Source organism: Spermophilus citellus (genome assembly GCF_964194105.1).
Source record: "Spermophilus citellus genome assembly, chromosome: 2".
Lineage (NCBI taxonomy): Eukaryota > Metazoa > Chordata > Mammalia > Rodentia > Sciuridae > Spermophilus > Spermophilus citellus.
Genome location: NC_138183.1, coordinates 172,246,553 through 172,534,910, shown reverse-complemented (window position 1 = coordinate 172,534,910; position 288,358 = coordinate 172,246,553).

Here is a 288,358-nt window from a genome sequence, read left to right as displayed (position 1 = left end):
ACCAACACAAAGGAGAGACAACAGAGATATAAAAAACCAAAACAAATTTATAGAAGAGAGCAGAAACACAGCAATCAAATAGAGCTGGAAAGTAGTGTGAACATCATGAAAAAACAAGGGAAAAAAGGAGTACAAACAATGCAGGACAACTTAATTCTATAGGAGGACCTAGAAGCATCAGAAACAGGGATAGGGAAAGAACTCAAGGCATACCTAATCAGATGTAAAGGAATATTAGGGAAGACATGAGACAGCAAGTCCAAGCAATAAAATATATTTTGAAAATGAATTAAACAAACAAATTCAAATGGCAAAGAACGAGCTTTACCAGGAGATAGAGATCTTAAAAAAAAATCAAACAGTAATCCTAGAAATGCAGGAAACTATAAACCAAATTAAGAACTCAAACAAGAATATTACAAATAGACTAGATCAAGTAGAAGTCAGAACATCAGATAATGAAGACAAAGTTTATCAACTTGAAAAGAATATAGTCAACACAGAAAAGATGCTTAAATCCCACAAGCAATCTATTCAAGAAATATGGGATGTCATAAAAAAAAAACAAATTTGAGAGTCATCGGGATAGAAGAAGGCATAGAGAATCAAACCAAAGGAATGGACAATCTATTAAATGAAATAATTCTAGAAAACTTCCCAGAGATGAAAGATGGAATTGATTGCCAAATCCTGGAAGCCTACAGGACCCCAAACATTCAAAACCATAATAGACCAACTCCAAGACATATAATTATGAAGATAGCCAACATACAGAACAAGGAGAGAATATTAAAAGCTACAAGAGAAAGGAGGCAGATTACATTCAGGGGTAAACCAATTAGGTTAACGACCGATTTCTCATCACAGACTTTAAAAGCGAGAAGATCCAGGAACAATGTATTTCAAATGCTGAAAAATAATGGTTTCCAACCAAGAATACTGTATCAAGCAAAATTAAGCTTAAGATTTGACTATGAAATTAAATCTTCCATGATAAACAAAAGCTAAAAGAATTCGCAGCCAGAAAACCAGCACTGCAAAGCATTTTGAGCAAAATACTACAAGAAGAGGAATTGAAAAATAGTGCCCAAAACTAACAGCAAGAGGTATCTCAGTAAAGGGGGAGGAAAATAACCAAAAAGTAAAAACTAGCCAAACTAAAATAAATAAATAAATAAACATGACTGGAAGTACAAATCATATTTCAATTGACACCTTAAATGTTGATGGCCTAAACTCACCAATCAAGAGACATAGGCTAGTAACCTGGATCAAAAAAACAAATCCAAGAATATGCTGCCTTCAGGAGACTCATATGATAGGAAAAGACATACACAGGCTGAAGGTAAAAGGTTGGGAAAAATCGTATCATTCACATGGCCCTCGGAAGCAAGCAGGAGTGGCCATACTCATATCGAATAAAATCAACTTCAAACCTAAGTTAATCAAAAGGGATGAAGAAGGACACTATATACTGTTAAAAGGAATCATCCACCAACAAGATATAACAATTATCAATTTGTATGCACCAAACAATGGAGCTGCATAAAACAAACTCTCCTCAAGTTCAAGAGTCAAATAGACTACAACACAATAATTATGGGTGACTTCAACACACCGCTCTCACCATTAGACAGATCTCTAGACAAAAGCTGAATAAAGAAACTATTGAACTCAATAGCACAATCAATAACCTAGACTTAACCGACATATATAGAATATATCAACCATCATCAAGTGGATACACGTTCTTCTCAGCAGCACATGGATCCTACTCAAAGATAGACCATATATTATGCCATAGGGCAACTCTTAGTAAATATAAAGGCATGGAGATAATACCATGCACCATATCTGATCATAATGGAATGAAACTGGAAATCAATGATAAAAGAAGGAAGGAAAAAATCCTACATCACATGGAAAATGAACAATATGTTACTGAATGATCAATGGGTTACAGAAGACATAAAGGAGGAGATAAAAAAATTCATAGAGACAAATGACAATACAGACACAACATACCAGAATCTATGGGACACAATGAAAGCAGTTTTAAGAGGGAAATTCATTTCTTGGAGTTCTTTCCTCAAAAAAAGAAAAAACCAACAAATAAATGAACTCACACTACACCTCAAAAACCTAGAAAAGGAAGAGCAAAACAACAGCAAATGTAGTAGAAGACAAGAAATAATTAAAATTAGAGCAGAATTCAATGAAATTGAAACAAAAAAAAACCATTGAAAAAATTGAAAAAACTAAAAGTTGTTTCTTTGAAAAAATAAATGAGATCAACAGGCCCTTAGCCATGCTAATGAAGAGAAGAAGAGAGGGAACTCAAATTACTAACATATGGGATGAAAAAGGCAATATCACAACAGACACTACAGAAATACAGAAGATAATTAGAAAGTATTTTGAAACCCTATATTCCAATAAAATAGAAGATAGGGAAGATATCGATAAATTTCTTAAGTCATATGATTTGCCCAGATTGAGTCAGGAAGACACACACAATTTAAACAGACCAATAACAAAGGAAGAAATTGAAGAAGCCATCAAAAGACTACCAACCAAAAAGAGCCCTGGACCAGATGGGTATACAGCGGAGTTTTACAAAACCTTCAAAGAAGAATTAGTACCAATACTTTTCAAGCTATTTCAAGAAATAGAAAAAGAAGGAGCTCTTCCAAATTCATTCTATGAGGCCAACATCACCCTGATCCTGAACCCAGACAAAGATACTTCAAAGAAAGAAAACTACAGACCAATATCTCTAATGAACCTAGATGCAAAAATCCTCAATAAAATCCTGGTGAATCGAATACAAAAGCATATCAAAAAAATTGTACACCATGATCAAGCAGGATTCATCCCTGGGATGCAAGGCTGGCTCAATATACGGAAATCAATAAATACTATTCACCACATCAATAGACTTAAAGACAAGAACCATATGATCATCTCGATAGATGCAGAAAAAGCATTTGACAAAGTACAGCATCCCTTTATGTTTAAAACACTAGAAAAACTAAGGATAACAGGAACTTACCTCAACATTGTAAAAGCTATATATGCTAAACCTCAGGCTAGCATCATCCTAAATGGAGAAAAACTGAAGGCATTCCCTCTAAAATCTGGAACAAGACAGGGATGCCCTCTATCACCACTTCTATTCAATTTAGTTCTTGAAACACTAGCCAGAGCAATTAGACAGACAAAAGAAATTAAAGGCATAAAAATAGGAAAAGAAGAACTTAAATTATCGCTATTTGCGGATGACATGATAATATATTTAACAGACCCAAAAGGGTCTACAAAGAAACTGCTAGAGTTAATAAATGAATTCAGCAAAGTGGCAGGATATAAAATCAACACGCATAAATCAAAGGCATTCCTGTATATCAGCAACAAAACTTCTGAAATGGAAATGAGGAAAACCACTCCATTCACAATATCCTCAAAGAAAATAAAATACTTGGGAATCAACCTAACAAAAGAGGTGAAAGATTTATACAATGAAAACTACAGAACCCTAAAGAGAGAGATAGAAGAAGATCTTAGAAGATGGAAAAATGTACCCTGTTCATGGATAGGCAGAACTAACATCATCAAAATGGCGATACTACCCAAAGTTCTCTACAGTTTTAATGTGATGCCAATTAAAATCCTAACAGCATTTCTTGTAGAAATAGATAAAGCAATCATGAAATTCATATGGAAAAAGAAAAGACCCAGAATAGCAAAAGCAATTTTAAGCAGGAAATGTGAATCTGGAGGTATAGCGATACCAGAGTTCAAACTGTACTATAGAGCAATAGTAACAAAAACAGCATGGTACTGGTACCAAAACAGGCAGGTGGACCAATGGTACAGAATAGAGGACACAGAAACCAATCCACAAAATTACAACTTTCTTATATTTGATAAAGGGGCTAAAAGCATGCAATGGAGAAAGGATAGCATCTTCAACAAATGGTGCTGGGAAAATTTGAATCCATATGTAACAAAATGAAACTGAATCCCTTTCTCTCGCCATGCACAAAAGTTAACTCAAAATGGATCAAGGAGCTTGATATCAAATCAGAGACTCTGCGTCTGATAGAAGAAAAAGTTGGCTACGATCTACATATTGTGGGGTCGGGCTCCAAATTCCTTAATAGGGTGCCCATAGCCCAAGAGTTAATAACAAGAATAAATAAATGGGATTTACTTAAACTAAAAAGTTTTTTCTCAGCAAGAGAAACAATAAGAGAGGTGAATAGAGCGCCTACATCCTGGGAACAAATTTTTACCCCTCACACTTCAGATAGACCCCTAATATCCAGAATATACAAAGAACTCAAAAAATTAAACAATAAGATAACAAATAACCCACTCAACAAATGGGCCAAGGACCTGAACAGACACTTCACAGAGGAGGACATACAATCAATCAACAAGTACATGAAAAAATGCTCACCATCTCTAGCAGTCAGAGAAATGCAAATCAAAACCACCCTAAGATACCATCTCACTCCAGTAAGATTGGCAGCCATTATGAAGTCAAACAACCATAAGTGTTGGCGAGGATGTGGGGAAAAGGGTACACTTGTACACTGCTGGTGGGACTGCAAATTGGTGCAGCCAATTTGGAAAGCAGTATGGAGATTTCTTGGAAAGCTGGGAATGGATCCACCATTTGACCCAGCTATCGCCCTTCTCGGACTATTCCCTGAGGATCTTAAAAGAGCGTACTATAGGGATACTACCACATCAATGGTCATAGCGGCGCAATTCACAATAGCTACACTGTGGAACCAACCTAGATGCCCTTCAATAGATGAATGGATAAAAAAAATGTGGCATCTATACACAATGGAGTACTATGCAGCAATAAAAAATGACAAAATCATAGAATTTGCAGGGAAATGGATGGCATTAGAGCAGATTATGCTAAGCAAAGCTAGCCAATCCTTAAAAAACAAATGCCAAATGTCTTCTTTGATATAAAGAGAGCAACTAAGAACAGAACAGGGAGGAAGAGCATGAGGAACAGATTAACATTAAACAAAGATGAGTGGGGGGAGAGAAAGGGAGAGAGAAGGGAAAGCATATGGAAATGGTAGGAAACCCTCAATGTTACACAAAATTACATAGAAGAGGATGTGAGGGGAAAGGGGGGGGACAAGGGAGAGAGTTGAACAACAGCAGATGAGGTAGAGAGGGATGATGGGTGGGGAGGGGAGGGGGGTAGTAGGGGATAGGAAAGGTAGCAGAATACAACAGTCACTAATATGCCATTATGTAAAAATGTGAGTGTGTAACCGATGTGATTCTGCAATTTGTATTTGGGGTAAAAATGGGAGTTCATAACCCAATTGAGTCAAATGTATGAAAGATGATATATCATGAGCTTTGTAATGTTTTGAATAACCAATAAAAAAAATTTAAAAAGAACTAAATAATACAATCAATAATTTAGATTTAATGAACATATATAGAATATTTCATCCATCAAGAAATGAATACACTTTCTTCTTAGCAGCACATGAATCTTTCCTTAAATAAGCCATAGATTTAATGAACATATATAGAATATTTCATCCATCAAGAAATGAATACACTTTCTTCTTAGCAGCACATGAATCTTTCCTTAAATAAGCCATATATTATGCCACAAAACAACTCTTAGCAAATACAAAAAAAAAATAGAGATACTAACCTGGATTCTATCAGATCATAATTGGATGAAATTATTAATCATGATAAAATGAAAAATAGAAGCTACTCTAACACCTGGAGACTAACTACTATGCTATTGAATGACAGATAGCAGAAGAAATTAGGAATGAAATTGAAAAAAAAATACATGTAAGTGAGGACACCAATACAACATATAAAAATCTCTGAGACAATATGAAGGCAGTGCTAGGAGGAAAGTTTATTGCATTGAGCTTATTCATTAAAAGAGTAGAAATTCAATGAGTAAATGTCATAACTTTACATCTCAAAACCCTAAAAAAAGAATAAATCAACACCAACAGCAGTGGACAACAGAAAATAATTAAAATCGGAGTTGAAATCAATGAAATTGAAACAAGAGAAACAATTCAAAAAATTGACAAAACAAAAAGTTGATTCTATGAAAAAAATAAATAAAATTGATAAAACCCTTAACCATGCTAACAAAGACAGAAAATTCAAATTACCAAAATTATGATTAAAAAGGAAATATCACAGCAGATACTGCTGATATATTGAAGATAATTAGAAACCGTTTTGAAAAAATTATACTGCAAATGAATAGAAAATCTTGAAGACATGACAAATTTTTAGACATGTGACCTACCCAAACTGAATTAGGAGTACATATGCAACTTAAACAGATCAATTTCAAGCAATGAAATAGAGGATGCCATCACAGATTCTAAGACAAATTCTACAAGACCTTCAAAGAAGAACTCACATCAATACTCTTCAAATTTTTCCATGAAATAGAAAAGGAGAGAACCCTTCCAAACTTATTCTACGATGCTAGCATCACCCTAATATCAAAACCAGACAAAGACACATTAAGGAAAGAAAACTTTAGACCAATATCTCTGATGAACATAGGTGCAAAAACTCTCAATAAAATTCTGGGAAATCACAAACAAAAGCATAATCCAAAGATAATGCACCTTGATCAAATGGGGCTCATCCCAGAGATGCAAGGTTGATTCAACATATGGAAATAAAAAATATATTTTATAACATCAATAGACTTAAAGGTAAGAATCATATAATCATCTAAATAGATGCAGAAAAAGAATTCGACACAATACAGCATTCATTTATATTCAAACCACTAGAAAAGCTAGAGATAGTAGGAACATACCTCAATATTTGAAGATATACCAAGCCCAATGTCAACATTATTCTTTTTTTTTAAAGAGAGAGGGAAGGAGGGAGGGAGGGAGGGGAGAGAGAGAGAGAGAATTATTTTTAATATTTATTTTTTAGTTTTTGGTGGACACAACATCTTTATTTTATTTTTATGTGGTACTGAGGATTGAACCCAGCGCCCCGCACATGCCAGGCAAGCATGTTACTGCTTGAGCCACATCCCCAGCCCTCAACATTATTCTTAATAGAGAAAAATTGAAAGCATTTTCTCTAAAAACTGGAATAAGACAAGGATACCCTCTTTCACCACTTCTGTTCAACAGAGTCTTGAAAATTCTAGCCATAGCAATTAGACAGATAAAAGACATTAAAAGGATACCAATAGGAAAAGAAGAACTCAAACACTCACTATGTCCTGGCTACATGATTGTATATGTACAAGACACAAAATATTCCATTGAAAAACTTCTAGAACTAATAAATGAATTAAGCAATATAGCAGGATATAAAATCAACACCCATAAATCAAACATATTTCTAAATATCAGTGATGAATCCACTGAAAGAGAAATTAGGAAAACTACCCCATTACAATAGCCTCAAATCCTTGGGGAATCTAGCTAACAAAAGAGGTAAAAGACTGCTACACTGAAAACTATAGAACACAAAAAAAGGAATTTAATAAACCTTAGAAGATGGAAAGATCTCTCATGTTCTTGGATAGGTAGAATTAATATTGTCAAAATGGCCATACTACCAAAAGCACTATACAGATGTCATGCAATTCCTACTAATATCCCAATGACATTCTTTATAGAACTAGAAAAAGCAATCATGAAACACATTTGGAAAAGTAAGGGATCGTGCATAGCAAAAGCATTCCTTAGCAATAAGAGTAAAGTAGAAGGCATCACAATACCAGAGCTTAAACTATATTACAGAACCATAGTAACAAAAACAACATGGTATTGACACCAAAACAGACACACAGACCAATGCTACAGAATAGAAGACAAAGACAAATCCACAAATACTGTTATCTCATACTGGACAAAGGCTTCAAAAGCATTCATTGGAGAAAAGGTAGCCTCTTCAACAAATGGTTTTGGGAAAATTGGAAATCCATTTGTAGCAAAATGAAATTAAAACCTATCTCTCTTTCTGCACTAAACTCAAAGAGGATCAAAGACTTAGGCACTAGAACAGAGTCCCTGCACATAATAGAAAAAAAAGTAGGCCCAAATCTTCACCATGTTGGCTTAGGAACTGACTTCCATAACAAGACTCCTAAAGCACAAGAAGTAAAATCAAGAATCAATAAGTGTAATGGATTTAAACCAACAAGCTTCTTCTCAGCAAAGGAAACAATATATAACATGTTTCCTTTGTTATTTAGACAGTCTATAGAATGGGAGAAAAACTTTATCACATGCACATCAGATAATGCACTAATCTCCAGGGTATATAAGAAACTCAAAAAAACCCAAATAAATCAATAAATGGGCTAAGAAACTGAATGGACACTTCACAGAAAAAAATAAAAGTGGTCAAACTATTTGAGTGATATGTTTTTTTTTTTTTTCCATTCTTTTATCTTCAGTCTGTGGATGTCTTTGCCTATGAGGTGAGTCTCTTGGAGACAGAATATTGTTGAGTCTTGTTTTTTAATCCAACCTGCAAGTATATGTTCTTTGATTGATGAGTTTAGGCCATTTACATTCAATGTCATTATTGATATATGATTTTTATTCACTTTTGTTTTGATTTATTTCTGGTTTTTACTTTGAAATAGATTGTGCTTTGATTAACTATTTCTAAAGTAGTTCCTCCCTGTGCTGGTTTTCACTTTATTTTTCATTTCTTCTTCATGAAATATCTTTTTGAGTAGGTTTATAGTGCAGGTTTTCTAATTGTAAGTTCTTTTAACTTTTAACTTTTAACTTTTTTTAACATGAAATATTTTTGTTTCATTATCAATTCTGAAGCTTAATTTTGCTGGGTGTAGTATTCTTGGTTAGCATCCATTTTATTTTAGAGATTGGTATGTATTATTCCAAGAGGTCCTAGCTTTGAGGGTCTGGGTTGAGAAATCAATTGAGGTTCAGATTAGTTTCCCTCTAAATATGACCTATAGTTTTCCTCTGACAGTCTTTAGAATTCTATCCTTATTATTATGTATGTTAAACATTTTCATAATAATGTACCTTGGCATGGGTGTTTTGTGAGTTTGTATATTTTGAGTCCTCTAAGCCTCCTGTGTTTGAGTTTTTATTTTGTGCATTACATTTTTCAGATAGTATTTCATTGAAAAGATTGTGCTCCTTTGGTTTGTATATCTGAGCCTTTGTCTATGCCAATAAATCTTAAATTTGATGTTTTCATGTTATCTCATGTTTCTTGAATGTTCTCTTCATGGTCTCTAACATATTTTCTCCATGGCAAACTTTATTTTCAAGTTTATGTATTTTTTCTTCATTGCCTGAAACTCTGTCTTCCAAGTGGTCTAGCGTTCTGGTGATGCTTTCCATTGAATTTGTAATTCAGTTTATTGATTACTTCATTTTCAGGATTTCTGACTGTTCTTCAGAATCTCTATCTCCTTAATGAAGTAATCTTTCACTTCTGCGTTTTCTAATTTCACTTATGACTTTGTTCTATACCTTGTAGATCAGTTTAAATATGACCATTCTAAACTTTTTCTCTGAAATTTTTTTTCCAATGTGATGTCAGTGGATTCTGTCATTGAAATATTTGTTTGTGGCAATTTCCCCCCCTGATTTTTCATGTTGTTTGTGTGTTTACCCATCTAACAGTATGGATCCGAGGCAGTAGAATCTCTAAACTGGGTACTTATAATGTCCTTGAAGGTTTCCAGTGCCTCTCCATTTATGGGGAGACAAATAATTACAACAACAAATGCAAACAATATACATCATTAGATTCAAAAGTTCCTGCTATGATATCTGCAATGTTAATTTTCACATTAACAGAAATGATGTAATCAGTTATTGCCCACAGTAAAAAACCAAAATTTTGCAAAAGGGTTTATAATTTTGAATGATGGACAGGGAGAAAAGAGAAATAATGTAGGATGGGATGAATAAGAGGTAGGAGGAAAGAATATAGAAGCAAAAAAAATTAAAGGAGTAAAGAGAAACAGAGATTGTCTGTTAGTAGAAGAGAAAAGAGAATAGAAAGAAACAGATAAGTGAGAGAAAAACTGTATAAAGTAAAAATTAAAAAAATAAAATATTACAAAACAGAACATTTGATACTAGTCAAACATGTTAGTCCTCAAAATATTCATCCTTTAAAAATAATTAGCTTCAAAATACTAGAAATGAGAAAAAATATGAATTATATATGAGAGAGAGAGAGAGAGAAAGAGAGAGAGAGAGAGAGAAAACAATCTCAATGAAAATTAAAATTAAAGAATTATTTCAATTAAAGTTCAAATGTTTTCAGTTTCCCTTCTCAGCAGTGTTAGGTGGGTTGGCCTGGAGTGTGATGCTTATTCCACCTGCAGATTGGGGTTGCTGGAGTGTATGAGGACATCCAATATGCAAAGCCTGGAGTTGGGGTTTTGGCTTAGGTAGACTCCACATACTTTGTTGAATACTGATTGGTTTGAAGATTTTATGTCAGTACACCTCCAGGTGGAAGACTACACCTCAGGGATTTCCCCTGAGTTCCACTCAAGGAGCCAATTCTTAGTGCTCTTCATCACTGTGAACCCCTTATTTCCTGGTCTCTTGGGTTCATTCTCCAAATTCAATCTTTCCCAACCCTGCCTTTTCAAATTTCCAGCCAGGGCCTTTTCTCCCAGCTGGTCCTATAAGCAGACAGGTTGAAGGGGGAGGGGGAGAACTGAGTGGGTTTCCATGATCAGTATTCCCCTGTGTAAATTCCTCTCCATGTTTGATTTTCTCTGGTCAATTAGGCACACTCTATATCATGTAGTGTGGGTTTCCTGGCCCTATATTTTGGGCTAAACTCAGGTTTGCCAGGAATCAGCTCCCTATTTGCTGGCCTTTGCACTGGGTTTGCAGAATGGTTCCTTTATCTGTCCACTGTGGGAAGCCAGGAGAGATGCACCTTCTTTCCTGTACAAGGATATTGTGCAGCATGCTTTTCAGTATAGTCAGGCAGTGTCTTTGATCTCTGTCCTCTCCACGCAAACACATACCTCAGGCCTCCTAAAAATGTGGGTTACTTTGATTCCCTTCATCTTAATTTTGCCCATGGTGGGATTGCTTTGGGTGGTGCCTCTGGCTAAGGCAGTGGTTTTAGTACCGGGGATTTCTTCCTTATTTTATCCAACCTCCCCAGTCCCTCATCTGCTTCTAATGTCTAGTATTAAATACCAGTATTAAATCCTCCCCCCCCCCATTCTTTTAACCCACCTTGCTGAAAAGATGACTATCTGCTTTTTTGGTTTCATGCCATGGAGCATCCAGGAAAGTTATTCTTCTCTATTCTGTCATCTTGAAAGAATTCCCTCCATGCTTTTTCATACTTTTGGGGTCTCTATGTTGATATTTGTGTAACTGATGAATCTATTGTCTCTACCATTTTATATGGTGGCTTACACAGTAAAAGACTTTCCCCTAAAGATGTGTCTTAGAGTTTCAGTCTAATAGGGTATATGAGTATGGTTCCAAGTGAGCTCAGAAACATAGTGTCCATATAAATTCTTATTGGTAATCAATAGCTTTTGATATGATGTAGGAATTTATGTTATGTGGACCATGTGAGGGTGGATCATAGAATGGCATGAGTGAATATAGCACACTATAAACAGGCATGGGGTGGAGCACCTGATAAATAGTCACTACATTTGATCTGGGCAAATGGGGTGAGGTTTTGAACACACTGGTGGGCTCAACCTGCCAGTGTCTGAAAACCCTATAGGTAATTTTATGGGTTCTCTAGAAGCCAAACTCTTCAGACTAGTCTGCCTAGATGATTTATGAGGTTAAGAGTAGATTAGCTGGACTATTTGGATTGGCTTAGCTTTTGGGGGTAACCACTTCATAAACCCCACTTAGATAGAATATCAAGATGATATTGCACAGTAGGGGCTTTGAGATGAGAAGGCACAATGTAGTCTGGACTCTTTATCTCTGGATACTCTGAAAACTGGAATGATGATTTTTAAGGATTGCAGTTTTCATTATAGGCAAATATTTCTGGTGTTGTTGGTGTTAGTAGGGACTATGGGGGGCCTCCTGCTTAGCCTTTCTCCACCTGACTAATTATTTTGTTCAGAGATTATCTCAACTTGAAAGATGGGATGGAAGGTGTTGTGTGTTTGCTCTTTTTCATCTGTGCTACATTGCCACTGTACTTTGGTGCTCTGTTTGAAACATTCAAGTGAAATAGTATTTGTTTTAATTCTTTCTTTTAATTTTTTTTTTTGTGGAAGAAAATGCCCCAGGCACCTCTTGTACATCCATCTTGCTGATGTCACTCCCAATTTTGCTCTTGTTGCTTTTTATTTATTTTCTATTTTATTGATCTTTATAATTTTCAAGAAATTTTATTTGGTTTTTATTATTTAATTACTTATATTTATGTTAGGTTACTTTTTTCTTCTCAAGGTCAAAACTTAAAAATTTATAAGCGTAGATAATTGCTTTTAGGTTTTCTTTTCCTCATATAAACCTTGGAAGGTAAAAATTCTGTCCCCCCTCCTTTTTTTTTAGAACTGGGGGTTAATTACCAGTGAGATTTTTTCCCCAGCTCTTTTTATTTATTTATTTTTTATTTTAACACAGGGTTTCACTTAATTGTTGAGACTGGCCTCAAACTTGCCATTGTTCTGCCTTAGACTCCTAAGTCATTGCAATTACAGATGTGCACCATTATGCCCAGCTTAAATTTCCCTCTTATTTCATTTGCTGCTTTTCACAACTTTTGATATTTGTGATTTTACTATCATCAAATTAAAAATATTTCACAACTCACTTGTGATTTGTTCCTGTAGTATTAAGGCAAATATATATTTCCAAATCCTTGGCAGATTTTCTAGATATATTATTATTGAATTCTAACTAAGCTCCTCTGTCTTCAAAGAATATGCTTTGTATGATTTCAATACTTTGAGAATTCTAAAAACTTATTTTATGCCTCATCATATGATTTACTTTGTGGAATATCTTATGAACACTTGGGAAGAATATTGAATTGTATATTCTGTAGCTTTTGGGTGTGATGCATTACAATTTGAATGGTACAAGTTAGTTGATGGAATTATTCAAAAATTTCTTTAAGTTTATTTTGTACTGACCATGGTCTTATGCTCCTATATTCTTAGTTTCTTGGGAGGTTGAGCAGGGTGATTGAAAGTTTCAGACCAGTCTGGGAAACTTAGAGTAGCTTGGTGGTAAGTGAAAGACTCTGAATTCAATCCTCAGTACTAAAAAAAAAAGTTTTTATTAATTGTTTCACCTAGGTATTCTACCAATCATTGAATGAGGAGTGTTAATGTCTCCAGTTATGTTTGTTGATCCATCATATTATCCCTTTAATTTTTGTTAAATTTCATTTCATTTTCTTTGATGTTCTGTTTTTAGTTCCTATACATTAAGAATTGTTGGGCTGGGGTTGTGGCTCAGTGGTAGAACACTTGCCCAGCATGTGTGAGTCCCTGGGTTTGATTCTCAGCACCAAATATAAATAAATAAAAAATAAAGGTTAATTGAGAACTAAAAAACTTTTAAAAAAATACCATTTTATTGAGAAAATAACTATTTTGATATTATTAAGTGCCTCACATAATGTTGAAAAATAGTCTTTATTTTGAGATCTCTTTTATCTGATTTTTATGGTAGTTTTATTTAAATTAGTTTTTGTGAAATATACATATATTACATAAATATTTATTTCTCTCTCTCTCTCTCTCTCTCTCTCTCTCTCACACACACACACACACACACACACACACACACACACACACACACTTCTTTTAACCCACCTGTGTCTTTATATTTATGTGGCTTCTTGTAGATGATGAATAGTTGGGTATATTTTTATAATTCCCCAAATTCCTGCTTTCTAAGTAGAATCTTAATCATATTAACTTTTAACATACTGTAGTCCTTTTTAATCTATAGCTGTTCTTTCTGTGTTTTCAGTTACCAATGATCAACCATGGTCTGAAAATATATATTAAAAGGTTCCAGAAATTCATAAATTTGATTGGTATCATGTTCTGAATATGGTGATGAAATCTCATGATGTTCTGTTCCATTCCCTATGGAATAGAATCATCTTTGTCCAGCATATCACACTGTATATGCTACCTGCCAATCAGTCACTTAGTATCCACCTTGGTTATCAGAATGACTGTTATGGTATAGCAGTGCTTGTATTTAAGTAACCTTTACTTTACTTATTTATTAATAATGGCCCCAAATTTCAAATGCAGTGTTATTGTAAATTCAGATACAATAAAGAGAAGACATATGTGCTTCCTTTAAATGAAAAATTAAAAGTTCCTGAAAAAAGCTAAAAAGAATGAAAAAGAAATGTATCCTGAGGTAGCTAAGATCTATGGTAAGAATGATTTTTCTATCTATGAAATATGAAGAAAAACAAACATGCTAATTGTATTTTGGACATCAAACTGTAAAAATTACGAGAAGGAAAGAACTTGTATGCATGAGTAGTGGAGAACATAGTCACATACCTTTTATTATTATAATAATTCTACTAATTATTGTTAATCTCTTACTATATCTAATTTATAAATTAAAACTGATTATAGGTATGTATGTATAGGAGAAAACAATGTATATAGAATTCAGTATTATCTCATGTTTTAGGCATCTACTGAGAGTTTTGAATATATTGTTCATGGAGAATTGATACTACAATACTTATTGATATACCTGGATATAAGTCTTTCATCTTGTTTTACTTCTATTTTTCACTTTGCTTTCCTCCCTTACACTCAAGGCTTTTTGCCTACACCATTCATCCATTTGAGACATGCTTCCCTCCCTCTCCAATAGTCTCTGTGTCTAAATGGGAACTAGCATCTGGGTCAACGAGAATTATTAATAATCTACTTTGACTGAAAGGGTGAGTGTGAGCAAAAATAATGGAATGTTTCTCCTACCATGAAGTTTTTATTTGCTGTTAAATTTCTTAGGTGTGATGTAGGATGGTGTCATAGTTTGGATATGAGGTGTCCCCAAATGTTCTTGTGTTAATGCAGGAATGTTCAGAGGCATGTTATGGGAGCTGGGACCTAATCAACCCATCCTAGTTTAGATGAACTAACTGGATGGTAACTGTGGGAAGTTACTGAAGGAGGCAGCTCCCTGGAGGCCTGCCCTAGAAGGTGCATTTGCCCTTTGACTCCTTCCTTCCTTCCTCTCTCTCTGCTTCCTGGCTGCCATGAGATGAAGCAGTGCTTCTCCACCATGTTTTCCACCATGTTGTTCTTCATCATGAGCCCAGAGTAATGGATTTGGCTGACCAAGGACTAAACCTCTGAAACTGTGAGCCAAAATAAACTTTTATTCCTCTAAGGTGTTCTTTTCAGGTGTATTGATCATAGCAGCCCAAAGCTGACTAACACATATGGTTATGTAAGGGAATGTTCTTATGGTTAGGTGATACATGCCAAAGTGTGGGTGGATGAAGGGTTAAGATGTTTTCAACTTGTCTTCCAGTGGGTCAAACAGAGAGTATACGTATATAAAATGTTATCAGTGATACTTAACAACTGATGAAACTAGGGAAGAATTATATCAATGTTTATGGTACTATGGTCTCAATTTTATTCAGATTTGAAAGTGCTCATGTAGTCCTCCTGGATTATTAAGGAAGAAGAAACACAATAGGTAAGACTTGGAAATTAATCATATGTAAAGTACATAAGTATCGATATAGACATATATTTTTTATCTAGATATAGATTAAAAATAAACAGAATGGCTTCTACATTTAAAAAAATGATTCTGTAGGCTGTGATCCTGACCAATGTTGTTATTGTGCACATTGGAGACCCATCACTCCACCACTGGGCAACTAAGCCTAAGCACTAGCAGGAAGGCCATTTTGCTCCTTGAATTTCTATCAAAATATAACTTTACCTAAGTAGTATTTTGCAACCATGGCCAACTTTTTACTGACCCCTTTCATCTGTAGCATTTTACCAGATCCTGATTTTTACCAGTTCCTGATTTAGAGTCATGAATTTGGCTCTAGAACCATATCCTGTGTGAGAGAATACTTTTAGGTCCTGATATGCTTTATGATGTAAATTCCATTGAGTACCTCCAGATGCAGAGTTTTCAGATCAAAGATGGCCAATGTCTCATTGCAGGGGGGATTTGTCCAGAGGAGTCCAAGCCACCCAAAATTTCAATATTACTCACATAATTAATAAATAACAAAACACAAACATTCAGAAATATATTTACAAACAGCAAAGCCCCTGATAGATATAGTAGAGATGGGTTTTTGAACTAGACAAAGAGAACATGGTTCAGATGGTTTATTTAAGGGGGTACATAAAAGGCAGGGATAACGTTTGAAGGGCGGAGTCTTGCTTCATGATTTCTTGAAGTCAGCAGGTTGATTAACATCTCAGCAAATCATACCCATTTCAGATGCTGTGTGGGATCATAGGCAGAGCTTGAGGGAGAAGTTCACCTGCATCAGGCAGGTGCCCCAGGGAGTTCCCAGTGCCAGACTTATCCCCTCAGGAAGCTACTATGGGCAACATAGTCCACACAGCCCACAGACACCTCGTGACAGTGGAGCCTAGAGATTCTGTGTTCATTGTACCCTCCTAAACTCCTGCATATCTGCAGATAGTATTAACATACAGCATTGCAGTGGGCATTATGTTCTCTTATTAATATCCATTCTGTGCTACTGTAACTGTGAAACAACTATCTGATTTGGCAGAGGTTGGCCTGAGTTGTTTCTGCGATCTTAAATTCCCTATATAATGTTCTGCATTAGACAATAGGTGGAAAAAATATTGAAAGAATTCATGCACTAATGAATGGTTTGCAAATCTTGGGCAATGCTACCTGCTTTTCCACTTTCACCAAAGTTTGTCAGCTCTCTTTGATGGGATACCTAGTTGCTAAGAATTTCAAGATAGACTGCCCTTACATTTTTAATATACTTTTTATTGTGATAACAGTGCTCAGAGTTGCTGCTTATGTGTAGGTGCCTCCTATTTTACTTGACATTATTTTTCTACCTGTAGTCCAACAATAATTTCATAGGTGTACTACTTGTTTGATTCTTCATTCTCATTTTTTTTTTAACATACTCCTCCATGTTAACTCTTTGGTGATGATAGGTGCTAGAAAGAGCCACTGGTAGATGGATGACTTATGATTTCTCTTTTTCTATCACCTTTACAATGATCATTGAATTTATTTTACTTGCTGATCCTGGAGCTGCTTCTTCAAGCAATTAAGTTGTCTTAACCACACAAATGTAGTGACTGGAATGTCCATGTGGCATAGTCTTTCACATTTACTGCTTCTGGGCTTTGGCAAAATTGCACTTTAAAGCAATATGAAATGAGTTTCACAGAATTGACAGGAATTCAATGTTGTGTAGAAAATCAAGCAGGGCAAACTATTGAGAAATCAAAAGTAAATAAGTGTAAGACAGAATTATATGGTGAAATAAGTCAGATGAAATAAAAATAAGAGTAAATAAGGCCTTTTAGGAGTGATAAAAATATCAAGAAAACAACTATATTTTCTAAACACAAATTCACCTTAGAACAGAAATTTTGAACACTGAGGACAGTCAGAATTCTACATTCCAAATAAAAGAAGGGGTTTTGCTTTTATTTCTCTGGGACACTTTTTTTTTCCTTTTAGAATACTGTCTTGGAAATGTAACTTCAGGAGGTATTTGCACTTGATTAACATTTTTACATGCATGCATGCCCTTGAAAGATGTTAATGCATTATTGTTTTTGAGCCTGAAAGTGTGTCAAGGTTCATAGATTATATTTTTAGGAAATGAATGCTGAAAAGGACCTGTCCCATGACCTAGAAGATAATCTAAACACTATATGTTTTCTTATGCTGGTTCTAAATGATAACTGGTTTTTTAAGGCATAGTTCTCTAGGTATTTTTGCCAATTTTGTGAATGATGACACACATATTTTGTACTTGTTCTTATTTTCTGATACTAGCAGAAGAATAAATGTTAGTTAAAAAATTTTTACAAAGGAAGAAAGAAAAAAGAGTCCAAACAAGTCTAATTTTTTGAAGATCTTATTGTATCATGATCACAAGTATATTTCAAGTTTGATGACCTTGAAGAAATTCTTGATAAGATTAGCAAGGAGAGGAAAGGTTGTCAAAAGTACAGACATTCTGAGGAGTTTTATAGTCTTCTAGAGATGGAAATTCTTAGCACTTTCTCATCAACCTGTTATACAGAACCAGGAAACAGCAAATCTACAGGTTGTAAATAGTGTGTTCTAAATTTAACAATTCAAAAATTAGCAAATAAACATTTCAAATGAAATCTAAAAAGAGGAGAATGTCTGGAGGAAAATCAATTTTAATAGAATATAGAGGAAATTTAAAATGTTGGACTGCATTCTCCATGCTTAAGCAGTGTGGGCATTAAAAAGCAATAGAACAAATTTTACTTTCTATATGGATAATTCTTCTCTCTTCAAAGGAAATATTTATTTCAGAAAATTAGAATTTGCAAAATCACTAAAAAGAAAATAAAATCCTGAGCCTCAACAAAATTTGACAAATGATGGTCTGGGAATCCTGTGTTGATGCTTCTTGAGAGTTAACTCTTAAGAAATAGCAGTAACTAGGAAGATCTAGAAGTTAGTGTAGAATAGGGCTGCAGAATAATTAGAGGAAGACTAGGAAAGAGATATGGAGACAGAATTTTCAGGTTGCAGTGAAAACTGTATTACTTTCTTACTACGTATAACCGCTTTAGAAAGTTTTGTTAATAAATCTGCGTCTGTTCATTGTTAATGAGCCTCTCCTATCTCTCAGATTGCTGATAAAGTCAATATTTGTCCCCATCAGGGACTATAGTTCATAGATACTAGCATTATTATCACTATTATTATTATTTATTTTCTCCTGTCTCTGGTATTCTTTCTTCCTTCCTCTTCCATAATACATTCCATGTCCCACCATTGTAATTACTGGCCATGGTATGTGTTCAACTACTTTTTTCCTCTTGAGTCTTCAAATTTGGCAATTCTGCCACGTAGGTTAAATCTAATTCTCTGTATGCTCTTCACCTTTATTCATGAAAATGAATGTAACATGAAAACACAAAATCAGGAGGACTGATTTCACTCTCAACTCATGACTACTGTTTTCAAGTTGGCAGTTAGTGCTTTTTTGATAATTATATTGGACTAAATTTTTATTTTCTCTTTTATTTTTCTGGTTAGATTTTGGTACTAAGATTATGTTAACTTCATAAAAGGAATGTTCTTTCTTTTTCTATGTTCTGTTAGAGTTTCTCTGTGATGGGAATTGTTTGTTCTTTAACATTTGCTGGAATTCATCTATGAACTGTCTGAAATTAGTGTGAAGTGTGTGTTCCTGTGTTTGTGTTTAGAATTTAAAATAACAAATAAAATAAGAAAATTTAATCTTTTGTTAAGTTTTTAAATTTTTGTTTTAAATTTATTTTTATAAGTGGTATCTTTCTAGAAGGTGATGAATTTCAATTGTATATTCAGGTTGGGTGGTAAAAAGTTAGGCATAGCATAATTATTTTTAAAATATGTACTCTATCTGTAGACGTATCTCATTTCAATTTTACTATTGTTAAATTTAATATTTTTCATTGTTAACTTTGCCATATGTGAATATTTAATGTTTTAAAATATTCAGTATTAATATTCTTTTCTAATATTAACAATTTTTTGAATATTTTTTGATTTTATTTTTCATGTTTCCTTCTTTGAGTTATATTCTTTTTATAAGGTAACAGTAAGATTTTTTTCTCTAGTCTTCTACACAAAAGGAGTCCTGTTTACCTCAGGACTCCTGTTTACCAATAGATATTTTTAAGATTTATTATGGTTTGGATGTAAGGTGGCCCCCAAAAGCTGACATGTAAGTCAATGCAAGAAGGTTTGGAGAAGAAGTGATTGGGTTACAGCCTTAACCTAATCAGTTAATTAATCCGTGAAGGGATTAACTGGGTCTTAACTGGAGGAAGGTGGGGTGTGGTTGTTGGAAGTGGTTCATTGGGGGTTTGGCTATGGGGAATATATTTTGTATCTGGAGAGTGTATTCTTTCTCTCTGCATTTTTTTTGTAGTTGTAGATGGACAGAATGCCTTTATTTTATTTGTTTATTTTTATGTGGTGCGGAGGATTGAACCCATGCATGCTATGCAAGTCCTCTACCACTGAGCTACAGCCCCAGACCTCTCTCTGCATTTTTATCACATGTGAGCTGCTTCCCTTTGTTAAATTCTTCCGCCAGGTTGTTCTGCTCACCTGGAGCCCTGAGCTCCGAGCCAGGAATGGAGCCAGTCTGACCAAGACTTCTGAAACCTTGAGCCCTTAGATAAGCTTTTCAGCCTCTACAATTGTTTTGGCGGGTCTTTTGGTCACAATGATGAAAAAGCTGAGTAACAAAGTTGTACTTTTTTCTCTAAGTATTACTTTGGCTCTATTCCATTATGTTTGATGTCTTTTAATTAAAAGTATTTTCTAATTTATATTATGATTTCATCTTTAATCCATGAGTTTTTAAGAAAAACACTAAACTTTTCTATGAAATTCTCTAAGGAATTTTAAAAGTTATTTCTTTTTAAATGAATTTCTAACTTAATCACATCCTTGCCAAGAGAACATGACCTCTTTAATACTAATTCTTTGACATATATTGGAGTGAGTTTAATGGTTTGATGTTAATTCATTTGATGGTTTTCTGAAATATTATAGTGTACTTGAGAGAAAATTATTTCTCTTCTGGGAAGAGTTCTATATACGTCTATGGATCCAGGTTATTAACTGTGCTGCTCATTTTTTTAAAAAAAATCAATCTATTTATATCACTTACTGGGAAATATGTTAAATCTCCCACCATAAAGGTAGAGTGTCAATATTTTTATGTTTTTCTGTTAGCAGTGCTAAATATATTTCAAACCTACATTACTAAATAAATTATTTTTATTGCATATATACCATGTCCTCTTTGTTCCCTTAAGAATGCTTGGTGCTTTACAGCTTATTTTTTGTTATACATTTTTCCTATTCGCTTTAAAATGTTTTGCTAATATATATTTCAATGCTATTACTTTAATTTTTTTTGTCTGTATTTTAGGTTTATCTCTTGTAAAATGGGATTTAACAAATTGGCTAATTTGCATTTATTCTGTAGATATATTTTAAAATTTATTTATAAAATTTCATTTATATTTTTCATTGTCTAATTTTATACTTTATTATTTCTTTATTTTTTTGTTTCATGAATTAATTAATTTAATTCTATTTTGTCTTGTTTTTTGTTCCCATAGCTGCTAAAATTCAAACTCAGTTGTCTAGAATAACTGTAGCTTTTTCGAGCTTAAACTCCTAGTTCTACATCATTTTTTATTATTTATTCTTATGTCTTTTATTATTTATTCTTTTGTTTCTGCATACTTAAATATATATGTATGTATGTATGTATGCATCTGTTTTTCTATTTACTTGTTTAGTTGTTTGAAGACTTCCTTTATGGTTTTTTCATATCAGCTCTATATTTACAAGTATTTTTTGAGTGAGAATTTATTTTGAATTTGTACTTTCTTTGTACTGAAACTTTTTTCAGATAATAAAGTCCTCAATTGTGTTAGTCAACTTTTTGTCACTATGGCAAAGTATCTGAGATAACCAACTTAAAAAAGAGGAAGAGTTTATTTTGGCTCACAGTTTTTGGATATTTCACTACATTGTTTTTAGGTCTTTGGTGAGGCAATACACAAAAGGAGTGCTGTTTACCTCAGGGTGGCCAGGAGGCAAGGAAAAAGACAAGAAAGATCTATGGTCCTACTATGTTCTTTGAGGGCATGCCCATTACCTACCTCCACTGGGCCCCACCTCCTAAAGGTTCTGCCACCTTCTGATCGCAACATGAACTTGGCAATCAAGCCTTTGCTACATGGTCCTTTGGCAGACTTTCAAGAACCTAACTACAGCATAAATATTACCTCAAATAGAAATATTTCTGAAGTAGTTAATAACAGTGTTTATTGTATCAAAATTTCCTTTTGCATACACAGCAATTATATTTCTATGTCACATCCCATGATGTATCTGTCATGTTTTTCGTTTGACTTTCATTGCTTTTTTTTGCCTTTGGTATTATCCTTTTGTTTGAGTTACACAATTCTGTTATCCAGCTCACTTATTTCTTCCCTACAGTGATTTTTTAAGATTCCTTTCTTTGTCTTCTTTAACTTATTTTGTTTGTATTGACCATTTGCCTTTCTCCCAAACTACTATATATAATCTTATTACATATTTCTTCTTTTTAAAAAAATATAATCTGCACTTTCTATTATATTGTTGCTGAAAAATGATGGTAGGTTGATTCCTCTTGAATATTGTCACTCTTTATCTGGGAATCTTCCTTTTGCAATACAAACTGGAAGGCAAATTTATATAAACCATTTGGTCACCACTGGCAAGCAAAGTAGGATGTTGGTACTGTAAATTGCCACTACTAGAGGTTTCCATTTATTCAGGCCTTTATTTGTATTTATTGATTCACTTATTTTGCTATGTCTCTGAGTATATGCTCTGCCGAATAGGAGCATTATTATATTCCTTTAAGAGAATTCTTTACACTTCTTCCTTCTTCTCCTTAGTCATGGTGTCTTAGCCATTTCAGAAAAATTCTTATTAGGAAATACATGTAATCTACAGAATCCTTCTTTGGTGACATCGGTGTTTTAGCCAGCTTTTTTTTTTTTTTTTTGTCATGACCAAAAGACCTGACAAAAACCATTAGAAGAAGAAAAGTTTATTTGCCTCCTGTTTTCAGAGGCTCAGTCCATGGTTGGCCTACTCCATAGCTCTGTGTCTAAGTGGAGCAGGACAGCATGGCAAAGCAAAGCAGCTAAGGAGGTGGCAAGCAAGAGCAAGAGAGAGAGCTCTGCTCACCAGGGACAAAATATAAATCCCAAAGGCACACCCCCTGGTGACTTACCTCCTTTAGCCACACCCTACCTACCACCCAGTTAATATATCAGTGGATTAATTCTCTGGTTATGTTTCAACATATAATTTAATCATTTACCTCTGAAAAGCCTTGCATTGTCCTACATATGAGCTTTTGGGAGAGACCAGTATCTGAACCATAACAATGAGACTGCTAATTGCTTACTCACTGTTTAGTCATTTTTTCTTACTACCGGATCTCCCAATTTTTATCAGAGTGGTCAGACTTCAGAATCCAGGTGAAATTCTCCATCTCTCAGCTTCTCTTTTAACCAGTATCAGTCACAGGATATATAAGGTTGAATCATATGCTATATTATTTTTTATGTGAAACATAGCTGATTGTCTTAGCTTTGTTGTGATTGAAACTAGTATTTATGGGCAAGAAAATGTAAATACAAGTCACTGTGTGGAGCTTCTGTGAAGGTTATTTTCAGGAAGATGAAATTCGTTGGTTTTTATGTTTTTCCTTTTCCTTTTCCTCTCATTTCTTTTTCTGAGTCTTTGACCCAATGAATAGTAATACAGGAAAGTGAGGCCAGGGGGCAAAAGAACAGTCATGATAGGTAGTGAATGAACTGGTTGGATTGGGAAGTTGGGGGCTGGTTCCAAAGGAAGGAAATAAAATGCTAATACCTCCAGAGCACTCCTCACCCTCCAACCTGTTTCCAAGGTTACCTGCCCCAAAGGAATTGTTTCTCCCTGTAGGAGTTGTTAATGAAAGCACCCTGGGTCATTCCCTTTCTGCCCCTACCCCCTGGACTGTGTCACTTAGGCAGGATGGGAGAAAAGCGCATGAGAACAAGGGAAATCTACAATGTATAAAAGAACCAGGATACCCCCCACCCTCCACTCCCACCCCTAACAACTTTTAGCTGGGATCCCCTTCTCTGCCTCTGAGGAGGAGTCTTTGTGTCTCTCTGTTCTACCCTTTAAATAAAATGTTTTGCTCTTGCCTCGGTGTTTCTCTGTTATTCAATCTTCAACATCAAAGAAATCAGGCCCTGATTCTAAACACTGGTATCAAAAGGACCCTAGTTACATCTGCCTAGGTTCCAGTCGTCATCTATTTAAATCAGAAGATATTCGACATATTAGATTTCTTTCATTAGCTTCAGCAACCCTTCACTGCTACCTTTGGGAAGGAAGTTTCATGTAGGTGTGGTGGATGTGTTTGGGGGTTATTGGGCTGTGGGATGTGTACAGCTAGCTTTTGTCCTGAATTTCAGGGCAAATGGCATGGTAATGGTAATCACTCTGCTTCATTAATTTTCTACTCTGTGTTAGATACTTTTCTTAGCCCTTGAAATGTATTTAACTCATTTATTTCTTATAAATATAGATAGATTCTATTAATAACACCCTCTTGTCTCACATAAGACAACTGAGGCAGCGAGAGGTTGAATGATTTGCCCAGTGTCACCTGGTGAGTGTTATGCTCGAATTCGGGACCCCCAAAAGACCACCAGAGACCAGGATCAATGTAAGCAGCAAAGAGGTGTTTATTGCACGTTAGCTCGGTCCTCCACGCGCACACAGCAACTGGTGACTCTGAGAGGCCCCGAGCCCAGGGTTTGCAGCAGTTTTATACACTCTTTGGGGAAGGCAGGGACTTCACATACATCATAGTATCTCTTAGCAAATCATCATACACCACGGGAAAATCATAAAACAACTCTAAAACATGATTAGCACATTCACTGGTGGGAATAAGTTGGGTAAGGGTGATTGGTTAGTACAAGAAGGGGATTCGTTTGAACTGATTGATTTAAGTCAGGAGGGGTGTACTTGCTGAACTACATGGTTTCCCAACATGTTATCAACCACCATAAACTACTGAGAGGGTCATTTGGCATACCAGGTATTTTCCCTGTCTCATGCTGATTGGTGGTTGCTAAGGGGTTGCTATGGGTCCTCAATTAGCCTGACTAAGTCAGGGACACCTGGTGCAGCAGATCTCTTCTGTTATTTGTAGATAAACAACTCAGCAGGGTGGGTATGTTCCTATGGGTGCTCTGTGGTTACCTGCTTCAAAGGAATTTCCAAGGACAAGGGTCATGCCCCCTTCCTTGGACAGGCTTGCTCTGAGGTAGAGGCTGGTTTTTCAGTTAGAATAGCACAGAGCTAGAATAGAGGTCTGACAGATGGACTCCTGAGTTTGTGTTGTCAATTATGACTTCCTAGCTGCTTCCCCTGGCCTTTGCACACAGTTGTCTCCCTTGAATTCTAAACCATGGGAGGAGGGAAGTTGTAGTGGGGACAGGAGACAGGCAGAAAGAAAGCAAATGAGTGTGAACTTCTGGAGAGGAAAAGGCACTATTAAAAAGTATTCCAGGAACTAGATGAGAGAGTTTCCCTTCCCAGAAGCTCTGGTTTTATCCCTTTCTAAACTGTACCTGGAATAAAATGACCCCCTTCATTTCTCCTTCTCTGAAGATCTTTCAGTGTCAGGCCTGTGTGTGTACATTTTCCATCACTTGCCTTCCTTCCTTGAAACGTCTGAGACATTTCTCTGAGGCCTGGTCCCATTTGGCTCCCATGGAGCAGCTTGGTGTAGTAAAAAGCTGGTTCTCTAAAGTCAAGTGTGTGTTGCATTCTTCTTCAGCTGTTTACAACACTGTGATCTGTTGACCTGGACAAGCCACTGAACTGTTCTGAGATTCAGGGTCCTTCAATATTCAGTATTCAGAATTCAAATGGGAATATTGTTAGCAGAGTGGCTTGTTCATTAAGTCACCAAGTATCTATTGATTATCTATTTTATGCTAGTCACTGGTAGGTAATGGTTTGTCACAAGTAAGTAATAACATTTGATCTTGTACTCAATATACATAAAATGTAGGCAAGTAAGCAGATAATTATTACTCCTGTGATGAAGACTAAGACTGGTATAAATGCAGGCTCTTGTGGTGAGGATATGGAGCCTGGCACATAAAGAACACTCAGCAATTGCCGGTGCTCATTCATTTCCTCCATCCTTTCTCATTCCTAAAAGAGCCAGATGCTGCCAATCCTTCCCTACATATGTGTGGTTTTATTTCAGAAGTCTTTCTTCATCCCAGGGCATCTTTTTACTTTTAATATGCAATTTGGGTCTAAGTTGATGTTCTTAGTTACCTTTCAGAACCAATGGGGTAATTGTGACACGTATAGTTTGTACCGCAGGCACCTATTCTTCACATTAGTCTTTATATGGCATTTAATGCATTAATCTTAAATTTTCTGTAAAAGAAAAATTGAGAATTCAGGAGAAAGATATAATAAAAAAACCTTCAAATTTTTCAGAAAATAGGCTTGGGTTTTTTGCTTTCATATTATTCATATATTCTACTTACCAAATTATTTATTATGGTTGGTGTTGGCTGCTTCCCAGCAACTCCATTCCAATTTTAAATGTGAGATTTGCAATTAGTTTCTCCCAGAGTTGATATTAGAATTCAGCCCTTCTGGGTTTCTTACTGTATTTTGTTGCCAAAGCACACTCGCTAGTAATATAAATAAATACATATTGCTTCATGTATTTATTTTAAATCAGAATTAAAGTAGTATAAAATTCAGGAAGTTACCCATAGAGATTAGGGAGAAGATTTTATAAAAAAAATGAACATTTTTTCCTATCTCCCTTTAAGGAGGTGTTAATTCTGCAAATCTACCAGGCTTCAGTGATGTGTAGGGGTCAGTAGGTCTATTTTAAAAGCTTATGAAGGGTGATAGATAAGTTATTCTAGCATAAAAAAGGGGATAAATATTATTGAAAGAATTAATTGTGTAGGTAGACTAGGGAAAGGTGAAGGATTCTTTTCATGGTCATATTACATGTGAAAATAACCTTTTCTAAAATGATTTGTAAGAAAACCTCTTCTAAATTGACAAGTACTGTTTTAGATCAGGTTTTAGTAATTATCTTTAGAAATATTAGCCATAGAAACAATTTTATATGAGAACATAAACATCTCTTGCTACTCTGTTAACTCTGAATCCTCTTACAAGTGGCAGTTCCAAATATCTAAGCCCACAGGGTGGTGGGATTGAGGATCAATGCTTGGGGAGTAGGGAAAGGGTCTGCAATAGGTCTTCACAACTCACTATACAAAAAAAATATGGCCTTTTTTGGCTTGATAGTAGTTCACAATAATTATAATGGTTGAATCTTGAATTTTCAATGCAGATATTCTATTTAGATGATGGCATAGCAATGGCACAGAGAATTTCTATGGCTCTATTTGTGAAATGTATTTAAGTAAATGTCCTATTAATTCTCTGTAGGTCAGTGACGGCATATTCAAAGAATTTTACTCTGCAATAAAACCTTTATCAAGATTTAATTGCCATGAAACCAGAAAGGCAGAGGTAGTTGGGATCTTTACATTAAATCATAATTAATACCCATGTGAATTTATCCACAAATATTTAGGATTTTATGTAATTGAACTCAAGATAAAATAAAATTAATGAATGCCAAAGTTCAGTATGCAATTTCTAATTAATATAGCAGTCTAAAGATTGCTCAGAAAATCCAGGGAGATTTAAATATACCACCACATGTACATATACATATCTGCATTGTATTTTCCTTTATAAGATGTGTCAGTATAGTTGTAGGAAAGAGTGTGTACATGTACCACCCATGTTATTTTCATAGTCAGATTTAGTTTTACAAAATATATGAATGTTGTAAGTGTGTAGGAACCTAGGGAAAGATGAAGGAAGATTCTATCCTACTTCTTCTTTGGAATTTCAATGAAGATTTCATCCTACTTCTTTGAACTTGGTTTATGGAATTTCATACTCTGCTCTCCTGAGTTCATTGTATCCCATGGAGTTCAAAGATGGGACTATAATATAAAAAATTAACCTTCTTTATTTGACTTAGAAAATTATAGTGATATTCCCAGTAATCAGCCCCATTTTTGTTTTATCCCCAAAGATGTCCAAAAAAACCTGAGTTACCTCTGAATTTCTTTGAAAGATTATTATTAAACCTGAAGTTGGACAAGTAGAATAAATATTTGCCCACAGAATGCACAAAATAAAGCAAGTGGCTGATGGCTCTGAGGCTGAGTGCTGTGAACATATGACTGTATCATGTCCAAGGGGAAGGTGGGGCTGGGGATTAGAAGTGTCCAGAAGGAAACCTCGCTGTCCTCCTCCCTTCCCGTATAAAGGATGATTTGGCAGGTTCTCTGCTGTCCAGGCTGTTGTAAAACTTTTTCTTGGATATAAAATGGCTTTTTTATTAAACCTAGCTAGGCTATAGACCTTATCATTTTGTTTTAGTCAGCTTTTTCACTGCTGTGATCAAAAGACCTAACAAGAACAATTTTAAAGGGGAAAAAGTTTATCTGACACAGTTTCAGAGGTCTCAGTCCATAAAGGCCATAGATTCATTGTTCCCAGCCCAAGGTGGGACAAAGCACCATGGAGGAAGGGTATGATGAAGGAAAAAGCAGTTCAGGACATGACAATTAGGAAGCAGAGAAATGATTTCTCACTGTGGAGAAATATATATCCAAAAAGCACACCCTTAGTAACCCACCTCCTCTAGCCACAAAGTACCTGCAAGAATTACCACCCAGTTAATGCCTATCAGGGGATTAGCACACTGATTAGGTTAAGTTTCTCATGACCCAATCATTCCATCTCTGAATATCCTTGCATTGACTCACACATGAGCTTTTGAGGGATACCTCATTTCCAAACTATAACACATCTCTGATGCTGAAGTAAAAGATATGTACATAACAGTAGACATAGTGTTGAATAAACTCAAACATGCTTAGAGAAAACAACTATCAGGGACCAATTTGTATGGAGTGCTAATCAAATCAATTGAAAGGTTGCTCTCATTAATGATATCCTTTGTATGAGGTAGCTCAATGCTCCTTATCTAATAGGTATCCCTCCATTAAATGAAAAGTATATTTTGTGTACCTTTAGTATTGAATTAAAAATTATTTATTTTGGTGTTACTTAAATGTATATAAAAATAGTTAGCTGTAAATTTGTTATGCCTGAGTCTCATATTTGACTTGAAAACCAAAACAAGATCATAAGTTAAATAAAGCATAACTATTAAACAAAAATAATTCAAGTAGTATTAATTTAATTTGTTGGGTAAAGTTTATTTTCTGAATATAAATGACAAACTAAAATGTAATATAGCACCATCTGTTCTGGAGAAGTTTCTTCTGATTTCTGCATATGAGAACATTTTTCCTTGAGCTCTGGATGAAAACAATATCTCTGTTTTTAGTGCTATTCATTCTTCACTTGCTATGAATGCATCTTTTACACATTAATTTTATTTTTCTTTTGGTTGTAACAATTATGGTAGCCCTCTGCAATGTCAAATAAATGTAAGCATTGATTCCAAAATCATGTGGCTATACTTATTAAACTGTCTTTTATATAATATTTTAAATAGCACTCTCCAATAGATCTTTCTACAACAATGGAACTTTCCTAATATGCACTATTTGATATGGTAGGCATTCATCACATGTGTCTGATGAGCATTTGAAATATGATTAATGTGACTGAGGAACTGAATATTTAATTTTATTTAACTTACTTTTACATTTAAATAATCATTCATGACTAATAGCTTCTATATATGTCAGTGCATATCAAGTGTCTATTTAGATTTTTAAAGCTTTTATCAAAATGAAAAAAATACAAAAAAATTTATAATCTCCTAGAAACTTTCAGATGACTGTGAATATATAGATTCCAGGTTGAGAATCAGCAGCTGTGGATGACTCTCTGTTCAGTCCTGGATATAAATATGCCCAGTTCTCTGGAAACTGTAATTCAAGAAAAAATATCTGGTATATTTAAAAGGAATCACTGGTAATTGGGGTTTCAGGAAAAATATAATTCTAAGCAGAGTTACCTGAAAATCTTGTGAATTTCTAAATAGCATATGCAGAACCAGGTAGAGACTGACAAGTGCAGTGCATACTATGAGAGCAAAAGTGTTACAGAATGTGTGGTACTTGAAAATGACTTGAGCATCTTTTGAATCAATTTCTTTTCTGCCTTCCTTGTAGGTTTTCCTTGCTATCAAATTGGCCCTAATAAATCCAGCTGTTGGAAGGGAATTCTTGGCCAGCTGCCCATTTAGGCCAACCAGGTCAGTCTATCTTGTAGAGATAGTGGGGATTCATGTAGACATTTAATGAAGCTTATTTTTGTGTAGGTGTGCTATAGGTAACGAATCACTTCTTCCAACATTATTAAATGCCTGGTATGAATAAAGTATTGTGGATGGTATACAGTAGCAAGGGTATACTTCTGGAAAGTATACCCTTCTGGAAAATTTTCTGATTTAGTTTGGACATAGGATATAATCATCTTTTGTGGTCAAATATTCAAAAAAATGGGTGCTTGATCCAATGGGAAATATGATGACTTTGGAATTCAGAAGAGGGAGAAATTGGGTGATCTTGGAACCTGCATATGCTCTTGTCTTATATATCCAGAAGATATATCTTAAATATTATTCAATCCTATAGACCAAAGTTGATGCCTTTTAAAATTGTTTTTAAATGGCTGGTAAGGATTAGGCATTAACAAACAGCCAGTAAATGGTGATAAGTTATGAGGGATTAGAACTCAGGGCATTTTTAGTATACAAAGTACAAGAATTAGGAGAAATATCAAGAATTAAGAAAATGCAATAAAATGAGAACAGAAGAAAGGAAGCTGAGAGTTTCTACAAATGTATTCATCATAATTGTTCTTTCATGAGGTAGAAAAATATTTTGCTGATATCTGTTAATATTAACATTAGTGTATCTGTAGGAAAAAAAACAGTGATAATCATAGAGATAAATAAAAAAATATTCTTATTGTTAATTAATGGCTGTTGATTAACAGTCTGAATACCCACACTGTGAAAAGAATATCTCCTACTTACAAATGATTTTTACTCTTAGACCCAGTAACAATAATATTGTTTAGTATTGAATCTATAAGTATTTTCATAGTAATGATAGCAAAGAAGTTGCCAGACCTATGATCCATTCTGACCATTATTGTGTCATTGCCCTGGCCCCAGGGAAGGTGGGAAGGTGAGTGAATTGCTGTGGAGTTAGTCTGTAGCAATGCTCTGGATATTCTGATTTCTTTGTAGATCTGACATCCTTGAATGTATCCAAATACTTATTTACCAGTCTATGTTTTGGGGTCATCAAACCTTGGGAGTGATGACTATTCTCTGAGAAAAGGACTTAAAGTACTCAACATCTCCTCCTACTTAGAAGAATGAAGCAGTAGAGGATTGAGCATATTCTATGCTAACTACTTTGGTAATCAGAATCTCCAAAGAATATAACAGCATAGAGTCTCAAACCTTATTAGCAATGCTAAAACATGGACAGGCTGCTGAAGGTACTGAAACCGTGAGGTATCTGAGTAGGCACTTAGTCTAATTTTATGCTTTCAGTGCCACCACACACTGTGACAATTCATGTCTCCCAAGAAGCAGCTACCAAAAATGATGTTAGACATTTGAGAGACTTATTGGAGGAAATGTCTATAGAAGAAAAGAGGGAAGGTAGAAAGAGTAGACAAGGAGAAATTTCAGATATCAATATAGATCTAGAACCTGAAAAAGGATAGAAGAAATTGTGTAGTAAGAGCTTGTGACTAAAGCTTTGTTCTGAGACAATTTCACACAGAGCTATGAGAAGCCCCTGACCCAGATTTCATCCTGCATTTGGCAGCAAGGTTCTGTGTAGTCCATGCTGTGCTCAGTCATTGGCTGGGAGCTGCCTGGTGGAACCTTGCATGGTATGAATGCTGCCATGGATCTAAAACTGTGACAGCCAAGACTCTGTTGGCCAACTATATTTCTTGCAGTGGACCCTCTTGAAGGATGTAAGAGCAGGTATTTCCATGTAAGGCACAACATATGACAATCAACACAAAATTTTCTTTTAAAATTTCTGTTCTGAATTATAATAAAGTTTTCTTCAGTGGGGATTTGAGAAATTAGTCTCTACCATGATTATTTCAATTCTTTCCTACTCCAAACTTCTTGTTCTGCTTTCTACCCTCTACATATTCTCCTTCTGTACTTTATGCTTAGATACTATAGACAGATCTTTGAGACAGGTTTTAATATAGAGAAACATCTTTAACAAAAATTTCTTTGAAGTGAAAATTATGTCTTTCTGTAGCCAATATGATAAGGTTCAGTAATTGAAAAGCACTGAAGGGATATCCAAAATGATCTCACCTGTAAGGATATACTACCGCAAAAATCACTAGAATGAATGGGGTACAAAGCCATAGACAACTGCCAAGATTATGACCACAGGGCGGCAAATTCTACCTTGCCATGTTTGGAATACCATGTTTGTTTGGGGATGATATATTTGTCATTGTTGCTCCATGGTTTGTTTATTTTCCTGAGAGAGTTAGCATATGCAGCAATATATCATTGGGTTTGGAAAACAAGAGTGGTTGAAAGAAGCTATTTGGGTTATTACAGGGAAAGCTGTTGGCAGGTGTGTGTCCTGAGTAAATAAACAAGTTATAATTATACACCTGGAACTGAAAGAGCAAAAATGTGGATGGTGACCTGCTGGAGTGGGGGCTGATCAGTAGAGTGGTTTTGGATGAGTCTGCAGATCATTCCTACTTTCTTGTTCTGAAATCACTGGCAAGTGGGATATGCCTCATAGACCATGGCATTCCTCTAAATTATATGGCTAGTTTAATCCAACTCTGAATGGATTTGTGTCTGAATTATATTTTATACCAATAGAGATGTTTTTCATGACATCTATTATTTGGCCTAAGAGGATGTGACAATGATCCAACTCAATCTCAGAGGAATGGATTTAGGAAAACTTTAGTAGAATAAAACTGTTTGGGTAAAATATTCTTCTTCATTCCAAAGCATTATTAGCTTTATTATTTATTATTAGCCCTTAGCCCAGTAAAGGTAAGGGCTATCATACAATCTAAGAAATTTATCTTCAAAACAGTAATTGAACCATAATTTCATGCTGCAAAAGGTTACAGTTCTTGTGAGAATTAGAATTAGAACCATCTGTGTTTCTTCTAGTCACACCAACTCCCTGTTATGTTGTTGCATACATTTGTGCTTTTGCACAAACTGTTCCCTTTCTCAACTTCAATTCAACCACAATTTCCTTAGGTCTTGTTCTGTGCCATGGTATTTCAAGATGCTGGGGATAATGATACTATTAAAATTCCAAATACAGGCTTTCTTTTTATGCAGGTTGCAGACTATTATGGTTTGAAAGCAAATAAAGAGAAGTTACAATATAGGATGATGGGCAGAAGTATATAAAAAGGAATTTACAATTATAGTCTTATAACAAGCATTGAAAAGTGTCTTGGAAGTACATGTGAGGGACACAATTTGAACCTGAAGGATTAGGAGAGGCTGAAGATCTAAACAGATGGATGAATACCTGGCATTTTCAACACTTTCCCTATCTAATTTCTAGACATCTATCAAAGTTCGGTTTCAATTTTGAGAACACAGTGTTTCCTTCTATCTCATTACTACCCCTTTAGCAATTTGAACAGAATGCACTTTATTATTTTACTGCTCTTGCTATTTATTGCCTGTCTTTTCTCCCATTTAACTGAAAGCTCCTTGAGGGATGAAATTATTGCATGCCTGTTTTCATGTCCACTATATCTAGTACAATGCTGGCTTAGCACATACCCTTTATAAATATTTTTTAAATGAATGAGGAAGTAGTTGAGGTGTACATGGAAAGTACAAGCTTATTCATTCAAAGTGGATCTTCTATACCTTGCAAATGGTTTTAGCCTTTTGTTTTATTAGATGTTCAGAGAGTATGGCAATAGAAAAGTGATTTTGTGACTCTTTAACATTATGTATATGTCTGTATCCTTGAGTCATAGTAGATTTCAGGATTTGTAAAAACATCATATTGATGAAGTGAGGGTAATGAATTTCATTTCTGTTTGAAGCAATTTGCTTCATTTGTATTTATACATTGTAAACAGAGGTTGCTACATGCATATTGGCCCCCCCGCCCCCGACCAGCTTATGTATGATTTTGATTACAAAGAGAAAAAATAAGAAAGCTGTGTGGACCATCTCAAAACAATTTCCATTCATGAAGCAACAGTGCTCACACACTTGCCTTCATATATGTGGGACAGCATCCTTTACAGAAAAGTTTAGATATCATTTCCTTATAATTTTATATTATGATTGAAAATAAAATCATAGACAAGTCTCCAGGGATAATATGGCAATTATACATCAACATTATCATAGACTTAAAAAACTTTCTTAAATTAAGGTAATTTCGTAATTCTAAAAAGAAATTTGAGTTTTATATGTGTTTTGAAATAAGGATTTCCCTAACTGTCTCATTTCCACAATTACATTTAGTTGCAAATGTTGCTTTTTAATTTTATTCATATCTGAGAAATTTAACAACAGAACATACCATTTGCCTTCAATAAACTCAGGTTAGGGCCATGAAGCTGTTTTCTTCAGAGAAAATGATCTTAAGATGTATACAGATTTAAAAATATTTAGTTACTTTATGTTTACAACAGATTTTTTTAAAAATTGGAAATAGGGATGCTTTTAATTTGTCAAAAATAGCAAAATCATAAAACATAATATCATGTTTATAATTCAAATGACCTTTATGGATGCTTTGTAGAAACACATAAGTTTAGGAGTATAATCTGAAGATATTCCTTTTGGCTAGAGAAAACTATCATGGGGGCTTTTTTAGAAGAAAATTCTGTGGAACTGTATTCTTCTAAGAAGCATTGTCTATCTATTCTTCAGATTTTAAAGAATAGAGCATATGCTTTCACTGTCAAACATAGTCTAATCATTTATCAGACATTCGTAGTTCATTAGGTTATAGTGATCCTGAGGCTATTTTTGGTGACACAAATAAAGTGTATAAAGATAAATTTATCCCTGTGCTGTATGTCTGATAAGCAGGTTAAAAGATTCAATCAGAGATGTGACATGCTGTGATAGGCATCTAGACAGATCATTGATTTTCACTCATGGTGCATAAAACATAGTCCAATCTCACAATCCTGTTGAAAGAGTACTTTAAGTTGCTCAGTAAGTAGATAACACCCAGGGTCCCAGAATGAGCAGATATATCTAAAATAAACATCATTCATGAATTTAAAATGATTTTTAAAATGATGGACAAGAAAAGAAAGGGAGAAGCAAATTAGTTTTATTGCACATTTCATGTGTTAGTGCTCAAAAGACTAACAGGATGGGAAGTATTTCTGATCTTCCTGAAATTTACAATATATTTGTGAAAAGACAATATAACTATTTGTCAGTAATTGGGTAAAACAACTTAAACTCTTCTGCCTTTTTTCACTTATTTGCCAGACATCAGATACATATCTTCTTGAATTGGGATTAAAAAGAAAAGAAAAGAAAAGAAAAAATCTTCCTAATGAGATAGAGTAAGCATGGGAATAAAAGATTTTATAAATTGGTAAAAGTTCTAGAACTTTTATTTTCCTATTAAATGATATGAAGAACTCCAAAATAAGGAGAAATAATGGTGAATCTAACTGAAGTAGAGATAAAGGAAGGGGTCTTGAGGGACACACTCATTTCAGAGGACATTAAGGCCTTTGATGAAAATCTAGGGCTTAGAGAAACAACTTGGGGATGCCTGTTTAGATTGTTAATGATGCATCTGTTTTTTCTTACCCAAATAAGAGAAGCTACAGTACTACATGTTTAAAAACACTTTAAAAGCACTTAGGGAAAACGGTGTTATGTTTGTTGGTGGGGAGTGCTGATAATCTCCTTACCTTGTATGTGGTATTTAATTAATTAATTTAGTAGTACAAACTTTTTAAAATTTATTTTTAAAATTTAATTTTACAGAATTATAGGTACAGTGTTTGCTTACTATTTGGGAGAAGAATTCAGTGATGAAAGGGCCTATTAAATTAAATCTTTTTTTTAAAATTTTATTTATTTTTTATTGGTTGTTCAAAACATTACAAAGCTCATAACATATCATCTTCCATACATTTGATTCAAGTGGGTTATGAACTCCCCTTTTTTACCCCAAATACAAGTTGCAGAATCACATCAGTTACACATCCACATTTTTACATAATGCCATATTAATGACTGTTGTATTCTGCTACCTTTCCTATCCCCTACTATCCCCCCTCCCCTTCCCTCTCATTTTCCCTCTCTATCCCATCTGCTGTTGTTTAATTCTCTCCCTTGTTTTTTTCCCCTTTCCCCTCACAAACTCTTATACGTAATTTTGTGTAACAATGAGGGTCTCCTTCCATTTCCATACATTTTCCCTTCTCTCTCCCTTTCTCCCACCCCACTCGTCTCTGTTTAATGTTAAACTTTTCCTCGTGCTCTTCTTCCCTGTTCTGATCTTAGTTGCTCTCTTTATATCAAAGAAGACATTTGGCATTTGTTTTTTAAGGATTGGCTAGCTTCACTTAGCATTATCTGCTCTAATGTCATCCATTTCCCTGCAAAATCCATGGTTTTGTATCCAGAATATACAAAGAACTCAAAAAATTAAACAATAAGATAACAAACAACCCTATCAACAAATGGGCCAAGGACCTGAACAGACACTTCTCAGAGGAGGACATACAATCAATCAATAAGTATATGAAAAAATGGTCACCATCTCTAGCAGTCAGAGAAATGCAAATCAAAACCACCCTAAGATACCATCTCACTCCAGTAAGATTGGCAGCCATTATGAAGTCAAACAACAATAAGTGCTGGAAAGAATGTGGAGAAAAGGGTACACTTGTACATTGCTGGTGGGACTGCAAATTGGTGCGGCCAATATGGAAAGCAGTATGGATATTCATAGGGAAGCTGGGAATGGAACCACCATTTGACCCAGCTATCGCCCTTCTCGGTCTATTCCCGGAGGACCTTAAAAGAGCATACTGTAGGGATACTGCCACATCAATGATCATAGCAGCACAATTTACAATAGCTAGACTTTGGAATCAACCTAGATGCCCTTCAATAGATGAATGGATTAAAAAACTGTGGCATTTATACACAATGGAGTATTACGCAGCACTAAATTAAATCTTTATCACCAGTGAGAGGAAAACCTCTGAATTATAAGTGTCCAGTGAAATAAAACTATGCTGTATCTAACACAGACTATCTTGTCATTAGGCCATAGTGGCTTATAAAGTAGTAAAACAAGAGAGAGAGAGAGAGAGAGATAGATTTGTCCTTGTGAGAGATTTTTTTTTCATCAAAATATTCTAAGCTGTCTACCACATGGAGTGGAAAAATTTAGAACTGATCACATGAGTTAAGTGTTTTCCAGCTATTATTTGATGATTCCTTTAAAATGGCTTTATTAATATTTGACAACAAAAATTCATTTATTTAAATACGGATATTTATCAGCATTTCTTGATGGGAGCATGTTCTTTTTTTAGCTTTTTTTTTTGAGTTAAGTATCCTTGTAATTCTACATTTAGCATTTTCTCTTGTCTCATGAATTGACAGGACAGTGGATTCCCATATGCCAGATGTAATTGGAGAATGTCAAAATGGAGAGAGGAAAAGAAGAACCTTAGATTTCTACTGTTAGATGCTTAAACTGAACATAAAATTATAATTACAAAAGTAATCATGTCACTTTAAAAGTATCTGTGCATTTTTAATGCAAAAAATTTAGTAATGGATTTGTTTCTAGTTATAAAATATTAATGTGCCCTGACATTGAAAAATGAAATGAGATTAAATAACTGTTGTGTCTGGGGTAACATTACTCCAGACGTTAAAGCTGAGCAGGGATGATGACTGGAAGATAAGTCACCTATAGCATCAAGAAAGCTTTCTCGTATTTCAGAGACATTTCTATCCCTAAAAACTGTCTCTTAATAATACAGTGGAGCCTGAACTAATGGGATGCTTTAGATTTCCTATAATTAAACAAATGAGCTGAGTGCAGGACTAAATTTCCAGCTCTTTGCAAAAATCTCTCCTTTGTAATTCAAGAGACATATAATACCTTTTATGTACTTGACAAGGGGTATGAACTATACTTCCACCATCTCCCCTCCAAACTCCCATGAGGACAGCAGGGACCCTTGCATTTTAGTGACCCTAGAAGCCTGGGTTGTCCTTTTCAGGCTTTGGATCCTTCCCTTTGGCTGATTTCTTTAGGCCTCCCTGTGCCTGCGAAGGAAGCAGGAGAGAGTGGTATTTCTGGGGCAGTAAATTCTCTTTTAGTGACAGTGTCTTGTCAGAGGGAGAGACAGCCTGAGGTTGACTGGTTTGTACTGTCAAGGAGTGGGGAGAATCTTAAGGCTGAAATAGGCCCAGGATGAATCTACACCCACAGTGAATTCTTCACAGAATGCATTTTAACTGGAATCTGTATCCTTCTTCCTCTATACTCTAGATATTAATAATTTATATGATTCATGAATTAAAGAGAGAATATTTCTTGAAAAATTTTACTTATTAATGCATTCATTTGATACTTTAAAAATGATCAAATATACTTTTGGTAATTTATTCTGCCTCTCTGAGATGTTATCCTGTGCTATGTGAGATATAGTAGTCTGGCCCATGGCCTCTAGTTTAGAGATTGGGTTTCTACTACTTAATACCATGTTCAAACACACTCAGATCCACATCAGAACACAGTATTCCCTCTCAACAATTGCTTGTTGGCTGACTAACATACAGTATACACAGACAGTTACATATACCTATGTAGGTTAGCTACGAATGGTAAAAAAAAAAAAAAAAAAAAAAAGTCTCAAACTACCAAGGAGTGAGAATAGTCTTGACCTCTAAACTCTGATGGTTTTCCTTAGGATTGCTGCTCCAGGCTACTATTTAGCCTCTTTCAACCCTTGACACCGTCTGGGGTTGGTTATAGGAAAAACATTGCCTCTTTGCCTGTGTTTCAGATGGAACTCGCAGGCTCTCTGTTCAATTTTTGGACATTTCATTCAAATCATGCACCTGTTAGTCTATATATAATATTTAAAAAATTGTCCATTATGGAATCCATGGATATCTTTGCTTGCTAGCTTTGTGTTTTCATTCTGAAAATAAATAGACATCAATGAAATTAAAGTAGCAGAAAAATTAATAATCAAAGCAATAATGTAAAAAATCATTACCAGCTTAACAATAGTGATGATATACCGATAATAAAGTATTTCTTCAAATTAAAGATTTTTCCAATTATCTCTCTTTAGGTATCATATGCAGTTAGACCATTTATATTACTAATTTAAATTATTTAGTAAATATTACTACACACATTTTTTTTAGTTTGAAAATATAAATTTTTAATATTCTCTGGTGAATTCAAAAAATTAACCCATCTCCTATATTTAAAAAATGGGGTTTTCTTTCTCTCTGTTTTGTAATTGCCAAAACCAAAAAAACCCTCAAAACAAAAACAAAATAACAACAAAAACAAAAGCTGAATCAGCTAGCATTTAATTTTTCAAATGTTTTCCATCAAGAGGCCCCTTGTATTTCTGGTGGGAATGGTCACTCATTAATAGTGAATATATCTGCATCTATCTATGTGTATGTCCACACCTATTTGTCTATTATTATATCTGTATTATATCTTAATATCCAGCAAATACTAATATAACAAACCTCCTAGCTTTGACTAACTGTAGTGATATTAAAAGGATGATAATAAAATACAGAGGAAATTTAAGATGCTAGAGGTAGACAGATAAACAGAGCAGAGGGAACTATTCTCCTAACCATGTTGACTTTGAATTTCTGTCATGTCATGGAACAAATATCACATTTCATAATTCTGTTCAAGCATTTTAGGTCTCCTTAATTTTTCCTCTCTTGTAGGCTTCCTCATTCTGTTTTCTTTCTACTATGGAGAGCATCACTTTTTTAGACTTTTTGAGATTTTTCTGTCTCTTCAAGTAGTCCTCACACTTTCCCTTTTGTGGCTTTATGCAATGAAGGGGAGAGAAGGCTGTTGCTGCACCATGGTGGTATTTCAGTGTGTCATGTAATAATAATGATAATAATATTTTAGCAATGCTATTCTCTACTAGGGTCAGCATACTCTTAGAAGCACACATTTGACAGTGAAATATATTCAAGTACCAATGCATAAGTCATGGATTTTCATCCATGAATCACCCTGTGACCTTGGGTACCCTTTATAGTGGTTATTTATTTTGTTTCATTTTAATCAGATTTTACTCAAGGAAAAGGAAATACACAAGATGTTTTAAGAACTGGGAGTATATTTCAGGAAAGTAGTTATGCACATGGTGAAAAGCTGCAAAAATTAAAAGAATAAGAGGTTAATAGCTTCAGAAAGCTGCTATTACTGGCAAGTGTAGAAGAACAACAAGGAGAAACTGTTACAAGTGTCTAAGTAACAGTCATAAGAGGCTAACTAACTCCTCCTTTGGAAGTGAGGAGGAAGCTCTGCTTCCTCAGCTCCAATTGAGCAGTTATCACCGCCTATAGATCCATCAGGGTCTAGGATGGTAGATTAGGGACTACAGCCTTTGAAACTAGACCCTCAAGTCTGTAAAGTGTCTGAAAAAGATTCAAGGCCGGGACTGGGACATATAAGACTGCCACTCTGCCAGTATTGGGTTCACTGAGGTCGTACCAAGACTGAAAGATATTGAAGCTTTTGTTATCAAATGTTGAAGGAATCCTGATAGAAATTGGAAGCTAGAAGTAAATTTCTTCTCTTTCCTTCCAAAGTCTTTCCACTGTTGCACATGGTCAAACCCTAATGAGAAGGGATCTGGCTAGGGAATCTGGGAATGTAGATTATAAATTCAGCCCCAGGATAATAGAGCAGGTGAAGGAGGTTGAAGATAGAGAATGATGTGCAAATAACAGGCACAGTTTACCCCATTTTGGGATACAATATCTGCTCACAACTTCTACCCATGTTTCAACTTAAAAATAAGAATCATTACAATTTCATGTTTCCAATTAATAAAATGTGCCTCTTCTTTGAAAATGAAGATGTTATCATTTTTTCCTCAAAGATGAAAGTTTTAACAAGAACTATCAATATTTGACCGATGTTAATTCCTCTTCTAATACTGATTTAAAAATATTTTATAAAGACTCATTTATTAAGTTAATTGATATCAATAATTTTTATTTTGTGTTGCATATAAGGGAAAAAGAAGGGGAAATAGCTAATATCATCTAGTATATACTAACTAATCAAGGAAGAAGTTGTTTCTGTAGTTCACCAATTTTCATTTCTGTAACTGGTTTTAACTCTTCTACTAATGATTATATTTATTTTGCCCTCAGTCATCATGGCAAAGGAATCAGAGGTTAAATTTCTGTTCCTGGTGGGATGAAGTGAAATATCATTGCTGAGAGGTCTGTCCAAGTCCTTTGCAGTGCTGCCTTCAGGACATTAGTTTAGTTTTTGATTAACTTTTACTTTTTCACTTCAAAATATTAAGGGTCCTTTAGAATCCCCTGGATAGTAGACCTTGGCTTCCTCTTGCTTTTTTTTTTTTTATTTTATTTATTTATTTATTTATTTATTTTTGAGGAGCTAATCATGACATTTTGTAGACCACTGGATTTCAGGAAAGTGGTCTAAAGTGGTGGATCTATGCCTTATCCTGGAGTTTATCTCTATTTGGAACATTTATGTTTTGCTAATGCATCCTTTGTATTTACTTTTTCTTATTTACGAGGTCTATTCAGCATGACTCAATTGAGTGGACATTCATGATGATGTATGAGATGTCAAGACCATAAAAGTTCTTACAGATTGCATAGATTGTTTTCTGGATTGTATGAGAGAAAAGTAAAATATAGCCCTGGTATAACCAAGACAAGTAAAGGGTTCTCTCAGTTTGAAATGTTTAAATAACCTGAATCTGATCCTACTTTGTAGAACATTAACTTTAGAAAACTTGGAATTTTGAATTCTCTTTTTGTTCCTTTTGGATGTAAATCGTCTGCAGTTTAAGGATGTCTTTACCCAAAACTGCCCCTTTAAAATGTAGTCATGAAAAATGAAGCCTAACTTTGGTAAGTTCCAGTTAACAAATACAGGTGCCTTGATCACATTAATTATGTTCCTATTTGCTTCACACCAATGTTTAACTTTAACTTAAACTATTTTAGTCTTGTTTCTCTCGTTTTGCAATAGGCTTGAATAAAGCCTTCTTTTCCTTTTAAAACTCTATTTATTACAATTTTTTCCTTGACAAAAGCAATATAATAAATGTATACTATTATCTTTACTAGGTGAAAATAAACTCTTGTGGTTTGTCTTAGGAAATTGATACCATGGAGAAAAGCATTTTTTTAGATTAATAGGTAAATATACTAGAAGCCAGGTGTTATGCTGATTGATTTTTTTCCCCAGGGAACATACCATATTCAAATATTAGCTGAATTTAAAGTTTCCGTCTGATTAAAATTACAACAACTCACCATTATTCTGTAAGTTTAAACTATACTCATGCTATTTCGGTCAACCACAGTCTACATATATGCGGGTGGGTCCCATAAAATTATAATGGAGTTGAAAAATTCCTATTGCCTGATATTTTTACTGTACCTCTTCTCAGTTTAGATATGTTTACACACACAAATATCTGCTGTTATATGACAATTTGCCCTACAGCATTCAGTCAATAACATGCTATAGAGTTTTATAGGCTAGGAGCAATATGTTTTAGTACATAGCCATGGCATCTAGTAAGCTGTACCATCTAGGTTTGTGTATGTGTACTCTATGATGTTTGCACAAATGATAAAATTGCTGAATGACTTATTTCTCAGGACACAGCTTCTTGTTCAGTGACTCATGACTGTACTTTATGGATAGGCCAAATTGACAAACAACATGGGTTAATGATAAGAATCATTCCCTGTGCATCTTTGAAGCCTTTGATGGCTGCACTAATTGCAGTAATTTCTCCAGAGAAGACATTTTGGTTTTTTTGCTTCCTAGATGGAAGGACCGTTCTGGAGTTTTTTGCTTGTCCCTTTCTACAATAATAGCTCTTACTGCCTTCCATTTGGCCAGTTGCCAGATCTCTGTTGAAGTCACACATTTAGGAACTGGAGAAAACGATGCAAAGTGGTTTTGTAAAATTACAGCACTCATTGTGAGACTTGGGCAAAACCAATTTTTATTACCTGACCCAAATAATTCTTCATTTTGCTTATGAATATGTCTTTTGTTTTAGGTACTAATGAACTAAAATAAACTCAGCCAGTATCTGAGAAACTCTGAAAAGTGTCTTTTATGGAGAGTAACTCTGAAAAATTGCTTTAGATCACTTCTGGGAAAGCCTGGAATATTCTTTTTTTAAAAAAAATAAATTATTTATTTATTCTAATTTGTTACACATGATAGCAGAATGCAATTCATTTCATATTATACATATAGAGTACAATTTTTAAAGTCTCTGGTTGTACACACACCATTAATTTTTCATACATGTACTTAGGTAATGATGTCTAACTCGTTCCACTGTCTTTCCTACCCTGATGTCCCCTCTCTTCTCCTCCCTCCCCTTTTCCTTATCTAAAGTACTTCCATTCCTCCCATGCTCCCCCCACCATCATCATTATGAGTTAGCATCCTCATATGAAAGAAAACATTCCACATTTGGTCTTTTGGGATTGGCTTACTTCACTTAGCATGATATTCTTCAAATCCAACCATTTACCTGCAAATGCCATGATTTTATTCTCTTTTAATGTTGAGTAATATTCCATTGTGTATATATACCAAAATTTCCCAGTCTATTCATCTACTGAAGGGCATTTGGGTTGGTCCCACAATTTAGCTATTGTGAATTGTGCTGCTACAGACATTGATGTGGCTGTGTCCCTGTTTTATCATGTTTTTAAGTCCTTTGGGTATAAACCAAAGAGTGAATAGCTGGGTCAAATGGGGGTTCCATTCCAAGTTTTCCAAGGGATCTCCATACTGCTTTCCAGATTGGTTGCACCAGTTTGCAGTCCCACCAGAAATATATGAGTGTGCCTTTTCCTCCACATCTTCACCAACACTTTCTGTTGTTTGTATAATTGACAGCTGCCATTCCTGCTGGAGTAAGATGAAATCTTAGAGTAGTTTTGATTTGTGTTTCTCTAATTGCTAGAGATGTTGAACATTCTTTCATATATTTATTGATTGATTATATATTTTCTTCTGAGAAGTGTATTTTCAGTTCCTGGGTCCATTTATTGATTGGGTTGTTTATTTGGTCTTAAGATTTTGAGTTCTTTATATATCCTAGACATTAGTGCTCTATTTTATGTGTGCATGGTAAAGATTTGCTTCCATTCTGTAGGCTCTCTATTCACCTCACTGATTGTTTCTTATGCTGAGAAGAAGCTTTTTCGTTTTAATCCATCCTGTTTATTGATTCTTGGTTTTAATTCTTGTGCTATAGGAATCTCATTAAGAAAGTTGGGGCCTAATCCAACATGATGGAAATGTGGGCTTACTTTTTCTTCCATTAGGCACAGGGTCTCTGGTTTAGTTCCTAGGTCCTTGATCCACTTTGAGTTGAGTTTTGTGCTTTGTGAGAGATAGAGGTTTAATTTCCTTTTGTTACATGTGGATTTCCAGTTCTCCCAGCACTATTTGTTGAAGAGGCTATCTTTTCTCCAATATATGTTTTTGGCACCTTTGTCTAATATGAGATAACTGTAATTATGTGGGTTTGTCTCTGTGTCCTCCATTCTGTACCATTGATCTACAGGTCTATTTTGGTGCCAGTACCATGCTGTTTTTTGTTTTTTTTGTTTTTGTTTTTTTTTTTAAAGAGAGAGGGAGAGAGGGGAGAGAGAGAGAGAGAGAGAGAGAGAGAGAGAGAGAGAGAGAGAGAGAGAGAGAGAGAATTTTTAATATTTATTTTTTAGTTCTCGGCGGACACAACATCTTTGTTGGTATGTGGTGCTGAGGATTGAACCCGGGCCGCACGCATGCCAGTCGAACGCGCTACCGCTTGAGCCACATCCCCAGCCCCCCATGCTGTTTTTGTAACTATTGCTTTGTAGTATAGTTTAAGGTCTAAAATAGTAATGCCACCAGCTTCACTCTTCTTGCTAAGGATTGCTTTAGCTATTCTGTGTCTCTTATTTTTTCCAGATGAATTTTATGATTGTTTTTTCTATTTCTATGAGGAATGCCATTTGGGATTTTGATTGGGATTGCATTAAATCTGTATAGTGCTTTTGGTGGTATGGTCATTTTGACAATATTAATTCTGCCTATCCAAGATAAAAGTAGATCTTTCTATCTCCTATGGTCTTCTTTAATTTTTTTTCTTTAGTGTTCTGTAGTTTTCATCATAGAGGTTTTTCACCTCTTTCATTTATTTCCAAGTATTTCATTTTCTGGGGGGAGGCTACTGTAAATGGGATGGTTTTCCTAGTTTCTCTTTCTGAGGATTTGTCACTGGTATACAGAAATGACTTTGATTTATGGCGTTGATTTTATATCCTGCTATTTTGCTGAATTCCTTTATTAGTTCTAGAAGATTTCTGGTGGAAATTTTTGGGTCTTATAGGTATAGAATCATATCGTCAGTAGATAGTGACAATTTGAGTTCTTGTTTTCCTCTCCATATCTCTTCAATTTATTTTTTCTGTCTAATTTCTCTAACAGAGTTTCAAGAACTATGTTAAATAGAAGTGGTGAAAGAGCACATCCCTGTCTTGTTCCAATTTTTGGAAGGAATGCTTTCAATTTTTTTTTCTATTTAGAATGATGTTGGCCTGGGGCTTAAATAGATAGCTGTTACAATGTTGAGATATGTTTCTGATATCCCTAGTTTTTCTAGTGTTTTGAACATGAAGAGGTACTATATTTGTTAAATGCTTTCTCTGAATCTATTGCGATGATCATATGATTTTTATCTTTGAGTCTATTGATGTGATGAATTACATTTATTGATTTCTGAATGTTGAACCAAACTTACATCCCTGGGATGACCCTTATTTGATTGTGGTGCACTATCTTTTTGATATGTTTTTGTCAGAATTTCCAAGACTTTTATTTGTCAGATTTGCCAGAATTTTAATGAGGATTTTTGCATCTATATTAATTAGAGATATTGGTCTGAAGTTTACTTTCTTTGATGTGTCTTTGTCTGGTTTTGGAATCAGGGTGATATTGGCCTAATAGAATGTGTTTGGAAGTGTTCCCTCTTTTTCCATTTTGTGAAATAGTTTGAGGAGTATTGGTGTTAGTTCTTCTTTAAAGGTCTTGTAGAATTCAGCTGTATATCTGGTCCTGGGCTTTTCTTGGTTGGTAGGCTTCTGATGGTGTCCTCTATTTCCTTGCTTAAAATTGATCTGTTTAAATTGTGTATATCATCCTGATTTAGTTTGGGCATACCTCTAGTCATTTGTCAATGCCCTCAATATTTTCAATTTTATTGGAATATAAATTTTCAAAATAATTTCTAATTATCTTCTGTATTTCTGCAGTGTCTGTCGTGATATTTCCTTTTTCATCATGGATGTTAGCAATTTGAGTTTTCTCTCTCCTTCTCTTCATTAGAATGGCTAATTATTAGATTGAGACATGATTTGTATTTCTGGTCATTTTTCTTTATTTTTTGTTATTTAACTTGGTTTCTCCTTTGGTTGGCTTTTCCTTTATTGTAGCTCTTCCCTTTGCGGATTTTCATTGCTTTTCAGTTCCTCCTTGTGGAATATTTTGCCAAGAATGTTCTGTAGTGTAGGCTTTCTTGCTGTAAATTCTTTTAGCTTGTGTTTATCATGGAAGGTTTTTATTTCATTATCACATTGGAAGCTTAATTTGGTGGATATAAGATTCTCGGTTGGCATCCATTATCTTTTAAAGCTTGGTATATATTATTCCAAGATCTCCTGGCTTTGAGGGTCTGGGTTTAAAAAGCTGTTGAGATCCTAATTGGTCTTCCCTTATATATAATTTGATTTTTCTCTCTTGCGGCCTTTAAAATTCTATCCTTATTCTGTATACTAGACATTTACATTATAATTTGTCTTAGTGTAGATCTGTTGTAATTTTGTACACTTGGTGTCCTATAGGACCCTTGTATTCGATTTTCCATTTCATTCTTTATGCTTGGGAAATTTTTTGATATGATTTCATTGAAGAGATTATGCATTCCTTTGCTTTGAATTTCTGAACCTTCCTCTAACCCAATAAATATTAAATTTGGTCTTTTGATGATATCCCATAATTCTTGGGTATTCTGTTCATGGTTTCTTACCATCTTCACTGTGTGGTCAACTTTATTTTCAAGATTGTATATTTTTCTTCATTGTCTGCGATCCTGTCTTCCAAGTGATCTAGTCTGTTACTGATGCTTTGTATTGATTTTTTTATTTGGCTTATTTTTTCTTTCATTTCAAAGATTTCTAATTTTTTTATAATCTATATCTCTTTCTTGAAGTAATCTCTTGCTACCTGTATTTGGTCTCTTATCTCTTTTTTGGTGTGATTTATGGTCATCTTTATTTGTTATCTTTTTGTTGGAATGATTGATTTTTGTCTTTATCTGCCCACTTAGGTCGTTCTTTAATTCCTATATCATTTTAGTTATGTATATTCTGAGCTCCTTCTCTAATGTTTCATGTACTGTGCTACCTATGGATTCTATTGTTGTAGTATCTTGGTTTGTTTGGGGCACTTTCCTCCCTTGTTTTTCATGATGTCTATGTGTCTTCCTCTCTTGCAGTGTAGACCTGAGGGATTACAATTTCTGCCTTATTGTCTTATTGTATCCCTAAGGGTTATCAATACCTCACCTTGAAGGGGGAGATAAATATTACAGCACTCAATGTACCCAACATGCAACCATAGATTCGTTAGCTTCTATTTTTACATTTACACTTTGGTCACTATAATCAGAAATGATGAATTTGTTTACCTTCTGTCATATAAAACAGGTTTGCGTAATAGTTTATAGTTTCTAATGGTAGAAGGGGTGGTGGGGGTTTGCTGAGATATTTATGAGGTAGGATGTGAGAACATGGAAGTATTAGATTATATTACTACTGAAAGCGTAATCATAAGAAATTGGCTGTTAGTAGGAGAAACAAGAGATAGGCAACCCCATGAAGACTCCCTATTACCTCAGCAACAGGATAACTGTTAGTACCTTAGTAGAGAAACATCTGGTGTAGCCAGGTCACAGGGACCATGGTGACATCTTACTGGTCCTTTATTGTCCCTTGATAGAAGTGGTGATATTCCAGTTTTGTGGCGGTGGCAGACACAAGCCTGTATGTACCCTGATGTTGAGCTGTGGAGTCATGCCTTGGTGAATAAGGAACCCCAGCATGGGGTGGAACCTCCCTGTGCAGGCATGGGGTGCGGGGTACCTCTCCCTTGGTCACTGGTCCTTGGGGTGCTGGGATCGGCCTCTACCCAGGTCACCCGGCCGCACAGAGCTAGGGTGGGTCTTCTACAATATATTCTTGAGTAGCAATGCAGGATCCTTCCTAGAGGGGATCCCACCAAAATGGATTACTGGGCAATCAACTGTGAGTCTCCAGTATGATGCCTTCTTGAACTAGCCTTAGACTCTCTAGACAAGTAATAGTTTAATAAGATTTCTACCAGTATTCTTTTTATGGACAAGATAACCAACGAGCATTAGCCAAGATCAAAGACTGTAGGCCAAAATCTCCTGATGCTACCCTTACACTATTTTCTATTATGTGAATTGTGCCTACTTTGTCTCTGGAATTTAGTATTCACACTGGGCTTCTGCCAATCTGGTTCCACTATTCTTATTATAGTAAGGAAGCTGGTTACAATGATAGCCTCTCCCTCCATCATTCCAGCCCCCAGGAAACATCCACCACAGAGCTTTCCAGTGGCTACACTTCCGTATTACATCATTTTTCATTTTTTCAATGTCTTATTAAGGGAGCAATCAAGCTTCGTCTGTGAGGGAACATAATGGGATATGAATTTTTAGTTTTTGTATGATAATTTCACTGCAACATTTTGATCTTCTTAAGCCTTTTATTCTGTCTTTTATATAAAGTCAGGGAGATGCACCTCTACTTCACTGAATTTAGCCCACTACTGGATCCATATTTCCATCAGCTAATCAAATAGCTATTAGACATACACCCTAACTTCTAGAGCAGCACATCTAGGTGAGGGTCTCTTTAGTCTGATCCAGTGTTATATTTCATCCTCCTTGATTTAATACCTTTACAATCAAATTATACATATATACCATATTTATAAAATTTTATTCCTATTGACGCAAACTTTAAGTCTTGTAAAGTTTAGAAATAGAAATAATGTCTTTCTGGGTTAAACTCTGAATATATCCTTAGGCATGCTGAGGTGTGATTATACTTATAGGACAACAATAAATAAAGGATGATGAGATTGATCTTGAGGATTTTTTTTTTTTTTTTTGAGCAAATGGCTCTGGGTGATACCATAAAATTGACTTCAAGCAAAGGAAAAACTACTGGGTTTCCTCCTTTTTACAGTATCTTTTTCTTTGCTTGAAGACAATTTAATGGCATCATCCAAATCATGGGAGGGTTAGGTGGGAACAAGACCTGTTTACAACTGGCAAATAGGTTCAGGGAAATTTTGGAATCTAAAATTTTAACTTTCTCTGAATGTACTTGTGTTGCTGTTTTAATGTCCCACTCCTTCTAAATTGACACTGAAATTTTAATTTGTCACTTGGCAAAAGTGTTAATTCATATCATGTAATTTTGTAGACTGTATAATTAAAGCTTGGGGTTTTAGATTTAATCACATTTGTTAGGTATCTATAAGAAATAAGAGGTTCATTTGGTTATCTTTCTGCTGTTTGAGATTTTAAATTATTGATTTGCTATTTATTTTATGAACCTCTTCAAAGCAGTCAGGGAAATACTAAATGACCTCACAGTTCTTGCGGTCATCATTCCTATTACAGCAGTCAAGAGCAGCTGTCACCTGCACTCCCAAAGTCTCACTTTCAATTGTCTTCATTCTAAGCAAACATATGACAATTTAAGTAATCATAATGTTATTACAAGCCACAATTACTAGTGTCCTCATTTATTTTAATAAGTAGGTCTTCGTTACATTCAAGCTCTGAAAATTAGGAGATCTAATCCAAGAATTATAGCTTGCTACTAAGTACATATCAGTCAGAGACTAGCAAGGGAAAGAGAAACTTTTTTTTTTCCTAGAAGAAAAGATTTGATATAGGGAATTTAGTATACAGACATAAGAAAGCTGGAGACGGAGAGGTGAAGACCTAATTGGCAATTGCAGGAAGCAACTATCATCTCTAGGTGAAGGAAACAGAGTAGGTGCTGAGATTACTGAAGTGCAGGTGTGTAGCTGAGGGGCAGTCACTGCTATAACTAGAACCATGAATGTGGGGCTACAATTTCAGCATCATGCAAAGGCAATCATGAGGCTTATTGGGATTTAAAGTAATTCCCTTTTACCTCTTTTACAATTTCTCTCCAGTGCTTGCTCTTGGGAGAAACAGTGTAAGGTTGAAATGGCATCTGGGAAATGGCATTTTTAGACTCCAAGTTCTACTTCTACAAATTATAGATGTGGATACAGGGCTGAGAGACAATAGAAAAATTACCATTGTAGATATTTATACTTTCTAGACCTTAATTTCCATACACAGCAATCTATGATTCATCCTTTAAAACTCAACTCATTTATTCCTACAGGAATAAATTATTTTTCCTGTTTCTCCTAGCTTGGACAGTGTCCTTTCTTTTTGTTGAACTGACAACTGTTATATTACCACATTATATGCTAATATGATTTATTTGTCCTCTTACAAATCTTCATTTTTCAAGGGAAATTTTCCTCCCTTAACATATTTTGACATCCCTACTGCTTTATAAATAGAATCATTGCATATTTATGATACTCAACTGAATGGAAGTTTGCACCTCTGGAGATTTTATATAGTTTGTGTGGATGATGTCAAAAACTTTTTGGGCCATCTTCTGTTAGGTAGGAGATAGGGCATGGGGAAGCTCTCAGCTTTACCCAGTGTCCTCACAGCATGCTACCTGGAGCCCTTTCCTTTGAGGGGAACAGGGCCATCTTGTGGTTAAGTGAGAAAGCTAGACAACTGCAAGGGGAATTCAAGATCATGAAGGGAAAGTCCCTAGTCTTAGGCATGCACAATAGGTCAAGGGACTGACCTTGAGCTCATTAGCATTGCAATATGCTCCCCTTCTGTGCATTTTCTGGGGGAAAAAGAAACTTTTGCATGGACCATAGAAACTGTCAATCAAAATATCAATCAACCCAAATCCATCTTAGGAGAAAAGAGGGGAGAACCAGCATAGCCTAATAAAAGCAAGCTCCACACTATGCAGAATGAGGCCTTGAGCTACTTTCACAGCTGGGCCCACTCTGCTCTCCCAGAGGGTTATCTATCTTCTCCCATAATGTTGCTTTTGCTTTCAAATCAACCACTGTTTTGCCGTTTTTACTCAATCCTTTGCTTGGGACCTGGGTCTGATACACACTGGGGATACCTGTGCTTGTACCAGGTCCTGACCACATGAGATATATTACCTTTAGTTGTTTCCCAATCAGGAAATGATAACTATATGAGAAACTGAAGAGAATTTATGGGAAAATTGTGCCAGTAGTTGGAGTTGCCAGTAGGAATTTCTCATAGGATTCACAAGATCCTCTTGTGGAAAATGCTTTATTGGATGTTATGAGCTATGTGATTCTAGAACTATACACTCTTAAGTGAAATGTCAGCATCAGTAAATATGGAATAAAAGTTCTGTTGAGCAAATGGAGTTTATTAAACAGAAGTATGATGAATGACAACTTAGGGAATAAGTTTCAGATACTTTCCTCCTTCAAAATTTTTGAGGGTCTTGAGTCATTCTCCCTTCCCCCACCACATGTACACTTTTTGTTCTGTCCACTGGATGATTTCATGCTGTTTTAATTCCATCAGTGATATCATTAATCTATTCCTAAAGAGGGATAATAAGAACTGGTTTTTGATGATGTTTTTATTTATCTTCATACTGTCTTTGTGTGTTTCTTCCTTTGATGTTAGTTATTCCTCTACTGTTATCATATACTCATTGTTGCTAGGCAATTTATGTCTTCATAAAAACTATTTTTTAAGAGTATCTAAAAAGCATTTTTTTCATTGATATAAGTTTCTACCAATGTTTCATATTACGTACATACATTTTAGCAAAGACTTTAAAAATCAAATGAATTGTTCTAGAATATTATAAATTTATTCTAATATGTTTAGTGTTGATGATTTTTCTTATGCAAGTGATAATATGCCACATGAATAGCATACAAATAAGGATCAGTTTAGGCAACTATCAAACGAATAATGTAATGATATAAACAGTTCAGAGTAATATGTGTTAGGTGTTTAAGGTTTTGTAACTTTAAACTATAATTTTTGACATATGACTTCACAATTAGGTCTAACTGTAAGATTCAACATTGGGAACAAAGAAGTAATACATCTAGAATAGATTCTTGAAAGATGACTTGATAATACTCTCAGATGAACTCTGATGTCTGAAACATCAAATATTAAAGAAGAATTCTTTATTTTTTTAGTTGTAGTTGAACACAATATCTTTATTTTATTTATTTTTATGTGGCACTGAGGATCTAACTCAGGGCCCCACACATGCTAGGCAAGCATGCTATCACTTAGCCACAACCCCAGCACCAAGAAGGAAGAATTCTTAAAGTAGGCATTTTAAGAGTTAAATGAAATTTTTATTACAATATACCTCAAAAAGAATGCATGGTTTTAAAGAAAGTTGGTATTGGAATCTTAGGTATTCACATTGGGACTACTGAGTGATGAATTTTGTTATTAGCTTTTGTTTAATATAGATTTAACTTATTGCATAAGATATGGAACTTGATCAATAAAGTAGTACTTCCTTTGATCTGTGTCAACCCTAGATTATTAGTTAGTCCTTTTTCCACATATTTTTACTTTTGTTTTTTATCTTTAGACCTGAAATCTCAGAGGACATCAATACAATTTTCTCAGTGAGCACATGTACATTTGTGTGTGTGTGTGTGTGTGTCCGCACACACACGCACGCGCGCGTGCGCGCGCGCACACACACACACACACACACACACATACACATACACACATCTCTTGGCTGCCACCTGAATATAGACCCCCTAGAATTGTTTCCACTTTTTCCCTAGCCAAGAGTTTTCTCTTTTCCATTCAGCTGAGAGCTTCTCAAGAACAATTTTTTCCCTTTTTTTAAAAAAAAATTTATTCATTTATTCTAATTTGTTATACATGACAGCAGTATGCATTCAATTCATAGTACACATATAGAGCATAATTTGTTATTTCTATTGTTGTACACAAAGTAGAGTCACACCATTTGTGTCCTCATATATGTACTTAGGGTAATGATGTCCATCTCATTCTACTATCTTTTCTACCCCCATGTCCCCTCCCTTCCCACCCTCCACTTTGCCCTATCCAAAGTTCCTCCATTCCTCCTATGACCCTTACCCCCCCACTTTGGATCAGCATCCACATATCAGAGAAAACATTTAGCCTTTGAGTTTTGGGGATTGGCTTACTTCACTTAGCATGATATTTTACAACTCCATGATTTTATTCTCTTTTAATGCTGAGTAATATTCCATTATGTGTATATACCACATTTTCTTTATCCATTCATCTATCGAAGAACATCTAGGTTAGTTCCAAAAATTAGCTATTGTGAATTGTGCTGCTATGAACATTGATGTGACTGTATCACTGTAGTATGTTCTTTTTAAGTCCTTTGGGTCTAGACCAAGGAGTGGGACAGCTGGGTTAAATGATGGTTCCATTCCAAGTTTTCCAAGGGATGTCAATACTGCTTTCCAGATCGGTTGCACCAATTTGCAGTCCCACCAGCAATGTAAGTGTACCTTTTCCCCCACATCCTCGCCAACCCTTACTGTTGTTTGTATTCTTAATTGCTGCCATTCTGACTGGAGTAAGATGAAATCTTAGAGTAGTTTTGATTTGCATTTCTCTAATTGCTAGAGAAGATGAACATTTTTTCATATATTTGTTGATCGATTGTATATCCTCTTCTGAGAAGTGTCTGTTTAGTTCCTTAGCCCATTTATTGATTGGGTTATTTGTTTTTTTGGTGTTAAGGTTTTTGAGTTCTTTATATATCTTAGAGATTAGTTCTGTATTTGAAGACACTGTATGAGAGCCTCCTATTCTGTAGGCCCTCTATTCACCTCACTGATTGTTTCTATTGCTGAGAAAAATATTTTCAGTTTGAATCCATCCCAAGTATTGATTCTTGATTTTATTTCTTGTGCTATAGGAGTCTTGTTAAGGAAGTCGGGGCCTAATCTAACATGATGAAGATTTGGACCTACTTTTTCTTCCATTACGCACAGTGTCTCTGTTCTAATTCCTAGGTCCTTGATCCACTTTGAGCTGAGTTTTGTGCATGTGAAAGATAGGAGCTTAATTTCATTTTGCCGCATATGGATTTCCAGTTCTCCCAGCATCATTTGTTGAAGAGGCTATCTTTTCTCCAATATATGTTTTTGGCACCTTTGTCTAGTATGAGATAATTGTAGTTATGTGGATTTGTCTCTGTGTCCTCTATTCTGTACCATTCATCTACAAGTCTATTTTGGTTTGACTTCCACATTTCTTTGTCCTTCATATTACACAGAATCTAATGCAAAGTTGGAGACACATCCAATACTCAACATGTGTTGTATTAGTTATTGATAAGACATCTGATACCTACTCCATGCTATAGAAATCTCTGATTTTATCAAAATTCATTTTGCATCACAGAAGCACCAATTGAAAGTATTGAGAATAGACTTTTCACAGAGTGTTTCCTCAACAATGCCCTTTCCTACCTGAGGCAGATCATGGGGCTTCTTGATCATTTTAAGGCAGGCGTGCTTCATTTTCTGCCGCAGTCTGGCTGGGCACAAAATCACGAGCCACTCAAGCAGGAACAAACTTTATTTTTGAAAATGCCGCCAATACTCCGGTATGCGTCTGGGAAGAAGCCGGTCCACACTCGCGGTGGTTTTCTCCCAGAACCGGGAACAAGTTCCTCCCCCGGAATTCCCTCCTACTGTACTTCCCCAACCAATGGGAACTCTCCAGGAGTCCCGTGAACAGCAGGAGTCCAATATCCATATGAATGCAAATCTTAACATAATCATATCATCTCAATGGCTAGCTGGCGTCACTTTACAACCAAAAGTGCCATGCATCATATTACTTGGCTGTGGCTCTTAGCAATTTTCTAATTTCCAGAGGAAGATAAAACAAGAAACAGATGTTAATTTATTTTATTTATTTTTCATGTTTCACGGGAACAGTTTATTCATGTATATTTCACCAAAGTATATTTCTTTTCTTTTTTTAAACTTAATTGATTTTATCAGATGCTAATTTAAAAAGAGGTTTGTGGGTATTTGCATTCAATTTGAATAAATGTAACTTATGTTTGGACATTCATTTATTGTATATTTTGGATACATATTTGTATTTCTAGTTATCACAACATATATTGAATTGTAAAGAGATGGGAAATTTTAATGTAACAGATGGCAAATTAAGTACTAAAATAAAATAGATGGATGTTAATGTTAAGCATTGTTTTTATTAGGGCTATTAGAATTTCTACACTCAGTAAATCTTTGTTAATGTTAAAACTCAATGGCAATATACAATTCTATGGTATGTGCTTTTAAGTATATATATTTTAATATAATTAAGTTTTAATTTTTGGAATTACATTAAAAATTATGTTATATCACAAAGTAATTCAAATAATATAAAAGGCAAAGAAGAAGGTAAAAATGTCCCTAAACTGCAGAATTCAGAAAACATCTCTGTTATGTTGACTATCCTTAGCAAGGTATGAAAGGAGGTGATCTTTCCATTTACATCACTCTGTACACACATATACATAAGTATGTACTGAGAACTTTACATGAAATAGTACATTATACATAATGTTCTAACTTGCTATTTGACTCAATGTGTATTTTTGATGACTTTGCATTTTCATTGATATAGAGAACCTCCTTGTCTGTAATAGTTAATTAATTTTTTTGTTGTACTGGAGTAGGATCCACCCACTTCACTGTTGATAGACATTTCAGTTGAATCTACTACACAAAGTACAGGCAGTAACATTCTCATAGGTGTTTTCTGGTAAGCACTGGTTCACATTTCTGTCTTGTATACACCTAAGAGTAACATTGTTTTGTCATGGGACCTGTGTTTCCAGTACTCAGTGGATGATCCCACCAATCAGTCCTCTGAACTGGTCTTTCCAATTTGCTTTTGTAAGAGGTGTTCATGTGAGTTGTGATTTCTATTTTCTTTCTTTATTTCTCAAAACAGTCTGGTGGGTATACAGTGGTATTGCATTTGGGGTTCATTTAGTGTTCCCTGATAACTAATGAAATTGAGCACCATGTCATGTGTTTGCTAACCTTGAAAAACTTTTCTGAATACACATTCTTAAGTTCTATTACAGACCTACTGCCTCGGAATCACTCAGAATCTTCTGTTACCATCCAGCAACTTACTGAACATTAATGCAATTTCGGTTAGTATAGGTGACCAGTTGACTAGTATGGTACCCTAAACAAGCTGATAGAAAAATTTGGTATTCCTGATCAGCTATGGAAAATATCAGGATTTCCCTCCTTGCCTCCTTTCCATATTTCCTCTTTTGCTCCCTCTTTTCCTTTTCTTTATGCCCTCCGAAACTACCTGTTTCAGAGAAACGAAAAAAAAAAATATTGTGAAAGCTTCTAACTATTAAAATTATTCTCATTCTATTATTGACTTTAGAGTCACAGCCTTAAAGGATGTAACTAGAACTTTAAAATTTTTTAAATTAAAATTTGATAATAATTGTATTTATGGTATACAATATGAAGAGGATGAACAGGGAAAGGAGAGGTGTTAATGAAGGATACAAAGTTTCAGTTAGGAGGAATTCTAGTGATCTATATTATACAGTGTGTTACTGGATCTTTTGATAACCTGTATATTGGGAAAAAATTCACCACAAATCTTTAATAGTTCTGCTTGTCTTAAAATCAGAAGTATTGTGTTGGCTGTCCTTGTTACAGACTATCTTTTCAAGGATGGTTGTATTGTGAACATCCTTTAAAGATAGGGTCACAATGGGTAGTTTTCTATGGACTATAGTGATGTTTCTCTCTGGGGAAAATATCAAGCAGGCTTACCATCTATTATAACAGATTTATATTCCTCAATCTTGAATTCTTCTCCTATTATGAAATCCAGTCCATGCCAGGCAGATGTCTCTTTATGTCAACCAGGAAACTTGAAAAATGCTGATACTTTGGCTACTCATGACATCAGTATTAAAATCCATTTTCTCTGACAGAGAAGGCTAACATTAGTTAATTGGGGCATGCTCTCTTATTGGTTTGCAAGTAAAGTAAAATCTCAGATACCTTCCAAATTTCTACCATTGTATACTTAGTTGAATTTCAGCTATTCAATGATTATATTTGGCACTGGGTAAAATAGTGATTGACTTAACTAACTTTGATGACCTATTATAGATAAAGTAACACATGTCTTTTAGGTTTACTTTAGAATAAATATATGTAAAGAATCATATTACAAAACTCAGTACAATTTTTCTATGGTAGAAAAAAAGATCTCATCATTTCTTTAATCAGCTTTTAATGCTTGAAACCCTACCTTGTATGCAAATTTAATTATTCTGTAACTAAAAGGTTCATGAATGCTCTGGAGATAATTCACTTTACTTATTTAGTATAATTTTAGGCTAAATATTATGAATGGGACTTCTAAATTTTGGTGGCAAGGTTTAATGAGGTGTAATTACCAGTTCTTAGATATTTGTATGAAGAGAAAAAGCTTACTATTCACCATGAAAGTATTTTATGTATGATGATGAGTGACACAACCTATTATTGAATTTGAATAAGCTTAATTGTCCAAGAAAAATAATTGAAAATAATTCTTTACATGTCAAAATATAGCAATTTATCATATGACTCTGTCAGTTGTTATTTAGTATCTTTCCTGGTTGTAGACATGGTTTTTGGTGGTTCATTAGTTATGTCACCAGGAAAACAATATTTTTTACAGTATTGATAATTTCCATTTTCAATGTGTTGAAAAGTAAGTTGCAGAAAAATTGACATAAAACAATATAATACTATCAGCATGAGATGTGTGTTTGACTAATTAAAGGGTAAAGTTGAAAATAGATATAAGGATAATTTATCAGTTGTATTACTGAAGGTAATTATATCTTGACAAAATTATTTACTATTCAGTATGTCATTTAATTTAGGATGTATCAATAATAGTAATAATTCTACTTTTAAGGAACTTATTGCAATTTATACCTACAGGTAATTGAGAGGCATAGGGTCAAAGGGAAACAAATGGAGAGAAGAAGAATTAAACCTGGAGTTAGATAAGCACAGATCAATATATATTCCTGTAGAGTTGAAAATAGAGCCCTAAAATTTAACAGACAAAGAAAAAGAAGGAAAAATTATTTGTGAGATTTAGAATATCCATAAATTAAGAACATCCAGTTTATCAGAGAAATATCAGTTTCTTGTCCCTGATATATGCAGGATTTTCTTTGAGTAAAGTGTTTATTTAAATTTTTCAAAGATATGAAGAAAAAGGTCAATTCAGTTATGGTAGTTCTTAAGGGAGCCAGAACAATGTGGTATACGTCCTCAGATCTTAAACATTATTATTGATGTTCAATACTAATTTAGAATAGATTGAAGAGGGAGATTAACTGCTTGTCTTTCAGATCATCAATCATAAATGATATCAGCAATCTGGTTTTTGATATGAGTTAAAGATCAAAAAGCTCTTTTCTGGCAAGAACCTGGGATCCAGATATTTAGGATAGTTTTTAAAAGGACTCTCTATATTCTTTGGTAATCAGCTGGGAAAGGGTTGATTTAAAGTGTTCCTAAATAGATGCAGGGAGATAATGGAGTTATTTGCCTGCATAGATGATGACTCACTCTGTCTTGGAGGTGGTTGCAGGTATATGTCAAGGCAAAGCCACAGTGAAGTATAAATATAAAGATACTGTAGTAAAATGATAGCACCTAAAATATTCTAGCACAGCATACTTTTGAGATACAATGTTGGGCTTCCACTTTACGCTTTATAAGTCTGCTTTTTCTTAGTATCAAATTCATTTGGATGAAGGTGAGTCTGAATACTCTACATGGTTATGGGATACTGTTTCCACACTTTGCATTGAAAGGAGATAAGGACTTTTAAAAGGATCTTTCCATCTGCATGGGGTCATTTTCTTATTTTTCCTTTTGGGTGTTTTTGCTTTTGCTTTATGATTACCACTTGAATAGTGAGAGATTTATTTCTAAGGCATCCTCTTTCATCTGCAAAGAAATATTTCTTACTGCTCCAGGAACTCAGTTACCTTTTTCTTTTTCTACTTAAATCCGTTTTTATTCTCTACCATCATATCACACTTAAAGTCCTGCAGTGGAATTTAAGCTTGTTTTATTGCTGTTTGGATTAGAAATAGTCACTAAGCATCTCCTGCTGTAAACTTCCCAGTGAGCTCAGACTTCCTTCCATATGGCTCCCAGGGGGAAGGAAAACAGGACAACTTCCTTCTCTCCTCTAAATTCTACCCCAAGATTGAAAGAATATACACATTTGGATCCTTAGGATTTTCAGAACTAAAAGGATTACTGCTATTTAGAAAACTCACAAAAATCATAGAAATGCATTTTTTTTCACATTAGGGATCACATTATAATGAACAAATACATTTAATTGAAATCAACCAAGAGAAGATAAATTATAATGATTTCTCTTCCCTTTTTCTTCCTTTCAAAATATACTGGGATTTTTTTGTACTTTTAATTTAGTCACCTCTTAGATTTACAGTTTTAGACCATTTTTAGATGAAAGTATAAAAAAGTGATTTTATCTTTTTTCATAAGTATATAAGAATGAAGACAGTTTAGTTGAATTTGATCCTACTGCAAATAACTAGATATATAATTTAAAAAAGAAAGTAGCAATGATTTCTAGGTAAAAATAATATAGTTTATACATTAAACTTTGAAATTCTCTATTACATTATAAGAATCTTTTAATTTCTCAGGTATATTGGGTGTCCTGCTAACTTTAATAAATTAGCAGAAAAGCTCAATATTTGAAGTATTTTTCATTCTATCTTTGGAATGTTCACTGCTGGTTTTGACACCAGGATGAAAATCCCTTATGCCTTCCTCTTCTTTTCTTCATACCTTATGAGGGGCAGTGCCAATGTGTATTTAGTTGATTTCTGGGGAACATGTTATGCTCCCAAATTTAAAAGAGTTTTATTCTCTCTCTCTCTCTCTCTCTCTCTCTATATATATATATATATATATATATATACACACACACACACACACACACACATATACGTGTATATATATATAAATATTTTTTTTTTTTTTTAAATAAGATAATCATTCTCTGTCTTCCGTTGACTCCTGTGTGTATGTCTCATTGGTCTGCCAATTTCAGAAAGCAGGTTTTAGTCCAAGCACAGCAATCTTAGGGCCTACTTTAGTTTGATGTTTCTTATGTTTAGCAAAAGAGCTTTCTATATAATCAGTCAAACTTCTGGAGTTGATGAATAGAGTATTAATTAAATATTCCTCTGGTAAAACATTTCTCTGCTTTGTTTTGCTTGTAATATGAATGTTTTTTCATTGGGATTTTGGAGAGAAGGGGAGATAAGGTAGTCAAGTCAAGTTTCAGTATTCCAGGGTTCCTGACACCTTAATAGTACACCTTAAGACAACTCTATTATACTGAATTTTATTGTTACAGAATGAGTTTGCTATTTATCTGAGCAAACTTCTTAGTTAAAACTGTGTTGAAGTAAGAAAGGGTTATTAACAGGTATAATTATTCATACTGAATGTTTATACTGTTTAAATTTTCTAAATTTTAGCTTAATAAAAACCAAACCACAAAAGGAAGGAGATTAACTTTTGTTCAGGCTTTTGCAATGAGATAAGCATTCTAGATTAAAAAATCAGAGGATCTCAGCAGGATGGTTTTACCTTAGATTTTTTAGGGAGGGGAAAATTTTTCAGATAGGGTAGCTGATATATAGGATTCTTTTTCAAGAAGAGAAAGTCTCAATCATTTATCTAAATGAGAAGTGTTTTTCTTTGTGCTTGGCTAGATTCAGAGGAAAAATATTTCTGAACTTAGTGAATCATAACAATGAGTTCTAACCTTCACTAATCAATGACACAAAGTATAAAAACTTGGAAAGTTCTATATCAGGTCATCAGGAGACCTCGGCAAAAGGAGAAAGAATGGTGTTTGGTCCAATCTTTTCCTTTCTTCTTATTTAAGACACATATTGTTTTAGAACAATTTTAGGTATTAGAGTAATTTTAGTGAACCAAGATTTGATCTTCCCGTCTATAAAAGTAGCAGTTTCTTGTTGACTGTATTCTTGGAGAAAAGGATATACTATCTATTCTAATCTGAACATTGTCCGGAATTCAGAAGAAATTATGGAGACAAAGCATTTACTTAGTAGGATATCTATGAAAATAAGCATAAAATTGTCTATTAAAGGTTATATTAAAGAGTTCTACCAAGACTTGGATCCAGTTGGCAACCAGCTAGTAGATTATAGTAGATTGAGGCAGAATGGTCCTTTAATGACAGGGTGAAGACAGTGTGAGGCAGTAGATTTCTTGGTTAGTGTTCTTATGAGTGATAGAATTGTCATAGAAATTTTAGGGAACAAACATGTAGTAGGTGCTTCTAATCACAATATATGTCCTCTCTCTGGATGCCCAGATTATTTGAAATGCTGATTGGTTATACATCTCTGCACATTGAGGCTCTGGAAGTTCTTGAGTGAGGAGGTCAATGTTCTTTGTCATATTATTCATGGTGATGGTTATCTCCTCTATTGGGAGGGGGAATGTAAGAGTTTCATTTCACTTCTTGTGTGGTTCATACTGCAGTATTCTGCTACTCATGACACAGTGGTGGTCCAAAATGTGATTGGATGTAGAAGTCAAGTTCTCCCAAATCCTTAGCTTCTTTTATATGATTTCCTAAGATCCATAGTAAAAGGAAGACTAGAGTATAGGTTTTAGTGCCATTCTCAGTGTTTGGGAGGAAATCGCTAGGGGCATGTTAAGATGGATTATATGGTATTGAGGAAGAGAAACATTTAAATAGGAAGAGGTTGATTTAAAAATCTAATAAGGACTGATGACATTGGTTGGGTGACATGACTCTGTGTAGCTTTCTGGGAGATATGAGTAGGCTTAATTTTTACAAAATAAATAGGAGTCTTGGAGGCTACACAAGAAGAATGGAAGTAGTTGTTTGCCATAGATTATCTTGACTATCAGATTGCTCTAATAGGCTGATTGAGACTTTTCAATCTGAGTACCCTCTTTTGACAGTAACTGATAGTAGAGTTGTTTGATTAAAGGTTGCATTTTTTCTGTAAGGAAATAATGAGTATTCCAAGGAGAACCATCAGGGCTATCAGTATAAAAGGAATACCGACAGTAAATAGAACTGGGCCATCTGTAAAAATTGCAAGAGACGTGAACGTCATCTTTCTACATTGAATTTAGATCTTCATTTAACCAATATAAAATATAAGAAGAGTTTCCTAATATTGTATGTGTGAAAACTGCTAAATTAATAGTAGTGGTTTTAGGATGAGAAGAGAAATGTAGGAAAAGATGGTGGAGCCTAGATGAAAGGGCAAGAAAATCTTTTATAAGAATGAGTAATCAATTCATGGATGTAATCCAAAGATTTTTGAATTTTTAAAATCTTATAGGCAAATAAGGACTATGAAAAAAGAAAACAGTAGGGAGGACCAAAAAAAAAGAGAGATATAACTTAATAAAGTTTTGAAACTAACGGGCAGTTATAAAATGAAAGAAATCAGTCTTTAAAAGGATACATACATGGCCAAGAGGCAAGGGAAAAGACATAAAACATTAGTAGTCATTAGGGAAATGCAAATTATAGACCTAATGTAAAACCAATTTATACCCAGTAGGATAAGTTTAATTAAAAAAAAATGGTTAACAACTGTTGACAAAGATGTGGAGAAATAGGAACCATTAAACATTTCTGGTAGAGTTTTTATGGTGAATGGTATATCTGTCTCACAAACATTTTGGCAGATCCTCAAAAAGTTACACCTAGAATTAACATATGACCTACTACTCTTAGGTGTATATCCAAGAGAACTGAAAGCAAAACATATGTTCACATAACAACTTTTGAACAAATTTTTATAATAGCATTATTAATAATATCAAAAATGGAAATGACAAAAATGTCCAACACTGACAAATGGATAAATAAAATGTGTTAAATCAGTACAAATAATACTCATCCATTAAAAAAGGAATAAAATATTGATTCGTGATACAACATGAATGCAGCTTGAAAATATGATGCTAGTGAAAGAAGCCAGGTGCAAAAGTTTGCATACTATATAATTTAATTTATTTGAAATTTCTAGGAAAAGCAAATTTATAGAGACAGAAAATATATCAGTAGTCACCAGAGGTTGGGAAGGGGAGTAGAGAGCTGAGGGTGACAGCTTATGAGTTTTTTTTATAAGGTGATAAAATATTCTGGGATTAGAAAGTTGTGGTGGTTGCACTATTTATGAATATACTAAAAGCCACTGAATTATTGAGGATTTCATGGTAAATTATATCTAAATTGAGAAGAATAAATGGATGATAATGAGAAAGATACAAAGGAGGAATACAGAAGGAATAAATACAGAATCCTAAGGGATCTTGGTTCAGTGTCTTGGTGGAAGCCGACAACTTTGTGTTTTCATTTTCTTGAATTCCGTTCTTGGGAAAACAATTTACCTCATGTTATCATCTTCTTCTAGGTATTTTGAAAGACCTTAATTAAAAAAGAATTCTATTTAAATGAATTTGCATTTGTAATGAAGCTTATATTTTTATGAGTGTACCCCTTGTAATTTTGGTAGTGTTGGAGTAGTGTTGGTGGTTAGAAATCTAGCACCATGCTTTTTATGTTTGGGTTAAAGATGATGTTTCAATGGTGTCTTACAGAAGACTAGGTATCTGACCTAAAGATGATGTGAAGACTGTAGGAGTATTTTGGGGGAGAGGCAACTTGACCTACTGTTGATAAGTATATTTAATAATACCTTGGCATTATTTAAGGAAATAAAATTGTGTCAGATTAGAGCCTCCTAACATTCAAGAGGACTAAGTAATCCTCATTGGCCTGCTGGCATTAATTTCATAAAAGGATAGTTGAACTTGATGATGGGAGAAAGATGAGGGGATCCAAGCATTATCAGACATAAAGACAAGTCTTTGGATAAAGGCAGGTCAGGTGCCTCAGACACCTTGCTCCTATGAATTTAATGAAATCATTGACCCATTCTGTTTTTCTAGAGGTTTGAGGGCAATAGGAATAGTGGAGTGGAATTACTCTTTGAATATCCTGAATAACCTTATCAGTGAAGAAACAAACGAATTCCCAAAGTAGGGAAAGTTTTCCTACCAGCAACTTAGCTAGTTATAATGGTGGCAATGGCCTGTTGACAAAAAAAAAAAAAAAAAAAAAAAAAAAAAAAGTTCTTAACCATCCTGAAAACATACAGGCTACAGTAGAACATATTTGTACTCATGAGATTTTTTAGAGTTGATTAAAATCCATTTGCCCATTAAGAAGGGACCAGAGAGAACTGACTCTTATATTTGCTTGGCTTTATATTTTTGCCAGGATGGTTTTCCTAAAAAATGGGGCAAATTGAGGTTACCTGCTCAACATGTGAGCTGAAGTGTTCCCATCAATATTTGTGGAGATTTAAAAGATGATCTTTTCTGTGGGCTTTGCTGAGGCTGTTGACTAAGTTTTAGGTGAGAGACCAAGGAGAGAGAAATAGCCATCTGAGTGTCTTCAAAACCCATCTGAGTGTATACCATCCAGCTGTTTCCAGTTAGTTTTTTCAGCCTCAGACCGTAGTAATTGATGTCCCATACATTCTCAAAGTAGAGTTTCTGTCTTTAAAGAAGGTAGCATGAGGGGGATTATGAAGGTGGTTGAGGGAATGTTTTTTTTTTTTTGCAAAAGTAGCTATCTTAGCATCTTTATATATCAAGGGGTTTTCTTTAGCATCAGCAGTCTGGCTACAGGTATGAACTTCAGTTTTGAGCATTACTAACTCGTTGGGTCTTGGTAAAGGTTTCAATAAACTAGCTATTGGAGTTCCATTTTTGAGGGGTATACTTGCCTCTATCATGAACCCTTTTTGTTTCCTTAGGGTACGAAGATCATGTACTACTCCAAAAACATATCTACCACCTCTGTAAATGTTAGCTCTCACCTTGTGCCAGAATGTAGTTCTGGTGAGATTTATGACTCCAGCTGCTTGATTAATTTAACTTCAGGTAGGGGGTTAGACTCAATAGATTGTTCAGAGTTTGTAATAGGCCTTGCTTGAAATTCCCCATTTGTATTCCTGAGGCAAGAATTAGTATGAATAAAGTGGTTTCTGGGTACTGAAGAAGAGTTTTTGTGGTGAGGTTCAGGTGAAGAGAAATAATAGACTGTATGATACTGATACAGTTATGAGGTAATTTTTCAGATAGAAGCAGGAAAAGTAGATGATGGAGGATTAGGCGGAGTTTAATAGTAATGTGATCGGGAGAATGTAGTCAGATTTTATAGAATGAGAGTGTGGGAATAGAAAAATGGTGATATTCTCAGGAAGTATTAAAGTCTGAACTATATTGTGCTACAATATATGATGAATAAATAACTCAGAACTAAGTCAGCAGTGGTCTCAACCAATCTGACAACAGCAGCAACTAGAGAAAAGAGGATGTGCCCGAGACAGAGTTCTAAAGTGAAGCAAAGTATCCAGAAGGACTTGGCTTCCCTTGTATGTTTGAATGAGGATGCCTAAAGCAGGTCTTTTCCCTGTGTGCATAAAAATGGAAAAAGGCCATGAGAAATCAGAAAGTTCATGAATATAGGAGATGACAGGGTTCATAGTTTTGAAGTTCAAAAGAAGGAGAATCTTAAGTAAGGGATTTGAAGATTGATTCTTTAGTCAGGCCATCAAAAGAGGAGGCAATAATGGAAAAGTTAGGAATCCAGTTCTGACACTACCCAATTAATCCTATGGACCCTTGCAGTTATGTTTTAGTCTCAGAGACTGGGAAATTGGTAATGGCATTAATTCATTCAGTGACTAGATTATTCTCTTCAGAGGAGTTATTTTATCTTGGGTAATGCATTTGAGGGCTGCATAATGACATTTGTTCTTGGAGACCATGTGTCTCGTATGACAACAGCTTGTAGTAAATTTTAGATATATCCAAGCAAGTTGCCCAAATCATGTGGGCAGAAAAGAAGGTCATCTACACATTAGGTCAGTGTTTCAGATAAACTTAAATTTCCCAAATTTGCATCTTAGGTTTGAGGGAAATAAATAGGGGGCTCAATAAACCTGTTAGGCATAATACATACTGTTTATTTCCATTAGAATACAAAAAGATATTGTGCATTAGGGTGAAGAGGTATACTGAAGGAAAAAAAAAAGAAAAAGGCAGAACAGAAGTCGATGACCATAAATGATTTGTGGTAGACTGGCTAGAAGTCAGAATAGTGTTTGGGTTAGAAACTTGAATGAACTGGGGACGACTATTTCTTTATTGCTCTCAGGTCCCAGACTAGCTTGTTTCATTTGCATTTGTCTTCCTTTCTCAAAGGACAGGAGTATTTCAGGTATGGGATGTAGGGATTCAGAGTCCCTTGTCAGAGACCTGAATTATAGCTGAAGACCTTGGAGGGTTTCTGGTTAAGAGGACACAGTGGTGATCTTATGAATAATGTGGAAGAGTAAATTTCTTCCTGAAGAGGTTCTGCTCTCCAGGTTTGCCTTGCCAGTAGAGTTAACAGTCCAAATGGTGTCAGGTGTCTCAATATAGTTTGTACCTAAAGTTTTCTTAGGATTTGGAAGTTTTGACAGGAGCAAGAAAAGCCATATGGTTAATAATAGTCACTAAAAACAAAGGTGAGTAAATGCAAAGTCAGAGACCTGAAAGGTGAAGCCCTTAAGAGAGCAAAGAATGCTAGCTTTCCAGTTGGAAGGTAAATCTCTTTCCAGGAATGCAACTTAGGGTAGTGGAACTAAGCAGAGAGCTATCATGGGCAGTGATATTTAAACTATTTTTTTTCCGTACAACAGGCATATGGCAGATTAGTTTGTTCACAAGTTTGGTTTGCATATTTAGTCTGCATATAAGCACAGAGGGTGTTCTGATTTTTTGAAGGACCTTCTGAAGATGGTCAGAATAACTTTTTTAAAACCATAAAGTGATGTCAGTGAGATAGACTAGCATTTTCACAAGGTGATATAAATTCAGCAGCCCAGGAAGATATGACCTCAGAATCAGGCTGAATTGATTACTAAATTCCCTATTCTTAGAGGGTTCCAGAAAGCCTTTAATAATATCATGTAAACCCAAGTGAGACCCAAACCTATAGAGAACTCATTCAGGTGGACACTCAGGTCTTTGAACTCTAGTCACAGGAGGGGAAGGACCAGTAATATAGGTATGGATAAGAAATTAGGAAATAAGGCATTTTAATGGAGGTAGGGAGCAAGTAAATGGAATAGGGGTTAAATAGGGAAAGAATAAAAGGAAAAGAGAATTCACAAAGAAGGGATGACTAAGAGGAAAGGAGTTGGGTGCTACACATAGAGGGTTATTGGTGAAGAAAGGGTTATAGGTTTTTGTGGGGGTGAAGGAAGGACTGAGAAATGGATTGGTGGTAAGATAGACAATTTTAAAGAAATTCTTCAGTTGAAATATTGTAGAGGTATTTTCTCATTTTTTTAGCTTTCTCATACCAAACAAAATAAGCTGAGCCCCTGAGATTCAAGGGCATTCCATAGTAAACAAATTTAGTGGATCCCAGGTGACACTAAGAGGCCAATGGAGTCCTAACTTGTCCTTATTCAAATTCAACTATTTTTAAGTTATTTACTGAATTGTCACTATAGATAAGATCTTATAGTTGACACAGGTTTTGGAAGAAGATTGAAAAGTGGATTTAAAGTCCTGTAGTTTCAAGGTTAAACAAAAGCTGGCAAAAAACCAAACCAAAGAGTGCTCAAACAGAGTAAAAATCAAATCCTGACTGTACTACCATAGATAAATATCCAAAGCACAGGGGTAAGGAGCTGAACCCACAAACTCCTGAGTTTCTAGTCAGGAAAGGAGACAGCTCCAGAGGCCACAGTAACTGTGGCACATGAATGAGTAATGGATTGTGTGACAATTGCATTTACTGTTACAACCAGAAGATTTTGATTCAATTTTCACTTTATTTTTTCTGTATTTCCTTACATACTAGGGCCTAGAGCCATTAATTTCTCTTGTGATTTAGTGAGAAAAACATATTTAGATAGTTGAATATCACATCTGTCGAGACTATGACCCAAACAAACCTTGATTAGGAAAAGAAAGCAAATGACGTGGAGTGGATAAAGACAGTTGTGAACTCTTAACTGAAACACATCTATTCCCTATAAATTTCTTTATGGTACATTACTCTTTATGGATTACAAAATGCTCCTCTAAGTGGGTCTCCCAGTAGAGACATAGGAGAAGAAAAATAGTTAAGTGCCATTTTTGCTTAAATGGAAAACACACCTGAACCTAGCAACACTTAGTGGTTCTTTTTATACGTATGTTTTCCATAACATAAACTTTGATTTATTATTTAACAAGCATTTAATTACTTACCTAAACATTTCCTTTTGGGAAACAGATATTGTAATGATGTCCGAAAGGATTTGCCACATCTCAAATTTTCATGTTTTCCTTCCATATCATCAAGAATAAAACAATTATAATTTTATGGAGGAAAGAGTAGTTGGAGAATGAGAAATGCTTGAGTTTGAATCTGACTATGATACTTATTATGCAGCGTTGATCAAGGTACTTAACATTCTTATCTTTTTAGAATGTCAGCTCTACACAGACAAAAATCATTTTTTTTTCCTTGATGATATATTTTGGTGCCTAGAACTGTATATAATATATATTGTGCTTAAAATGTTTGTTAAATGTTTGTTGAATAAATGTTTTTAATTAAAAATAGTATGTGTAAGGGGAGACAAAAAATAATAAGATAAAGTGTGTGTAGAACTTATCAGTATGGTAGCACATTCTCAATATATAGTAGGTCTCATTTTTTTTTCAGATCATCGCTCAATGTCACCTTCAAAAAAAGGTTTTCCATAAAAAACAAACAAACAAAAAATACTTTCCCTTGTACAGCAATATTTAATTGCCAAAGTAGAATGGAATATTTATTAAAGAAATATTTTTAATGGTAATATATGTGTTTATTTCTAGGGATCATGTTCATTGTAGTTTTTAAGTATATCTGAATAGAATATATGGGAACAAAAATCCCTGTATTGGTTGTTATTGCATTATCTAAAATATTATCTTCTCTACATAGGCTATATATTAAAAAAAAACATAAGGTTTTCCCATATGAAGATGTCAAGCCCTGGCTTTATTCTCTCTGGGAGTTACCCTCATCTGGCATTCTTTCATTTACTTTTTGATTATTTATAATGTCTTACTATAATGTAAGCCCCATAAAGAAAAGGAGTTTTGCACTAGTCACTGTATATATCCTGCACCTACAGTGCCTGTCACAAAATAAGTACTTTGTAAATGTTTATTGAATATTGAAGGAGATGAGAAGTATTTGCTATTGCTTTTGCTGTTTTGGGTAGGTGAGTACTAGGATTTGAACTCAGGGACACTTGATCACTGAGCCACATCCCGGCCCTATTTTGTATTTTATTTAGAGACAGGGTCTCACTAAATTGTTTAGTGCCTCGCTTTTGCAGAGGCTGGCTTTGTACTTGAGATCCTCCTGCCTCAGCCTCCTGAGCCACTGGGATTATAGGCAAGAGCCACTGCGCCCAGCTGCTTTTGCTTTTAATCATTTATTGGAGTTTAGGGACTGAAATGCTCTGTACAAAATGTTCAACCTGAACAAATAAAGAATAAAAGGGAAGAAAACATTTTTATGAAAAATGTCTGAGAAATTTGAACCAGAAATTTGGCATATGGACCACCAAAAACTAATAATGAAAGTGTCATGAGGGTAGATGACAACCATGTCTGGCTTATACGTTAATTCCTGGTCCAGAACATTGTGTCTGGTATAGAGGAGCTGCTCAAAAACATGTGTTGAACAAAGAAGTATATATGAAATCAGCGAACATTATCTCTCAATAGTTTACTATAATTGTCAGTAGATTCATTTGTAAAAATAGGAGATAAGTATTGTTTCAAAGATGGGGAACCAATCAGTGCTATAATGGGTGTAATTTATTCCTCAAAACCAGATTCAAATGAAATCTGCTTTATTTTCCATTCTTCAAGATATCAGGAACTCCATCTCACTCATGTTTTAAGTATTTCTCTCTAGTTTTCTGATAATGTGTTAGAATATGGGTCTCTGGAGAGCATGAAGGAAGTCTCAGGTTTTCAGTGTGCAAAAGTCATACTGGTATTGTAACCCATAGGACATATATGACCATTTTATATGGTACCTGTTAGGGTATGGATATATGGTGTTCCCCAAAAGCTCATGTATGAGACAGTGCATGGATATTCAGAGGTGAAATGTTTAGATTATGAGATTTATAACCTAATCAGTGGATTAATCGCTGATATGGATTAACTTGGTGGTAACTCTAGGCAGGTAGGGTGTGGCTGGAGGAGATAGGTGACTGGGACATACCTCTGGGTTTTATATTTTGTCCCTGTAAGCAGAGTGCTTTCTCTGCTTCTTAGTTCCATGTCCTTAACTGCCACACCCTTCCACCTTGATGTTTAGGGGCCAGAGCAAGGGAGTCAGCCATCTATAGATTGAGACCTTGAAAACAATGAGCCTCAAATAAATTTTTCCTTCTCTACATTATTCTTGTCAGGTCTTTTGGCCACAGTGATGCAAAGCTGATTAAAACAGTACTCATGTGACCATCTAAGACTTTCTTAATGTTCCATAATGCCACTGTATTGCATGATCCTCATTCTTCCTCAGAGTAGGTTTAAAGATCTTCAAAAGAGTCTTCTCCAGTGGTTATAGTTTCTTACCATGGAATACTCGGATACTCTTAAGTCTTCTGTTCTGGGCAAGCACTAAATTGTGTCCTGCATTTGCCTCTTATTGTGACAGAGAAGCATGATTCTTCATTGCTTCCTGGAAGTCTAGTATTAATTTTCTTCACAGTCCTGGGGAAACACATCCCTTATTTTCACTTTTGAGCCCTTTGTACCTGTAAATCCTTGAACGAGATTATATGCCACATCGATTTACCCTTTCTCAAACAAGATTTGATGACAGAAACTGGGGGAATTTTTTTTCTATTGGTGGTGACCTCTTATTTTGGGTTCTGTCACATAAGATTTCTGAGGATAGGGAGCCTAGATTCTGAACTCATGAATACTTCTTGGAGTGAGGAACATCTTTACCTTTCTTTCTTTTACTCTTTGTAGCAGGGAGAAAAACCCCATGAATTATTGTCTAGATAAATTTTCTTCCCCAACTAAAGTTTTCTGTATTGCAATATCTTTTTATAAATGTGTTTTATGTACTTGGGCATCTTCTTTCTCTAAGCAGTTATTCTCAGAGTTAAATTGTGATTCAGATATTTTATATTCTCTCTGAGCATTCTAAAATTTGGGTATGTGAACTTGCTTTCAAGAATTAAAGTCAAACTGATTGCCTTGGGAGAGATTTCCTCCATAATCCTAGATGTCCTGAGCTTAAAAACTATAAGAAAAATTAATTAAGATGAAATTTCCAGCTACCACCTCTTTATCTCACTTTCATTAACCTTTTTCAAATTCTTGGCTTCCACTTTTATTTGGGGATCTCATTTTTTAATCTTCCCAGAGTCTGACATAGCATGTCTTGCTGTGATCCTTTAATTGCTGGAGGGAAAGATCATTGCCATTTCCAGCTTTTATCCCAAATTGGCATTTAAAAAATTTTGATGGGTCTTTGGCCTCTCTTTGTAAGTCCTGGGTCGTAACTATTCCCAAGCTCACACTTACAAGGGAGGTTGTGCCAGAAAGTCTGATTTCATACGGGACCAGCTCAGATTTTTTTCCCTTATCCTTCCCTGGTTTATAAATATCCACCAAATGTATCTACTTTGACAGTGTTTGTTTAGAGTTCTCTTCATTAGCACAATTTTAGTCAGCTTTTTGTTACTGTGACCAAAATATCCAACAAGACCAACTTGAAGGAAAGTTTATGTGAGGTTCATGTTTTCAGAGGTCTCAGTCTATAGAAAGCCATGTCCATTGCTCCAGGCCCACAATGAAGCAGACCATCATAGCCAAAGGACAGGGCAGAGGAAAGTAGCTCACCTCATGGTGGCCAGAAAGCAGAGAGAGGGAGAAGGGGAAAAGGGACGCAGGGTAGAATAACCATTACAGGGCACACTCCCAGGGACCCATTTCCTCCATCCATGCTTATCCACCTGCAGTTACCACCCAGCCAGTTCATTTATACTAGGATAAACTGATTAGGTCATAGTTCTCACAATCCAATCGTTTTACACTAAAATATTCACACACTAACACAGGAGTTTTTTTTTTGGGGGGGATATAAGATATCCCATATTTTAGATATATTGAAATTCAAATGGGATATTCAGATATCCCATATTGCAGATAACCATAGCAAGCACACAACCCCAAAGAGATACTTTAGCTTTCTTCAATATGTAGTGGTTATCTCCAAAATTTTCTACCTTTGCACTTGGTCACTGTTTTTATTTTTATTTTTTTTAAGGCTATCCTTGTGTTTAGGTACCCTCTTCTGATCAATATGTGTGTATTGGTATGTGTTTGTGAGTATTTTTGTGTTATGATTGGATGTCAGGTGTCCCCCATGTCACGTGTGAGACGATGTAAGAAGGCTTAAAGGTGAAATTATTGGGTTACAAGATCCTTAATCCAAGCAGTGATTTAATCCCCTGATAGACTTACTGGGTTGTCGCGACCCCCTTGCCCGCAAGGAAGACGCAACACCGGGAATCTTCTTCCAGTCGTTTATTCAGGTTCTCGAGATCTCTTACACTCTACTCTCTTCTTCATCTTCCTCTTCTTCATCTTCCTCTTCTTCATCTTCCTTCCCGAATGCTCCTACCAGCCTTAATAAAGCATCTCAAGCCCCAATGCGAAGCTGCCACGTGGAGCTTTCTCATAGGGTGTTAGAAAACCACGCACCAACTCTCCCAATTAAGGAGTTGTTTGTCACAAACCACAGTCGAGCCAGCGCCATCTTGTAATGGCGACCGCAGTCCGCAGAAACGGCTCACTACAGTTCCCCCTTTTGTTTTCTAAAAACAATACAGGCGAGAGTAGAGGTCCTATCCCACTGTGCATAAGTGGCTGCATAGTATGGCTCAGGCCCAAGGAGGGCCCTTCCCCAGATCTGAGACCATATCAGCCGACGCTTTTCTCGTGGGACGGGGCGTGGACGCGTCTAACCCGCATGCAATAGGACATGCTCTCCTTGAGGTCCACTTCAAGGATCACTCAAGTGCAATGCCTTGCCTCGCATCCTGTATCGTGATGGACGAAGGGGGATAGCCGAGGCTGAACTGTGGCTGTTTAGAAACACAACGACAAACAAGTTGGTAACACCCTAAAAGAAAGGCACGGGTAATCTGTGCAAGCCAGACTTGAGGTGAAATGCCATTACTCATACTAAGCCTTCAACCAGGAACCTTATCAGACCCAAACAGGTCAGGACGTTCCCACATGACCGTTATTGGCTGAATATGAAAACAGACACCACAAATCTTTCAAGGCCTTGTGAGCTCCTTCAAGGTCTTGTGAGCTGGCCTCTTTGACATGCACAAAAATCAGGGCTGGATCCAAGCCCTGGGGGCCGGGGGGAATCCGTGCCAGCAGTTCCCCCCCTTTTGTTTGTTGCACGTCAAAGGGAATCAAGTAGCCCCTGTTTTAGGTCGTTCACTGCCCCTACACTGCTTACCCGTCTTTGGGGAGGCCCCATTCCCCTGTCTTAGGTTGCAGTGTAAGCGTGAAAGTTGCCCGTCTCTGGGTACTACAAGATCAGCTTGTTGTTGCCAAGGCGTTCAGTGGTATCTATTCAGCCAGTCATTATTGGGTCTTTAATTGGTTCCGGTTCAACAAGGCATAGAGTAAAAATAAAGAAGAAAAAGGGGGCAAAAGGAGGAAGGCATGAAGCAGGGATCATTGTAGAAAAATCATCTTCGAATTGGTCGGAGACAAACTTCAGCAAGATCATCCTTGGTCTGCAGGCGTTGATAATGGATCTGTATTGGCTTAGAAGTCAGAATGTTAATTTGGTCTTTAATAAATTGTGTCATTCTCTTACCTAGGCAGGGGCCTACAGCAGCTATAAGGAGGAGACCGAAAAGCGGTCCCATTACAGTGGATATCAAAGGAGTTAACCATGGGGTATTTTTAAACCACTGTTCAAACCATCCTTGTTGTGCTTCAAACTCCTTTTGTCTTTTAGCCAATCTTTCCGTGACCTTTTCCATAGTTTCACGGATTACCCCAGTATGATCTACATAAAAACAACACTGTTCCTTTAAGGCTACACATAGTCCTCCTTCCCTTAGGAATAATAAATCTAGTCCCCTCCTATTTTGTAACACAACTTCTGAGAGGGAGGTGAGGGACTTTTCCAAAGCAGTAATTGACTTGGCCATGGCTGTTAAATCTTATAGCTGGGTAGAGAATAACATTTAAGATCTACAGTGGTATTAGAGGATAATTTAGACAGTATTACTACCCCTTCATAATAGGGCGGCCTGGAGGTCAAGCATAGCCAGCAATCTTGGGTCCTGTTAGGACTAGTGGCATTGAGAGCGAAAAAGGCTCCTTGGATCAAATCAAAAAGACGATCTCCAGTTCCAGGGTGTATGGGCCCAGGGGCACAATCAAAGGTTTGATAGCCCACAGTTATTGTTTGACCGCTGGGGGAAGATATTACTGCTGGGGCTATGGGCTGTTTGGGTCCAGATGGGGCCTTTTGATCTCCGAGCACCTGATTGGGTCCTATTAAACTTCCAGTAGGCTGTTCTGTGGTCAATTTAAGCCGAAAAAGCAGACCAGGATTGTACTGTCCCGGGGTGTAAATACGCAGCCCCCAGAGATATCCTTAAGTCCAATCTGGCTGCTGTTTTCCATTGGAAGTAAACTGAATAGTAATATCTGATTCTCCCTCTATTGTTTACCAGAAATGGGTAACATCATTTTGCCAGACATCATTGGTGTGTAAGCCTCTAGGATTAACACTTAGACTAGGGGAATGAATGAATGGAGCACACACTGGGCATAAGAAAACAATTTGTAGAGTCTGATCACGTGAGCACCCCGCACAGAAGCGTAAGGATTGTGTATTTAGATGGAATTTAGCATGGAGCTAAGGAGTTGATCCGTTTGTAATTGTTCCATGATAGTAAATTGTCTGCCAATATAAGGGGTTGCTTCAATAACTGAGGCTAAATTAGCAACATAGAGACTATCAGTATACACATCAAGTGGGATGGAATTGTATAGTTTAAGGGCCATAATTAGAGCCTCAACTTCTGATATTTGGGCAGACAGTCTAGGAACAGGGTGTCGAATTACTTGAGATTCATCAAAAACAACAGCAAACCCCCCTCTTGCTCCGTCTGTATAAACAGTCTGAGCTCCCGGGATAGATTCCCCTTTAATAATTTTAGGAGAAATAATAGGACATTTTTTGAGGTCTTCTAGAAGTTTATGTCGGGGAAAGTGATTATCAATTTGACCTTTGAAATTACAAGGGAAGAGACACCAAAGATCATGTTCTTGTTGGAAATTTAAAATCATATCCTGGGTATAAGGTTGAATGAGAATGTCAAAAGTTTTTCCAAACAGTGCATCACCCAAATATTTGGCTTTCCAGATCAAATTTGTCACTAGTTCATAAAAGGGAGTTATCACCCGAGAGTTAGAAGCAGGTAAATGGACCCAATAGATGGGACCTATTTGTCAAAACACTGTAGTAGGAGTTAATTTTGATGGCAGGATTATAAATGATAGGGGCATAGAGTAGTTTATCTGGGTAACCTGCATATCTTGTAGGGCCTTCTCTATTAGTCTTAATGATTGTAGAGCCTCAGGTGTGGGATTCTCTTGTAGGGCCTTCTCTATCAGTCTTAATGATTATAGAGCCTCAGGTGTGGGATTCCTGGCTGAGCTGGGGGAAGGGTCTCCTTGGAGGAGATCATACAGAGGCTTAAGTTCCTGGAAAGAGAGGAGTTGGCACTGTTGTCAAAGTTATAAACATACCTCTTAAGAGAGGGGGAAAGGGAGAAACCTTTAGCAACTTGACGTTTCTCCCAAGAATGATCCTGACAAGGCGTAAATGTTGGGGGGAAACCAAGATTAGGGGTACAGTAAGGAGAGGCCTTAAAATGAGTGGCATTATAAAGACTATTAGAAGAAGGAGGCACTGGGATTAGTACCTCGGAGATAATAGCCAAGGCAGTTATGTTTAAAGCAGAGCTATTTACGGGGGTTCCTGAGCCTGATTGTTCCCCTGAGGCTACTTAGCTCAATACAGCACTGAGAATGCTCCCTGAGACCTGACTGGACCGCAATGGGTCCTTCCAGTTAGTCAAATTCTTGGTCTTAAGGCTAATACAATGAGCGTTCCCGAAGCCAAAACAAGAAACTCCTGTGAGATTAACTTGAGATTGATTAAAAATGCTTTCCACCTGAGTTAGTGTGAAGGCGGCATCCACTCCATAAGTGTGCACAGACTCCGCCAGGGTCTTCAATTTATCATCTTATGAGTTTAACATAGAAACCTGTGGAATCAAATTTTGTCTGAAAAAGATATCTTCCGTTAGCATTTACAGGTAGGCATTTTTAAAAATACAGTTTCTGAGTAGCTCCGGTAGAAATCTGAAACGCAGCAGTACAGGTTAGTGGCTGGAAGGCGGGACTAGAAGTCCTGTCTGAGTGACTGTGGAAGAACCAATCGGTAGCCCCCAAGAGTGTGGGAGGTGGGACCAGGAAGTCGCTCTTCCGCCAGGCAGCCCATGGTTACCATGGTGATGCAAGCAACACGGAGTCCGTCGCTCACCCTCAGGGCAAAAGTTCCCCAAGATTTCCTAGCCGACCGCACCTTGCCTGATTTTGTTTGCATTTTTCCCCGCCTGGCCAAGCTCTTACTGCGGCAGCAGCCTGCTCTGTTTCTGGACCATCCCCGCACACTCCGGCTTCCGGGCCGGGGCGGGCTCCTGTTCCCTTTTCCCGGCTGCAGTGGGCGTCCCTGGGCATAGATCCCAGGGTCATAATTAATCTGCTGCTGCGGCACCCATGGCACAGCAACAAAAGGAACACAGAAAACGAAAGATACAGACGACAAAAAAAGAACACAGAAAACAAAAGTGAAAGTACACATAGCAGCTGCAATAAAATATGAGGCTCTCTCTTTCTTTGTAGAGGAGCTGACCCCGCTTTGGTCGCGGATCCCACTTACTGGGACTATCCCCGCTTTGGTCGCGGGTCCCCCTTACCTGGGACTATCCGGTGCACCACCCCTGATGACTGAAAGTTCTGGTTCCCGGGTTTCGGCACCATTTGTCGCGACCCCCTTGCCCGCAAGGAAGACGCAACACCGGGAATCTTCTTCCAGTCGTTTATTCAGGTTCTCGAGATCTCTTACACTCTACTCTCTTCTTCATCTTCCTCTTCTTCATCTTCCTCTTCTTCATCTTCCTTCCCGAATGCTCCTACCAGCCTTAATAAAGCATCTCAAGCCCCAATGCGAAGCTGCCACGTGGAGCTTTCTCATAGGGTGTTAGAAAACCACGCACCAACTCTCCCAATTAAGGAGTTGTTTGTCACAAACCACAGTCGAGCCAGCGCCATCTTGTAATGGCGACCGCAGTCCGCAGAAACGGCTCACTACACTGGGTGGTAATTGAAGGCAGGTAGGTTGGGCCTGGAGGAGGAGGGTCATTGGGAGTGTGCATTTGGGATATTTATTTTGTCACTACAGATTGGATCTTGCTCTCTCTACTTCCTGGTGTGGTGTCTTGAGCTGCTTCTCTCCACTACACTTTTCCACCATGATGTTTAGTCTTACTTCAAGCTCTGAGGAATGGAGTTTGCTGTCTATGGACTGAAAACTCTAAAACCATGAGCCCCCAAATAAACTCCTCCTCTTCTAAAATTCTTCTTGTCAGGTCTTTTAGTCACAACAGTGAAAAAACTGACTAAACCATTGTGTATGTGTGCTTTCTTTTTCTTGTTAATTATTTATTAATTTTTTTTCTATTCAGACATTAGTCATTAAATTATTATTTATTCATTATTATTATCACTAAGTTAAATAATTAGTAAGGTATTAGCCTGAGGCTGTCTCCATACTTTGAATATTTACATAACAAAGTGGGAGCCCAATTTGTAAAGAAACTGAAACCTGGGGATTGCTGTTCAGTGGTAGAGCACTTTCCTAGCATGTGTGAGGCCCTGGGTTCAATTCTTAGCACAACATAAAAATAAATAAATAAAATAAAGGTATTGTGTCCAACTATAACTAAAAATTAAAATATTAAAAAAAATCTGAAACCTAACTTAGGAGTATATATTTTAAAACAAATAGTCACTAACAGTCAAACACAGCTAATCACAGTGAGCTAACTGATTAGACCATGCCCATATAAAGCAAATACCCCATCACTTCATGCCCAAAGAAGGCTGATGCCTCATTGTAGCCAACAGAGTAATTTCTCTACTATATGTCCACATTCAATCTATAAAAGTTCCCTGATCACCCCACTGGGTAGAGCTCTCTAAACACCTGGTTCTGACAGCTCTTTGATTTGTGAATTGTTCCTTGCTCAAATAAACTGTTAAATTTAAATTGTCTCAGTGTTCTTTTAAAAAAACACTTAAAAATTTGACCTTACTAGGAACCATTTTAACACTTTTTGTTTTGCCATAAAAATTAAGTATGCAATGAAAAAAAAAGTATAAACAAGTGCTCTCACTTCAACTAATATGCATGTCTGTGACAGTAGTTTGTAAGTCAGTATGACAGTAGAACTTAGGTTGAAATTCACATGATCTCCCACTTTAAAGGTCTCTGCTATTTGAATGTGCTAGATACCTGTCTACTTCATATATTAACTATGCACCTACCTAACAAACACTGATTTTAAAACTATTAAGTAGTGTTGAACTATTTGCTATGTTAGTTTAAAATGAATGCAACTTAGCTTTAGCATTATATTCAGAAAAATAAGCCTCATGATCTTCAGTTTCTAATAGAAGTAATGTATCACTTAAAGAGAGGGTCCCTGAATTTGCTGTTAGAGCTTACATATATGTGGAAAATGATACTAATCAGTCATTGTTTGCTGTTTTACTCTTCAGCAGTCCTTTGCCAAAGTTCAGCTTTAACCAAATCAGAGTCTAGCATGATATACCAGATTCAGCCTCTCTTAAGGGGTACTGCTTTTTCTTCTTTACTAAAAAGTTGGACTGACCCAGACTTTACCCATGATAGGCTAGCAGCATGAACACTATTATTGTGAGTTTCCTCAGGCTTTTTCTGAGTCAATATCTTCTCTGGATTCAAAAACAGAACGATTCCATGGAGAAAAGCTAATTGCATGGAGTTCTTCTGTTTTGGGTTGGTCAAATAAATGGGCAGTGCAGATCTTAACACAGCCATCTGAATTCCTTTTCAAAGGCTGAATGTCTTTTTCATCAAATGCTGTACTGCAGCCTCTGGGCTTAGGGGGCTTGCTCTATTATCCATCTAGGAGAAAAATTCTCCTTGAATGCATTAATACTTGGCAAATATAATTATGGTTGTGCCTCCATTTCACAAATACTGTCTTCACATCCAGTTCACCTGAGGTGGAATCAACTAGTAGTGAAAGACAGGAATATCAAACAAGTGACCATCTGGACAGTTATCAGGAATGTAAATGGTAAACTTAAATGTGCCATCTTGACATAGTTCATGCTATATGAATGTTAATAAGAACTACATTACTGCAAAATGATAAGGTGTTTCCACAAACAAGATAAATTTAGCAAGAAGAGAACACTCCATGAAGAACAGTCCCTATGAAGCATGTGTGACATTTATTGATTGTCCTGCTGGGGAGAGACAATATAGTCTTAGTTATGGGCAATCCATTTTTTTAAAAAAAATATTTTTAGTTGTAGATGGACACAAAATCTTTATTTTATTTATTTGTTTTTGATTTATTTTTCATCTTTTTTCTCTTTTAAAATTTTATTTTAATTAGGTATATATGACAGAAGAATGCATTTTGACTCATTGCACGCAATTGCAGCACAAGTTTAAATTTCTATGGTTGTATAAGATGTAGTGTTGCACCATATGTGCAGTCATACATGTACTATTTATTTGTTTTTATGTGGTGCTGAGGATCAAACCCAGTGCCTCATACATATGAGTCAAGCACTTCACCACTGAGCCACAACACTACCCCCGGGCAAAGCATTTTTGGAAATAGAAGACAACTATTTCTTTGAAGCAATTTGAGAAGGGGTAGTTTTTATGTGCCCTGTTAATATCTCCTCTTCACTATCAGATCATTAACATACAGAGCTTGCAAACATGTTCTTGAAAGTGTTCAAACATGGACAGTAGCAGTGTGTTGTCAAACTCACACCCTCAGCATTTACTCTACCCACCAGCCCATGGGGCAGTGCACTTTATCCAGGACTTTCAGTGCAGAGCTCCGGCAGCATTTCCAGAAACAGTGCCAGTCTGGCTCCTGCTGTCTCCCCACCCTTCCCTGTCTTCAGCTTCTGTGGTGTGTGTGTTTTATATTGAAAGGGATTAAAGGACAGTCTGACTTGTCTGGGTTCCAGATTTTCCTTGCTTCTGTAGAGAACTCTTAAGAGAGCTTACAGAAGGACATTGAGAGTAGCTATTTCCTTTCACTTCCCTGCTTAGCTGCCATCTGCTGTAGCTGGCAGAATCGGGGTCATTGCTCCCTCAAACACATCCCTTCTCCATTTTGCTAAATAATTCTGAGTATTTTGTGACCAGAGATTTCTGAATCAATTTTTAGCTTCAGTTTAATGTGGACACATTTTCATTTTCATTTGGGTGGATATTCAAGAAGTTGGTCAGTACTGCTCTCTGGTTTTCAACATGGTCAAAGATGAATCTAAAGTGCTCAGGTAATTCAGTCATTCACTTGGAATGCTATAATATCCTGAAGGACTGAGCCCTCAGTGTAATCTTTTCTAAAGGTAGCAGCTGCTTGACATTGGTTAAGATTTGCTACTATAGCACATAAGAAAGGTTCCTCCAAGATTCAAGTACGTGTGTGTGTGTATGTGTGTGTGTGTGTGTGTGTATAACTGCCTTTCCATGCCAAGAACACACCTTTATTTCCTAGGAGTTCAATGTTTCTGTTGGAGGCTTAAGGTATTTTATAACATATTGTCTTAAAACATTAGACTGTGTCTGAGTTAATATTAAAGCTTAGGACATTATAGTGTCCCATGTCCATGAAATCTGCTACCAAGTACCATGTTGTTTCTCAGAAGTTTAGAGCCTGAATTAAGGACCTTAAAAATAACCTTCTATAAGGTGTTTACTTCTTTTTGACCTTTTCAACTTTCTGCCCTTCAATTTATACCTACCTACAGATATTTGTAAACATTTCCAAAATCTCTCTTTAAACTGAGTCTCAACATGGCCCCCTGTGTTTGTTCTTCTTATTTTTATTCTTAATTAAAAGCGATCATTAACTTTATTCATCTTTCTATACTTTTTGTAAAATAGCATGTTGGCTATGGTCTAAAAGCCAGTAAACTGAATTTATTGACATTTTTATTAGTGCATACATAATACAACCATATATATAAGAATAATTTTAGTGAGCTTGAGTAGATATCAATGATAAGCAAATAGAAAATTCTCTATGATGCTTGGGAGTAGGGACGGAAATATTTTCTCACAATCCAGGTTTCATAACAATGGAGGATTTGGGGTAGCTAGTGAAATATTTATAAAGCAATGAGAGACAACCTTCTGGTTCTTGGTGGTGCTCACTGGAATCTTGCCCCATCTGTTGCTCAATGCTATTGTTGAGGCTGATCCTTTGCCATCATGTAGGCACTGACCCGTGGGTAGAATCAAAGGTCTTCCTTAAAATGGTCCTCTGAATTGCTGGAAGATTGGACTGTGTAAAACTTCACTGGTTCCCAAACTATAGTGCTTAATTATTGGCTATGGCTATAATCTGATGCCTACAGTTGTCAACTAAATATAAAAAAAGGCGTAAATCTCAATGATTCATGGAAAACTGCAAGTTTCCCAAGGCCATCCTTTCCCTCAGGGTTAAATCTCCTTTACTTTCTCAATTCTTAGAATCAGGTTCTATTCCCTTCCTCTTTGTGGGAGCAGACTTTATTCTTATACAATAGATTGGCAACTTCTGTTTTCAGCTATGCAATCAAAATGCCAGCAATCATCGCTGAAGGAGAAAACCTTGACTTTTTAGGATACAGCAGGGTAAAATAGCTCTTACTCTTTTGTATTTTTTCCAATAATAAATTAGTGTTAATAATCAATATATGTTTATACCACAGTCTGTATCCCTTGTATTTGTTTCCATGAAAATAGGTCATAGGTCATGGTAGATAACCTTTACTCTTTTTACCATTGTATCTCTAGATTGATGGGAACATTGCAGACATTATCCAACACTTAGTTTTCCTTTGGACTGATTTTATCTTGTATGTAGATAATGAAGAAATGTAGAAAAAAAGCTATAATTGCAGGTTTCCTATTGCTGATTATATTCATTCACTGTGAATACATCAATAAACAAAGCAGACAGAAATCCTTTCCTTTGTGGAACTTACACATTTGTGGAGATAGAAAACAATCAATACAAATAAGTAAAGTACATGGTATAACAATTGGTGATAAGTTCTAGGGAGAAAATCAAAGCAGAGATGAAGTGGAAACGTGAAATAAGGTAGTTGAAATTTTTAATGAAGTTGCATAGCAATAATTTTATTATTGGAAGGATGACATTTGAGCAAAAATCCAGAATAAGTGAGGCAAGGAGTTGTGGGTATACAGGAAAAAAGAAATGATTAGCCATGAGGAAGAAGCACTCCTGCTTTGAAAACAAGCAAAGAGGACTGTTTGATTGGAGTGGATTGACTAATAGAGAGGGAGAAGGAATAGAGGAGTAAGGAGGGTGGGGTTATATAGTATATTTAAGGCCATTAAAAGGATGCAGTCTTTTTATCTCAACAAAATGGTCAACAATCATATGGTTTGAGCAAAGGAGAGGAAAGATTTTATTTAAATTTTAATATCATCACTCTGATTGCTCTGTTGAGAATGGACTATAAGAGGAGGTGAGAAGCAGGGAAGATTCATATGACTAGTTAGGATTCTGTTGAAATAATCCAAGTAATTGACAATGGTGGCTTGCACCTGGGATGCATATGGAGAAATAATGGAAAGTAGGAAATTTTGGATCTATTTTGAGAAACATAGAGCTTCAATGATCAAATTCATCTTAATGGACTCAAGATTCTCTTTTCACTGTGTTTTGCATTTCCAATCAGTATTTCCCAAAGAAATGCTAAAAATTGAGACCAGTTCAATTTAATCAACTTAACAAAGTTTAGCTGAGGAATAAAAAGATCCTAGACCTGGGTAATATTCCAGATTAAAGATGGTTCAAAATGCCTATCCCCATGATGCAGAAGTTACATTTCTAGCTAGAGAAAAACCTGTAGGTTATGGCATACTGAAACAATCTGACTACAGTTGGCATTTGCTTTATGTGAACATGGTCTGATCAGTTGGCACCCTGAGACAGGCTGAAGCATAAACTGATGTAATTGAAACAAGTTGTTTAGTTATAAATGTATGTTCTTAGGTTACAGTATAATTTAATTAAATTCAAGCTATTATACAGTTCACTATGGGTAGAAGCTGCATTGGGCCAATTTGTGTTGTATGGGGGCTGTTTTAGGACAAATTTATATCAGTTCAATGGAAAATTATGAGAGAGGAAATGATTGAGCTGGGCCTGTGAATGACCTATTAAAAATGCCTATGTTAAAGAGTTATAAGATACCCAAGATGGTAATGGTTTTACTTGGGAAGAGCAGAAAGTTAAGTCTCTCACTAAATTCTTGGTTTACTGTACCATTTAGATTTCACTGTGAGTTTTACAACATCACAATACAAGTATTAGTGGTGGATGAGTACTTGTGCTGCTACAACACAGCATGAATTCTTCCTGACACCTATTGGGTTATATACTGCAATATCCATAAAAGAACTCCAACTAGTCCAGTCATTACTCTTGAGAATGAGAAAACACCTACTCCTCTTAAAATAATAATAAAGAACAGTGGGATACAAAGTCCCATTAAGAAGATCACATGCAGAATTTTGCTTTACTAATTTGCAGAAGAGAAAACATGCTTCAGTGAAGTTTGTCAGAACAATGCCACATGGGGCTCTATCATGAGAAATTAATAGACAATCAAAGAAAACCAGAAGCCTTCCATTTTTTTTTTTTTTTGGTAGATTCAGAGCTAGGCTCTCATTTATTTCTGTAGTTTCTCTTAATAGTCCAGTAGTTTCTGCCATGCTGCAATTTCATTAGAGCTTTGATCATACCAGTAATATAAACTCAAACTTTCTGCAAAGGCTTCATTGCCCTAAAGAGTCAGTAATTGGCCAAATGGCTTTTAGAGTTTTGCTTGGATTCATCACAGTACAAGTAAAAATTAATAACCCCCACAGTTTCTGCAATGCTATAATATAAGGGTGTCAAAACTTGTCTTTCTAAATGGCATTTTGTAGTATCACAGTAGATATGGGGTTGGCCATAAATGTGAAAACCATTTGTGGAAACCATTAATGAAGTACTAGACCTAATTGACTTCTTTTAGCTTTATGACAACATAAAAAAAGTTCTGCACTAGTGATGATAATTCTTTTGAAGTCCTCCAGTTGGAATCCATGGCTGTATATTTTTCCAGTGAGGCAAGACTTAATGTTACTTAGAATTTGAAATGCAGGTGTAGCTAACTGAACAATATGGCAGACATTTCTGTTTTGATTTTTATCATTATTGCTATCATTATCTTTATCTTCTTTGTCTACTGAGTTCTTGCTATATTTGTATCACTGTAGTAAGCCTTGTTGTGGAATTGTGTTGAACAGAAAATAGAATTCACACACTGTTGGATGAAGGAGTGTATTTTTTTTAACCACCAATAAAGCTGATTTATAAAAGTGTTTTAGTATTGGAGGGTCTGTGTTTTCCTCATAAATATTAAAACTCTAAGACTCTAAGCAAGATTGATTTTTCTAACTTTGAGGCTTTGGATAATTAATGTTATAATATTTTAAAATAGATGGAATATTTATAAATGATAATTGTTTTGTATATTGAACTAGGACAGAGCTTGAACTATGTATAACAATCCTCTGTGCTTTGATCATGCTTTCTATTTTCATTTTGAAAGCATTGCTAATCAAGGCAGACCAGTCAGTCATTTGTTGGTAGAGATGAAAAAACAAAATCATATTTCAAAAAAAGACTATGAAGTAATAGCAAAACATGGTAATGGATTAAATGATAACATAAACACAACAAACTGGGGCAATATTTCTTCGTTTTTTGTCTGGGCTTCAGATTTTGGCAAGTTCATTTTTATCCAGTTTTAGGCTTGAGATCTTTATTCCCTTGTTGGCTATCATTTGAGAGATGCCCTTATCTCTAAAGGCCTCTTGATGATCCTTGCACATAGCCTCCTAAAATTCAGAACCAGCATAGGGGCATCAAAATTTTCTCACTTTGCCATCTCTCTGACCTCCTTATCTACCTTTCTCTTCCGTGTGTGTGTGTGTGTGTGTGTGTGTGTGTGTGTGTGTAGGTGGGAATTTGACCCAGTGCCTCCAGTGTGATAGGTAAGTGCTCTACCATGGAGCTACAAAGCCAGCACCACCTCCCCCATTTTAAGATTTTAAGTGATTTATATTCAGCCTACCCAAATAATTCAGGATAATTTTCCCATATCATAGATCTTACCTTTTACATGTAAGGTAATACATTCATAAGTTCTGGGCATTCAGATGTCTTTGATGGGGGCATTAGTCTGGCACAGGAGGCACCTTACATAACACTATAGGGTAATGAGCACATTTGCTGGCTTTAAGAAGCTCCTGTTGGGCTTGCTAAGCTGATCACTGTAAACTTGGAACTACTAGTAGACATTTTCCCAAGCTTTATGGAGGAAGCCCTTTTGCCTAGAGAATGAACTAACACCAAGCAAAGTGAAAGGAATACAGAATGGCACACACAATAACCTGGCAATGATTTAGAACAATTAGATATAGTCTTGGCTAAAACTAGTTCTATCCTGAAGTTTTATGTATACAACAGAGAAACAGAAATCCCTTAACTATTTAGATCTTTGGGGTTGTGTCTTTATTCCTTATAAACAAACTCTAAATTGGTAGGTTGACATGTTATAAGTAACAGAATCTGAAATATAGAACTGACTGAATTAAGCTTAGAGTACGGACAGTAATAGCAGGACAGGAATCTTGGTATTCCTGGATGGAAAGTTTCTATTTATTCTATTTTTATAAGTAGCAGAATAAATTCTAGCGGATTAAACAGTTATCTCTCATTGTTTTAGTCAGCTGTTTTACTGCTGTGACTAAAAAGACCCAACCAGAACAATTGCAGAGGAGAAAAAGTTTATTTAAGGGCTCATGGTTTCAAAGGTCTCAGTATACGGACAGTCAGCTCCATTCCTTGGGTCTGGAGGTGAGGCAGGACTTCATAGTGAAGGAGTATGACAGAGGAAAACAGCTCACATGATGATCAGAAAGCAGAGAGAGACTCCACTCGCTGGATACAAATACATACCCTAAAACCATGCCCCCAATGCCCTACCTCCTCCAGACATACCCTACTTGTCTTCAGTTACCACTCAGTTAATCCCATTAGATGATTAATTCACTGATTGTTTTTTTTAAGGCTCTAACAACCCAATCATTTCCCTTCTGAACCCTCTTGCATTGTCTCATACATGAGCTTTTGGAGGATACCTCACATTGAAACTATAACACTCATACTTGGTAAATTAGATTTAGAGACCAGACTCTGAAGTATGTGTTACAAAAACCATAAAATGCTAATGTGTATTGACAAATTTTTGAAGGCTTTGTATAACTTGTCATTGGAAAGAAGCATTAATTTTTTTAAATATTTATTTTCTAGTTATAGGTGGACACAATATCTTTATTTTATTTTTATGTGGTGCTGAGGATAGAACTCAGTGCCTCATGCATGCTAGGCAAGCTCTCTACCAGTGAGCCACAACCCCAGCCCCAAGAAGCATTAATTTTTTTAAAGAGAAGTCTTTCTACCTTTGGCCAATGGCCTCATAACACTGAGCGTCAGATTATCACAAGCATAAAAGGATTTTCAAAATTTAAATTCTCTTACTCTGAAGCTGCTGCATGCAAAAAGAGGAAGATGGGAACTATAGAAGGAGATAAGGAGGGAGCCCAGAAGAAATAAAAGAATATTGTATATAGGTTTCTTCTCATACCTTCTTTGATGTACTAATTGCATGACAGAGTTTATATTCTCCCTTATGGTAAAGTACCACCCACTGGATGCAATCCGGAGGAAAGGAGCAGATTGCTTATGCTTTAACATAGGAGAATTTATGGAAAGGCAAGAGAGAAAAAATTAGCCTGAAGCCTAGGACTGTGAAAAGACACTCATGACTTTTTGCTAAGGTCAGTATCCTCTAAGATTTATGACTTTAATTATTAGCAAATATCATTTCCAGAAATTAAGTAGACTAATGGCCTGCCATGCTTAGAGAGTTTTAATATGAAGGAATCCTAGATAGTAAAACAAAAACCTATGAAAACTCAATACCTAAGGCAATTCCTATGACTCCATAGCCCTGACAATGACAGGGAACATAGCCAACTTCCCCAGTTGACCGTTGACAGAAAACCCCAGAGCAGGCAAGAAATAAACCAAAAGATATTTTAACCCATTGAGTGTTTTCAGGTTACTTGCAACCCTAAAGCAACCTACCTTCAGTTTGATTGACACATCTTCTTTTACAATTTTTCTTTCCTTTTGCTTTTCAGATGTAATTCAGTCATAGGTTGATGCTCTTAGAAGAGAAACATGTGTTCACACTGTTCAGGGTGGGGCAGTATTTTCTCACTTCCATATTCTCACATGGAGAAACTGTCCTTATAGTGAAAATGTAGGGATTCTCTTTTTGTCCTCAATTATTCCTCTTCCATGGGCAGAAAAGCCAACAAATTAACATGATATTGGTTGAAGAAATTGAGAAAGCATGTCTCATCCTCTTATCCTTTCTCTAGGATCTTCTTGATCTTGGAGAACAAGTTTTAGTTTGTTTTGGTAGCATGTTAGGCTGAGAAGTTTAGGCTTCATTCCTAAAAGGGAGGGCCTGCTGTTACCTGATTATCTCTGGAGTCTGTGGATAATTATGCTAAATTCAGGGAAGAAGTCATAGCAAGTCATTCTGACTAGGAGCAAAAGTCACATTTCTAATTAGTTTTCAAAACGACCTTAATGTTCATTTTTGATGTCTAACTCTTGAGTCTACCTCTTAGCTGATTTTAGATTCAGGATGTGAAAAAGAAAGCATATATAAGTGGTTCTAGAACTTCAGCTGAAGATGGTATTGAATGGGGATTTGCGTTGTCACCCTTTAGTTGCTAGTATGTTTTTTTAAATTTTGTGGGCAATTTTTTTTTAATATACAGGAATATTCTCTGTATTTGTGGAGAAAGTTAGACATAGATGTTTGGCAACTTAAGGTGGAATGTAGTAAGGAAACCTTGATTTTTGTAGGTTCAGCATTTCTTTTCTGGAGAATGGAACAGTTCTATTCTAAAAGGATATAGGAATTATCAGTTAATATAATATGTCCTCCACCAGGCATGAATCCCAAGACTGACCAGTCATAATATCTGGTGTCTTACAATAGTGAGCAGTCCAAAATGTGGGCACTAACCCAAGCAGACCAATGATAATTATGAAAAGAAACCCTTTATTTCCTTTTGTTGAGGTTTCAGTATGGGTAATAAAGATTAAGAATTGCTAATGATCATCCTCATTAGTTGCATAAATGAAATCAGTTTATAGATAGATGAAAAATTTCCACTGTAGAGAGGAAAGAAATCTTTGAAAATGGAGAAAGAGAGGGAACTCCTTTAGGCATCTCTTAGCTCGCCTGAGGCCAGTGCCACATCTGGATATCTCAGTTAAACAGCAAAGGACATTTTTTATTAGAATAGTTTGAGTTGGGTATCTGTCACTCATCTGCCAGTGACTTTTAATTAACAAAGAAGGTCATAACTAGGAGCATATAACACTGAAAATGAAAGAATTTCTAGGACCATTTTTTGTTTGCTGTTTATAACTTGTTATGTGGGAAGAAGCAATGGTAAGAATACAGAAAATCATCTTAAACTTTACCTTAAAAACCACTTTAAACTTGTTTTAAGCTATATAGGTGAAGAAAACCCATCTACAATAGGAAAAATGGAATACAAAAAGATTTTTTGATACTTTCCTAGAGGATAGTGGAATTTATTGATTGCCAAGAAAAATTGGCTCTGTGAAAAATCTGTGGATGAAACAAAAAAGTATTGAGAGATATAGAAAGATTAAAGTTTCTGATTGGTAGCATTGAAAGAAACAATCAGATTTTGGAGAAGCACCAGGAAGAGTTCACATGAGGGTTAAACTCAGAACATATGATGATTAGAAAGAAAAATGTGAAAACATAAATCAGAATTTCAAGTAATAGCTATGCCTATAGTGAGAAGAATTTGGCTAATCAGCAATTGGTAATAGCAGAATTATGATTGCATTTTGTTCTTGAAATATATTTATAGCTTTAAATTTTTTTATTTAAAATATGTATTTTAAATGTTTGGTGATCTACTTTTTCCATTTTTTTTTTTTTTTTGGATAAAGATGTTAAGTTTTTGCTGCTCAAGTAAAACTGTTACTATTTTACTAATGTAACCAATTCCTTCTTATGTTATATGAATTATTAAATTTGTTGCATACTTGGAAGGCTTAAAGGATTTACAAAAGAGACAGGAAGATTTACTTTCTTCTTTTAAGTAAGACTCAAAGATCATTTTCCCTGAGATTTTTTTCATCATAGTTTTACTATTCATATAAGAAAATCCTACCTTGAAGAATCATTATTACATATTGTTTGGCTATGGTTTCTTTATTTTTTTTGTATTGTGTGAGAGTCTTGTCCTATTTCAGCTTATTCTAGTATCCCTCATCAATTAAAGTTATTGGGAAATTCATACTATGGAGCTGGCTCTCAGAGTGAGCTGTTCAATATAATATCATTATAGCTTTTATTGTGCATTAAAGCCTATGATGACATCTGTGTAAATCATTGTGATGTATTATTTGATCAATGAAAGACAACTGTCATTCTATGAGATTCATTTTTCACTTAATACTCTTTAAAACCTCTGTTAGAATTACATGTTAAATTAAGAGTATATTGTACGAATTTAGGCAAAGCTTGACTTTTATCCTGGTGATTGTATATTCTATCTGTATCCCAAATTCAAGCAATTATTTTATGACACATGTTGGCAAAAAGTGTAATAGTTCTTCAGACCTAATTTTTTTTTCCATCAGACAGCCTGAATTTGAAGTCAAACTTTCCCAATTACTGGTAAGTTACTTTGAGACACCACTTTTTCATGAAATAGAGGTAATACTTACTATCATTTGATCGTCTTGAAGTTTAATGAGCTCATATAGGTCAGACACTTTATACAGATTCTGGTACTCTGAGAATGTGAGTCATGATGGTGATGAAGGAGTAGGAAAATGGGGAAGTAGGGGGAGAAGAAGAAAGTGAAAACAATGAAAAAAGAATTATTCCATAGCATCCAGGAAAGGAGCCTTTGAGTTAGTACACAGTGAATTCACACAATACACGAAAAAGGGTCTCACATAGCCACAATTTCCTGGAGCTTGAGTCTCTTCAAATCTTCTCCAGGGCTTAAGGACTGATGTGGGGGTATCTAATCACAGTAGCAAAAGCAGTCCTTCTTTCCCTTGGTGGTTTTGTACCTATGTACCTTGTTGCATGTATTATATAGCAAAGGTAATGGATATATCCTGATTGTGAAATGAGAATCATGAAAAACTAATGCCAGTGCTGCTATTTGCTCTCATCCAACACTTTGAGAAGTGCTATTTGCCCTTTCAGACCTGAAAACACATTTTTTAAAAACATATTTCGTTAGTCATTGATGGACCTTTATCTATGTATTTATTTATATGTGGTGCTGAGAATTGAACTCAGTGCCTCACAGGTGCTAGGCAAATGCTCTACCACTGAGCCACAACCCCAGCCCCTGAAAACACAATTTGCTGCTCCATCAGACTCTCGGTTTCAGAGAGACGCTCCTATGATTTTCATCTTTTCCCCCCTCAGTTCCTGGTGTAGTATTTTACATGTACCAATGTGCTCATTACATATTTACTAGATTAATGTAATTTTATTTCTCTTAATATTTATTATAAATTTTACTCTAAATGCCCTTGGATGCTTCTGAAGGGAGATAGGTCTATTTTGAATAAAATTGCTTTTGGATACTTTCAAAAATTCTTTTTAAACTTCAGTTCTAAATGTACTCACTGTTGAGCTTGCAACATGAATATTTCCACCAAAAAAGAAGTCCATTTATCTCAGTGTGCTTATGACATGATCCTACATCTAGAAGACAAAAAAAAAAAAAAGACCTGTATCAGAAGACTACTAGAGCTTACAAAAAAATTTAGCAAAGTAGCAGGATGCAAAATTAACATATACAAAAAAATTAACATATACAAATCAATTGCTTTCCTATGTGCCAATAAGGAATCTGCAAAGGAAAAAATAAATCAGGAAAATTATCCCATTCTCAATAACCTCCAAAACCAACCAACCAACCAAACAAACAAACAAACTGAAAGGGTAAAGTTTCTAAGCTGCAAAGCCTGAGTTAAAATGTAAAGGACCAGGCATTGTAAACCTGCTTCTAAACTGCAAAGCATGGGTTAAATTCCTGAGGCAGTTAAGACAAGGCCCTACTGGCCATTTAGTTGATTTATGGCCTGGGGTCCTGTGTAACTCTTCACATAAGCATTCAAGACCCTGTGCTGCTTGTCACGTAGACATTCAGGGCCCGAACCAATCAGTTTAAATGTAACCCCCTCCTTAGGAAAGACCTATTACTCCAGCTAGCCCTATTCCCGCCAATGAATGTACTAATCAAGTCTAAGAATTGTTGTTTGATTTTCCCGTGGTGTATGGTGATTTGTTAAAGGAGACTATGATGTATACAAAGCCCCCGCCCTCCCCAAAAAGTGTACTTAAGCATTGTTCAACCCCTGCTCTGGGCTCTGGGCTGCCCTCCCTTCCTGAGTGAGCCTAGAGCCTCCGAGTGCTGAATCAGGATCCTCAATAAAAATCCCCTTATGCTTATTGCATGAAGCCAGTCTCTTGTGGTCTCTTCCTCCGACGTTTCACTGGTCCCTTACAAAACAAATTTAGGAATAAGTCTAACCAAAGGGGTAAAAGACTTCTACAGTGAAAACTGTAGACTACCAAGGAAAGAAATTGAAGGAGAACCTAAGAATATAGAAAAGACTCCTATGTTCTTGGATAGGCAGAATTAATATTATTAAAATGGTCATATTACCCTAGTATTATGCAGATTCAATGCATTCCTTATCAAAATAACAATGGCATTCTTCACAGAACTAGAGAAAGCAGTCCTAAAATTCATTTGGAAGAATAAAATACCCAGAATATTTTCAGTAAGAAGAGGAGGCATCAAAATACCTAATCTCAAAATATAATACAGAGCTATCTTAACAAAAACAGCATTGTACTGGTACCAAAACAGATGTGAAGACCAATGGAATGGAATAGAAGATACAGAAACAAATCCACATAATATAGATATCTGATACTGGGAAAAGGTGCCAAAAACATACATTGGAGAAAAGATAGCCTTTTTAACAAATGGTGCTGAGAAAAATAGAAATCCATATGTAGAAGAATGAAACTAGATCTCTATCTTGCATTCTGCACAAAAGTGAACAAAAATTAGATCAAAGACCTAGGAATTAGACCAGAAACTTTGAAATTGCTAGAAAAAACATAGGCTCAACATTCCAACATGTTGGCACTGGCACTGACTTACTTAACAAGACCTCTAAAATGCAAGAAATAAAATTGAGAATCATACGTGGGATGGCATTAAATTAAAAAGTTTCTGCACAGCAAAGGAAACAATTATAAATGTGAAGGGAAAACCTTTAGAACAAGAGAAAACCTTTGTTAACTGCTGCTCTGACAGAAGATAAAGATGCAGAATATATAAAGAACTCAACAAATTTGACACCAAAACCCCAAATAACCCAATTAATAAATGAATAAAAGAATTAAAAAGATACTTCTTAAAAGAAGAAATACAAATGGCAAACAAATATATGAAAATTGTTCAACATACTTAGTAATGTTGGAAATGCAAATCAAAACTACATTGAGATTTCATCTCATACCAATCAAAATGCTAATCATCAAGAATACAAATAATAATAAATGATTGAAGAGGATTGAGTATAAGGCATAGTCATACCTTGTTGGTGGGACTACAAAGCAGTGCATATTCTCTGGAAAGCAGATTTTTGGAAGTTCCTCAAAAGACTAGAAACACAACTTACAAATGACACAGCTATCCAATTATTTGGTTTGTGTCCTAAAGAACTAAAAGCAGCATATTATAGTGATAAAAGCCACTTCAAATTTTATAGCAGTGTAATTCACAGTAGCCAAGTTATGGAACCAGCCCAGGTGCCCATTAACAAATGAATGGATAAAGAAAATGTGGTATGTATACACAATGGAATTTTACTAATGAAGCCAGATTTAAAGATAGGTAGTTAGTGTAGTTAGGTAAATCTGGTCTAAGATTGAGTAAAATAAAAATGAAGGCCATGTTGAGATTGGAGTCCGGGAAAAGCAGAACAACTCTTGGAATGTTAATGACCCCAAGGCCCAGAGCTCATCCCAAAGAAATGTTAATGAAACAGCTCCCAGCAAAGATGGAGATGCTAATCCAAAACTCCTTCCTGCCCAGATTACTCCTCAGGCCCACCTGCCCCTTACCTTTTGGGCCTTCCCACCTACATTCCATCACTGAAAGATAACAGGAAAACTGGATGAAGACCTTAGCTATAAAAAGGGGAACACATTTGCCCTTCCACGGATTCCATCTCTTGGGTCCCCTTCTTCCTCTGGGGAGAAGTCTTTTCTGCTGTCCTTTAATAAAGCCTCTACTTTCCACTCTAAACTTGCCTCCGTGTGCTTCTCTGTGCTTCAACATTGGGGAAGCAAGGACTAGTCACCAGTAAAACAATGGTTTCACTCAGACACAAATAATAATGAAATTATGGCATATGCTGGTAAATGGATGAAACTAGAGAACATCATGCCAAGTGAAATAAGCCAAACTCAGAAAGTCAAGGGTTGAAAGGTTTTGACATATACAGAAGTTAAACCAAAATTAAAGGGAAAAAATATGGGGAATTCCATGAAAACAGAAGGGCAATCTGTAGATTAGAGGAAAGGGATTTCAAGGGGGAGGGAAGAGTGAAAGGAAAAAGGAGAAACAGTGGAATGAAATTGACTGAATTATACTATGTACATGTATAAATGTAGCAGAATGAAGTTCACCTTTATGTATATCTATAAAGCACAAGTTAAAAAAAAACTATAAATAAATAGAAGGAAGAGAAGAAGAATAGGAGGTGGGAAGAGGGGACGAAAAGAAGTACTAGAGATTGAAATGTAGTAAATTATATTCCATGTATGTGTTACCGCTGTTTACTGGTGAGGAGTCCTTGCTTCCCCAATGTTGAAGTATAACACCAAAGAAGCACGCCGAGGCAAGGTCAGAGTGGAAAGTAGAAGTTTATTAAAGGACAGCAGAAAAGACTTCTCCTGGAGGAAGAAGGGGACCCAAGAGATGGAATCCGTGGAAGGGAGGTTGTCTCCCCTTGTTATAACTAAGGTCTTCTATTAGCTTTCCCTCATTCCTGTCACATTCCTGTCCTTTGTTCTGTCAAGGTGGGGCACAGGTGGGCCAAAGGAGTAATCTGGACTGGAAGGACTTTTGGGTCAGCATCTTCAAGTTTGCAGGAAGCTGTTTCATTAACACTTCTTTGGGATGGGCTTTGGGCCTTGGGGACATTAACATTCCATGGGTTGTTCTGTCCCCCCCCCCCCCCACTTCATTCCCAACTTGGCCTCCATTTTGGATTTTACTCGATATTAGACCCAATTTACCTAACTACATTGACTACTTATCTTTAAATCTGGCTTCATATGTATGATTTTGTCAAAATGAAACTCAATGTTATATTACTATAATGCACGGATAAAAATATAAAAATGAAAAAAACAATTTCCTCCAGAGTGGATTCTTTCTTCATTGTGGTATATTGCATTACTGATCAGGAAATATTCACTTTATTGAAGGAATTTATTTCTCTACCTTGGTCATGTAACTTGCTTTGGTCAATGGTACGCTAGAGATGCATCTTACACTGAGGCTTACAAGGACTTGCATGTTTGGACTTCCAACCCTCTTGGACTCCTGATTTTCACCATGAGTAAATTAAGATGACAGAGATGTGGAACAAATCTAGTGCTAATTCACAGTGTGAAACTATTTATTTATTTACTCTGAGATTGTGGTCTTATTATGTTGCCCAGGCTGGCCTGCAACTTGCCACCCTTCTGCCTCAGCCTCCTGAGGAGCTAGAATTGTAGGAATGTGCCACCATACCCAGTACATTTACTTTGTTTTATTTAGCCCAATATTTATTCAATTAGTTTTTGTAGAAAAAAAAATTATTCAATTAGTTTTTTCTACTCCAGGAAAAGCACTGTGTTACATACTTGGGCTGCAAAAATCATCATGGTATCATAGTTCCTGCTCAGTGGATTTATAACTCACAGATGTTGAGGCATACCTTGCCAAAAGGAAAGACACTACCATTTTGTATCTGGATGATCAGCTTGAAGTCAAAATATAAAATTTATCCTATATTTTCTTCTCTATTTTAGAAGCCAGGCATTGTGAACTTTCATATTTTGAAAAATTCAACCTTTCTTCTTTTGTATCAAAAGACAATTGTTTCCAAATGATGGAGAGGTGTCATAATATAGCCTCTAAGATAAAGGATACTGGGTTACATCGCAGATTACTGATGCTAGTTTTCTTTGAAATTTTGGATACATTCCTCTGAATCTATTTTGTCTGCTGTAAAATACTGAAAGCAATGCTGAGTCACATTGCATTGGAAGTGGGAGGAAAGATTCCTAAATGATTATAAAGTGTTTTGCAGAGAAAGAATCATGTGTGTACCAGAGGTGACAAGATTGTCCCATTAATCCTTTTCATGACAAAGAAAATGTTGCTACTTAGGGAGATGATATGTGAGGGGAAAATGGGGGAAGGAGAAAATAGAGTGGGAATGTGAGAAGAGTAGGATTAGAAAAGTGAATTATCCTCTTTATCTAAAAGAAGACAAATTTTCCAAGGGATATGTTTATTGTACCTTACTTTAAATAAAGTGTGAAGAAAAATGTTTTATGTGAGCACATTCATTTTTAATGTATGTCAGTTTTACCTGTGTGTTTTCTGTATGGGTACTTGATGTTTTATTTAAACAATATTTAAACATTTAACCAGAATGACATTTAGTTTATGAGCATTCATATAAGAATTTTTTAGATTAAGGCAGTTGTCTTATATTTCATTATTTGGAAAGGAAACTTCTGTCTAACGCCTCATTTAAGATTCAGTGGAATCTTTCTTGCTTCAGTAATTTTCCTATTAAATTACAACTATTAGTGCTAGTTCTTCACCCTAAAGGAAACCAATAAAATCACCCAAACTAATGAAGTTGTTTCCAACAGCAAGCTCCTCGTTATGGGGGTACTTCTAATTACTGTTAAAATGAACTGGAACAGAATGTTTCCAGAATGGTATGTCCCAGAGCTATAAACCAAAACCGTAAACAGCTGTGCAGCTCCTTATCTATTCATTTCACCTTCGCAATCACAGCACATCAACTAATTTTTAAATGTTGGTAGACAAGAACAAGAATGGTTTAGAAACAAAACAGGAAACATTTTAATAAAAGTTTCTCATGTTGTTATAATAAGAGCATACTGGCTATGTTTTTGTTTTGTAAATAGGATTTATTTTCTCTCCTACACGTTATCTTTTTTGCTCACACATTTATGTGTCTCCACCAATTGCCAAGTTTAGGTAACACCTTGGTCAAGGCTGCATTCAACATTGATGGGGATGCATGGGTGATGCAGCTCATGAAGCAGAAACACCGTCAGTGCTGAAGCAGCTGGTACAGAAGGGCTTCAGATCATATTTAATTAACGTTTGCTTGGCTTTCTATTGTAATTTTGTACCTAAAGCAATACAAAGCTGAAATTCTGTCCAAATCAGAAAGTGGACACTCTGTAGAAAAACAATAAATCATGCTGTTTTTGTTGACCCTAATTAATTCTAAATGTGGATTTCTAAACAGAAACACATGGGTTAATTTAGTTGATGAATTCCCACAGCCATAAAAATTAAACACACAGAAGAAGAAAAAGTCACAAAGGTTTGAGGAAGAAGTGATTATGGGGGAAGTTAAAGATAATAGCAGCAGGTTTGGAAAGACTTTGTAAAGGCAGTCTTAAAATTCAACCTCTGCTTTGCCCCAAGTGAAAGGGAAAGAAAAACAGCAGTGTTGATTCTGAGTATAATAATATTTCAGATTTGTAGTTCATAAATGAGAAAGTTTATAAATTATGAAAATATATGAAATGCACATAAAAAGACTATGTAAGTAGAAGATATGGCTTTAACTCTGGGTTTTGTCCAAGAAAGAGTGGGTATCTAACTCCACACTGTTTCCCTAACTAGAAAAGAGAGGTAGCAGAATGAAGCCCTTGATCTGCCCAAAATCGTCCAGGTCCACCTTGCCTCTTTTCCCCCATGATTTGGGATACTTATGCTTTATCTAGGAGCCATTTATGATTATGTATAATTCAGGATCCATAAATGATTTATTTCCTTTGTGGAAAATTCACATGGATGTAGTTGCATAACAATTTCAGAATAAGGGCTGTATGTTTTTATTTAATAATAAAATATGTAATAAAGACAATATTATAGATTTGTATTGTGTTACCCTTGCTCAGCTGAAACTGTTTTTTCCCCAGTACCTTTTTCCCTTGATAGCTCCTGCCTAAGTAGGGACCACTCAACATTTTGGCAGGTGGAAGTGAAGCACTAGCCACAAGCCACATTCTCACTTATCTGTTGGCTCACCTTGTTGGCATAGGCAGCAACTGGACCACAGCCTCTTCGACTTCTGCCAGACATGCTCTTTCAGCTCCTCTGTTAGCCAGCTCCAGAGTTAGAAACTTGATGAAGAACTCTAGCCTCTGCTAAGGATCAACTTGATAATGCTGGAAACTTGAAGGTCATGAGGAAATTCCAGGCCATCTTTGTGAATCCCAAGACATGCAAGACATGCAGGTCTAGGTCCTGCTCCCGTTACCTCATATCTATCTTTTCCTCCTGACAACTTTAAAATTTTTTGGCTCTACCACTAAATACAAATGGAAGAGCTTCATAGACAATGTGTAACTATCTCCAACAACTGAATAAGGTAGAATCTCTCTAAAAAAAAAAATTCACACACACACATATGCATATATACACATACTTGTATACATGCAGATAGATAATTTTGCTGCTTCTTTGGCCAAAATCTGACTAATACAGATTACAAAATTTATTTCCATATTCTTTGAGAAATAATTTGATGTCCTTTGATATGTTTTTGCAAGAAACTGGATGGAATTGGCAATTCCTATGGACTATGTAGAAGAAAGATTTCATGGCCAAAGTTCAGAAATAATACCAACTGAGAAAATGGGCATATAAGACCATAATTTTTATGGTAACTATTAGAACTGCTTAAAAAAAGTGAAATTAGGGGTTACCTTAAGGTATAGTGAATTCATTGATGGAGTAGCAGTGGGAAAGGGGAGGTACTAGAGAATGAAATTGACCAAATTATACTGATATATTATGAGCATGTATGAAAATGTAACAGCAAATCCAGTGCTATGTATAATTGTAATGTACCAATAAATGGAGAAAAAAAGATCTCAACTCACACACACACACACACACACACACACACACACACACAAATACATTGTAGTTCCTTGCCCTGAACATTTTCATTCAGCAGCTAGTCAGTGACTTGAAAGGGTTGACAGCGAGGGGATGTTTCTAATTTGTGTGTGTGTGTGTATGTGTGTGTCCATACATGTGCACACATGCAAATGAATTGTGCCTTCCTGTATGGCCATGCTGTTTAGAAAAGCTGCTCTGTTGGAGAATGTAACTACTTGTCCCCACTGTTCCACTAGAGAAGTTGAGAATCACTGCTGTAGTAGGCAGTGGGGCCTCTTGTACACCATCAATATCATAACAAGACCTAATTTATAGCTTTGTAGGGGCATAGTTTTGGAATATGTATATATTTATTTGATACTGAATTTATGCTCATGAAAACAAGTCTCTATTTTACTAAAAAATTATGACCCATTGAAAAACAAAAACACATAAAAGAGGGGGCATTTACCATGGAATCTTGAAGCTGTATATCAGTGATATAAGTATCAGTACAACAGAAAGCACCACTCCAAAGTAAAGAACAAAAAAATAGCATATCATGATCTTGGTACTCAGAATTTGGAGAGATTGTCTTTTGAAGATATTACCAAGGTGGAACTTAGAAATTTATTAATTTTAATTCTAGATTCACAGTTTTCTTCCTTTAGGAGTACAAACACTTCCTTTCCAAAAATAAAATTTTTAAAATTTCTACCCTGTAAATATTTGATTTGATGGAGCTATGCTTATCTTTCCTTTAGTCCTTCCAAGTTGCTCTGCTTCTTCACATCATCTGTGATTCTTCTTTCCCAATCAGTCCATCTTCTCTGTAAGACAATGAAATTGGTAATGCTTTTTTTTTATGACTACAACATACACTATTTTTAAAAATCTTTCTGGATGAGAAGATCAAATTCAGTTCTTAAGTGACATTTAGTTATCCAGGGAAAAGACAACTAAATGTTAAGGAGTGTGTGTGTGTGTGTGTGTTTTAGGGGTAGGAGGGCATTATTAACTTAATTAAAGTTGTATGTTAACTTTGAATGGGATAACACATAAAAAGTTCAAAAGGCACAATGCTGACTTTATTTTCTGCAAATTTATTGAAAGGGCCAATATTTTATTTGTGTATATATATATTTTTTTCTCTGAACTTATTTTTTATGAACATGATGCTTTCCTAGATCATTCTACTTTTTCTTATTGCTAGAATTACTGAGCTTAATGGTCAATATTGACCTTTATGTATATTCTTGAAGTTTAATTATTTTGAAAATAATTCATATGCTCTGTGCTTTTGGTTAGAATTCTTTCTCCATGCCAGAGGTATCTGAAAGTTCAAAGGTAACTCTGTCTTTGATGTTTAGTTGCTGTTCTTTGAAGGAAACTGTGATTTTGAACAGAATCTCTGGGAAAAACTTTATCAGCAGAAGATCCTGAATATCCAAGTATTCTAAACAGAGGTTATTGTAAGGATGTCAGAAATCTCAAGTGAGATCTTCCTGGTCAATATTGAGACAATAATAGATAAATTTCAAATAAAACTCTTATTTCTCCTTTTAGTACAAAATCTCTTTCATTATTAGTAAATAGTACAATCATCTATTTACCTAATAAATAAAATCAATAATAAATATATAAACTCAGGATCTATTCTTAGTTCCTTCCTTTTTTAATGCTCCAGATCCAATCTCTCACTATAGAATGTGCCTCCATATGCATAGTTACTTTTTTATTTGCATGTCTCCCTCTCTACCTATGGCAGCATCATTCCTTGCTACATGAATACAGTTTCTCCGTTTGCCTTTTTATGAATCTATTCCTTTCTCAATAGCCAGAACATTTTCTTAAAAATATAAACCATATCATGTTACTTTTTAGCTTTACATTGTGTGGGGATGAGTGCCAATGTCTTATTTTGCTGTGAAAGTCTTTACCTGACATGACTTTTGTCTACTTATCCCACATTGAGTTATAATATTTACTCTGTAGCTTCCTGTGCTCCTACTCTGTGCATATTTGTCCTTAATCTCTTGAATACTTCTGCCAAATTCATTGCTGCCATAGGAACACTGTTGCCCCTCCCTGGAATCCCCATGTTCCGTACTGCATGTGGATGATTGCTTGCTATCAATCAAATTTCACCATAAATGTCACCTCCTAAGAGAATAAGTCCCTTAGACTGTGACCTGAAAGAGCCACCTCACTTGCCTCCTAAAATTCTCTTAAAATTACAGTTTCATTTTACCTTATTTTACATTATTATAGACATTTTCATATCTGTTTGTAAAAAAATTATTGAGTACAAGGATTATTTTTTAAAGCCATCACTTTTAGTCCTGTCTTCTTGTAATTTTTTTCTTTAAGTGAACCCAAATTATTGAAGTGTTTTAAGCAAAGAAATGGCATGTTATGATGTGTGTTTTAAATGATTATTTCTGTAGAAATTATTGGAGCAGAACAGAAATAAAGGGAGAAATAAAGAGTTAAGAGGTGACAGCATTTCTTCTTTGGGTGAGGATCTGAAGCAGAGCAGAGGTAATGGGGATGGCATAAAAGAAAACTTTGAGACATAGTTAGCAATAAAATCTGTAGAATTTAGTGATATGTATGAGGAAAAACTTCCCATAACTGCTCATGCTCTCTCTTGCATGACTTGTTGCTACTGAGAATAAATAAATGAGGGGAAAGAAGAAAAATGCATTCATGGAGGAATATGATACATTTTGGACATGTGTATTCAGGGTGCAGTTGAAATGTCTGGAACAAGTAAGATATCTAGCGAAATTTAGAAAAACAAGAAATCAGAGTTTTCCCTTGTTTTAGGGAACATAATGTATTTTAATCAGAGTAGATTTATTTATGAACCTCTGTTTTATGCAGAACCAATGTTTTGATATTACAAATTATGACAATTGGTTTCATGAATCGATCAGCTAGTTCAATTTTTAAAATAATTAGAAAAGCATTAAATGGAATTAAAAAGAGCAGCAATCTAAATTGTCCTGGTGAGGCTTTAAAGCCACATTTTAGTTCCATGAAATAAGGTTCTAACTGCTACGGTGTCTATAATGAGGTCTTAGTGGTATTTTTGTTCTATTTTATTATTGCCTTCAGGCAGGCTATGAGCTTTATGAATTTTTGCTCAACAAATCAGATATGTGGAGAAAGAGGCTTTCTCTCCTTATTCATATTTAGTATATTTTTATATTTTAAACTTGACTTAAACTAAGAGAACTATACAAACTCTTAGGCATAGCTGTTTTTAAAAAACACTCTATAATCAAATTCAATATTATCTTTCGTATCTCATTCCTTTATAGTTTTTCCCCTTGTATGAATATTTGAAAATTCCCTAGTAAGGCCTAGTTTATAATTCCACATATTTTTTAGATTTTATGTTTCTAATTGTAAGGAGTTTTCTTGTCCTTCTCTGGCAGGCAAGTAACTTGAAACCTTTAGGACCAGGTCAGATAATATTTATCCTCTGAGACCTTCCTCAATCCACCTACTTTCTCTATATGCAATCCTAATCATTGGTAGTTTATATTAAGAAAGAGAGTTCTAGCATTTGGTATATTCATTTAGAGTAATAGTGTCTCTAAATTGAACGCCCAAACTTAAGAAAGACCTAGATTTTTAAGTTTATAACTTTAACATATCAAAGATTGAATTTTAAAAAACAAATTAGCTCTTAATAATTTCTTCTGTGGAAAAAGGTGGGCCCATGGGGGCTTTAAATTAGTGTTTGATCTCCCTTATCAATTTATATTATAAAACTCAAACACTTTAAATCATTTCTATGTATTTACTGTATTTTTTCTCTTATAAGTATGCCAACTTTCTGGAAACCTCTATGGATCTAATAAATTCAACTTTAATGTATGACAAAGAAAAAGAAAAAGAAAAAGAAATATGATCCTAGTTTCAAGTTCAGAGATACTCTGGGCAATCTGAAAAAAAGGACTTAAAAAACCTTAAATTAAAAATTCCAATCCCTAAGAGTTTTTTTTCTTTCTAAATATGAACAACCATCTTCACCAACACACACACACACATACAAACACACACACACACACACACACACACACAGAATGTAGTATGTTTAAAGTAAATATGTCACCAAGTTTTCTCTGAAATATCTTTCATATACTTGTCTCAGGATCCTTCTAGCACAAAACATTGGTTCAAGCTACCATCATGTCATATGGACTTCTGTGGATAGCTTTATCAATTGTTTTCTGATTCATCACTTGATTACCGCCAGTCATTTGCTGGAGCAGGACTTTTTAATTGAAGCCTGATGGTCAACTTGGGCTAGCCACCTGTTTTGTTTGCTTTTACAAAAGCATAAGATTGACTTTTCCATTTTTTATCCTTGGAAAAAAAATTTTAAAATATCATATGAAAAATGTGTGAAAACAAAGTATTGGTGTACATAAAAAAGTTATTTTCATACATATAACATCTACATTTCAGATCTTATTTTTAACTGATAAGGATAACATGATCATAGCAAGTGGCCTTTTGGTGAAATTGTAAAGTTTTGTCTAGATGTTGACTGAGAGGAGTTTGAAATCCAAACTTTGCTTTCCACGGATCTATAAGAGAAGTCAAAGCATGGGTAATGGGGTGGGGGCCAAGAGTAGTGGTGATGTCTTTGTTGAGTACCAAGTATATTAGCACTTGATCATTTAGTAGTGAGTAAAAATTAAGACAGTATGCCTCCATTAGCAGCAATACAGATAGTGCCTGAAACAGGGCTTTGGGTTTTGACAGTGTGACAATATACCAGGGACATATTAGGCAGTCAAAAATTGTGTTGTCTTCTACTATTACTGCAAATATAAAAGTCTCTGAAATTGGCACTGACTTATACCTGCTAAAAACCAGGAGTGGACTGGGTGGGGTTGACTCAGTGACTGTATACATATCAGAGTTATTTTATTTTTTCAGTAAACTGATTTTGTTGTGTTTTCAAGTAGTCACACTTTTCAGAAAAGATGAATGATTTAATGCATCAATTTTGAACTGGAGTTCAAAAAAATTAGCTTTTAGTCTACTTCCATCTCTTAGCTGACTGGGCTTGTGCTGGCAAGCATTTACTAACGAAGTCATTTTCTTTCAGAAAACAGGCATAGTATTTAAAATCAACCTATTAGTGAACATGTTTGTTTCCTCTGCAATTTTTTTTTAATTTTGATTTTGTCCAAAAGTTGATTCTGTCTATTGACATATTCAATCCTGGGAAGTTATTTTGAGAGAGACATTTTCAAAGGAACTGTATTAGTAAATAAAGTAAGTAATGAAGTAAGCTTTTCCTCTTAGGCAAGACCTCAGCTGGGTGGTTGGTATACACCTGATGAAATAATCTTGCACAAGCTGTAAACAGACTTTTATGTGTATATCCTTAATTCAGTAACTTTCCTTTGACATTTAATGTCATCATTATTATTAGCATTTGAGTCACTATGCTTTTTAGGATGAGGATTTAGAACAAAACCTGGAGAATGAGTGCACAGCTTTAGGGAAATTTTTTTTTTCTCACTTAGGTATCACTTAGATCATTTTGTATAGGATACTATTTCTTAATTTCTCTCTCATGAAAAATACCCACAAAATATTAGTTCTTCATGCTTATGTGAAATTATGATGAACATTAATAAAAATCCATATTTGGATGGTAAATTGACACAGAGTCCTGAAGAGAGTAATTATTTTTTTCATGGACTATTATAGGCCAAATTTCCATGTGATAGCTTTGAATAAAAATTGTAAAGAGAGAGTATATTAAGTCGTTATAATTGTCTTTTGGGGCCATTATGAATTACTCTGGTTACTGAAGTGAACAAAAGTACATTGATCACCTGGTTCCATTCATTTATATCCAGTAATGAGAAAGATAAAAGCTGATAGGACATTCGTTGTGGTAGGGCATAAAAGTTAGGGAAACGATTACTATTTTCTCAAGAGGATATTATTGTGGAAGGGCATATTATGTATTACCCCTATTATTTCCTTAGTAAAGTATAGACTTTTTTACATATAAAAATTTATTGTCAGTATGTGGTATTTGGCATTTTATAAATGTCAAATAACTCTTTATTTATTGATATACAGCTCTGGAAAAGAGCTAAGTTACATTTTAACAGAAAAATGAGTGGTTATCCATACTCTGATGGGCTTACAATCAAGGCCGGTCTCTCTTGATACTTTTAGCCAGAAACCTGAATAGATATTGGATTGACGTTATAGGCACATTATAGGCACATTGGATTATAATGAAAGATATAGAGAATGATGATTTACACTTTTCAGAAATTTATTTCATGTTTGAATAAATTAGGCAAATCTTCCACAGCCTCTTTTTCAAGCTGGGCAGGGGCATGATTTTATTGGAAGTGATTCTTATAGAAAGTTATCTTGATTAAGCTTATGATATCATAGACTTCTCTATAACTAATACAATGAAGGATATTTTGGTGAAAGAAAAAATGATGACATATTTTTCCTGAGAATAGGAATGATGCAAAAATGTCAATCAACACTTTATTCGATGTTTGACTGGAATGGAGGGTAGTGCAATAACACAAGTTATAATGTCAAATCATAACAGTGAGATAGGAAGAGATACAATGGCATTCATGGATGCCATGATTATGTCCATAGTTAAATGTATACACAATTTATTGTATTACAGGTAAACTATGACAATTAATAAGTAAATTTAGGAATTTTTCTGTAAAAAAATTCAATATACAGGTTCAATATCCTAAAGTTAATTCCATTTCTGTATGCCAGCTTAAACAATTAGAAGATAGAACAATGTACCACTATGGGAACTAGAAAATAAATAAAAATCCATAAGTGCTCAGAAGAAATGTGTCAGGGTGATGGGGTAGAGAATCATAAGACACATACTCTTGAGGAATGTATATACTCTCCTTTTGTATTTCAGTTAAAATTATGTTGATGGTATTTTTTGTATATGATTTATATTTTGCATTGCATATCTCAAATACATTAATTATATTTTTAAAACTATGTTTCTATATGGAATTAGTAGGAAAATCTTGAATATCTATACAGGAGAAAGTGCTTATTTTAGAAATAAAGAAGGAAATCAGAAGGTTATATAACAGAACTGAGGGGCTTCGAACATTTGGGTGTTCTTTCTTCTCTGCTTAATTGAAGACAAACTTTCCTAATGATTAGACTATCCAGTGTGTTAAGGGAGAATTCTTATTAAAAACTTATTTGGAAAGGGCACTACTGACATCCTAGAAATAATTTCCAATTTAAAATAAAGCAAAAACACTCTTTTTCCTTCTTTAATTGTTCTACATCAAAATTTTATGCTTGTTAAGATTCTAGGCATACAGTTAATAGAGCACTATAGAAAAAAAGGCAAGTAAGACACACTTAGATATAAAGTTAGCTTTCAAAATAATAAGATCCTATTCAATTTGTGTTTAAATTAAAAAAACCCTCTATTATTCTCTTCTTAAATTTTATATATTTCTGCAGCATATTACATATATTTGAATTGAATTATAGATATGATTACTTATGCAATTCTGAACATAGAAATTGAACTTAAACTGAGAACAAATTAAAATTCATGATTGTACTTAATCTCCTGGAATTAACGTCACCATGTTAGTCAGCTTTCCATTAGTGTAACAGAATACTTGAGATAATCAATTTATAAAGGAAAAAAAGTTTATTTTGTCTCACAATTTTGAAGGTTACAATCCATGGTTGAGTACACTATGCTTTTGTGCCTGTGGTGAGTCAACATATCATGGTGGGGAGAGTGTGTTAGAGTGAAGTTTCTCACCTCGTGTTGACTGGGAAATGAAAAAGAGAGAAAACAAGACCAGCATTTCACATTCACCTTTAATGGCACTTCCCCTTTAAATCACTCCAGAAATTCTGAGTTCTTCTGATTTCTATCACCATAGATTAGTTTTGCCTGCTCTTAAACTATAAATGAAATTATATGGCACCCACTCTTTGTGTTTGTTTTTAATCAATATAAGTGATTTGAATGATTTGAATGGATTCATATTCAGCTTTACAAAAAAATGCTACACAGTTTGTCAAAGTGATTGTATTATTTTACAGTTTTATTAACAATGAATGAGTCTCCACTTACTGTTCTTAACAACATTTAGTGTTATTGTAAAGGTAAAATTTCTAAGCTGATTCTAAGCCATAAAGCCTGAATTAAAATGTAAAAGACCGGGCATTGTAAAGTTTCTAAGCTGCAAAGCCTGAATTAAAATGTAAAAGACTAGGTATTGTTAAGTTCCTCTGCTACACCCAGAACCTGAAATTCCTACTGGCCATTTAGCCTAGGGCCCTGTGCAGTTTGTCACAGGGCCCGAACCAATCAGTTTGAATGTGTACCCCGCTTAGGAGTGACCAATCATCCCCCCCAACCTGTTCCCGCCAATGAATGTGCTAATCATGTCTCAGAGTTGTTGTTCAATTTTCCCGCGCCTCATGATGATTTGTTCTGATGTATGCAAAGCCCCCCCCTTCCCAAAAAGTGTACTTAAGCTCTGCTTGACCTCTGCTCTGGGCTCTGGGCTGCTCTCCTTTCTTGGGTGGGCACAGAGCCCCAGCATGCTGGTTCAATAAAACTCCCTCCTGCTTATTGCATGAAGCCAGTCTCTTGTGTGGTCTCTCCTCCAACACTTCACCGGACCCTTACATTATAAGTCTTTTTGATTTTAGGTATGATAATGGGTGTGAAGTGGCATCACACTATGATTTAATTTGCATTTTTCTGATGACTATTTCAAGACTTTTCAATTTTTTTTTTTTTAAACCTAGAGGGGCTTACCTCCTGAGCCACATCCCTAGCTCTTTTTATTTTGAAACAGGGTCTTGCTAAGTTGCTTAGGCTTGGCTAAGTTGCTGAGGCTCCCTTTTAATTTGTGATCCTCCTGTCTCAGCCTCCCAAGTTGCTGGGATCACAGTTATGTGCCAGTTTGCCCAGCACAGATCTTTTTATGTTCTTATATAGCAATTTGGATATCTTCTTTTGTCAGGAGTCTGTTAAAATTTTTTGCACATTTGAAAAATTGGGTTATATTTTTATTATTGATTTTTATATTGTGTCAGACATATGTATTCAGATATTTTCTCCTAGTTTGGAGTTTATATTTTTGATACTTTTAATGGTATATTTTGATAAGAAGAGTTTTTAAATTGGTTCATAACTGGTTTATAACTTTTTCATGCCTTTTGTATAATCTCTCAGAAATATCCAAACAATATCAGTGCAATATTATCCTTTGATATTTTTGAGAATTTCTACAATTAAACTTTTAGATTTACTCATTGTTCCATAATATTATATTGAAGAAATCTTTTGTAATTTATTTTTTGGAATGGAATTTGTACAATGAGTGCTATGTTCCCTCTGAATGGCTGGTAGAAATAAATAACAAAATGTCTTAGACTTGGTGTATCTTTCTTTGTATGAAGCTTTTCCTTTATAAATATGATTCCCTTAATATATGTTAAGTTATTCAGACTTTTATTTCTTCTGGTGTCAATTTTGGTAATTTAATTTTTCTATCATTTTTTTTTTTTTTTTAGTTTCCATTCTGGAAGAATATGAGCCATAATAGTTCTTTAATATTCTTTTTTATTTTTAATAATATTTCAACTCTTATTTTGTATCTGTGCCCCATTCCCCATTCCCTGTCTTTTTAAATCAGTCTTGCCAGGGAGGTGTATCAATTGCATTAATCTTTCTAAGGGAACAATTTTTTTTTGTTTATTTTCTGAATTTGTCATTTTCTATTTTATTGATTTCTGTTCTTTATTTTCTTTCTTCTACCTACCTTATTTGATTTGTTCTTTTGTCTACTTTTATAATGAGAAAAAATAAATTTCAGCCTTTCACATTTTCTGAATAAGCTTAAAACTTCACAACTAAAACTCTAAATTTTCCTCTAAGCATTTTCCTAGTATATACCACATTTATTCTGTTATTTGTTCAATATTGAAAATATAATTTTCTAATTTTCTTTATTACTTCTGCAACCAACCATCTCTTTAGTATTGTGTTGTTTAATAGTTAAATTCTTGAAGCTTTCTAGATATCTTTTAATTATTTATTTCCACTCTAATTCTGTGAGGGTCAGAGAATGTTTTCCATATATTTTTAACACTTTAAATCTTACTGAGTCTTCTTTTTAAATTGAATTTTAAAAAAATAAATGACAGCAAAATACATTACAATTCTTATTACATATATAGAGCATAATTTTTCATATCTCTGGTTGTATATGAAGTATGTTCATACCAATTTGTGTATTCATAAATGCAATTTGGATAATGATGTCCATTACATTCCACCATCCTTGCTAACCCCTTGCCTCTTCCCTTTCTCTCCCACGCCTCTGCCCTATCTAGAGTTCATCTAATCCTCCCATGCTCCCCCTCCCTACCCCACTATGAGTTATTCACCTTATATCAGAGAAAACATTTGGCATTTTTTTTTGGGGGGGGATTGGCTAACTTCACTTGGCATTATCTTATAGCCAAAATACAGTACTTTTTAATTTGTTATTTTTAGTTATACATGACAATATGATGTATTTTGACAAATCATATATGCATGCAGTATAACTTCTCATTTTTGTAGTGGTATACAATGTGGAGTTATGTTAAGGCATTATTGCAAAATCCTAAATAAAACTCTGGGTGTTTTTGAAGTAAAAGATAAAGGATTTATTCTGACCAGGGTGGAGGGAGCAGAAAACAGACACTTCTGCAGCTTTTGACCCAGAATGCAGGTGGAGATCAGTTAAAAAAATAGAAAACACAAAGAAGGAGGGCCGGAGAGGCAATCATAATCATAGGACACATTTCATAAAATGGAAAGTACCAAGTTACATTCTCCTCAGAATGTATACCTTTTTGGTACTTACTCAGGAAGCAAGCTTGTATTAGCTCCACAGTTTATAGACACTGTGGTCAGGGTGCAAGTGGATGGGGGTGGAGGTGTCAGCTTCTATGAGAGTGGGCTCTTGAGGAAAGGGGAGCCAATTTCCCACAGGGTGAGATGTCTGAACAAAATGGGGCCAGCCTGACCTAATTTTTGAATCAGCCCATAACATTTACACTGGTTGTGTCTTCATATATGAATATAGGAAAGTTATATCTGATTTATTCTACTCTTTTTTCCATTTCCCTCTCCTTTCCCCCAACTCTGCCCTGTCTAATCGAGTGAACCTCCCCTTCTTCCTTTCCATGTTTATTGTTAGTCAGCATCCACATAATCAGAGAGAACATTAGGCCTTTGGTTTTAGGGATTGGCTTATTTCACTTAGCACGATAGTCTTCAGTTCCTTTCATTTACTGGCATGTACCATAATTTCATTCTTCTTTATGGCTGAGTAATAAAATACAGTCTTTCTTTGTGAATGTGCCATATTCACTTGCACGTAAAAATGGTTTTCCATGAAAAAAATCACTGAGGTCAACTTGCAACTCATATTGTTATATGAATGCTTATTTTCTTTCCTTTTTTTCCCCTGGAGACATATATTTTGTTATGCAGCAGTGGTTCTTCATTCATATACAGACTAAATAATATGCATGCACCATCAAAATTTAATAAAATTAAATTACACTGCTTCAACAAGGACTTTCTTAAATTGAACTGAAAAAGTATATGTATATGTATATAGCAATAATAATAACTTCTCATTATTAGTACAAGAAAATGAGGAATACAATGCTTCTAGCAGACTTGGTTGTTGTGATTGATATTAAGATATAAGAAGTTTTATATGCTTTTATTTTCCTCAATAAGTACAAATATTAGCATGGGAGAAAAAACAATGATGTGTTGGCATTGTGAAAACAGTTTTGACTCTGTGGAAGTGATTGTCTGGTAACCCTTTAGGAGCTGTGAACCAACCACAATTAGACAAAAATAGCTCCAAGGAATGATACTCTGGCCCAAGGCATGACCTTTCTGATGTCAGCTGAATGCATTAGTGACAAAGATCACTTCAGTACATGTCCAATGGTCTGAAAAGAACTGAGTCAAAAATATATTGGTGTACCTTTTTCCCCACATCCTCTACAACATTTATTGTTGCCTGTAGTCTTGATGATTGCTATTTGCATTTCTCTAATTACTAGAGATGTTGAACACTTTTTCACATATTTGTCGATCATTTGTATTTCTTCTTCTGTGAAGTGTCTATTCAGTTCCTTAGCCCATTTATTTATTGGGTTATTTATTTTTTTGGTGTTAAGTATTTGAGTTCTTTATATATCCTAGGGATAAATGCTTTATCGGAGGCACATGTGGTGAGGATTTTCTCTGAATATGTAGGCTCTTTCCTCACTTTATTAATTGTTGCTTTTGCTGAGAAAAAGCTTTTTAATTTGAACCCATCCCATATATTAATTCTTGATTTTACTTCTTTTATTTTAAGAGTCTTGTTAAGGAAGTCAGATCCTAGACTGACATGGTAAAGATTTTGGGCCTGTTGTCTCTTTTATTAGGTGCAAGGTCTCTGTTCTAATGCCTAAGTCTTTGATCCACTTTGAGTTGATTTTTGTGCAATGTTAGAGATAGAGGTTTAATTTCATTTTGCTGCATATGGATTTCCAGTTTTGCCAGCACCATTTGTGGAATAGGCTATCTTTTCTCCAGTGTGGCAACTTTGTCTAGTATGACATAACCATATTTATGTGGGCTTGTCTCTGTGCCCTCTATTCTGTACCATTGGTATACAAGTTTATTTTGGTGCCAATATCATGCCATTTTAATTACTATATCTCTGAAGTATAGTTTAAGGTCTGGTATTGTGATACCACTTGCTTCACTTTTCTTGCTAAGGATTGCTTTAGCTATTCTGGGTCTCTTATTTTCCAAATAAATTTTATCTTTGATTTTTCTATTTCTATGAAAAATGTCATTGAAATTTTAATAGGAATTGCATTAAATATGTATAAATATACACTCATACATTGCTGGTGGGACTGCAAATTGGTGCAACCACTATGGAAAGCAGTATGGAGATTCCTTAGAAAATTGGGAATGGAATCACCATTTGACCTAGCTATCCCTCTCTTTGGTTTATACCCAAAGGACTTAAAAATCAGCATACTATAGTGACACAGCCACATCAATGTTTATAGCACCTCAATTCACAATAGCTAAACTATGGAACCAAACTAGGTGTCCCTTAATAGATGAATGGATAAAGAATACATGGTATATATACTCAATGGAATATTAGTCACCTTTAAAGAAGAGTGAAATTATGGCATTTGCCAGTAAATGGTTGGAGTTGAAGAATATCATGCTAAGTGAAATAAGCCAATCCCATAAAACCAAAGGCCAAATGTTTTCTCTAAAATGCAGATACTAATTCACAGTAAGGAGGTGGGGGGGGTGGGTACTAGAAAGAATAGTGTTACCTTAGATTAGGTGGAGGGAAGTGATGTGAGTGGAGGGGAGGAGTTGTAGGGATTGTGAAGATAGTAGACTGAAACAGTCATTGTTACTGTATGTGTATATGTGACTGCATGACCAATATGATTCTGCAACACGTACACTCAGAAAAATGAGAAATTACATCTCATCTATGTATATCAAAGTGCATAAATGCATTCTACTATTGTGTATAACTAATTAAAATAAATTAAAAAATATAAAAATTATTTTGGTATGTTACATGGGCAAGTTGTTGGCTTTAAGCATGTAGCAACAGTTGGCTGAATGGCTAGCAAAGGCATCATTTTCTCATTATAGAAACTGAAAGTAGTTCTTGTTCTTCAGGCCATTGGTGCTTTCTATTTAAGTCACTGCAATGAAACTCTCAGAAAAGTAAGAGAGAGAGAGAGAGATAACAAATTTGTGTGCATATATCAGCTATTTATGGTTTTCCCACTTTGAGATCATATTATTGGAAGGATGACAAACACCTCTAAAAAGAAACAGTCTTCCAAACCTTACCTTTATTCACACAATATAAATCCTTCTGATTGTTCTACATTTGTTTATCTCTACAGATTCCAAGCTGCTCTAGATTCTGTCATTTTAGTGACTCTATTTAACTACTTGCTTGGCTTTTCACCTGTTCCACAATATTGTGGAATAGCATCAACAGGAGCTGTTATGAGTTCAATAAAATAGTTCATATGTGAAGTACAAATATATGTGTTGTGTTTTGTAGGCACATGACAAATGTTTATGTGCACTTTGAATAAACTACCTCCCTTAAAACTCTTTTTCTGAGAATCCTGTGAATTACATTTATGAGAAACCCTGATAGAAATATGTATAGTTATTCTGAGATGTCTTTTCTCCCTTAGGAAACACCCACCAAGAAAAAAAAAAAAAGAAAGAAAGCTGTTATAGTTTTAGACTGATCATCAGACCTAATATCTTTACAAAGCCATACACTAGAATTTTTATTTGATTAAATCACTTTCCATTGATGTAGAAAGACTTGAATAGAATAAATAGCTTTGTGCATATATAATCACTGGATTTTTACATTAAATTTAACATGCATCAATATCAATATTAACCAGATTTCTCAGTTGAAAAATGAAAAAACTGTCAGAATGACCCCATGACTCGTATGAGGTGGCATTTATTATTTTTGACATGAAGAGATTAATACAGAATGCATTTTAACTCATCATTGTAGATGTTAATCTAAAAAACCATCGTGTTTTATGAATAATTTGCTTCTAAATTAGATCTATATTTCCCCTGTGAATTCTTAATTAGTATCTTTGCTCCCATCTAATTTAAATTTAACATTTTTGTTTTCTCTACACAAATTCTATTTTTGTAGAACTCTGAAATGCACTCTTTAAAGGGATATTTTTTTCAAAGGGTCCAGATGGTACCAATAATTATTTATTATCTTTAGCTTCTACCATTATCTGTCATCCAATCTGTGATATTATAAATCTTGTTCAGTGCTCAGAATTGCTGTAGCAATTTAATGAAAAATGCTTATGTAATAAGAAGTTCAGAGAAATCTAGCACATTATACAGGTAGGAATACTTTCAGAGCTTTAATTAAAAGTCTGATGACTGTGCTGGCTTCATATTAGGGTTTTATGAGTAGTTGCATATGACTCTAATCTTTTCTGCTTGTCTCTAATTCACTGAATAACACTGAAATATATTTCCATAGAACTTGTCACAGTGTGAATGGAACTTTTATCCTTTTCCAGTGTGAAATTGAGAGAAGTCATTGCAGAGAAGCTTTTACACTTAATAACTAACTAAGACCCTTCAGTTAATTTTCACTTGGAGAAGATTAGGGAGTTCTTTCTTACAAGGGGGATTGGGAAGAGAATCTCACAAGACTGATATATTCAAAGGCAAGACATATTATTATTGGTTTTAACTCTGGTACCCAACCCCTAGTAAATGCTCAGTACATACCAAATTATTTCTAGTCTCTGGTACCTTCTCAAATTCCTGTGGGGCAGTTAAAGTATGTTTACTTATTAAATTTTTCCTTTCAAACAAAATTATTTAGACTTTATTTAGATTTTGCCTATACTACTTTGGACTATATCTGTGATATAACACTGATTGCATTTTATTATAATTTGTTGTAGATTATCTCTTTAGGTGATGATCTCATTGAGGATAAATTTTTCCCATAAATCTTTTTATCTATGGTCTTCGAATATATTGTACATATCATGTCCTCATTAAATGCTTTTGATTTAATTAGTAATGTTTCTGAGAGCAGTTGTGTATGGCTTATAGCCATAAGCTTGCCCTATAATTAGGACATAGCATTTTGGTGATTAACTAAAACTATTAGATTTCTTCCTTCTTTCTCTTTCTCAAGTCTTCCCTCTCCTTTATAAACTGCTATTAAATTTGTTTCCCTTACTATGCAAATGAAATTAAATTTTTAAAAAGGAAATACATAATTTTCTATTTGGTTAATTTTATATTGTTACAATAAATACAACAAGAGTTATTATCTATTTTGTTCAGTGTTTCAGCCTATTAAAATATTTTAAAAATAAAATTTCTCAGCTAAAATTATTTTGAATATTTGATTTAAAAATCATCTCTGTATTTATCCAAATTATTCAGAAGTTGCTAAGTTATATCAGAGCAAAAACCTAACCACTAAAAACCTCCCACAGTTCTAAATCATTTATTCAAATAATTCATTATATTATTTTACTTTGAATATGATTAATTGTGCTTTTACTCAGCTCATAATTTTTCTATATGTTCTCCACAGAATTTCATGAAAAATATATCTAAAAACTTCTTACAATTAAATTTTGTCCTACAGAGTGCCAGCATTTAACCTCTCTATAGAAAACACTGAATGACTTCCTGGGAAATGATGGCATAAGCACCTTTGAAAATTGTTTCTTTCATAAAAAGGCAAGGAGAACATTGGAAAAATTGACAAAATCAACATTTTTAGAACAAAAGCCTTGTAATAACCTTGTGAGCAATTATTGAAAAAAAAAGGGTTTTATTTCAGTAATACCAGCAAGTTTTGAGGTATCTTAACTTACCACCTCTTCCCATCTCTTGGTAGCCTTGAAAACCAACAGCCTTATGATAATATTAAAATCACCAGTCTAGCAGCTACTGGAGAATATATGTGGGGTCAAACCTTTAAAGACTGGTTCTCAACTAACTATAATTATTTGATCTGTCTGCCATTTCCCTTAAAAAATCCCACTCACATTTTTAAAATAAGAATGTCTTCATTTTAAAAATCAGAATCAAACCAGGCACATCTGTCATCTGAGCAGCTCGGGAGATCAAGGCAGGAGAATTATAAGTTCAAAGCTAGCCTTAGAAACTTATTGAGGCCCTAAGCAACTTATTGAGACCCTGTCTCTAAATAAAATATAAAAAAATGGGCTGAGGATGTGGCTCAGTGATTAAATGATCCTGGGTTCAATCCCTGGTTAAAAAAAAAAAAGTCAATCAGAATCAAAGCTTTTCTAGGGTGTACAAACTTACGAACTTTTGCTCAAGGATATTGGTTAAAACAAATTAGTGGCAATTGCCTGCATCAATGATGATGGTTGGGGTACATAGTATTCTGACCAAAAAAGTTTAAAGGAAAAGTTTGTTGGAGTTTTATATAGTAGATTTAAAAATCTTTGACGTGTTACTAGAAATCTAGATGATTCCTCATGTGCATAGTGCTGTGCTCTTTGTATAGGACTAAATGAATACTCCAGAAAGACCCAAGGAAGCTCTAAGTATTTACCTCTGCTTGACTTGTGTTGAGGTTCAACACAAACAGGAAGTGAAGGCTAGGGCAGAATTTTAAAATGCCAGGCTTAATATCAGTATCCCCTGACAGAAACACACAGTTATTTGACAAAACCTGAGAACTTACTGGTTAGACACATTTAAGAAGGTTTATGCTCAATCAATTGTTGACCATTAAGGTAACTAAGAAGAGAATTCTGTGTTATCACATTATAGAGAATACTGACTTTATAAACTTAGTTTAGAAAAGTCATTAGACAGCTGCAGGAATAATGACATAAAAAATAGCAACAAAAATCCTGGGGGAAAAGGAGAAATTGATTTACAAAGTTGAAACATCACAGTATTTAAAATTTTCATTTTGACAAAAAGTTATGAAAAGAAATAAGAAAATGTGGTCCCTTTAGAGGAACAAAGAAATCAATTTTCCTGAGACTCTGTGGAAATTGTGACTGGTAAAGCTCAAATGTGAATTTGCTAGCCAAAGACCTTAATTTGGTCATTTTAAATATTTTTGAAGAAGTAAATATATTTGAAGAATAGTATTATTAGAACACTCACCAAATAGAAAATATCAACGAAGAATTAAAATTATAAAGAATGTCTAAGTACTAATTATGAAATTTTATGTCAAAAATTTGCTAGTTGTTTACCAGCACATTTTCACAGAAAAAAAAGAAAAGAATCCATGAACTTGAAGATAGGTCAATTGAAATTATTCAGTTGAAGAAACAGATGGAAAAGAGAATGAAAAAAAAATGAACAGAGGCTCAGAGAATCAACAACTATAAAAGGAGTCTCAGAATTAGTGGTAAGAAAAACGGAAAGAAAGAATGTTTGAGGTAATTTATTCAAGGACATGAATAGGTTAAAAGTAAAAGAATTCATAGACATTATTATTGCTGTGGGTATATACGTGACTGCATGACCAATGTAATTCTGCAACCTGTACACTCAGAAAAATGAGAAATTATACCCCATCTGATTCAAATGTATGATATGTCAAGATCATTGTACGTTCATGTGTAAATAATTAAAACAAATTAAAAAAAAGTAAAAGAGTTCAACATCTTCCAAAATCTGATGAAAAATGAATTCCTGTTAGGGTAAATTTGAAGATAGCTACATTGAGAAACATCATGTACAATCAAAGGCAAAAACAGAAACTTGAAATAAGAGACAAGTAAATCCTCAAATACAAGCTATCCTCAGTTATGAGGGCTAACTTCTTATTGTGAACAATGAAGGCAAATATTTAAAGTGGGACTATGTATTCTAAGGCCAAAAAACCCAAAATCCTCTTAAGAGAGACTATATATACAGCAAAATTATCCTTCAAACATGAAGAAAGGAATAAGAAATTTTTTCATTAACTAAATCTGAGAGAATTTATCATCAACAAACCTGCCATTGAATACATGTTTAAGAGTCCTTAAGGATGAAATAAAAGAATACTACACCATAATTTAATTTCACATGAAGAAGTAAAGACCACTACGAAACATAAATGTGTAGGTAAATATAAGAGCCAGTATTAATTTAATTTTTGTTTGTAGTTCTTTCATCTTGATTTAGAGTACAACTTTATAAAGCAATAATTATGAATAATTATTGTGAATGGAAATATAGTATATAAAGATGTAATGTTTATGATAACAATACAGAGTAAGGAAACAATAGAACTACAGAAAAATAAAGTTTTTGTAAACTTCTGAAATTAGTTTTAAAGTTGATATTAATTTGAACTAAACTGTTATAAATTGAGAAGTTAATTTTAAAACCTAGAGCAATCACTAAGAGAAAAACTGAAAAATATAGAAAAAGAAACAAGGAAATTAAAATAGTATTCTAAAAAAATTAATTAACACAAAAGAACACAGTAATGGAGGAAATGAGGAACACAAAATATATAAAACATTAGAAACAAATAACAAAATGGGAACTATAAACTAACTTCATCAGTAATTTACATCTGTAAATGTAAACAGATGACACAGTTTCATCAAAAAATGAAAGACTGACAGAATGAGTAGACAGTCATGCTCCAGCTATTTTCTATATTTAAGAGACACACTTTTATTCAAGGACATGAATAGGTTAAAAGTAAAAGAATGCTCTGTTGAAACGGAAACCCAAATATAGAGAGCTAGAGTGTCTGTATTAAAACCAGTTACATAAGTAACATGTAAGAGAAATAAATTTACTACATTTATAATTAAAGGTATTTTAAGGTGATAAAAATGCCAATTCATCAATAAGATAGATCACAAACATGTATGGTCCATGAAGCAAAATCTAGCAGAACCGAAGAACAATGTAGACAATTTCCTTATTTTCCTTTCTGAGGATTTGTCACTGATATACAGAAATGCCTTTGATTTATGGTTGTTGATTTTTGTATCCTGCTACTTTGTTGAATTCATTTACTAGTTCTAGAAGACTTCTGGTGGAACTTTTAAGGTCTTCTAGGTATAGAATCATATCATCATCAAATAGTGCCAATTTGAGTTCTTCTTTTCCTATGTGTATCCCTTTAATTTCTTTCATCTAATTGCTCTGGTCAGTGTTTCAAGAACTATGTTAAATAGAAGTGGTGAAAGAGGGCATCCCTGTCTTGTTCCAGTTTTTAGAGGAAGTGCCTTCAGTTTTTCTCCATTTAGAATGATGTTGGCCTGGAGCTTAGCATAGATAGCCTTTATGATGTTGAGATATATTTATGTTATCCCTAATTTTTCTAGTGTTTTGAATACAAAGGGTTGGTCAAAATACAAAGGGTTTGTCAAATGCTTTTCCTACATCAATTGAGATGATCATATGATTCTTTAAATCTACTGATGTGATGAATTACATTTATAGATTTCTGCATCTTGAACCAAACTTGCATCCTTGGGATGAATCCCACTTGATCATTGTGCATGATTGCTAGCTATTAGAGAAATGCAAATCAAAACCACTCTAAGATTTTATCTCACCCCAGTCAGAATGGCAGCTATTATGAAGACAAACAACAATAAGTGTTGGTGAGGATGTGTGGAAAAATGTACACTCATACACTGCTGGTGGGATTGCAAATTGGTGCAGCCAATATGGAAAGCAGTATGGAGATTTCTTGGAAAATTAGGAATGGAACTACCAGCTCTCCCTCTTCTGGTCTATACTCAAATGACTTAAAAACAGCATACTACAGGGACACAGCCATATGAATGTTTATAGCAGCACAATTCACAATAGCTAAGCTGTGGAACCAAACTAGATGCCCTTCAGTAGTTGAGTGGATTAAAAAATTTGGCATGTATACACAATGGAATAATACTCAGCAATAAAACAGAATAAAATCATGGTATTTGCAGGTAAATGGATGGAATTAAAGAAGATAATGCTAAATGAAGTTAGTCAATCCCCAAAAAACTAAATGCTAAATATTTTCTTTGATATAAGGAGGCTGATTCATAGTGGGGTAGGTAGAAGGAGCATGGGAGGAATAGACAAACTCTGGATAGGGCAGAGGAGTGGGAGGAAGGGAAGGGGTATGGGGTTAGAAATGATGGTGGAATGTGATGGACATTTTTATCCAAAGTACATGTATGAAGACATGAATTGCTGTGAATATACTTTGTATACAACCAGAAATATGAAAAAGTGTGCTCTTTATGTATAATAAGAAATGTAATGCATTGCACTGTCATATACAAATAAAAAAAGATTAATAAAGAAATTTGGAGAATTCATAAATATATGAAGAACAAACAATATTCCTCTATATAACCAATGGAACAAATGTGAAGAAATTATAGAAAACCAAAATTTATGAGATGCAGCTATAGTAGTGCAGAAAGGCAAATTTATAGCATTAAAATGCATATATTAAAACAGGAAAAATTTTCCAGGTGACAAACTTAACGTAATCACAAAGATGACAGTAAATGAGCTAGGGATTAAAGGACAAATCAGATGAAAGAACAAGAGTAGGAAATCTTAAGTAGTAAGAAGTTGAAGCTTGTGGTAAATACTTCTGAAATTTTTCATTGTTGGAAAGCTCTGATTTCATGGATGTATGTATTCTTATCCAGAATTTCTACAAATCCATGAGAAGATTGATAATACGTAAAAGAATGAAAGATCAATTTATAAAAAGAATATCCAAATAATAATGTGTTCAATTCCATAATAATTAGAGTTATGAAATTCAAAATTATTTCTGATGCCAGTACACCCTATGACAGCTAAAATGAAAAAGAACAATTATAAATGTTGGCAAAGATGTGAATCACTGGAGATTCTGATGAATAGGCTGATGTTACTCTGTTGGAAATAATTTGATTATCTACTAAAATTGAATAAGTACATATCAGTAAGTTAGAAATTCTAGTTCTAGATACCCAAGAGAAATGTATTAACCTATGAACCAAAATCATGCATAAACATGTAATATCCCTCTGTTATAAGTGCTAAGAGCCACAGCCAAGTAATATGATGCATGGCATTTTTGGTTGAAAGGTGATGCCAGCTAGCCATTGAGATGATATGATTATGTTAAGATTTGCATTCATATGGATATTGGACTCCTGCTGGGACTCCTGGAGAGTTCCCATTGGTTGGGGAAGTACAGTAGGAGGGAATTCCGGGGGAGGAACTTCCTCTGGGGTGCCGGGAGAACGCTGCGTGGGTCGATCGGGATTGTTCCCGGGGCATACCGGGCATTGGCGGCATTTTCAAATAATAAAGTTTGTTCCTGCTTGAGTGGCTCGTGATTTTGTGTCTAGCCAGACTGCGGCATATAAGCAAACTATATGTCCTTGTACAGTGGAATTATTAGAGACTGAGATCTTCATCCAATAGAATATAGCAATGAAAATAATAAACTAGAGAGGTACACAACAATATGTATGAATCCCCAAAACATAATTTTTTAAGAAAGAGCATATGGAAAGAAAAAAAATATATAGTAATAGTGAAAAAGTACTGATTCTTAACCCCAGAGAGGCTAACTTAGTTAATGTAACTACAAGAAAAGGCAAGGAGTTGATCAACATAAAGTTCAAAATAGTAATTATTTTTTTTTTTCAGGAGAGGAAGACTTTTTGAAGTGAATATGAGACAAATGTAACCACAGAAGATTATGGAAGTCTTACATTTGCTCTGGAATCCAGAGGGGTTCTATCATCTCTTGGTGTTCTCAATTGATTCTCTTGGCTGTTGGTTTTATGTTGGTAATTATGATGATTTGTTAACATGAGTATTTATATTTCTAAATTTTTGAATGTGTGCTGTTTCACTGTAATTTTTTTCTTAAAGGAAAATAGGTGAAAAGTTAAGTTTCTGAATATAATTCTAGAGTACTGACACTTTCGTCCTTTATATTTCTAAATAAAGCATCAACCTATCAAATAATTTTATGCCACTTCCAGGTGAAAATGCTAGTCTGAAAGATTCATTGGATGTGGAAATATAATGATTTTGAAGGATTTTAATCATTATGAATATAATGGGTGAAAATATTTAATTTTAAAACTATCCTTACAAACATAGGATATGTTTACTACCTAGATATTTCTCACAGATGAATCACAATTCTTCAGTGACTGAAATTGTTCACTTATCAATGATATTCTGTGTCATGTGCGGGCATGGTTAGAATCACAAAGTCACCTCCCCTTGGTTAATTGATAGGCCCACTGTCACAACGTGGTTTTCACATTTCTAGATTTTTAACTCTCTGGCCCTAGAATGGCATCTGCTGGCTTTTTCTCTTTTAATCTGCTTCCTCTTAGAAATTACACTATTTAGAGAGAGAGAGAGAGTATAAGGAATAACTAAAGCTGCACATCATTAACAGAGACTTATATAGACTTTGAATGATGTATTTGTACATTTTAAAATGAGTATGAGAGAAATATAACCATAGAAGATCATTTAAGTCTTACATTTGCCTAATCTGAGGCTAGATCTACGTGAGTAACTTGTATAATCATTTTGATTGAATAAATATTTTTTTTCTGAGTTATTGTAATATCTGAAAAACCATTCAATTCACATTTTAAAATACACTATATTTTTTAATGGGATAGGTTTAGGTTTAAAAAATTATAAATACAGTACAAAAAGTTCCCATAAACTTTGCATCGTTTCAAAGTAACATTTTGCCTTAGTATCATACAGTAATCATAATTAATAAATATTGATGTATTATTATTTAAGTCCATGTGTATTGAGATTTTCTTAGTTTTTATCTGATATATTTTTCTGTTCTAGGCTCCTATTCAGAATATCAAATTGTTTGTCATCTCTCCTTAGTTGTCTCTTGGCTGTGCCAATTTCTTAGACCTGTTTTTAAAGATCTTTGACAGTTTTGAGAAATATTGATGAGATATTTTATAAAATACTTTTAAAATCAGATTTGTCTGGAGTTTTTGTAATTAAACTGAGGTTATTGTTTAGGGGAAAATCAAGGAATGAAAGTACCATTTTTGTCACCTTATATCAACGTGCATACTATCAACATAGCTTATCACTGAAGGTGTCACTTAATCACTTGGTACACTCTGAAGTTACCATCTTATTACCTTCTCATACTGTACTCTTTGGAAGGAGTGCATGTCCTTTGGAAGGACATACTGTACATGTCCCAAACTGAGGAGCTGGAAGTTAAATTCCATCTCCTTGAAAGTGAGGCATCTACATTTTTAAAAAAATTTTCTTCGTGAGAGTTTTATCTCTTTGTTTTCCTTTATTTTCCTATAGTATTTTGGATTAATTCATATTTTAAGTGAGGTCTTGTAAACCTATGTTTGGTTCACATAGGTGCTGATCTAACAAACTTCCAATTACTTCTCCAGTTTCATCTAATATCCAGAGTCACATCCATCCCTCTGAATAGATCGACTTTTCTCCTAATCATTCTACACACATTCATTGCTTTATATATTGGCAAACTTGTACCAGAAATATTCTTTCTTGCCTCCTTCATCTGGAAAAAATTTTACTACTTTAATTTTTTCAAGTTGAATGCCAAATGCAACCTCAACTATGAAACCTCATCTTGAAATTTTCCCAGATGTTTAGCACTTGCTGCTTTTTGCTGTGAAAACACTTTGTGCCAACTTCTTTCTGTAGCACTTGCGAAGTTTTATTGCAGTTAAAGATTTATATGACTGTATCCCATTTGAGCTAGATCTTATCCTACCATTCAACAGCCCCTGAGTCTAGAAGATTGTAACTAAAGTTTCTCTTAAATTTATTATAAGAATAAAACAAACCAAAACTGAGGGATACTTTGGATGCTCTTAAGGCATGAATATTTCCATCACTATTGCATTCCTGTGAACAAAATTGCTGAGTGGAAACCACTTTGTAGTGCATTGTTTTCCAAATCAATCCTACTATGTAACCCGGGCTATATATAGATGACTCTTAATTATCTTCTTCAAAGTCTATTTCCTTCTTCTAGGAAATACAGAAATACTTAATGTAAAACATGCTTTCACCATGTAGTTTCCTGGGGGCTCTATTTTGGAGAGCTCAATACATATATCCACTTGTCAGGATAATTATAAATAAAATGTAATGGTAACTTTACAATGTTTAATCAGACTGGTCAAACACCCTGTGCCAGCCTTTGGCCTGGAGCTGCTGTTTTTCACTCTTGGTTGTTAGTTTTCAGCTTTTCAGAATACCCACAGACTGCAATTTCCTAATTTTATGAGTCTTCCTCTGTGTGTTAATTAGGTGACATGTCATTGTTTAGTAATTTTAGTTACAATTTTCAAAGAGATAATTGTTCTCCATTGCATTTCCATGGTTTTGTGTGAGCTGGTGAGAGAATGAATAAATGGGGCCTAATACTTCTTGGTTTGTCTTTGAAAAGATATCAGGACGTCTCTAATTATACACCAAAACTTTCTGAAAGTAGGGAAGACAAATAGGAGAATAGGTGGGCACTGTTGGCCTTTAGCTAAGAGATAAAGGTGTTCTTTATTTATTTAGGGGGATTCAGCTGTTTTTGCCTGTTTTTGTGGTAAATGTTTTGTCATGCCTGTCCATGGGGCGATCTGCTAGGCCTAGATAGGACTTAGAAGAGTGCATTGGCCACTTGTAGATTATCCCCATTTTAGTATGGATTCACTTTGTTTAAACTGCCTTTTTAATCAGCTCCTGTTTGGCACAGATGGCAGGCGAGCACATACAGAATTTTAAGTCAGATTCTAGGTCTGTTGTGATTTGCAATGTGTTTGGTCTTGAGAAGAGCATTTTCCAAGATGTCTGGAGAGAGAATGCTTTTCTGCTGAGCAGAGAATCATAGGCCATTAAGGGAGCACTGGAGGTCCCAGGCATAGGTGGAAAAATCAACATGCTCTTGTGATAGAATGACTTTTCCATCAGATTTCTGATTGCCAAGAGCCAGCTGGGATGATCCTTCTTCTTCTTCTTCTTCTTTTTTTTAATTGAATTTTCAGCTATAATTCAGAATTGAGTTCTGGGTTTTATACTTTCTGTGTAATTTAAGGCCATTTTTTCAGTCTTTCTTCTTAGACATATTTTTTAAATTGTCCTTCCATGAAATTTGAATAATCCCAAGCATAATGCATATGTTTTTATATATAGTGTATGTACACCTGAACTTTAAACATTAAAAGAGTAATCAGAGGCTTACTCTTCAGGGTTAAGAATGACTACAAGATAAGTTAATAGTTAATTTAAAAATTAGAAAATTTTAAATATATGTTAATATTCTAAGTATACTTGAGTAATTTTTAGTATATTTTACTTATATAAATTTTAAAGTGTCTAATTACATATATAAATTAGCATATATAAATACACAAAAATAATAAGCAAGGTAAGCAATTTTCAAAGTAAAAAAATTAAAAAGTTTTTTAAAAATAACATAATTATTATACATATTTAATGTACAGTGCAGTTTGTCAGTACATGTAAATAATGTATAATGATCAGATCAGAGTAATTAGTTTATATTTTACCTCATACATTCATTATTTCTTTGTGTTGAGAGCATTGTAGATCCTCTCTGCAAGCTACTTTGAATTGTACAATTAATTATTGTCAATGATCTCGTACTAAAGAACATTAGAAGTTATCCTGTTGTGGGGGACAGACGAGGCAAGGCACAAAAGATAGCCAGAAACAGTTTTATGTGGCTGCAGCCAGGTTCAGAGGGTACAGCTTTCTCTGTGATCAATTAATCCCCTGAACCCCGAGTTCAGGTAGTTTCAGAACTTTATACCCAGTGTGTAAGGGGAGGGCCTCAGAAGTTCACAGTCTGCAGAAGATCACACAAAAGCAGCTTTTTCTTTTACTGTTTTGGGCAAGTTAACCCTTCGAGGACAACACCTGAGAAGGGGAGAGCTTCTTCTCCCCTTTCTTTTCTCCCCCTGCCAACTGCTACCATGGGGCCCAATTGGTCACTCCTCTTCTCTTAGAAATGTAGACATCTCTGTGAAGCTCTAGCTCAAGGCCAGAGACCTTGTTAAAGGATCTGTCTTTTTTTTTTTTTATCACATTTTGCATTTGCAAACACACTTGTACAAACTACTATACTGGATAAATGTTTGTGAAAAACAAGTAAAGGGGTGTCTAGCACCTGGAGTCCTGATTTCTTCTAGGTCAGTGACCAAGTGATAGAACAATAGGAAAATAGGAAGTTTACCTACATTGAACTCTTTTGTAGAGACTCTTTTGCTAATAGTCCTAAAATCAACTATGGTGAAGATTTCTAGAAAAGTTTAGTTATGATTTTCTGTGGATGAGGGGGTGCCACTATAATCCTTCTTATCACATTAGCCAATATCTCTCTGTCCTGTTTTCTTCCTACCCTTCCTAGCTTCTGGTAATGTAAACAAACTTTAAAATTCATACAAAAACAGTTACTTCTCCAGCAAAAGGAATAAAAAATACATTCATTTCATAGAATTAATTTTAGTTGACAAAACTTTTAAATTTGCTTGATATGAGAAAATACATTTTAACTTGTGCTAGATATTCACTTAGATATTGTTAGCATTTTTCTTTTCAATACTGCATAAAATAATATTTGTTTGAATAACTTTCATAAGGTGATAAGGTTAGGTATGTGACTCATGATAGAAATTGCCTAGCATGTGCAAAGGCTTGGGTTTGAACACCAGTACTGTAAATACAAAATGCACACACACATAAAAAAAAATAAGTACTAAAACAAATGCCATTATTTATTTAATTTTTAGAGCTCAAGTCACACAAAAGAGAACTTAACATTGCATGACATCAGTAAGGCAACAGCAATAGTCAGTAGACCTGTACATGTCTTTGTGCTATGACTTCAACCCTGAGGAAAACCATGTCAAGAAAGTGTAAACATAGCCATATACTTGCCTTAGTTTTGTGGATGAGAAATCTCATTTACAAGGAAATCAGATTTCTTACATGTTTTATAAATGCAATATCATTTGTATTCATGTGATACCTGCTACAACTCAACAACAGGTTAAGATTTTGTAAGGTAAGGCAGCCATTGTAATTGTTACAATGATTAGAAGCAATTTTCATTCCCTTTGGAGGTGAAATTTCCTTCACTGAGAATGTAAGATTTAAGACAAGGCCATTAATTTTGAGAGGCTTGAATTATCAATTAGAAAAATAAGGATGATATCATCAAACTCAGATTTAATTGTGTAGAAGTAAGTACTAATGCAGCACTTGGTTATGTAGTTTACTATTAGTTCAAGTGATATTTTTGATTATTAACCATATATCAGACATGATGGTAGGCACAGAGGATACATAGTTTAATGTCATATTATAAAGACTTAGTTCTTATATTCAAAAACCTTATAGTATAATTAAGTAGGAAAAGAGGCAGACAATATTAGTACAATATGAGAAGTAGTAGTGGGAAGAGAAGACAGATCTGAACTTAGTTTTCTCCTGAATTCAGAAAAACATGAAGATGACAGATAAATATTTCATCTTGAAAGATGAACAAATACTGAGTCTGAAAGAGTCCTCATTGATATGTGAGGGCAGAAGGGCAGCAATCAAGGTAAGGAAAGCAGCATGTATAATGGTAACATGAAGCTATATAATTAAGTGCTGTATGCAAAGACAAAACAATTCTGACTGTATAAGAGGGAGTCCTAAAGAGACATTGTTCTGGTTGATGAAGTTTGATTAGAGGTGGAAGACAAGTCCTTGAGAGCTACACTATGCTTAGACCTTATTATATACATTAGTACTTCTTAATCTTTCTCTAAAGTACTTTTAACAACAGAGGCTGCAAAATACTACATCATTATTTTATTATTCAATTTAAAATTTTATGATTTTCTTCATTATATACCTTTTATCAATAAAGTAATAATCTGAACATTGTTTGTTAATTAAATTGCTCCAAAAAATATTTGAGTGAAATCAATGGTCTCGTAAGATATTCCATGTTTGGGGGGGAGAGAACATGGCGGCCGGTGGGCAGGCAGCACTTTCAATACCTCCGCAGTAACGGGATCAGAGAGACCCATAAATACACCTACATGCGACCTGCTGAGGAACTTCTAGCAAAATTCCGCTGAAAGGAGACCTGCCGAGAATTAGTAAGTCTGTTTGAGGGGTCAGTTTGTCTCAGGCAAGTGAATCTCGGCAACGCTGACCAAGGACACAATCCCGCCGGCTGCCGCCGAACTGCACCGAACATACAAACGGCCACGGCCTGACTGGGCCCCCCCGGGCTGAGTCTGTGAACTGCCTCTGGTGGTTTGGCGCTGCAAACAACACCCCCCCCCCCCGCTGGTTCAGCGCTGCAAACGACGACCACCCCACCCCCACCCCCGCTCCTGTGAACAACTCCCGCCCACTGGGCTCTGCGAAAGGCCCCGCCCACACGGCAAATGGACAAATGCGCTCTGCCCGCCCAGCTCTTCGAACAGCCCTGCCCGCACGGGGGAATCAGGAATGGCGCGGGACCCACTGCGCGGAACTCCTGGCTACGGCTCCCACCAGTAATAACAACTGAGGTCTCTTGTACCAGCTTCCGGGGGTGTGACTACCAGAGGGCAAGCAAATTTGCTGGGGGTCCTCAGCCCCAAGCTCTACAAACTTTGCCAGGGAATGGCAAACAGGGAGAGTGTGCCCAGGTGTCCATGAAAACAGGGCTCACAGGAGCAACAGACCTGGCGTGTAGCCAGTATTGTGGTGTGCGTTACCGGTGAGCAGACCCGCCCAGTCCGGGAGGAAAAGCTGCTGCACAGTGACAGGCTCCTGCCTACTGAGAGGGGAAGCTTAGCCCGGTGGGCACAGCTCCACCTAATGGAAGAATAGTGAATCGGACTCTAAGACTGCATTTATTAAATTTTTCTTTTTTTTTTTTGATGTTGTTGTTGTTGTTGTTTTAAAAACATTTTTTTAAAAAATTCATTTTATTTTATTTTATTTTGTTTTTTAATTTTAATCCTCATCTCTATTATTACTATTATTATTTTTTAAAAATTCTTTTTAATTTTCTATTTTTTCTTTCTCTTTCTTCTCTTCTTCTGTCTTTCCATTTCTTTTCAATTCTCTCATTCCCCCTTCCTTGAATTCTACCTGCTTACTCTCATTCTCTTTGGTGATTTCTTCCCTTCCCTGCTAATAATACCTTTCCTCCCAAGCATCAAATAAATTTATAGGAGTAGACAGTAACTAAACAGTCAAACAGAACAAGAAGCAAAATGAGCAGTATGAAAAAGCAAGGAAGAAAAGGAGTACAAACAATGCAGGACAGCCTAAATATTCAGGACGACATACAGTCATCAGAAAAATGGTCATATAAAGAACTCAGGGAACACCTTAGACAGATGGAATGGAACCTTAAAGAGGACACGAGACAGCAAATTCAAGCAACGAAAGAACACATTGAGAATGAATTACATAAACAGATAAAAGAAGAAGTTAAGCATCTTTATCAGGAGATAGAGATTATAAAAAAGAATCAAACAATAATCTTAGAAATGAAGGAAATTATAAACCAAATTAAAATCTCAAATGAGAGTATCACTAATAGAGTGGAGCAAGTAGAAGCCAGAACGTCCGATAATGAAGACAAAATATTTCATCTTGAAAACAATCTAGCCAACTCAGATAGGCTGGTTAAAAATCACGAGAGAAACATACAAGAGATATGTGATAATATTAAAAAACCAAATTTAAGAGTCATTGGGATAGAGGAAGGGATAGAGATTCAAACCAGGGGAATGAGTAATCTACTAAATGAAATAATTACAGAAAACTTTCCAGAAATAAAAAAGGAAACAGATATACAAATTGTAGATGCATACAGGACACCGAGCATACAAAATCACAGTAGACCAACGCCAAGACACATTGTTATGAAGATATCCAATATACAGAACAAAGAGAAAATATTAAAAGCTATAAGAGAAAGGAGAAAGATTACATTCAGGGGCAAACCAATAAGGTTAACAACGGATTTTTCAACACAGACGCTGAAAGCGAGAAGATCCTGGAACAACGTATTTCAAACACTGAAAGACAATGGATTCCAACCAAGAATTCTGTATCCAGCAAAATTAAGCTTCAGGTACGACAACAAAATAAAAATCTTTCACGATAAACAAAAACTAAAAGAATTTGCAGCCAGAAAACCAGCATTGCAAAGCATCTTGAGCAAAACACTTCACGAGGAAGAAATGAAAAACAATAACCAAAGCCAACAGTGGGAAGTACCAAAGTAAAGACAGACGGAGGGGGGAAGCTAATCATGGAGAAACAAACTAAATTAAAAAAAAAAGAGATAAATAATCAAACATGGCTGGAAGTACAAACCATATATCAATAGTAACTCTAAACATTAATGGTTTAAACACTCCAATAAAGCGACATAGGCTGTTACCATGGATTAAAAAAACAAATCCAACAATATGCTGCCTCCATGAGACACACCTGATTGGAAAAGACATACACAGGCTGAAGGTGAAAGGTTGGGAAAAAAATATACCACGCACACGGTCCTCGCAAGCAAGCAGGGGTGGCCATCCTAATATCGAATAAAATCGACTTCAAGACTAAATTAATCCAAAGGGATAAGGAAGGACATTATATACTGTTAAAAGTAACCATTAAACAACAAGATATAACAATTATCAATATTTATGCACCAAATAATAGTGCTGCGAAGTTCATAAAACAAATTCTCCTCAAGTTCAAGAATCAAATAGACCACAACACAATAATTATGGGTGACTTCAACACACCTCTTTCACCATTGGACAGATCCTCCAAACAAAAGTTGAATAAAGAAACTATAGAACTCAATAACACAATCAATAACCTAGACTTAACTGACATATATAGAATATATCAACCATCATCAAGTGGATATACTTTTTTCTCAGCAGCACATGGTTCCTTCTCAAAAATAGACCATATATTATGCCATAGGGCAACCCTCAGTAAATATAAAGGGGTGGAGATAATACCATGCATTTTATCTGATGATAATGGAATGAAACTGGAAATCAATGATAAAAGAAGGAAGGGAAAATCCAATATCACATGGAAAATGAACAATATGTTACAGAAGACATAAAGGAGGAAATAAAAAAATTCTTAGAGATAAATGAAAATACAGACACAACCGATCGGAATCTATGGGACACAATGAAAGCAGTTTTAAGAGGGAAATTCATTGCCTGGAGGTCATTCCTCAAAAAAAGGAAAAACCAACAAATAAATGAGCTCACACTTCATCTCAAAGCCCTAGAAAAGGAAGAGCAAAACAACAGCAAATGTAGCAGAAAGCAAGAAATAATTAAAATCAGAGCGGAAATCAACAAAATTGAAACAAAAGAAACTATTGAAAAAATTATCAAAACTAAAAGTTGGTTCTTTGAAAAAATAAACAAGACTGACAGACCCTTAGCCATGCTAACGAAGAGAAGAAGAGAGAGAACTCAAATTACTAACATAAGGGATGAAAAAGGCAATATCACAACAGATGCTACAGAAATACAGAAGACAATTAGAAATTATTTTGAAAACCTATATTCCAATAAAATAGATGATAGTGAAGACATCGATAAATTTCTTAAGACATATGATTTGCCCAGACTGAGTCAGGAGGATACACACAATTTGAACAGACCAATATCAATGGATGAAATTGAAGAAGCCATCAAAAGACTACCAACCAAGAAAAGCCCAGGACCGGATGGGTATACAGTGGAGTTTTACAAAACCTTTAAAGAAGAATTAATACCAATACTTTTCAAGTTATTCCAGGAAATAGAAAAAGAGGGAGCTCTTCCAAATTCATTCTGTGAGGCCAACATCACATTGATTCCAACACCAGACAAAGAAACCTCAAAGAAAGAAAACTACAGACCAATATCTCTGATGAACCTGGATGCAAAAATCCTCAATAAAATTCTGGCGAATCGAATAGAAAAACAGATCAAAAAAATTGTGTACCATGATCAAGTAGGATTCATCCCTGGGATGTAAGGATGGTTCAATATACAGAAATCAATAAATGTTATTCACCACATCAATAGACTTAAAGATAAGAACCATATGATCATCTCGATAGACGCAGAAAAAGCATTCGACAAAGTACAGCATCCCTTTATGTTCAAGACATTAGAAAAACTAGGGATAACAGGAACTTACCTTGACATTGTAAAAGCTATCTATGCTAAGCCCCAGGCTAGCATCATTCTGAATGTAGAAAAATTGAAGGCATGCCTTCTAAAATCTGGAACAAGACAGGGATGCCCTCTATCACCACTTCTATTCAATATAGTTCTCGAAACACTGGCCAGAGCAATTAGACAAACAAAAGAAATTAAAGGCATAAAAATTGGAAAAGAAGAGCTTAAATTATCACTATTTGCGGATGACATGATTCTATACCTAGAAGACCCAAAAGGGTCTACAAAAAAACTACTAGAACTGATAAATGAATTCAGCAAAGTGTCAGGATATAAAATCAACACGCACAAATCAAAGGCATTTCTGTATATCAGCGACAAAACTTCTGAAACGGAAATAAGGAAAAACACTCCATTCACAATTTCCTCAAAAAAAAATAAAATACTTGGGAATCAACCTAACAAAAGGGGTGAAAGATTTATACAATGAAAACTACAGAACCCTAAAAAGAGAAGTAAAAGAAGATCTTATAAGATGGAAAAATATACCCTGTTCATGGGTAGGCAGAACTAACATCATCAAAATGGCGATATTACCAAAAGTTCTCTATAGGTTTAATGCAATGCCAATCAAAATCCCAATGGCACTTCTTGTAGAAATAGATAAAGCAATCATGAAATTCATATGGAAAAATAAAAGACCCAGCATAGCAAAAGCAATTCTAAGCAGGAAGTGTGAATCAGGCGGTATAGCGATACCAGATTTCAAACTATATTACAGAGCAATAGTGACAAAAACAGCATGGTACTGGTACCAAAACAGGCGGGTGGACCAATGGTATAGAATAGAGGACGCAGAGACTAATCCACAAAGTTACAACTATCTTATATTTGATAAAGGGGCTAAAAGCATGCAATGGAGGAAGGATAGCATCTTCAACAAATGGTGTTGGGAAAACTGGAAATCCATATGCAACAAAATGAAACTGAATCCCTTTCTCTTGCCATGCACAAAAGTTAACTCAAAATGGATCAAGCAGCTTGATATCAAATCAGAGACTCTGCGTCTGATAGAAGAAAAAGTTGGCTCCGATCTACATATTGTGGGGTCGGGCTCCAAATTCCTTCATAGGACACCCATAGCACAAGAGTTAATAACAAGAATCAACAAATGGGACTTACTTAAACTAAAAAGTTTTTTCACAGAAAGGGAAACAATAAGAGAAGTAAATAGGGAGCCTACATCCTGGGAACAAATTTTTACTCCTCACACTTCAGATAGAGCCCTAATATCCAGAGTATACAAAGAACTAAAAAAATTAGACAATAAGACAACAAATAACCCAATCAACAAATGGGCCAAGGACCTGAACAGACACTTCTCAGAGGAGGACATACAATCAATCAACAAGTACATGAAAAAATGCTCACCATCTCTAGCAGTCAGAGAAATGCAAATCAAAACTACCCTAAGATACCATCTCACTCCAGTAAGATTGGCAGCCATGATGAAGTCAAACAACAACAAGTGCTGGAGAGGATGTGGGGAAAAGGGTACTCTTGTACATTGCTGGTGGGACTGCAAATTGGTTCGGTCAATTTGGAAAGCAGTATGGAGATTCCTGGGAAAGCTGGGAATGGAACCACCATTTGACCCAGCTATTGCCTTTCTTGGACTATTCCCTGAAGACCTTAAAAGAGCGTACTACAGGGATACAGCCACATCGATGTTTACAGCAGCACAATTCACAATAGCTAGACTGTGGAATCAACCCAGATGCCCTTCAATGGATGAATGGATTTAAAAAATGTGGCATTTATACACCATGGAGTATTACGCAGCACTAAAAAATGACAAAATCATGGAATTCGCAGGGAAATGGGTGGCACTAGAACAGATTATGCTTAGTGAAGCTAGCCAATCCCTAAAAAACAAATACCAAATGTCTTTTTTGATATAATGGGAGCAACAAAGAATAGAGCAGGGAGGAAGAGCAGGAAGAAAAGATTAACATTAAACAGAGACACGAGGTGGGAGGGAAAGGGAGAGAAAAGGGGAATTGTATGGAAATGGAAAGAGACCCTCATTGTTATAAAAAAACTACATATAAGAGGCTGTGAGGGGAATTGGAAAAAAAACAAGGAGAGAAATGAATTACAGTAGATGGGATAGAAAGAGAAGATGGGGGGGAGGGGGGATAGTAGAGGATAGGAAAGGTAGCAGAATACAACAGTTACTAGTATGGCATTATGTAAAAATGTGGATGTGTAACCGATGTGATTCTGCAATCTGTATTGGGGGTAAAAATGGGAGTTCATAACTCACTTGAAACTAATGTTTGAAATATGATATGTCAAGAGCTTTGTAATGTTTTGAACAACCAATAAAAAAAAACAAAAAAAATAAATAAAAGCAAACACAAGCAAATTTGTGTCTTGTACTGTGCTAAGCAAAAAAAAAAAAAAAAAAAAAAAAAAAGATATTCCATGTTTATGCTTTGAGTTCTCCTTGGTGTATCTCCACACGTGTGGTCGTAGGTATAGCCAGGTTTGAGAAGTAAGTATAGACTTTATGTTATAAGGAAAATTTATACAGAGTAGGGAGGTAGTAACAGTAATAGCTTTTTCTTAAACAGAATATTGAGGTGGAAGACGGGGATGGGATTTGAAAGAGGCAAAAGTGGAAATTATCAGTAGGCTCCTGCAATATTTAGTCAAGGTGAAAGCAATGAAGCTCCCACCTCCCAAGGAAACCTGGAAACCAGGACATAAGGGTTCTGTCTTCCCTGATGCTTACATTTGGAAGGGTTGGCACCCAGGTCCCTGAGACACATACTTCTGAGTTGTAAAACTGGCAAAAAGCTTTTAAAAAGATTTGTGTGTCAAGAAAAGAAAGGATTTACAAGTATTTAAAGTACATATTGGAAGAAAAGGGAGATGGATGTCTAGAATCAGGAAGTAGGCTGTTTAAAATTCAGTCAAGCTGAGGGAAACATTAAGGGCATGTTGATCGATCAGTCTTAAAAAATAAATTTTAAAGTTGATTTCCACTACTTTGTATGTGAAGTAAAAGAGAAAGAGGGAAAGAGAACAATTTAAAAACAAGTATACAGGAATAATGAGAAATTAAAAGAACCTATAATTCCATGGGGATGAACCTGCTTATGTGCTTCTTTTGCTTTTAAAAGATTACTTGATCAGATGTGGTGCTGCTTGGCATAGCACCACCGTAAGCAGTCCTGAATGACAGCCTGTAAAATAGCACAGTCTACAGGTTTGTGAATGGTGAAAATGGTAAAAATCACTAAGTGGGAAATGTTAATCCATTCCCAGAATGTATTTTGTTTATTTCTGTGAGGATGAATCTCTACCCCTCATAGTGGAGAAGGTCCAATATAACCATCCCCCTGGCTGATTCTACCCCACGTTGGGAAATGGTATTTTATCATGAGTTCAAGATTGGTCTCTTCCTGGATACTCAGCAGTAAGGATCACTAGGTCAGATTGGGTAAGGGAATCTCTAAGTTGTGAACAAGACAAAGTCCCTGAAACCAGGGACTCTTTGAACATGGGCATGCTGATCCTGTAATGAAGTTGCTGAGGAAAAGGAGTGGCTAACCTTTTTTGAATTTTGTCCACTGGATTACTGATAGCTTCTTTTGGTGACCATTCACAGGGACAGAGATATTTTCATAGCAGGTATCCATTGTGTGAGAGAGGCCCACCCACTTAATTCTGTCCCTTTCTTGTCACTGATCTCTCAACCTACTTCCTATGAAGTCCATAACCATCTAGCCAAACTAGCAGTTATGAGTGAGCCATCGATGGATGGACATGGACTTGAAAGGTTTCTGATCCTTTTGCTGTTGTCATTCGTAGTCACTTTCGAGTGGGCAGCTATTGTTGCATCCATCCACTCGATTTCATTCTTCATTAGTTGTGTAATTCCTTGTTCTCTGGTTTGCATATTTTCTTAAGGCATCAAAAGTACTTGCTACGTTCTGTTTGTCAGACCCAATCATCAAGATTGTGGATCAGTGGGGTATTTTTCAGAATGTCATGATTGTCAACATTTCTATGAAATATATTATTGCAGAGGAAAGGAAAAAAAAAATCTCCTAGCTCTAAGACCAGACTATAAAGGTATATTCCTGGCCCTTAAGATAAGATGAAATTGCTTTTGGTGTTCGTTACACTTTGGCAGGGAGAAAAAATATAGGCCAAGTCAACAGCTGCATACCAAGTGCCAGGGGGCAATGTTGATTTGCTCATGTAAAGATATTACATCTGGAGCAACAGCTGCAATTAGATTCACTACAGATTAAGTTTGTGATAATCCAGTCAACTCCCGTGTCTATCCAAATTCTTAAGCCAATCTTGTGGTTTAAGTGAGAATGTGATAGTTATCACCACCCTTGAATATTACAAGATTTCATGTTGGCATTACTCTCTGAAATTTCCCCAGGAATGTATTATTGCTTCTGATTTACTGTTTTGATATGTTTTCAAGTTTCAGGAGTTTCATTTGCTTCTTCTACTATGGACATTACACCATAAATCAAAAAGTCAATTTATGTAGTCTACCTGTTTTCAAGAATGTCTGTTTTAACTACATGATAAGGGACTGCTGGAAAAATCACACAGGGTGGATCTGCATACTTACTGAATCCACTGTTATTCAAATTTGGCTAAGACTCTGTTGATTACATGATCATCATAAATTCCCACTTTGGTGGATCATCAGTGACACTTGAGTCTCAGAAACATATTGATGATTCAATGTCTAGTAATGCTCCAAAAGTCGAGGTATTTAATTTTCCCTGTACACTGTCATTCAGTAAGTGGCTAAAGTATTCTTTGGGAAAAGCTCAGAGGAATAATGATATGTACTAGTGGCATTGCTGCAGGGTCCTTCCAATAGGAGACCCAGATTTATTTTAATTAAAAGGTCTATGTCTTTGGACTGCCTTGGATAGAGAAAGTGGGTGAGAAGTCATGACTTAGCATTGTGGTGACTTATGTCAGATTTTTGGCCATCTGAGTTTTTTTTTTTTTCTGTTATGAGGTTTAAAGAGTGTCCTTGTAGGCTCTTCCCATCTGTTTAATTCCTAGGGTCATTGTGATAAGTTAGTCACTGTCATATATACTTGAAGGTCAAAACATTCCGATTACTGGTAAGTCCCTGCTGTTCTTTATGACACACATGCTCATTGTATCTATGGGAATGCAGCCCTGTACTACTTGATCTCTTGCTTCTCTTGGAATTCCATCATTCCCCTTGACATCAGGCGCCTGTCTGAATTCCTGTGACCTTCATAATTATATCTGGCCAACCAAAGAGTGAAGCCACAGAGGTTCTTAAGGATGAGGGTGCTACCTTTAGTAGAAATGACATACTATCCAGTGGGTGCTTTCATAATGCAGTGTCTGGCTTGACCTGGTGTTATATTCCATCCTCTTTAATTTAATGGTCCTAGGATCAACCCCAACACATATACCTCAGGATTCTGCTGAGATATTGTTGCCATCTTGTACTCTTTAGAGTATAAGCAATTTCCTCTTAAGTTAAGCTGTATAACTGATACTTGCAAAATACTCTTGCAAGATATCTGCTCCAGGTGAAGTTATCATGGAGTTTCCAAGTATAGGATAACAAATTTCCTCAGACACAGGAGTACAAAGTGCTTCCACTACTGAGAGAGGGGAGATTAAACATGCCCTAGGGACTTGAGATGTTCATTGTCATCAGAGAACAGCCAGAGGTTCTCATTCAGAGTTTTAGTCTTATATTGTAGTCTAATTGGTGTTCTATTGCTGATGTGAAACTTGGGAAAAATGTGAATTTAACTGACGCTCTTAAATTTTTTTAACCTACACAAGTATATCTTGAATTTGTTTGCCAACAATACCAATCCATGAAAGATGTCTATTGTCATTGTTTATTTGTTTTGCTTATTTGGGAGGGTTTTGTTTGTTTTCCTATATGCACTCTATTATATTAAGGGTGTTCTGTTCCACGCGACAGTCTTTGTGGTCATCACTACCAGTGACAAGTGAAGAACCCATATGAGCAACCATGTCATCTACTTCAGTTGCAACTTTCTCACCATCAACTACAGTGACAATGTGAAAAATTGTGTTGACACTGTCTGATACAGATTGCCAGCATTCCCTTTGCATTGACAAGTATCTCAGCACTGCATTAATTTCAAGGGAGAGACCAAATGTGTACCCAAATCCCATATTTGAGTGTTCATCTCCTGTGTCTAGTTCTGATGCCAATTCTGTATCAGTTGAAGTCCAGTCAGGGAAAATCAGACCAATAATTTGGAGAAAAAAAAAATTCAATTTAAGGAAAGTTAACTTGTAAAATTCAGTTAAACGTATAACTAAAATCTCTAAGTGGTATATAAGTAGCAAATTTAAAAGCAGCTATTTCCTGTAGAACTGAAAGGCAATGGACAAAGAAAGACTAAGAACTTATTTAATATTTTAGCTCCAAGCAGAGATTCATACTTTTTTGGAGGAGGTGGCGGAAGCAGAAAAATGCAATCTGATGGTAGCAAAGAAATTTGCTAGACTGAGGTCAGAGGTCATCTGCAAGTGTGATCCTCCATATAGATGGTAACTTTTCCAGAGGTTTCTGGCTGGAGCTAGTATATAAGAATTGGGTGGTTGGAGAAATTTTCTGGAGAGTGCAGGCCATCATTTTATTAAGGTTGTCACACCAGTCTGCTAGCTACAAAATAAGACAGCACATGGAAAGAAGTCCTTTCCTTCTGTGATGGCTTTATAGCATCCCTCTATTAAAGTGTATTGATAAAACTCAACAGTAAGCTTGTTGGCAAAAGAGAGATACTTATCAGACCCAGAAGATCCAGTATTATAACATAAGAAGAAGGGTGAATTTGGAGCAAAGATGAATAAACTATTGCTAGCACAAAGAAGATAACATATACAGTTTTGGACACGGGGATTCTGGTGCCTATAAGACTTTAATTGAGATAACTAGCAAACCCATAGATATGGTGTTCTGAATAATTTCAGGGTTTTTACTGTAGGTGTATAGTATAAGTGTATTTGAGATCTCCAAGGAGGGTGTATAAAGAGAAAGCTAGTGAGCTAAAACAACAGAGGAAACACCATTACTTCAAGAAGAGGATAAGAAACTTCCAAAAGATGACTAGAGGAGATCAGAATAGAACAACGAAAGGTGATAGTTTTTATGGAAGCTAAAAAGAAGAGGTTCAAGAAACAGAGTGGACATCAGTGTCAATCTTAGCAGAAGGAGTTAACAAGAAAGACATGAGTAAAGGCAACACGTGTTCCTGATGAAAAATCATCTCTGTAATAAATTTTTATTTGGAGATGAAGTTTTCATCTGGAGAGAAAAATGATAATTTCATGAAGTTTGACTTCAAATGAAAAGATAGACATGATGCATGCATCAAGCTGGGAGCATGTGCAAGTGGCAGCTGAAAGGACAAATGAAGCCTACTACTTTTGCATAAGAGTAGCTTTATAGCTTTCAATCTACAGATGTCCTTTGGCTCAGATTTTGTTCTTTTTAAAACATATGACCTTGCATATTTGAAGAAGGACTATGAGTTCCCTAATACATTTTATCCACCTCAAACATTCATTTCTGGTACCTACCTTGCCCTTGCAGGGATTATAGAACACTGACATTTGGGGTTCATATTTTGAATGAATGGACAAAAGGAGGCTGTTAGTCATTTTTTTCAGGAGAGCAATTTACAGTATAATGGATATAATAAAGATTAAAGTTGAAGAGGAACTTTGAAAGAGCTGACCTCTATGCCTTCATTTAATGTTTATGAACTAAGCCCAGTGCTATAAAAACTGGCAAAGGTAAATGGTGTTATCAGGATCACACAGCCAATAACTGGCAAGTCTGTGGTTAAAACTGAACTTTCCTTCCTTCCACTCTTCAGAACATCATCATGGTCTACCTGGTTACTTTCATTCCCATCTGATCCTCTCATTAATATCCAATGCCAAGAAAAAGTTGTATACCAAAGAGAAAGCTTATGAAAAATAAAGCTGCTATTTAGGAATGTGTAGAACATTATTCTATTGTTTTTCTTTATCAACCAAGAGACTTTTCCTATGTATTATCAAACCAGTTAAAGCTTTGGCTGCAACTTGATATCCATGGGTTTAAAAGTCACTGGTATCACTGATATTTCATCAGATTTTAAGCCATCTACTGGCTTATGTTTTTTTTTTCCACGCACTGAAATGATGTGCTTCATAAGAATAGTGAGATAATATTGATAAAGTGCTTTGAGATCTTTAGATGCTGGCAGACACAAAAATTTTAGAAATCTCAATTTTCCTTTTTCTTCTTCAATGAGTACACATTTCTCAGTGTTAGAGTATATAGGAAACGAAAGAAATGACTATCAAGCTACAGGAAAGGGGCAGAAAGCTCAAATAGCTTTTGTAATAATTTTTGTGAAGACAGAAAGGAAATGAAAATACCTGTTACCCATGTGTGAACTACTGGTCCCTCTGGATGCACTGGCCCAATTTATGTACCTCATTTTCTACCTGGAATGCAGAGACAGTAAAATTTAGTAGTTAAAAGATTTTTAGAGAAAAGCCAGTTATGGGTGGGGTTCCAGGGACTTTTTTTTCTTTTAGTGAAAACTTGAGCAAGTATACATCTGCATATTAAGTGTCTAGCAAAGTGCCTGGAGCTTCAAAAGCATTTGACTTATGCTATTGTTATTTTGTATTTTTGCTATAAATAATAACAGCAATGGTAATACTGATACTGATAATGATATAGTCCTTACTGTGTACTTATCTTGTTGTATAAAACCTCTCAGTGACTTTGCTCAAAAAATAAAAGTTAAAGCTCAAAAGTACAGATTCAGGATCATGTAATTAATCACTTCTAGGTCATCCCAGCGCCCACCCCCCACCCACCACCACAGTTTACAGTACATCTAGATTGGATTTTTTCCTTCCCAAATATTTCAAGTCTTTTTGTACCCCAGTGGTAGTTCTTTCTACTGTTTTCTCTACCTCTCAGGAAAACTCTTTCCTTCTTTGCTATTTTAATAAAATCTTATTCTTCCAACAAGGTGTCTTTTATAAAAAAGCACTCTAGATCTTCTGCTTCTTTGCCTGATGAAAAGGATAGTTATATTTTTACCTTGGAGGATTTAATAATGTATTAAATAAGATAAAATGGGAAGCAACTTGTGCAGAACCTGGCACTTAATACAAGTTACTCTCCCCACACTTTTATTCCTTAGAGGCACCTAGACATAATTTATCACCAAAAGAATAGATTCATGTTCATCTAAAAAGTAAGATATTCAAAAGCATGCAGTACTTTTATGAATATTGGCTCTTGATAATTGAAAACGACTGAATGTACAGATGACAAACTAGAATTGATAGTGAACACAGTGTTCATAAGGCATAAAAATATCATTGAACAAATACTCATTAATCTCCTCATAATGTCAGTCACAGAACCAGAGGTGAGTAAGATTAAGGTGTCAACCTTGTGATATGGTTCTTTTAACTTCTAAGTTCTTGATTTTCAAGTGACACAAAATCAATTGAAGCCTGACAGCTGTTTGGTAAGCTATGTAAAATGAATTCAGTGAGTCAGCTGAGATCCTACTTGTAATTTCTTCAAGGAAGCAGATGTGTCTGATAGGTTTGATTTGTCACCAGGTACTTCAGGTTAGTACAGCAATCTGGCTAAAAGAAGGATGTATGTGTGTTGTGGGGAGGGTCTGGTTACCAACTAACATTGGTCTGAGATTTTTCTTCTCATAACAAAAAAAATTAGAACATTTTAATTTTAATAACAATTGCAAAATGTATTAACTATTAAAAAGGTGTGTATCTTTATTAAAAACAAGCACAACAAAACATTCTGATCCTTTTTATTAGGTCATACCCTTTCTGTTATTACACATTTGGAATCTACAGTACAACTCTTGAAACTCCACCTCTTCCCATAAATGTGCCTTCTCAATTTTCAGTCTTCTTTTTTGACTCCTGCTGCTGATCAAATCATAGCTGGACAGTTTCTCTTCCTTTGTAATCCATCCTAATTAAAGCAACAATTATCCTTTCCCTAAATTATTTTAATCAGATTGCTTCCTACCCAGGAAACCATTGTAGCTCCTAATTAGCTCTAGAATCAAACTCTTCAGCATCTGCCCCAAGGCCTTCAACTCCTGTTGCTCGTCATCCTGATTTTATTCCATGGTACACATATTGCAACAGAGTAAACCTTCTTTTTCTCCTAAAGCAACTCTCTACTCTGTGTCTGAAGTTTCAGGATACATTTCTACCCTCTAAATTTGTACTCTTATCTTATACTCAGTTGTGTCCTCAGCCATCTTCGGAATTTTTCAAAATTCATCTTCTTATTCACTGTTTTCTGATGAACTCCACATGATTCTGGTAAATCTTTCTTTGAGCATTTCCTTAGATTTTTGTAGGTGTTTTGTTGAGTTCTATTATGGCTTTGATGTGAGGTGTCCCCCAAAAGTTCACATGTGATGCAATGCAAACAGGTTCAGAGAAGAAATGATTGGGTTATGAAAGCCTTACCCCAATCAGTGAATCAATCACCTGGATGGGATTAATTGAGTGGTAACTGAAGGCGGGGGGGGGGGGGGGGGGGGGGGGGGGGAGGGAGGTAATGGCTGAAGGAGGTGGAGCATTGGGGGCGTGGCTTTGTGGTATATATTAGTGTCTGGAAGCAATCCCTCTCTCTTCCTCTGCTTCCTGATCAACCTGTGAGCTGCTTTCCTCTGACACACTCTTCTGCCATGATGTTCAGCTTCACCTTGAGCCCTGAGGAATGGAGCCTGCTGTCTGTGGATTGAGACATCTGAAACTGTGAGCCCCTAAATAAACTTTTCCTCCCCTAAAATTGTTCTGGTCAGATTTTTAAGTCATAGCAGCACAAAAGCTGTCTAAAACAAGTTCTATAGGACTGAAATACAAATACACCCCCCCTCCCCCACACACACACATCATTTTGGGACATTGACTATGTAACTCACTTCGTTCCAGGCTCTTTTTAAGCACTTTCATATTTTTTAAAAACAAAATACAGCTTTCTCATAGTTATTTTACTGACAATGAAAATGAGACACAGAGAGGTAATATAACATGCCCAAAGTAATTGGCTAATAAGTGTTGGGGTGGATTCTGAGGCAGACATCTGGCTTCAGAGATTGGACTCTTCATCACCAAATTCTAACATAGCCATATTAGATCATTGCTGCATTTCTTTTTTTTCTGTGAGAGGCTTAATGCCTTTGTTATATTTGCTCATTTAACACATTTGATTGGCAGAGCCCAGAGGTCATACTGTAGAGATTATTCCGATATCTAGAAGTATGTTGTCCACAAAGTAGAATCTCAAAGCACATGGCTTTCTAACCTGCTAGCTAGTATTTCATTAGAGTTTTGGTTTTTTTTTTTCTTTTTTTCTCATGAAATTTTGGACTAGGGTTTTTAGTTTTCATGTAGTTTTTCCTCAAATTTCAGAAAAGTCAGAAAATCTGACCTTAACAAAAGTCTGAAGTTGATATTTTATTCATTAACCCCACACTACATGTCTGATATTGGGCCAATTGCTGAGATTAAGCACGGAACAAAATCATCCTCATTTGATGGAATTGGCTATCCATTTGGAGAGTGGGTATTAAACCAAAAATAGGCAGATATTCATTTTATTAAAATTAAGTGGTATGAAAATATCCTTAGTTGTAATTTTAATTATGATTCGATTATAATTTTTTCAAGTGGTCTGAAGGAGATGTTCATAGAATTGTGGAATTGCATAATAAAGAGATTTAAGGTTTAGAGCATAATGGAAGTTGGCTAGGTAAAAGGGATATGCTGTGGGGTGCATTTTAAACTAAAGAATTGCATGTGTCCAGGTCTTCAAAGGATTAGGGGCTGGAACCTCTGAGGAACTAAAAAGAAGTCCAGATGGCTGGATCATTGTGGATGCACAGGACACAGTGGGGGATGAAGCTGGAGAGGCAGAAGGGGCCAGGAATCCAGGGCTTTGTGGACTGTAGCAATATTATTTGTGTTTAGTACCTTACAATCCCTTTCCATGTCCTTGTGTCTCCTACAAAAGACATTTCCATGTTTCTTTCTCATCTATCTCTTTCCCCTCTCAACAGCAGCCTTGAAAAATGATAAAATAAACTTTTTATTACTGAATGAGTAATCTTAAAGTATAATAATGCCCATGGACCTTCCTATTGTAATAGGAAGCAGAGCAAAACAAATTAAGTTAATGGGAATGGCAAATTTGGTAAGAATTCTTCAATCTGGTGGCCAGAATTCTATCCCCTAAATGAATTAAAAATGTAAAACTGAATCCTGGATTCTTCTACTTGTTTTTCACTTAGAGGAAACAAACCCCATTATCTAGATCTTTCCTCAGCTCTCATGAATCATGTGGTGCTTGAACCTGCCAGTTGAAGTCGTGATTAATAGCATACTTAATTGCTTTCCTTTTCCCTCTCACAGCTGGCAGATGGAGAGCTGTATATGTGACTGAATCACGTTGGTATTTATATTGCAAAGAAATGGTGTTACAGTCTGTGGCTTTCTTCTTTTTTGATCCAAATGCCCTAAAGACAAAGCGGAATTCTTGAAAATTTATCAGTTTCCTCTTTTGTCATTGCTGCCCTCTTTAATTTTTATACCAGTACGCTTGGGATTTGAGCCCCAGTTAAAAGGTGATCTTGAGGACTGCAACTTGTTTCTGTACAGTTCACAACTGTAACATAGAAAATAGGAGCTTTTGGAGCAATAATTAGCATATGCACTGCTTGATTTGGGAAGAGCATTTATTGGCCTTCTTGTTTCTTATACTCTTTGCTCTTCCATGGCACGTGTTGTTGTGTAATCACAATAGATATGTGTCATTCATTCAGCAGACTTAAAAATATCCATTTGCAAGTTTTGCAGCTTCCGGTTTTATTTTTCACTTTTGATAGTGTTTGCCTTCTTGGATGTAAGTGCTATGTCTTTGTTAGTTAATGCCCATTTGCTATTCAGTTCAGCATCCTCTAAGGCTGAAACACTGGGGAGAAGGAAACTGCCTCAAGGAACACAGTATGAGAGAGAGGCAGATTCAATGATATCAGAGGTGAAACCATGATCTTCCCAGCTGATGCCTGCTGGGGGATTTCTGAGGGAGGTTTCAGCTGCACAAGTCCTATTAACCTGAATTGACACGGAACAGATGGGTAGAAAAACAATGAGCAAGGAGAGTTAACTTTCAGGCTGGTGTTTGCTGAGCAAGAATTTTTATTTGGGGGATGTTGAATACCCTCAAGAAAAAGGAAAGTTTAAAAAGTAGATTTTGAGAGCAATTTTGGGTATTTTATCATTTTAAAACTTAAATTGCCTATTAAAATATTGATTTGATAAATTGCATGCTATAAAATTAAAAGGCACAAATAGCAGCCTTCTTAAACCTCCTTCTCTTTCCCCACCCCTTCTCCTTCCTCTTTCTTAGCTTCCTCCCTCCTTTTCACCCTTCCATCCTTACTGGGTTTCTGTTCATGCCACTTTATGCACTTGCTTTTTAAGGTGTCTTATCTAAATAACTTGACAAGGTTCACCCTAAGAGGATTTAGATTCCTAGCTCTTATCACTGGCCACACCAGGTTTGCCCCTGCCAACTGGATTTAGTAAATTACTAAGGGTTTTGTAAATTACTCCTTCCTTACCCAGTCTAGATTTCTCTCTCCTTTGTTTTTTTTTTTTTGTTGTTTTTTTGTTTTTTTTTTGGTATCCATAAATAACATGCTTATACTGGCATATTGACTTTTCTGGTAGGTTATTTTTGATTTTCCACTGTAGAAGATGGAGTCTTCCTTCTTTTGTACTCATTCACTCTCCCTTGATACACCCACAGGTTTCCTGTCCATTCCCATACTCCCAGTGTAGACATGCTGTAATTCTGGCTGGATCCATTCAGTGTATACAGTATCTTCACTCATTATGATGTTTTGAATTATTTTTTATATCCTGATCATCTTTTTATTTATTCCTTATATGTTAATAGTTTTCTCATTTTTCATATAAAATACTTTCTATTTACTCATTAACTCGAGTTCAAATTCTCTATTGCCTAATTTTTTTCTGAATACATTTTAATAATTCAAGATTTTGTCAGTTTCAAATTTTTGAAGATACCCCTCCTGAGCTTTTCATCCTATGGCTGGTGGACAATGTGTGGAGTGGTTATTGTAGCCACCATCATCCCAGGGCCTCTTTTCACTTTTGTTCTGGTAAAATCTGTATTTCCTGCTTTCCATGAATTCCTTTTTCTGGATTTATTTTGTTCATTTTTTTTTTGTTTTGTTTTGTGTTTGGAGAACAATATCTAGCAGCTGTGAAAAAAAAAGTGGTGATGGGCATTAAATTTTTCAAGATATTCCCTCTCAGAAACAAGTTTAATGAAAATTCAATATCGGACACAAGTTTCCTGCAGTCTTTTGTAGACTTCATTGTCTTCACCTATTTTCCATATATGTTTTGTTTGAATTCCTGATCCTTTAGAGGGAAAAAGAGGGTGATCCTAATAGCATATATCACATGAGAATCTCACAAGGATTTAGTAAATTATTCCAAAGCAAGTACTTATAGTAGTTCATGTTTTATATTAAGGCTTTAAAAAAGTGTTTTGAAAATTTGTTTGGCAGAAATGATTTATTTGGGTGATTTTTTCCTCTCCCTTTTCTTCATTCTGTCTGAAACTTCTATTATTTCTGAGCAGGAACTTTAAATTTCTTATATTTTTCCTCTGTTTTCCACTTTCATTTTTTTTTCTACTTTTTAAGAAATTTCCTTAACTTTGTTGTGCAGCCCTTCTCTTGAAGTTTTAATTTTTTATATTGTGTTGATTTAGAATACTGCATGTGTGTGTGTTTGTTATTGGTTCATGGAGGCCATATCTTAATTATCTGAGGATATTAATAGTCTAAACTTAGCTTTGTTTGTTTTTGATTCTTTATAGCCTTATGCACTAGTGATGTTTGCCTGTCTTCCTGTATCATCTAATTGTTGAAGCATGCTTTAGACTATCTCATGAGCATCTTCAAATTACCAGTGGGGATCTCCTTCCTAATTTATTTCTTCTACAATCTCTTTCATATTAGTAAATGCTTAATCCAAACTAAAACTTTAGAAATTATCTTTGGTCTCTCTCTTTTTCCCCCCCTCACACATAATCTAACCATGAATGTGAGATTCCACAAAACATACACAAGATCCCTCTTCCCTCCCACAATATGCTGCAGCCATTCACTGTAGCCTTCTTTTAAATCCTTAACAATCCCAAACTTGTTTCTAAGAATATTTACCCTTTTGCTGAAATAGTCTTATCTATTTTCACACTCTTGCTCTGTTCTTTACTCTGGCCTCAGTTAATTACAACTTTCTAAGAAAAGCTATCCTCAGTGACCTATGTAAAATAAAAATCAATGATTATCCTATCAACTTATTTTAATTCTGTGCAAAGAAATTATCATTATGTGATATTTTTATGTTTATTTCTACATGTGTTTGTATTTTCATTTATTGTGTATCTCTCATCATTTAATGGAAGCTCCTTGAGTGCAGGGACTTTCTTTGTTATAGAACTGTATTCCTGGTAAGTAGCACATAGTACAAGCTCAGTAACTATTTTTTAAATACAAAATGATGTATGTAATGTAAAATCCACTTATTAAAGGCACTGGATACAGCAGTATGAGCAGAAAGTTACTTTATTTACTTTGAGTATTCTGCAAAGCTAAATAATAAACTTCTTCCCTGTGCAATATTAATCTCCATCAGGTCTCCTTTTGCTTTCACAAACCAAAAACTGGTGAGCATCCCACCAATAACAAAAGCTGAGTCTGGATTTTTAACCAAGAGAAGCTGATTTCAGAAATTACAGATTTAATCATGATATCATCTTGCCAACTGAGAGATAGATGAGGAAACATGAAGATCTGCCCATTTCACTCCTTTTTCTCTTCCAAATCTTACCTCAAATGGTTTAGGGTATGATGACATGTCAATGGAACTTTGTGGTCAGATTGATACTAGTAAGAGACAAGTCTGTCAAGTAAATAATATGCTTTAAGGAATGTGAGGATACAGAATGTGGTTTTCCAGTGGAAGGATAGGGGTCAGCAGCAAAAGAGATGCAGGAAGGTAGGTAAACTGAAAAGAGCAAAGTGTTTTCATCCGTCTCTGAAAGGTTTTTCTGTTTAGTTCCAAGGATGGTGAGATTCCTTCTGATAATGAACTAAGGGGGCTAACAGGCAAAGTATTTATGATGTAGAGGTGAGATAGCCAGTGGACTTATCAAATTGAGTCTGAATAGGACAGAAGTGAAGAGGAAAACACGTTCCATTGATATTTTTGTTTGCTTGTTTTTGGCTGCCTTTCTAATAAAGATTATGAATATCTTATAAATGATAGAATTTTCATTGTTTTTGGGTTTCCAGACTTTATATATTTTTTATTTTATTTCTTTAAGATTCCATTAACATTTTGCCAGATCACAGGCTTTGTAATTTTCTCTTCAGTTCAAGCTAGTTTAGTCATAATACAGTGGGGAAACAGACTCTACAGTTTACTAGGGAAAGTAACTGAGTATAAGATATATAATATTTTCCAGTAGGGAAAAAACTTACTCAATGATTTTCTATTAACCATGAAAATGACTTTGTTTTAGTATTATATTAACTGACATCTATAAAATTATCAGTCTAAGTAAGATAGTAAACTTCCATGATAGCCTTGCTTGACTTTATTCCCTTTATACCCACCTTCCTCTACTAATATATAGATATTACACAGATTACCACCACACAATTGGGTTTTTTTTTTTTTGTGTGTGTGTGTGTGTGTGTGAAGGGAATATAATGCATATAAATAGAGAAACAGGTTCAAATTTGAATATTCTCATACTATAGAATATATTTAGACTCATGATGGCAATGCCTGTAATTATTATCTTCAATATCTCAAGTGGTAGGCCCTGTGTTTTCCCCTAAAACTGATTTTCTTATGCTATATAGATCGGTCCTCAAAACTGCTTAGCAAGAATGTTGGCACTGTTGACGCTGCCTGGAGATGGACTTTGAGAATGACTGAAATACTTAATTCCCGGCAATGTGCAGACGACATAAATAAAGCAATGTATACAAACCCAATTTTTAAACTGCAAAGGACGGGGAGCAATGGTGCTTTCAGTCTGTTACATGTCCTGTGCTTCAAGGAGCACATGGTCCCATTGCTTGCCCTCACCCTGCCAGAGCTGCCCCTTGCTCTTCCTTGATGGTGGGGCATCTGCCATGACCTCTGTCACTGCTTGCTAGATAATATTTTTTTTTCTCCTGTGCTTGAGGAAAACAATTTTTTCTTTTCCCAAGAGTGTGTCAATTGTTTCACTGTCACTGTTTCAGCCAAAGGCACATCAGTCTTCTTTTCTGTTAAACTCACTTGGAAATATGGCATTTTGTTTGAAGAACTTTCTGTTCTTTCCCCTCCTTTAAATTTTTTCTTCCCGAACTATCATTGTATTTTGTTGCCTCTTTTGATATGAAAGTGTCTGCACTTGACATCCTTGTCAGAGTGCTTTTCTTTATTTCTAACACTTAATTGTATATGTCACTGTGATTGTACAATTGTGTCATAATATTTGTCATATTCTAACTTTTGATCTTTAGTATTTGTCCCATTACTCCTGCAGATACAAGGTAACCTTTTATGAAATACTTTTAGAGACTTCAAAGAGTCTCAGAGTAGTGAAAGAAAAGCTATTTCTGGTATAAAGTATTCCTGTTATTCCCTAAGTGTTCTGTATATATTTTTTAATACCAGAGGAAAAAAAATTAAATCCATAGATTTTTCAGATTGTTTATTAAATTTGACAATATCAACAGACTCCTTCCATAAATTGTTTTATTGCTCTATTAATTATTAACGACTTCTCCATAGTCTTGTTTGAATGTAGCGGCTCTCTTGGACTGGCACCTGAACCTTACATTGTAAATAGTCTTTGTATTTCTTTTATCTGTTGTCTCTTGTCAAGAAAATGTTTCTCTGAGCTAATGTGAATGTAAAAGTTTGTGTAGGTATTAAGATCATATAAACAAATTATATTTGGAGGAAAAGTAAAATTAAAGATTTTTTTTAATATTCTAACATGTTATCTAAGTAAATTATTCAGGAATAAGAAGGTAGTCCACCCCTAAGAGTGAGAGCCTGATTTGGATACAGTTGCTATATGAGTTATGTTGCTGTTTGCCTGGAACTTAAAGTTGGCAGTGGCTGGGTACTGAGGACTTGCCTTTTCCCAATGATCTTGGCATCCTTTGGTCTTGAAGGCAATGCTTCTTCTTGACCCCTCTGTCATTCTTGTCGTCCTTTAGCACTTCTGAAAATGTCACAAGCTCAAATGAGAACTCCTCCCCTTGTTGCTGCCAGCACTTATCCTAATTTAATCAGTGATGTTCTTGCTCTTGATGTCTTTATTTCAAACACCTTTCTTCAGTGAAGGTAAAATTTGAAACTTTCTTGGCATTAAAAACAACTTAGATGTGCTAATTTCTAATCACTTGTTTTCTAGAAAAAGACAGTGAAAACTAGATGGGGTGAGGAATATGGTCAGGGCAAATGTCAGAGATTGTATCATTAAAATCAAGTTTCCCCAAATTTTATTTAAATGCATAAAATCTTTCTCCATCTGCATATGGAGTCTTTCCATTCAGTTACTTAGGAATGAAAAATATGAGCAGAAGCAAAAGTTTCTTTACAGTGCTGGAAACTCAGTGATTTGCGTCATTAGCCACTGTAGTGAGGTCCAGCTTCATCAAAGATATGCCCATTTGTGCTTTTGACACTGCAAGCACATTTCTTTCTTGCTTTAGGTAGGAAAAAAGGCACAGTCTGATGTTCCTTGTTATTTCAGTGTTTTAAAGCAATCACTTAGTGTTTATTATACCAATTAATTATCTCACTGCTTATTTTGTACAATTATTTGCTTTTAATTAGTGGGAAGATAAAGAATTTCTGTTAGCAGAAGAGGGATAAAACAGAAATTAAGATGTGAAACCCTGGCTCAGGATTTGGTGCTTGAATGGGAAAGTTCACAGCTGTCTTTAGGATTCCATGTACTGGCCTGAACTTATATGGCCTTTCATCACATGTTTGAGCATCAGTTCTGCTTTCTGAATTCTTAATTTATGGATGTTTAGTGTTTGAACTTGCAATTGAACTGCTTCCTCTTATTGGCTTTATATTATAAGTAGATAGAACATATATGTTTAAATATATAATTAGATGCTAGGGCTCTTGAAGAATCATTTTTTAAAAGAAGAAACAGTTTTAAAAAATAAATATAAGGCTATTAAAATGTTAACAGAAGATAGGACAGCGACTATTAGAATTTTATGAACAAGTGCCAAAGAGTCTGTTTTTCAGAAATAGTACATTAAGCTGGACGTGATGGTGTGCCGCAGTCTGGCTGGGCACAATTCAGGAGCCACTTGTCAAAAGAAACTAACTTTATTTTTAGAACTACAAACACCAAACAAAACAGCTCCTCAGGAAAAAACCCTCAGAGCCCAACTGCCACCACCGGCTTCCCCAAGCCTCTCACCCCCACACAAACCTCACCACTTCCCACAATCCTCCTGCTCTTGAGGCTGATTGGCTGGGTTGCATGGGCGGAGCCAAAGAAGTCCCCTAATGAGCAGCTCCATGGCGGAGCCAATCAGCTAGATGTTGCTGGGGCTGCTGTGAGCCAATCATCAGCCGGCAGCTGGAAGTTTGCTGGCAGCTGGAAGTTTGCTGGGGCCCATTTGGCTGTGGCTCTCAACAATGGTGCACACCTGTAATCCCAGTGGCTCTGGCGGCTGATGCAGGAGGATTGCAAGTTCAAAACCAGCCTCTGCAAAAGCGAGGTACTAAGCAACTCGGTGAGACCCTGTCTGTAAGTAAAACACAAAAATTGGTTTGGGGATGGGGCTCAGTCGTCAAGTGCCCCTAAGTTTAATCCTCAGTATTCCCTCCTTCCAAAAAATAGTATATAAAATAAGCAACTCACTGGCTGCATTTTTTCCCCATGAATTATATGCTCAGTCTGGCCATCACAAGGTAAAAGTTTGGTTACTAACTAGCTGATACAAAAAAAAAATTGATAATAAATATTTAAAAAGTTTCAGCAACTCAGTTTCTTAGCAGTTATTGATCTATTTCATAATGTGTCAGCAGACATGCATTTTAGGTAAACTTGATATATTAAATATAATATTTTAAAAATCAAGATATATATGTTAAACTGGGCACGCACAGTGGTGCATGCTTGTAATCTCAGTTATTCCAGAGGCTGAGGCAGGAGAATTGCAAGTTCCATGCCAACCTCAGCACCTTAATGAGACCCTGTTTCAAAATAAAATAAAAAAGGGCTGAGTGTACCTCAGTGGTAGGGACTCCTGGGTTAAGTCTACAATTAAAAAAAAAGATTATTAAGGGCAGTCAGTTGAGGGGTTTCTGTGATGTATTTTGTGAGTTTCCAAATTGATTATGTAAAAATAAAAGGAAATTTCCCTTAAAAACATTATTTCAGTGTTGCTCAGTTTGTTATCAGTTCTTTATTAGAATGTCATACACACACATTAAAAAGAATACTCTAAAGGCTTAAAATCTTTTCGGAATTGTGAAATTTTTGTAACTGAAATTATTTGGATTTTGTTGGAAACCTGTCATAGATAATCTTTAATGGATTGATCTTTTAGCTATGAATATGGCATCAAAGCAAAAATGAAGTGAATGTGTTGTAGGTATATACAGCTTCCAAACATTTACATTTCTTGTTCCAATTAATCTGAATACCATTATTAAACATATTACAGAATTTTATTCTTTTAGTTTTGTCATTAAGTGTTTTTAGAAAAATTTCTTCTATTCCTGTGTTCTCTTTAGTTAATCTACACTTGCCTCTTGTTTGGCAAAGCACACTATTGTGACTTGACATCAAGTAGAATAATGGCTCCAAGTTTTTAATGTACATTTTATTTTATTCTTAATTGAAATATAATAATTATATTTATTCATGAGGTACAATGTGGTGTTTTAATATATATGTGTAATGATAAAATCATGATACTTAGCATATATATATCACATTAAAATATATTATTTCTTTTTAATGAGAGCATTAAGAGTTCTCTTTTCTGGTTATTTAAAGGGACATACTAGAATATTGCTAAGTATTCTATAGGGCATCAGAACTTGTTCCTTCTATCTTCTTGCCCATGTCTTGCTTGGGCAATGGAATTTGGGTTCCTCTGCGTGAAGCCGGCTAGCTGCGAAATAAAGCTAAGAAAAGAAGATGGTGAAAAAAACCACATGACACAGAAAGTAATTTTAGAAAGTGAGGGCAGGATGGTTCTTCAACCTTAGGGGTCGACTGACTTTCACACTGGAAAGAAAGAGTGAGCCGGCATTTGCTGTATTATAATACTTCAAAGGTATTCCATAGAATGTTCTTCTGCCAACTAAGGTAGGAGGTGGGCTGTCCAGGCCCAATGGGTCATGCTTACTTCTGGAGCTAGGAGAGCAGCCTTCCTAGCCTAGCAAAGACTGAAGTCACATGCATGGCATAATGCATTAAGTGCGAGGGACTACAAAATAGTGTGCAATGCCAGGCCAAAATCTCTTTGGCTCAAGGCCTAGTGAAGAAGCACAATAGATCAGGAGTGTCTTCCCACACTATCTTAGTACCTGTATTTTTTTTTTTTTTTTTTTTTGTACCAGGATAGAACCCAGGGTGTTTACCACTGAACCACATTCTAAACCCTTTCTATTTAATTTTGAGATAGGGTCTTGTGAAGTTGCTGAGGCTGGTCTCAACATTGTGGTCTTCCTGCCTAAACCTGCCAAGTCATTGGGATTGTAGGTGTTTGCCACTGTGCCTGCTAATTTTGTGTCTCTTAAGCAATTATTCTTCATCAGCTCCTCTCCCTGGCCCTCCTTAGTTTATAGTAACCACTATTCTACCACTAGTCTACTCGGTACTGTTATAAGAATATTTTTTAGATTTTTACAAATGAACCAGATCATGCAGTGTCTTCCTGTGCTTGTCTTACTTAAAGTCCTCAAAGTTTATCCATGTTGTTGCAAATGACAAGGTTTCATTCATTTTTGTGTCTGAGTAGTATTCATTGTGCATATGTGCTACATTTACTTTTTCCATTAAAATGGAAAATAACTTATACATTTCTCAAAGTAATACATATATGGCTTATGATAGTTATATGAAAAAATGCTCAAGTTTCCTAATCATCAGGAAAATGTAAATCAAAACCACAATATGTTATCATCTCACCCTAGTTAGAATAGCTAGAATTAAAAAGAAAAAAAATAATGAACACTGACAAGGATGTGGAGAAAAGGGAACTTCATACACTCTTGATGGGAGTGTAAATTAGTATAGATATTATTGAAAATAGTGTGGAGTTTTCTCAAGTTATATAAAAATATCACATCCAGCTATTTAATTTCTGTGTATTTGTCCCAGGAAATGTAGTCCGATATGTCAGAATGCAAATTAGTATGGACTCCCATGTTTATTGCAGTTTCCAAAGATGCTGCACCATTTAATATTCCCATAATAAGCTATGAGGGTTCTATTCACAATAGCCAAGATAAAGAATCAACCTAGATGGGAGAAGTGGCACAGAACTATAATCTCAGCTATTCTGGAGGCTGAGGAAGGAGGATCCCAAGATCAATGTCAGCATGGGCAAGTTAGCAAGTTATTTCTGTCTCAAAATAAATAAAAAGGACTGAGGATGCAGCTTAGTGGTAAAACTCCCCTGGATTCGATCTCCTGTATGGCCAAAAAAATAAAATAAAATAAAATAAAGCCTAAGTATCTACCAACTGACAGATGAATAAAGAAAATGTGGTATAGAATTTTTTAAAGATGTGAAAAAGTGTAATTATTAGCATTAGAAAAATATCTGCAATTTAAATTATGGTTCTGATATATTCATTATTTGATTTTTTTTTCAGGTAGTAACTTTCTATGTACTTTATTTTTAAGGATAATAATCTACATCTCATGTTTCTGTTGTGTGGATTAAATGTGAGACAACATAAAACGTCTAGCTCATTCTTAAATTAATATTTTCTCAAGTATACTACTAGGCACTTTATACAAGGCTTCTTTAACTTTGAAGCAGTAACAGATATATAATATTTACAAACCTTTGCTAAATGTTTTGCAAAATTGTAAATTTATTCACATGTAGTAAGAAATTTAATATTTTTATTCTAGTCTGTAAATGGATATTGCAATATATACATTTTCAGAGAATGGTTCTTAAATAACATACCCAAAGTCAACATTTTAATTTAGTGAATATTGTTAGGATTTGGATATAAAGTGACCCCCTCCCCTCAAAGCTCCTGTGTGGAATGTTCAGAGGTAAAATGATTGGATTGTTGAGAACTCTAACCTAATTGTTTCATCCTAGCTTGAATGGGCTAACTGGGAGGTAATTCTAGGCAAGCAGGGCCTGGTTGGAGCAGATGAGTCATGGGGAGCATACCAAGGTTTGTCTTCTCTGCAGCCTCTATCCCTTTCTTTCTCTGCTTCCTGGCTGCCATGAAGCAAGTAGCATTCCTCCACCACATTTTTCTGCCATGATGTTGCATCTCACCTTGGGCCCAGAGCAATGGAGCTGGCCCACCATGGAGTAAACCTCTGAAACCATGAACCAAAGTAAACTTTTCCTCCTCTAAGGTGTTCTTGTAAGGTATTTTGGTCACAGCATCACAAAGCTGACTAACACAACCTCATTACACCATTCCTTAGAAGAGGAGTCATTAATTTATCTTAGTACTGAAGGGAAAACCCACATTTAAGTTATGATTATGCCATTTATTTCAGGAAGCAAATCAATTTTAGAAATGCCAAATGTGAACAAAGGTGCATCCTCTGAAGAAATAATATAACATCTATCAAGTAGGAAAACTAAGACTTGGTATCCAGGACTCATTTTTCCAGAGCTTCTCTACTTATTCCCACAATTTATACTTCCATGTACAGAATAAGAGTTTAACAAATGTGTATTGTCCCTCTTTTCTGATAGCTTTGTTCCAGGTATTTAGGAGCAATGTAAGACATGAAAAATGAGGGTAAAGTGGAAGTATGTGAAAGAATATCTCCTTTCTTGGTAAATATCATTGGATAATTACTGAAGGCAAACACTTGATATCCTTGCAATAAATATTTGCAGAGGGAGTGATTAGTTAATTGTAATAAGCCAAACTAACAATAGTGTTTATAAATGCTTTCCCCATCACTGTTACTTTATTACATGAATGTAAAAAAGAGAAAAATGTCTTACTACACATCCCCAAACCAACCATAAAATTGTGCCAAAATAAAAGATTTGAACAACCATTGTCAAATTGAAGTTAGCATTCTAGTGTATATAGAATCATATTTAATGTGTATAGTGTATATATATCTAGTGTATATATATCTAGTGTATATATAGAATTTTAATAGAACTGTATTATGTCTAGTGTGATAATGTTATTTGTGAATTCAGTACTTTATACTAAATCACTTGAACCTTAAATAGCAGATATGTCTTACTACCATTATTTCACTATTTAAAAGTCATGACTAATGCATCGTCATGAAACAGAAAATGTAAACTACAATTATTGAAAAGGAAGATACACAAATGTCTCCATTTATGAATAGTATTAATGTCTTTGTAAAAACAGAGGTAACTAAAGAACTATTAGAACTAATGGAAATGCATGAAGTAAGTTAGATATAAAATAAACACAAGTCTATTTAGTAACAATTATTTAATTTTACTATGTTCCAACTTTTTGAGGCATAGTTGATAATTGAAATGGTATATACTTAAGGTATATAAGTTGATTATTTTACATGCATATACATTGTCAAATGTTCACAATTAAACTAACATAGCAATATTTATTTTAGAACAACAGAAAATTTTGTATTAGTAAATAGTAAGTCATGTATAAAATACCTGAAAAAATATATTTGGAGCTTTGTGGAGGTAAAAATTGTATTAAAGGACATAAAAGCATACATATTTATTGGAGAAACATATTTTTGATAATGAAAGGTCTTAATATTGTAAAAATATTTTCCACCAATGCTTTAGAATTTTGTTATTTTCACATGAAAATCCCATTATGAATTTATAAGTTTAGTTATATCTTGAACTAAGAACTATAATTCTAATGTTTATGTTGAGAATTGTAAGAACTTAAAAAAATTATTAGGGCAAACTAGCATTTCAGGTACTAACTCATTTTATAAAAATATAATAAAGTTTTATACCATTACAGTAATAGACACTGGCATGGCATATTAAAATCTTCAAATATAGCTAAATATATATGGGAAGTTAGAACACGCTACAGCTGTACAAAAAATAATAGATCAATTACTAAATGTCATCTTGATCAAAATACAACTAGGTTCCTACTTATCATTTTACAAATAAATAAGCTATAAGATTACTCAAGGATGTAAAATACAAATAAATAAATAAATCCTCAACAAGAAAGCATAAGTAAATTATTTTAATATCCTTATAGCAACACGATTTAAATAAGATAAATACGAAAGTGAAGAAAATATGGGCAAATGGGATTATTAAAATTTTTTTAAAAAATTATTTTTACATAAAATATCAAGAAAAAGTCTGAGGAAACAGTTTCATTTGCTGTGAGAAAAAAAAAAACCTCTTAATTTATCTAATGTATTTCAAACTGATTGTGACCCTGGAATGAGAACTTCAGTGCAATATTCATAAGAGGGTGGTATTTAACAATCATTGTAAATAAATCTCATTTTAAACAAGTGAAAAGTTCAACTTCTCATGTTAAAAAAAATCAGTTTATTTATTTACTTATTTATTTATTTTTACTTCTTTATTTGGTAAATAGTATAAATTCAAAGAACACATGTAAGAGCCTGGGGAATTAGGACATTTCATGCATTGCTGGTGAAAGATTTAACTTATGCAAAAATATGGAAGATAATTTATCTGGTTCTTTTCAAGTAAAAAGTGCAACTTCCCTCTGAATCAACAATTCCACTTTCGGGTTTGCATAATTCCACATACCACATATTATGAAATGATAAGGTCTGGTCATCAATGTCTATGTTCCAGCTTATCAGTTGAAGAATAATTTATTCTAAATCTTTCCCAATTCAGAAATGGAAGATAGTTTTTGTGTAGTCCTAATGTGTAGAAATGTAAACCAGAATCTGGTTCCACATGCAGAACTTTCAAAAGCGGAGCTAAATATGGTTAACAGAGTGATCTGTGTTTGAAGTAATGAGATTTCTGTTACTGGAAGAATTCAAGATAAGACAGAATAAACATTTGTGATGGTTAATCTGAATTGTCAACTTGGTTGGAATAACAGATGCCTAAGCCTAAGAGTCTTCTGAGTATGTCTATAAAGGTGTTTCTAGGAATGACTGGCATGTGGGCAGCAAACTGAGGTGCAGGCCCACACCAAATGTAGGCAATACAGTCCAATAGGTTAGAAACCTAGATGGAAGAATGAGGGAGGAAGCAGTAGCAGATGCAAGCTTGATGCTACTTGAGCTGGGGCTTAGATTGCTACTGAGATCCCTGAGAACATCAGACTCCAGCCCCTCACTCTTTCAAAGCAGACCCTGACTGGTGAATCTCCAGGGAATTTACAGGCCTCCAGTTTTGAACTGGGGCTGCATCATTGATCCCTTCTGTTTTAAAGCTCCAGCTACTTGGATTAAGCCACTACCAGTTCCTTTAGCTCTTTGGTCTACAGGTAGGACTATCTAGCTTCTGGTCATGGAAACCAATTTAATGTTTAATACACACACACACACACACACACACACACACACACACACACTGTTCGTTCTATTCCTCTAGAGAATCCTAACTCGTAAAACATGATATTCAACCATGATATTATAGAAGGAAAGAAATACACGTTCATACCCAGTGAAGTCTAATGCAGTGTCTTATAGGTATAAAAAGAGATATAGCCTAGAAGCATGAATAAAACTCAGGCAGGGGTCAGGGCTTCCATAAGTGACCTAGAATACAGGGCTAGTCAGTGAGTGGGAAATTGGGAAATACAATGGATCAAAACTAAGGACTAGTGCCACAACCTGCATAGCTGAACCTGAGAAACCAGTGAGGGGCAATGGGGGATTAAAACACACACACACACACACACACACACACACACACACACAGATATTAAAAATAAAGTCTTGGATCAGGTGGGACACTACCCTCTGGTGAAGAAACAGTGACTAAAGAGTTGGCCCAGCAAGTGTATTTATATAGGGTCTCATAACCAGGAAGTAAAAGACTACAGAGGCATTGTTCTTTGTGCACTGGAAAGTTTTTGGGCTAGGAATACTTTTGTAGCTATTTTACTGTTGCAATGCTTGGAGCTTCCTGCAGCACTCAGGAAGCCCATTGTCTGAAGTTACTTTTAAGCTTGAAATCAGCAGGGCTGGTGAAACCTTGTATTTATCTTGCTGTACTCAGAATCCTCTATCCCTGCAAGCTGGTGTCAGAAATCTAGGTCAAGAACTGAATGGCTCTATGGCCAGCACAGAACCTCCAGGGCATCACCATGCAACTGGGCCATTTCAATTAGAACCCTTGCACCAAAAATATTTTCAGGGGGGCATAGCCTCTCTCAATGGACAGTTTCAAATCCCATCATTCAGTCACCATACCAGACAGAATATGAACCAAGACAAAAGTCCCAAGCAAATAATTGGGATAATATTTGGGAGAGGGAGAAAAGGTAGAATGGAATGTGATTTAGTCTGGTTTTCAGTGAGGGAAATCTCTCGAGTCATCACGAGTTCCAAGGGATTTTTTTTTAATACTAAATTTCACATTAGGATAAACCAAACAGAGAGGCAGTCAAGATGGATACCTGTTTTTATGTGAGGTACTATACCTACTCCTAAATTTAAATTTAAGGAATTTAGATGACAGAGCAAGGGGGAAATTCCCTATTTCATGGTGTTGGGACAGCCCCAAAATGTCTGTATCTAGGCTTCTTTACCAAGACTTCTGGTAGACTATGTTATGTTTTATATTATGTTCTTAGTGTGTAGCCAAGGGCTGGAACCAGCTATGTTATGGCTAGTGAAGGCCCCAAACACTGATTCAGATTATATTCTCAAGGTCATAAACAACATGTTAGAATAAGCCCCCTAATGTAATCAGTTGGCAGTGTGTCTTCTTTGTTTGGACTGCATATGAAAAGGGCCTATGGAAAAAACTTGAGGATAAAAGGGGTAAAAATGGAACTGGCTAGGGACTGGAGCTGTTACTACCTCTGAATAAAGCATGTCTACTCTCCTGTGTCTCTTCTTTCACTGCAGGGATCCTGAATCTGTTTGCTGGGTCTGAGTAGTCTAAGTCCCCACACAAAATATGGTTAAATTGGTTAAATATATACGTGTGTGTGTGTGTGTGTGTGTGTGTGTGTGTATCAGTAGCTTATGACTAGAGGTCTATTTTTGGCTTAAGCCTCTCTGTGACCAATTATATGATTCCATGGTAGACTGATTTTGTGATGTTCAAGATCAAATGATCCAAGTATAAATTATCATGAAGCAATTTATTATGTCATCCAATAAGCTAAAACATGCACAGAAATAGATTTCCCAGCAAAATATGTATTTTAATTTATTTTCTTGTCTAAGTATTTTTTTTAAAAAAATAAAGAAATACAGGAGAGTTTTCAAAACTAATAAATCCTTAAGACTTCCTCCTAACTAGTCTGCTTTTAAAAAATATTTTTTAAAGTTATAGTTGGACACAATGCCTTATTTTATTTATTTATTTTTATGTGGTGCTGAGGATCGAACCCAGGGCCTTGCATGTGCTTGATAAGCGCTCTACTGCTGAGCCACAACCCCAGCCCTAGTATGCTTTATCTCTGAAAAATTGGCAACTTCTATGAATCATTTATACAGAATCCTAGATTTGTGTTTACCCTATGAGTATCTTCCAAAATTGTAAAATTCTGACTTTCAACTTGTATTTGAAAATCTGTTTAAATCATATGTGAATCATCTGCTAAGATTTAGTAGGTCTAAAGATTTTACAAAAGTGCTAGTTATTTTCATCCATTTCTACTAAATACATATGTAATGATTGTCAACTATGTGCTTACATTGTGTTAGGCATTAGGATGGACAAAAGAGACAAAATTCTTGCCATTTTAAAGTTTATAGCCTGATAGATATTATAGAAAAGACTAATATTCTGCAGGTGTGATGAGGGCAGTGCAACCTTGCCACTGGAGTATCTTACAGGGGGTCTCTAATGACATAAGTGACCACCTGCCCATAGTAAATGATGGAGCAGACCTGTGATTCTAGTCCAGGCTTATAACACACCAAGCTAAGATGTTGAGCTAATGTTATCTTCATAATATGGAATTTGGAAAATACAGAAAGGTTTCACATCACATGTCAGTTCAGTCTCAGGAGTTTGTAATTTTTTTTTTTTTAATTTTTGTACTGGAAATTGAACTCGGGGGCACTCAACCACTGAGCCACATCACAAGCCCTATGTTGTATTTTACTTAGAGACAGGGTAGCACTGAGTTGCTAAATGCCTCGCCATTGCTGAGGCTGGCTCTGAACTTGTGTTCTTACTGTCTCAGTCTCCTAAACTGCTGGGATTATAGGCATGTGTCACCATGCCCCACCTTGTAATTTTTAAACTAGTCGGTACAAATTTAAAATACAACAACCATTCTCTTTCATATTTTTAAAATGGCATATTGCAAAATGTGCTCTGCCCGCTTTTTTTGTTTGCTTGTTTTACAGGTATCCTGTTCCTTTCCCAAAAGGCACTTGTTGGATAGTCTTTTATATATCCTTCTAGAACTATTCCATGCATTCCATAATATTTGATTACTTAGGTAGATCAGTAGAGATAAACTGAGGCGTTGAGAAGTTAGGCAGTTTGTGTAAAGTCAGAGCTAGTAAGTGGTGGAGTTTCATATCTTTTTATCTATACTTTCCCATTTCTTCCATTAATATACAATGTCAAGCATTCATTGTGTCTTTTGCACTACTAACATAGTTGCTTAATCGATTCCTTCATTTTGATTTCCTTTTCAATGTATTATATTTAAAACACTATTTTATTATAAGGTATGCGAACAAAAATTTATTATCTAGAGGTATTATTAATTATAATTATAAAATAAGCCATAGAATATTTTCAGTACCTTTCAAGTCCTTGGTGTGCTTTACCCCACTAGAAGTAACTGCCATCCTGAATTTTCTGTTAGTTATACCTTTGCCTTTAATTTTTTTTCCCATGTATGAATGTATCTCTTTGTTGGGAGCCACCTTGAACAAAAGCTATGCAAACATCTTTAATTCCTGAGTAAAGAGGTACTGGACTGGTATTTCACCCTGCAATGCAAGTGGGCTTTACCACTGCTAGGATAAGAAAGGTATAATTCTGGGAGTGGGTGTCACCTGATGAGGTTGAATTACACTCCCCTGTTTGTTGTAGTCCTATCCTTTTGCCCCTTTTTTGGATAGAATGTTCCATGGATTAGGTCCCCCCCCCCATTAATGAAACCTGGGTTCAAGACGAGATCTCTTTCTTGCCTGCCTTGTCTCCTCTATGGGAGCTGGGTCAGAGGGGCTGCACAGAACCCAAAGAAAAAGGTATTTCTCTGTCTGTGTGGCATTATTTCATACCAGCCCAGTTCACCTGGAGTGACCCTGACTGGTTTAGACAAATGGTGCCTGAGTCGGGACCCCAACATGAATTTTAGAAATGTAATGGGTTTGGAATTTCTCTCCCAAAGTTAAGTGTGCTTAGGATTTCAGAGTATTGTGGATTGACTTATAGAAAGTAAGTGAATTAGAAGAAAAATTTATGATGTTAAACTTATAGCATCTGGGAATTTTTCCTCTTTAAGAAGAGAAAAAAATTTTTATTTTTTTGCAATTTGAGAGACCCTAATTAGGCATAGAGAATCCTCTCTCATGGAAAAAGTGCTTTGATGGATCTGTTTTGGATTCTTTTTGTGAATTTTTGTATTTTGAAAAATTAGGTAAAGATTTTTTGGGTTTATATGCTAGCAACCTGTGCTTGGAGACTGAGAGAGAAGAATGAAAGATTTTTTTTTTATGGTAGATATGGGGAATTTTCTACTTCTAGAGAGGCAAATTTTGTTTTTTTTGTAGAGGTGTTCAAGCAATTTATATTGAACCCCTTCACTACATTCTTGTCCTGCAGGGATCAAGAATAGCTGTAACTCAGCTGCTGTTTTGGGACAGATGTAAAGGTATAGCTGCTGTTCTCTATGGGGTCTGTAACCACCAGCAATATTCTACCCTTTAAAAACTTAATTTGACAAAATGCAGGTTACCCTAAGGGTGTCAGTGTCTGCAGTTGAAGCCCGTTTGGGGTTTGAGAATTTTTCTTTTTTATTTCCTTCCTTCCTTCCTTCCTTCCTTCCTTCCTTCCTTCCTTCCTTCCTTCCTTCCTTCCTTCCTTCCTTCCTTCCTTTTTTTCTTTCTTCCTTTCTGTGTCTGCACATTACAAAGTGGGAATACAAGGGACAAAACCACAACTACTCTGCAAACAGGCAAACCACTGCATGGTGCAGCGGCACCAGGCAAGACTCATTTGGCTTTGTGCCACCTTATGGGTGATACTGGTCATTGGCCATGACTCACAGGACAAAATAATGACACACAGAGAAATACCTTTTTCTTTGGGTTCTGTGCAGCCCCTCTGACCCAACTCCCACAATGGACACAGGTAAGAAAGAAAGCATGCCTGAAATGCAGGTTTTATTAATGGGAGGAGCTAATCCATGGAACATTCTATCCAAAAAAAGGGCAAAAGGGTTGGGTGACACCCACGCCCAGAGCTACACCTTTCTTATCTGAGCAGAGGTAACGTCCACTTGCTTTGCAGGATGCAATACCAGTCCAGTACCTCTTTACTCAGGAATTAAAGGTGTGTGCATAGCTCCTGTACAGGGCAGCTCTTGACATCTCTCAATATTGTTTTTGAAGTTTCATTTCATATTGAAGAAGTCTTATTTTGTTAATTTTTTGTGACTTATTTCCTTCACCAATGATATTCACTTGAAAATTTATCTATGATGATACCTGCATCTGTAGTTTTTCATTTCTAATAATTAACAAGTTTGCAATTCTATCAACATGCTACAACTTTTTACCCCCTTATTTTGTTTTTGACATTTGGTTGGTTTTTCTTTTTTTAAAAAAAAAGTCTTTTTTATTTTGTACTACTACAAAACCATTATGGTATCAGTGTTCCTGTTTGTTTCCTGGTACACATGAATGCCACTTCAGAGCTTCCAGGCTGTAATTAATCAAGGAGAATAGGTCTGTCAATACAAAGACATGGAGGTATTAGGTACTGCTGTATAACAAAACAGCTCAATGTTAGTGGCTTAAAGCCAGGCTTGAGGTCAACTTAGCTCTTTGCTGATTAGGTCCAAGATGAGGTGATCTCTCTTAGGTTCAACATTTACCACCCATTGGTTCTTACATTGGCTGGGACTGACTGGGTCAGACTGGCCTCATTTCTGCTCTAAATCACCTTTCATCCTCCAACAGGCTAACTTGGATTTCTTCCCATGTAGTATCAGGGTTTCTAAAACACAGAAACAGAACTGAAACATGCAAGGCCATCATGGATGTCTAGGGTTGGAAAAGGCACACCATCACTTATACTATATTTCTTTGCCCAAAGTAAATCTCAGTCCTGCCTGGATTCCAGGAATAAAGAAATATACTTCTTATTATGCAGAATTGCACAGTAATATGAATATGGGAAAGGGTGCTATATTGTAGTATTTTTGTAATCAGTATACCACTCTCAATATGTAGAGGATGAATTCCAGTGGAAGCTCTTCTACCCTGCTGGCATTAATGGAATTGACAAAGTCATTTCAGAAATTAATTAATTTTGTCTTATGTAGTAAATCCTAGGATTCTTGTCTGTTACTCTTTGCTACAAGTTTTTCAAGGACACATCATTTAGGGAGGACATATAGAGAATCTCCTGGCTATTCTCCATGGTATAAATTTCTATCTAATTGTGTGCTTAATTCTGGGATGTAGTATTAGGAAGTCAACTTCTCCCATGCAGCAGAGACATCAGGAATAGAGTTGACACTTTGATCTCTATCTGCCTCACTTCTTAGCTACTTCTCTACTATTTCAGGAACTAGGGCTAGGAAAATTATTACTATTAACTGGGTCCCTTCAAATCACAACAGCACTTGTTTAACATTAATCTTTATGTTTAAATTACAAATCCTTTTTTTCTTTTCTATCAGGCACCCTGTCAGTGTAATTCAGTACAGCATTTAGAACAGTTCAAGGCACTCTATCCATGATTATCAAACTGACTCACTGAATGAATAATAAAAGAAACTTTTCCTTTTGAAAGAACTAAGGGACCACATCATCAAAGAGAAGCATGGTCTTGTTCTCTAGGTTTCTGAGATATTTTTGGCTTTGACCCATTTTATTTTTACACCATCCTATAATCAGCAGCTTTTGGCTCCTGTTCACATGGTGTATGTGTTCCTTCACGCTGACTGTGACGCTGAATAATCACTACTCACTACTGGGTATCACCTCTTTCTGGATTGTCCTCTTCTGGTGACCTCTATAAAGACAAAGGCAGCACAGTAAATTTGCAATCCTGCCTACTTAGCAGCTCAGCAGTGGACAGTTGGTTTCAGGTTTTTGGCACCTCTAGCATTTTTCTTTCATTATAATTCATACAATGGGATCCACTGAGAGAAAACACATTACCAAGGGCATTTGTAAAACCACCTTTCCTGGAAAACTTTTAAATAAAAACTAGGCTTTCTTTTTGTGAGAGGGGAGAAATCATCTTCTAGAGGATTTTGTGATTTATAGAATTCTAGATAACTGCATATTTTTCAACTTTTTATTTTGGAAATTTTTGTACATATATTTAGGTGGAGATGCTAGTAAACTCTATCATCATCTAAACTCTATGCAACATCATCCTGCTGAAACAGGGTACAAGAAGATTATAATTTGAATGGTGGGACACAGAGACAATCAAAAGACTAAGGGTATAGGTTATGATATAATCCATCTTTCTTGGAATGTGATATTTACAGAGTACTAAGAGCTCTAGGATCCAATCAGAAGTTAAACAATAACCCTGTGGGACTGCTCTATTGTTCGTTATCATCTTACCTAGAAGGAAGCAGAAACCAGGAGACGGTTGGTAATTGGCACAAGGTCACAGCACTGTAAGTAGTGCCTGTGCTCCACAGTCAAGTTTATGTTTTCACCACCATCCCACTCGGACTTCTTTCCTCAGCATGCTGAAATTCAAGTCATTACTTCTCAGTTATGTCTGGGTTGCCCTTTCATGGGGAACAGACTTTTCTAAATCCCCAAGATGTCCATTTTCCTTCCATTTTATTTACTTCTCCAATGAAGTTAACTTGCTGCATGGTTTCTGGAACTTATCATTCTGCTCTTTGTCTGCACTGGGGCATGGTCCTGCCATATTATGTAATTTTGAACATCATCTTCCTGCCTGTGGCTGGCAGGCTGGCTAGCTTTCTTCTCCTCCTTCCTCCTCTTCCTGCTCCTCCTCCTCCTCCTTTTTTGTGGTCACTTCTTGCTTCTTCCTCTTTCCCTTTCACAGTGTCTTACTTTTTTCCCCCCAACTTTTGAGTTGATGCCCCTTCAAAGCTCTTTAGCCTTACGATTACATAAAATTCTCATTATTAATGATATTCTCCATCACTTCACAGTTGGAAACTTGTAATCAGGGCTGTAGAGGGAAGAACAAACTTAGTGATAAAGAATATTGACTCTGCAGTTATATAGACCTAAATTTAGAAAATGTGCTTTTCAAGCTATATAACTTTGGGAAAGTTACCCTCTGTAAACTTTAGTTTATTCATATGTAAGATTTAGAGTATCTTCATAAAATAGTTGTTATTACAGCTCAGTGAGAAATTATCTGCTAGGAGACTAGCACAGAGCTTGGCTGAGATAGAAATCCTTAGTCAATGCTGGAATTGCCTTCCTTACTCCTTAATATTACTCATATTTTAAGATATATTGTTATTCTTTTTATGACACTTCTGTGCCTCTCCCCCCCCCCACTTCTTACTGCAAATGATTATCTGTATTCTACACTATAGGCAACTAGCTATTTTTGGTTGTATTTTTCCATTTATGACTCCTTCTGGATTCAACTGCCTCTCTTAGTTGGAGGCCCTTTTCATAATGCGATTGCTAGCAAGTATTACCTAATCTCTCAAACTCTTGATTTTCCATGCCTAGATATTCCCCAACTCTGTTCTAGTTATTATTTGTAGGTCTATATATCTTTGAAAAAGTTATATTTTTCTTAGTCTCTACAAATTCATGCTATTTAACTTCATCTGATCCTTTATTAACGACATTAAATATTTATCTAATTTCATTGATTCCAAATGTATTGAATGTGACTATAATTCTCCTGCATTTTCTGTTTTCATTAAATTACCAACATCATTTTAGTGAGACCATTGAGATTATTAGATCAAGAAACCATATATAACTTTGTGACTCTTACTTCCTATTCTAACTTTCACCTGGCTTCTCAGACATTCTCATTCTCTGTGGGGTTATTTTTTTCTATTGGGCCTTTCTTGAAGCCATGATAGCAATGGCTATGACTGGTTGAAACAAGAAAGCTACCATTTTTGACTTAAAAGTGCATGTACTTCATCAGGAATATCTTATGAATGTTGTTAGAATATTAGCTTCTTGTGATCTTGGGTCTTGCCAAAGATAGCCCCTGTTTATAGACACCTTTGCACAGCATCCATGGCCCTTTATTGGTGGTGTTTTTTTGTATCCACAAGACTACAATAATTTATAATTCCCTCTTCTCTCCTTCCATTTTCTCTTTTTCTAACATTTATTAATCTAAACCACTGTGGTCATATAATTTTGCTAGTCTCTGCATTCTAAATGCACAGAACCTCTAATTTCAAGGGTCTTATAACTGATGTTATTTTAATAATACCTCAATCTAAGTTGTTTTTATGTTTCATCCCTGTACTTGAAGATATGATTAATCCTACTCAATATTCATATCAATGCAATCTCATCTTTCAGCAAGGAGAATGTCTAAGTCAGACCTGTGGCCATGTGGTCTTGCTTAGTCATTTCACAATTCTCAACCAAAGAGCATTTCTCCCATGTCAGAGTTTGAAAATCATGCCTTCTGTAATTTTGGAATTGGGGAGCAAATGAAAGAATTTCTAAAGCTTGAAAAGCAAGTAGTAAAACATTTCAGCCATATGACCTGGATGCCATTTAAGCATTATTTCCTCATATTTAAATTTTGTTAAAAGTTAAGTGGTATGAAAATAAAAAAGGAGGTTGATTGGTCTCAAGAGATACACAAATCAGAGAGTGAACTATTTTGAGATGTCCCCACAAGGTCACCTTGAAGAAATCCCAGTCTAGAGTGGATACTGCTATTTATTTAAGGAAACAGCGAGTTTTTTTCTTGTAAAAGACTGGCTGGAATAAAATACCTTAAAAAAACGAAAGAAAACACTGCATTTTTTCTTTGACTAGAAAGGTAGCAGCTTTAGCTTACACTTATCTTGCCCTGAGACTGCCACATCTGTAGCCGAGACCTCCCTGACTCTCACACGAAAAGATAGGCAGATGGAAGTTCCAACCTTTATAAAGGGTATACTATGCCAAAACAGTTGGGAATTTAATCAATTAAAAGATAAAGCCACATACCCAGTGGTCTTTTCTCCTGAACAGGATGATCTTTTGCCTATGGACATACAAAACTTATTTTACTGGGTTTCTATGGTTCTTTTTAGGTTAACTCTAGAAAAAAATCAAGATTTCACCCAAAATGTCAGTGCATACTTTAATTAGTTCTGATACATATGTGAGTTCTTAAGAAGAAAAAAAATCCAAAATATAAAACCCTTAAAGATTATTTTATTCTGAAAGCTCAATTTATATTCCTAGCAATTTTGGTAGAAAAATATAGTTCCCTGAAATAAAACTATATGTTTTGTGAAGTCCTTACTATCTTGACACTTTGAAAAATCAGATTTAATATCTCCTTTAATAAAAAAAATCTTTCAAATCATATAATCTTTGTAAAAGATGCTCCTGTACAAAGCACTAATAATAGAAAGTGTAAAATGTTTTTCTTCTTTTCTAGTTTTTTGTTATTGGAAATCGAACCTGAGTATGTTCTACCAAGGAATTACATCCTCACATCCCCAGTCTCTTTTATTTAATTTTTTTTTAAAAGGTCTTACTAAGTTTCTGAGGGTGTCCTTGAACTTGTGATCCTCCTGCCTCCTGAGTCACTGGGGTTTCAGGTATGTCCCACTGCATCCAGCTGCAATGGATTTCTATTTCTAAGAAACACATTAAGCTGTACATACTTATCCATCTCAAGTATTTTAAGTGTATGTTTTGAATCCCTAGCCTCAGCTTGAATTAAATAATTATTAACTAACAGTATATTGATATATCTATAAATATTCAAATTGTATTAGAGATAAGGAATTGAAAGTATGTACTGAAAAGGAGTTACAGGCAATGTCCAATGATTAACTGGGTTTGGGAGAACTGTCAAGAGTGGATTTGTAGGAGAAAATACCACAAAGTAAATACCACTAAGAAGAGATCCCATTTGTTCGTCCAACACTTTGCATTTAGTGTCTAGCATAATGCCTGGCTCAGAGTGGACTTGAAACAGTATTTCCTGAATGGATGAATAAATGAGTGACCCAGAGAGGGTCATAGCTTTGATTTGATGAAATTCCCTAATATTTCTAGGATAAGCATGGCTACCATAGTACTGGTGGGTATAGTTCTGAAAACTTTGTCCTCTAGGACACAAATACTAGTTTCTCTATGTATGTTTCCCATCACCTCCTATATTTATTTTTAGCTATATAAAAAGGTATCTGAAATTTTTGTAAAGCATTTTTTTTACAATCAATTATGTAACAAATTCTGTTGATTCTACTTTTTAATTATATCTTAAATATATTTTTTTCTTTACTGTTCTCATTCATGTTAGAAAACATACAATTAATAAATGCTTTTTAAGTCAAGGTGTGCATGGAGAATACCACACACTAATTTAAAAACTCACTGAAAGTCTTTAAGAAGGAAGGTAGCTTTGCAAAAACTCAAAATTTTCCTACTTTACAGTTTCGTTCTCTTTGTACCAAAAATTGGGATGCAAAAAGAAATTTTCTCAACTTCTGTTGTTTCTTGTCCTTCCAGCTCTCCAAAGTACCAATATGCCTATTTGTCTTAATGCCACTTAAATTTAACCCTTTTTAAAACAAATTTTCCATCGTCCTCCCTAAATCTCTCTCCCTTCTGAGTTCCTTTGTAGTTAGGGCATACTTTTTCAGGCATTACACATTCAAAACTGGGAGTCAAATTTGATCACAGTTTCCAGTGAAATCAATTGACTAATTCATTCTTTAACATACTTCTTATATGCATCCTTTCCTTTCCGTTCCAACTGCTGGTATCTAAGCCTAGCTGTCACAAGCCAGCTGGGGGCTGTGTGTGTAGGAGCTATGAGCATTTGAGCACATGAGGGAACTGGGCTGACATTGCTCTTCTGACTGGGCTGTGCCATGTGTGTGTCCTTTATGCTGGCTCTGCCTTTGATCCTGTATAGCACCTGAGATGGGTGTGGCCTTCCAAGATGTCAGTCAACCTGCCAACTGCAGAACATCACCAAGCAACCCCTTGAAACCCAGTCTCTTGCCTTATTTGGGTTGAACTTTCTCGTATGTCTTCCCCTCATAAATAGGATGGTCTCAGCCATGCTCTCTCTCTCTTTCCAAAAGACCCTTAAGGTTGAGAGCTGTCCCTGATTCCTGCATGCAAAAGTTATTTCTGTGTGTCACATGTTTCTTTCACCATTTTCTTATTTATTGATGTAGCCAGCTCAGGTCGCCAGCCCAGCCAGCTGGTCATACCTAACTACCTATAATTCCAGCCTAGGTAATTGAAAGAGATTCATAATTGAAATCTCTGCCTTTGGATGTCACACATATTCATTCAAGCTACAACTATGGGACAACTTCAGGGACCTTAAGTTTGTTAATAGTCATCTGTCTTTGGCATTTAAGACATCTGAAACGTGACTCAGCAACTTTCTCTCTATCCCAATTACTTTCAAAGGAACTTTTTGCCCCGCTTAAACATGACCATAAACACCTTTGATATCAGACTCAGAAACTATACTCCCTTAGGAATAGAACTCCATGCTCATGCTGACAATCAATTAAGCAATTTAGTTTGGCTACTTGTAGATTCATTATGGAAAACAAAAATAAACACTATGTGAATGCAGTCACAATTTACTGTAATACAATTTGAGCAAGAAGCAAATAACAAGGGAAATGAATAATACTTGAATAATTTGCTGCATATAGAAATAGCATGATAATTGGCTCTGAGATGGGGGAAAAGAGCATAAAAATCTTTTATAACTCTCCTAATTGTGCCCCAAATTGAAAACTATGAGTTTATGGCTGATTAAAAAGAAACATAATTCAATAATCCTGTCTTTTGTGGAAAATGGAATGGGGAAGGAGTCAAACTTTGCATGTATCAGCTTTTTGGTGTGCGATAGAGGTTATTCTCAATGTATTTACTGAATTGCAACTTATTCTGATATTTATAAAGGAAAAATGTCTTGCTCATCTGTTATTTACAGAGAAAATTCAGCAAAACGTTTTAAAGTGCTCTTTCAGGAAGATGTGAGGGTATATTTCCTGAATGTTCCGCAGTGAGTATTTTAGAATTCATCAATCCTTCCTTATTACAACCAGAACAACTTCAAGGAAAGAATGGTTTTGGGGAAAAATCTGAGTTTGTCATGATTGTGTTACTAATAAACTGTATCTATGTTGAGCCTCACATTAAACTTGGAAATTACTATATTATGCTCAGAGCTAAGTTAGTGCATTTAGATCTTATTTTACTTTTGTGCATTTCAGTGAAAAATGCAGAGAATGTCCTTACTGCTGACTCAATGCTAATTTTAAATTTGATTGTTGATGAAAATAAAATTAACTCTGAGGTGGTTTTTGGAAGTATTTCAGTTGAAGATAAATTAAAAAACTAAACTAAATGGGGATTATTTAATGAATTTTAAAATGGAATTATACATTTTTACTAAATGAAAATGGACAATAATCAAATAGTAAAAATATACTAGGTTTTAAAAAAAATTTGAAAAACTTGTCATTATTGTGGAAACTTTACCATAGAGGATATTTAAACGTAAACAATAGCAACAAAAGGTAGACTATTTACCAAGCACATAGGAATTTGACAAGTATGCTTTGAATTTTAAAATATACATTTTGGTCTGACCCACTTAAAAGTTAATGGTTTGAGCTACAACACTTGATGAGGTGAAAAATATAGTCAATCAACTGAAAAAAAGAAACAATAAAAGGATAATTTAGTCCCTCATCTTAACACTTCCTTTTGTGGAGTTAAATAATCAATAATGGAGATTCTTTTGCTACTATCTTCATGCCAATAAAGTACTTTGACTATATTTTGTAAATATCATCAGATTTATTAAGGTTTAGAACCGGGAATCAAATAATTTAGGCTGGATTAGAACAGCAGCCTGGTAAAATTAGCACGTCCATTTGAGAAACTTAGATGTTGGGGTTGAACTCATTGTCAGGTTTGGGGAAAACTATAGTCATAAGTGGAGCCTGGTATCTGGAAGGTAATTTGCTAGGACTTGGTGGTTATCCTTGATAGAAGATTAGTGGTAATAAAGACCAATAAGAAGGGAAAGGCATTAAGGGATAGATCTCCTCACACTAAAGAGTCTGAAAGCAAGACATGGTCAAAGGTGAAATCAGACAGCATTGTGGTCAAAATCAAGAGAATTGAGAGCAGAGATGGCTATGCATCTATGGTTTGAATCAAAGCCATAGTCTACAAGTCTCTAAAAACTTTTTGAATGTATGACTTTAACAGTAGAAACCAAAGCAAACACTTATATTCCATATGCATATAGGTTTTTGTAATGTATGTGACTTACATGATTGGTTAATACCTAAAGGCACATACTACCTTAAAGTAGGAGTTCATTATTAAAAACTATATTTCAGATTTAGTTGTTTTCATGACTTTCTTATTAAATAATTATGAAATCCTTGATTTTTCTTTGAAGTATACCTGATGTAGAGCTTATACTTTATCATTTTCTTAGTTTTCTTCGATGATTTGTGAGTACTATTTTCAATTCTTGGTTTATTTGCATGGACTAACTTTAATACCTTTTCTGAGGATAGTTCAACTTAGATAATGTTTTAATTATATGCCCACTTAACTTTTCACATGCAAATTTTCATAAGTACCAAAAAAGTTGCTCAATCTTTTTAGTTATCTGGGAATTGAAAATTAAAATCACAGTGAGATACCTCTATACAACTTTTAATACTGCTAAATTAGAATATCCTACTAAGCCAATTGTGGACAAGGTACTAGAACTCTCACTGCTTATAGTTAATGAATTGGTGCAATTATTGGGATTTTTTTTACTGAGTATATGCATTATGAATGACCAACTATTCTACCTCATATCTTTATACTAAATGGAAATCCAGGCATACCTGCACCTAAAAATAGATACAAGAATGGTTATAGAAGTATTATTTTTAATAGTTATATCTAGAAGCAATCCAATTTTCATCAACAGAATAAATAAATAGTGTTACATTCATACAGTTTAATACTACAAAGCAAATGAATTATTGCTATTCAGATTGATGCTTTCTAAACATAAGCCTTAGTAAAGACAATCAAGAACTGAAAGAATACATATATTTGATGCCATTAATATAAATTTCAAACACCATAAAATTAATACATAGTGTAATAAGTCAGGTTAAGTTGTCATGTTTTGGGAAAATATAGGTAGGAGTGAGGAGAGGCCAAGAGGATGCTTCTGTGGAGCAGTTAACATCTGTTTCTTTATCGAGATTTCTTTTGTATAATTTCACATAGGTATACATTTTCAACTAAAGTTCATTTCTGTATTTTTAAAAATTTCAAAAGAAATTTATTGAAAATTGATATTAAATCACACAGTTTGATTTCATTTCTCTTGTCTCTTATGTGCTTCTGAATGAAAAGAAGAACATTGCAATTCTTGCATAAACTAAAAATGAACAAACTTGTGGCAATGCCATTATTAACACTTTGGAAATAAAAGTGCCCACTTTTTTACTGAGTCATAATTTCGCTTTTTTGTTTCAAGTAAAATTGTATTATTAATTATAAATAATAAATATTTTATTATCTTTTAAGCTGGATAAAATAGATAATCATTTTGCCTATAAATTCACTGGATTCTCTTGTGCTTCCCATTTGGTTGATCATTGATTCAGTTTTCCTTGCAGTACACTTGAATTAGTGCCTCCAGTTTATAGAGTCGGTAGTAGTTTCTAAGTGTTCATAGAATCCTAGAGGTTCACTAAAGAGATTTCTTGGGTCTGATCAGGCAAGAGGGATTTGAAGAGAGAAGACAGATGAGGAAGGGGGCTTTGAGAATATAGGATGCAGAAGTATATAATCATCTTTTTAGATATCTTTTAAAAATAACTGGTCTTCATCAAGGTGAAGATTCCACTCCTAAAAATACTACCTAATAAAACAGGTGCTGGCATCATATCTAGAAGAAAAAATGCTATCCAATGTTAAGAACTGTGAAATAAATTGTGGTATTTAATCACAGAAACAATGAGGAACCCAGAGATACTAGCTGAACAGAGATAATAATGATGTTGACTTCACTCTGAATAACGTGAGGAAATGAGGAAAAGTAAGATATTCTGTAAGTTCTCATCTTCAGTGTCTTTTAATGGCCTGGATAGCCCATTGTAATTACTGTCCTATTTCCCTCTTTCTACCAAGGAGTTTTCTTTGAAATTTCTACAACTTTCTCCCATTCACTATTCAATCCACTGGGATCTGTTTTCTCATAGCATTGAAATGTCTTTGGTAAGGATCTTAATGAACTGGTCTGACTTGAGACACTCAGAAGAGTTAGATAAATTTCTTCATACATTCTCTGTTGAAACACTTTAAGCGTTTCCCACACCTGATTTTCATGACACCACATTCTTCTAGTTGCCCTCCTATCTGTTAAATTGATCATTTCTAGACTATTTTTCAAACTCATTTCTTTCAGTTGAGTATTAAACTCTGGATTTTCTCAGGGCTCAATCTTTCTTAACTACATTTACTTTCTTGGAAAATCTCTTTTACTTCCATTTTTGAAATGCTGCCACATACGCATTTTCATTTCAGATCTCTCCATTGAATGGCACTACCATAAGACCAACTGATTTTTCCATGCATGTTTTTCAGAGGTAGCTCACATTTAATAAGCTTCAAACTAAATATATTATTTCCCTCATTTTCTGTACCTCCAATAAATAGTCCCACTATCTTTCTTGTTATGAAAGCCAGAATTGGCACATCAATATTTTTTACACCCTAATAAAAAAATCAAACAATATACACTCTATATACTAAATATTTCAAGAAGGGAACATGTATTGTAGCTATTAAATACTCACCTGTAAGTTTTCATTTCTTCCCATCCCTAAAAGTATTCCCATAGTCAAAGTCACTATTACTTCTCAGAATCTATTACTCTTTCTCAAATTTTGGATTTTTGTACCTGTTCTTTATTCATAAATTTTGAAATCTTCAGTCTTTTTTCTAAGAGAATAAGAAAATATATAAACTTCAAATCCTATAAACAGACACTATTATTACTGCTGTTAGAAATTCAGTGGGTTCTCCCGAGCACAGAGGATAATGCTCAAATTCCTAACTAGGGCCAAAAGGATCATTGCCAACCACTTTTGCCTGATATTTTTGTACATTTCCTCTTAGTCATAGAATTTCAGCCACTTCACTGTTTTCTTACTTACTGGATCCAGCTCTTTAGACAAACTCTTGTTTCCTTCTAGCTGTACGTTTGGTTTTCCTTCCTTTCTAGTTTCTATACTCCATTCCCACTGCACTTTTATTTCCCTTAAATATTTCCAATCATCCTCCTACTGTCATCTTCTCAGAGAAACTTTTTCAGGTTCCTGAAACATCTGCTGCCATCATACTTGCATGTTTTCTCTGAATGAATCATCACAATTTTAATTAAAAGTCATTAGTCATTTAATTCTAAATTAAAAATACACGAGGACAGGGCTGTGCCTGTTTATTGTTATAGTAACTCCAATGCTTATACCAGAATTTAACAGATAACAGTTGCTTAGTGAATACTTATTGTTTAAATGAATAAAATAATGAGGAAAGGGTAGTCTTGAACTGAATTATCATTAGATATTGCATTAGTAAACTTGTGCGAACCTATGCTCAACTTAACTAGTTAGCTTTTGACCTTGACAAGTCACTTGAAGATTCAGCAAATTATTTTCCCTTATTTATGAAAACAATAAATCTAAATCATTAAAATTATACCTAATTCCATGACTCAGATTTTTGCTCTCCCGACAAATTCAATCTTACCAAAAAATGTTACTATAGTTTATAATTAGAAAACCACATTTCTATGGTTTGAATGTTCCTTCCAAAGCTCATGCTGAAATTTAATTGCCGTTATACTGGTATGAAGAGGTAGATTTTTAATGAAATCCTGCCCTCATGAAGGGACTAATGCTGTTATTGCCGGAGTGGGTTCACTCCCTCCTCCCTTCTTCTCTTTTTCATTCTTCTTTGCCCTTCTGCCGCATGATGGTTTGGCAAAGGGCCCTCACCAGAGTTAGCCTGTTGATCTTGGGCTTCTCAGTCTCTAGAACCGTGAGTCAATAAATTACTGTTTATTATAAATTACCCTCTTAGTAATATTTTGTTATAGTAGCAAAACTGTGTAAAAATACACTTTTAAATTTTGACTGCATTTAGAATATTTTAGAAATTAAAGGAAAAAAGAGATTCACATATTGCTAAGGAATAGTTTACCTCATTGAAGCAGTCAGACAAATGTATTATTTTTAAAATGTACCTTATTTTTCACTTTGATGTTTTAAAATTAGTTGGTTTTCTTATGTAATTAATGGGATAATCAATAATTATATTGAACCATTTGATTCTAAATATATCACTTAAAAATTTAGAAATGTTACAGGTAATTCTGTGACACGATTAAGCTGCAAATTAAAACTGTACAATGTTTTCTGAATTGATTAGCCTCTGATTTTTCATATCACTAGTAAAATATTTTTTCTCATGCTGAACATGTGCTTAGTTATCTTTTCTGTGTTTTAGAAGAGAGTTATTATTCTCTGTAGATTTTCACTCATCAATGTCTGACTATGGGAGCAAAAAAGGTTAGTGTTTCCTAGCAATTACAGTCCTGTAATGCCAATTTGTGACTTTGAGAACATCTTAAGAAATGTGCCTAGGTTTAAAAGAATTTTGCTAAAACAATAGGACCTTAAATGTTACAAGCTATAAATAAATGAGGTGAATTTTAAAATAAAACTCATTAAGAACTTACTATCTCAGCGGACGATACCTGCATAAAATTTAAATACATTCATAGAGAATTTAGATAAATTCAGAGAACACAGGAGTGTCTCTGTAAAAAGTCCAAGGTTCTAGAACAAGTGAGTCCTTAGGAAAATCATTTAAGAGCTTCACTTATTTATTTGTGTCCAAAATGGGATGATTATATTGTTATTTGCTGTTTTCCACAGAGTTTCTTTAAGCTTAAAATCAAGTAATGCATGGGAAGTTCTAGAGTGGAATTAGAGAAACAATGAGTTCAACAAAAACAAAAAGTTTTTCAGTATAAACTTATTTACTTTTGAGAAGTTCTAGAAATAGACTTAATTTGAAATGTTCTAAATATGGACTAGGAGGATGATTGCTGGACTGGAGAGAGATGAAAATTTAGGAAACTATTTAGGATGTGGAATAGATCTTTCCTTCTAAACTATTTGAAGGTCAGATTTAATATAGGTTGATGCTGAGGAGTTTATCATAGGACATCTTCCACCTTTGGGAATAATGTCAATAAGTTAAAAAGTCATACTGTCCCATGGATTTTCCTTTTCTATCTGTCGCAGGTAGATTCTTAGATAAGAAGTGGATATGAAGCAAACAAGTCAATGAACCTTTTGTGCAGAATGACTCAAACAAGGAGACAGAAAGCAAGTGGCAGTGGGATAATTGTCTCTTCAATAGGATTTCTAACTTCAGCTGACAAGGGTCCAGGAGACCGCTTTAACTCTACAAAATTTGGATCATAACTACCCTGGTTTTAAAGATGAGTTTTTATATCTTTTTAAAATTTTAATTTGATCCTGGGGAAGATGTACAAATGCTTGGTATTTCTTCACAGCTCTAGGCAGGGTAAAGTTTTACACACAGCAAGCACTGGCCTGTAGATCTTCTCTTTGCAGCTTCATCACACTCCTCTGTAGTGTTGTTTATATCCTAAATATCTAAGGATATGTGTGAGGACCCAGCAAGACACAGGAAACGGGAAGAAGAAAAGTTCCAAATTCATGTGGAAACAGAGAATAAAGCAATGTAATGGTGCCCAAAGCTGAGAAACAACAGCAGGAAGAAGACTGTGCTGGCAGGAGAAGCTCAGCATTGCCTGGCAGGAAAGGAAATGAGGCCCCACATAATAAAACTCCCGATGGGTACCAGCTGCAGCCATTGTTTCAGGAACAGACAGTGAACTTGGCTAGTGTGGGAGGAACTGCTTTCTGGCTTGCTGGTGACACAATAGTCTCCCTTAGAAATTTCCATTTCTAGTCATAGGAAACTACCTATTACTAGCTGAAGCAGAGAGAAACAAGAGGAGGCAGCTCTTGTTCTATCAGGATGTGGCCTCTCTACACCTTCTCTCCCTATTCTCCCTGCAGATGTACTTAGGTCTGCAAACTGAAGTTCAAATTCATTTCTTTCCCCATCTTTAGGAAGGGTAAGTAAGTGAAGAAACATACACAGGCGAAGAACCTGTTCTGTATTTTAATAATCAACATTCTGTAATATTTTTCTTAATATCCTGCAAGAAAAAATCAGCTTCTTTAGCTTTGGCTTAGGAAACTTATAGTCACATGGCCAACTTAAACTCATCAGTGTTCCCTGATATTGTGTTGTACCAAGGACAAGGCCCGGGTTATCATCATTTGTGCAGATATAACTTACCTATTCCATCCCCTTCTACCACCACATATTGATTTCCCGGCAGCACTCAACCAAGGATGGCAGATTTACTTTGGATTCAATATGGGTATTCTTAGATTTATGCCTCACTAGTGCAAGGACATCTTATGTATGAGATAGGACTCAGCTTTCATTTTGGGGGGATAAAGAATCATTTTTCACCTTATATACAAATAACCATTTCTTTCCGTTCCCTTAAATTTGTGCACTTAGCTTTTTTCTTCCCAAGGGTGCTTAGTCTAATTGAATTTTGTTTTAAAATTTATCTTCATATGACTATTATTATTTAGAATTCTGATTTCTAATTATCTTATGATTATTCTGAATTCTGTAAATATAAGAAGCACCATCACTTCTCATTCTACTTGTTCAAAGTCATTGATGTGATTGGTAATATGAATACATTTATTGAACGTATCATATATACAATTTTTGGAATAATCTTAGACATTCTCTAATAAGTCACTGTAAATAGTCTCCTGGTCTTATGTTTTCAGGTTCTGTCTTAGAACCCTCATGTACCTCACATGGTCTATTTTTAATAACCCAACTAGTGTGCCTTCATTCAGTGTTTTATTTTATAGTCATATTTTATTTCCTGGAGTGTACATCTTGTTTTTCATTTTGATTTGAGGGTTGGGTAAATATGTAATGAAAATAGCATATCAGGTACATGTGCATAAGTCAATGAACTTTTATATATTCCAGCATGTCCATGCTCCTTTCTTTACTAAGGTTAGATTTGTGGTGCATCATCATCATCACTCTGTGTTAGGATCTGTAAACAAGTCTGGATGACGCCTGGCATTTTGCCAGAGGGAGTGGTTTGTGAGGTGGCGCCAGCGAGCCATTAAGTGTGGAGATTCCTTATTGGTTGACTGCTGTATCTAGTTTATGTAAATTAAGATAAGCTGTGTGTAATGTATATATACCCCTCCTGTCCTACAATAAAGGGCTCCCACTCCTACTGTATCAATGTACACAGTTGTTCGTCACCCCCCGGTTATTTTGCCCAGCCAGCCGGGCTGCGGCAGATGGTGGCCCGTCCGGGGAGCCCCGGGACACTCGGGGGTAAGTGACGACAAAAAAAAAAAAAAAAGCTGCCTGTCCATAGATAGGATGGGAACAAATCTGCTCGTCCCTAGGCAGATAGGGCAAGAGGAAAAATGGCCATTTCGAGAAAATGGAGAAGATTGATACAGTATGTTTGTGTCTTGTTTTGTCTTGAAATGTTGTATTGTCTTTGTGATGAAAATATGGAAGGGGTGTTAAGTAAATTACTAAGGGAAGGAGACACCCCAGTGGAACCAAGAATAATTAGGGCATGTGTTGATAAAAGCCTAGGAACTCTAGTCAGAAAGAAAAAGAAAGTTCGGAAGAAGAAGGATTATCAGGAAAAAAGTTGCAGCAAAAGGCTATTACTGAATACTTTTCATTACGGAGGATGCGTGAAGCTGCGTGGAGGCTGCCGCGTGTGTGAGCTGGTCACAGTGCAACAAGGACTTTCCAAGCGGCAGCAGCCGGCTCTTCCCCACCCAGGGAGCGGGATGCCACTGCCGAGAGCCCAAACCCAGACCTGACCTGGAGGCACCCAGAGGCACGGTCTCACAGACTCTTGCTCCCTGTGCCTGGTGGCAGTTTGAGTCCCAGACACTCCCCGTCTGGGGCTGCCCGAGGTCGCTGCAGCCAGGCGGAGGACTCACATGGCGCCCCTGAAGTTTGGTCATTTCCAATGTCAATAACTACAATGGTTCTCCCAAACCTGAAAGCTAATGAGTAATGAGCACTATTAAGGCTTATTTCAAATGTAAAAAACCTTGAGATAATGTAATAAATTGTTCAGAAGGTTGTTTTCTTAGTGGAATGCTACAGGATTTTCTTTAGCCAGCATTGCCGGAGTTCCTGCTTTTGTCCCAGTGCCGGTGAAAATGAAGGTGGAAGAATTTCCAGTGTTGCTGAGAACCGGATAAGACTTGGATCAAGCTAGCTGCCTGCAGAACTTACCTGGACTGTGATTTAAGCTAGCTGCCTACAGAACTTACCTGGACTGTGATTTACCTGGACTGTGAGTTAATCTATTGAGACACTGCTTTACCTGGACTGAGACAACAAACTGTAATCTACAACAAATTGTAACTCGGTATCTTTGCTAATGGTGTCATTGCTAGTATAATTTTTCCAAGGGCTTCTTGTATGGAGCCATCAATTGGCTTGGTATTATAGCATTTTGTATTCTCCCCTTCTGCTTGTAGCAGGTTATTTATGGTGTTTCTGTAAAAACCACTATGGTCATTATTTAAATTAAACAAAAGGGGGAAATGTTAGGATCTGTAAACAAGTCAGGATGGCTCCTGGCATTTTGCCAGAGGGAGTGGTTTGTGAGGTGGTGCCAGCGAGCCATTAAGTGTGGAGATTCCTTATTGGTTGACTGCTGTATCTAGTTTATGTAAATTAAGATAAGCTGTGTGTAATGTATATATACCGCTCCTGTCCTACAATAAAGGGCTCCCACTCCTGCTGTATCAATGTACACAAGTTGCTCGTCACCCCCGGTTATTTTGCTGTAGCCGGACTGTGGCAACTCTGTTTCCTAACGTTCAACTAATTTGGTCCCTCTTGATTCATTGTACACACTGGGAAAAGCACCAGCCCTGGTTTAAATCAAGCTTGTGTCTACCTAATTCCTCCTCCTGTTACTTTAAATTGATGCCCAGTGCTGGATAGTGGATGTACCTCATGCTCTTGCTTAATATTTCCCACCTTTATTCTCTCACCCTCATTCTCAGCTGTTTACCCTTCTACTTTGTTAAGAAAATAGAAGCCTTCAGAATATAATGATCACAAGCTTCTGCCACAGTAAGTATCCACTTAGCAGTGTCTTTGCCTATAGATTGTGCTTTTCCTGTCTTCATACTGCTGTAGAGGGACTTCCCCCACTCCTATCTTAAATACCCACTTGTGATGAGATCCCATTCTCTCCTACCTACTCAAGAGAATCTCTATCACAATTATCTCCTCTTGATGCTGCATCATTAAAATGTCCATTAATTTCATATGATTCTTGTATACATGTGTGTATATATATGTGTGTATATATGCATATATATGTATGTGCATATATATGTATGTATGTACATATATGAAACTTAGTGATCTTAACCAATCCTAAAATTTTAAACATATTTATTTAATGATGGTACATACATAGGTATCTACTTAGCTCAGGCTTTGACCCTAAACTCCAGAAGCATGTATCTAACTGCCTACTTAATGTTCCTATTCGGATATTGACAGTTAATATGACCAAAACTAAAATTTTGATCTTTTCCTTAAAACTTTCTATGCTCCAGATCTCCCATTTTAATAAATACAAAGATACTTGCATAGGCTCAGAAACTGGTATCACCTTTGACTTTCTTTGTTGTTATTTCTGATGTTTTATACCCCCACACTTAGTGCATCAGCAAGTCCTTTGAGGATGTGTATATGTAAATGCCCATACCCACATCTATGCATATGATTCTGTACCTATTTAGAAATGAGCCACTGACCTTCAGCTACATCACTACTATAGTCTAAGACATCATTAGCTCCTACATGGCCCATTACAATAATATCCTATAGCAGTGCTTCTCAAAATATGGTCCACTGAATGTCCTACTGGTCTACAAGGAGGTAAAAAGCCTATCCCATAATGAGCACAACCTACTTCACTAAAAATGCAATTTCGTTTAATGAGCACTTTTCTTTCTGAATCTTTTTTTATTAGTTGCTCATGACAATATAATGATCTTGACATATCATACATTTGAATCAAATGGGGTATAATTTCTCATTTTTCCAAGTGTACAGGTTGCAGAATCATATTGGTTATACAGCCACGTATATACATACAACAATACTAGAGTCTATTTTATTCTAAAACTTTTTTGATGTAGGAAGAAAAGTACTAATTACATTTCAGCACAAATATCTCATTGACTTGTGAACTGGAATGTTGAGTATCCCTGTTTTGAAGTTCTTTCCAGTTATAGCCTTTCTCACATATTATTCTTATCACAGAAACCTAAGAAGTAATTTTATCATTTATCTACATTTATTTAAAAATAAATGTTATTGTTTGTATTTAAGGATATATCATGATATTCTATATATGCACATATATATTAAAATGATTGCTGAAATGAAAAATATAAAGAAGATCATATAACAATCTCTCAAGATTTTAGTTTTACTTAAAATCAATATAGTATTTCATCTTTAAGACTTTATACATACTTCTTCCCTATTAAAACTCTGAATTTATTTTTCTCTCCTTTTGCTCACTGCATGCAAGCTAAATGCATCTCTATGTTCCTCAAATAAGCCAGGGAAGTTTTCTTTCTTAGACTTCTCATTGGCTGTTCCCTCTCTCGGGAACAATTGTCTGCAAGACGGCTAAAAGTCTTAACTTAAGTTCTTCATGTCTTAGTTCAGATGTCTACAAAAATACCTGTATATCCTTCTGTGATCACTGAATTTTATGCTATTATCTTTAACATACATGATTCATATTCCTCCTTCATTTTCCTTAATAGCACATATGACCATTTGACATAATACACTGTCATGTTTGTTCAGTTTCTATCTGTTTTAGTCAGGTTTTGTTGCTTTAGTCAGGTTTTTGTTGACCTGACAAGAACAACTTATAGGAGGAAAAGTTTGTATTGGCTCATAGTTTCAGGGCTTAAGTCCATGACTAACCAATTCCATAGCTCTGGAGAGACAGTACAGCATGGTGGAAGGGTATGGTAAAGAAAATCAGTTCAGGACATGACAACTAGGAAGCAGGTAAAGAGACCTCTATTCACCAGGGACAAAATATAAACCCCCAAATCATGCCCCCAGTAACCTGCTTCTTTCCAACACAGCCTACCTGCCTACAGTTATCACCCACTTAATTAATTCATGGATTAGGTTATACCTCTCATAATCCAATTATTTCACTCTTGAACATTCTTGCATTGTCTCACATATGCGCTTCTGTGAGACACATGTCCAAATCATAACACTACCTTTTTCTCCAGTGAAACATAAATTTAACAGAGGTAGAACTTTTGCATGTTTATTGAACAATCCTTCACCAGTGTCTAGAACAATATTTGTTAGAGTTGGTGCTAGTAAGTATCAATTGAGCCAATTAATCAATAGGTTATATTATGAAATTATAGTATTTATCATAGCACAATGATTTCACATATCCCACTTTTGTAGCATAAGGGAGTACTTAGCAGAAGGGACTTTTATTTATATTTGTTCTAATATTTCTTGGCAGAGTATGTCTGAGAAAGATGTAGAAAGTATACAGGAAATATATATTATATGCAAAACCCTATAGGAACTTTTGCCTGAAGTTTAAAATCAATACCAGCAGATGGTGATGTTTTATTATAAATAACTAAAATAGACCCAAAGTTTTTTAAAAACTGAAAACTTCATTTTTTGTTATATAATGGAACTCATTTTTATTTTAAATAATTAGTACAAACATTATTACATGAAGTTGTATGATTTACAATGCAATTTGATATTTAAAGAAAACTAAATTATAGCCCCTGACGTACCTCACCATGTCTAAATTCCCATAGTCTGTTACATTACAGGACCTTTAAATGGAAATTTTATTTTAAAATCCACTGTCATCTTTCTTTTAGAATTAGTAGTCTATTTATTTGTTTTATACTTGGAAAACAAATTTCAACATGGATATAAAGGTTTCTTTTCCTCCTAGCAAATTTTGTTTCGCTCTTCTGGTTTATAATAAATTGCTTCACACTTTTCATGGGCTATACCTCCAGGAACCACACCAAGTTCAAGTTTGAAGATGGAAAAAGATCTCTGATTCTAGGAGGGAAATAAGAAAACAATCATCCCTGGGCAATACACCTAGTGCCTTCTCCATGACAGAGGTCCATTCTCCAGCAAAAATAACTTTTTCTGAGAGTTATATCAGTTTGCAAAAGGAAATTACTCCCACTTTGGTCCCTTTCAACTTTCCTTTTTCATCTAAGAAAGGGCACAGTCAACAGGAGTTAAGGATTGAAGAAAATTGCTTAGAAATACTGTATCCAGATATGGCATGTAGGACAGAGGGAAAAAGCCATACTGTCAGAGAAAACTTGTGAAGGTGACAGCCCTGAAACACAGATTCCTGAAAAGACTGTGTAATTATGCAATTATAATTTGCCACCACTCAACAACATTCTAGTATAATAGTGAAAAGGGCTAAAAGATAAAGATTCTTAGAAAGGATAAAGTCTTAAGCCCAAAGTCAAAGAGGAGACTAAGAGAAAGACACCACAGCAATTTGAAGTCTCTCGCACAGCTTCACAGTAGTTAAACATATTCCAACTTTTATCCACATTAACATAATCTGTCTCACTACAGATATACTTATCTCAATTTCTAGTACAGAGTGCAACATGGATTGCTTTCAACAACAACCTCAACAAAAAATTAGGAGGCATGCCAAAAGAGACTTAAAAAAATGGGGAGACAAAGCCATAATTAGAACTAGACACGGATATTGGAAGATACCTAATTAAAAATAACAAGCTTTAATATGCCAAGTGTTCTAATAGAAAAAGTAGACAGCACTCAAGAAGATTGACATGGAAAAAAGATAATGGAAACTCATAAGAAAAATCAGAAAGAAATGCTACAAATTGAAGATGCTACAATCTTTGATCAACTCATTTGTAGTTTGGACAGTTGATGAGGAAAGGATCAGAGAACTTGAGTGTAGTTAACAGAAATATCCATAAGTATAATGTAAAGAGAATAGGATAAAAAATAGGACAAAATATCAAAAATTATGAGACACCAAATATATACCATGAGTATAATTGGAATGCCAGAAGGAGAAAAAAAAAAAGGGTAGTGTATAAGAAAAAAATTAAAATAAAAGGTTTTGTAAAAAGTAAAAAAAAAAAAAAATTCAATTAGGTAAAAAAAAAACAAAACATTTGAAGTGATAATGCACTAGATCTTTCCAAAACTGATGGATACCAAACCAAAGATAATAAGAGCTCAGAAAACACCAGATAGCATTAGGACCAAAGAAGATCACATGCAGTTGTTTAATATTTGATCTGCAGAAAACCAAGGTCAAAGATAAACATCTTGATAGAACCCAAAGTGTTGGTGATGATAGAAATCCTTGTCTCTGAAGGAAGAATAAGAAGAATTATGGTGAACTTCTCAGAAACCATAAAAGAAGAGAAAAGTGGAGTGATGTATTTAAAATATTTAAAGAAAAAGACCACTATCCTAATATTCTATGTCCTGTGAGATTATTCTTCAAAATAAAGACCTTCATAGACAAAAACTGAGGGAATTCATTATTGGCAGGCATGCGTAAAGTATATGCATAACATAAACATAAAACAAAGTATTCAAGGGAAAGAAAAATGATTTAGTACAAAAACTTGGGTATATGTAAATAAAAGAAGGAGGATGCAGAAGGAATAAATGAAAATAAAAGTACTTATTAACTAATCCAAAGATGCTTGTTTATTTAAAGAAATCAAAATAGCAATGTATTGGGTGATTACAGCACATGGTAAGTGAAGTGAATGGTGATGGTATCACTGAGATTGAAAGGGGATCTGAACCACAAGTGAAATGGTATAGTGTTAGATAAAGGTTAATTTAATGAGTTTAAAATGTACATTATAATCTCTAGGGCAGTCATTAAGAAATTTTCAATAGGAAGTGTAAGTGATGCATAGATAACAGAATGGGATCTGATGAAAAATGTTCAATTAAACCAAACAAGGCAGAAGAAGGAAGGAGGAAAAAAAATAAATGCAACCAGTAGAAAATAGTACAAATATGACATGTTAATTCAATTATATCAAAATTACTTTCAGTGTGAATGATCCAAATTAAAAGATGAAGTTTATACACATTTAAAAAATCAACACTGAGCATTTGTTGTCTATATGAAAACTATTTTACACACAAAGGCTCAAATAAGTAAAAGTAAAAGATGGATAAATATATATCATGCTACTGCTAATCAAAATAAAGCTAGAGGAGCTATATTAATTTCATATAAAGCCTATTTCAGAACAAAGAAGATTATCAGGGAAGAGGGACATTACAATAATAAAGAAGCCAATTTTGCAATAAGATATAATAATCCTAAATGAATTTGCACATAACACATCATCAAAATGTATGAGATAAAACAGAACTGAGAGGAGAAATAGACAAACTCCAAATTATAGTTGGAAATTGTTTTAGTCATCTTTTTTGCTGTTGTGAAGAAAAGACTTGAACAGTTTTAAAGAGGAATGTTTATTTGGAGCTTCATGGTTTCAGAGATCTCAGTACATTGACAGCTGGCTCCATTCCTTGGGGCCCATGGTGAGGTAGCACATCATGGAAGAAGATTGTGGTGGAGAGAAACAGCTCAAGACACCACACCAGGGAGGAGAGGGTGTGTGCTCTGCTTAACAAGGACAAATATAAATCCCAAAGGCATACACCAGGGACCCACCTCCTCCAGCCACACCACGCCTGCCAACAGTCACCACCAAGTTAATCCCTGTCAGTAGATTAATGCAATGATTAGGATAAGACTTTCATAATTACCTCTAAAAATTTTTTTCATGGTGTAGATATATGTTATCCCTTGCAGACTTAAATGAGTCTGCAGGGGACAACATATATCTACACCATGACAGAGATTCCAGCTCTTTGTCTATAAGTGATAGATCTAGCAGGCAGAAAGCCAAGAAGCACATTCATGATAAAGAAAGTATGTCATTATCAATCAACTTGTTCCATTTTACATTTATAGAATTTTTCACCCAACGACAACAGAATACATGTATTTCTGAAGCTGGTGTGGAACAGGGGAGTATCTAACAATACCTGAAAATGTGAAAGTAGCTTTGGAAATGGGTAAGGGCAGAGGCTGAACAATTTAAAGGAGTAGGCTAGAAAGTCTACGTAGACATAAATGGAGAGTTATGGATGATTTGGCAAGAACTCTGAAGAAAAAGCTTTAGGGAAAAATTGAAGCTTCTTGCAGATTAAAATCATCGTGGTCAGAATGTTGGTAAAAATATGGTTAAAAAAGTACATTCTGAAAAGTCCCAAATAAAAATGAAATATCTTAATAGAAACTGTAGTAAAGTAATTCTTGTTGTGAAATGGTAAAGAATTTGGCCAAATTATTTCCATGCCTAAGGGTTTTATGAAAGGCAGAAATTAAGAGCAATAAACTAGGCTGTCTGATTAAAAATATATATATATATAAGCAGCAAAATATTCCAGGTGCTGCATCGTTTCTTTTAACCACATATAGTAAAATTTGAGAGAAGAAAAATGATTTAAAGACAGAACTTATAATTGAAAGGGATGCAGAATGGAAAGATTTGGAAACCCCTTGGCCTGACCAAATAAAGCATAAAAAGCATGTTCTGAAAAGAATTCTAGAGATGAGATCAAATGACCATTTGTCACTTCAGTGTTCTCTATCCTGTTATCACCTCAAGTTGTTTGCTCCCTGCATTCTGGATGTTCCTTGGCTGACTCAATCCCACCTTTGTGGCTTTGAGGAGGCCACAGTGGTAAACCTTGACAGCATCCATGTGGTGCTAACTGTGCAAGCATATAGCATGAAAGAATTGTAAAGCCATGACTTCCTTCACCTCAACTTCAAAGGATGTTGAGCACAGACTCCAAACTTGGGAAGAGAATTGCCACAGGTATGAAGGCACCAGAGAAAGCCACAACCAGGACAATGCCTAGTGGAACTTTTGGGTCAGGTTTCCATTGAGACCCTGGTACTATAGAGCCACAGGCATGCAGCCCCAACCTGGAACAGCTGCAGGCAGGAGATCTTGACTGCTGCATGAACTGAGCCAGTCAGAACCACGGGGGTTCCTAAGTCCTTGGGTGTCTAATTCTCTCCTCCATTGTGCCCAGAAAGTGGAACATGGAGTCAAGGACAGTTATTCTAGCATCTTAATATTTGATGTAGCTTGATGTGTTTGATTTGAGACTTAGCAGTTACCTTTTTTTCCCTTGCCTATTTACCCTTTTGCAATGGTTAAGTCTATCCTCTGCTTGTCCCTGCATTTCATTCTACAGTAGACAACTTGATTTGATTTCACAGGCTCAGAGTTGGAGAGAAATTTGCCTCAGGATAAACTATGCTTTGGATCCCAATTATATATGATGTAGATGAATCTTTGGACTTTTTGAGTTGATGCAGGAACGAGTTAATATTTTAGAGGCTATTGAGATGGAATTACTATGTTCTGTATATAAGAAAGATCTGAGTTTTTGTGGCCAGGATCAGAATGCTATGATTTGGATATATTCCCCCCAAACACATGTTGGAAGCACCATCCTCAAGGCAACAATGTTAAGAAGTTAGAACTGTAAGAGGTGATTTAAGTCTTGAGGACTCTGCATTCATAAATGGTGTAAGGCTATTATCACAGAAGTGGTTTATTATTATAAGAGTAGATTCATTATAAAAGGCAGATATTGACACCCCCCCCCCCTTTTCCCTCTCTTACCTTTCTGTCTGCTGCCATGGACAACACAGCAAAAAGATTCTTCCTAGATGTGGGCCCCTTTATCTTCCCATCCTTCAGAACCATAAGAAATAAATCTCCATTCTTTACAAATTACCCAGTCTCAGGTATTATATTAGAGCAGCACAAAATGGACTAAGGCAGTGATGTGCCCTGAATCACTATCCAGGTTACTTATGATATTATTAAAATACTGGGTATAGTGGAGGTAAGGATGGATCACAGGTATGAAATTAGATTACTATGGTAGGCTGATGTCTTGAAGGACTTTGTATATCATGGTCATAAGCAAGGGGTAAATTCCATAAGTGATGGTAGGCTTAAAGACTGTAAGGTTAATATATTTTGGGAGAGAACCATAGTTGGACTTTAGGAGCCACTGAAATTAGGGTAGTCATCGTCTTTCGTAATTCCTGTCACTTTTGTATGCATTATTCTCTCATATAACAACCACAGAACTCCATGAGTTGATTTGGTGGTCCATGGCTATATTTAAGGCCTTGAATAATGTCCTTTCTCAGCTCTAATTAGGAAAATGTTGGAGAGCAATCTTACAGATTAGATACTCATCCTTGAGTGGTCATCAGTAGTCAGGATAGTGCAGTACAATAACATGATGGTCCAATGTGTACCACCTGATTTGTATATAGGTAAGAAACAGTTTCAAAAGACTATTCAGCACAAAGCAGGAAACTGAGCAGAGTACAATGAGAGTCAATGAAAGAGATTACATGGAACTTCATACTGTATAATTCTTTGAATTTGGAAAATTGGACAGCCTCACATCATGATAACAAAATACATGAAGCTATTAACTTATTAATAGAAAAGGTTTGTTTTGGCTCATGATCCTGAATATTTCAGTCCAAGATCTAGTGGCTCATCATTTTAGGTTTCTGGCAAGGGCAGCATATTGTGGTGGGAATATGACAGAGTAAACTACTCACTTCATGTGCAAGGGAACAAAGAGAGAAGCAAATAGAAGAGGGGACCGAGGTCTAACAACACCCTTTGAGGACATACTCCCAGTGACATAAGGACCTCCCACCAGGTCCAATATCCTAAAGGTTACACCTCTTCCCAATAACATCATCCTGGAGACCAAGCATTTAGCACACAGACCTGTGGGGAACACATATCTTAACCACAACAAGTGGAGAGCAATGAAAAGACTTTCTGCACACTTAAAATTAGGAAGTTAGTGAGTCATGAAAATCTACATGCCTGTTTTATCTACAGCCTTGCTTTGAGCTAAACAACTAGAGGTAATTATACAGACATAAATTCTTAGTTGTCCTATTTGTGCTCCTGTGAACCTGGCCCCAACTTATTGAATGAAGAAATATGGAATCTAGTATCAGCAACTATTTATAGACTAGATATAGGAAATCCAGACTCTTGGATGTAGCCTCTTATATAGTAAAAGCCTTGTTGGAAGATGACCAAGTAACCAGCCCAATCTTAAAAGTTGTGAATGTGTAACCAAGAGAAATGGAGGTAGTAGGTGGAGTGATAAGCCTAGAATGTTGGGCTAAGCAGAGAGAGAAGGATACCACAGAAGAGCTGCTGAGTGATGTGTACAGCAGCATCACTGACACACGTCATTGTCCCATTATTGTCTGACACCCATCTCTAAGAAGTTGTCAAGATGATCAAATCACTCAAGTGGCTTGTTGAAGACTGAATTCTATGGAAATCAGACTAAGACAGAGCTAAGGTTATAGGACGCTGCTTATAATGTTCTCTTGGTATGGACAGTACAGGAAGCAGGACTGAGCATAGGGAGAAATTGAGCTGGGAAATAATTACAAATAAGTTTTCAAAAATCCTATGGAGTGATCTAGCACGGGAGAACCTTGCAGGGTTTTGCCAACTTGGTGCAAAATGATAAGATTTTATATCCACATGATGATATAAAATTTGAATCATGACTCCCTGACCCATCCATCTGGAAAAGGAGGGCCATCTTCCAGTAGGATTCTTATCAGCCATAGGCATGGGTCCTTTCTTCCTTAAATTTGTGTGGCACATTACATAGAGGAATTGAAATTGTTTACTTCATAGGGTAGTTGTTATGATTAAATGTGTTGATATGTGGATAGCATGTAAGACAGTGTCTGGCAATAGTAAGCATAGTATAGTGATTATCACTATTTTTCTCATTAATGATTGAATGGAAAACATTCATGAGGCTCTGACAGGTTTGTTTTGACATGTTTATGGTAGTAGTTTAATCAAACATTGTTCATAATAGAATCCAAGAAGGCTAATATTTAATGAATTGAAATGTTTCCTTTATTTCATGTGGAAAAATAATAAGCAGAAAAAATCCATACATGTTGCTCTAATCTGTTTGAATAGCTCTTTATTCAGGTTAAGATTATAAGATCTCAGCTGCTCTGAGTTCCCTAGTGCATGATCCACCATCCTGCCTTTGGTTCTTACAGGAGCCATTTTTGCAGTCTGAGAGACATAGCAGTGTTTAGCTAAATATTCATTCACAGTTGGATTGCTTTCAACTTTGGCTTCTCTTTACTGGGATCATGGTTATGAACTTGATCAGGCTCCAGATGCCATTCCAAAAACATAATGGGAGGGTTGGGCTGGAGGAAAGAGGCAATGTGTGTTGGGAGTGCATGAATAATTTGCACCTATCACGTTTTACAATTCTTGTATCCAAGGCAGAAGTACAGACCAGATGGTCTGAGTTCAGGCTCCTGTTTTTGCATCTTGGATTGCAGTCAAAACAGAGCTTGCAATACTCAGAATCACAGAGAAATGAACTTGCTTAGCTGGATGATACTTCATTCAAATATTAATCTTCTACTTGGAAATATCTCCTTCACCTCATGCAGTTAGATATTAATTGCAGAATCACAGCATCTATCTATAGCTATACACCTTCTTCTATGTGGTGTGTGCAATAGTGCATGGCAATAAGCAGAAAGACAGAATATTTGTTGACTCTGTGTAAGCCATCTTCATTTTTAACTTGTTTTTCTCTTCTTTGACTATGGAAAATACTTCTGTAAGAGTGACCTGTATGCTGTGTCTACTGAATAAATGTCTGTCTAGGGATAGAGTTTGGCATCTCTATTGTAAAATAATTCTACAGGTGATTTTGATACACAGGCAGGATTTAGAACACTGATTTATATGTATTTATTCTTTATGGTCTGCTTCTTTAAGGAATAACGATGGCTATCATTTCATGTCAGGCTCTTGTTAAGCACTTCTCTGCAATGTTCTTATTACAATCCTCCCAATGACCCTCTCAGTTATATCTTATCATTCCCATTTTACAGTGAACTTGACAAGGTTAGATAACCTTCCTAAGCTTGGTCTTTCTGACTCCAAAGCCTGGGTCCATGCTGCAAATTCATGAAGTCAAGGATGTGCAGGATTCAGGAGAATGGTCTAAGGCTCCCTATTGAATTCTCAGGATTATCCACGCCCTTTTGCTGACACTCAAACCACTAATCATCATGGCTCATAAGAGGGCTATTTAATGTGTGTAACTTCTTACTATTCCCATGACAAATGTAATAGAGTAAAAATGCACAAGGAAGGAGAAAAATAGTCTTTACTCTATTAATTTTTACTATCACATTTTAAGTCTGAAGCTAGGGAAATAATGTATTATTACTAGACACATTAAATAGCCCAGCAAGCAGATCAATAACAAAGTGCAAAGACCACAAAGTTCCTCTTATCTCTGTCTTTCAGACATACATCAACTTTATCACTGCCCCTGAATGCTGTTCTTCCTCTTGCTTCTACTAAATCAGTGCCCCGTTAGTCCAGTCCTGATCCCACCCTCACTCTATGGGAATTTGGTTTTTTGGCTGTGCCACCATCATGGATAATGCTGGTGCTCAGTGTGGTATCAGAGGGCCCATAGTCTTTAACTGCTTTGTCCAGAAATGTCAGTCTCATGCAGATGTGCTATGCCAGTGCTGTCACTTCTGACTTTCCGTGTCATGATAATATTTTTCAGTTTCAACATATGATCTCAAGACTAGCCCACGTGAATAATTTAAGCTATTGCTGTGTATTAAACTACTGGAATATTTTCATAGGCTATAAGATATTTTCTGCTAATCACCATGGTTATTTTTAGATTTTTTTTCTTATTCAAATTAGCATAGTTGCAGTGAAAGAAAAATAAAAGGGCCCCAATGTTAGGTCGCTCATTTTTAAATTATTATCCAGGGTTCTATTTTAGCTTATAATCATTTACGTAAAAAATGGAAGATCTGTGATAAAACACTGTTTTTTTTAAAAAGCTTGCCCTTATTCAGAACGAAGTGCAGTGTTAATTTACAACACAGACAACTGTTATCTACTTGAGCAGTGCTTCTGAATTGTCTACTGATTAAATGTGTGTATGTGCAGTGCTTTATATTAAAGCTCCAAGTCAGAGGTATTTATGTGCAGCTCTAGTCACACGCTTAAGGCTTCCATTGAATAGTTTGTGTTTCAGCTGATTCAACACAGCTGCTTTAAATAAAGCAAATGTGACCCGAAAACAGGATGAAAAATGGAGCCTGATTGACTAAAATCAGGAGGCATGGCTGCTGGGGCTCAGAAGTGCAGGAGTTATTGAGAAGAATCACATTGGCAGGAGCTTGTAGTAAAATATGCATGCTATTTGGGAAAGCAGAGGCATAAACTGTCCTCTCAGGTGGTAAATGGCTTAGAGTCCTTATGTTTATAGTAAGGAAATAACATACCATTTCTGAGAGCCCACTTCAACTTTTTTATATGCAGCAAGAGCACATATATTAACCTGTAAAGAAAAAGTCATTTTGAGAATTTGCCATTTCCTTATATGTCAGTCTTCTCACAATGATACAGTGGTACTTTACATTAATCATGTGCTATATAGTGTCCCTTGCTTTCATCTGAACACATTTGTTTTGCTCAGTTGCTTAATATAATTTATCTTCTCATGCATAAGTACTTTCATGCTCTTAATATGCTTATCTATCTTTGTATGCTCTTGTGTTCTGTCTGCAACACCTTTCCTCTAATTGCCTATTATTCTTTATACTGGAAATATTCCATTCTCTATTGAGCTCTCCCAACAACAGAAAAAAAAATTGAGGGTTAGTGATGCTTATTTTAACAAAAGTGTTTCATATCTATCTATATATCTTTTGCAAATTACTGATAATTGCAGTTATCAACTATCTTTATTATGATTTTCTTTGAATTATTTAAAGCCACTAAGTTCAAAATTCATTTATAAAATTTGTTTGATGGGAGTGCTTTGTTTGACCATCCAGAATGAAATTGAATAAAAGATATGGTGGTAAACATGGAGACTGGGAAAGGAGCATAGGATTTTAGTCCTAGCTCTTTTGACAGCAGCTGTATGACCTCAGTCTACTAATTTAACTTTCTGACCCCCTTTTTCTTCAACTATAGCTATAAAATGAAGAATTCACTTGAACTATGTCAGTGATTTTAAAATCAGTATTTGAGCTGAGGAAACCATTACTCAATTAAATGGAAAAATGATGTCTTCAACATGTATAAGAAATGCTGTTGTGGCTAAGGTAAGGTGACAAGGACCCTTCAATCCAACATACTTTCTTTCTATCCCTGGAAGACACAGTTACAGAATCTCAGAATCCACAAAACCCAGTATTAAAACAAAAATATTTTTTAAAAATTGGTCATTTCTTAGGTTCCTTCCCAAACCAATTTTCTAAGAATCATTTTCAATTGAAAGCACACTTCCATAGACATATCCCTCCAGCCTATGTGACAATGCCAAGGCATTCTCCAGGGTTCTATCTTTGTACCCCTAAGCTTGCCTTCCTAATTCCTGCTTGGTGTGTGTTCCTTCAACAGCAGAGACCCCCACACAAAGAGGGCCCCTGAGATACACACGATGGCCACAGGAACAGGTAGGATGGGAGGCACAATAGATGACAAATCTCCTTTTCCACTGCAAAATGGAACCCCCTCCCCCAAGGCTGGAGAGAGATTTCCTTCCTCTCCTTAGTTCCTCCTTGCACTGTCCCCCCAAACTGTCCCACCTGAGTCAGGAGCACCCAGTGGTTTACTTTCCTTTCACTGTATTTGTCTTCTAGTTTACATACTTGAATTTTTGGCTGAACTTTGAGCTTTCAGATATGATTTGAGTCCTTTTTTTCAGATATGATTTGTTCCTTTTTTGAACAGGCCACAAATACATACAGGCAATTTATAAAGAGGGTAACCAGAGAGGTAAGGACATTTCTATTAAAACAACAACCAAGACATTTAAAGATAGCAAGCAGTCTATACATTCTTAGACCTAACAGACTAAAATATCAATTTCTGGTGTTAAGGCTCCAATGATTATTGGGTAAATTTCCAGCACAGGATTGACATGTTGGGATCTCTGAAAGCTATAACCTAAAGACATTTGGGGATGTGGATTATTTGGATAGAATAAAATAAAATTTAAGTTTAATTTTCTTCAGTCCCTTTTAACTGGAAGTTACTTTTGTAGGATCATAAAAAACAGATAAGATATGTGAAAAGACTGTCTAAAAAGAACATATGTGTGAATTTGAATTTAGGGGCTGGGGATGTGGCTCAAGAGGTAGTGCGCTCGCCTGGCGTGCATGTGACCCGGGTTCGATCCTCAGCACCACATACCAACAAAGATGTTGTGTCCGCCGAGAACTAAAAAATAAATATTAAAAATTCTCTCTCTCTCTCTCCCCTCTCTCACTCTCTCTTTAAAAAAAAAAGAATTTGAATTTAAATGGGGTACATATTATACGTGAATAAAAGGAAAAACAGATTGTTTTATTGATGATATCAGCTAATATTGATTAATATCACATTTCAAGGATCTTTACATTTTTGCTGACCTGAGGGGATTCACTTGAGGAGACAGATGTGTACACTGATATGACCACTGTGGCAGATGGTATAGCGGGAGTAATAAGCTGTAGTGATGGTTTACAGTCCTGTTAACATGCCATTAATGTCCTTCAATTCTATCTGTACATTCACAAGGCCCCCTACAGCTATTATTTCCTTATGCATTCCCTAATTACACCCTAAAATACTATACTCATCTGACATACGGAGTCATCTTTACTGAGTACCTGAGAGAAGAAATCCTGTAAGCCAGATTTTGGGCATGTGACCTACCTTCAACTAATCAAATTCTCCCTAGACAACTCTGTCCTCTGCACTACTAAATCTGGTAATGGATACAAAGGGGATGGAATGGACAAAATTTGGGGGTATCCTGTAATAACGGCATAGGATAATTCTGAGGTATCCATTGGCATTAACTGTATCAGCAATGACAATAGTCCACAGTACAGGTGTTACTTAGAGTGATAGAATTCTTCTCCTATGAACTCACCCCAGAGCAGACAACATAGTTCCTTCTCCTTTGCCAAGCCTGCCTTTGATTCTGTAAACATTACTTAAGACAGAGTTGGATTCTATTATGAATCAGCAAGAACTAGAATAAATGCCACACATTTTTAAATTGTGTGTACATACTACCATGTGAACACATACTAAATTATCTGAATAAGAAGAACCAATCATTTATAGTATTGACATTATTCAATAATTAATTTAGTCAATATGGATTTATCATGAACTATCAAATTATCAAATTTTAAATTATATTGAAAAAGTAACCAAAATACTACATCAAATTTATTTAGTGCTCTTGATTGCATATTGTATTTCTATGTTAGAAACTACTTGTAATAAAATAAATATGAGCAATACTGTCACTTTGAATTTGTTCAACTATAAAAATCTAAGAGGTATAAGCTGGCAAGAATATATGAAATCACATTGTTGGCTAAGTCAAAATGCCTAGGATGTTGGTGTAGTGGCGGAGATTTTAAAGGTCATACTCAGACTGGAATTTTTTTTTTCCTTTTTCTTTTTCTTTTTTCTCGGCCAAGAATTAAGGTACAAAATAAAATCCCTTCCAAAGAGGAATACTATGCCAAAGAGGTACAGAACAAATCTGACTACAGAGGAGCCTTTTTTGAAAAAATATGACAGAGTTAATATGATTCAGAACTATTTATTTTGCAGGAAAGTATACCTTTACTTATAAAACTTATCTGGACAAGTGTGATAAAAATTAAAAAGAAACAGAAGTAAGTAGATTTTTTGAGGTCACCATTCTAATTCAAGTTAGCATGGAACTTGCATAATCCTAGGAAAAACAGAAAACAAAAAAACCCCACAAGTCATGGAAGCAACAAATACACTGAGTCTACTAGGGCCAGTACAGAAAAATGTTCATCAGTCTGAGCACACTAACATGTCCTGAGACGATAGAAACTATCATTGAAACCAAAGTGCATAGTCATTGCAATTGTATAGATAGCTATGTTTAGATTCAGATAATCAGTGAATTAAACACAGTTCATTCCATCAAGATGAATTCAATCATATTTACTTATCCTTTTTATTGGTGGTGTCATGTCACCCTTAACTTTTCTCTTTCCTCAATCTAATTTATTTTTCTTCCTGATTTTTCTGTTATCTTACCCGTTCTCTCTACTTTCAATGCTGATTCCTTGGTTTAGATCTTCATTATGCTTCACTTTATTTTACTTGTTTTATAACTGGTTTCAAAACTTCAGGTTTCTTCTTATACAGTCAATCCTACACATATAGGATGATATTACTGAAAACACAAATCTAATTTCTTTAAAATTATTCTGTAATAATCTATCATCTTAAGGTAAAATTTAAAATGATTTTTGTGATGAGCAAGATGATTTACAAACTAATTTCTGTTTTCTCTCTTCTCCCCTTCCCTACAGGTACCTCTTACTCTCCTCAAGATTATCTGGTTTCTTGAGAAGACACATCTCCTCCTTACATGTCCTTTTGCACATGTTTTTTCCTGCTACTGAATTGGTCTTTAATTCTATGCTTGCCTAAACTTCTTTCTATCTTAAGATCCAGCTCAATCAATAACACTTTTTGGTGAAATCTCTTATTTACAGTGCTTCTAGAGAAATCAGTTCACTTAACAAATTGTTTTTATTATGATCTGCTTGCTCATTTCTCTCCCATTCTGGACTTTTTTTTTTTTTTTTAAAGAGAGAGGGGGGAGAGAGAGAAAGAGAGAGAGAGAGAGAGAGAGAGAGAGAGAGAGAGAGAGAGAGAGAGAATATGAATGAGAATTTACTTTTTAGTTTTCGGCAGACACAACATCTTTGTATGTGGTGCTGAGGATCGAACCCGGGCCGCACGCATGGCAGGTAAGCGCGCCACCGCCTGAGCCACATCCCCACCCCCCATTCTGGACTTTGATTTTAAGAAACTATGCTTTCCTAACATATACTTTCAGTGTCTAACCTAGGATCTGACATACTGCTACTCAGTAACTTTTGTTGATCAAATGCACTTGTGAATGAATGATAGCATTTCACAAACATTAACGTATTTAAAATTAAGCAGCGTTTCTGTGAAGTAAGACTTCCACATTATTTTAATAACATTTCAGTGCATATTGAAAGCTTTAAATGAATTAAAATGTACTTATATATAATAGCTCATCCAATCCTAATAACAAACCTTTCTTATGGATTATGTGAGTATTGTCATTTCTGTTTGACACAGGAGAAAACAGAATTCAGCAACTTTAAGAAAACTTGTCTAAATCCACAGAACTAGTTGGGGGAAGATTATGAAACAAAATCTGAAGTTTTTTGAGACCTGAAGAATGATTTTACTTTTTTTTTTTTTTTTTTTACTTCCACTATAACCTTGATTGTTTACAAGTTCACTTCAGTTTACTGCCTTTCACTGTTAGAGGACCATAGACTCAAAACCTTCTGGAAACACCAAGTGATCTTTCTTGAAGAGTACTAATAAAGCAACTACATTATGTGCCATTTAAGCGCAAGGCAATATCTCTAGCTGTGGTATCTTAGAATAACTATTTTAGCAAAGTCCTTATCCAATGCTTTCAGAAAGAAATAATTAAAATCTTAGAGTTGGTCTTGGAAGAAATCTTTAAATTTCAATTCAAGCCTCTAATCCTTGAATGACCTTTGCAACAAAATAATACCACTTTCTTTTGATTTTAAAATCAAACAGATTTTATTTAAAGCAACTGTTATGAGTGTTTTCTTTAGTGATGTAATTATTTTTAAATTTGACCTTTAAAATTTGATTATTATTTGAACATAAGCATCTAAAGAAAAATGAAATTTATACTATGTAAATATTACTAGTGAAAACAATGTATTTTTTGGAATATAAAATTCTTTCATGTGTGTTTTCAATAACATAAAGGAAAAACACATAATTCTTTTTTTTCCCCACCCTCTCTTTTTTGGTCCTGAGGATTGAACCCAGAGATCATCTACCATTACCACTAAGCTCACATCCTTTTTTATTATTTTACTCACGTCCTTTTTTTATTTTGAGACAGAATCTTCTTAAATTGCTGAGACTGGACTCTAAATTGTGATCTGAACCTCCTGCCTCAGCCTCCAGAGTTGCTGGGAATACAGGCATGTGGTACTGCACCTGGATACTACTCCTTTATTTTACATAAATACCTCTAAGACTTGGTTCTGAGGATTATTTTGAGACAGGGTTTGGCTAAGTTGTTTAGGACTTTGCTAAATTGCTGAGGCTGGCTTTGAACTTGCAATCATCTACTTCAGCCTCCTGAGTCACTAGAATTACAGGCATGCACCATCATGCTTGCTTTCTAAGACTGTTATCAAGCTGTAACTGTAGATTTCTGATTCTGATTTGGTCTTTGTTGTAAGGAACCACTAACGTTTAAGTCATTATTTCTTTTAGTTTTTCTTTGATTGTTTTTACTTGAGAATATATTTTGTTATTGCTAAAAAATAATTACTAGTTTACAACAACCAGAAGAGTATAGATTTAGAGTGAGAGAAAGTATATTTAAATTCTAAGTATGCCATCAACTCTCTATTATTGGACAATGGAAAGAATTTTTCTAAGATTGCATTTACTTTACCTATAAAATCGAATTATAGTATAGTCCCTAAATTATTCACCCATTGTAGAGTAAGCTCCTTGGTACTTTGAACTTGGTTTTGTTTTCTACTCCATTATAAGCAGCAATGATCCTACTGAAAGGTCATGAGAATCCAATGAAATGGCATGTTTTAAACTTTGAAGTAACTACATTCTTAAGTAGTTTTTATAATGATACTAATTTCTAATAGGTGGAGAAGATAGAAGAATTTGTACACTTGAGGAACTACCACACATGTTTGATATTTTTAAAACAGCTGTCAACATAAAATTGCCCATGATGGCGCTAGGAGTTCAGCATTCATGAGGCCCTGGCTTCTATCCCTAGCACTAAAAAAGAGAAGAAAAATAACTGATAAATATAAGAAGCTCATGATAGTTATCTACTATAAATATCCTAGTAAATTTTCTGCATGCAGGTAGAAATTGCTATAACTTATAAACCAGGAGTGGGTGTTTTGCTTTGTCATTATAACTGGGTCTTAGGGTAAGTGTATTTCATTTTATAGTTAATGTTGACAAATTAGTCTTTAAAATCCTTAAATCAAAATCATTTACATTACTCCCATGAATCCGTAAAATTTCCCTTTACCTAACTTCCTTACAATATTTGATATTCACCGCTTTACTTTTTGATAGTCTTAGTGTCTGATGCTGGATCACATCTATGAATTCAACCAAAACTAATTGAGTGCCTACTGTTTTAGTCACTTTAAGCTACTCTAATAAATCACCATAGTCTGGGCGGCTTAAACATCAAATCTTTCTTCTTTTGAATAAGTGTGAATTGAACCCAGTGATACTCTATCACAGAGCTACCTCCCCAGCCCTTTTTCTTTTTATTTTAAGACAAGGTGTCTTACTACATTGCCAAGGTTGGCCTCCTGTTTCAGCCTCTGAATCACTGGTATCACAACTGTGTGCTAGGCAGCAAACATTTATTTCTAATGGTATACTCAACCAGCTTGGTTGTATTCTTACGGCCTGCTTTCTTGGTTATGTCCTCACATGAACTTTCTTTGATGCATTGATGCATGTATGTGGGAAGGGGAGAGAGAAAGAGAGAATGAGAATCTTGTGTCTCTTCATTTTATAAGGGTATTAATTCTATTATGAAAACTCAATTCTCAGGACCTCATCTAAATATAATTACCCCCAAAGATTCCACCTCCAAATTCTATCATATTAGGGATTAGGGCTTCCACATTTGAATTTTACGGGAAGAGGAACATCTAGTCCATGTGGTCTATTATGTATCAGACATTATTCTGGGTGTTGGAGATACAAAATTTGTGAAATACTTAAGACCTTATGAAATTTATTCTAATGGGAGCAGGGGTAAATAATAAATAAAAATTGTACATTACAAAGCAGAGAAAGAGGATACTAATTATAGAGATAGCATTCTATCTTACATGGGATAGTGAGATATAGTCGCTTTAAAGAGCTAATATTTGTGTAGAGACTCAGTTGAGAGTGCTTTTTCCAGGTCTTCTCAGTTCTTACCATTTAAGTACATGTGTTGGCTTCTTACTGCACCTGGAACTCTCTGTGGAAATTCTCTGGCTGCAGAGTATTCTCAGTCTTAGTGTAGGTTGTATCAGAAGTGCTAAGGAGATACTATTTTCAGAAATAGTGTTCAGCTAATGCTAGATGGAGTTTGATGGTGCATATCCCAGATTCTTTGTTCCACACAGTCTGGCACAGGTCCCAAAGGCCTTGAGCCCCAATTTCCAATAGTGTAGGTTGCTTATTTTATACCTCTATTCATTTCTTTCACTTTTCTACTCAAAGTGCTCATCTACCTCTATTTCTTGGGATTATTATTCAACTCAACTACTTGTTCTGATATTTTTGTATTCATATCAGAGGGTACTTGATATGATATAGTTATAATTATATGTATAACAGGTATAAGTTATATATATAATTATAACTATATCGTATAACTATATTATATAATTATAGTTATATATTTATAATATATAACTATATCATATAACTATAATTATAGTTATATGATATTATAACTATAATTATAATATATATTATATACAATACAATTTTATACATATATATAAAACTATTTTACATAATAGATTTAGCCATTTATATATCTGAGAGAACATAATTCCAGATTACAAGTACAGCATGTGCTAAGGTTTATTCTGGTTTTCTTTATTATTAATTTTAATATGATCAAAATTTAATAACAAAATATTTCCATTTATAGTCTGTGATTTTTAAGCCTGATTTTTTTTACCTGTTCTGGCTTCATGAAAATGCTTTCCTACTTTTTACTTGTAATTGTTTTTAATGTCATAGATACTCAAGTTCATATTTTTCCCTATTACAACAATGATGTAAGAACTGTTTGCTGAAAAATTTTATTCTTTCTTCCACTTTTCTGCAAAACCATTTATCCTACTTATCTACCTATTTATATATTTATATTAGTATTAGATATCTATCTATCTATAATGATAAGTGGGATAAATGGTTTTGATGTTTATGTATTTGTCCTAAAAGATTATTTATATATTCCTATAAGAATATATGTATTTTCATGTGTATGTATTTGTTGTATTAGGGATTGAAACCAGGGATACTCTACCTGGAGTTACATCCCCATTCCTTTTTATTTTTATCTTGAGACAGAGTCTCACAAAATTTCTATGACTGGCCTCAAACTTGCAATCCTCCTCTATCAGCCTCCTAAATCCCTGGGATTACAGGCATACACACCACCACACTTGGGTTCATACATGCCAAATTTTCAATTCTGTGAACATTTCAATGAAATTGATACAGGTGCATGAAAACAAGTTGGAAATCATAATCAAGAGCATAGCTATTATTAACTTAATGAATATTAAAACTATTATATTTTATTATGTATTATATGCTATGTAATTATATATTATATACTAAAGTTTTTATAGGTGCTTCATATCTAGGATGATGGAATAAATTGGGATAGCATCCATGAGTCTGTTTCTGGGTTCTCTAACCTAGCAGTCAGCAATTTCTCCTGTTAAAGGATCAGATAGCAAATATTATAGGCCTTCATGGCCTCCCAGTCTTCCCTGCAGCTCTCCTTTCCTGCCATGGTAGGAGGAAAGTGGGCATAGACAAAATATATATGAATGCATGTGACTGAGTTCCAAAAAACATATTTACAAAAAACAGGTGATGTCCGGATTTTGTCCACAGGCTGTGGTTTGCCTTCTGTGACCCTATTCTCTTCCATATGTCTGTTTATACAGCAATGTCAAGTTGCTTACATATTCAGTTTTTGTTTTTTTTAGGAATGTTTAACATCTTCTAGGCAAACCATCCCTTACCCCATTTTGCTTCTTCTTAAAATTGTCCTATAATTTTTGACTCATTATATTTCCATATAGTTTTAAAATTAACTAAGAAAGTCTACCAAAATGTCATTATAATTTTATTGGAGTATAATTGATTAATTTGGGGAGAATCGGTATGTTTATGAAATCTATGATTTTATTTGTGTTTATTACATATTTTCTATTCATTTGTTCCTTTTTATATATTTCACACAAGTGCTATAATTTTATATGTAAGGTGTTGAACATATTAGAAAAATTTTCTTCATATATATATATATATATATATATATATATATATATATATATAAAACTCTCTTACTTATTCTCATAATTTGTTATAGGTCTTTCTTTGTAGACCATCATGTTGTATACAGTACTTTTGATTCTTATTCCATCTTTGTGTATATTACTTGTTTTTAGTTTCTTAATGATCTGGCTGGTATCTGATAGGGAAAGTGTAATAGCAGACATCCTTAATTTAAAAAGGAGTGTTTATAATCAATGGGTTATAATACTGTTTATATAATACAGTTTTGCTGTATTCTTACAGTAAATATATAGGTTATAGAACTTACTGTTTCTAGTCTTATTAATAGTTTTTTTTCCAAAAATAACCAACATCTATTCATTTTTCCTGAATATGTTCTATACCTATGAAATGAAAATCATATGCATTTTCTCTTTTCATCAGTTAGGGTAGTACTTACTTTTATGAGAAATGTCATCATTCAAACCAGGCAGATCTGGGATATTGACCTGTTCCCACTTTTTCTTATACCTTTGGAAAGTTTTCTCTTAACCTCTCAGAAACTCAGTTTCACCATACTTAAAGATGAAATAGAAACTGTGCAATATGACTGTGCTGAATGAATTACAATGTATACAAAATAGCTAGCTCTTCCAAATTCTTTACTTGATAGCATTATGTTTTGTTTACAAATTATATACCCCTGAAGCAAAAGTCTATTTTAAAAATTCTAGTGAGCTTAATGAAAAGCATGTATTTAAAGTATTTCACTTATGTTCAATAAATTCCAAAAGGAACTAACAGAAAAACAAATAATATAAACTGCAAAAATTATATCTTTCAGCCCTGAGCCACATAATGAAATTAATCCATATCTTATTGACATAATAATAGACCATATAATGATAAAATAAAAGATTTAATATAAAATAATTATTGAGAAACATCGCTATAATGAAAGCTTAAGTAGTCCTGAACATACTAGACATTTACATATAATGACAATAAAGAAAATCTGAGCAATAAGTGTTCTACAGATGAATGGATTTCTAGAAAATAATTCACTGGACTCTTCTATTGTCCACCTGCTATTTGCTCAACAGCAAAATAGCTTCTATTTTATTTTTATTTCTGTTACAAATAAAGTAATAATTTTGACTTTTTACATATTTTAAACATTGAGTTCAATAGTTGAGTCTTTTTTCTTTTCTTTTGTTGAAATGAGTAGGAATCATTTATAATGCTTTATCAATTTTGGTTAAGAAATTTCTTTTCTTTTTACAGCCAGTATTATTCTGGATGGACAGAGGAATTAGTTATTTTTATCCATAGACCATAATACTGTCCTCACAGTAAAATTCTAGGTATATTTATTATCCCTAAAACCTCATGGTGTAAACTTGTGCTATTTTCATCTTATTGAGAGTCCTAAGCTTTGAAAAGTGAATTTTATTAGCATACTAATGGTTATTGTATGTTATTTAGAAATGTTGTTTTTGAGAGTCCTCATTGTAGGGTATTGCTTCAGTGTACTTAGCAAATTACACTTAAGGAAAAACAAACAAACAAACACCAACTTTTAAAAAAGGAAGTGCCTAATTCAAATAATTATTATTATTATTATTATTATTTTTGCACAAATAAGCATTTGTGTTGAATTGTAATTAAAGGATATTCAGGAAAGGCTGTTTGAATCCAGTGTTACAGTTAATCAATATTCTATGTCTTTATATTTCATTTGTCTTTTGGACTCCTGCTTCTTATGTATGAAATTGTTTGTTCCTACAGAGCAGGATTGCTTATATACTTCTACAGAATACCAGAGAGGAAGGACTGAAAATATTCTTTAAAAATCATAACATGCTTTTTGCCTTTATTTTTTTAAGGAAATGAATATATATGATACAAATAGAAAGCACATGAATCTATTTCCTTTGCTTGCCTTGTAGCATATGCTTCTTATGCTTTGTAACTCCGAATTAATATATGTAAGGTTCTTATATTTTATAAATCACTGAATAGAATCTCTTTACTCTTCTGTCAATTATTTCATGGGGACAAATTTGCTTAATGCTTGCATTTTTTTATTACTTTGCTAAAGGCACATGATTTCACTTGGTATCTTCAACTGTCAAAAAAGCCAGAATGAAACATCAGAAAGAAGATTGAGTGGGTTTCTTTTCATTACCTCTATAAGTGTTTCGTTTCTTTTTTTTTAAATTTTTTTTAAATTTATATGACTGTTCTAACTATGGCAGAATTTTATGGTAGGGAAAAATAAATTGTACCCTAAGGTATTATTCCCAGTTTGATGGATGATAGAACATGTTAAAAATGATCATTATGAACTATAATTCTTCATGACTTGAAATCCTGTTAGTATAATTTTTTTTTGAATTTCAATAAATAGAGACTAATTTAGTTTCTGCTATTGGAGGACAATGCATTCAGACTGCAGTATTGTAAAATAAGAGCACCATGTATCAGGGACTGATGTATTTGTATTCTTGTTGCTTTGAATGAAAGCAGCTTTGCCTCCTAGGTGAGAATGACAATGGCACTTGCATCATTACACTGTTTGAGACTTGAAGGACACTTGATTCAAATTTCACAGAAAAGAAAATAACTGTTACTCCCTAATGAAAAGGGGGAAGTTCTTTTTAAAAACATAGTAATTTAAATTTGAGGGTGAAATATGTTCATACACCAACCGAAATCTCAGAGAACAAAATGAGAGCTGACTTTAAACAGTAGAGTAAGCCCTGGATTTTTAATGTAGTGTTTTTCACGGATTTATCATCAGTAATCCTGTTAAGTTGGCTAATACAAAGTTCTTTGCTTACAATAGCTCATGATTAAAATGTCTTTCCTATTCTTTATGGTTGGCCATTCAGAACTGGCAGTGTGCTAGAAAATGTTACTTGCAGTTTCTACTTTGATTCACATATTTTATAGGGCAGGGATTATGATTGTTTTTTATAGAGATAGAATGTAAAGTTTAGAAACTATGTGCTCTCCTAAAACAAATAATGATTGTGGTAGAACTGACAACAGAGCTTTCATTTATTTTTTTCTGTAAATCCTTTATTCTTTTATTTTTTTTCATTTTCTCTTGCTTTTACTTATTGTTCTGCTTCTCATATTCAAGTACTTGAATTTTTTCTCTACATTTAAATAAAGTTCTTAATTTTGACTTTAGAAGGCATGTTATTTTAGGTAAAACTAAAAAACAAATAACTTAATAAAATATTTAACCTGCACAGAGAATCTCAAAAGCAAAAGTTCGATTTAAACACAAGGGAACAAAAAGTACACGGCTCTCTGACTAGTCCATATCAATATTACATTTTAAAGGAAAAAAAAAGAATATATAACTGTTTAGGAAAAAGATTTTAACTCAAGATTCCTAAACTTTTGGTTCATGCAAGGAGCCAACAGAAAGACACACTCACATAAGCAGGATAAACAACAATGACAACACCTCCTCTGTAACCTTTTGGACTGCCTGCTAAAAGAGAGGTAGCAGGACAATGATGTGCTAGATCAAAGAATGTACACATTTTATTTCAGATACATTTTCCAAAAAATGTATATTGTGAAAAAAGTTAAAATAGTTTAACTACAGAATATATCCAATAAAGATGCCAAACTAGGTCTAACAAAAGCATAAAACCCCTTTTTACGATTTTTTATTATAAAAAATCAATGTTATTCATTTTGGTTGTAAGTTTTATGAAATGAGATTATGGCAAAATTAAACTGCACCACACAATGATGGGAAGTAACAAAGAACTTGAAATTTCTCACTCCAAGACTGGAATCCTTGTTCAAATTCTTTCAGATTTATGACTTTGTATAAGCTTGTTACTCAGGGTTTTATTGCCCACACAAGTAATGTTGGGATAATAATGACTATTTTATTTGATTATTTTGAAAACATTATAGTTACATATAATTCCCAAAGCAGTGCTTGACAGAATTTATGTGAAAAATCTTTTCCCTCTTTTCCATATAGCTTGATTTCTTAGTAAAATTTTGCCACACAGTTTTACATGACTAAAATATTTTTCATATATTTTCTGATTCTTTCTACAACATGAAAAAGTATCATTTAAAAATTGTATCCCAACACTTCATATCATATCATTTTACTCACTTCATTTAAACTTCTTGCAATTTAATGCTAATTTAACCTCTTATTTTGGCTAAAAATTTTTACAGAACTTAATAGCGGTTTTAATTTATTATTTTAGGATTCAATGTAATGCTAACTATATGAGATATGTGCGTATGTATGCTTCTGTATATAGACACATTCATACAAAACATACTGCTTTGTAGTGAATTATCAAGTCTTCTTAATCTCCCCCACACTGTTCTTCAGACTTTGAATATATTGACAATTTTGAGAAGTACGGTTCAAGTATTTTGTTTGGGTATTTTTGGTGCAGTCATACCCACTTTGTTTGTACTATTTACATATTGAAGGACATCCTGCTTGTATCTAGTTTTGAGTTATTATGAATGAAGTATTAGTGAACATTCCACCCAGTTTTTTTTTTGGATGAACATTTTCCAATCTTTTGGAAAATGATGACTAACATGGATTTTTTGGTAAGACAATATTATTTAAAATATGTTTTATACATTTAGTATAAAAAGTAGATACACTGTCTTCCAAAGTGATATACTATCCTGCATTTCCACCAACATTGACTCAGAGTTTGTGTTGCTCTGTATCTTCGCCAATTATTGAAATTTCCAACTTCTTGGATTTTATTCAGTCTACTAGGATACATAATGGCATTCTACCACTAAGCTATATGTCCAGATCTGTCCTGATCATGATCTTAATGGAAAAGCATCCAGTTGGTCACACACATTAAGTACGATACTAGATGTAAGTTTTGGTGAATGTTCTGTATCAAGTTGAGGAAGTCCTCTATTTCTAAATTGTTGAGAGTTTTGTCACAAATGGGTGTGGGTCTGCTGTAATTTTGTACATTTGGGGTCCTGTAAGCCTCTTGTATTTGATTTTCTGTTCCATTCTTTAGGTTTGGGAAATTTTCTACTATTATATCATTGAAAAGATTGTGCATTCCTTTGGTTTGTTGTATCTCTGTTCCTTTATCTATTCTGATAACTCTTAAGTTTTATCTTTTCATGTTATGCCATAGTTCTTGGATGTTCTGTTCATGGTTCCTTACCATCTTCTCTGCATGTTCAACTCTACTTTCAAGATTATACATTTTGTCTTCATTGTTTGAGTTTCTGTCTTCCAAGTGGTCTAGTCTGTTGGTGATGCTTTCTATTGAATTTATAATTTGGTTTACTTGTTCCTTTATTTTGAGAATTTCTGCTTTTTTTTTCCCCCACAATCTCTAACTATTGAAGTGGTCTTTTTTTTTTTTTTTTCACAGTCTCTAACTATTGAAGTGGTCTTTCACTCCCTGTATTTTTTCTTTGATTTCACTCTTTATACTATCTTTTACTCACATATCAATTTAACTATATACAATCTGAACTCCTTCTTGGACATTTCTTCTACTGTGTTATCAGTGGCTTCTGTTGTTGAAGCATCTTGGTTTCTTTGGGGTACTTTATTTCCTTGTTTTTTTTTTTTTTCATCTTGTTACTGTGTTTTCCCATCTAAACGTATGGATCTAAGGCAGGATAAATTCTAACTTATAGACCCATAGTGTCCCTGGAGGTTTCCAGCACTTTGCCTTTACTGGTAAGACCAAAATCAACATCCAGTGTACACAATACATAGCCTTAAACCTAATAGTACCCACTAAGGCGTCTACTGCTTTCTTGCATTAAACCAAAATGATGAGTTCAATAACTATCTATAGTACAAACAGAATATTTCTTAAAAGGATTTATAATTTCAAATGGTGGATGAGAGAACAACTGTAGTGTAGTGTGCAATATTTGCAAGGAAGGAAGAGAGAAGCTAGAAGTAAAAATTCACAGGAAGATTGAAAGAGGAGTTGACAGAGATTGGCTGTTGGTTGGAGAAAAGTTGGAAAGAGAGGAAGAATACGAACAAAGGGAAAAAAAATTACAGTCATAAGAATACAACAAAAATGCAAAACACCATTCATATGTCACTGTCCTCCACACACTGATGCATAAAAAACATCCTGTTCCAAATATGATAGAGAATTTAGTGAATCAAAAAATAAAATAAATCTTGCTGGAAACTCTGTCTCTGTCAGTGTTCAACAGTTTCTAAGCCCTATCTCTGACATCTCTCAGGATCACCAATCTCAGATCAGCCCTCCCAAAACCAGTCTCTATCCTACAACCTGAGCTTCAGATACTTCAGTCTTAACCATGCTACAGTCCCAAGATCTCAATGCTGCTCCTATTTGCAGAGAAACCACCAGGGATTAAAAACAAAACAAAAAAACAAAACAAAAAAAACACTCATGCAAATGAACAACCCTGAGATGCAGAAGCAACACAAAGGCCGCCAGCACTCTCAGCAGGAAGACCCCAGGCTCCTGCAGGCACCCCCACATTGGACCTGCAGGTCCTAGCTGGAGACCCCAGAGGCCCTTCTGGTGGTAAACCTGCTGGCACCTAGGCCCCAGGCCCTGGCTGGTGTCCCAAAATGGGTGCAGCCATGTGCAACCAAACCTGGAGTCTCCCCAGAAGCAGTCCTCTAGGCTGTGGTAGCATAGTAGTGGTGGTGGTGGTTGGCAGCAGGCAGCAGGTCAGCAGTAGCAGTAGCTACAGCATGAGCTGCAGCTGCAGCTGTGGGCACAGTGTCACCATGCAATCTCCAGGGGTCAGTGGCAGTGTTGCTTCAGTTGTATCGGAGCAGTGGTTTCTTCTGTGGCAGCAGCACCAGAAAGAAGACCCCCAGGTGATCTCAGGCTGGAATGAAATTAGAAATCAATGATAAAATAAAAAATAGAAGCTACTGTAACAAATGGAGACTAAATAATACAAAATTGAATGATTGAATGGATAGTAGAAGAAATCAAAGATGGAATAAAAAATTTCGTAGAATTAAAGGAGAGCACTGATATAACATACCAAAATCTCTGGGACACTATGAAGGCAGTACTGAGAGGAAAGTTTATTGCATTGAGTGCATTCATTAAAAGAATAAAAAGTCAACAAATAAATGACCTAACACTACATCTCAAAGCCCTAGAAAGAAGAGATCAACACCAAAGGCAGTAGAGGATAGGAAATAATTAAAATCAGAGCTGAAATCAATGAAATTGAAACAAAAGAAACAATGGAAAAAACTGACAAAAGGAAAAGTTTGTTTTTTGAAAAAATAAATAAAATAGATATAACTCTGGCCACGCTAACAAAGAAAAAAGAAAGCTCAAATTACTAAAATCCAAGATGAAAAAGGAAATATCTCAATGGACACGTCTGAAATACAGAAGATAATTAGAAACTATTTTGAAAATTTATACTCTGATAAAATATAAAATATCAAAGACACCAACAAATTTCTATAAACATATGATATATTCAAACTGAATGAGGAGGTTATACATGATTTAAGCAGATCAATTTCAAGTAATGAAATAGAAAATGCCATCAAACAAAAGCAAAACAAACAAACAAACAAAAAAACATAAAAACAACAAAACAAAAGCCCAGGACAAGATGGATTCTTAGCTGAGTTCTACTTTCAAAGAAGAGTTAACATAAATACTCCTCTAAGTATTCCATGAAATAGAAAAGGAGGGAACCCTTCCAAACTCATTCTATGAGGCTAATATCAATCACCCTGATACCAAAACCAGACAAAGACACATCACAAAAAGAAAACTTAAGACCAATATCCCTGATGAACATAGATATAAAAAAACTCAATAAAATTCTGGCAAATTTCATACAAAAACATATTAAAAAGATAGTGCACTATGATCAAGTGGGATTCATCCCAGGGATGCAGGGTTGGTTCAACATATAGAAATCAATAAACATAATTCATCCTATTAGTAGACTTAAAAACAAGAATAATATCATCATCTCAAAAATGCAGAAAAAGCATTTTACAAAATACTGCACAGCTTCATGTTCAAAACACTAGAAAAACTAGGGATAGTAGGAACATACTTCAACATTGTAAAAGGTATATATGCTAAACCCTAGGCCAGCATCATTCTAAATGTAGAAAAATTGAAAGTATTTCCATTAAAAACTGGAACAAGGATGTCCTCTTTTGCCACTTCTATTCCAAAATCATCTTTGAATCTCTAGCCAGAGCAATTAGACAATAAAAAAAAAAGTTTTAAAGGGATACAAATAGATAAAGAAGAATTTAAACTATCAGTATTTGCTGATGACATAATGCTATAACTAGAAGATCCAAAAAATTTCACCAGAAAACTTCTAGAACTAATAAATGAATTCAGCAAAGTAGCAGGATATAAAATCAACACCTATAAATCAAATGCATTTCTATACATTAGTGATGAATCCACTGAAAGAGAAATTAGGAAAACTTCTCCATTCAAAATAGCCTCAAAAAAATAAAATAGTTTGGAATCAACAAAAGAGGTGAAAGACCTTTACAATAAAAACTACAGAACACTAAAGAAAGAAATTGAAGAAAACCTCAGAAGATGGAAAGATCTTCCATGCTCCTGGATAGGCAGAATTAATATTGTCAAAATAGTCATACTACCAAAAGTGTTATACAGATTTAATGCAATTCCTATTAAAATACCAATGACATTTTTTATAAAAAGAGAAAAAGCAATCATGAAATTTATTTTAAAAAGTAAGAGACCCAGAGTAGCTAAAGCACTCCTTATCAAGAAAACTGAAGCAGGAAACATCACAATACCAGACCTTAAACTATACTACAGAGATATAGTAACAAAAATGGCATGGTATTGGCACCAAAATAGACTTGTAGACTGAAGGTACAGAATAGAGGACACAGAGACAAACCCACATAAATATAGTTATCTCATACTAGACAAAGATGCCAAAAATATTCACTGGAGAAAAGACAGCCTATTTAACAAATGGTGCTGGCAAAACTGGGAATCCATATGTAATAAAATGAAATTAAACCTCTGTCTCTCACCCTGCACACAAATCAATTCAAAGTGGATCAAAGACTTAGACACTAGAACAGAGACCCTGCACCTAATAGAAGAAAAAATAGGCCCAAATATTCACCATATTGGCCTAGGATCTGACTTCCTTAACAAGACTCCTAAAGCACAAGAAGTAAAATCAAGAATCTATGAATGGCACGGATTGAAATTTAAAAGATTCATCTCATCAAAGGAAACAATAAGATGAGAAGAGCACCTACAGATTGGGAGAAAATCCTCACCACATGTACCTCTGATCAAGCATTAATCTCTAAGATACATAAAGAACTCAAAAAAACTTAACACACAAAAAAACCCAAATAACCTAATCAATAAATGGGCCAACGAACTGAATAGACACTTCACAGATTAAATACAATTGATCAACAAATATATGAAAAAGTTTCAACATCTTTAGCAATTAGAGAAAGCAAATCAAAACTACTGTGAGATTTCATGTCACTCCTATCAGAATGGAAATCATCAAGAATACAACCAACAATAAATGTTGGCAAGAATATGGTGAAAAAGGTACATTCATACATTTCTGGTGGAACTGCAAATTAGTGCAACCACTATGAAAAGCAGTGTGGAGATTCCTCAGAAAATTGGGAATGGAACCATCATTTGACCCAGCTATCCCACTTCTTGGTTTATACCCAAAGGACTTAAAATCAGCATACTATAGTGACACAGCCACATCAATGTTTATAGCATCTCAATTAACAATAGCTAGACTATGGAATCAACCAAGGTATCCCTTGATAGATAAATGAATAAAGAATATGTGGTATATATACTCAATAGAATATTACTCCGCTTTAAAGAAGAATGAAATCATGGCACTTGCCAGTAAATAGTTGGAGTTGGAGAATGTCATGCTAAGTGAAATGAGCCAATCCCACAAAACCGAAGGCTGAATGTTTTCCCGAATAAGTGGATGCTAATTCACAATAAGGAGGGGTGGGGACACTAGGGAAAATAGTGTTACTTTAGGTTAGGTAGAGGAAAGTGATGGGAGGGGAGGAGAGGGGATGTGGAGATAGGAAAGATAGTAGACTGAAACACACATTATTACTGTATATATATATGTGTGTGTGTGGATTACATGACCATTATGATTCTGCAACATGTACACTCAGAAAAATAGAAATTATATTCCATCTATGTATGGTACATCAAAGTGCATAAATGCATTCTACTGTCATGTATAACTAATTAAAACAAAAAATTTTTAAAAAAATGGTCTTAATAACTCCCAGATCTATAAATTTCAGGGCTGAAATAAGAAACCAGGAGGTATAATTCAAATTTTTAATGGCAGAAGCTTTCTATACAATGTTATGTTTGGGACAAAAATTCAATTTTTCTCTTTGTAGTTATTCATTTTATGTAACTTTGTCAGTGACAACTGGAGTTTTATTTATTTATTTTTCTATATTCAGTGCTTCTTCATAATGTGCTGATGTAATTTGGCTGATGGACCTGGGTAGGAGATTGATAGTGTGCATATGGCATGATTAGGAAATGTGCCTGTACCCAAGTTCTGTGTGTTTGACAGAAACGTAGATAGCACCTACCTTAGCAAGCTCTGCTCTTGAACTGGATTTTCCTTGAGATGTTTTCATTACTACTCATCTCTCTTTTATCTAAATATTGGACAGATAATTGTGCTCTCTTCTATGCTGCCTGATCACAGAGATGTTCATGACTTCAGTGAAGCCGAGCCACATAATGAGAGCGATATTGCTGGGTAATTTTCAGTCTCTCCCAGCTATTGCCATTCTTCACTGCTCAGGCACTTGCTTTTTTGTATCCGTCCCTGGAGTTTGCATTGACTTAACCCCTTATTTTCTTCCCAACTTTACTCCTTTCTGCTTTTACCAGTTCTTCCTTTTCTTTTCCACCCAACACTGTGCAGGCACCCCAAATCATTCATATTCTGCTTGGCATACTGCTCTTTTCTACCTGTCTGAAGATTAATCGCCACTTCTCCCTCTCTTATACCATTGTGGTTTTTTCCTAGTTGTTTTCCTTGCAGTTTTCCAGCACTATAGCTCTGCCACAGGGCTTTATCCTTTATAAAAATCATTTTAAAATATTCCTGTCCAACCAAAGAAAGTGCGTTCCTTGTTCACAAAAGTATGCTTTCTCTAACTTTTCCATTACAGCTCAGAGTCTGAAGTAGATCATGCTTCTCACAGGAGAACACAGTGAAATGTGAAGGCCACTTCAACAAGTGGTGTTATTTGGTAACTCTCTCTGCTTTCATTCATCTGCTGCTACACTTGAAAGTCTTATGTAAAATCCTCCTCCCTTTTCCTTCCCTTTCCCTTTCAAATTGCAATTTAAATTCTTATAGTATTAAATATGTAGAATGTTTAGCTTATTTTTCACAAACTGCTTATCATAGTATGTAGGCTAAACTATTTTAGATAAATGTGTGTTTCTAATTAGAAACAAGGCTTAAGTTTTATTTCTATTTCTGCTTCTCAGATTTGATGAACTTGATTAGAGCTTACTTTATCTACAAATAATCTCTTCACATGGAGTTAGCAGAGCCTTTGGACATTTAGTAAGAAAATAAGGTTTTCTTAACTTCATTCTTACTTTTTCAAATATCACTTGCAATGGAAATGGACATTCTTGGATACTCAGTGGTTTATGTTTGCTATTGGCATTCATACTCTTTTTTTTTGTTGTTGTTTTAGTTTTTAAATACCTGACAGCGGAATGCATCACAATTCTTATTACACATATAGAACAATTTTTCATAGCTCTGTATATAAATTATGTTTACACTAGTTCATGTCTTCATACATGTACTTTGTATAATGATGTCCATCACATTCCACCATCATTGCTAATACCCTGCCCCCTCCTTTGCCCTCCCCCTTCCTTATCTAGAATTCATCTATTCCTTTCATGTTCCCCCTCCATACCCCACTATGAGTCAGCCTCCTTATATCAGAGAAAACATTCAGCATTTGTTATTTTGGGATTGGCTAACTTCATTTAGCATTATCTTTTCCAATGCCATCCATTTACCTGCAAATGCCATGATTTTATTCTCTTTTATTGCTGAGTAAAATTCCATTGTATACACACACCTTTTTTAATCCATTCATCCACTGAAGGGCATCTAGGTTGGCTCCACAGTTTGGCTACTTTGAATTGTGCTGCTATAAATATTGATTTGACTATGTCCTTGTAGTATGCTATTTTTTTTTATTGGTTGTTCACAACATTACAAAGCTCTTGACATATCATATTTCATACATTAGATTGAAGTGGGTTATGAACCCCCAATTTTACCCCAAATGCAGATTGCAGAATCACGTCGGTTACACATCCACAATTTTACATAATGCCCTATTAGTAATTGTTGTATTCTGCTACCTTTCCTATCCCCTACTATCCCCCCTCCCCTCCCCTCCCATCTTCTCTCTCTACCCCATCTACTGTAATTCATTTCAATCCTTGTTTATTTTCCCATTCCCCTCACAACCTCTTATATGTAATTTTGTATAGCAATGAGGGTCTCCTTTCATTTCCATGCAATTTCCCTTTTCTCTCCCTTTCCCTCCCATCTCATGTCTCTGTTTAATGTTACTCTTTTCTTCCTACTCTTCCTCCCTGCTCTGTTCATAGTTGCTCTCATTATATCAAAGAAGACATTTGGTATTTGTTTTTTAGGGATTGGCTAGCTTCACTAAGCATAATCTGCTCTAGTGCCATCCATTTCCCTGAAAATTCTATGATTTTGTCATTTCTTATTGCTGCATAGTACTCGATTGTGTATACATGCCACATTTTTTTAATCCATTCATCTATTGAAGGGCATCTGGGTTGGTTCCACAGTCTAGCTATTGTGAATTGTGCTGCTATGAACATTGATGTGGCAGTATCCCTGTAGCATGCTCTTTTAAGGTCTTCAGGGAATAGTCCGAGAAGGGCAATAGCAGGGTCAAATGGTGGTTCCATTCCCAGTTTTCCCAGGAATCTCCAAACTGCTTTCCAAATTGGCTGCACCAATTTGCAGTCCCACCAGCAATGTACAAGTGTACCCTTTTCTCCACATCCTCGCCAGCATTTGTTGTTGTTTGACTTCATAGTGGCTGCCAATCTTACTGGAGTGAAATGGTATCTTAGGGTGGTTTTGATTTGCATTTCTCTAACTGCTAGAGATGGTGAGCATTTTTTCATGTACTTGTTGATTGATTGTATGTCCTCCTCTGAGAAGTGTCTGTTCAGGTTCTTGGCCCATTTGTTGATTGGGTTATTTGTTATCTTATTGTCTAATTTTTTGAGTTCTTTGTATACTCTGGATATTAGGGCTCTATCTGAAGTGTGAGGAGTAAAAATTTGTTCCCAGGATGTAGGCTCCCTATTTACCTCTCTTATTGTTTCTCTTGCTGATAAAAAACTTTTTAGTTTGAGTAAGTCCCATTTGTTGATTCTTGTTATTAACTCTTGTGCTATGGGTGTCCTATTAAGGAATTTGGAGCCCGACCCCACAATATGTAGATCGGAGCCAACTTTTTCTTCTATCAGACGCAGAGTCTCTGATTTGATATCAAGCTCCTTGATCCATTTTGAGTTAACTTTTGTGCATGGCGAGAGAAAGGGATTCAGTTTCATTTTGTTGCAAATGGATTTCCAGTTTTCCCAACACCATTTGTTGAAGATGCTATCCTTCTTCCATTGCATGCTTTTAGCCCCTTTATCAAATATGAGATAGTTGTAACTTTGTGGATTAGTCTCTGTGTCCTCTATTCTATACCATTGGTCCACCCGCCTGTTTTGGTACCAGTACCGTGCTGTTTTTGTCACTATTGCTTTGTAATATAGTTTGAAATCTGGTATCCCTATACAGCCTGATTCACACTTCCTGCTTAGAATTGCTTTTGCTATTCTGGGTCTTTTATTTTTCCATATGAATTTCATGATTGCTTTATCTATTTCTACAAGAAATGCCATTGGGATTTTGATTGGCATTGCATTAAACCTATAGAGAACTTTTGGTAATATCACCATTTTGATGATGTTAGTTCTGCCTATCCATGAACAGGGTATGTTTTTCCATCTTCTAAGATCTTCATCAACTTCTCTCTTTAGGGTTCTGTAGTTTTCATTATATAAATCTTTCACCTCTTTTGTTAGGTTAATTCCCAAGTATTTTATTTTTTTTTTGAGGATATCGTGAATGGAGTGTTTTTCCTCATTTCCGTTTCAGAAGTTTTGTCGCTGATATACAGAAATACCTTTGATTTATGCGTGTTGATTTTATATCCTGCCACTTTGCTGCATTCATTTATTAGTTCTAGTAGTTTCTTTGTAGACCCTTTTGGGTCTTCTAGGTATAGAATCATGTCATCTGCAAATAGTGATAATTTAAGTTCTTCTTTTCCAATTTTTATGCCTTTAATTTCTTTTGTCTGTCTAATTGCTCTGGCCAGTGTTTCGAGAACTATATTGAATAGAAGTGGAGATAGAGGGCATCCCTGTCTTGTTCCGGATTTTAAAGGGAATGCCTTCAACTTTTGTCCATTCAGAATGATGCTAGCCTGAGGCTTAGCATAGATAGCTTTTACAATGTCAAGGTAAGTTCCTGTTATCCCTAATTTTTCTAATGTTTTGAACATAAAGGGATGCTGTACTTTGTCAAATGCTTTCTTTGCATCTATCGAGATGATCATATGGTTCTTATCTTTAAATCTATTGATGTGGTGAATAACATTTATTGATTTCCGTATGTTGAACCATCCTTGCATCCCAGGGATGAATCCTACTTGGTCATGGTGCACAATTTTTTTGATGTGTTTTTGTATTCGATTCACCAGAATTTTATTGAGGATTTTTGCATCTAGGTTCATTAGAGATATTGGTCTGTAGTTTTCTTTCTTTGAGGTGTCTTTGTCTGGTTTCGGAATCAGGGTGATGTTGGCCTCATAGAATGAATTTGGAAGAGCTCCCTCTTTTTCTATTTCCTGAAATAACTTGAAAAGTATTGGTTTTAATTCTTCTTTAAAGGTTTTGTAAAACTCCGCTGTATACCCATCCTGTCCTGGGCTTTTCTTGGTTGGTAGTCTTTTGATGGCTTCTTCAATTTCATCCATTGATATTGGTCTGTTCAAATTGTGTGTATCCTCCTGACTCAGTCTGGGCAAATCATATGACTTAAGAAATTTATCGATGTCTTCACTATCTTCTATTTTATTGGAATATAGGTTTTCAAAATAATTTCTAATTGTCTTCTGTATTTCTGTAGCATCTGTTGTGATATTGCCTTTTTCATCCCGTATGTTAGTAATTTGAGTTCTCTCTCTTCTTCTCTTCGTTAGCATGGCTAAAGGTCTGTCAATCTTATTTATTTTTTCGAAGCACCAACTTTTAGTTTTGTTAATTTTTTCAATAGTTTCTTTTGTTTCAATTTCATTGATTTCCGCTCTGATTTTAATTATTTCTTGCCTTCTGCTACATTTAATGTTGTTTTGCTCTTCCTTTTCTAGGGCTTTGAGATGAAGTGTGAGCTCATTTATTTGTTGGTTTTTTCTTTTTTTGAGGAATGACCACCAGGCGATGAATTTTCCTTTTAAAACTGCTTTCATTGTGTCCCATAGATTCTGATATGTTGTGTCTGTATTTTCATTTATCTCTAAGAATTTTTTGATTTCCTCCTTTATGTCTTCTGTAACCCATTGATCATTCAGTAACATATTGTTCATTTTCCATGTGATGTAGGATTTTTCCTTCCTTCTTTTATCATTGATTTCCAATTTCATTCCATTATGATCAGATAAAATGCATGGTATTATCTCCATCCCTTTATATTTACTGAGGGTTGCCCTATGGCATAATATATGGTCTATTTTTGAGAAGGATCCATGTGCTGCTGAGAAAAAAGTATATCCATTTGATGATGGTTGATATATTCTATATATGTCCGTTAAGTCTAGGTTATTGATTGTGATATTGAGTTCTATAGTTTCTTTATTCAATTTTTGTTTGGAGGATCTGTCCAATTGTGAAAGAGGTGTGTTGAAGTCACCCATAATTATTGTGTTGTGGTCTATTTGATTCTTGAACTTGAGGAGAATTTGTTTTATGAATGTCGCAGCACCATTGTTTGGTCCATAAATATTGATAATTGTTATGTCTTGTTGGTGAATGGTTCCTTTTAACAGTATATAATGCCCTTCTTTATCCCTTTTGATTAACTTAGTCTTGAAGTCGATTTTATTCGATATGAGGATGGCCACTCCTGCTTGCTTATGAGAACTGTGTGCGTGGTATATTTTTTCCCATCCTTTCACCTTCAGCCTGTGTATGTCTTTTCCAATCAGATGTGTCTCCTGGAGGCAGCATATTGTTGGATTTGTTTTTTTAATCCATGATACCAGCCTATGTCGCTTTATTGGAGAGTTTAGGCCATTAACATTCAGAGTTACTATTGATATATGGTTTGAACTTCCATCCATGTTTGATTGTTTATCTTTTTTTTTTTTTTAAAAATATTTAGTTTGTTTCTCCATGATTATCTTTCCCCTCGCCCTCTGTCTTTACTGAGGTACTTCCCACTGATGGTTTTGGTTATTGTTTTTCATTTCTTCCTCGTGTAGTGTTTTGCTCAAAATGCTTTGCAATGCAGGTTTTCTGGCTGCAAATTCTTTTAACTTTTGTTTATCATGAAAGATCTTTATTTCATTGTCATACCTGAAGCTTAATTTTGCTGGATACAGAATTCTTGGTTGGCATCCATTGTCTTTCAGTGTTTGAAATACATTGTTTCATGACCTTCTTGCTTTCAGTGTCTGTGATGAAAAGTCCGTTGTTAACCGTATTGGTTTACCCCTAAATGTAATCTGTCTCCTTTCTCTTGTAGCTTTTAATATTTTCTCTTTGTTCTGTATATTGGATATCTTCATAACAATGTGTCTTGGCGTTAGTCTACTGTGATTTTGTGTGCTCGGTGTCCTTTATGCATCTTCAATTTGTATATCTGTTTCCTTTTTTATTTCTGGAAAGTTTTCTGTAATTATTTCATTCAGCAGGTTTCTCATTCCCTTTGTTTGAATCTCTGTACCTTGTTCTATCCGGATGACTCGTAATTTTGGTTTCTTCATGTTATCCCATAACTCTTAGATGTTTTTCTCGTGATTTTTTACCAGCCTTTCTGAGTTGGCTAGACTCTTTTCAAGATGGTATATTTTGTCTTCATTATCTGACGTTCTGGTTTCTACTTGTTCCACTCTGTTAGTGATACTCTCAATTGAGTTTTTAATTTGGTTTATCGTTTCCTTCATTTCTAGAATTATTGTTTGATTATTTTTTATAATCTCTATCTCCTGATAAAGATGCTTAACTTCTTCTTTTAGCTGTTTATGTAATTCATTCTCAGTGTGTTCTTTCGCTGCTTGAATTTGCTGTCTTGTATCCTCTTTAAGGTTCCATTCCATCTGTCTAAGGTGTTCCTTGAGGTCTTTATATGACCATTTTTCTGATGAGTGTAGGTCCTCCTGAATATTTAATCTGTCCTGCATTGTTTGTACTCCTTTTCTTCCTTGCTTTTTGAAGCTGCTCATGTTACTTCTTGTTCTGTTTGACTGCTGAGTTACTGTTTACTCCTATAAATTTATTTGATGTTTGGGAGGAAAGGTATTAGAAGGGAGGGGAAGAAGTCACTAAAGAGAATGAGACTAAGCAGGTAGAATTCAAGGAAGGGGGGATAAGAAAAATGAAAAGACAAAAGAAGAAAAAAATAGGAAATAAAAAAAGAAAAATTAAAAAATAATAATAATAAAAAAAATTAAAATTAAATTTAGAAGAAAAAAATTTAAAAAAATTATAAAAAAATTAAAAAAACAACAAGAAAGAAAAATGAAAATGAAAGAAAAACCCAAATCAAAAAAAAGAGAAAAGAAAAAAAGAAAAAAAAAACTAATAAATGCAGTCTTAGAGTTTGATTAACTTCTCTTCCAGTAGGTGGCGCTGTGCCCAGCAGGTCAAGTTTCTCCTGTCAATACGCGGGAACCAATCACTATGCAGCATCTCCTCCCAGACTGGGCGAGTCTCCAATCCTGAGTGTCTAGGGCCTCCTCTTGTGTCTAGTCACTTCCCACTTTTCCTCTAGCCAGGCCCCTCTCACGGGTGCCGCTCATCACAATACTGGCTACATGCCCGGTCTGCTGCTCCTGGGAGCCCTGTTTTCATGAACGACTGGGCACACTCTTCCAGTTTGCCATTCCTCAGATCCTAAGTTTGTAGAGCTTGGGGCTGAGAATCCTCAGCGAATTTTACTTGCCCTCCGGTAGCCACTCCCCCGGTAGCTGGTGCAAGAGACCTCAGCAGTCAGCCCTGGTGGGAGCAGTAGCCACCTCTGATTCCCTCGGGCTGGCTATCGCACTCATGGGAGAGCTGGGAGGGGCCCTTACGGGAGAGCTGGGAGGGGCCCTTAAGGTTTCCCCAATGTGTGGAGAGGGAAGGCTAGGGGATTACACACCTGTAGCCGTAGGTTTCAATGAAGTTATCTCCTCCGCCGCAGTCTGATGACGTCAGTTCTCTGCCATAGTGGTGTCTCTTGCAAATGGCGACAGTTCGTTTCCCTTTGCCGGGCGACCAATGCAACGGGTGGGTCCTTACTGTCTCTCCCAAGCCCCGTTTCAAACCTGTGGCCACTACTTATGAAGGCTCGGTAGGCATTTACCTCCGTAGGATGAGAAGGGCTGACCAGTTGTTTCAGCTGGATGGATTAGTGCTGAGTCACAGCTGTTTGTCTGCGGGAAGCAGACGAACGGAAGCTTGAATTCAGCCAATCCGGGCTCAGTGTGTGTTCTGAGAGGCCCAGACTGTTCGCCCCAGATCCACGTCAGCTCAGCATTGCCTAGTGATCCTGAGCAAACAGATTTAGGTTGTTTACGACTCCCTATGCCCGCACAGCTGAAGAGGTCAGAGACTTGATCTCTCCACGCCCACCGCCATGTTGGAATCCCCGCCGTAGTATGCTATTTTTAAGTCCTTTGGGTATAGTCCAAGAAGAGGGATAGCTGGGTCACATGGTGGTTCCATTCCCAGATTTCCAAGGAATCTCCATACTGCTTTCTATATTGGCTGCACCAATTTGCAGCACCCCAACCTTCCTTGCCAACACTTATTGTTGTTTGTCTTCATAATAGCTGCCATTCTGACTGGAGTGAGATGGTATCTTAGAGTAGTCTTGACTTGCATTTCTCTAATTGCTAGAGATGATGAACATTTTTTCATATATCTGTTGATTGATTGAATATCCTCTTCTGAGAAGTGTTTGTTCATGTCCTTGGCCCATTTATTGTTTGGGTTATTTGTTTTTTGGTGGTTAGTTTTTTTGTGTGTTCTTTATATACCCTAGAGATTAGTGCTCTATCTGATATGTGAGGGGTAAAAATTTGCTCCCAAATTGTAGGTTCTCTATTCACCTCACAGATTGTTCCTTTTGCTGAGAAGAAACTTTTTAGTTTGAGTCCATCCCATTTATTTATTCTTGTTTTTAATTCTTGCACTATAGGAGTCTTATTAAGGAAGTTGGGCCTAATACCACATGATGAAGACCTTAGAAGATGGAAAGATCTACCTTGCTCTTGGATAGGCAGAATTGGTATTACCAAAATGACTATACTTCCAAAAACACTATACAGATTTAATGCAATCCCAATCAAAATCCCAATGGCATTCCTTATAGAAATAGAAAAAGCAACCATAAAATTTATCTGGAAAAATAAGAGACCCAGAATAGCTAAAACAATCCTTAGCAAGAAGAGTGAAGCAGGTGCCATCACTATACCAGACCTTAAACTATACTACAGAGCAATAGTAACAAAAACAGCATTGTATTGGCACCAAAACAGACTGCTAGACCAATGGTACAGAATAGAGGATACAGAGACTAACCCACAAAATTACAATTATTTTATATTAGATAAAGGTGCCAAGAACATGCATTGGAGAAAAGATAGCCTATTCACCAATGGGGCTGGGAAAACTGGAAATCCATATGCAAAAAAATGATATTAAACCCCTATCCCTCACCATGCACAAAACTCAACTCAAAATGGCATTCATACTCTTAACATAGCAGTTTGAGAAACAAAAAATAGATGTGATGGTTTGGATATGAGGTGTCCCCTAAAATTATCTCTATTAATGCAGGAATATTCAGAGGTGAAATGATCATATTGTGAGAGCTGTAACCTCATCAGACCATCATAGTTTGAATGGACTGGGTGGTAACTATAGGCAGGTGGAGTATGGCTGAAGCAAGTGAGTCAGTTGGGGAATGCCCTGCAGAGTTCCTCTTCTCTGTGGCCCCTTCCTCCCTTCCTCCTCCTGCTTTCTGACTGTGCATGAACCGACAGTTTTCCTCTGGGGAGACTTTGGTCATGATTCTTCATCTCACCTCAGGCCCAAAGACAAGGAATGGGAAGAGATGAACCAAATTTCTGAAACAAAGACAAAATAAAGGTTTCTGTTTTGGTCAGCTTTTTTGCTGAAGTGACCAAACGACCTGACAAGAACAATTTTAATGTGGTAAGTTTATTTGGGGCTCATGATTTCAGAGGTTTCTTTCCATAGAAGGCTGGCTTCATTCACTGGGGCTCCAGGTGAGGCAAAACATCATGGTGTGGTAGAGGGAAGCAGCTGGGAACATGACATCAGGAATGAGGAAGGAAAGGAGGGAGGGAAGAAGGGAGGGACAGCAGGAGAGAGAGAGAGACAGGAAGACTCTACTCAGGATACAAAAAATATAACGCATGCTCCCATTGACCCACCTTCTCCAATGACCCCCTTCAGTTACTGCTCAGTTAATCCTTATTAGGAGATTAATTTACTGATTGGGTTGGGGCTTTCATAACCCAATCGATTCACCTCTGAATGTTCTTGCATCGTCTTATACATGAGCTTTTGGGAGAACTTAATATCTAAACCATAACACTTTCTCTAAGTTATCCTTATTGTGTATTTTGTTCCCAGAGATGCAAAGCTAATTAACACATCGTAAAAATTAGAAACTATTATTTGAGAGCAAAGGTGGTTAATGCTTTTATTGATAGTTGTGGGAACCACTGCGTTTCTTGTATAAAAAGTGTACTAGATTACATTTTGAATAAACACTGGAAAACATTTCATTATTTAACTCTCATATTTTGAAATAAATGCAAGCATTACCCCCAGTTTACTGAGGAGGAAACCTATAGTTATCTGACTTCCAGCAGAGGACGTAAGCTATAAACCTAGCAGATACTATCACTCTTTCCCTAAATATGGCTTCACAGAAAGTCACTTGGCTTAATTTGTAATGTGTGTTCCTGCCCAAACTCTTCTAATGGCATAATCCATCTCCCTCACCCAAACTCTACATGCAGCTGCATAGACCACGAATCTCAGCTCAGTTGCAGATTAGAAACACTGAATGAAGAGCTCTCTTTACTGACAGTTGCAAAACAATTTTCCATCCTATGTCAGTGATCCCAAATGTACCATAACATAGGTGAAACAGTGGTCCTAAGATTGAGAACCCAACTGGCCAAAAAAATCTTTGAGGATAAAAAAAAAAAATAGCTCTTTCAGATAGCCTGCTGCAAGTGACCATTTCCAACCACCTGTGACAACAAAAAGGTTTTTTCTTTCAAGCACAAAAATTCATGAGTTCTTTGTCAAAAACTTGAATCTGTCAGAAAGTCAATCCTAGTTTTAAATGAAGGTGTCATGTCTCTGCCATTGCAGTATGTCTATAAACACTGAAACTCGTGTCTGGGTTGTAACGTTTATGATTCATTTGTCCTTTGGTGAATTAAAATGTTTGACATTCCTACATTAGGCTGTAAAATGCAGGAGGATCTTAAGTGGATAGTATAAAACTCTGTGATTCATGACAGAGAGGAGTGAATGCACTGTAGTATCTGATCATCTTTGCAGCCAGTTTAGAACCACTTATCTGCTTTCTTCACGTCTGGTGTATAGAGATAAACTATCTTTAATGTCATATTCTGAAAGTGGTAATGAATCACTCTTGGAAGTTTTTTCTGATGGACACTTTCTAAGGCGTTACATTGTCAGGTTTAACACACCCAGTTAGGAAGTCTCAAAAGAACTAGGCCTTATACCACTATGGTTTTCCAGTGGTCAAGTAATTAGATTTGTGAAAATGATCTGACTCTGAAGAATAGAGATTTTTAAAAAAAATATAAATGCTATTGATTTGGGGGATTAAATTTATGACTGTGTAGTGCAATTCTTTATAAAAGAATCTCTGCCTTTCCCAAGGGTGCCCAACATACTAGTTGACAGAAAATCATTTAGTAGGAAAGGGAATGTTTAATATCGCCGTAGGGCATAACTCAGGTGCTCACTTCAATACATGCTTCTCATGCTGGAAGGAATTGATAAGTGATGTCTCCAAAAGTAAAATATTCTGATGTAACTGAGCCAGGGATCAACAGAGATAAAAGTTTGTGAGAATAGATAAGTACTGTTGGAGGTTTCCCCGAGGGGTTTTTGTATTACTTTGGGGAAGTGGGAAGAAATAAAGGGATTTTTCTGGATCCTTCATAATCAGATTCAACTCTCTCATTTGCAGGAGTGAGCTGTAAATAGTTACTTGAAAAGTTCTCTTGCAGATGGACTTTTGCCGCTCCTGAACTTATTCTAGTTCTAATTACATCAGAAACAGTTCAAATCAAAGTGAGGTGATACCTATGAAAGGTCATAGGTGAGAAGTTCAGCATCACAACAATTTAAGCACCATCAACTATGGATAGATCAATTGATAAATTTTTGAGCAATTGTGCTTAAACAGTTTCAGTGTAGAAAGTGAGATGGCTGACAGCTCAGACCAGGACAGGATCTGAAGAGAGATCCTCCATGGACACACCCTGACTGGGAACCCATGTCAGAGAGGCTACACTGGAGGCTACAATACAGCCACGAGGATGACTTAGAGCTCAAAATGCTATCTAGCTAGATCTTGCTTGCCTGATGCCTCCTCCCTATCACAGGTAAGATATTCTAGTGTCAGAGTAAATGAACATGTCATCATCTGCATTTGAAGATGTCCTTCCCACTTCTCCTTCAACCCAACATTACATAAACCAGATAATAGAAAGTTGTACACATTTTAATCTATTTCTTGCCTTTAATTTTACACAATTATTCTATCAGATCACTAAAACGTCATTTTTTTAGTTTACCTTTAAATAGCACTTCTCACTTTGTATAAAAGTTCACAAGAAATAATAAATGCAAGAGTGATACAAAAATTATTCTCTCCGTAAACACTGCGTAAGTTACTACCTTTAGGTTTATAAGGGGTAAGCCATAAGAGTGAACAAGATTCTTGAACAAAAGGACTCTTTCCTTTATATACCCTTAAGAATTAATGGTCATCTATGAGCTATTGTAGTTTTCACAGCCTCACTTATTGTTTGAAAAGCATATGCAAAGAAATGCTTTAATTTTTCTTTAGAAGCAGTTTTATACGCTTCTACTGGGACCACTCTTTTCCTTTGGCTACAGGCCTCCCTGACTCCAGGCACCATCACGTCCTTCTGCTTTCTCTCTGAACTCTGTTGTTTGCATCAATATTCCTAATAATCACAATCATGTTTTTTTGTCACTCAGTTTTGAACATTATCAGGTGTCAAAGGCTCCCATGTTCTTAATGGAACAATGATTACTGTTTTAAATGTCTAAACTTGATGTGATCAATTTTACTCTTCTATCTATTCTAGAGCATTTAAAGAAGGCATGACCTCACCTGAGGCTTCAGAATTCTTGAAAGCAGTGAGAAAAATATTGACATAATGTGTTCAAAGTAATTATGGTAGGATAACGAAAGGACCTCTCAAAATATTTAACAGGTTAAATGCTTGTCCTCATTGGCATGGGATGGTAGTGATGTAATTGAGAATAGCATCCTTGTTCCCTCTCAAATGTGACTTGATTTGAAAAATTGATTCAAAGGGATAATTTAAGTTTAGACCAGGCAGTAAATTTTGTTGATTATTTTTTAACTGAGATTCAAAACAGCTGAATTTACACATATCATAGGAATATAACTTGTCAAAGGTGGACTCACCTAGGTTAATTAGCATCCATCACAAGAGTCATCACAGTTCTTCTCCTTCCATCAATTCAGCCACTATGCAAAATCTTAGGGATTTAGAATACTGTAGATGTATTCTTTGGTGTCTTACATCTTTTACTTGGCATTATGTTTGGGATAGTCATCTATGTTGTGTTTAGACTACATTTTCATTGCTGAATAATACCAACTTCCAAAAATTTATTCCATAGTTGATAAATCCACAAATGATCCACAATAAACTAAACAAATAATTCGTTTCCACCAGCCTAGCCAGTGTCAGCTTCTCAAGGTTCTGAGCATTATTGTTCATGAGTAAAAGTAGGTCAAATGAATGTCTTCTTATATCATAAAATGTATCTATTCAAATTATTAATATGTCAGCTTATATAACTGGCTTTAACAATTAATAGCAAAAGTCTGTATATATTGAAATATGAGAAGATACTTTCCTTGAAAAGCAATCTAATGAAAATTTGACATTGTTATTTTATCAATTTGTTTTCCATGGATCATAGTCCAAGAATGTTGAGTTTCAATATTTGAGGAGATTATGAATAAGTATTTTATTACGTGATTCAAATATTATCACCCTAATATCTCATTGGTTGCTAAGCTATATTGACATGCAAAAGTATCATTTAAAGCATCTTTTAACTGCTTTCCAACTACCCTGAATTGAATTCTTATCATCTTATGTGCAAGTCAGAGGACTTGGAATTATTGTAGAGGTTAAGCATTGCTCTGAGTCCTGAGTACAGACCACAGAATCAGACTATATTAATGTACTTCACACCAGAAAACATGTATCGTTTGTACATATACAGTTATGGCTAATGATAAAAAATTATGTAAATCATTACTTAATTCACAAAATCTCAACTATGTATTTCAATGTATCAAATATAAATGTCAATTCTAGTCATACAGGGGCTGTAAACAATTTCTCAAAATATATACTCAAAAGATTTGGAATGACTACTGAAGATCATTATAGTAAGTTCTAAAGTAAGCACTTTACATTTCCTCATCCCAATTCCTAAGTCAATAATAATCCAAAAGTTCATCACTTTTGGGTTTTTTCTTTCTTTGCATGTTGTTCTGGTAACACAAAAGAAGAAGATTATTGTGGAAGGATCTCTATATAATATACATGGTTGCCATGAGGATAAATAACTGAAATATTAGTATTCTTTATTATGGTACTTGGTACAGTGTCACGATTCCCCAATGCTATTTTATCTCTCATTAATATGACTATAATTTTAGATACATAAAATCAGAGGGTATCTAAGATTCATTTAGGTCTAAAATGCCATGATTCTATGCATCATATTTTTAGAATCTAAGAATTGCAACTACAATGTAAAATTTTGAGAGTAATTTTTTCTCCCATTCCAATTATTTAAAATATGTAAAAATTTAATTGACATAAAATAATGACTCATATTCATGGGGAATCTTATGTCATATGTGTACACACACACATATGAAATCCTATGTACCAGCTTTTTTGAAATATGCAATTAATTATTGCCAACCACAGTTACTCAACCATGTTATAGAATATTGGAAGTTATTCCTCCTATCCAGTTGTATGCCTATACCTATGAAACTCGTCCCCACCACCAACCCTTCCTAGCCTCTACTAACCTCTATTCTGTATTCTACTACTATGAGATCAACCTTTTTAGCTTCCACATGTAACTATGAATTTTTCTGTTTTTGCATTCCACTTAACTGTGTCTTCTAGTTTCATCCATGTTGCCATAAATAGCAATATTACATTCTTTTCTATGGCTGAATAATATTCAGCCTTGGTTATATGCCCAGTAGTGGAATTGCTAGATCATATGGCAATTATATTCCTAGTTTTTTTTTTGAGGAAGCTCCAAAAATGGTTCTACAGTGACTGTGCTAATTTACATTCCCAACTTAGTGTATGAAATTCCCCCTTTCTCTTTATATTATTTGACATTTGATTATTTTCTTTTGATAATAACCATCCTAAGTGGAGTTAGATATGTCATTATGTTTTTTACTTTAATTTTCCTCATAATAATTTATGTTGAATGGTTTTAATGTATCTGTTGTCCATTTGCATATCTCCTTTTGAGAAATGTCTATTGAGATCATTTTCCAAATTTTTATTTGGATTATTTGGTGATTTTTTTCACGAATGAATTGTTTCTTTACATATTCTGAATATTTCCTATTAGATAAATAGTTTGCAAATGTTTTCTTCCATTCCATAGGTGGCTTTTTAGCTACGTTATTTCCTTTGTTGTGAGTAGTTTTTAGTTTGATGAAATCCCATTTGTCACTTTTTGTTTTTGTCATCTTTGCTTTTGCAATTGTATCCAAAAACATCTTTGTTCACACCAGTATCTTAACATGTATCTCATGCAGTTTTTCTAAGTCTTTAAGAGTTTTAGTTCTTATATTTAAGCCTTTGATTTATTTTGAGTTTATTTTTGTATATATTGAGAGAAATGGTTCCCATTCTAATTTCCATGAACATAGTAGGTCCATCTTTCAGAGTAGAATTATCATAACATAATAAAAAAATACAGCAATACAGCTAGATAGCATTGAAAATGAAGGAGATGTCAAATTACAAGATTGGTAAAAGAAAAGTAGAAAGACAAAAATTGAGAAGAAAATACTTCCAATTTATTCCTATGAAATTGTTAGCTGGTAATTAAACCTACTAGTTAGAATATACTGGTTACTGCTTTTTATCAGCAGAGTAAGTTGCTTATATCTGTATGAGATATTTATAAAATTTATTTTTATAGTAATTATACACTTATCCCTCTGTTAAAAATCTCTGATAAAAATGTTTTATTAATTAATGAATCCATAATTTTTTTCTATTACCACATTTTTATACAGCTCCTACTAGGTACAGTAGGTTTTCCAAAGCAATGGGGACAGAATAGTTAACAAAGGTGCAAAACCCCTACCATAGAGAAATTTACAGTCTAATGGGAAAAGATCAGCAATAAACGGGTAAGTATATGTAAAGTGGCAATAAAATCTATACTGAAAATTTAAACAGGCTAGAGAAGACAAATGATGGTAGGGGAATAATGGTATAGGTATTTTTCAGAAAACATCCATGTTATAAATGGTATTTGAGCAGAGAGCAAAAACTAAAATAGAACCATTCAGATGCCTTAGTTAAGATGCTCTATACAGAGGAAATATCAAATATGAAGGTGTCATTACCTGTGGTATGTTTGCAGGATATCTTGTTAGGGTTGCTGGATTACAGAAAAATGGGAGAGCTAAAAGCGTGAAGTTAGAATTAAAATGAGGTACGTTATGATGCAATATTGTAAGAATACTGAAGTTCCTCTAGTAAGATTTAAAATCATGGAATTATTTTGATTCTTAGGAGAGACATAATTGTTTTAAAAGAATCACCTCTGTTTGATATTTGGAAAATAAACTATGAAAAGATCAAATAAATTAATCTGGAGCAAACAAACAAAAAACAAAGAAGTCACTACAGAAAATAGCCATATTTGCTTGGACTGAGACTAGGTTTTCCCCAGTGTTTAGTAAGATTCCTTAAGTATCATATTGTCTTTCTAAATTTGTATTGAATAAATGTATAACTAAATAAACAAGAAGCATAATTAGACCGAGAAAAAATTTTATTAGTTGTGTTTTATCTTATTAAAAAAACTGATCAACACATATAGGAACAAAAAATGATGTATTTAATCTTGATGAAAAATAAGTTTGATTAAAATGTCTAAATCTTCGATTTGCAATTATTTGTCTTGGGATCATTTTGCAAGAAGAGTTCAAGAAACATCTATTGAGTGACTTCTAAGTGTAAAGTATGTGATGTAAGCTGGGGATTAAAACAAGATAAGTATCAAACATTCCCTGAAGAAGTTTAAAGTCAGCTTCAAAGTTCAAAAAGAGTTCTTGAAGATGCTGACTCTTGAGTAGTATTAAAGTTTGAGTGGAAGTTATCTAATTAAATAACAGAAGGCTGAGACCTCAGGGTAGAGGAAACTGTAGAAAGAAGGTGAAGGCTTGCATTGTCTGGTGTATAAATTTAAAAAAAAAAAAGCATTCGGTATGTTAGTCTATAAAGGGAAGGTGCTGAGCAGAAGAGATGAAGATCAAAAGACAAATTATGAAATTTCTTCTCTTACTATGTAAGATGCCATATTTCAAGAATAGTCAGGAACCTCCTGGATAATTTTATGTAGGAGAGTAAAATAATCAAAAATTTAACTTAGATGGTTTATCAGACATGGTAGACTACTAAACTATTAAACAAACAATTTTTCCTGGCTTTAATGGGGAAAAAATGGGAACTTAAATCCTAAATATTCATTCAGGGACACTGGCTGACAAGACAATACTTGTATCACTTTGGTTGGTGATGCAGGAGAACAGAGACTGGAACCTCACACGTGGGCTTTATGCCACCTTAAACTAGAAGGAATCACTTCCTTACACAAACCATTGCCCAGATGATTCATAGTGCTCTGATTCACTATAAGAAGTCTGAAAAGGCTGGAATTTTTCTAGGTAAAGAAGGAGAGACAACTTGATATATTAGGAGTGATAATGTCTACCACTGCATATCATTCTGGGAGCCATATATTAATTCACAAATATAAGTATTTATAACAAATGGATCTTTGGGTAACATTCAACATTAAAAATATGAGTATTTATGGATTAATATAGTCAAACTTTACTTGGCTTGTTAGCTCTGTATTTGCATAACAAAATACCTGAGATAATTGATTTATAAAGAGAAAACTTTTATTTTGGCTCACTGTTCTGAAATTTCCAGTCCATGATTGAGTGGCCTTATCACTTTGGCCCTCTAGCAAGGGTGGCATGTCATAGGAAAACTGCATGGTAGAGCAAACTATGTACCTCATGAGCCCCAGGAGACTAACCCAGAGAGGAAGAGAAAGAGACTATAGCCCTGTGATCCATTCAAAGACATGAAATGACCTAAGGGTCTCCCACTGGGCTCCATTCCCTAAAGGCTCCAATACCTCTCAACAATGCCACATTGGTAAACATGCCTTTAACACATAGATCTTTGGGGGACATTCAACATTAAAATTATACTAAATGATAGCATTTTATTATATTACTGAAGTGTGATTTGAAGCAAAAATAAAGAAAATCTGAGAATAGTTAGATTTTTGACATTAATGATTAGGTTTATGATGGTGTAGTTAATTATTAGAAAACTCAAGAAATAAGTTTCATTTGTGGAATGGGAAAAATAAGACTTACCTTTGAGTTTGTTCATTTTTAACATGCCTGTACAACAAGAAGTTTATAACCCCATAAGAAGAGTATAAACATAAAGCTGGGGAAAATATTTCCCATGAGGAGAATATGATGAAAAAAGAGAACTGGGCCAAGGTTTTGGGCACTTGGGGCTTTTCAATTACAGGTGGAAGAACAGAAATTCTCAGTGGAGACATGAATAAGTGATTAGAAATGTAGGAGGAAAGTCAGAGTCAGAGATGACAAAAGAGTCATAGAACCTGGAGTGGGAAGGAGTTGATAAGTGAGTGAGCATTTCTATCATTCATATGAACATCTTTGTACCAGAAACAAACTTACTCCAACTAGCATAGGCTCTAAATACAGAAACTGATCCTTAAATTCTTGAGGAAAATGCAGAATACTTTTCTGATATCAGGGTAAGAAAGTACCCCAGAAAGCATAAACAATAAAGAAAGACAAATGAAAAAACAGACTGAATTAAAACCTCTGTAAAGATATGGCAGTGTGCTTACTAGGTATTTTTGTCAAATAAATTTCAGTGACTTTAGTAGAAACTAGAAGAGGACACAGATTTGAGCTAGGGATTTTTGAAGGGGAAATGTATGAACATATTAATAGGAAAAGAGGAAAAGTTTAAGAAAGAGAATTTGGGGATGGACATATTTTGAAATACAGTTTAAACACTAGAACTTCTACAAAGTTGGAAGGCATATTTCTTAAAGAAGAATTTCATGTGGCTTTACAAAGGCTTTTATGATTGTGCAGGGTTTTGTGGAATAGCCTGTTGCCAGATCTTGAGTCTATTAAGAGGAGTGATGGTTTAGAGGAGAGCATTTTAGTTGGAGATTCCCAGAAGCAGACCAATCTCAACCTATGATTTATGCGTGTGTTAATCCTAGGAAGTATTGGTCTTATGGTGGGAAAAGGTGACAGGGAGCGAAGGAACCTGAAAGAGACACATCAGCTAGCCAGCAACTATTGTTCAACTCTACCTGAGAACTTTGGGAAACAGTATAAAAAGAGCTATCATCACCCAGGATAAAGCACTGGGGGTATTTACTGACCAAATCCCTTTCTACGACTCATTGGGGACCTTTTTCAGGGCATTAACTTTCTGGCACTCTCTGTGTGTCTACCTTGTTTGAAGGCTGAGAGTGACTCTGCAATTGGAAACAAACCTCCATTCAGGCTTAAGTGTTAGTGCTACTGGGTAGAGGTGCATCTCAGCAGGGTAAGGATGAGGCATTGACAACATCTCTGAGTAAATGGTCCATTATGACCCTATGTTACAGCAATGACCGACATACATATGTACCACTATGTGGCCTCAGGCACATTCCTTCATCCTTCAGAAGTAATCGACCAATTGATGATATCTCTGTTTATAAGACTAACATGGCAAAATGTCACAAACTGGGTGGTCTCAATAGCAAAAACATTTCAAAGGCCAGAATTTCAAGAGTTCAAGATCAAGATGCTATAAGATTTGGCTTTCTCAGAAGCTTTTCTCCTTGTCTTACCTCTGGGCTTATTTTCCCTATGTGCAGCCACACTCCCAGTGTCTCTGTGTATGTATAAGAAGTTCCTTTTCTTAGAAGAACACCAGTCTGATGGGATCAGGCCCCAGCCTGTGGCCTCATTTGGTCTAGCTCTCAATATAGTCACATTTTGAGGTACTGAGTTTTAGGGATTTGACATACAAATCTTTGGGGAATAGAATTCAGTTCATAACAGGCAGGTTAGTTTGGTGATTCCTAAGGCATATTCTGATGACATGTTTCACTTCTTTTGTGTCTCCTTTATTCATTGCCTGTAACTATCTGACAATTTTGATCTTTAGGCCTCTTCTCCCAAATGCTGTTTTCTTCTTTGTGTGATTTAATTTTCTAGTTTATACATGACACTTAACTCTTAAATGTACAATCCCCTTTGATCTCATTTGTAAGAGATATTTTCTATCCCTTTCAGATATTCATCAAGAACATAGCCCACTGTCAAAAGACAGACTTTTTTAGTATTCTGAAATAAGACATCTGGGTTCTGATTTATGAGGGGAAGTTAGGCTAAAGCACTTGCATGAGTGGAACAAATGATTCAACAGTTGAATTCTTAGCTGCTTAGAGTGTTCACCACTGTGAAACTTTGGCTGAAGGAAAAAAGCAAACTCTGCCTCCCTGATTCCTCCTTGCATAGCTTCAGCTGCCTTAGAGGGGCAGTGCTTGTTGCATGTGTCACATGAAAACTGCCAGGTATCTCTTTGAAAGCCTGAAGCAAATCATTTAACCTCTCTGTATCTCTGTATCCACATTAGAAAATGAAGGTAAATATTATCTCTCTAAGAGAAGTGTGATAAGGACAAATCAAAAGATTCTGTATGAAGTTTGAGTATGTAAGTATTATGGTAAGAGAAGTGCTATATTATGACTTTTCAGCTAACACCCTGGTGGTTTTTAACTGACAAAAGACAATTTTTACACTTGGATCATATCATACATAAAAGTGGCTGTCAGTATGCAGTATTCAGCACCTGAGAAGAAGTAGGAAGAAATATTCAAAGTAGTCAGAGAATGTCTCGGTGGAATAAGAATAATTTTCAGATTGAATAGATATGCTTTCCTCTCACATATACCCACATGTTAATATACATTTTCCAAATATATGTAAATACCATAGAGTCAAATAAAACTTTAAAAAGGAGCTAATGCATTAATAACTTAGTTTATTTGTATCTTATGTATCACCACAATTATTAGGGTCAGTCACATGTTGTTGGTGATAAGAAGGGGCATTTATACATGAAAATCATAGTTCTACAATTTCATTTTTTCCATAGGAAATTAGTTTTGTTTAGCAAGCTACTATTTGCAAATGAAATGTAAAAGTGATCATTTCCAAAAAGGTTTCGTGTTCATAGTTCTCTTGCAATCAGTTTCAAATTCTTATTACTTTGGAGATTCTTCTGGGGGAATTTTCTTAAACTAGATTTGACTCTCTCCTGCCTCCAGGGATTCTGATTTAATAAATACAGCATATGGAATGATTCTGGTATGTACCTGTGTTCTGTAGCCACTGTGAAAGACTGCTTGCTTATCAGTGAATCATTAAGTACTCACTTTTTGTTATAAGTCAAATGATGTACAAAGAAGACTTCTTCTTGTTCTTAATATGCATATATTATCCTTAGTTGCTGGGTTTCTGTTCTCGCGACTAAAAGGCTCAGGGGTCACTCCAGGTAAACTGGGCTAACTGGGCTGCACAAAATAACCACACAAGAGACACAAATACCTTTTTTCTTTGGGGTCTCTGTGATGGCTCCTCTGACTTTAAGGGTACACAGGGGGAGAGAGAGAGAGAGAGAGAGAGAGAGAGAGAGAGAGAGAGAGAGACAGACAGAGAGACAGAACTAGCTAGCACATGCTGACCCCTTTTATTAAGGAAAAGCTATTCAAATGAGGCAAGGGGTCAGGTTTCAGGGGGCTGAGTCTATCTTTATGATGTCCACTGTGAACAGGTTGACTGACATCTGGGTAGGCCACACCCAAGGGCACAGTAAGAGAAGGGGACATACACAAGGCACTTCCATGGAAGATTCTATCCTAAACAGCGCAAGGGATTATATTACAAAGGAACAGGTGAGCATAGCTTCGCCCATAGGTCTGTAGCAAGACACACCCATGCATGAGACACCATCCCTCGAAACCAAGAAGGATGGGGAAAGCTCTGCCACATTTCTGTGACTGTGCGCCTTAGCACCCGGCCTGGGAGTGTGACTCAGTCACGTTTGAGGTTGGTCTCCCACACTTAGTGAAATAAAATGTTTTCTGGTTTAATTTTATTACTTTAAGTAAAGATTTATTCGTACTTCTAATGGTGAAGTGTTGTTATGTACTATAGCAAATAAAGAGGTAACTAATTCATGCTTTTGGCATTAAAGAGCCAACAGGCATGTTCCAAAATTATTTAGTCAAGTAAGAGTTCAAGTTTATGAGAATCAATGCTGACTATGGTTGACAGTTGGCATGACTAACAATTTATGTCCTCTTCCAAGAGCACAGGTTGCTTCTTGTAAGTAGTCTATCAACACAAATTTAAAAAAAAAATTGTAAAAGGGAAAGAACTTTATGTGGCATCTTGGGAATTATAATTACAAAAAATAGAGATTCAGATAGCTCTAAATGGATTCTTAAAGGAAGTTCAGAATTTGCTGGACTTTCAAAGGAAAGGAGAAATTTCACAAAGAAAATTCCACGTTGCATGAAAAGAAAAGTGATTTGTACAAAGATGTTATCCTAGCATAAGGTTAGGCTATTCATGATTGATTGCTAGAACTGTCTCTAAGTGAGGAGTCCATCTGTGGCTGTTGTAGCTGCAACATTGATTAAAAGATGTTAGTGGATTATGCAAGCTTGGCCCTGTTCAAAAGATGACATTCCTGTGTCCAAGTTCATTTCCCAGGCAATAGCCTAACAGGTTCATAATTCCTGGCTAGTTAATGGTCTTCAAGATTTTGAAATGTTTTTCAAATATTACTTTATGTCATGATTTTTTTTTCCTGAATTTCACAGTATTCTTGGGAAGACAGAATCATTGTGGAGGTCTTTCCAAAATGCATCAAGTCAGACATATGAGTAACTTTGGCTGAGTCAAGAGTGGCAAGCATGGTTTTTGCTTTAAAAACGGGTAGTAAAGCAAGATGACTATTCTCTATAAATAAATTGGTCATGATTATTTTCTGCTTCAATGTTTACATTGTCAGGATCAAACCTAGTACTGATTAAATAAATGTTCTCCATGATAATATGTGTATGGAATAGGTTCCCAAATTTTTTCACATGATGCCTTTGGTATGGCAATCTGGTTTCAAGAATGGAATTTATCTTAAAGCAACTCTGAAGAACTGTAATGGGCCTGAGAATATATCCCACTTGCAACTGAACAAATTAGCTTACTTCAGTTTGATGGACACTGGAAGAAGCAACAAGATACTTGCTACAAGATAGAGAGTTTTATTGTTCATTATACAGCAAGTCACGTGAGATGCATATTTGTGTCATTTTCCCTTGCCACACAATCTCATGGGGTGATTGGAAAGGGCCAAGATGTATGACAGGTTTCATCATAATTGAGGAAATGCAAGTTTAAGGAACTCAGATATGAATCTTATAATGGATTTCAAGCAAACTTGTCCTTGTCCCAAAGGGGAACATTCTTGTTAATATACTGAGCAGTAAACTAACCTGTTCTTTACTCTAGAAGAAGAAACTATGTCTATCTTCTAAGGTTTTTCACTACACAAATATCTTAGGAAAGACAGATAAGAGCTGAGATTGTCAGTGTTCTCAGGAATGTAGAAAACCCCACTTCCCATGCAGACCCATAGAGAAATCCAATAGCTATATTTTCTAAAACACATAATACTGATTCACTAATTTTGTTAACTTGGATTTTATTGTATATGAATCAGTTTCCTAAAGAGACTTAGACATATGTAGCATTTTCTAAGGCTTCCTTCATAGTAAAAAAGTTAGACATTGCTTAAGTGCTTGGAGTTTCTTATATATTCATGCTCTGAAAGTCAGTTTGGGCAGTGTGATTGGTGCTGGAGGCATATACATGGAAGAAAGAGGCCTTTTGTCAATTTGCTCTCCCTTAAATAAAGGAAACAGTAAAATGGAATTTTTCTATAAAGTTTTGGAAAAGGATATCCAATTTAATGTCATGTGTTAGGAAAGGCATGGTTGGGACAGATGCATTTTCAATGTCTTGAAGGATATATGTTGTCTAGGCAAGAGATATGAAGAATAATAAAGGAAAAGGGGACTAATGTGTTCAGAAAAATGGGCAGAGAAGGAGGCAAATGGAAATTCAAGGCTTATCAAGCCATTCTGAACTGCTGACATGCAAGGTGTATGGGGGTGAGTGGGAGGTGGTGAGACTACACAGCTGGCACACCTGGGGATATATGGAGAACTGTGTGTAAAGAGAAGGAGTTTTGAAAATATAGTCAGGCTAGGTTATTTATAAGGTTGTTCATATAATAAGGTTTGAATTTTGAAATGGTTCTATTTATAGCTGTGGAGAGTAGGCTTTGCCCTGCTCTGAGTTATTCCATATTCCAAGTTATTCCTATTCCATTACAGAACAGCCGTATCTAGCCCTAAGTTACTGCATTTTATAAAGTAGCAGTTTGCCATAAACTGTTAATCCATTTTGAGTAAAATACCAAGACAGAATGACTGGGTAACTTGTCTGGATAAACAGATAAGTATCAATGTTGCATATATTGAACTTATCAAAAAGAGGAACCCCCATCTGCACCGCACAATCATAAGGCAAAGGTGGATAAACAAATTGATATTGCTAATAAAATTTGGCCACCAGTGAACTTATTAATCAAATTCAAAGCACTTGGATGTATGGGTAAATCAAACTCATATTAGAAAAACCAGGCATGTTAGCTGATCAAACACATCAGATCATCTAATGAGCCAACCCACTAACATTAGTGAAGAGGCACCTAAGGTGTCGGCACACACCTGCTCATCATCTTATCAAACCTTCCAGTGAAGATGTAGAAGGTCAACAGGCAATGATGAACTTTAGACTCTTCCTTGGGACTTCAGCTCAGTTTGATCTCCTTGCTTAGCATGGCCCGTTTCTGCAACTCCCAGCTATTCAGACCTTCACCTTGAACAATTTCTGCTGTCAGAACAATCCTGTATGCTAAACAAGTTCTTGAGTAGTTCATAGTCTTAACACCTGCGGTGACTCTCTTGCATCTGTATCAGCCTCTGCCTTTGCTTTCAGTTCTGCCTTTGGAAAGTTTGTGGCAACTGTTAACACTTCCTTAACTTTTCTGTGATATATATTAATTGTTGCATGAAGTAAATTGTGCAACTTGAGTGTTATAGATATTGGTAATTGAAATTGGGATGGAATAAAAGAATCTATGATTACCCTGCTCATGGCTACCAAGTAATCCATGAGTATTTGATGATACAATTCTGATTAAAGTATTTAGCTTGTGAATATATTGTTATTCAATAAACTCTGACATTGTAGAAAGACACAGATGTGTCCGGTCTATGTTAATGGCATAGCTCTCTCATGATAACAGCCTTAAGGAGAATTGATTAGGGGAGCACTAGAGATCAGAAGATTAGAAGAAAAGAAAAACCTTAGAATGTCATTTTAGCAATCAAGATCTAAATTAAGGGTGTTTCAAAGAGAATGGTGGAAAATGAGTTAAAGGGATATTTGAGGTACAGTATCAATAGGATTTGGTGACTGATTCAGTGTTGGGAGTTAGAAAATCTAACTTTCTGACTTCATTGTTTGTAATAGGTAACTGCTGAAGAAACAATATTGGGAGAAAAGCAAGTTTCTGTGTGCACATGGAGGGTGATAGGGAGATTGGGAGTTCATTTGGGACATATTGAGTTTGTGCTGGATGGAATTTAAATAAGGTCACTGCAGAGTGATAGAAATACAATGTCAGGAATAGAATCTTGGATAACTCCAACACTTTAAGAAGAGCTGCTGCTGTTAAAAATTGGGTAAATTTCTAATTCTTAAAATTTACATATTGTATATATAAAAATATATTTTTTTTAAAAAATCAAAAGAATAAAACAAATAGTAAAACTTTTGAACAACGAGGATAATTAAGGATTTTTTTCTCTTCATTTTTGAGGTGATACCCTTGAGATTGTGACATTATACATAGATAGCATTTTCAGTGTGTCATCTCCAACCTTGCCAAAACTGGATAAAGTCTTAGAAATTCATAAAATGGGGAATTAGATAGGTTTTTTAGAGGAAACTATTAGAAAAGTATTTCCTTTTATGTAATGGCTATGTTAAAAAATAGTGGTCTTTCAGAAAAAGCATATAATAGAACTGTTTGCTAAAAGATTGTATTGAAAGCATTTATTTTGTGCCCCTATGAAAAAATGCAATTTCTTTTCAAAATATGGTTATGTGACCTTCAAAGAAATCTACTCTAATACTGATTATTTTACTATTTATTTTTATAGACATTCATTTAAAGGTTTTTTATTATTATGGTAAAATTGATTTAGTATGTAAGGAAAGCATTCTTTTATTTTTTATTTTTTTTATTGGTTGTTCACAACATTACAAAGCTCTTGACATATCATATTTCATATATTAGAATCAAGTGGGTTATGAACTCCCATTTTTACCCCAAATGCAGATTGCAGAATCACATCAGTTACACATCCACATTTTTACATACTGCCATATTAGTGACTGTTGTATTCTGCTACCTTTCCTATCCTCTACTATCCCCCCTCCCCTCCCCTCCCATCTTCTCTCTCTACCCCATCTACTGTAATTCATTTCCCTCCATGTTTATTATCCCGTTCCCCTCACAACCTCTTATATGTAATTTTGTATAACAATGAGGGTCTCCCTCCATTTCCATGCAATTTCCCTTTTTTCTCCCTTTCCCTCCCACCTCATGTCTCTGTTTAATGTTAATATTTTCTTCCTGCTCTTCCTCCCTGCTCTGTTCTTAGTTGCTCTCATTATATCAAAGAAGACATTTGGTATTTGTTTTTTAGGGATTGGCTAGCTTCACTAAGCATAATCTGCTCCAGTGCCATCCATTTCCCTGCAAATTCCATGATTTTGTCATTTTTTAGTGCTGCATAATACTTCATGGTGTATAAATGCCACATTTTTTTAATCCATTCATCTATTGAAGGGCATCTGGGTTGATTCCACAGTCTAGCAATAGAAAAGCATTCTTTTAATAGAGCTATTCATCTGGATGGGTTAGCATTCCATTAGATTTTATCACGCTCTGTGACACATTCTTTTAGCTACATTATTTTAACCAGATTTTAATTTAAACAATTTAAGCAAATAATAAAGAAACTTCTTAGATTTGCAAAGAGAATTACTGTACTCTTTAGAGAATCCTAATATTAATGTTATCTCTTGGTCAATGAATTTAGGATAAGATGATGTCTTATGTTATTTCCAGTCAATGGAATTAAAAATATCTATCATTCCTGTTGTATTCCACTCCTATAAGGAAATTGAAAACAAAATTGAGTGTAGTTCTGTATGGGTGTGGAAATCAACCCTCTTGCTTGTGGCTAATAGGAATGTGCATTCTTTCTGGAGTGTGATTAGCCAACAGGTATCAAAAGGTGAAATTAGAGTGTTACATTAGGTATATACATTGTACTTCTAGAAAATAGTTCTAATAGAAACATTGGAAGACTATTGCATTTTGTACATAAAAATTTTCACTGTATATACTTTTTGAAAATTGAAAACCACTTATAATGTGGCAAATTAATTCTTTATATGTATATAGTGGCACATGATGTAACTTTAAAATCCTGGTAAGTGTTATGCTCATGGACTCCTGATGTCAACATGGTATTGTGAGCTCGAGAAATGAAGGTTTAAGAATGATGTGTGATGTGAAAAGAAGGGCCTGATTCCTTCTATTTTTGAGATCTGGTTGTTGAAAGTAAGAATTCCAATAGAAAAATTGTAATTTAATTCTAAATATTTAAGAGAAATATGGAATGCCTATTCTTAATGCACAGAAAATCATCCTCAGGGCCTCTTCTTTATATCTTGCCACTCTTCAGCTAAATGGTACCTAGTCACTGGTCTTGGACGTTACTCTTTCCAGTCTCAGATGCTTGGTCCTTCTCTGCAAGAAATCGCTGTCTTTTTATTCCCATGCTTCTCTCTACACATTTCCTTAATTCTGTGTCATAAAAGTCCAGAAAAGATGTTATGTTTAACATTTTTGATAGCAAACAAAGACTTTGTCAGTTTTGGTAGCATGCAGAATAAAGAATGAGCTATGATTTCTCTGAAGTGAAGAAATATATACAAACATATGCTATTTAAAAACTATGTATATTGTTGAGGGCCATAGCCCAGTCGGAATGGCCCCTGGCACTTTGCCAGAAGTAATAGTTGAGAGGCAAGCCATTAAGATGATGCTGGATTGATTCAATTGTATATTAGACCTTTAGGATGGCTCTTGCTGCCTCGGACACCCGCTGACTTTGGAGTTCCCGTTGGTGGCATTCTGTGGGAGAGTGAGTGCATGCGTAGCCCAGGGGAGGGATTTCTGGTTGGTGGTTCCTGGAGGAGCCACGTGGCATTGGGGAGAGTCCTCGGGAGCGTGTGTGGAGTGTGCTGGTGGAGTTCAGAAATAAAGTTTGTTACTGCTTGAGTGGCTCGTGATTTGTGCCCAGCCAGACTGCAGCAGTATATGTAAACATGCACTACACATATAGTCTGGAAAGGTATGTGTCAAGACACTAAAAGTTGTATTGCAGAGGGGTAAGATTGTAACTAGTCTCTATTTTCTATATGCTTTTCTGTAAGTTTTGAATTTCTTACACTAAGCAGATATTGCTGTTTTAATCAAAAAATAAATAATGTTTCAAATGGCTTATTACAAATTCATGGAGGATTATTTATGTTGAAATTGGATTGATATTACCTTTTTGTTCAATACTGAGAGCATGTATCAGGTCTCAAATGTCAGATCAACACTTCTGTGATAGTTGTTATTACTGAAAATTGTCACTTTGAATTTGGACATTTGGCAGTTTCAGTAAAAAAAAAAAAATGTATTAAGTATATCTTCCCTACTAAAAATGGTTTTGGCACAGGAAAACCCCACATAGTTAATTTTTTACCTGAAAATTTTATTTTGTACAATTTGATTTATTTGTCTTTCAGGAAAGGAGGTACAATGATGATTCTCAAGGAAAACAGAAAACAAATGAAAGCTTTAAGTTTCTCTTTTTAGTGCAAAACAAGATGAATCCTACTGACTCCTCATTTTGTAATGACACAAATGTGACAGTTGTTTTTTAATCACATGGTGGAAATATTTAGTGATATGACTCATTTGAACTGAAATTGTCCTGTTTGAAACCAGTGAATGGATAACAAAAGAAAAAAAAAGTATGAGCAATGGGGATCTTTCATAGCCATGCTTATTTTACCTCCCTCCCCCCAGTGATCTGAATTGAACCCAGTACAGGTTCATGTTAGGCTATTCGAATCATTTTATTAGGCTGTGGAGAGTCCAGTGATAGAGCCCCTGCCTCGCATGCACACAGTACTGAGTTCAATACTGTGTACTGAAAACAAAGTAAAAGTAAGTATTATTATGAAAGATTCCCATTACCCATACTTCTTTTGCAATACTAGAATAGAAAATTTACATTTCATCTGAAGACTAGAGGAGAAACAAATATGCTATATGCAAGCTATTTGTTTCTAAAACCTAGTTATTAAAACTTCTTTCAGGTCTAGGAGATGTTAAGGCAAGGATTCCCCCTTAGTTTAGGGGCAAAAAATTAAAAAACAGGAGTAAATTAAATGTTAAGCTGATCTTTGAATTTACATCCATTTTTTTCAGACCCTGGGAAACTTAGCTCTTGTGTCAGTTCATGGCTTTGAAGAAATTTACATGAAATTCAGAGTTAGCCATTGTTTCACCTTATCCTGACTGATAGTATCCTCAATGTAAGCTTATTCCTTGCATTGAAAGTGATATTATTTTTGAAAAACATTGATGTGCTTTATTTCCATTTCGTTGTTCCTGATGTCCCCCTCTTTAGCTAGCAGCATCAATTTAACTGGAAGCTAAATAGAATTATATTGCCAAGCATGCTAAATAAAGTCAATATTTTCAGCCTTTAACATCCAGAGTAATGTTTTGAATCCTCAAAATCATTATAAAAATTAGCTGAGTTGGGGAGAAGATTTTTTTTCTAAATTAATTTAACTTCTCTGGATATGTCAAGAATTACTGATATAATTCAAAAGAATCCCTGTATGGTTCCCTCATAAAATTCTGAAATAAACCAGCTGTGGCAAAAACTGAGAATATGACTCAGAGATTTTGGCCTCATAGGATAGATAAGAAACCCACCTGTTTTGCTCTGAGGGCATTGTTTGAGGCAATGTAGGGAGGCACAGTGAAGGGGTCAGGAGTTAATCTCTTTGCTTTCTTCTTCTCAGGAGAAAGTTGAAGGCATATTCCTTGGCATGTCTGGGAGAGATTTCAGAGGTCTAGGAGTGGATCAATGAGATGCACACTCCCACAAGGTGCAAGAGTGGGAACAAAACATCAGGGAGTGAAAATGATTTAGTTAGTTGAGGTTAAATGAATTCCAAGCAGGAGTTCTGCTTCTGCAGTGTGGCTGTATATGTCATGATGAGCTCAAATTTTCCTTGTGCCTTGGTGTGGCCACACAGAAGACCTGGGAGGATCTGCAGGTCATTTCTGCTAAGTATCAGGATAAAGAGGTCAAGGTGTCACAAACTTCAACTCAAGAGGGTGGAATGCCAGAAGTATAGCCTCACATGATCAGAACAGACCATCTACTCTGCAGCTGAGAACTGTCCATGATTCAGAAAACAAAACATGGACTAAATGAACACTTAATTCCTGTGTCTATAATGACATGGTGCCTTACGGTCCAAGATACCATCTTACATCATTTAAGAGAATAGAGGGGAAAGAAGAAGACTAAAGGATTAATAATAAACTGTACAGCGGCCGAAAAATGACTGTTTAAGACTGAGATGCTGTGTTAGGCAACTTTTCATCATTGTGACCAAAATACTGACAAGAACAACTTTAGAGGAGGAAAAGTTTATTTTGGCTCATAGTTTTAGAGACCTCAGTCTATGGTTGGCCAATTCCATTATTTGGGGCCTGAGGTGAGGAACAACATCACACAGAAGGGCATGGCAGAGGAAAGCTGCTCAGCTCCTGGCAACCAGGAAAAATAGCAGTGAGGAGGAAAGGACCATGGCGGTGTATAGTTCAAGGCCTACCCTCCTTTCCCACAGTTACCATCCAATAGTTCTTTCAACTATCAATGGAGAAATCCAGCAAAGGACCAATTCATTGATGAGGCCAGAGCCCTAATCATTGCCTAAACCGCCACCTCTCAACCTTGCTATATTGGGGACAATGTTTTTAACACATGGGGCCATTCTAGATTCAAGCCATATTATATGATATTATCCAGAAAATTAAGATTATACTTTCACGTGTGTTGTGTGTCCTCCTACTCCATTGTACATTAGTCCCAGGAAGAAAATTGGAGGAGTCAGTGAGAAACAAAGATTCTATATGTTCATCAAAAATCTGTGTGTAGTATATCTCAGTTTTTGGACACTTACATTTATCTCATGTATGGTTGTGCAGGGTGGAGGGTGTGCTCTACACTATCAAGCCTTGTATTGATTATTAGAGAAAGAGATATTAAGATCTATATGGACCCCTATAGTTGGAGGTAGGTTCTAACTTTCTATATGATAAATCCACCCTCTAATACCACAGCCAACGAGGAACTGCTAAAGATTACGTTAGAAATTTTAGGGCCATTGATATATACCTGGTTGCCATACTAGATGCATGTTGTTAATGTAGATAAATCAAGACCCAGAGCAACTTGAGAATAATGATTGAACACAATTGTCAGGAAGCTCTGAGTTCTAGATATTGGCAGCCATGGACTTGGTCTAGGAGACTGTAAAAAAATTTAACTTCTCTTTGGATATTTTCTCTTTGATATAATTGTTGTAAAATGGATGTCAGTGCGACTGGAGCAGATGATATCTGAAGTCTTTTTATCATTTTTATATGATCTGGATTTGTTATTTGAAAACCTCTTGAAAACATTTAGTTATGTCTTATAGTTTCCCGTATGGAACATTACATCAGTTTGAGCAGTTGAGAGCAAAAGAACAGTCAAGGACAAGAAAATGATGTGGTGAAGGTTGTGGGCTCTGTGGCATGGCTACCTGATTCAGACTGCTACTTCAGCCCTGAAAGCTATGTGACCTTACCTAATTTCCTCAAGCCTCAGGTCTTCATATGTAAATTAGAGATAATAGTGGCACACATTTTCTTCTCATTGTCCTCTTCCTATCCTTTAGGATGTCAATGAAATCTTTCTCTTAAGATTAATAATAAGTTAGAAAACCAGCAGTCAATTAATTTTTGATAAATGTTCTAAGACAACATAGTGGGAGAAAGGACAGTCTCTTCAATAAGTGATATTGGGAAAATGAAAATATACCCAAGGGAGAATAAATATTAATCATTATCACATTCCTTATACAAAAATCAACTATGATATATTAAAGACTTAAACATAATGGAAAATATAAACCTACTAGAAGAAAGAGAGGAAAGCTCCATGAGCAGAGATTTCTTGAATATGACCCCAAAAGCACAGGAAAGCAAAAGTAAACAAATGGGAATATATCAAATTAAAAAGCCTCTGCATAACAACTGAAGCAATAAGAGAATGAGGAGGCAGCCCACAGAGGTAAAGAAAATATTTACAAATCATGCATCAGATATTCCAAAATATAGAAAGATTTCCAACTAATCAATCAATAAGAAAAATATTTAAAAATGGACAAAAGTCTTGAATAGAGATTTCTCAAAAATAATATACAAGTAGTCAACAAATATGTGATAAAACATGCTCAACATCTCTAATCATTAGAGAACTGCAAATTAAAATCATAATGACTGCTAAAAAAAGCAAAATGAGACATCAATCACCTCATACCCATTAGATTTGGTATTATCAAACAGATGAAAGGTAACAAGTGTTGGTGAGAATGTGGAGAAGTGAGAATACTCACACACTGTTGGTGGTAATATAAGTTAGTATAACCATTTAGAAAACAGTATAGAAGCTCTTCAAAAAAACAAAAATAAAATTAACCAATACCATGCTGTTTTTGTTACTATTGCTCTGTAGTATAATTTGAAATCTGCTATCGCTATACCACCTGATTCACACTTCCTGCTTAGAATTGTTTTTGCTATTCTGGGTCTTTTGTTTTTCCATATGAATTTCATGATTGCTTTATCTATTTCTACAAGAAACACTGTTGGGATTTTGATTGGCATTGCATTAAACCTATAGATAACTTTGGGTAATATCGCCATTTTGATGATGTTAGTTCTTCCTATCCATGAAAAAGGTATATTTTTCCATCTTCTAAGGTCTTCTTCTATTTGGCGGGTGGACCAATGGTACAGAATAGAGGACACAGAGACCAATACACAAAATTACAACTTTCTTATATTTGATAAAGGGGCTAAAAGCATGCAATGGAGGAAGGATAGCATCATCAACAAATGGTGCTGGGAAAATTAGAAATCCATATGCAACAAAATGAAACTGAATCCCTTTCTCTCACCATGCACAAAAGTTAACTCAAAATGGATCAAGGAGCTTGATATCAAATCAGAGACTCTGCGTCTGATAGAAGAAAAAGTTGGCTCCGATCTACATATGGTTGGGTTGGGCTCCAAATTCCTTAATAGGACACCCATAGCACAAGAGTTAATAACTAGAATCAACAAATGGGACTTACTCAAACTAAAGTTTTTTTTTTTTTTTCTCAGCAAGAGAAACAATAAGAGAGGTAAATAGGGAACCTACATCCTGGGAACAAATTTTTACTCCTCACACTTCAGATAGAGCCCTAAGATCCAGAGTACACAAAGAACTCAAAAAAATAAACAATAAGAAAACAAATAACCCAATCAACAAATAGGCCAAAGACCTGAACAGACTCTTCTCAGAGGAGGACATACAATCAATCAACAAGTATATGAAAAAATGCTCACCATCTCTAGCAGTCAGAGAAATGCAAATCAAAACCACCCTAAGATACCATCTCACTCCAGTAAGATTGGCAGCCATTATGAAGTCAAGCAACAACAAGTGCTGGAGAGGATGTGGGGAAAAGGATACTCTTATACATTTCTGGTGGGACTGCAAATTGGTGTGGCCAATTTGGAAAGCAGTATGGAAATTCCTGGGAAAACTGGGAATGGAACCTCCATTTGACCCAGCTATTGCCCTTCTCGGACTATTCCCTGAAGACCTTAAAAGAGCATACTACAGGGATACTGCCACATCGATGTTCATAGCAGCACAATTCACAATAGCTAGACTGTGGAACCAATCCAGATGCCCTTCAATAGATGAATGGTTAAAAAAAATGTGGCGTTTATACACCATGGAGTATTACGCAGCACTAAAAAATGACAAAATCATGGAATTTGCAGGGAAATGGATGGCATTAGAGCAGATTATGCTAAGTGAAGCTAGCCAATCCCTAAAAAACAAATGCCAAATGTCTTCTTTGATATAATGAGAGCAACTAAGAACAGAGCAGGGAGGAAGAGCATGAGAAAAAGATTAACATTAAACAGAGACATGAGGTGGGAGGGAAAGGGAGAGAGAAGGGAAATTGCATGGAAATGGAAGGAGACCCTCATTGTTATACAAAATTACATATAAGAGGTTGTGAGGGTAAAGGGAAAAAAAAACAAGGGAGAGAATTAAATTACAGCAGATGGGGTAGAGAGAGAAGACGGGAGGGGAGGGGAGGAGGGATAGTAGAGGATAGGAAAGGTAGCAGACTACAACAGTTACTAATATGGCATTATGTAAAAATGTGGATGTGTAACCGATATGATTCTGCAATCTGTATTTGGGGTGGGAGTTCATAACCCACTTGATTCTAATGTATGAAATATTATATGTCAAGAGCTTTGTAATGTTTTGAACAACCAATAAAAAATAAAAATAAATAAATAAATAAATGTATTAAGAGAAGCTACATAGCTACTATACTACGGCAAGAGAAAGTTATTTGAAATATCCTAATGTCCTTAAACTCCCTAGGAAGTGGTAAAATGACTAATTTATATTTGGCCTGTAATTAATAAAGAACATATAATGTAACACCTAGAATAAAAAAAAATAGTAAGAAAGCATATATCTAACAAGCTAACAGAGGAGTAAACCAAGAAGTTAGAAAACAAGAAAGAAGAGGAGCAAAGAACAGGAGTAATTAATTGACAACAAATAGTAAAATGGTAGATTTAAACAAAAAAAAAATGCTGGCAAAACCAATAAATGTAAATAGATTAAAGATATTCAATTCAAGATCAATTTTCTCAGAATGGATTTGAAAAGAAATAACTTAAGTTGTTTGTAGGAGATACTCCTTAAATATAAGGTTGAAGAAAATTTAAAAGCAAAAGGATGGAAAAAATGTAAACTATAAACTGAACAATAAGAGCCCAAAATTAGATATAAAGAAGACCTTCCCAGTGTTAAGGACATCAGAACAAGCTATTGTGGAAACTTTCTTGAGTGTTTTTAAAAATAAAAGATTCTCATTAGCCTTCCAGAAACAGGGAGATGGATGAGACCACCTCAGGACACCCTCCTGTCATTCCCACATTTTTATAATACACCTGGAAAGAACACTGGAAGAATTGGCCATTAAATAAAAGTTAGTAACCCCCCCAAAAAAAATAAAATAAAATAAAATTAACATATAATCTAGCAATTCTACTATTAGGTATATAATCAAAGAAATTAAATCAGTATATCTAAAAGATGTTTTTTTTCTCCCATGTTCATGAAGTATTACTGATAATAGCCAAGACACGGAAGAGCCTGTGTACATCAAGAGATGGATGGTTTTATACATGTGGTATATATACACTTAATGGAATATTATTTGGCCTTAACAAAGGAAATTCTATCTTTTTGATAACATGGATAAAATGGAGAACTTTGTATTAAGTGGAATAAACCAAGCACAGGAAGACAGATACTATACAATCTCACTTACATGCAGAATCTATGAAAGTCAACTCATAGAAGTAAAGATTAGAATGATGGTTACCAGAGGTAGAGGTTAAGGAGGGAACAGAGAAAGGGAGGATGTTGGTCAATGGATCCAAAGTTACAGTTGAGATAGGAAGAAAAAGTTCTGAGGATCTATGACACAGCAGTGAGTGTAGCTAATACATATTTCAAGATAGCTTAAAAAATTTTAAATATGCTCACCACAAAGAAATGACATATATTTGAGGTGATGAATATGCTAATTAGTCTGATTTAATCATTCTATAATGTATTTGTCTATTGAAATATCATGTTTTACTCAATAAATATACATAATTATTGTCATTTAAAAATGTATAATGTAGAGATGTATATTTCAGAAAAGCATTCAAACCATACTTATCAACACCTACTATGGGCCAAACATAGTTCGTCTTTTTTTCCCCACTGAGAATGTAGGGGATGAAATTTTGGAGAGTAAAAATGCTTCCAGGATCCTGTCCAAGTTTTTGAAGATGGGAGGATACTTGCAGTGAGGAAGAGGGACCTCCTTTTCCTCTTAACAAACATAATTACAGTTATTGGCTGATTACAATTATAATTTTATTCACTTATTTCTTATATCAAAGGTATATCATTGAGCTAATTTTGTGGTAATTTTGTAAAGTGTTGGAGTCCAAACATGAAGGGGACATATAGGGCTATATCAGAGAAACCATATTCTACCTCATTGTGAATTGTATGCAGAAGAGTGATTAAGTTATCTTCACTTCCCAGCCCTCCTAACTATATAACAATCTTTACTTCTAGTAAAGAAAATATGTCCCATTACGCAATAACTTTATAATAGAAATAACATCAAGTCTTACATACATTATTTAAAAAGTAAATTATTCACAAATTATTTGTCTGATATGTTATTAGTGGTACATTATATGACTAAATTTAAGAAAAATTTTTTAGAGAGTTTGAAAAATTTAATACCTTGAATTAATCTTTTACTGAAAAATTTTAGGCTAGGAAATCTGGGATTCAATTTCCTATTCTTCTACCTACAAATTAGGTAATAATTTACTAATTATGTGTCAATTTCTGTAAGATCCAGTTTATTCATAGTATTAAATACAAATGTGTCTAACTTTAAAGAAATGTTGTAAGTCTCAAATAAGATCGTACACAATAAGGCTTACTATACAAATTATAAACATTATTTATAATTTTCATTTTTTGGAGATCTTTTTGGAATATTATTGTCCTTTTTGCATCTTTTAAGGCCACTATTATCTTCTATTTTATTCTAATTTAACCTGGACACTTCTTTTTCTTTAAGTGCCTTTTATAATTTATTAAAGAGAATTTGGTTAGTATAATTCACGGGAGGATTTTAATCTCAGATTTTCTTTAGTTCATGAATCTACTTTTTTCCCCAAAATTATATCATCTTTTCTATTGAAAGAGGGTGCAGAATGATGGAAACCTTTCTAAAAGCTATATAATGTATATGATTACATTTACTTTTTCTGAATATGTTTTCAGGTTATTAATCAAATTGCTTATACTACTTTATTTATTATGACAAATTCAAAGAAAAACATTTTTCATGAAGGAAAATAAAAATAACTATGTAGATTATTGTGCAAGTTGGAATTTATTATTCTATATTCTCTAGTATGAAGGAGTTTGCTAGGACATACTGCAAAGTGTCTGTTGTGTTTATTTGCATTAAGTTCAGTATTGACACATAGCCAATGCCTGAGAGCTGCTCATCAGATAATGGTTCTCAGTGTGTTTGTTATGAATACCTATTTAAAGAAAACTGCTTAAAAATGTTCCATGCCTGTACTTTAGACAACCAAATCAGAATCTCTGAATATGAAGTCAGCAAACCATATTCTTACCAGGGACCTTGTTGATTTTTATGGATACTAAGGTTTATAAAGGATTTGTCTTTCATTGAAATTCTTGTCAATTAGGTTAAGTTAGGTTATAGTTCACCAAGAAACAAGTATGAAAACATAGGTCAGAGGAAGATAGCAAAATCTAATCAGGTTTTAATAATATTCAATCCTCTGATTTAAAGGGGGAAATTGATAAATAGTAAATTTGGGTCAAGGCTAAAACTAACATTTTGTTTCTGTTAATGACCAGTAGATTACTGATTTTACTCTTTTTTTTCTCAAACTGTTTTGTGACTCTAATTTATACAGCCAAATTTTGACTCTCAAGACAGATATTTTAATATTATCATTATAGGCAATTAATTCAATAACTCTTTGATTGTATCTATTTTTTCATTGAGTGAGGGCTTCTTTTATGAGATGAACAACAGTACTTTCACTGGAAATGTAGTCCCCACATGGCTAGACTCCTTATTCTTCCTTGAGAAGAACACACTTAAGCAAATATTTAAGGGGCAAAGCACAGGGCTGGGTTTCTTAGGAGATGAATAAGATATGCTTTCTATCCTGTGGGAATTTAATAAATTAAAAAATCTAGTCTTCATCAAATATCATTCAATTTCCTGACATTTGATGATCACCCACCTTGCATGATACTATCTGTCAATCAAAAGATTGGTAAGGGCATTTATGAGGCAATTTATATTCTGATGGATGATTTGATATGTCAAATTCCTATATATCTTACCTTTATTGAATGAAGACTAGAGCAGGACAAATTCCTAAAGAGAGAATGAACTATACATTGCTTCCTGACCACTAATAAAGATACTTCTTCATCCTTTAAAATATAAATGTGAAATAGCATGAAATTTTTTATGACTATTAGTTAAAAAATGAATCAGTTTTATTTGGAAAATCATTGTGAGTGTTTCACAATAAAACTTGGAAAATTGCCTAAGTATAATTTTTCTTTACTCATTCACTGGATGTAATGACATTATTAATTCATACCTTTAGTGGTATTGCCATTTGAACTGATATTAAGGTTTTTTTAGAGCTAAGAATTAATACTTTCTTGGAGAGCAAAAAACATATCACACATAGATTTTGGTAGTGAAAAATTGTTTCCTTACTGTAAGCACTTCTCTTGAGAACATCCAGCTGTCTGGATTTCAAACCCTTTACTACAAGTACTTTTGTTTATGATGAGTACTCACCATCGATGCAGCCTTGACTGTCATAAGGAATAATGAAGCATCACTACTTGATGGAGAAGCTCACTCTGATCTCACAGAACTTCTCCCTGGGGCACTGTCTCAGGCTTTTGGATAGATTTTGCCCCTATCTTTCAGTGCATTGCAGGGGTCAAAGCACATGCCACACATTCACATCCAGAAGTAACTTTGGCATGAGTCCTACAAGAAAAGTTAAGTGTTAATAAAATACTCTGGAAACTCAGATAAAGGAGATTAGTAAGAGAGAAGCTACAATTCTTTTATTACAGTCTTTTCAACTTGGGAGTATAATGTCTTTGCCTGTGATTGGCATTTTATCAGAATCAAAAAGAAATATTTCCTAGCCACATCTAGTTAAGAGTGTTCTCAATAGACTAATGAAAGCAAATTGATGGCTATGATCAAAGTTATGTCTATATCCATATAACCATCCATGTGTGTACTATTAAGTTGTATTAAAATGAAATCATATATGTAATCAATAATGTGGGCTAAATTCTGATTTATTAACCATTTGCTTGTTTATATAAAGTAAAGAGCCTTTCTGATTCTAGTAGGTTTTTTTTTTTGACCTAGTAGAACTGACTAATATATATATTTTTAAAATCTTAGTGCTCATTTTGGACATAAGAAACAGAAAATAGTACCTTATAAGATGTTCCTTTCAGATATGGGGCCCTTTTACACTGATTGATTCTAAATGTCCAATTTCTAGTGATATCTTTACTCTGCTTTCACTTCCATGCCAATAAATTTTATCTCCAAATTAACTTTTCACACTTTGAGAAATTCCAGAAAATATTTTAAATGAAACTGTTTTAAAATTGCTTCTCTCCAAATCAGGCCTCTTGTCCCTTGTTAGGCTCTTGTTTCTTGTTCAGAAACGTGTCCTTTTCTGTCATTACAGATCCCCTGTTCCTTAACTTTTTGTTATTCTTTGCACAGTGGTTGTAGATGGTGTTGTGATTGCCTTCCTATAAGTGTTATGTATTTGTATTTCTGATGACTCTGTCCATCCCTCCTCTGTCTGTTAACCAAATTATAAGGACCCTTGAGGGCAGAAATCAAGTCATGCCACTTCCATTTCTAACTCTGTGGAATGCCTGAACATGATAGAAGTTGGATCAAAGGCAAATGTTAACCAGGTATTAAAGCCTTGTCTTTGATAGAACATAATATACAATTTGGGAAGTGTTTAATTTATTGCTACTGTCATTTCAGTAAATGGTTTGTTACTAGTGATGCTGAAGGGAAGCATGGCCTGTTTGGCGTTTCATAAGAGATTAAAATCCTAAGAATGATTTTGGCAGTAAGCCGGCAAAAAAGCATAAATTGGCTTCCCTAAATAAAAGGTGTGCTGAACAGATATCCTTGGTGAGTTAATTGAATAAAATTGATAGTGCTAACTCTCTTGTAGCTGGTTGTTTTTATTGAATTTGCTGGCAGACTAATCAGTTTCACTAATGTGGCCACATTTCTTGTGTAGGAATATATCACATACCAGACCTCAAGCAACATGATGATACTGAGAGGTCTGTTTTATTATATGAGTAAGCCATAGCAGTGAAAAATATAATAACTTCAATAACAGGATTCCTTCACACACCTCAAATAGCACTTATTGATCATACAGTGCAATAGAGAGAGTGATCTATGATGTTTAATTACATCTGTTAGAAGAGGTATCCTTAAGTTGGGGCTTATATCCATAGATGGGTTTCAGGAAATTTTCAAACTTCATGAAATTATGTTAACAAACTTGGATATGAGTGTGTCTTTCTGGGAAGAGAGAGAAAGATGACATCTCAACATTTTTAAAATGAGTATTAGTTGGATATTGGTCCCCAATGCCACAGGTCAATGATTAATTTTACACCTTTCCTTCCCACCAATAAATAAATGAACTCTTTGGTAGGAAAAAAAGAAAGTTGAAGGGTCCAGGTGAGAGTTGCAGATTAAGATATAGTTTTCTAGCTACATTAATGATAGTGAGAGTTGGGCACCTAAATTGCTTGTGTTGAACACTTGTGTTGAACATACCCACCAAAGTGCCACATTGTTTATGTACTGGAAGATTTTTTGTTTGTTTTGTTGTTTGTTGGAGCTATTATGAATATGTAAAGCCATCATTTATTCTCATTTTTCCTCACTGAAGGTCTGTACCCCTGAGGCTTGCCCCCTACCACTACAGTTTCTTTGATGACTAAGTTCACCTGGTTCTTGGATACTCTCCAGGGGATGCACAGTAAGTGTGGGCTTCATTGTTTATTTATTGCTGAATGCAGTGATGGCTTTTCTTTTGATATTTACAGAAGATCCCTTGCAGTCAGGAATACTGAAGGTGACCGGGCTCTCCTAATTCTTGCTGCTGAGCCTCAATAGGAAGAACATTTTTATTTTCACTGGAAATGGAATTTTGGGGAAATAAATATGTGCTCCCTGCAGAATCTGTACTCGTAGACATAGCCTCCAAATACTACACAAGTGACTTGTTAAAAAAACAATTCACCTCAAGCAGGAAGAAAAAAAAGTCAAAATTTCCCCCTGTACATATTTGTCTGTATTGATCTAAAATTTCCTGAATTGCATTCAAATATTTCTTTTTACCTTCATCTCTCTTTTCATCCCTTCCTCCCTTTCCATTTATCTAGTGGATGCACTTGCTTTTAAATGAGCTTTCATATCAGATTTGTATATGCAAGTGTGTTTAGTTTTTAAAGCACTCTACCTTGAATCTGGTGAGTTTTTGAAGACTATTAATATGATTTCTTCTCACAACTAACCTTTTTAAATTTCCTTTGAAATTATGCCTTTAAACGCTTTAATTTAATTTTACTCCGTAATTAAAATTCTAATTATCTCAGTAATTAAGTAATTGTTTTAGCAAATAAACATTTCTCAGTATTACTTTAGGTTTTGGGTGCATTCATTAGCAATTCAGATTCCAAATGTCAGCTGTACCTGCTCCAATAAAGAGCTTAGTGGTCAGGTATGTTGAAGCATGTACTGGGAGAGCAGCAGAGGCTGGAGTCTGACTCTTGGCTTTATAGTTGGGAAAACTCGGACCTTAAGAGTAGTGACTTGCTGAGGTGACAGATGAGAAAGTGAGAAAGGAGAGTTCAGTGAGGATATGAGATACCATTACCATAATGTGACCAAAGTAACAAGAAAAAAAATAATAGTTAGCTCTGTGGTCATAGCAGGATATCATGCTCCCCTCCCCCATCTTGATTTAGTTTCAGATAGAAGGGTATCAAATGGAAAGGTATGTAAAAGCATGGAAAATATGTGACAGGCTGATGCCCTCTCCTATCATAGATTCAGGCTATGATTTCTTAGCCAAAATCAAAGATGCAAATGTTTCACAATCTCAGATAGACTGAACACCTCTTATGATAAGATGATGCTTTCTCCAATTCATTTCCATGTGGTTAAGATTTTTACTATTTACATTAATTTTCTTCCAGGTCCTTGTGCTTCTCTCATGAGCCTTTGGCATCTCATGATCTAATTGTACTGTTTGTTATTGAGAGTAAATTTTAGACATTACACAAGCTTGTACCAAAGTATCACAATTATTTATTATTAATCTTTGCTAAGTACATTTCTAAACCCCTACCTTGCATGCCTAATGGCAAAATTAAATATAATCACTTGAATTTTCTCTTGTTCTAGATAGCAGGATTATGCCAAAGTTTCCAGGTGTCTGTCTAGGTATTTTTATTTAGTCAAATACTTTTTTCTCACCTGAACATTGTATTTAATCATATATTCCTTCTCTTAGTTTGGAGGGGTCTGAAGATGTGTCTGTAGCTTCTACCCATTTTAAAAAAAGTATCAAAATTTAGAATTTTAAAAGTAAAGTGGCAATAAAATTACTATAAGATGCTTTACCTTTATTGTGATCCTGGGGAGCTGTATAACAAGGGCTTTTTAACCCTCTAAAAGGAGATATATTTATTTTAATTAGTATTTAATATTGAGTAAGATTTTCACAAACTCTGTAAGAACAGATGTCTTATAAAAACAAATGTTAAGATGAAAATATTTTATTGTGAAGAGATACAAATTATTTCTGCTCCATAAATAATGTAATTCTATTAAAAAAAAAACTAAGGGTAAATGGCAGAAAGATAAGTAGAGAAAAAGGGTGAGGATGGGGGAGGGGAAGGAGAGGTACTTGGGCCTGAATTAGAACAAGGTATATTTCATGCTTTTATACTTATGTCAAAATGTATTCTAGTGTCATGTATAATTAAATGGAACCAATAAAATAAAGAATGTAATTCTAAACATTGGTTTTCATTGTTTATTAAGATAACATTAACTTGTTTTATTCTTTGGCAATTTTATTCCTGAATTCTCTATTTCATCTTCATTGTCTCTGTGCATATGAGTTTCTATATCATCCTTTGAAACAATGGTATCATGTATTTTGACACAGTCTCCCTTGATGCCATGAAGTCTTTCATGACATTGAGACTCTTTGCCTTAAACCAGGCTGTAGGGTACAACTTACAGCCATTCCTTCTGACTTTGTGACTTGTATCAGAATCCTTGCTGGTCTCACAAAGCTACCACAGACCTCTTTCCCATTCTCTCTCCTTGCCTCCAGAAGCCTTTTTGGAGATGTGCTTGTGTATGTGTGCATGCATGAATACAGGAGTTTATCTCATCAAAAGATTTTTTTTTAAAGATAGCAGTCATCTTTGACTGCAGGTTCTTTATATTATGTATCACTCTTTGTGTCTGAGACAAAGGTTTACAAAATATGAAATAGGGTAGAGTCTGAGAGTCAGGAAAAAACTTTTCCATAAAATTTTCTGTCAAGGTTCAACAGCCTACAATAATCTGTAAAGCAAGAGCTGAATTTAAAAATCAATTTTTGATTCTTTGTATTGTTCAAGGTTTTTTCCATGCATTTGTTTTCATTTTGCTTATTATTCAGAATGACTTTATCACAGGTGGCCAAGGAAGATTTCAGATCTTTCTTCTCTCTTACAAACTATGTTGATAGTCATATATGACTCACTGTTGTAATTTCAAGTGATTGTGTTTATGTAGACATGCAATCATTTCATTCAGGCATTTTTAAATTTCCAAAGAGCTGGTGGTCATTATATATATGTGTGTGTATATAAAGTTTGGTCTTAGTTAATATGAGTGAGGAATTTAATACTTGTGAAAAGATCCTTGTCTTTAGTTTTAGTATGTTGTAATATTGATATAGTGAGAGATGATGCTGAAATATTCATATGTGTGCCTTTGTTTCCCACAGCTCTTCAAAACACCTTTGCATTTAGCAGGCAAAGAAAATAAATTCCTTGAAGAACATGAGTTGCAGAAATGAGAAACAACAGAAATTTAGGATTATTACTTGTGAAATACCCTAGCGTTGAAGGACATACCAAATGAAAGGATTTCTAAAATGCTTAAACAATATTCTGTTTAGCTAATATCTATAAGATATTATGATTTTAGTATAAAATCTGTATAAAACTTTTAATTATATAAAAAAGTATCAAAATTTTTTTCATCCCAACTCTTTAAAAGCAAGTGTGTGTTCTATCCTTAGAACATATCTCAGTTCAAATTAGTCACATGTTTTTTATTTGTTCTTTTAGTTGCACATGATAGCAGAATATATTTTGGCTGATTTTACATACATATAGTATAACTTATTCTACTTAGGATCCAACTCTTGTGGTTGTACATGATGTGGAATTACCCTGGTTATTTATACAAATACAAGGCTAGAAAAGTTATGTCTGGCTACTAATTAGCCACATTTCAATGTTCATTCACTGAGGTGATTTGTGTACTTGGTGTTAAGAACTGTTCTCCCCCCCCCCCCCCACTGTATAGACTGAAATAACTGGTATTTTGACTGGTATGTGGCTAGCAGTCTGTATTGCATGGTGCAGGTCTAGCTAGAGCCACATACCAGGAATTGTGGGTTCCATTTGATTCCAGATTTGAACCTGTCCTTACAGTTAGCTTTGCCTTGAGGATAAGGTAAATATCAGATATCCCTTACCATTTATGTGGAGACTGTCCACATTCTATCCTGTGGTGTTATGCAGACTCTGCTAAGGCTGTCAAATCTAAAAATCAAAATCATATGCTGATAGTCAAGGCAAATATCTTTGTACCATAATGATTTATGCCAAGAAAAGAAAAAGCAGGCTGGGATTGTGGCTCAGCCGTAGAGTGCTCACCTAGCATGTGCGAGGCCCTGGGCTCGATCCTCAACTCCACATAGAAATAAATAAATAAAGATATTGTGTCCAACTACAACTAAAAAATAAATATTAAAAAAAAAGAAAAATCAGCCTCCCATATTACTTTCAGCAGAAAAAGAAGATAGAGATCCAGCTAGCTTCAAGGTGTTCTAAGTACACAAAAGGTTACCACAACATCTTACTCCTGATCACTGTTCAGCACTGGATACATTACCTTGTCTCAGCCGGGCTTTCTGTCAGTGTTTTTGAAACCAAATTTCAATGTAACCAAAAAAAAATATGCCTCATTAGTTGCCTATATACCACCATAGTAGAATTGCGAATTAAATAGTGTTATCAGTGTTGAAAATTGGCAAGTAAAAATTATTCATCTTTTTTGAAAGTCTTTTTATTTATGGAAAAATACTGCCATTTTATTTTATCATTTATTTTACTTTTTATTTTGAAACTGGTAGATAAAATTGTGTCATTATTATATAAAATATCATATATTGAAGTGAATTTACACTGTGAAATTGTTAGATTTTACTACTTAACATAGGCACTGCCTCCTATAGTTATCATTTTTGTGGTGAGAACACTTATGTTCATTCTGAGCATTTTTCAAGAATACAATATATCATCATTAGTTATAGTCACAAATCTATATAATAGATCTCTTGTATGTATTTCTCCTAACTGTAATTTTGTATTTAAAAGAGAATAATTTTGAAAGCAAAGCTTTTATTATGAATCTCTGCCTACCTTTCTACTCCAACCAGCTTTCTTCTGCTGTTTTATATTTTACCCACAGTATTTCTTAGTGTGTAGTTTACCTATTATAGTGACTGTAGAATTATGAAGCAGGAATGTTGTTTTGTTCATGAATATAGCCCTAATATGTAAAATAATGCCTTGGATGGAGATGTTGCCATTCCACGTGACTCCTGAGCTAGATCCTTAAAGAAGATACGATGTCCACCTGTCTTTTAGGATGTGTCTCAGGAGGACTGATCCATCATTAAGTCAGCCTACTGTTGAAGCCATCATATCAGAGAGATTGTAGGGAGAGACTATGAGATATAGAGAGAAGGAGCCCCAGCTGAATGAGTATTCCCAACACTCTGCCAGAATGTAGAAACCTTTGAGATGACCCTGGTCTCAGCCACCATTTGATTATAAGATCATGAGAAACCCCAGTCAAGAATTGCCTAGCCAGCCAATCTGCTCATTAATTCCAGAATAATGGAAACAATGGTAAATACAAATGACTCTTTTTGTTTTGATTTGCTAAATTTTGGGATCATTTGTTATGCAGGGATAGTAGCTAGAAAAGACACTCAAAAAGTCAGGGGACAGTCAAATGTTTCACTCATTCATTTATTCATATCACTGGGGTACCAGTAATTATATGAGGTGATTTATATTATCAAAAAACTACATTCTCAAGAAAATTGTTCTAACTAGCACTATGTCTGTGTGTGCTATTGGGTGATTACAGGAATGGGAACACAGACATGGTAAATTTACTTTCAACCTTTTTGGAGGTTAAATAATATCTGATTATTTGAACACTTCTTTATGCTTTTGGACAGTTTTCTGTGGTGAGATATGAAAGAGGCGGTCAAAAGTACACATTTCTCCTGATTCCAGTTGTATTATTTAGTGTATACCAGCCACACTTGTTTAATATATATTAACCACAAAGGCAAATATTTAAAACATGGAAATGAAATGTCTGAGTCTTGATATTATCCTGTAAATAATTAGAGTTACCTTTGCTCTCAATTTACTTTCTTTACTACTAGTATATAATATTATAAAGGTTCCCTGGAAGATAGTAATATCTGAATGTAAATGTTGGTCTTTGTGTGAAAGGATAGCAAATTTAATTCTATAAATCTTTTAAAATTATGATGAAAATACTATCATCCACAGCTATTGAATTATAATCAGCCAAAATTAGAGGAGAGATAAATGCTAACAATAATGCCTGGCATCAGCAATTAATTGTATCAGTCAAGACCAGTTTCTAGAGCAAAACAACTGAGTGATGTGTGATAAAAGATTTATTAACCAATTGTGGGAGGAGCTGAAAAAAATAATGCTCTAGACAGAGGAACTTGGAGATAAGAGAGAAGCTAGTAATCTATCTCCTAAGGCACTGGAAAAAGTGGACCAATAGAAATTTTAAGATATTTGCCAAGCATATTGTTGTATAGGGACAGGAAAGAAGGAACTGGTTCATGGTCAGCTGCTGCTTCTCAAGTTAACCCATCTGTGGCTGAACAGGAAGGCAGCTCATGGTGGGCTGAGGCTATTATTGGTCAGTTTGGTTAGTAGCTGGAAAGAAAAAACAGGATAAAAGTGGAGGAAAGTGATAACAAGATGGATTCATCTGGGATCCTCTGTCCATTACAGTATTAGACCTTGAAGTCCTTCAGAACATGATGACCATTTCCAATGGACTGAATGCTAACTGCCCACCCTCCTTTAAATGATTAAATCATAATCCCCATAGTGATAGTGTTAGCCCATTTAGGTGAAACCTTTGTGGATGAGATTTGTGCAATAAAAGAGACTTTAGAGAGACTCGCATTCCTTCTTCCTGGTGAAGACACAAGGAAAAGATGGCAATCTATGTGGGAGTGGGTCCTCATCAGACATCAAATATGTTGATACATTAATCTTGGACGTTTCAAACTCCCAAACTGTAACACATTTATATTGTTTGTGAGCTATCCATGGTATTTTGTTAAAGCATTCTAAATGAATTTCTCGAATCTGATAGAGCATCCTCTTTTGCCCAGCTCTAACCAGAAACATATAGGGAAAGAAATTCTGAAACACATAATTCCCAGCTCTGTGAAGTTGATAGCAGAATGACCTACCACAACCAAACAAAGTACTATTTTACTTTGTAGACCTTATCCACAGCTACAAAACTTTTCAATAAGTTGTACTTTTTAATCTAAAGGGTTTTTGTGTGTGAATAACTGCAGGTATGTGGTTAAATCCTATTTATCATTTGCTTCCTCACAGTTTGTGGAAAATACTATGGTATTTTAAGAGGGGTTCTTCTTAAAATCTTCTTAAGATATGATGTTTCTTCTTAGTTGCTGTGGTCAAAGTTGGGGACAGTAGAAAATCAATTCAGTAACCTTGAGGTAAGCCACACATGCAGGGCTTGCAACCATTTCATTTCTTGTTTGAATGGATATGTGGGAAGTCTCACACCTCCTCCTCCCTGATCCAGGACAAGGAAGAAGAGGGTTTTTTTTGTTGTTGTTGTTGGTTTTTGTTTTTGGTGTGTGTGTGTGTGTGTGTGTGTGTGTGTGTGTGTGTATTAGGAAACTTCATGGTGGTCTCAAAAGATTTTGGTAAAAATTCTACTGTGAAATCTCAGTGCTCTTGATTCAATTCAACTCAGTTAGGTTAAATTTATTTCAACTCTACCAGTGTTTTCTCAGAACTTGCTCTCTGTCAGGCACTGTCCTAAATACTATTGTTAGAGATGAACAAGAGAGATTTTTTTCCTTCTTCATAGAGTTACAGTCTAAAAAGGAAGATACAAATTACATGTAAATGTAGTAAAGTGTAATGAACATTCTTTCAAGAAAATGCTTCAGTAGATTCTTATTTATCTAGCTATTCTTGCAAGACAAGTGAAAAATTTTAAGTTGAAAAGTTGCAGGCTTTAGAAGTGTGTGTATGTGTGTGTGTGTGTGTGTGAGTGTCTGTGTGTGTATTCAAGTTTTTAGGGTAATTAACTAAAATACCATCCAATCTACTCTAATAACCCATGATGACAACCATAAGAACATTTGGAGATACATAAACGAAATCTGTTATAATATTCACATAAATAAATGTTCTTCTGAATTCTGTTTCTCTTCTCAAAAAAGGTTTTCTTCAAATAAACTGTATTCAAGATAAATAAAAATATTTTATCAGTAATGTTTCAATAATATTATGCTTCTCCCATTCTGAGAATAAATTTAGGATACAATTGTCCTTTAAACTTACATAATTACTTCTCAGTCATAGAAACTATGACAATCATGTCCAAATTAAATGATAGTATAAAACTTTCAGTAAGTTAGTATAAAATATTCAGTAATATGAAAGCATATTCAAAAGATTCTAATTTTTTCATCCTGGGGAGCATGTAAAGTTTTTTTTTTCTTTTTTTATGATAGAATGATCGGCAATTTCTGCTATCAAAAGTTCTAGGCAAAAACTACTTTTTCCATGTATTCTTGTATAGGACATTAGTTTTCAATCCGACATGTTAAGCTATTTGAGTTGGTCCAATAATGTTTTCTGAGAATAGTTTATTATGTCTTTGTGCAATAATGAAACTCATCTCTACTCTGAATCATCAGTATATTGGTTTTCTAAATGGTGAAAAATGCACATATATATTTGCACATCCTTATAGCTATCTTTTGCTGTCTAACCATCATCTAAAATATTGATTTTATTTCTCATGTGGCTGATATCTGACTCATTTCAGTCTTCTTTGAATTAACTACATGGTATCAGACATGAACTGATCAAATTCTGCCATATGTTTTTAAGTTGGAAGAATTCAACAAAGAATGTTTACATGGATGATGGAAGACTGGGATACCATCTTGTGACCTGCATCACTTGGACATTACTTCTACTTCCAGGGCTATCCAATGCCCAGAAAAAGAAATGAGATCATGTTACCAGAACCCAGCAATCAGAGTCTTCTAGGCTGTGTGATTCTAGCCTGCCTGTTTGGGGCTAGACTCACACAGAAATACTTTTCCAGGAGAGGGGAAGCCACAGAAGAGACAAGACCAGGATTTTTAATGTAGCCCCAGGTAAGGAACAGGAGTTTTGTAGAATACAGATGGTAGTGGTGGTGGTGGCAGGAATACCTTAATCTTTCTTCCTTCTGCTCTCCAAAGTCCTACTAGTATTTCCCATTGACTAAATAAACCCATCTGGAAGCCAGATAATACCACAGCCTAGAAAACTACACAGACAGTCATTCTCCCACTTCCCACCTACTGAAGGAAAGAGGAAAGCTGACTAGGGCAAATATCTAAAGTCCTATCAGACATGTATTAATACAGTCAGTGTATGGTACAGTATTGTACAGTACAGTATGATATAAAATAGTGGGCCCCAAACATGACTACCTAAATCAGGATTGCTAGAGGCATTATCAAATAGAGCTTCTGAAGTTTTGATTTAGACCAATGAAATCTTTGTTTTTTATAAGCACTCCTGGAATTTCTAGTGTGTAGCAAGTTATTTGGAACAAGTAAAATAAGGATCACATCATAGTGTAATTCTTCTTAGTACTTACTGTAGTGGATTATCTGAGGGATCAATAGTAGGTAGTTTTTTGTTGCTTATTTCATCAAATTAAGACATAAAATGATTGTATAATTTAGTACAGAAGGTGATGACCCCTTCTCCCTATTCTCTCCAATACTTCGTTTTCATCTTTAAATTGAGAATGATCACACATGCCTGCTGAGGAAAGCACCGTGTATCACGCAGTTAAATTTTGCTTCCCACAATTAACTGCTCTGTATTTTATTAGTTGTCAGGAACAATTACATTGTGGTAATTTTTGTCTTCTTGTTTTGACTGTGAAGAAACTCAGTAAGAATATATGGTCTATATTTTTTATACAACTATTTTCTCTTTCACTTCTTCACCTCTTCCTCTTTTACTCAAGTGGTAAGCATATCTTTTTAATTTTTCCAGCACATTTTCTTTGTGGGAGTGTCCTGTAACTTTTCTGTTTTAACCACTCAAATGTACAGTAAAGTGTTCCCTTTATCACAGGGTGGGAAAGTGGCTCATCTTGATCTGATCGATCCTGCATCCCCTTGAACAAGGGCTGAGGGAGCCCATAACTAGAGTTAACCAGGTGACACAACTAAACACTAGAAAATGCAATAGTAAAAGTAGTAACAACAAAATTTAATAACAAGAGACATCACAGACTAAGAGTCTCCTTAGCCCTATTCCAAATCTTCATTTCTTGATAAGGTCTTTGATGTACCTTGTTTAGGTAAAGGGTATACCTGTAGATCAATCAACTGCATGCTTATCTTCTATGTGTATCCTGTTTGCCTGTGGGCTCTCAATACAAATGTATTCCAATACAAAGCTTGCTTCACTTTGAATAATGCATAAATATTTCTGGGCTCTGGATCCCTAAATTTTCCAAAAGCATGGATTTTTTTTCATTGTTCTTGATTAAATCTTCACCCATTCTAAAAGCATCTATAATTAATGTAGTTATCAAAGTTTATGTTTCTCTGAGGTAAATAGTCAGTAGGATATTTGATATAATAATTGTCACTCATTCTTTAATCTCAGGCTCAGCTTTCTCTTTTCTGAGCTTCCTTCCCTGTGCTTCTTCATATTGAGTTTGTATATTTATAGGTCTGACTCTCACCTCTCCTTCAGGTGGACCAGTAGGGAGGAAAGAGGGTCTGTCTTGTATAATGGTCATAGACCTTGCTACTCAATATGGTTTGGTCTCATGGGTGGTCTTGGCATAGGTCTTTGAGCATGTTTATCTTGGGGCAGTTGTGTGTCTGTTTGGACACCACTCACAATATATATAAACTTAGTCTCCTTTCTAGGTTGTTCTTTTCCTCTGATTGATTGAGTAACCACCCAAATGGTACTCTGGCTCTATGCTTCCTCCCTTGGAATAATAGTTATCCTTCAGAAATCACCAGAGGAGAAGCAAGCTCCTGTATCTGTGTTCAAGTCCATTTCATCCATCAATTGACATATATCTTATGTTCCCTATTTATTCTCCAGAGAGATGAAAAGAAGGAAAATAAAGAGCCGTATTTCTAGCTTCATGTTTGCTTTTTTTTTCCCTCTCAAAATATCCCCCTGTCTTTTGTATCTCATAATATTAAAAAGAAATGTCTGTTTAGTCTCTGGAGAACCCAGAGATGTGCTGTGTGTGTCAGTAATAAGTGGGCATCCTTGAACCCTGTCATAGGAAATATAATCACTTTATTTTTGACAGTTTTGTGTTTTTGTGCTAGACAGTATACAAACAATGAAGTCCCTGCATTACAGGGTGTATAGCTCTGAGAAGGGTCAGCAAGGAAAGGAATTGAATAAAAATGATTTTTTTAGTATTTTATGTTTTTTTTGTTACATATGATTTATCAACTTTTTGCAAGCCGGCTAGATATTAATTGTTAATAAATAAAAACAATAACAAAAACAAAAACATATATTTCTATCTATCTTTCTTATTGATAGTATAAACTTAGTCATTTTAAAATTTAAAGGAAAATAAAAATAACTTTGTAGTTATTTTATGGTTTTACTTCATATATACATATAATATAACTTTGGCTTTATTATGAGTTTCATATCTTTATGAATTGATACGAGGGCATAGAAACATTTACAAAAATGCTATATAAAAATACATATTCTTTTTTTTTCTCTTGTATGCTTTACAAGTCATTAGTATATGGGAAAGTAACTGACTCATAATATTATATCCTGGATTGTATTTATAATTATAAATCATCTGATTTATTTTTTAGTAGGATCTCTTGGCACTTCTTTCCTTCTAAAATTTTAGCATCCTTCTTTTGCAGAAAATTTTCCAATCTCACAAGGTCATTTTAATTTTATTCCTATTTTATATCCTTCTTTGGAAAATGACTCTGCTAACTTATTTATTCACTGTGTACTCTGTTTCTACTTTGAAGCCGGGCCTGTTTTTATAATGTGACTTTATTTTCTGAGACATAAAAACTTTAGAGTTAAAATCTGGCATGTTAATCTCAATGTAATTTTTCTTTTATTTGTCCATTAACAATAACAATGCTAGTAAAAATGATTAGTAGAAAAAGGCAGCCTTTGTGAGTTCTGATGTGGAGGGTATTTGCAAAATCTATCCAGTTGTATGAAACTCCTTGGCTTATAACTGCTATTATAAATCACAGGGTCATGTGGTTAATCTTCTAAGCGCTTCAATAAAAACGATCCAACTTTGCAGCCTCCCACAGCTTTCAATTTCAGTCATATCTGAATCCTGCCTATAAACTCAGGGTCAATAAACAGGTTAGAGATAAACAGAAGAGAAATTTTTGATTAAAAATGATATGAAATGCTGAGGAAAGGTTAGCTAATTCAGTAAGAAATAAAGGTCTAGCAGTGTGGATGATTTAGAGGCAGACCACCTATAGATAGCTGTGCTGAATCTGGGCAATGATGTCCACTTGAAATCCCCCATTGAATAGCTGCTGATTGATCTTTGTAGCTCAGTCTCCACTTCTAATGAGCACATCAATAGGGTGTACATTGACTTTCTAATGCATTGGTTTTATTAAAGAGGGAGCTGTTTCCAGTTTTATAAGTGGAGAGACTCTGTAACAATTGCTACATTTCAATTCTGAGCATTACTTATGAAAGTCATTTAGAAGTGCTTTCTCAAAACCATTATGTTTTCATTTAATTTTTTATGTGCTATAAATTTTAAAAAATGTGTATCTTGAAGATACACTGTAGTGAAAAGGGTTGTTGAATAGAAATTAAGAGTCCAGTGCTTTACTTTTCTTTCTGCTATTAATTAGCTTTGTGAGTTTGGACAAATCACTGTGAATCTAAGTTTATCACAGTTAAAAGGAAGAGGAACATGAAGCATGTGCATTTTCTTCCTTTCTCATCCATGTGACATAGAAACAACAGAGAAAATAACCATCTTCACATACTCTACTGTGGTCATGTGTTTGTATCTGTCAGTCAGTCCATCTAGAGTAACCTATAAGAATAAACCCAGAAACAAGACAAGGTACTACTAAAATAACAGGATATTTAAAGAAGTTTAAACAATTTTACCCAAAGGCATTGCAATAATTGAGCAAGCAGAGCACAGAAAACAGTTATAAGCAGCAGCTATCCTTCTGAGTTAGCTCTTAGAACGTATACTACCTTGAAGAACTCTGCTGCTTCATAGAGACACCTGAGAGGGAGAAAACAATGAAAAGAGTGATAGGACATGTGTAATAGGAAAATTCTAACAATAATATGTGAGAATACTATTAAGTCAAACAATATGTATTTTATTTTATATATTTCTAAATGATACAAAAGAATCATATACAGTTTTTAAAAGTTTCAATCTCCCAAGATATAGGAGTCATAAGCTTTTACGCAGTAGAATCATCATCATAGGGATATATAATATTAAAAAAACAAAAAAGCACTGTGAAAATAGCAGTCATGTTATATTTTAACATACCCACTTCAGGAATTGAAAGATAAAAAATAAGTATTGTGACAAACACAAGTTTTAAGATAGAGTATATTAAAAAATTAAAATATATGTGTGTATATATATATATATATATGTGTGTGTGTGTGTGTGTGTGTGCACGCGCGCACGCGCATGTTAGTTTATTTTTCTCGTGTCTTATTTTCTCCTGTTCCTTGCAAATACTCAAGATACTTTGTGAACCAAAAGTTTTCCTTCCTAAAAGTTTTTGCCCAAAAAAGCTAAAAGCAGAAATTGCCAGCAAGATATTTCCCTTTTTAGGGGTTTTCCTTATTTAACTAAAGCCTGAAGTGTTAAAGAGAATATAATGAGCATAGGGATTAAAAATGGAGGGGAGTCAGTGCCTTTGGGAAAGTGTGACACCTCCAGCAGACATTAGCTAAGACTGGGCAGAGGCAGAACATTTGGGTGAAGAGAGGGGAACATGTATAAAAAGCTTTTGTTGTATCAGCCTTTTTACTTATTATTTCTGATTCTTGTCTTTTGTCTCCATTGATTTAAATTATTATCTGGGGTTATTTTTTTAGTTATTGAATTCAGCAATGCAGCTTTGTTCTCAGTCACTCTCTTTTTTTTCTTTTTTTTTATTGTTGGTTGTTCAAAACATTACATAGTTCTTGATATATCATATTTGACACTTTGATTCAAGTGGGTTATGAACTCCCATTTTTACCCCATATACAGATTGCAGAATCACATCAGTTACACTTCCATTGATTTACATATTGCCATACTAGTGTCTGTTGTATTCTGCTGCCTTTCCTATCTTTGTATGGTGCTGGCGAATATGTCTAACTTTTATTTGTTACTGACAATACATGTGTATCACTTTAAATGATTGCTTTTTAAATTAGTTAAGAAATACATATCATATTGCATTTTGAAATTAAATATGTACTTCTGTTGCTACTTTGTGGGAGCATGTGTGGTTTATAAGTTGCTGTCTGATGTCACTGGCTTTCAGCCTATAAAACATGCTTATATATTTCTTATAAGGCAGATGATGCTAGCAGCAAATTCTGTTCATTTGTATTTCTGTATGAATATAAGTATTTTCCTTCTATTGTTAAACACAGCTATATTGGATATAGGATTAGGTTTAGCAGTGTTTTCTTTGAATGCTTTGACTATTTTATCCCACTGCCTTTTGGTCTCCATTGTTCGTGATGAAAATTTGGCAGGTAATCAGACTGGTGTTAGCTTGTAAGAGCTAAGTCATGTTTTGCTTGCTGCGTTAAGAACTTCTTGTCTTTGGATTTCAGTATTTTTACTGTGATCTAAAAAAGAATTTATCAACCTTTCTAGATGTGTAGATTAATAGTTTTTCTACGAATTTCTTGTGCTGCTTGTGTATATATAATGTTTTGAAGAGATTGGTGATATTTTTGTCAATTATTATTTAAAATATTTTTTTTAATGTTTTCTTTTCTGTTTCCTCTTCTTTTGGTACTCCCAGTAAATGTATGTTGGTGTGCTTCCTGTTTTTTCCACATTTGTTTGAAGCTGTGTTTATTTGACTTCATTGCTTTTTATCTCTATTCTTTAGATTGGATGATTTCGATAGATATTTTATCTTTGATTTTGCTAATTCTTTCTTCTGCCAGTGCATATCTCTAGTAAATTTTTCATTTCCACTATTCTCTTTTCAATTACAGAATTTCCATTTGAATCTTTTTATGATTTATATTTTGGCTGATAATCTCTATTTGATACACCACTCTTGTCATAAATATCTTTATTTCTTCACTTGTGATTTGATTTTTAAACATTTTATGGTCTGTTAAATACAACATCTGCTTGCTGTAACAAGCAATTTCTGTTGCAAGCTTTCCCCCTCCTCCTCAGTTCATTGGTCACACTTTCCTGTTTCTTATAATTTTGATCAGAAATGAAATATTTTCCTTACTGTATAGTATCAACTCTGGGTATTGGTACCACATTCCACCCTAATTTCCCACTTTGTTATTATTTTGATCTTATTTACCTGTTTAGTAACTGACTGGATTATTTTAGTAAAATCTATTTTTTCCTGTAGGATGAACCCTTTTATGAGTCTTCCCAAGGGGCATAGCCTTAGCTATGTCCACAGTGATCCTGGTTGGCAGTGTTGTGGTTAGGGCTGTCTTTGTCTTTTTTCCGAACAACACTCTGCTGTTAAACTCCACATATTATTTGCTGATGCTTTATTGTTTTTCATAATTTATTGTTGATTAAATTGCATTATAGGCAAATCCAATTCAATTTTCTCTCTTTTGATAGAATAATTAACTTTCAGGTCAACTTTTTAGATTTGTTCTGTGCTGGCAGCTGGAAGTTTGCTGGGGCCCCTTTGGCTGTGGCTCTCAACAGTTCTGACACCAAGAGAGCTCTTTTCCACTGACACTTTCTCTAATTCTTCCTGGTAAACCAGCCAACTTATAATTTATACTGTATCTCAAAGCAAATCTACGGATTACCTCCCAATTACCCTTCACCATATCCTACACCTGTTATTGTACTCTCTCAGAACAACCTCTACAAAAGGTAGCTGATAGCAGGATGGGAAATGCTGATATCCTGCCACTCCCAGAAATCCAGCACCGAAAAATGAGGATCTTGGATCAGGGTCTTGGATGTAATGGTCAAGTGGAATTTCCATATTGGGAGTGGGAAGGGGGGCAAAGACTTGGTTAGACTACTGTAAATTCTCATGTTTTTTACCATATTTTAACAAATTTTCTCAGGTGAGTGTTTTTTCATCTGTTATCAATTTATTGGGCCATTTCCAATAATGTTAAATGCTTAGATTTTAAAACAATTTTCATTAGCTCCTCTTGAGATCAGATTCATGGAGTTTTTCATGCTCTTGTGCAAGAAATACAATTCTTTCAGAGTCTTTTGAAGTGAAAAAACAACCCATCACATAGTCTAAGATAAGCTTTAAACTAGCAAACAGAACAGGGAGCCATGGAGATAAAAGCAGAGAGTTGACAAAGTCAACCATCCTCAGAGCAGAATTTGCCTGGAAATGTGAATATTTATGAATTTTCTTTATAACAACCTAGTTGAATAAATGATAATCTAGAAATATTCCCCTTTGTGCCAAAATGAAATATATTTGGAGCTAAAACACTGGGTTTTCTTTTCAAGTTGGCACCATTTTTTAGTTTGGTTTGTGAAACATATGGGACGAGTATTAAAAGATTATATATCGGTTTTTGTTCTGGAGTTGGACTTTTCAACTCCAACCCAACTCCCAAGCTTTCAGAGCCAGAGAAAAAAGGATAGGTTATATGATTGTGAACATAAATTGATTGAACTTTAAGGATCTGTGACAATAACTGGTTGATAAGTCTGAGGCAACAACAGACTAGAGCCATGATCAAACTCATGTGAGCCAAGGTGATCAGAACTTCCCGGGGGAATGAATGTGACCATGAACTCCAGCCATTCTCAAGTCAGAAAATAATGTCCTGTTGCCCATCATGATCTACTCTATGGAGAGCTGGGAGTCCTTTTTTAAGAAGACTTTATAAAGGACTATTCTACTCTGCCAATTTCATTGATCCAGGTAAAAAGTAAGGTGCTGAAAATCACTTATTCCCATCCATGGCTGGGTAGCAGGAAGCCATGGACTATGTGGTTGTCTAACATTACTTAGTCAAGCAAGAGAAGATGTCCTTTTGTGCCTCCAAAGCTGAGATACTATTAATGACCTCGGTGAGAGAACTCTGTACAACATTTTCTAATTGACCCGAACAGTGTAGATAACACCACAAAGTGCACACATGAGTAGACAGTCAATGATGCTACCAGGAACTACTCCCATAGGACTCGTGGAGGAAAGCATATTATAAGGAAGGAGTATTATTTTTTAATACTTGGATGTCTGTTATTAACAACCCATACATGCATGTTACAATGTTAGGAAGCAGACAGGTGAAGGACTTGTTTTTGCCAAAGCAATTATGTTCTGAGAACATACACACAGAGGTAATAGAGTAGAATCATTGACCACCACCATGGTCATTCAGCTTAAAGCCTCTCCTGAAGAGAAGAATTCTGCATTGGAATATTGGAATTGAAGAGTTTGTGTAGGACTCGAGTAAGCATAGAGAGGAGACTGTCACTATTAAGATCAAAATAGTACCAGTGGCAGAAACTATGCCTCTCTCACAGATTCATGCTGCTCTGCTCCTACCTTTGACAAGAGCAAGTTGACATCTAGGGAGGAATTTTGCTTCTGTGATGTCAATATCTAGTTGTAGCAAAGCTTTGGTTCAGATAAATAAATTTGGGGTGCCTGGGGTATCATAAAATTTCATGGTGAGAGAAATTTTGTTGGTATTCAGTGGCTTAACAATCTGATGTTTATCTCTGGGGTTGGGATTAGGTGACATAGTCAAAACGTTGTCAAATTCAGGGCAATGGGAACTGCCTGGGGTAGGTATATCAACAAATTTGGATAAGGCAGAATCGTATATGTTATTATACAGGATAAAGAGAGGTTAGATTTTTTTTCTCTTTCTTCCCATAAGCTCAAGCACCTTATGTTTGAAGGTCTTTCTGTTCTATCAGTTAGAGACCTCGCCACATTGACTGTAATGTGGGCAGTGGGTCCATCCTGTAGCATCTGCAACATAGCACCCTTAATCTATCCCCTGGGGTGATGCATGGGAGACTTCTGGTTTGATCCTCTTATGGTTCAATAAATGTTTCTTTTCTATATAATGATATTGATCCTCTGCAGCTTGGAACAAATCAGCAGGGATACCTTAAAGAAAATGCTGAACTAGAGATCTCAAATAGATGATCATTATTTCTGAGGCAAAAATCCATCCTCTGCATCCAGGTGGTAAATGGAGAAGTAAGCTACTGTCTTCTACTCCTTGTTTAATAGTCATTCTAATCCCTCATTTACTTGAGCCTTCAAAAGAAGTTGATTGGGATGTAAAGCCTTGTAGGCTCCTCCCCAGAGACTGAGCTATTAATAATTGTTTAAAAAAATATATAATTGAAAGAAGAAGTTGGACAATCTGGTAAAATTTATAGTGCAAATGAGAAATATCCTTTAAAGGAATTGCTGCATTGAAGTTTGGAGGTCTCTTGGGAAATGTCCAGATGGGCTTATCTTTATTCCTGCCATCAGTTAAGCCTATGTTTGAATTGTCCAGTAAGATACTCAGTCAGTCCTACAGCTTGGGAGTGATAGGGAACATGAAAAATCAATTGTTTGTCCTGTGAATTGGGCCCACTGATGCATAACTTGGGCTATAATCTGGAGCCATTATCAACTAATATGCACTCAAGAAACTTGATTGAGAAACAGTTTGTCTGATGTGACCCAGACAATGTGGCTCTAGTCATGGAGTGCACAACCTAAAGAAAAGTTAGGCAAACCTAAAGACAATTTCAAATACAGTCAGGATCTTATGGGGATCTCTTCATGGGCTGAGAGACACAAGGTAATTTATTTGTCAAGAACATTTTTGGCCAACTGGCTTGAGAGATTTGCCCCTGGGCAGCAATGTTAGCTTTGACCATGGTCTAGGAGGTGGGAAATTTTTCATGCTGTTTTACTATGTCAAGAGAGGCAATCTCTGCACATAGCCTAGCATAAGATGAGTATAGACTTCTCATGGACCCAGGAGGCAATATGTTGAACATCGGCTTGTTCTAGATTAGAAGATAATTCAGTCTCTGAGTTTAGCTGACAAATATAATCTGATCATTGATTATATTTCCCTTTTTCAGCCTGAAAAACTTTCTGGTGATTATTTATATAGGTAATAAAAAGCAATCAGGGGCCAAGCTAATTTTTATCAAATGTCTCAAACCCACTGAAGATCTTGATTATATGGCTGTCTGGGGCTTGCCAGTGGCCCAACCTAAGGGTCAAGCCACTGTTCGTAGCCCATAAGTCAGTGAAAATATAGCAGACCTCCCTTGCTGTGGTAGCATAGGTAACCATACCACATGAGGTGTTGCTCATTGTGTTGAGAATCTTTTATTGTGCTCATTAAAGGAAAGGTCTCTCAAGTTGAATGACATCTGTACATTATTCCATCTTTGTAGAAATTAACTAGTAAGGGGCATGAGTAAACCAGGTCCAGAAGGTTTCTTTGTGTTTCTACTGACCAATGGTGACAGTGGTGCTTTGACCAGTATCCCAGGAGAAGAGAGGGGTATTTTTTGAGACAGTTTCATGTGACCCCAGTGTGCACAGATTTCACCCATTTTTGTATGTAATTAGGTATCATCACATAGGATTTCTAAGCTTTCCTCACCTGGGAATTGAAGGACTATTTGAACCTGTGACGTGATTGGGATTTCTAACTGTAAGACTATTTCCCAGTCATGGGTCATGTTCTTAGTATCCACTAAGGCCAATAAATAAATGGTCTCTTATTGTATACATTTTGGACTTGAGAAGATAATGGATACAAAAACTCAAATGTGTGCTTCTGATCTGTGGAAGAACTCTTCTGCCATAGGTTCAAGTGACAAACTGAAAATTGTTAGAACCTGTAATTCAAACAGCAAATGTGAATTAATAGGACCTGGGAGAGGTAAGTAACTTGAAGGGACTATTCAAAGCCCTTCTAAATGTACTCTGTTGGTTCAGGTCCCCTATCCTCCTTTTTGTATTTGTTGGGGTATACAGGGCTAAATGCTTGATATTTGCCTTCCTATGGCAGGGGGGCAGTGTTCTTTGTAGATTATACCCAGGAATTTTACTTGAATGCTACATCCTTATATCTCATCTATGATAATGGTCATGTTCTCACATATAGGTTTAAAGGATACCCAGTTCTTGTTAGGTGGTGGCTTTGTTTTGGCCCACAGATGTCATCAATATCATGGAAGGCTGAGAATGGACTTCTTCCAGGTTATGGCCTATCTTTTGATAGTAGATAGCCTGAGAATTTAGGTACCCTGATTAAAAAAAAAACAGTAAAGAATATTGTAACTCATTCTACAAAATTGCAAATTGATCTTGATAATCTGGGTTGAGGGAGATTCTGTAAAGGGTATCTGTGACATCAATTCCTATACACCAAGGTCTTCTCACTTGAGCTATAGCCTCTATGATGTTCAGTGTCTTGTTCCATTAGTACCAAAAGTGGCCAGATGGTATTGAGCTTCCAGTGGTCAAAGGTGTATTTCTAGGTACTCAAAGCTTTGTGCACAGGGCAAATGGTGCTACTGAATGGAGAAAGAATCTCATGAAGAACTTTTGATTTCTAAATTTAGCAATAAGTGTGGTTAGTTCTGGGGGTGGGCAAACTAGGTTCTGGTGGTTGTTCTGGTGGTGGTTCCCAGTCTTCCACACGTTTCGCTAAAATGGTCCTTACTGCATCGATTCCTGTTAGAGCTGTGGACAAAGGTGGTAAGTGTGCTCACATATAATACATCTATACCAATAATAAATTCAGCTCTGTGAGTCATAGCAAAGGAGGCTTGCAGGGATCTGAAATGACCCATCCATGGTCTAGTTGAGGTTCCTGGTAGTGGTGACCTCAGACCCAATTTTGGAGAGCAGTATCTGTTCCCTCCTTCTCTCAGTGTCAGGGGTTTTGAAGTACAATTTCCGTCCATCTTTCCATGGAATTGTGTAACTTTGGAATAGAGCCTCTGGTTCTTTTTTGAGGACAAAAGGACCCCCAGTCCAACCCTTAGTCTTGTTTATCTTTTGGAAGATGGGTAAGGCTTTGTGATTGTTGATCCATCTACAAGACAACAGAAAAGGGCAAAGGGAAAAACAATGAACTCAGTCACAGGGGCCACCACCACTGTTACCCCAATGGGGTCTCCAGTTGGTCTTGCCATGAGTTCCTTCCTGGGAAGTAAGATCAAATCTCCTCCTTTAAGATTCCATTACTGAGTAACCAAATTCAGTGATCTTTTCTGGAAGGACCTTGTGAAGATTTTCCAGCAGAGGATGTTTATTCACCCCCACCCAAGTTCCTCTTTTGTCTAGTCAGTTTTTCATCTAGTATCTGGGCATTTGTGATTTTTTTCTATGCTCCAGGATTTGACGGTAATATTAATACTGTGTTGTGATTTCATGAAGCTATTTAACTGGGCTGAATAACCCATAGGGGAAGTATTAACACATCTAGAAGTCTGAGTCTGGTAATAATATCGTGTATTGTTCCTATTCCCTCATTGTAGATCCAATAGTAGCTTTTAGGATGTTCCAGACATGTTTTTGAATGGTAAGAAATTCATAAAAGATGGGCTAAATATACAGGATCTCAAATGGTACCTGCAGAAGATAGAGAGACTTTCAGGTATTGTTACTTTTATTCTTCTACCCTTTTTCTTCTCCTCTTTAGCAAAGTTGTCTCTGTTAGAGCAGCCTGACTCGGGGTGGGGGTGGGGTTATCTATATTGATGTCCCCATAAGGAACCACTATCCTTTACTCCTTCAATTGTTTAGTAAAATTACCTCTTTTATCATGGAAGGAAACCACCCAAATCTCTAAGGTCTTTTCAGATTGCTAGATGAAGGGCTTCACACTCTTTTTCCTTGAGACCACAAGTCTCAGTGACTCGCTGTGTCACAGGTTATCTATCTAGACTAGGGTCCTACTTAGGGCCAATAATAGTCATTAAATATAATTTAGCTTGAGTGGTTCTCGGGATATATATTTGGTTTCACTACTTGAATACTATAAGTAGTAGTCATGGAATTGCTTCTCTAGCTTTCTTAAAGCCCTTGTGCTGGATCTCTAATTTGAGCAGATCACCTTTGCTGGATGTTATGGGCTTGGGATAAGGGGCTTTGGTCCCCATTTGGTATAGCAAAATGTTTGTGCACAATCCACTATCACTATCCACATGTGTCTGTAGTGTCTGCTGGTGATTCTTGAGACCCATTGGCATGACTAAGTGCCGTGTGGGAGACTTAGGCTCTTGCAAACAATCTGCTTGCATTACCTGAGGATGCCCTGTAGATTCTGCTAACATTTCCCAAAAGTGATTTTTGGGGTCTTTGGGCATTTGCTCTTCCAGAATGTCATTATCACTAATTTACCACCTTGTTTGGTCTGCCAATGTGTGGAGAGCTTGCACTTTTAAAGATGGTCAATTAGAATGAGTCAAACTTAAAGCAACAATTAAACTTGTAATCAATGTGAATAAAGCAAGAGACCAAGTAGAGAAGGTTGCTGGCTTTGCTCAGTGTTCCATTTTCATGCATGGAAGATCCCCAGCAAGGTTTGAATGGATCAATGCAGTGAGATGATTTTTGTCTCATTGAGCCAAAAAGGCTCTGACAGGGAGGCTTTTATGGGTCTCCAGGGATTGGGGAAGGAAGAGGAACAAGCAGCAGAAGGGAAATTACTGTTTCAAAGTGGGCATAAGACCCCTCCATAAGGAAGTTCCAGGAGAAGCACCTGGAAAATACTGCAGAGGTCCATAATAAAGAGACATAGAATGGAGATGCCTATGCTAATAATGGAGATAGGGTTTGAGTATGGCTGGCATGGATCAGCCTGAAACCCTCATGGAAACTCCCTCTAGATATTGTAGTGCACTAGCTGTGCACTGAATCTGATGTGAGGAGGACAACTATCCCTCCCTGGTGCCTATGGGTAAAGTCTCTGGTAGGGTCTGAAAGACTAGCCAAAAGGTTTTCACAGGGAACTTCACTGGCCACAGAATTTTGACCTGGAGCTGAATTCTTCTGTTGAAATTTATATAGAAAGAGAAGTAGCCCAAAGTTGGAATATAAAATTGAGTGTGGAAAATGATAAATAAGTGGTTGGTTTGCAGGGGCAAAAGGCTACTGGGTCACAGAAGGGCCTCTGGCTCAATGAGTTCTGATAAAGAAACATGAAGACTTACCTACAATGGAGAGCATGAAGTATGAAAATATTTGCTTTATATGTTAATAGTCTTCAGATAACATCTATCAGAAAAGGAGTTCTATAGGTAGACAACATGATTCAGTTCAATTACACATCTAGCATTTGTCATTGGCTACCCCAATGTGTTGGATTGTTGGCACCCTGGATAATTGAGTTAAACAGACACTGTCAGAAATGAAAGGCACATACCTGTGTCCCAGATTATGGGTTTCCACTTACCATGTTTGATTAGGCTTTGGTCTAAATTTTAATAATAAAGATCAAATTTGAGCACCCAATATGACACAATTCCTCAAAAAGAATAGTCAGCCACTTGGTTTCTGTTGGTAACATTGGGTGATAATCATCATGATCAATATCATTTGCATATTAGAATACACCTTTGCTAGAATTGATACATATTTTGAGTAGGAATCTTCTTTTCTTGACTGAAACACTAGTCAACACCACTGTTTTTTGAGGACTTATGGAATTTTAGAGCTTATAGCCTATGATCTTATTTCAGCATAAAGGAGATGTCGGAGTGCATACATAAACATGGGATCCACTGGTTTATTCATATTTTACACCACTCAGAATCTACTTATAGAAGTGTATGGTGGTACGCACCTGTAGTCCCAGTTACTCAGAAGGCTGACACAGGAGGACTGCATGTCTGAAGCCAGCCTCAGCAATTTAGCAAGGCACTAAGCAATTTAGCCAGATCTTGTCTTAAAATAAAAAGTAAAAATGGCTGGGGATGTGTCGGGATGGTTGAATACACCTGGATTAAATCCCTGAATTGCTGGTACAACTCCCCCCACTGCTTAAAAAAAAAAAAAAAAAAAAAAAAAAAAAAAAAAAAAAAAAAAACACCCACTACTTATAAATTACTTAGAAAGCTCTAGTTCAAGTGTAGCTTGAACAATCTGGCTGGGCACAATTCAGGAGCCACTTGTCAAAAGAAACTAACTTTATTTTTAGAACTACACAGGCCAAACAAAACAGCTCCTCAGGAAAAAACCCTCAGAGCCCAACTGCCACCACCAGCTTCCCACAAGCCTCTCATCCCAACACAAGCCTCACCCCCTCCCCATATCCTCCTGCTCTTGAGGCCGATTGGCTGGGTCGCATGGGCGGAGCCAAAGAAGTCCCCCAATGAGCAGCTCCGTGGTCTGAAATGGCAGGGAAGCAGCCCAATGAACATCACCGCAGAGGAGCCAATCAGCTAGATGTTGCTGGCAGCTGGAAGTTTGCTGGGGCCGCCTTTGGCTGTGGCTCTCAACACCCCACTGCTAAAAAAAAAAAAACACCCACTACTTATAAATTACTTAGAAAGCTCTAGTTCAAGTGTAGCTAAGGTACAAGTTTGGACGTGATACATTGAGAACATGGGTGTCATTTTCCAGAATGGCATATATGTACTAAATCAATAACAATTTTATGGTACTTTGCCTCCAATGGATGGAATAAATCAATCTGAAAACAAAGGAGAAAAGAAGAGACTCCACTTACCTTAATTTCCAATGACTGCCTCATAATATACATGCTTGTTGTCCCATAGTTCTTGGTTCTAGAATTTTAGAAGTTCTAGAAATTTAGAAGTTTAGAGGAGGAATGTTTTTATTTTGTAGCATTTTCTAGTGTTTTAAATGTTAAAGGATGAAGATCTTTGCCTCATGGGAGGAAGGTGTGAGTCACCTTGCCAGCAAAGGTGATCATCAGAGGTGAAGCTGACACAGGAGGACTGCAAGTCTGAAGCCAGCCTCAGCAATTTAGCAAGGCACTAAGCAACTTAGCCAGACCTTGTCTTAAAATAAAAAGTAAAAATGGCTGGAATAAACAAGAGTAAGACACTGAGCATTTTTGCAGACGAGAGGGACTAAATAGTCCACTCCACTAATTTTCACTTCATTAATTTTCCTTAGTAAAAGATAAACACTGTATTGATTTGCTTCTAGAAATTATATAAGGCAGATGGTTATTATCAGCATGAAGGGGCAGATAGAAGTGGATGCCTGGGTTCACTGGCCAGATTCCTACTCCCCCAAGTGCCAAAGCACTCCGTTATCTCTGTTGCTGAGAGTTGGCAGCTGACATTTTTCAGCTAGATGCCTCTGTGGATGGAAGGGGGCTACATTGCTAAGTATATGCTCTTTCTCCGGGCAGGCAGCAATGGGTTGATCTAAGGCTATGAGGCTTAACTCTTTTGCCCATGGAGGAACATCTTTAAAAGAGTGCCTGATTGGTAGAGTGCTCACCTAGCATGTATGAGCCACTGGGTTCAATCCTCATCACCACATAAAAATAAAATAAAGATATGGTATCTACCTAAACCTAAGAAATAAATATTTTTTTAAAAAGTGCCCGAGTTTCAGAGCCTCTTGTTGGGTTTGGCTGAAGGCTTTGTTGCAACTTTGTTGCAAATTTAGCTTTACTTATTGCTCATATACAGACATTAATCCATGGAGTATCCTGCAACAAATTTTTATACACAAATCTTTTTTTTTTAATTTTTTTTATTGGTTATTTAAAGCATTACATAGCTCATGATATATCATCTTTCATACATTTGACTCAAATTGTGTTTTGAACTCCCATTTTCACCCCAAATACAGATTGCAGAATCACATCTGTTACATATTCACATTTTTACATAATGCCATATTAGTGACTGTTGTATTCTGCTACCTTTCCTATCCCCTACTATCCCCCCTCCCCTCCCCACAAATCTTTTTTAATACTTATTTACAGATTTTTAGTAGCAGTCTAAATGTAAAAATTAATGTACATATTATTTTAACAAAAATTTTTATGCTCAAGACTACATGTTACAAAAATACTTGAATATGTATTCTCAACATGTATGTCCAAGCATATTCATTGCAGCATGGATTTTAAGTTTGAAACATTTAATGTCTATCATTTTTGGAGTGATTAAACAAATTATAGTATATCCACAAAACTGATTTCTACTTATCCAATAAAAGAAATAAGTAAGAACTTAAAGTATATAAACATAGAAGAAATCTCTAAGGTTCATTGTTTTATTAAGATATATTTTTCTTCCACATTTTTATTGGTGCAATACAGTTGCACGTAATGGAGGGATTTGCTATTACATATTCATACAGGTATAAAATATAACAATATGATTTGGACATTATCTTTCTTCAGTATTTCCTTTCTCCCCACTCATTCCAGTTCCTTTCTTCTATTCTTCTGATCTCCCTTTGCTTTTCCTGCAATCAACCCCCAGGGTTTTTTTCCCCCTTTTCTTCTAATAGCTTTCACATATGAGAGAAAATATATGACCCTTAACCTTCTGAGTTTGGGTTATTTTGCTTAACATAAAGCTTTTAAATTCCACCTATTTTCCTGTGAAAGAGATATTTGCATTTTTCTTTATGGCTCAGTAAAACTCAGTTTTTTATATAAGTTGTGTATATACATCACATTTTCTTTATCTATTCATCTCTTGATGGACATCTTGGCTGGTTCCATAGTTTGGCTATTGTGAATTGTGCTGCTGTAAATGTGGGTATGCATGTATCACTGTAGTATGATGACTTTAATTCTTTAGGATAAATACTGAGGAGTGTAATAATAGCTGGGTCATATGGTGTTTCCAGGTGTAATCTTTGGAGAAACTTCTATGCTGATTTCTATAGTGATTGTATTAATTTACAATACCACCAAGTATAAAACATTCCTCTTCTGTACATCCTCTCCATCATTTATTATTGTTTGTATTCTTTTTGAGAGAGAGAGAGAGAGAGAGAGAGAATTTTTAATAAATTATTTTTTAGTTTTCAGTGGACACAACATCTTTATTTTATTTTTATGTGGTGCTGAGGATTGAACCCAGCGCCCCGTGCATGCCAGTCGAGTGTGCTACCACTTGAGCCACATCCCCAACCCATGTTTGTATTCTTGATGGCTGAAATTCTGACTGGAATGAGAAAAAATCTCAGTGTAGTTTCGATTTACATTTCCCTAATTGCTAATTATGTTGAAAATATTTTCATATATCTGTTGGCCATTTGTATATTTTTTTGAGATATGTCTGTTTAATTAATTTGCCCATTTATGAATGGGTTATTTGGTTTTCTGGTGTTAACGTTTTTGAGCTTTTTATATATTGTAGATATTTAGAAAGCAAAGTTCTACCACTCTGTAGATTCTTTCTTCACATTCTAATTTTTTTTCCTTTGTTGCACAGATGCTTTTTTAATCTGATGTCATTCCATTTATTAACTCTTGACATTATTTCCTAAATATTAGGAGTCCTAATGAGAAAGTCATTGCCTTTGTCTATATGGTGAATTGTCAATACTACGTTTCTTTCTAGGAGTTGCACAGTTTCTGGTCTAATCCATGGTTTATTATTAAACAAATAGAATAAATTACAAAATGAATGTATTTAGCAAAATTCCATTTTATGTCATCTGCATTTATAGGTCAATTTGTATTTAAATTACACATACTGATGTAACTTTCAAGTATTAAGCACAGAGATAATATCCACTGAGTTTTCAGAGATAAAAAAGTCACCTATAAGATAACCAGAAATTTATATTTAGACATTCATTTTTAATACTGTGCATTAGAAGTCCATGAAACAATATGTACAGAATCTTGAGGAAAAAATACATATTCAGCACAGAAGTATGCATAGAGGCAGTTTTTTATGACTTGTGGAAAGTTCTTGTGATATTTAATTAGACATGCAATATTACGGAAAATATATACAGCATGAAGAAAACTGTGGGTAATCATTATATACCTAGATGTAATTGTATTGATTAGTAAGTTGCTCCATTGAATTGATGGGACTAGAGGTAATTGTTTTCTTTTCAACATTTTTTAACCTTTTGTTTTCTAAGTTTATACAGAGCATATATTTAAAAAATGTATTTTATGTCTATATTTCTTAGTGGTTATCAGACTGCTTATTTCTGAATCATAAGATACATAGAAGTATTGAAGTTCTATCTCAGGCCCATGGAATTGGAAACTTTGCACATGGAGTGTGGGATTATGCACTTCATACTAGTAGCTTTAAGTGACACTTATGTAGATTAAAGTTTAAGAACCCCCGAGTGAGATAAAATGCAGAGAATTCTAAGCATAAAAGCATTGGCATGCAGTTTAGAGATTAGCATTTTCTTTGTGTTTTCTTAAAGATTGGGTACTATTTTGCAGAACCTCAGATATGAACAAAAATACACCAATGTCATCTCTCATCTTGTTTCAGAAATATCAATATTAAGTCTGCTTTCCTTTATCACTATACTATACTAAACAGCTTATATTCTTATTACACACCAGCATTAAATCCACTTTCCTATATCATTGGAATTCTATACAGTCTATATTCTGACCCCAACTACAGAAAGGGAAATTTGACTTAAGTACCTCTTAGAAAACTTATTATATGAAAATTATCTGTCTGTTTCTTTTAAGGATATTTTTCCCACCCAGTTCTGTAGATTTCTATGTCATATTTGCTCAGGCTGTGTGTTTGCGTGCAAATAAAAGGCAGCAATAATTTCAAAGGCTTTCTGCCCTAAGATAGAACGAAACATTGGTAAGCAAGCTGAGGCTGCAGTTGTATGCACTTTTGTTCCCAGTTCCTCTGGTCTATTGCAGATGCTGTGTTTCTTTGTTGGGCTGTACCCACCTGGGACAGAAGAGAGAAGTTAAAATAAGTTTTAGTTTTAAAAATGCCTATCTCAGAAAATGTTTGCTATGATTGCTCTTAAGAGAAGTCATATTTATGAGCTATTAATTTCCCATTGTGAATGAGCTGTAATATGGATTCAGGAATCCAAATTTTAAGTCACTTAAAATTTTAAAACTTAATGAACTGAAACATTTGATCTGCTCTTTCTCCTAGAAGGGGTTGGGAAAAACATCACTTAGGATCTTTGTGCAGAAAATGTATTTTGTTTAATTAAAGATACATTAATTAAAATGCTGTTTAACTCATTAATGGTGCCTTTAAAATGCATTTTTCATCCCTTATTTCTAAGAACAAATGAAGCAATTTTAAGCCAAACATTTCTTTAATGTGAGGTGCGACTAGGAAAATGTGTGATTCATAATCCGATAGACATAATTTGCATTAAAATCATTAGCCTGAATGACATTGAATTCATTATACCCAGGACTGATTGTGACACAGGCAAATTAAATTTGTTGCCCCATTTCTGTCTCCTTTCTATTGTTCTCTTCCTTTCAGTAGTATCATTCAATAACATTCCCTACACTTCCCCCTGTACCCACCAAAACAATTTCCAGTGAAGCAGCAACATTCACTAGGTGATGTGGGTGTTTTTCTGAGTGAGGGACAAAGCTTTAGAAGAAATGTCATAGGGGCCATGGCAGGAATTGAGGATTTTCAATAAAGGCCTCCTTTTCCTGCCTCACTCACCCAGATGAACCATGCATGGAGTTGGTTTCTCTGAGATTTTGTATGATAAAACTCTTCCCTAATGATAACCCAATTAAACAAAACCAAAATGAAAACCTCCACTAATTCTAATAAATACTATTCTATGCCAGAGATTTTTGGCCCATGGATTTGTATTCAATTCTTGACTCCAACAATCACTTCTTTACCAACCTTTCTGATATTAATTCCCCTTATATGAAACCTGTGAAGTAATTTTATTATTTTTTATTAATTTTTTATTTATATATGAAGTAATTTTAAAAGTATATATTCTTATGGAATGTAATGATTAGAAGAAAAACCACAAACAATTACAGTGCCTGACACATGGTAGGGATATAAAAATATATTAGAGTGACCTTTTGTAAATTCTCCTCCTTTCTCACTGTGTCTCCTGGATGTTTGTCATCTATCCTTTATTATATTGAGGTCTCATGTAATCTTTCACTTTTGTAAGTTGCCATTAAGTCCATTATCCTTGTGATGATTCAACTATGCTGTGTTGGAAACTGGAATCCACAAGGTCATTTTGAAGGAGAACCATTTTCAGAGTAATTCTTCTAGCTATGCTTATTTGGGGGTTTGAAAGGTTAAGGAAACTTGGCCTTTGTTTCCTAGAATGCAACAGAGCCTGTATGATTCAAAACCAGACAACAGCACTGAAGCAGCTTTCCCACTTGCTTTTCCTTTTTTTCTAGGGTGATCCAGTCTCATTGAATAATGAGTAAGAGAAAACAGGGTGGGGACTCACCATCACCTGTATTCCGATGCTGAGGTCAGTGCCATAGAGTTCTGATTAGGGTAATGGTCTAGAACTCTCTTAAAATGTGGCTTTTTTATTATTCAGTCCCATTGACTCGCTTGTGTTCACACTACTC